Source organism: Oenanthe melanoleuca, chromosome 14, assembly GCF_029582105.1.
Source record: "Oenanthe melanoleuca isolate GR-GAL-2019-014 chromosome 14, OMel1.0, whole genome shotgun sequence".
NCBI lineage: Eukaryota > Metazoa > Chordata > Aves > Passeriformes > Muscicapidae > Oenanthe > Oenanthe melanoleuca.
In genome coordinates this window covers 10887069-11175426 of record NC_079348.1, presented here as the reverse complement: position 1 = coordinate 11175426, position 288358 = coordinate 10887069, and the positions used below count along the sequence as shown (strand labels likewise).

The 288358-nt window shown below is 43.6% G+C and overlaps 8 protein-coding genes across 16 annotated transcripts; 4 read left to right on the top strand and 4 right to left on the bottom strand.

Moving 5' to 3' along the window:
- Positions 1 to 41434: 41434 nt before the first annotated feature.
- TMEM114 (transmembrane protein 114) lies at positions 41435 to 57828 on the bottom strand. The gene is made up of 4 exons (XM_056503358.1): positions 57596 to 57828; positions 55317 to 55397; positions 46871 to 47008; positions 41435 to 43901 (listed from the first exon to the last, which is right to left on the bottom strand). Exons 1-4 carry the CDS (start codon positions 57777 to 57779, stop codon positions 43669 to 43671), a joined length of 636 nt encoding a protein of 211 aa, XP_056359333.1. The 5' UTR covers positions 57780 to 57828; the 3' UTR covers positions 41435 to 43668.
- Positions 57829 to 62495: 4667 nt separating this feature from the next.
- On the top strand, positions 62496 to 72086 carry METTL22 (methyltransferase 22, Kin17 lysine). Of its 3 annotated transcripts, none has more exons than XM_056503709.1 (11): positions 62496 to 62618; positions 63568 to 63873; positions 65638 to 65988; positions 66365 to 66405; positions 66491 to 66635; positions 67081 to 67152; positions 67247 to 67300; positions 67838 to 67918; positions 68829 to 68931; positions 69733 to 69901; positions 71564 to 72086. In XM_056503709.1, the coding sequence occupies exons 2-11, from the start codon at positions 63768 to 63770 to the stop codon at positions 71597 to 71599; spliced, it is 1158 nt and encodes a 385-aa protein (XP_056359684.1). In that variant the 5' UTR covers positions 62496 to 62618; positions 63568 to 63767; the 3' UTR covers positions 71600 to 72086. The 3 variants fall into 3 exon arrangements, with proteins under 3 accessions (XP_056359684.1, XP_056359682.1, XP_056359683.1); XM_056503707.1 differs by having other exon boundaries at positions 62544 to 62645; XM_056503708.1 differs by having other exon boundaries at positions 62561 to 62671.
- Positions 72087 to 76395: 4309 nt separating this feature from the next.
- ABAT (4-aminobutyrate aminotransferase) lies at positions 76396 to 123065 on the top strand. Of its 4 annotated transcripts, none has more exons than XM_056503699.1 (16): positions 76396 to 76518; positions 97035 to 97152; positions 105277 to 105374; positions 106102 to 106131; positions 106699 to 106816; positions 110691 to 110740; positions 113366 to 113446; positions 113560 to 113652; positions 114026 to 114088; positions 114351 to 114414; positions 115007 to 115155; positions 116263 to 116400; positions 117544 to 117711; positions 118456 to 118602; positions 119534 to 119645; positions 120921 to 123065. In XM_056503699.1, exons 2-16 carry the CDS (start codon positions 97083 to 97085, stop codon positions 121040 to 121042), a joined length of 1503 nt encoding a protein of 500 aa, XP_056359674.1. In that variant the 5' UTR covers positions 76396 to 76518; positions 97035 to 97082; the 3' UTR covers positions 121043 to 123065. The 4 variants fall into 4 exon arrangements, with proteins under 4 accessions (XP_056359674.1, XP_056359672.1, XP_056359675.1 ...); XM_056503697.1 differs by lacking the exon at positions 76396 to 76518 and adding an exon at positions 83161 to 83292; XM_056503700.1 differs by lacking the exon at positions 76396 to 76518 and adding an exon at positions 89020 to 89732.
- A 1074-nt stretch (positions 123066 to 124139) lies between these two features.
- Positions 124140 to 125731, bottom strand: TMEM186 (transmembrane protein 186). Its single transcript, XM_056503702.1, has 2 exons — positions 125647 to 125731; positions 124140 to 125051 (listed from the first exon to the last, which is right to left on the bottom strand). The coding sequence occupies exons 1-2, from the start codon at positions 125653 to 125655 to the stop codon at positions 124314 to 124316; spliced, it is 747 nt and encodes a 248-aa protein (XP_056359677.1). The 5' UTR covers positions 125656 to 125731; the 3' UTR covers positions 124140 to 124313.
- PMM2 (phosphomannomutase 2) lies at positions 125708 to 133127 on the top strand. Its single transcript, XM_056503701.1, has 8 exons — positions 125708 to 125842; positions 126731 to 126842; positions 127695 to 127771; positions 128334 to 128425; positions 129093 to 129192; positions 129670 to 129745; positions 130862 to 130977; positions 131982 to 133127. Exons 1-8 carry the CDS (start codon positions 125777 to 125779, stop codon positions 132084 to 132086), a joined length of 744 nt encoding a protein of 247 aa, XP_056359676.1. The 5' UTR covers positions 125708 to 125776; the 3' UTR covers positions 132087 to 133127.
- Positions 133128 to 133740: 613 nt separating this feature from the next.
- Positions 133741 to 173109, bottom strand: CARHSP1 (calcium regulated heat stable protein 1). Of its 3 annotated transcripts, none has more exons than XM_056503703.1 (4): positions 173024 to 173109; positions 152972 to 153152; positions 148153 to 148275; positions 133741 to 135444 (listed from the first exon to the last, which is right to left on the bottom strand). In XM_056503703.1, exons 2-4 carry the CDS (start codon positions 153130 to 153132, stop codon positions 135282 to 135284), a joined length of 447 nt encoding a protein of 148 aa, XP_056359678.1. In that variant the 5' UTR covers positions 153133 to 153152; positions 173024 to 173109; the 3' UTR covers positions 133741 to 135281. The 3 variants fall into 3 exon arrangements, with proteins under 3 accessions (XP_056359678.1, XP_056359679.1, XP_056359680.1); XM_056503704.1 differs by lacking the exon at positions 173024 to 173109 and adding an exon at positions 170973 to 171148; XM_056503705.1 differs by lacking the exon at positions 173024 to 173109 and adding an exon at positions 170987 to 171091 and having other exon boundaries at positions 152972 to 153156.
- Positions 173110 to 191827: 18718 nt separating this feature from the next.
- Positions 191828 to 200569, top strand: LITAFD (LITAF domain containing). The gene is made up of 5 exons (XM_056503710.1): positions 191828 to 191961; positions 197974 to 198092; positions 198495 to 198560; positions 199605 to 199764; positions 200209 to 200569. Exons 2-5 carry the CDS (start codon positions 197987 to 197989, stop codon positions 200315 to 200317), a joined length of 441 nt encoding a protein of 146 aa, XP_056359685.1. The 5' UTR covers positions 191828 to 191961; positions 197974 to 197986; the 3' UTR covers positions 200318 to 200569.
- Positions 200570 to 204658: 4089 nt separating this feature from the next.
- Positions 204659 to 272266, bottom strand: USP7 (ubiquitin specific peptidase 7). Of its 2 annotated transcripts, XM_056503179.1 has the most exons (32): positions 271630 to 272266; positions 241513 to 241617; positions 241093 to 241125; positions 235586 to 235784; positions 234060 to 234198; positions 233271 to 233359; positions 232449 to 232557; positions 227327 to 227457; positions 224885 to 224939; positions 224274 to 224354; positions 224089 to 224179; positions 223475 to 223557; positions 222457 to 222566; positions 221439 to 221595; positions 220441 to 220585; positions 219767 to 219897; positions 218621 to 218755; positions 218317 to 218418; positions 217533 to 217638; positions 217099 to 217191; positions 216343 to 216410; positions 215320 to 215420; positions 213809 to 213962; positions 213297 to 213364; positions 212145 to 212253; positions 211974 to 212051; positions 211525 to 211625; positions 210823 to 210922; positions 209871 to 209990; positions 208563 to 208634; positions 207641 to 207731; positions 204659 to 206029 (listed from the first exon to the last, which is right to left on the bottom strand). In XM_056503179.1, exons 1-32 carry the CDS (start codon positions 271709 to 271711, stop codon positions 205923 to 205925), a joined length of 3345 nt encoding a protein of 1114 aa, XP_056359154.1. In that variant the 5' UTR covers positions 271712 to 272266; the 3' UTR covers positions 204659 to 205922. The 2 variants fall into 2 exon arrangements, with proteins under 2 accessions (XP_056359154.1, XP_056359155.1); XM_056503180.1 differs by lacking the exon at positions 241093 to 241125.
- Positions 272267 to 288358: the final 16092 nt, after the last annotated feature.

The window sequence follows — 288358 nt, the reverse complement described above, 5'->3', positions numbered from 1 at the left end:
ACACCAAGTACCAATCTTGGCTTCATTATTGACATATGAAATATGTCAATATTGACATATTGACATATGAAGTTTGAACCAGTACAGAATACAAGGGTGCCTACAGAAAGTTGGCTTTTTAAAGCCAAAAAGCATTATGAGCAAGATCAGCTGGAAGAAGGAAATAAGGCAGAAAGTACAAGAGCTTTGTAAGAACAACTTAAGGATATCTTATTTTAATGGCAGAAAGAAGGCTGTATCTTCTGTAAAAACACAACAGACTAAACTCAGCATAATAAATCAAAAACCTCTGCAGTAGGAAGTGAATGCAGCCATAAAAGTAAGTCTTACCAATAAGGACAAAAAAGACAAATGTGATAGTAAAAGAGGATAGATAATTGTCAACAAAACCAAAAACATGTTGTTGAGAACATTAATAAGGGAACAGTTTTTGCAAAACATTTCTGAAGTGGAAAAAACCCACTTGAAAGAGACCAATGGGTCTGTTCCCAAACAGAAACAGCAGATACTTCTTTTTTATTTAGCAACAATGCAAAAAAAAAAAAAAAAAAAAAATCAATAAAGATGTCTATTCTGTGTTTGGAGGAAAGGATGAAGTATTTGTTAGATGATGATGGTAATATACTTTCTATTCCTACTGTAACTAAAGAGGATATTAATCAACAGCTACTGTAGTTAGACATACTTAAATCAGAAGTTCTGGGTAATTTGCATTGAGAAATTTTAACACAGCTGGCTAAGAAGCCTTTTTTGGCAGGTAATGTTCATTTTTCAGTAATCCATGGACAGGAGAGAATTCCAGAAACCTTTAAAAATGCCAGTTCCTTGTTAGTTCATTAAAAAGTACAGGCAAGGTGACTGAGACAACAGAGCCTGACAGGCTGGGTTCAGTATGGGACAACAAAGGAAAAGCTCATATTTAATTCAATTAACAGGGACTGGAAGGTGCATGCTACTGTTAATGCTGATCAAGGATGGAAAATATATCTACTCAAGGTAATCTTAGAGAGATTATTAGCCTAGCTCACTTAGATGTATTTACTAAATACACCAAAGCTTCAGGAAAACATTGCTATACAGCTGACAAAATAAAACTATGGACTTGGGAAGTTTAAAAGAAAATAAATCAATAGGTGTACTAAAGGTCAAAGAGAATAGAAAGGCACAAAATAACTTGGCTGTAGAGTAAATAACTGAAAAGGTAAAAGCCACCAGAAAGAAGAAACCTCTGCTGAACAAGGAAATCTGTGGTAGAACCAAAATTGCTTCAGCTTAGGCAACCTGAATTTTTTATGTTCCAGACATGTATTTCAGGCTGCTAACAGTGATGCTTCCTAAGTAGAGGAACAATTCGATGAAGGTTGTGATAGTTTTCATAACTAGCAATCTTTACATTAGAGGTGGAAATATTTCCCATCTCAGGCTCTGGTTCCACTATCACTCCTGGAAGGTAATAAAGCAGAAAATGTCCCAAGCCCAGCTGGACCTGCAGTTTGCCCCTGTGGCTCTAGATGCTCTGCAGGGTTACAACTTGTATATTCCACTTGGAGATCCTCACCTCTCCTCACTTTCTTTTCTTCTAATTGCTCTTTTTACAGCATGTGGCATTGACTCTTGCAACAGCATCCTGAAAAGTTTATTTATAATGTACTAAAAGATGCAATCTTTGCAGCTGAACCAGATTTACTGTAGCAGCATTTTGGGTGATGAAACTGTAGTTCTCCAAGTTTTGTGAGTGATGCTTTACTTGGCTTGGGTTTTATATTTGAACTCAAATAGAACAATCTTGCTTGCCTTGCATCAAAGAACAGTGGGAGCAGAAATGACTAATTTGATTCCTCATGACCAGCCCCTAGACATTAATATTCTTCAGTGCTAGGAGATACAAATTTCAGCCAGCCATACAAAACCCAGCCTCTTTCCCAGGTGCATTTCACTGCCTCAGTCTGTGACTCCTGAGAGGTAAACAGATGCTGAGCATATGAGCTTTGGGGACAAATCAGCTGACCTTTAATGATTCCCTAAGTCCTTCCCTCACTTTCCATCAATAGCATACTTATTGATCACAGAGCTGGCTGGTACTGAATTCCTCTGGAGAAATTCAGTATCAGAAAGGCTAAGAAAAATCTTTAAAGTGCATAGCTTAATTCTCTGGTCTGTTGTCATCAAAACTGAACATCTGAAACTGCACTTTGCTAACCAAAAGGGAGTCTCTTCCCTTAACCCTCTTGGCATTGCTGCTTTGGCTTCCAAAGTAAAATCTTCCCTTCTGCTTAAACCTGCTTGTAGGCAGGTGATTCAGCATGACTTCCCAAATTTACCAAACATCACTGTTTGGGAGCTGGGATGCATCAGTTCTTCAGGGAATCTCACTGGAGAGTTTTCTATGAATTATGTCATCTGAGAATGCTCCAGAGAAAATGTCACTGCTGTGATGACTTGCATCTGTATAAGCTTTCTGTGAAGACATCTGCCAAATAAAAGAAATAAAGAATAATTAGGGATGAGAAATATCTCTTATTTTTGACCTCAAATTACTTGTCCATCTGCATGCATATCAGGTGTAATATCATATCATTATTGCAGAAGAGTTGGTTGGCACTCCCAAAATAGTTTACAAGCCCTCTGGCAGTAATCACTGACTTAGGAACAGGCTGAGAAGCAGTCACAAATTAAATTGAAAACCTCCTGACCCTGACCTATCATGCCAGGACCCTACACATCATTTTGCTGTATCAATACCAGGAACACCCAACTCCCTCACATGGCAGGGTAGGATGCTGAAAACCTGGAGAGCTGATTCCCAAGCAGTTCATCACTCCACGGTCTTGGGAGCCTTCTCCAGCCTAAATGATCCTGTGATCCTGTTCTATGATGGTTTGCACACTCACATTCCCTTTAGATTTTAGGCATTCCATGAGTAAGAGGAGCCCATTTCTGCAGTACACATTCCATATGAAGCCCCTGCTCCATTCCATGTGCAAGCGCTGCATTATGTCAAACCCTGTGTTCAGAGGATGTACAACAAAATTTGCCTCTTCCCCTAATGCCTGAACTCCATTGCCTGCTGATGTATAGCCACAGTGCATCACTGGAGTGATGAGGATCTGATGGGATATTGCCATCATTTATTACTGGAATATTATCACTGGCATATTATTGCAATGTATCACCAGAGCAGCAGCCAGCAGGGATGGAGCTGCAAGAGAGCCTTGTATGTTTTATTAATTCCTAAGTGATAGCTGTAGGATTAGGATGACACAGAATCAGCATATAGCCTGCTTCCCTCTCATTCACATGTTTGCAACTGAATGGAATATTTTGTTTGCTACTTTCCACGTTTGAATCATTTCCTTGCTGAAGTTTTAGATTGAGACCTTTATTCTGAAAGTTTTGTTAGTGATTATGAAATAACAAGGACCAAAAGAAAATGGAAACCTGATCTTGTCTGTCTTGTTTTATCATCATCTCTATCATATATTTTAGGATTATTTTGTGTCTCTGACTATTAAAGTTTCATATTACTCAAGGTATTATACAAAGACTTAGAAAACGGACAGTTCATTCAGGTATGACATCTATTTACAATTACTCTTTTTTTGCATAATCATTTTAAAATTCAGTATTTCATTTGCTGCCAAAAATAACATACAAAACCCAGTATATTCCTGCCACTCAGTCACTCAAATTGGTAAAATGGCATCAGATATTTAAACATCTTGATGAAACCTGAGAGTTCCTTCTCCCATCAGTGTTAATTCTGCCTGTCTCATCATGCTTTGCACAAAGCAAGAGTGTACTGATATTACAGTGTCTCTTCCACAGTCATTGCCTGGAGGAATTCTGAAAGCTCTCCTGCAAATGTCCCCTGGATTTATTTCATTGTACTACCAGAAAATAACATTTGCTGCAAGCTTTATATAGAGCAACTCCTGCAAGGTGATGCCAGTGTCAGCCTGTCTGATTCAGTCAGGACTCTGTTTTAGTCAGTGATAAGGCTCCTATCTGCATCCCACTAGGATATCAGACAGAGATATTGGATAACTGCAGTTGGTTCTTGCTACTCACTGGAGGATTGTATTCATTATACCTCTGCTACTTCTGGCCATTATCTATTACTACATAAATATCTTCATCTTTCTTAGCATCACACATTTTTTAGGCTAAAAATCTCTCTCTGATAGACCCCTTCAAATTTCCATCATTCATCCATCCCTAATCTATTGTAGTAGAACACTAGGGATGAAATTTAGAGCTGCATATTTTTAAAAAATGCTGATCTAGCTCCAAGTTGCTGCCCTAGGTGAAACAGTCAGCTTGCCTGACCAAGGTTGTGAGGCAGGAGCAGACAGCCCTGTGTGCTGGATAAGCTGTGATCCCAAACTAGAGGCAATCCACCACACAGCACCTTCTCTGGAGTTAGTTTTGGGTAAACCTGGTCCTGTCATAAACCCCAGCCCCCGGAAGGTCCTGGCAGTAGAGCAAACTGTGAGAGAAGGAGGGGCAGTGGTAGATGAGGGGGGACACTCTCTGGAGAGATGCTGAGGAGCACTTTGGCAGGCAGGAGCCCTTTCAGGGGCACATTTGTGCCACCTGCTCCCTCAGAGCACCTCTCAGGGCTGTCCATCATCCCTGAAAAGACAGGGCATGGTAGTGGTACAAGTGAAATGTCAGGTTATTCCTGGCTGGCTGGAAACTCTTGTTTCTGGAGAAAGACTGCACACCAGGTTTCTGTAGTCCTTCCTTCCTCTCCCCCAAGAAATGGTTAATGCTCATGTAGCAGCAGCATGTAGATCAGGAGGTTAATCCCAGAATGTGCAGTGTATTAGGCACGATAAAAGTGAACAAAACAGCAACATCTGTTTCAAATGACAGCTTCTCATTAATCTGCACATCCACTGCTGAAAAATATGGATTACACTCAGCAAGAACCCTGCCTAGATTAGTAGTTTGGAAGCCCAAGTCCTGTTTCCTATTGTCAGCTAGATTACCCTTTGCTGAGCACATTGACTTTCCCAGGACTGACTGCAATAATAATGGACATTAATTTAATCACATTGCCAGACACATTGCAGGGAATTCAGTAAAAACTGGTGGAAGGGATACAGAACTAGTGGAGATTTAATGTCCTGCTCTTCTTTTTGCATATGTTGCTTGGATGAAGTGTTTTAGCTCAGCCTCAGATGTTGATGTCATTCTCTGACCAGCAGTAGCTGTTCCCTTCCAACACAGTGTGACTTCTGTCATCACAAGAAAACATCTGCAGGATGGGACAAGTTTTGGCATCCCTTCAGAAGGGGGTTTAAAACCTTTTGTCTCCTTTCCCCTCAAGAACTCAGTGCAAGGCTAAGAAATGATGGGTTGGGAATTGAAAGAAGGTCCTGAAGCAAGTCTGATTAGAACTAGGGGGGAAAAAAAATCCCTAAACCCACACGACACAATTTGTACACTGCTACCACCTAGTGGGTTAAAAGAAAACCAGCTCTCCCTCTGAACTAAAATGAACCAACGCTAAGGGTGTGAACCTTCATCACCGAGGTCACTGGGACTTTTGCCATTGACTTTACTTGGAACAATTCTTAATGGGATAGGCCATATTAAACATCAGGCATTTGAACTTCGAGGGCAATTACAGAGAGTACCAGAGAGTTTTACATATATTTGTGATCTAGATAATTGCCATAATTTGTCCAGAATAACACTGAACCAAAAGCAGCATTAGCAATTATTGCTTTAGCTCAGTGCAAATAGGCTGAACAGGATGAAAACACCCATTTGAAAACTGGAAAAAAGGGGATTTGTCATAAATGTCATGCATTTTATTTTTCAAATTAGGTTAAACCTTATGAAAGAAGTTTACACAGCAGCTCTGGAAACCTCAGTTCTGCACTGGTGAAAAGAATTTCTCCAGAGAGTTTGGCCAGCTTGCCTTCTTGCTCTTGGTGCTCCCCCAGAGCAGGAAGGAACCAGTCACCCCCACTCAGTCTTCAGCTCTGATTTAGTGGGCATTTTTCTGAGTTACACTGGCACAGGGTAGCTCATCTCCCAAGTCAGTCACGCTGAAATGTCAGTGCTAACATCCAGTGCTATTAAAATCCACACTGATTTCGACACTTGCTCCTGCAGAGTCAGCATTTTATTTACCCCAAGGCATACTTTCACTTGCAATGTGAATCACAGTACAAAGTGTCAGGATTAAATGATTCATACCTTATTTGCAGTACTTGATCCTTTCTTCCCTATGTTATGCCAAGAGAAATCCCTTCCAAACTGATCTGCAGGATAGATATTGGACCAGCTGACTTGTGCCACTCTGCTGTGCCTGTGGCTGCCTGGAGATGCTAGATGGAGCCATGGCACACAGACAAGAGTGGCAGGAGAGGGTTTTCAGCACTCCTGGAAATGAAGGTATCAATGTCACTGTGATTCCTCTACCTATCTGTAATAATAGCCAGGAAGGATGCAAGGACCTTAATTGCCTAATATTAATAACACAAATGCATTTCTGTGCAACTGTGCTTTAATCCCTTCCACAATATTTATCATCGTTAGTCTCATGTCGTAGTTCAGCAAAGATCTGAAGTGTGCTCATAACTCAAAGCACTCAAAGTGTTTCACTCTTTATTTCTCAGCCTTAAAATGAGGGACATTATTTGAGGCTGACCCTACAATCAGATCTCACAACAGCCCTACTTTCATGCCAGTTCTGTGTTTATTTGGAGCTCAGATATGTTCAGAAGAGAATCTTTCTAATAGAGTAGAACACCCAATTAATCACCTCTCTCTTTTTTTTTTTTTTTTTTTGTTTGCAATGGAAATTGCTCATGTTAAAGCCAGAGCTCAGTGGAACCTTTTCAAAGCAGTTTTTTGTCACGAAAATATTAATCTTGCAGAAATTAAACCTTCCATAGGTTTACTATTTTAGAAAGATTACAATTTACATATCATAAAAATCATGCTTTAGAGGAAGAAAACAATTTTAACATTTTATCAGTGTTAGTCTCAATTTGAAAATAGCTTCTTAAATGGTGTGTTTTAGAGAACATAATAGTTAAAAGTAAAATCAAACTTTTGATTTTTTTTTCTGATTTTTTTTTTTTTTTTCTGTAATGTAGGTTTCATAATATAGAGGATGTCCTCAAAAAAGCCAATTCTGATATCTTAAAATTTCAGGGGAGATTACAGTGTGTACAATCCTCCTTGCATCGTCCTCCCAGCTTCCTTTAAAAATCCTCTGCTCTAAGCATCTCTTCCAAACCTGTTAAAGCCCTTCCCAGTGGCTGATGTGCCATTTCACAGCAGCCCTGCCTTGCTGGCTGCCTCCCCCTGAGCCTCCTGCAGTGCCTCACCCAAATTCATTTCAACTTGTACTTTGTGTTGCTACATAAAGCATTATTTTTTTTTTTTTTTCTTTCTTTCTTCAGGGCAAATGGATGGGATCTGTAAAGCAAGTGATTTTGAAATGCATTTTAACTTTCAGATCAGCCTCTGAGAAATTAATTTCCACTTAGTTTTTGGAGTCATTCCAACTCATCCTCATGAGTGAAATATGGGCATCAGAAGGTGGAACAGAAAATACAAAGCTAATGATCTGGTTCATGTTAGTTAGTTCTCTCTTAATCCTTTGAAAGATTGCATTTCCCGTCTCTGGAATTTCCTCTCACTGACGGTTTTTAAAAGAAACAAGACAATATTTGCCATGCATTATATATCAAGATTAACTCAAGAAGAGAAGATGATCTATTCACCATCCCTCTAAGCCTCTCATAATTAGGTCTACAGCTTTCAAGGACAGTACTGTCTGAGCTTTAAGAGTAAGAATTCCCATTGAAATTTCAGATGTCTCACAGAGTAAAGGTTAGGGAGGACAGAAGGGACCTAACCTTCACCCCTGTGCACCCTGACTGGGCTGAGCTGAGTACACAGGGGCTGCAGACCTGCAGTCTCTGCTCCTGAAAGGGGACCTGCTCCTCCCCAGGCAGCCTTGGGACACAGACTTTTCATTTCTGCTCAGCCCCATAGCACATTTAAATCCCTACCCACTGCAATCCCCCCAGGTGCTGTAGGCTCTTCACCCCATTTTCTGTAGACCTGCATCACCTTTGGCTGAGATACCTGCAGCAGTTTTGCCAGAAGATCCCTCAGGAGGAGGGTAAGAGTCCATGCCCAGCCTTCCTGCAGTGCTTGGTGCTTTTGCAGTGTGACTGTGCAAGGCAAGGGGCTGACAGCAGCAGTGCCTGGGGACACCTCTGCATCCCTGCCCTCACTGGGGATAAGGGCAGGTGACCCCCAGCCAGCCAGTCCTGCAGAAGGCATTCCTGCCCCAGCATTTCCCAGAGAGGATGGGAACTCCCCAGTCACCCAGGGGAGCTGTCCTGGCAAGACCACAGGCTGCTGCTGTGACACAGACTGGACAGCAGCGGCCTCTGGAAGGAATGGAGGGCTCAACCCACACTGGTCACTCTGTTTTATTCTGCAGCTGGCTCTCCCCAGCCCTGTGTCAGTCCCAGCAGAGCAGAGCAGAGCTGCCACCCTCCTCCTGTCCTTCCCCAGGAGCATCCATCCCCATCCTGTCCTTCCCCAGAGCAGCCACCCTCCTCCTGTCCTGCCCTGCTCCCTGGGGCACATCTCCTGCTGCCTACAGAAGGTTCAGTGCAAACCCCAGGTACAATTCCTAAGTTTGAAACACCCCTGCAGGTTGGACAAAGCTTGTTTTGGTGGATATAATGGAAATATGTTTATTAGGAGTGTATCTGAATGAGAAATGAGAATTTAAACAGTATCAAGTTTTTGCCTTCTGTCCCCAAATTTCCTTTACTAGCCAGTCTAGCCAGTTCTACCATCAGAGGTACAAAAATAATGTAGGAATGGAAGTTATCAGCATTATTACTGATATGCAAATATAATAACCAACATTTGCTGATGTTCTGAAATGAACAGTAGATTTAAAGAGATAGCAGGATCTTCTGTTTACTTACAAATATGTATGCAGAGAGGGGGGTATATTTGCATGAAACCATCCCAGACATCATATTTTTACTGTCATATTTACAGTCCTGCAGAACATTTTCAGACAACTATCCTCTTCAAGAAATAGCATCCTATCACAGTCAGCTGAAAAAGGGTAAATTTGAAGAGACAGTCTATTCAATTTTGTTCCAATAGAATTGCAAGCACTTTGCTTTTGTCTACTATTATTGCAAATGTTGGGCTGCAAAATTCAGTCCAGCTCCCAGTTCTGGTAATCAGAAGCTGCAAAGAAAATGCATTTATTCCTTTCCAAACAGTAAGGAAGATTTTGGTTTTTAAGTGAATGAAAGTTTCTTGGAAACAGCAAATTTCAATGTTCATTACTGGAGATCAAGATTTAGTATGGAGAGGCTTTTGTAATTTCTCTCAAAAAAGGTAGCTTGTTGAAATTTCAGAATTTCTCATCTCTTTTCTCCCTCCTCCCCACACTCTTAGAAGGTACAGCTGGTAGGGGTCTAAGACTATAAAATAAGGCATTAAATCAGAGAGCCTGTGTTTGTCCTACTTCCTTCACTTTTCTACATTCAATTCCACACTTAATAGGAGGGAAGACAAAAGAAGGAGACATTTCCAATACTCAGACCCGAATAATATCCCTCTGGGATTACCTGCAGCTCAATACATCATCCAAAAGCAAAGATTAAAAGTAATAGTCACGTTAATATCATTTCACAATCCACAAACATAAATCCTCATTTGTTATTCATGAGCTTATCACACACACCTCTTAAGGAGCAAAATATTGCAGCATGTGCAGAAAACAGGAGCACAAAGTAAACAGTGAAGGGGAGGCAGACAACTTTATAGCTCATTTAAGGTAAAGATATTGCAGGTGTGTTTGCTCACAGAGTAGAAGTGTTCCTGCCTGCCTTTGATGAGGCATCTTGCAGAAGCATTTGCTGTTTCCCTAATCATGATTTCATCAACCCTGACGTGCCCACATCCTCAGTGTGTTGTTTGGAAGGGATGGGTGCCTGTGGGGTGAGGTGGTGGGGCAGCAGTGCCAGCACATCCCCCTCCAGGGGGGTGGTAGATGTCACACACTGAGCTGGACTCCCCTGCTCCAGGAGATGTTTCTGCACAGGAATGAGGTGCTGCCCTCAAGCCCTGGTGCCTGCTGGGCTCAGGACACACTGCCCCTGCACACAGGGCTGTTCCCAGCCAGCCTGGCAGCAGCAGAGGCTGCAAGAATCACTCACAGGCACCCATGGGTGCCTCCTGCCTCAACATCCCATCAGTTGCAAATTCAGAGCTGAATTTTATTTCCCAAGTGCCCTCTCCAGGGGCTAACCCATCCCTCCACTGCCCACTGAGCGACCCCTGGGCTCTGGGGAGTTCAAGGCCATGGGGTCTGCCAGTGGCACACACAGCCTGCCTTGGCTCTGCAGCCATCCAGGCTTGAACCCCAGCCAGGAAACACGGGCACAGTCCTCCTGATGGTGGTTACTGTAGAAACAGAGGAAACTTTCACCAGTGTTTCTCTCTTATTTCCCAATAAATAGCAGCATCTCCCCTAGAAACTGTATCGATCTCTGGTTGTTCAAATAACTACTATTACAGAAGTAGATGAACTCTCCCCTGATAGACCTGTCAGACTCCCTGCTGATGAGAAGCCTTCCATGCAATCCATATCCACAATTGCTTTGGAAGTCGACAACTGATGTTCCCTCCCTTTTCCCCTCCAGCTGTAGCTTTCTTCTGTTTCAACCTCCTATGCTTTTTTAAGCTGATACTTGTTTTGAGAAACTGCTATAGTTGTGACAGAAACTTCTGAGCTCTCCCAGTAATTGGCCTGCCTGTGTGCAAGGGAGGGGTTGAGAATGACAGTGCAAGGGAAGAGAACCCTGGAAACTTCTTGTCTTGGGAAGCTCCTGCCATAAATCAGGTGGTGCTGCATGAGCTTGCCTTGCTCTGTGCAATGAGTATTTCCTCTCAATGTCTCCTCACATATTCATAGATTCATGGTTTGATTTTATACATTAAACCTATTATGTCCATGTTTTTTATTTCTATAACTATTGCAAACCATTTCCTCTGGCTCAGAGGAAAAAGGCATTAAATGCACAACTTGTTTGGCTGGAACAGTTGCAAGTTTTGCTGGTGAAGACTCAAACACCAAGAGTTACCCAAGCAGAATCTCATTATTACCTGGAACTGCTGAGAAACTCATCATGTGCTAAAACATTTTGTTGTACAAGGCTTAAGCAGAAAGCAGCCCAGGCTGCACCCTCAGCTGTCACAGGCTGACAAAGCTGGAACAGCACTGCTTTATGGAGCACAGGCAGCAGCCCTGTCCCAGGCAAAGACAATCTGCATTCCTCCTGAAAATAATTAATTGAAAGCTGTTTGGTAGCTTTCCTGACAGATGGGTAACACAGTCCACTGCCTGATTTTCTGATGCTCATGAAGTGACCTGACTGAGCCAGCAAAGTTCTTAATACTTCAGCACCTCAGCACCCAGGGAGCAGCTCAGGCTTTCACACGTGTTCTTGTTTGGTTAACTGTTGAGTGGGAGAGACAGAAAACAATTTCTGCTTGTGCTCCTCTTTTCTTCTGACACAAGGGAGGAAGGAACACCCTCCTGAGCAGCTTTAGTGGCACAGTCTGAAGGTGGCTGAGCTAGAGCTGTCAGGTTTGCTGTGCTCTTGTTCAGCCCTCCCATAGCTGCCCTGATGTTGCTCAGGAGGACAAGGAAAGCTGCTGGGCAGCATCACCTCATCTTTCCAACAGCTCTCACTGAGCAATCAGCGCCCTGAGCCTTCCCACTGAAACAGCTGCAGGGAGGTAACTGGGAAAATGAGTGTACTCATTGTCACCTATACATGTAGGTAACAAAAGCCTTTGTGTTTGAGGACAACTGCAGAGGGAGCAGCACCAGGGTGAGTTCTCAAAGAAAGGCTTATGTAAAGGTTTCTCCTATCAAGACACATCCCAGTGTGAAGCTGATTATTTCAGACCTTTTCAGGATTAAAACCAAGTGCTCACTCCCAAATTTTCCCTTTACAACATAACAGGCATCCCTTTTCCACATTTCCATTTTTAAATGTAAAGAATATTGTTGCAGTCAGATATTGCAGCCTGTCCCTCTCTTACTTTAAGAATGAAGAACTTTAGTGTAGAAATTACTGCTTGCAGACACCAGAAAGGATCAGCAGATACATCTCCAGGTTTTTTAGTTTTGTTTAAAGTGACATCTGCTTGAAAATTTTCAAGTGTCTGGAAAATTACAATAGGTCTCCTGGGAATGGATTAATAGGCTGCAGACATGTGAGGCAAAGCTAAATGCTGAATAAAATACCTCACCTAGCACTGCAGTTCATCAGCTGGGCTCCCATACCTGCAATAAACCTCTCCCATCTGTGCCTGCCCACGAAGCTTTCAACCTTCACCAAGGAGGGAACTCCAGTCACTGTAAGGTCGACCCTGGCACAAATTCTTTGGTGTTATAAAGTACTCAACCCATTTAGCAGAAAAATGTTGACTGTGTCTCTCAAAAGTAGAATAAGCAGGCAAGAATTAGGTTTTTTTATAGTAACTAAATACTCCAGAAAATAGAGCTCCAAAGCCATTCTGTTTTGCCAAAAGGCTACCAAAGTGTCCAGGCTGTAATCTGAAAAATGCTGTCTCAATATTGGTACTTGATTGCAGAGTGGAGATGGAGAACAAGCTCTGAAAAGGAAGACAAGCTGTAGGAGGAAAGGTGAGAGGAACTGTCCCTACAGACACACCTAAATTAATGGACAAAAAAACAAGGCTTAGGCCAGAGCTGCAGGAAGGAGCAGGACTTTTTCTACCCATTCAGTAAGAACAATTAACATAATTGTTTTCAAGTTTTACCCAGTTAAAACTTAAAACTTTACCATAAAAGTTTTACCCAGTTAAAAAACTTTGTTCATTCTATGGTGACCACATCTTGGTAACCCTGCCCAGGCTGAGCTCAGCCTGCCCCATGCAGTCCAAGCCCAAAAGGAAAAGGGGAATATTATTCCTGGAGAATGCTCAGTGCATCCATCCCCACACCAACAGAATTCTGACATTAACTCCACTGAGCCTATTCACAGCCTTATATTTAAAATCTGTATATAATCACTTTCCTGGACTAAGCACTGCAGTGCACATCCTATGTCAAATTGAACCTTTACTACATGATTTACTGCTCTATTTTGTGCATATTAAAAAAAAATCCCTTCAACTCTCATGCCTTTTATGTTTTTATATATCTATCTTGCAAGATACTTTGTGATCCCCATATAAAATGTTTCATATGAGTGAGATTTCAACCTGACAGGCGAATTCTTTACTCAATCCTCATCTGCATCACTGGTCTGCTTTAAAAGCCATTTTTAGCCTGCTCTTTTGTCATGTACCTCTAGAGAATGATGCCACATGGACATGACTGCACAGACCATGTGGCAGGAGCCACCAAGTGACACTGTGAGAAGTCATCAAGGAAGGGATGGAAAAGGAAAAGGAAAAGGAAAAGGAAAAGGAAAAGGAAAAGGAAAAGGAAAAGGAAAAGGAAAAGGAAAAGGAAAAGGAAAAGGAAAAGGAAAGATGATGATGCTTGAAGAAAACCACTGGATTTTATGTGTGAATCTCAGTGCAAATAAGGGACAGGTAGAGAGAAGGATTTCAGTTTAGAAGCCAGCTCTGTGATTTATTTGATGATGGTCCCCACACAGGTCATGCATAACCAAGTACACCTGTGGGTGCATGTGTATATAATACATAACTTTTTAGTTTGACAATATTGTTTGAAATCCTTTCACTTTGATGAATGAGTGCATCATGCAGTGAAGAGTGAAAACCAGCCTTGATGAGTCATTGGCAGGATTTTCCCAACTTTTTGAAGGCATCCTCTCCCGTGGGTTAGAAGTCAGGAATGCCCTCACAGTGTGTCTGATTGAGCTCAGTTTTTGCCTGTGACAAGACAAGCCCAGGTATTACTTCAAGTCTGTCAGTTCCTCCCACCTCTCCAAATCCCTCCACACCTACCCTGATATGCACATGGAGGATCAAGGGATGGGAAGTCTCTCAGGGTTCATTTGAGCTTGCAAGGCAGCTCTTTCATGTTAATTTTCCTTTTCCTTTTCCTTCACCTCAATTCACTCTGACGCCTTGCCACAATATTGTCAGTCTCAGAGAAAACAACAAGCCAAAGCAGATGTGCTGAACACATGGTCACCAACAGGAGCAGTTCCCAAGCAAAGTTAGCATGTGAAATCATTCCAAAAGAGGAATGTCTTATCCAAAAAATAATCTACATCTGCTCCTGTTGTTTGGTGGGTTGAAAAAAAAAAAAACCAACAACTTTCTTGTCTAAGCTTACAGTTTGAATTTACCCAATGCTCTTACATTAGAAGGGTTATGATTTTAGGCAGTCTGATACCATTATGATGGGTTTCTCTTTAACAGAGATATATTTCTAGTGCTTTTTATAATAAATGGTATCAAATTGCAAAGGCCCCTTATGTTGGTGACAAAGAGGTGATGAAGAGTAGCACCATGATTCTGTAGAAAAAGAAATCTGATAAAAAATTATCATTCTTTGAAAGATGCTACTTTACTTACAATGTTCCTTTACTAATTTCCTTTTTTCCTATAGGATTTAGGTAACTAACATTAGACCTGATCCACAGACAATGTATAGAACAGCAATTGGACATTTCACTGCTGCTTCTGCTCTGTTGGGGGAATATGAGGAAACACCTGGAGAACAAGATATATCTGGCAAGCTCTAAAGGCAAGCTCAGCCTGCCAAGGAGAAAGCACAGAGTGCCAAGGTCTGGCTTGGGTCTGAAGATGAGGAAGACACTTTCTATCCAAATCTTGACCTTTCAGCTGAAGGTTTGTACTGGATAAGCCCATTCACTATGCTCTCTGATAAGGGCCACCACAGCCCTGCAATATAAATAAAACAGTATGGAAAAACAAATAACAGTTAAAGAAATGTGCTGGCAATGTGTTTGGGAGGAGTGGCCAGGAAACTCAGACAGTGAAAGCAGGAAGCTCTGAGTCTCTGAGAGCTTGTCCAGCTCAAACACAGCACCCTGAGAGACCTGCTCTGCTTTCACTACCCACACATTCACACCAAGTGCTTCCACCTGTTAACATGCAGAGCAAAGCACTTCCACCAAGAGCATTTGGTAAATAAATGACTTGGAAAATATTATCAAGCTCCAAACCAACATTTTACCATGTTTGATTTGCCACCAGATGCTGTGGGATCTGAAGATACAGAGAGAATAAAAAAAGCGTCAAACAATGTCAAACAATGAGAGACTGAAATACAAGAAAAATGGGGTTTTTGCTAAATTACAGTCAGAAATTAATACAAAGCTGTTATTCTACCCTGGACTATGTCATGTACAACAAATATTGCCTTTTCATGAAAGGTAAGAGCCCCTGACAGTCTTTGCCATGTGCCTTATGGAGGGTATTGTGTCTCATTCAAAAAGCAAATAATATGTGAAATTGTTCCTATTTTCTGTAGAGCATCACCCCACATGTGGGACACTTTGATGTACACATCAGTGGCAAGGAGGCAGTTCCTCCTGTTGAAGGCAGGTAATAAGCCCTCAAAGTGTTTTTACAGGGAGGATGATGTCAGTAAGGGCAGCTGGTGCTAATGCCAGCTAAACTTCCATCTTTTTTCCCCTTTCCTTGAGAAGGAGAGACTTAGTCTGAGCAAGCAGCAACATTCCTCTTAAATGCCCTCTTTCAGTCTCAGGGGTCCTTCCTTTGACTGATAAACATTTTCAGCCTCCCTTTGAGAGTGACAAGCATGTGTGATTCTTGGAAAATTCAGTTTAAAACATTAATAACCTGCCAAAGACTCTGGCTAGAAATGAGCAATGGCCACTGGAAGGATACAGTCAGAGCTGATTGAGTCTTCCCAGATCATCCTGCTTGGGTTCTTTTCATCCTAAACTGAGTTCACAGTGGAGCCAACAGCCCCACCACAGTCCAGAGAAAACCCTTGGAAGGCCATGGTCCAACTGATGTGCTACAGCCTGGGGAGGGAGATTCCATTATCCAACACCTCTACCACTCTTCAAAGGCTCTCTGCCTCCTCCAGCAGGGAAGTGCTCCTGTTGGAAAATTCAGCCTTAGTATCACTGAATTCTTTCACAGTTTTTAGCCTAAATCCAGGCCCCAGGTTCAGCTATAGCTCTAGGCACCAACAGCAAATTGAGTCAAATCCACCAAATGGCTTCCAGCTGAAACATGTACTAAGGTGTTATTTTTTTAAAGCTGATATTGTGCTTTACAGGATCACACCAGAGAGCACCAAAAGCTCTGCCCAGGAGCATGTGCATCCCAGCCAGCTCAGCTGGCTGCAGAGACCAACACCAGCTACTGGGCCAGTTGATTCTCTTCTATTTCCTCTCTTTTTATTATGTTTGAACTGAAAGTTACTCCAAATCAAACACTGACAGGGAGATGAGGCACAGTGGATGTGTGCTGAGCAAACTATGCCATGCTGAAGCCAAGACCCTCACTGCAGTCCCTGCTGGTTTCCAGGTCATGGAGTACTGCACCAGCATCCTGGTCCCCAGCAGAGGTGGCACTGAGAAATTATATTTCTTCAAGTACCCAAGTTTTAAAGTTATCTGGTGACTTGGGAAGGAGACTTTGTTTTTTCCCTCTCCCCTTTTTGCTTTAAAGCAAGTGCAGGATGAGGTTATATGACTACTTGGAATCAATGCAGGTTCTTAATGATGCATGAAATGAAATATTGCTGTCCAGAGCACAGTGAATATTCAGAGTTCTGCTCTGTGATAGATACATCCTGTGCTGCTCTGACAGGGCAGAAACGCCCCCCACAGCAGCTGCAGCTCTGCCCTGCACCCCAGCCTGGATTTTGTGTCAGATCAGTTGCCATCTTCTGCTGACACACTCTCTTCTGCAGCCTCATACATCTGGCAGCCAGTTAAGTGTCTTCAGCCAAGGGGTAAATAGAAAATATTTTCCATGTTGTGGTTCTTGCCTAGGGAAACAACAAAAAAAACTCATGGACCTTACAGAATTTCTAAACAGCCACGTATTATCTGAGACCTCTGAAATTCTGGCTTGATTATTTGTAGATGGCAGTCCAGCTTTTTGCCCTTTTGATAATACTGATAACATGGGCTGCTGAATCTGGACTGAGATGAACTAAAGCACTGCTCAGTCAGGACAAACACATCTGTAGCTCAAATACTGAGTTTCTGAAAGCTTCTCTCATCAGAAGGGAGAAGCAGCATGGAAAAGACTGAGCACTTACAACTCTTGTGGAGATGAATTCGGTATAAGAGAGAAAAGAATTAAATAAAAAAGTGAGAAGAGAAAGGTGTGGATTTCCCTTCAGCAGAGCCCCATCTCCAGTGTAATTTCCTCCCTCTTGAAAGAGTGGACACAGGCAGTCAGGGAAGACAAGCTTTTCAACACCTAGTAGCAAAACCAGCCCCTTTATCTGGTGCAGGTTGCTGTGTTGTTTCAGATTTGTAACCTGTGCATCACTCTGCAGTCAAATCTTAAAAAGAAGGCAGGGAGTTCAGAGGGAATCCACACAAATTTCAGAGAGAGAAGTTATTGCCCTTTTGCCTGGGGTATAACAAGGCAGACTGGGACAAGAAATCTCTGCCTGCACATCTTTGCCTGGTTTTGTGGGCATCAGCTGCTCAGGGCAGGCAGGCAGGACTGAGCCAGTGTTCCATTTTGGCTATAGGAGCAGTGGAAAGGATAATGCAATAAAGTCCTTTGTGCAATGGAGGAGCAAAAGAGAGCTTTTATTTAAAGAAACACTACAGTTATATAGAGCAGTTTGTGCAATACAGAATAGAAAATGGTCGTTGGTCCAAGAAGGCAACACCTCTTTGAAAACATGCTTTCTGCAAAAACATCACCTCTCTCACATCTAAAGCAGGTGTTTATTCAATGTTATAATTCCTTGTCCTTGGGCAGCCTGAGAAAAAGCTGCTTTCTTGACTCCCAGCAACAAGCCAGAGCTGGGAGGAGCAGCTGTGGGGCAGGGGTGGGGCAGTGTCCTGGTTTGGAGGAGAGGTGTCTGCCAATAAAGGCAGGAGCTTCTCTTTGAAATGGAGAATGTAAACCACCTCCCTCCAAGTTATTATTATAATTTTGAAATTAAGGGGTTCTCAGGCAAAGAGATGGGAATTAGGAATAGCAGTTCTTTACCAGGAAAATTAAAATAGAAATGCAGTATTACACAGAACAATCCCAATCCCTGCCAGAGTCAGAATCCAAGCTGACACAGTCAGTCAGTCAGGGTGTTGGCACAGTCCCATTCAATGGTGGCTGCATCCTCCTGCAGGGGCAGATGTGGTTCAGCTGGAGCAGTGCTCCTGGAGAAGGTGCAGTTTCCTCTGAAGCTCCAGGGATGATGTGGGAAGGTCTGGCTTTCCTCTGGAATCCAGTGGAAAGAAGGTGCCTTGGTGTCCCAAATGTCAGTTTTTATCTGGGTAGGGAAGGCTTGGCTCCTCCCCTGGCTGGAGCATCTCCCATGGGATGATGGAATTTTATCAGTCATGCCCTGGGACTCACTGGCCATGAACAGGAGATATCTCCTGGAGGGAGGATGGGCTGTGGGAAGATAAAGATGATTGCCCAGCTGGTTTAAAGATGGCCCATGAGCAGATAATGTGTGCCAGGAGATCAGGGTCACTGCCCCACCCGGCTGCAGCAGATGGGGACAGAATTCACATTTCTGTCACATCCTGTATTGCAGCCCAAGACAGGCAGGCAGTGGGGCAGGCGTGGGGCAGCCAGGGGCACGGGGCACTGCCAGCTGCTGCCTTCCCCAAAGCAGCAGGACAGCTCCATCTGATTCACCTTTTGCACAGGGGATGCACCCCATGCAATGGGAGATCCTATTCTGGTGCCTTTCATGTGTAATGGTACACACAGATTTCCATATTCCTCCTGTTCCTGTTGATAAATAATCTGGATGTTCCTTCTCGTTGCTTTTATCCGGCCACAAAGGACAGTGCAAGCTACCTGCTGTGCCTCATCTTTTCTCCTGATGGGCTCTATTTAAAATGAAAAACCAGACAGCAAAAGGACACCAAGGGCTGCTTGTTCAGTATTCCCTCTGTGCTTAGATGATTACACCAGGGAAGAAAAAAAGAGGGACAGCAAAACCAAACAGTAGGAAGCCAGGATCCAACAGTAGGAGAGAAGAAACTTTTTATCCTCCAACTATTGCAGAAAGTCAGAAGAGGATCTGTTAGTGAATTGCAATTTGTTTTCTCCTGTCCCTTGTCCAGGGAGGATTGTAGTTTTACTACCTCATTTTCAAGTATTTCAGCCAGTCTATGCTGATTTTCCATGCCTTCCTCCCCCTTGCCCCCCCACCAAGTCTTGTTCCTACACACCTGACTTCAGCTTTATCTTCATCTCTTAAAGCAGCTTGAATCACCATTCCAGACCCACCAGATTTATAGTTAAAATTAAAGCTTTGGCAAGCTTCTGTCACTATGTTGCCCATTACTGTGGTACAATATAATGTAATTAATGTTTTTATGTTTAAGGAAGAGGAGGCACATATGTTCCTCAGCTGCTGATGAACAGATTTATAGGTAACACATCTGAGTCAGTGCCCATGTTTAGACGTAAGCCTGACAGACCACTAATCATTTTCTAAAGGCTGTGCACCACTGCCCTGCTTCCCTGGATTTGCAAGCAGGACTGTGCTGGGATGCCATAGTGAGATGATAGATTTCAGGTGACACAAGGGGAGGAAGCAAAACATCAGTAAATGTTTCAGCATATCTATCTCTTCATAAGCAGATGTTCTTGCTTAACACGTACCATTAAGCTGGAGCACACCGTGTGCCTTCTTAAAGAGAAACCAGGCTGCTCAGGGCTGGCAGCTTGCAAAGCACTCTCTGCTGGCCTCAGGAATCCAAGCCCTATTTCCAGCAAAATCCTTTGCATGGAAGAGGGGAAGCTGTCCCATCCACAGCCACTCAAGAGGACTGAGCTTGCAGCTCAGAGCCCCTTCCCAGCCCTTGTTCCACTGCCACTTTGCACTCAGCTGGGGGACAAGTGCTGGAGCAGGGATGGGTGGCACCAGTGACCCTGGCAGGAAGGCAGGGCACCCAGCTGTGCATCACCAACCCTCCAGCTGCCCCAGCAGCATCTTCCAGGTCACCACCAGAGCCCAGTGTGATGCCTTTGTCAGGGGTGGGGCTGTTTAAGCACCACCAGTTTTCACAGCATCTCTCTGACCTGCACTGAGCTGCCAGCCACTGTCACACCCCTCCTCGATGGGAATAGAATGGGAAAGTGCATGGCTCAAGATGGAGAAGGGAGATCCCTCCCCAGCTGCCATCACAGGCAAAAAGTCTTGGCTTGGGGAAGATTAGTCTAATTTAGTGCCAAGTAAAAACAGAGCAGGATTGTGAGAAAGGAAGAAAAACTAACACACACGCCCATAGCCCCCTTCCCCCTGAGCTCAGCTTCACCCCTTAATCCAGGAGCCCTCTGCCTCCTGTCCCCTGCCCTGCTGGGCTCTGCTGCCCCTCTGCTGCCCATGCCATGTGCCCAGGAGGGCTCTCCTGTCTCACCCTGCCCTGCCCAGGTGAGGTGCACACCTGTGAGACCCACAGGTAAGTGTGAGAAAAGTGTGGAGCTTCCATCCCATCTTTAACAGTCAAGTTTTCCTTTAGGTTTTTGGGGTTTTTATGGACTCCAGTAATATGGAACTCACTTTCCCTTCCAGCTCTGTTCCTAGGGGACAGGGGATGGATAAAAGGGGAAGGTCCAAGGCCCAGCCCACTGTCCTGGACATCAGAGAAAGGAATTCCTCTTCTTTCAAAAAGTGCAAGACTAAGCTCTCCTGTAGGGACTTAATTAGCCTGAAAAATGTCAGTTTTCTCCTATACTCCCCAGCTATAGCTGGGGGCTGCTTATGCATTTTGGTGAGTCATGCTCTACTTCCAAGCACAGGCTCTCTTTCAGAGCCCACTGTATTCAATCTACTGACTACTGACTTAATGTCATTAAGAAAAAATAATGCAGTTTAAGAAAATCTTTGCACAGAGCAGATTTTTTAACCTATACTAAAGCCCATTCTGGGCACTCTCATTCAGAATTAAAGTGGTTTTAATTCAAGTTAGTGTTTGAGTTAAATCTAAATTAAATTTGAATTTAAATCATTAAATCTGCGCAGGGATTTAATGCAGTTTACATAATCAATTTTAGGTTCATACCCTTCATTAATTTGGATGACTATCATCCAGTCTTTGCTTACTTAAAAATAGTTCTAATGCATTTATTAATATTATACTCCTCAAACTGGGTTATTCTTGAAGAAACAGGGAATTTGAGCTTTCTTTGAAGTTTCACAAAAAGGGAGCATCTTGCTGAAGAAAGTCATTTTATTCTCACACATATTAAGGGCAGGGAGGGCTTTTAATTCCACTTAAAGAGCTTCTGTGTTGTCACAGCCAGTAAGGCAGGCACAAGGAGCAGGGCTCTTCCCTCATTAGCAGCAGCAGGGGAGCCCAGGCCTGTGCTGCACCCATGGGGGACATCCCCAGCCCCTCAGGGTGGGCAAAACAGCACATCTGCCACCTGCTACAGAGCCCCCAGCCCAGAATGAGGGTGTACCTGGGCACTGGGGATCCCCTCTGCACAGTTTGTGGTGCATTTGTGTTGTGATTCCACCCCAGCCAGCAGCAAAGAACCACCCTGCTCCTCCCCAGCTGCCCCAGCAGCAGGATTGGGCAGAGAAAGGCAGGAGTCAAAGTGGGTTGAGATAAAGAAGGTAAATCAAAAGCCCTGTGTGCAAGCAAAGTGAAACCAGGAATTTGTTCCCCTTTTCTGTGCAGGCAGGTGTTCAGCCATCCCAGGAAAGCAGGGCTCTGTCTCAGGTTTGGGAGGACAAACAGCATCCCCCTGAATGTCCCCCCTTCCCCTCTCCTTCCCCAGCTTTGTGCACCAAGCATGATGCCATATGGTCAGGAATTATCCCTGGCCATCCTGTGTGCCCCCAGTCCCTGTGCACCCTCAGACCCTCACTGGGCTGGGGTGAGAACAGAAAATACCTCAGTGCTGTGACAGCACTGCTCAGCAGCAACAAAAACATCTCTACAGCATCAATTCTGCTTCCAGGGCAGACCCAAAACACAGCCCCACCAGCCACTGTGCAGAAACCTGACTGTACCATCCAAAGCCAGCCCACTTTGGGAAATGTGAGCACTCCCAAACATTCGTGAGCAGTCCCTGCTTCTCCCCCTTCTCCATGAAGTGCCAGCCATTTGTGATCAGGCTGCCCTGTCACAGATTTCAGAGGAATGCAGAGTGGGTTCATTTCACAGCATCAGAACCAGCTGCTCACAAAAATAGCTTTGGCTCTCCCAAGGTCTCATAATCATATCAGGAGACAAGCAGAGAAGGGGATATCTCAGCTGACACTGGAGAGCACAAGTGTTGACACAAATATGAATCTGAATTTTCTGACAGCAGTTGATTGTGTTGCTTTAGAAGGTTTAACAGACATGCCACTCAGCTGACAGGGCCCTGTTTAATGCTTCACTGTAAGTATTTGTGTGATCCTTGGGGCTGTCAGCTCTGGGAATTGCAGTGCTGGAGAAGCCCAGCAACCTCCCTGTGCTGCACTGCTCCTTCTCAGCCTGGGCTGCTGCTAACCTGGAACCCCATGGCAGCTGCATGCAAGGGGGCTGCTGAACCTTTTCCATGTTTCCCTGCTTTACAGCAGCCAGTTTTGCCTGGCATGGCATCAGGCAGGTGTGTGTGAATGCAGCAGGTGTGTCAGAGGATGTGCCTGTGCACAGCCTCTGGAGCTTCATCCCACATTGCTCGTGCTACCACTAGAAACACATTAACCTGCTCTGTGCTGCTTCTCATTCTCAGTTGATTGGGGAAATCTACTTTCAAACACTCCAGTCAACATTGGAATGTTTCAATATAGTGGGTTTTGTCCTGCCATAAAAATTGCTTTAATGAATTGGCAGATAGTCCCCTCCAATTAGAATTTGGGGCAACGAGAACATTTGGATGAAGGCTGGGCTGCTCCTAGGAGAGCTGAACTGCTCTGTTAATACTTGCAAGCTGCATTTGTATATTGCTTGCTTCTGGGGATCTGAAATTTCATGGGAATGCACTGAAAATTATTAAAAATTAAACTTTGTATCTGCTCTGTGTGTTCAGCATTAATGTTGTCTTTCATTGTCTTCTAATAGTGATAATTAGGTGTTGCATTACTCTTGGGTATGTCTCATAGCACCCCTGGGAGGGCTTTTATTCACAAGATAAATACTAAATGCTGTATTAAACTAAACTTTGTTGAGATAAAGCCTCTGTTGGTTTCAGTTCTATAATGCTTGCTTTTACCTTCTTCTTCCAGACCCACAAGACTCTCTTAGAATTTCCCTTTATCAACTCTTTCTTATTCTTTCTACATCCAAGGTGCTTGGATCTCAGGCCTTTCATTCTGCACCAGTGACATCCTCACCATGGAATGAGAGGCTAGTTCTCCCCACAGTAAATAAATCCAGCAGGATTTTAAGTACCAAACAGTGAGCTGTGAAAACTGCTTTGGGGCCAGGCTGGGCCATCTCTGTATTGACAGGCATCTTCTTCCACTGCAGTCCTCATGGTCAATAGTGCTCTTCATGGGGACAAAAAATAGAAATTTGGCTGTATCTAATAATAATAATAATAATTATTATTATTATAACAATACTGCTGATGATGAAATTAAAAATAAGAAATAGAAGAAAGTAGGCCAATAGTGATGGATATCTGCAAATTTTCAGCATTTCTGGATGGCTAGAGATTTTCTTAGCCTAACTTCTGGTTTCCAGTTTAAAATTCCTGGCTGTTACAGGGCAATCTGAATTTCTCACATATACCTACACAGGCACAGTGTCATCACATGCTCCACACTGAGTGACTATTCAGCTCTTCTGCCAGTGCTGGTGGACATAGGGAAGCCAAGTAGATAGTAGATATGGTAGATATGGTAGATATAGTAGATATAGTAGGTAGTTAATGTTTAGTGAAGCTGGGAGAAATGCTCTAAGAATACTGCTGTCATCCATGCCTATTTTAGAAATTTTTGCAATAATTCCTAGATGTTTCCAAATGGGCCATGTATTCCTACTTTTAGGGTTCACAGTACTCCAGACAGAACTATGTTTAGCAGGCAGGTGCAATAAGAAGGCAGCCTGGAGCTCCAGGCAAGCATCCCTCTGACCTGAAGGGATACAGGGATACCAATCCTAACCTTCAACCACAGAAAAATGGAGAAAGTGGTGATAAAAATAAAGCTGCAGCAATAATTGTCTGAGGTGACTGTAGAAGTGGGTCTTCAGCATTCAAACCCCCATGATAAAGCACGTGGGCTGCTGGCTGCTATTTATTTAGCATTATTACTGCAGCTATTGTTGTAGCATGGGAGTCTGGAGCTGAGTGACCACCTGCTGTTCCTGTTGATGCTCAATTTGCAAACAGTCAAGTACCATTTGGTTTGTGCCAGCTTGCTGCATTACTTCAGCCATAAAAGATATTGTGTAACCTAACAGCAGCTTTTTAACTAAAAATAGGTGTTCTGCTTATATCCAGTAGAAAACTGGTTTTTAATGATTACAATACAATGTATTCAGATCCTTTCAGCTGCTTCAAGCTGTAGGAACAGCTTTTTCAGCTGCAACAAATGGGGCAAACCTCCTTAAAGAAAAATTTAGTAACAGCAGCGAACTGAGGGACAAGACAATTGGCCAAATTTACTGCTGCCACAGCACTGCAGAAGGCAGTGTGACCTTGGGCAAGCTCCACACGTGGCTCTAGAAGGGTTAAGGATTTTAAACCCCTCCTGAAGTCACCAGCAGGCCCCAGCTCTAAGCACCTATGAAAATCAGAGCCTTTAATCTCCACCATTTGTCATCCTGATACCACAAAAGGCTAAAAGGGATCTTTTGATCTTTTGGCTCAGAGAGCCAGTCCAGGCCCCCGCTTACAGGTCCAGTCTGAATTCCAGGGGTTCTATTTTTCTTATTATGACAGATCACCTGTCCAGAGAGAGGTCAGGAGTGCAGTTACCTGAGGAAAGAGGTGTGACCTCTGTTTGCAGGGAGAAGCTGACAGGCAGAGCTCTTGGGAGCTGCTATTATATCACATTATGGCTTTGGGCAAGAGGCTTTATTTACCTCAGTCTTTCATCCAGCCCACCTGCAACACTTCATCCCCCGGGTGTGGTGATTCTTCATTGTTGTTTATAAAATGCTCAGGGCTCGCTGGAGATTACCCATCCCAAATTAAACCCACAATCATTAGGTGCAGAAGAGGGGATGTGTGTCAGGAAAGCTGCTCAGACAGTTCAGGTTCCTGTGGGCACTGTGGGGCACAGAATATGTTAAACTGCAGCAACAGAGACCTTCCTTACTCACCAACAGCCTCGTGGTGTGATGAAAGGAAAGGCAAACTCTGCCTCCATCTTGCTGATGTTAAGGATTTTATATCCATAATAAATTACCTGTGAGTGTTGTTTCCATGCATCCATCCCAGAATTCAGCCCCTGGGGGACTCAGTCTTGCTGTTTCCCTGGCTGGGAATATCAGTGCACTGAGACAACGAGCTCAGTCCCCTGTGTCTCATCAGGGCAGGTTAAGAGCACAAAAGGAGAGAGCAGGAATGTGGTGCTGGCTCCCCAGCTCACCCAGAGAGAAGGTTCCTGACCTTATCACCATGAAATAAACACTGTGCAGGTGGGAGCTGTAGGAAACCCCAAACAGCACAGCACATGCAACTCCATCAAGATTTCTGGGTGGGCAGTTCTTGGTTCTGATGAGAAGCAAGAGGAGGCTGTGTGCCCAGCCCAAGCCTTTTCTCACAGCACCCTCGTGTGCTCCCAGCAGAAAATGCTCTGTGTCACCGGGGGACTGCTGAGTCTTTCAGCAACGCTGTAACTCGCTGAAAAAAACTAATTTAAATTAAATGGGACAGCCAGCACGTATTAATTAAGTATCAATTGATTCTTAAAAGAGTACTTATTGAGGGTTCTCAAGTTGGGAAGGGATAAATCTGGTTGTCATGTAATTAATTCAGAATGACACAGGCAACAAATGCATATTACATATTTTTTCCTCTGAATATTAACTTGTAAAGAATGTTTACATATTCAATTAACATTTAACAAGATAACCTTATACCACATTAATTAGCTATCTGCTAATTAAAAATGTTCCAAAATTAATATAGACATTAGACAAGTCAACTGTATAACTGCTTATGCATAAGGGGAAATCAACATGAAATATCTGGAACTGCTATTTAAGAGAAAATATGTGAGAATCTAGACCTATTATGTCCCTTCCAATGATTCTGGAAACCAGCATCTGGTAAAAGCAAACAAGGAGTGGTGGAGGTTATTTTGCCTTATGTGCATAACTAATGAAGTTCTTCATCCCAGTGATATTTGGTCCAGGTTTTGAAAGCTTTATGAAACTAGATTGGATCCTTCTCTTTCCTTTTGGAGAATCAAAAGCTGGGGATTTTGAGAGATATGCAGAAGAGAGATAAACACCAGTAAATAAGAAGCTAAATGATGGCTTGACCCCTTCAGAGGATCACAGCTGCACACATCTGCCCTGCCCTGTGCTCACTGCAGTGCATCCTCCACTCAGGCTGCAATAAACCAAATGCTCAGCCAGCAATAAAAGGAAAATGAGTGGTTGTCACTGTGTTTTAAAGGACAGAAACAGTTCTTACCCATTAAAGTAAGACATTGGATAATACTTGTGTTTGTGCCTATTGCAATGATTTTAGCATCTGACCATGTGTTTTGGCACCTGTGAAGAATTACAGGAGGTCATTCTCTGAGGTATTCTGCCTTGTCTTTACCAGTAATTGCAGCTAACTGGAAAATCAAGCTGGTTTCGATTCTGAAATGGGCTGTGGTATTCTGAAACATTGTAAATTGGCCTGTTTTTAAAAGAAATAACTCTGACAAGCAAAGCAGAACCACAAAAAAAAAAAAAAAAAAAAAAAAAAAAAAAAGGAAAAAAAGAAAATCCCCTCTCTTGCTCATAACAGACCTCCTGCTTTCAAAGGCCCACATAGCAGCAGTGCAGCTTCCAGCCAGCACACAGATGGGAATAGTTGCCTGTGTGGGTATTTCAGTGTGCCAGAAACCTTTGGAAAATGTCTTAAACTCATCAGTTTGACAGTCAGCTGCAAGGGGTTTATCTCTGGGTGTGTATCTGCACACATGCATGTGTACTGACACACATGTGTACTTTTGGCATGGTCACCCTTTCCAAACTAGCACTGATTAAAGTGCTTTGAGATACAACTGCTCTTTTTTAATGCAATTGCTGAGCCATTTACATTTAAACATTCCCATATTCGGTTTTCATCTGGGTTTAATCATAATATGGATATAATTTAATCCTTTTTGTAATAGTTTAAGACCTGTGTAGTTCAAAACCTGATAAATTATAATAGAAGTGAAGAAGAGCAAATGCAAAGCAAGGGGAGAATTAGGATTTTATAAGGAGAGAATAAGAACAATTAAACACTGGCACAACAGTGAAAGGGAGTGGGGAAAGGTGCCACAGAAAGTGAAAGCAACTGGGATGAGAACAGGACAGGAGGTGGAAGATGTGTGCAAAAATAATGGGAAAAGCTGAAAATAGAAAGTGATTCTGCAGAGTTTGAGTGATCAGCAGCAAGACAAGGAGGACATGGGAGGGAAAGACAGATGTCATGTTCTTGTAATGGAACTGACTGTGCTAATACCCCTGTGAAGCCTCTCAGCACGCCCCTTGGAAATGAGATGTTTTCAGGAGCCTGGAAGGCTCAGACAGAGCTGACAGCCTCTGTGGAACAGTCTGTACTTCTGGTACAGTCCATGGCCCCTCTCTGCTGATTGCTGCTCCCCAAGTCTTACAGGAAGGCACAGTCCTCCTCAAAAGCCTTTCCTGAGCTATAGGGACCTGGGAAGAACTCTGAGGATTCCAAGCACACGTGCCCTGCTGGAGAAGCCTCTCAGCCATTCCACAATTCCATATTTTCAGCTGTGTTAATAAGGCAGTGACCAGCTCAGTTCCAGCTCAGTGAAATCCAAGCAGCTGGGTTAAACAGCAGCATCAGGCTGGAGAAAAGTAACCAGATGTTGGAGCTGTGCTGAGCCCAGAGAGGGAACAAAGGCTGCTAGTCAGTAGCTCTGAAAAGGAAGAGATTAATGCTGGCACTTGGAAGGACTGGACTAACAGAAGCATCATTCTCCAGGAAAGGCAGGGACCAGAGGCTTAGCTGGGGCTAGAGCAGCACCAGCATTTCTGCAGGGCCAAGCATCATCTGCTTCTTTTCACACAATTCACAGAATTCACAAATCACTGGGTTGGAAGAGACCTTCATGATCATCAAGTTCAGCCCATGCCCTAACACCTCAACTAGACCATAGCACCATCATCTGCTTGTTTTCTGACAGCAGAGCAAAATAACTCGAACATGAGGAGCTAAACCACAAACTGAAATTAGAAACAGCCCCACATGAAACCATGGCAGTACAGCAAGTGTGGGGAGGAAGCAAAACTCAGTGATTCCACACAACAACAGACAAAAGTGCTTTCATAAAGGCATGATTTGGGAAATCCCATCCTGGAGGCAATTAGTGGAAAGGATATCCTTTTTAATGTTCCACTAGTTTATGTGTCTGTCTGAGATGAATATGACAGTGGGCATGCTATACCTCTAGCCAGAAGAAAACAATTTTTCACTTCTCTGATTGAGGAAGAGGAAAATATACAAAGGAGGCTTTGGCCTCTCCCTTAAGGAGCTGCTAAATCCTGATTATACATTTATAAGCATTACATATATTATATCAATGATATTGATATTATTAAATCAATAAAGTATGTGACTGTTACCTAGCACTGCTATGTAAAATGAGATTCTAGAGCTGAAAACTCCGAGAGCAAAATCATTTTTATTGAGAAGATGCAGATAAATAGCTTAATCTGAGGTCTCTTCAGGCCTTAGAAGGTTTTACCATCTTCTTGTAAGACCAACTCACTGCAAAATTCAGCTTTTGAGTGGCAGTCTTCTCATGGACCTTTCAAAGCATGCAATAGTTCAGTCAATAATGCAGGAATTAATCCAACAGATTTTGCCTTTCTAAAAGACTTGATCACAAGCATGGAAATCAGTATGTTCTCCTTTGTGGCCTTAAGCACCTATTTGGAAAACAGCAAGGAGGCAACAGGCATCAACATTGCTGAATTCTGTTCCTAGGAGAGAAATATTGGTTTGCACATGAAAGAAACTATTGTGTAACTGGGCATGGATATTGCAGTGGGGAAGAATGTTAGCTTTTGGAGGGCTGCTAAAAGTTTTGTTACAAATGAGCCTAGTTGGAGAATAGTGATCATCTCAAAAAACCTCTTTACAGCCTCTGAATTAAATTATTTCTATTTTCCTTGGGGCGTTCCTGTTCTGTGTATTTCACTGTGAAACATGATCCTGGATTTTTTGGGTGTGTTATTATTCCAATAATTTCAGGCAGTGAACTGAGGTAACAAGATCATTTACTAGTCTTTTTTTTTTTTTTTTTTTTTTTTTTTCTTAACACATGCTGCTTGTTTGAGTTTCTTGGTCTCTCTGGATGCCACTTCCCCCATCTGAAGAAAAGAAATAATGATAGCTACTAACAGATGAGTCATCAGGAATAGTTAAGCTCATGTTTGTAAAATTCTTTACAGACACTGTCTTGGCTTATAAAACCCTTTCCTATTATTAGATGTTCTGCTATTCTTTTTTTCCAGAAATATACATGAACATTTTAAGACAAAGAGGGCGAGCTGCTACTCATTTTTAAAACATAATGTATGTACATAATCTGCTAGGTTCCTCACTTCTCAGCTGATCTATCCACTTCTTTATACTCCTACCAATCCCAAAAATGGCACAACGAGGGATTTTCAATTGTATCTTTACTCAGGGGAAAATTTTAAATGAGAATGTCCCTGGGAACAAGGGGGCAAGAAGTAGAGTGGAAAGACAGACAAATAATAACATTTTCAGTCCTAACACACCAGCAATTGTTACCTATCAGGTGTTTTTAAACATGGAATAGGTGGGAGGAGCAGGCTGCTGGGGATTTTGGAAGTGTTATTACTGCTTTTATGCAAAACTGTGTAAACTGAAGCAATCTAAGATTTCAGGTTAAATGATGCATATTCCAGCGTTTTCCCCCAGAACTCACAGTAGGTGTGTGGTCTCTTACACCTCACCACAGAGCAGGGGGACTCCAGTGTTGAAGCATGATAGCTGTGGTGCCAGAGAGACAACAGCTATTTGTTATTTATTGCCACATTACCAGCAGGATTTGAGGACATTTAGCACAACACAGGCACTCCAAAGCTGAATGAAGATTCCCTTTTGCAAACCCATCTTCCCCTCTGTCTTGGGCTGCAATACAGGATGTGACAGCAATGTGAATTCTGTCCCCACCTGCTGCAGCCGGGTGGGGCAGTGCCCCTGATCTCCTGGCACACATTATCTGCTCATGGGCCAGCTTTAAACCAGCTGGGCAATCATCTTTATCTTCCCACAGCCCATCCTCCCTCCAGGAGATATCTCCTGTTCATGGCCAGTGAGTCCCAGGGCATGACTGATAAAATTCCATCATCCCACTGGGAGATGCTCCAGCCAGGGGAGGAGCCAAGCCTTTCCTACCCAGATAAAAACTGACATTTTGGACACCAAGGTACCTTCTTTCCACTGGATTCCAGAGGAAAACCAGACCTTTCCACATCATCCCTGGAGCTTCAGAGGAAACTGCACCTTCTCCAGGAGCACTGCTCCAGCTGAACCACATCTGCCCCTGCAGGAGGATGCAGCCACCATTGAATGGGACTGTGCCAACACCCTGACTGACTGACTGTGTCAGCTTGGATTCTGACTCTGGCAGGGTTGGGATTGTTCTGTAATACTGCATTTCTATTTTAATTTTCCGGGTAAAGAACTGTTATTCCTAATTCCCATATCTTTGCCTGAGAGCTCCTTAATTTCAAAATTATAATAATAATTTGGAGGGAGGGGGTTTACATTCTCCATTTCAAAGAGAAGCTTCTGCCTTTATTGGCAGATACCTGTCCTTCAAACCAGGACAGCCTCTCAGCTCTGCCTGGAGCACTGAAACTTTCAGGTGTTTCCTGCTCTGTGGGTGCTGACAGCTGTTCCAGGGGAGCAGGAAATTCCAGAGACCTGTCATCTCCTTCTCCTGCTGCCATCTCCCCTCCCAGGCTCCTGGGGCCCTGTCACCCTTCATCTCAGCTTCCTCTCTGATGGAAACCACAGCTGAAGAACCAGACAGGTTCCAGACTTGCCCACAGCAGAATTCTTTCACTTTATTCCCTAGGAAAAGGATAGGGGAAAAGTGGGGACAAAGGGTGAAAATGCAGATATGCTATAAAAGGCAGCTACACCAAAAGCATGAGTAACTCTCCTGTTGGATTTTCTTCCTCATTAATTCCTTTCTCCATGTGGAGCTCAGGTATAGTCACACTCCAGGCAAGAACTATAGTCTCATAAGGGTTGGGCTGAATTAATTACTTGACTTTTCAGGACTGAGAAATGGATATTCATTCAAGGACCTCCAAACCTACATATGCCACTTCCATTCAGGCCAATAGCAGCAAAACTCTGATTTACCTTTGTGGAGCCTGAATTCCCATTTATTCATCAGGTTTACAGGTGCTTACCTTACATCAAAAATTTTCTTCCATTTAGGTATCTCCATGGAAACAAAACCAAAGTCCAGAAGCCAGTGTTAGGACAGTGCTGGCCAGACTCTCCCAAATACATCCAATACATTAAATATTTGGCACATATGGCTGTACTGATGATGTTAAACCTTTTTGTGGAATCTGGGCATCAATAATAATTAATTACTTCTAAATTAGGACTTAATCTAATGTACAGATTTGGAGACAGTTACATGTCTCTGAGAAGATAAAATAAGATTTTGTAGAGACAAGGGTCAGTGAGATAAAGAATTCCCTCAAATTTTGCAGAGTGGCACTTGGACTGGCTAGAAGTTACATTAATCATTTTTCAGGTTCCCAGTTTTGGCATCACAAGTCAAATGTTTTACTTTGATCAGATCCAGCATACAATGAAGGACTCTGCAGACACAGCAAACTTCAGCCAACTGCTATTCAAAATAATGTTCAGCCCAGGTCTGCTCAGGATTCAGACCTCAGCCCCTCACAATGATTTGTGCTGGGAGCTGAATGCTGTTTGCAGGGTCTAATCTTACAGCAGGAAAAGCTAAGGTAGACAGGGATACCCTTCTCTGAATGTCACTCTAAACCACTTTTTTCCTGCTGTTACATTAAAAAAAAAAATAAAAAAGGCACATTCTGGAGAATAGTTTGCCTAATTTAACAAAAAACTGTAAGAAAATGCTCCCTTCTTCCAGGATTAAGTGAATTGGCTGAAACTACACCGTGCTTGTGAACAACTTGGTAAAGATCCTGTTACCTTCAGTGGCCTTTGGATCTGTGCTAAGTGAGGCAGCATAAATAGATCAGTATTTGGAGGAAGGTTTAACTGTGCACCATCAATTTCATAGCACCTTTAAGCCAATATTTACAATAGCTAGCATCAGGTGATTCACTACTTAAAAGGCTCCCAAACACACTATTGACAAACCTGCAATTTGCCTTCCATTTCCAAACTCTGGATGGGTGTTTTTGGCACCTCTCCCCCCCCTTTTCTTTTAAAGTATATATTGACACTTAACTTTTTCAGCACAGAATGTCTATTGACGGAGCCATCAAGACAGCAAACACATTAAACATAAAACAACAAGAAAATAAATAACACAAAGCTCTAAAAAATATAAAGCTGGACTGATAAGCATGCATGCTGAAGAGCTTTAGGTAAATGAGTATGCAAGGAGACCCTCAAGCTTCCATTTGGGCTTTTATAGCAAACAAAACAAAAATAAATCTTGGAGTTATACAGACAACAACAATTTATGGTGTCAGGTAAAGACCAGCCTTGGCTTCTCTGGCTCCAGCCATCCAGGAGGTTGTCACACAGAACTTGAAGCTGTTCAGAGCTGCCCTTCTAAAAACTTCACCAGCAAAGCCTCTGCAGAGATTCTTGTCCTGTAAAAGCAGGGATGACTGGTTTAAATGCTAATTGTGGGCTCAGCCAGTGGAGCACAGCTCTTCCCTTGCCCGGACTGGACCTGCAGTCAGTCAGGCTCAGGAGGCAGCAGGGCTTTGTTGTGCAGCTCCCCAAAGCCCCACTTTCTCTGCCAGGGCTTTTGCCTGAGAGGAGAACCCGGCCCCTGGTTTTTGTCAGATTTCTTTCATGTGTTATTTGTGGGAAAGAGAAGAGCTGCAGGTCAGGGGCAGGATCACCCCGAGGGGAGGGCAGGACATCTGAGAGACCCCTCCTGGAGCACAGGGGAGCACACACAGCAGGACAGCATGCAGGCAGAGTAAAGCCATTTTCTCACAATGCCTGGAGAAGGATGGACATTTCCAATCCTCTGCCTCCAGTCCTGCACTTTGATTCTCTCCTGTGCCTTTTCAGTCCTTCACTCAGCTCGGCAATCTCGAGGCAACAGTTTTGATTGCCAAGCAGTGTGTGTTTTCTCCTTTACAGATCATCCCTGTCTCAGCAGGGTGCAGTGTTACAGCCCAGCCATTTGCTCCAGGAAAGGGTTTCCTTCCCTCTGGCAGTATGATCTGCTCTCATGTTTGTGGATCTGGGCTTATGAAATAAACATTGGTTTTGTAACCTCAGAAACAAAACTCCTTGTTCTTGTGCTGCATGAGGAATTCTGGCCTGATTTTAGGCGTCTCAAAGGATTCAGATTATGGCTGAAGGTTGCAGGATATTTTCTTTTTGGAATTTTCTTCATTTCTGTGACACAGGATCTGCAGGTTGAGCATGCAGAAACAACTTCTCCATAGAGCCAGAGAGGTGCAGACACTCCCAGGATGGGAATTGCCAGGGCTGAACACTACAAAGTTGGCATCTGAGTCCTACTACCTTTAGTGTGGCCCTGGGGAAGGAGAGCAGAATGCTTTTCTCAGATTTTATCTCTTCTGCAGACTGGAGATGCAGGAAAGCATCTGTGAAATAACTGTAATCATCACAAATCAGGGCAGCAGTACCAGGAAAACACAGTGGCATGGGAGCCATCCTGCACCACAAACCTGGCAGGAACACAGCTACTCCACACTGCAATGTGTCCCTCAGCTGGGTGGCTGGAGCTGGAGGCAGATGAGTAAACCTGGCTTGAGAATGTACACACAGCACCCCCTTCCAGTACCTGCCACTGACAGTACAGACATATTTCCAGTTCTTCATGACTTTTCTTCCCAAGTTTTCAGCAATTCCCACATTGTCTGAAAATTATTTATCAAGTCCAGACCTTCTGTAGCACTCAACACAATAAAAACAATAGTTCCCATCCCTGGGTCTTCCTGCTGTGCTTCCAGCCCAGCAGTGAGTGCTCACTGATCAGATCTTGCTGCAGCCTGACTGCCTGGCAGGGCAGTTCATCCTGTGGCTGGCAGTCCATGGACCTGCAGGTGAGGTGTGGCTTCCTCCTTCTGATCCCAGGTCCATGGACTGCCAGCCACAGGATGAACTGCCCTGCCAGGCAGTCAGGCTGCAGCAAGATCTGATCAGTGAGCACTCACTGCTGGGCTGGAAGCACAGCAGGAAGACCCAGGGATGGGAACTATTGTTTTTATTGTGTTGAGTGCTACAGAAGGTCTGGACTTGATAAATAATTTTCAGACAATGTGGGAATTGCTGAAAACTGGAAATACGTCTGTATTTTTAGTGGCAGGTACTGGAAGGGGGGGCTCAGTGCTACACAGATTATGTGACCTGACATAGCTGATGACAAGGCTTTCTTGGAGTGTTGTGCTTCAAGGAAAACACCTTTCAACCTTCTGGTTCTATGGTTTTGCCAAACTTGCAAGCTCTTTATTTCTAAGATCACAACATAACACTCCAAAATCCCCTTTTCCTGCAAGGGAGAAATGCTGCAAACCTGAGAACATGCTGCTGCTCTTGCAGTTATATCTGAGCCCTTTGTTCTCAGCCCCCACAGTAGCACCATGAGCAGGGCACAGTGTCAGGGCTGCAGGGCTGGGGCATCACTGGGTTCCATGCCCTGGCACATCTGGGGCTGTGGAGAGCTGGCAATTCCCACAGGATCCCTGGCTAATGACCACTCTCTTTTTATACCTTTAAGGAAAAAAAGAGATGGATGGGATTTTTCTGCACAGGCAAAGGAAAAAGGGAAAGAGCAACATGTATGGATGGCCTGGTCTGGGGGAAAATAATTCTCCCTTGGCTTGTAGCACATGTTCCTCCCTTGACTGGAAAGGCAAACCCTCTCCCAGTGCTGCAGGCTGCTCCCAGGAGTGAGCAGCTCTGGATCTCTAGTGTGGAACAACAGTGACGTGCAGTGGCTGCTGGGGCAAAGCACAGGGCTGGAGCTCATCACTGCAGCTGCTGCTCTGCAGAGAATCCCGTTCACAGCAGCTACCACTGAGCTGGGCTCCCCACGCCCTGATAGCTGCTCACAAATGGGTCTGGGGAAATGCCAAGTTATGATTATCTGCCTTGAAAACCCCATTTCAAGCATTAATTTGTACTGTATGCTTCTCTCTCATGTAACAGTGCTATTTAGAGGGTAATCACGTTTTAACCTAATTTCCAAATTAGCAGAAAATATTTGTATTTACTTGCAGTGTATGTATGGGTTGCAGCTGATAGTGCAGGCTGAAGTCTCTGCATAGAATGAAAGAAAATCTGATGAAAATTATCCAATCTCTAAATGATTTATTGAAGGGGTAGTGAAGTCAGTTATTCAGCTTGAGGCAGTGGAGTAGGAATGCTGCCATTAGAGGTGGTGAAGCACAGAAACTGATTCTGTAAGTCCTGTGTCAAAAAGATAGCAGCTAAGTAAGATTTTGGGGTTGCAGTTGTCATTTTGGAGAGACATGCAGCTTTCTAAGAGTCTTCAGTGTTTTAATGCTTGTCATGTCACCCAGATTCCAGAGGAATCTGCAGTTCCAAGAGCATTTACTGTGTGAGAGGTTTGCTCTCTGTGGGTTATTTTCTGGACTCCTTGGGGCACTGCTCCCCCAGGCAAAGCCAAGAGGACAGGGTTAATCACAGGCTGAGCTGGCCTTTGGAAAGACCAAGGTTTTCCTGTATCCAATTCAATTCTCTTTCCAAATGGGTGAGCAAATGGTTCATCAGGCTTTTGGAGATAAAATGGCAGAGGCAGCTGTAGAAGGAGTGTGTGTGGGAGTTACTGCTCCAATAAAGAATGCAGAATTGCTCAGGGAAGGATTGATGAGCTCTGGATGATGTGTAGGAAGAGGCCCTTGAAGTTAGAGAGGGCAGTTTGAATTATAAGACAAATAGCCCAGTTGTTATGGTGACAGAGGGTCCCCTTGCACTGCTATCATTGCCAAGGAGGAGTGAAAGGACTTTCTGGTGAACAGGAAAGTGAGCCCCAGGGATTCTGAAGGACAGAGCTGTGTCCAGGAGAGGCTTGGAAGCAGGAGAGTGGTTTTCCTAGTGGATAGCTGCATGGGAAGTGGACTTTTTTCTCATTTACATTGCTGATGTTCCTGCCTACCCACACAGAGACCCCTGAGGGGGAATAACAAATCCTCTTTTCAGGGAAGCCAGCCCAGCAGAGCTCCCTGCACTGACTTACAGTCCTGTGTCTCTGCACACTAATGTGACAAGTGAGGGGTCACTAAAGTGGGACCCTAAAGACACTGCCCTGTCCCCTGTTTGTCAGCCAGCCCATCCAGCAGTGGTGTCATCAGCTGGATCAGTAACAGCACCTTCCACTGGCAGGCTCATCCATGGCAAGGCACAGTCAGGCAGAGCAGGGTGTTCCCAGGATGTGACCAGCAGTGGTGTTCTCTCTGCAGCTGTTTGCAGCTGTAATTGCAGTGGTGCCTCAGGACAGCCAGACACAGCTGCACCAAACCCTCCCTGCTCTGAGGTACCCAAAGGGACTCCAGTGGCTCTGGGTGTGCATGAGGGCAGGGCTGGATGGCTGAAGGAAAAACTGCCACCAGCTCAGCAAAATGGATCTCACAGCAGCAAGTGCTGTCACTTGGGTGTTTGCATACATTCCAGCAGGAGCTTGAACAATGAACAGCTGAGTTTGAGTCAAAAAGACAAGATTTGGAATGTCGTGATTTCCATTGGCTGAGAAAGCAACCATTTCTTTCTTCTTTTGTTTTCATTAAACACTGCATTGCTCTTGAGTTCTGAAAAATAAATGTTTACACTTTTTCACTGCACACTGTATTAAATTGGTGTTTTATCTGTCTGATCACTGAAGAAAGCAGACCTGGGCTTCTCAGCGACTTATGTAGAACTTCTCAGTTTTGTCAGAAGTGCCCTGGAAATAATCAAGGTCTTGTCATCCATGAATTTTCCACAGATAAGAAGGAGACACAGCTGCCAAGCCTGCTGGCTACAGCTGTTGCCATGCCTGGAAGGTACAGTTCACAAGGACAGAAAGACAGACAACTCAAAAGTCTTGCTATTGCAAGTACTAAAAAGTTTGTCCCATTTATGGATGTTGCTTGACAATTATAAAATTCTTTTTTATGGTGAGTGTTCTTGTTTGGCTTTTTGGTGGGGTATTTTTGCATAATTAAATGTTTCACTGTATAATACTATTCAAGTGGGAACTGTGGCAATAAAAGGTTTATGATGCCAAAGGATTTTCACAGCACTGATGCAGTCAGTTCCAAAAGGCTGTGAAAATAGAGACTCCTCCACAGTGCAATTTAGTTCAGCCTCTCTGTATGCTACAGGCATTACATAGAACATTAGCTTATAAATATTTGAGAAGGCCAGGTTGGATGGAGAAATATGTTGGCCCCATCAGCAGCCAGATGTGTTGTCCAGAAGCAAAAGCCATTAACAAATGCTCTTCAGCTATTGGCACAGAGATTCTTTCAACACCTAGGGAGCATTACACTGAGAGGATCCCAGCCTTCCATGACTAGTGTTAGCTTTGTCCTTGGATAAAATGAAAATGGTAAATTATGAGCCAAAAGCTCTTCAGGGAGCTGCCTCACATCCCTTCAGCCCCAACCAAGGTGTCTTTCAGCTGCCTTTGAAATGAGGAAACAAGCAGATTACCACCAGCACTAAAGTGCTACTTTTTAATACTTCACTGCTCATCAGCTCTGGTCTGCTCCAAATGAAATATTAAACCAAACAGCTTAAACCATGGTGTGAACAGCACCAGGCTGCAGAGATGCTGTTCTGAATAAATGCATTTTAACATCCAAGAGTGATGGGAGGCGGCTTGGGAGCACAAATACATTTGATTGTGACAGCTTGGCTGATAAGCAGTAACTCATTAACTGGTGAAACTTGCCTTCCTGAAGTCCCATATCCCTTTCTTTCTGGCAGTTTTACAAGTACTAACTTTAGTGCCTTGTCCTCAACCTTGATGAACCTGAAATGTTCCTGTGAGATCACAGGGATGGGTTTCCTTTGCCTTGGTCACATAGAACAAGAGATTTCAATCTGTCAATGCCACTTCAGTTACAGTGGGGTAGGGCATTGCTTCCCTCTTCCTTTCCCCCTAACACCTGCAAATCCTGAACCAGCTGCTGTCCATCTGCCTGGGGACCACAGCCCAGGGATGAAGGAATTATCCCCAAAAGTCTAGTGAGTCAATGCTGCACTGCAGCTAAGAATATTTTTTTTTCAGGAGATGCATTACCCTAATCATTGGACTTGTGAGAATTACAGCTGTGTCTGAGGAGTCTGTGCAGAGATACATCCATAGAGTGGATAAAGCTGCCACAGCTACTAGGAAAGGAAGACTGAATCTTATAAATGTGAGAGGTTAGATTTGGTCTCTCCTGATTCGACAGTTGTTGCATAGTTTGAAAATTCAGTAATGTTGGGGCATTGCTCAGATCATATTGGGAACACAACTTCCTGACTTTCTTAAAAAAAAATAAATTATGGAGAAAGGGTAAAAATTAAGAGACACGATAAAATGTAGCACATTCTTTCCTACAAAACTTCTTTTAGATTATCTGGACCAATCCTGAAGTCAGGTCCAATTGTTCAGTTCTTAGATAGTTTGTCATATGAAAATAAGCCATGATATAAATCTTTTTTTTTATGGTTTGCATCCTGAAATATTCAATTTGATTAGCTACAGCTAATAATTTCAACATTTATGCCACAAATATGTTAAAAACCTGTGCTGGTTGATCTAAATCAAAACACAACCACCATTGGAATGGCTGCATCACCTAAGAACAGCAGCACAAATGCCTCTAAGAATGTTTTGTGCTTATTTTGGTTTACAAAGGTGATGGTTAACAGCTCATCTTCCACACCTGACATTTCACCTCCAGATGGCCAGCAGGTCAGAGGTGTTGCAGACTGGGACTCAGCAGTTCCCAGATGAGAATGTCTCATCCTGTGTTTAAAACACAGGCTGTAATGAGCAGGACAGTCTCCCCTGCTCTTCAAACCATACGAAAATGGGTGCAGAATCACAGGACAGTTTAAGGTCATGAAACATGTTTGAGATCACTGCCCCTCAGCACCGGGGGTGGCTGCGCCTGCCTGGCTGCCCTGCAGGCACAGAATGAGCAGCTCTCCCCAAACAGAGCCGTTCTCAGAGCAGCCATGAGATGTCAGCACAGACCACTGCTTCTGTGCACGGCTTCCCGGAGAGAAAAGGTCTCTCACTGAGATCAGCGCCGGTACAAACGCTGAGGAGGGATGTGACCCCCAGGATAAACTGTGAGCATCCAAAATTGGGTGTTACAGGGATACAGCTGCTGAAAACACCAGCAAAAAAGGAGGGCAAAGTTTGAGGGACTCATCAGGGTTAAAGCTGGTGTGTAAAGCACAGAAAGCTACTGCAGTAAAACAGCACTATAACGCTTTAGTTACAGGAAAAAAATGCAATTTTTGCAACTCAACTAGAATAGCAATCCAGTAATTAAAGACCCATAACCTAAACCAGGGATAGCTAAAACTCCAGGCAGAACCTGGCCTTCAAAGCAGGTTTACCTGGCCTTTCAGAACACCTGGCCAAATTCCTGTGAGCTCATTGTTTCTGGGCTGACAGCTGTGCCCACTTAGAAGCACTGGGAAACTCTCTTGGGTAAGGTTATATCAACTCTGGGGACAGCTGGACTCTAACACAAAGCCAGAGCATTTGTTCTAACCTTTTTTGTCCTGAGATGGGGCAATTAAGTCTGTTAATATGGAAATTACAGTTAGGAGGCCAGGGGACATGGGGTTTTTTATTGATATATCTTGGCTAACTAGGCACTGCTTCACTGCAAGGAATTTACAAAAGGAACCAGAAAAAAGGATATATTTATTTATGAAGCAGGCTCAGATTTCTTCAGATTTTGATTTTTTTTTTTCTATTTTAAATAGTTGAAACTATTGAATTTTGTTTTTTGTCCCACTGTGCCATTCAGGGGACAGCAGGTAGAGAATTGCATAAAGTTAAGCCTGAAAAGAAGGGAGGGGTAGGGAGAAGGTGTTTCTAGGATTTGGGTTTATTTCTCATTCTCTTACCCTGATTGCTAATAAATTAAACTGATTTCCTCAAGTTGAGTCTGTTTTGCCCATGACAGTAATTGGTGAGTGACCTCTCCCTGCCCTTATCTTGTCCCAAACTCAGTAGATTTTCTGTTCCCTGTCCAGCTGAGGAGGGTGTGATGGAGTGACTTTGGCAGTGACTTTGGCATCCCACAGGACCAGTGATAACCAGTGCTGGGGCTCCTTCAGCTGAAGCAGTTCCAAAGCAGTGCTGTCCCCCTGGCCATCAGAGTGGGGACAGAGGCTGCTCAGGGACAGCACAGGCACACACTGAATCCTTGATCCATCCACCAGCATGTATATCTCCACATTCTTCACACTCAGAGATTCTCCTGTCCTCCTGTGCCACCCCTCAAGGAAGTCCTTAAGTCCTGCCTGGTGCTGGGCAGGAGCTGTGTGCACTCTGCCCCTCACACAGTGGTGCTCTGCTCTGCACATCTGTTTTTCTTCACTTTTGATGTGGCAAATTACCAATGAGTTTGCAATTCGCCACAAAGTAATGGGAGCAGCCTCTGTCCTCATCACAATAAAGTATTTTGGGGAAAACACAGCAAAGAACATGGTATTAAATGAACATTAATTTCAGCAAGAGGAAGAAGCTGATAAGGTCATTTGTTTCAAATTACATCAAGTCCTTTCTAGGATGTTTCCTCTTCCCAGTACAATTTTTCAAAATGTTCAATGCTAATTTGACTATTGCAAACCACCTTTTGTTCTTTGTATTCAGAAGGAATTTCAGAGAAATTCAGGGGTTATGCAAACATTCAGGAGCAGAAGATACTCTTTATTACCATTGTGCCAGATATTGCAGGAAGCCAGAATGAGAAATTTAGGAGAGCCATGGAAATGAGAATTGCTCTAATTCAATAACAGATTCATTTGCTTTCTAATTAGATTTGATCACTTCAATATTTTATATTGTAGCAGTGTAAATATCTTTTAAATACCTATCACATCTGACACAGGAACTTGAAAAGCATAATAAAAACAGCAGAATAAATCTGTAGAAAAAGTTAAAGAAAAATAAATATCTTAGTTCTTTCATGTCTTAGTAAATAATTCCCACTCTGAGATGTTACTTTATTTAATTTTACAGCACTCAAAACCACTTTAAAAGAACACCTGTAATAAATATTCAAAAAATAACTCAGATGATATTTTACTGTTACAGCTTACAGTGATGTCTGAGTAACATCATACAAATTGCATTATAAACAGTTTCACCAGCACCAAAACAGAGAATTACATTTTACATAATTCACTTAAGCACATGGAATTTCGACTACAAAGGATTTTTTTCTTACACTTCTTATAGAGCTGATTTGGTATACTTTAACTTGTAAAATTACATGGTCCCAACATAAGGCAACATGGAAAATACCTGAAAACTAAGAATTACAAAATTATACTGGCTAGTCACAGAATTTCTACTGCTCAGTCCATTCAGGATTTTGAGCCTTATTTAATTCTGATAACAAGCAAGATCTGACAAATAAGATCTTAGCCCAGGATTCAGAAACTGGTTCCTTGTGACCTTGGACAAGTTTCCTGGCTCAGTTCCCCATTCACAACATGGCATTAAAATGCTCCCTTCTATCTCCAAAGACTGGCAGCTCTCAGGAGCTCCCTCCCACTGTTCTTTCATCAAAGAATTGGTAATTTGGGACTAAGATTAGAGCTGAGCTCGGTAAGAGTGGGTGTGCAATCCTTAACTCAGGACACACTGATGAATTGTTCTGGTGTTTAACAGAGGTAGGTGAATGATGCCCTTTGTGCTGCTGGAGAATGTTCAAGGGACTTGCCCAACAACAGAGTGCCTGACAGCTCCTGAGTCAGTCCTGCTCTGCAGTGTGCTGAGGGCCTCCAGAAATACATGATCTCACAGAAATGGAGTGGAGCTCTTACCACATTCAAGTCTCTATTCAGCACAGCAGTCAGGGAGAAATTTCTTCAGTAATTTCAGTGGGCACTGAAGTAAATGTCCTCTTAAATGCTACTAGCCAGAGGAAAAATTAGATTGCTTGGCACCCAAAATGAAATTCGTGTGTCCTGCATGTTCATTTACTCAGCAGTTTCAGCACAAGACAAACATTCTAGCACAAAGCATGTGCACAAATTTCATGAAAAAGAAGCATCATCAAAACTGAAACTAAAACTGGAAAATACATCAGATACATCAGCATTGCAGAGTTGAAGAAGCAGCTAGTAATAAGCTGAAGGAGAGAAGTACGTAGATTGAGAGATTGGGGCAGTGAAAACATCTGGAAAACAGCTGTATCTTTTTCTTGCAGTGCACTCACCACTGCCCTGCACTCAAGGACTTCAGCACCACAGCCACTACCATCTGTGGGACTGCAGGATCCTGGAATGGCTTGGGTTGGAAAGGATGTGAAATGTCATCTAGTTCCAACCTTGGCCCCTGTCCCAAGTTCCTCTCCAGCTCTCCTGGAGCCCCTTTAGGTGTTGGGAGGGGTTTAAAGCCAGAGTCTTCTCTTCTTCAGGCTGAACATCCCCAGCTCTCTCAGTCCATCTCCAGAGCAGAGGTGCTGAGTCCTCTCAGAGCCTTCATGGCCCCCTCTGGACTCACTCCAACAGGTCCACATCCTTCTTAGAGCTCTCAGGAGAAACCAAAATCTGGCCTGAAAGGTACTCTGAGGCACTTTGCTGAGACAGCAGAAAAGAGAAAACAAAGCAAGAAATCTGCCTTGTTCTAAGCAAGGAATAGAGATGTCTGATGAGCCACCAGCTGAAATTATTCTGGAAATACAAACACTGCAATGCACTTTCTTCTAAGGACACAAGCATTTCCTAATTGACAACACCTGGAATGTTTTACTGATTTACTCCATCTCTGTGTTTTGTAACCACCTGTGAGGAAAAAGGCTTGCCACAGCTGACAAGACACTCAGCCTTGCCACTCTTATTACCCTAGTGACCAGATGGACCAAGTAATCTGAATTTTGAGGCTCTGCAGGGCTGTGCTGGTGCTCATAAAGCCTGCTCATGCTGCTGTTTCAGACCCACGACTCTTGCTGCCAGCAGGAACACGGCCCCAGTGAGCACTTCTGCCACAAAGGAGATCCAGACCAGTGCCAGGGACCAGCCAAACCTGATATCGATTTCCACCAGGAGATCCTTGCTCCTCAGGAGGCAAACAGCTTCTTGGAAGGCAGCAGCTGAATATGCAATATAGACACTGATCCCTGTGAGGGTAACAAGAGCTGAAAAGAGAAACATGTTCAGCTACTTAGCAGCCAATGAAAAAATTAAAAGCAATCAATTGGATGTGTCTTAGGGCCTCCTTGCCACTCCTTCCCATCCTAGCCAGGCCAGATTTATAGATTACCTTTGAAACCCAGCTGAGGCTGGTGACAGGGCAGTAAAGGCAGGGTTGTTTGTGTCCACTGAGGGTAATGTGATCCCAGTGTTAAAGACTGAATCACAGCAGCAAGCCTCCCACAATAAAAATTGACTCCTATTACAGATTTCTAATGCATGTGCATCTCTGTTTCCAGAACTGTATTATAATGTATCCTGATTCCTCACTGCTGAGCAGCATGCACAGTTGTTTCCCTGTATGCAAGAAAGCCCCCAGAACAGATTCTTGAATTTCAGGTCCCTGAATTGAGGCTGTTTCTGAGTATTGTCAGTTTTGAGTGTTTACTGTAAATTTGTTGGTCTTTACTACCACCTTCCACCAGTGCTGTCATGGCTATCCATCACTTCCTAGCACCTGAGTCAAAGACATATCTGGGACAGATTAAAAATAAATTCATAAGGGCACTTGAACAAGGAGCCAGATGTTTCCAGAATGAAAGGGCTGTTCAAAATGTAGGGATTGGAACATCTGGAACAGGTACACACTACAGTCTGGCATCCCAGTCAGTCAAAGGACAGAAATCACCTTTTACTGGATCAGTAGCAAAAAACCAGTAATAAGGCCCCAGATAAAAGGACTGCAGCCCAGGGAAAGTAAATACTGAAACACTTTCAGGATAAAATAGTGTCTTGGTTGATTATGAGAGAGAAAAATTTGGTATAGCTTTCTGTTAAATTGCAGTAAGTCTTGATGAGTCTGCCTTTTTGCCAGAAATACACATTTGATTAGAGGCAAACCAAGACAGAAGAGTATTGGGTTATCCATCAGTCCAAATTCATACTCATATTCCCAATTTTAACCATCATATGGTGCCTGTACCTTATCCTAGTCCTCTGCAAGGAGGTGGGAGGAAATTGCTTTGTACCTTTCATCAAAAGAAAGAGCAAAGACTGATTTGTTGACATTTTCAACAAGGTGCAATGTGATTCCCCTTTCTAAAAAATGGAGAAACATATAGGATGTCCTGACATGTGGAACATAGTTCTGAGGGGTTAAAAAACCCCACATTTCTGGAACAGCATCTCCAACTATCTCTTTCTGATGAGACAGAGCTATCTAATGAATACACAACTTTGTGAATTTGAGTGTCCTACAAAACAGTGCATCCAGGCAGAGCAGGATGGAGGGCTGGTCTCAACCAAAGGCCACCCTGCAGGCTGTTCATGTTCTACTGGGAAACAGCTGCATCCCCAGAATGTCTTCAAGCACCCTTTCCTGCCTCTGCCTCTGCTCCTTTCCCACCTGACACTGCCTCTGCTCCTTCCCCTCCTGCCTCTGCCTCTGTTCCTTTCCCTCCTGACTCTGCCTCTGTCCCTTTCCCCTCCTGACTCTGCCTCTGCTCCTTCCCTCCTGACTCTGCCTCTGTCCCTTCCCCTCCTGACTCTGCCTCTGTCCCTTCCCCTCCTGCCTCTGCCTCTGTCCCTTCCCCTCCTGACTCTGCCTCTGTTCCTTTCCCTCCTGACTCTGCCTCTGCCTCTGTTCCCTTCCCCTCCTGACTCTGCCTCTGTCCCTTCCCCTCCTGACTCTGCCTCTGCTTCCTTCCCTTCCCTGACTCTGCCTCTGCTCCTTCCCTCCTGACTCTGCCTCTGTTCCTTCCCTCCTGACTCTGCCTCTGTTCCCTTCCCCTCCTGACTCTGCCTCTGTCCCTTCCCCTCCTGACTCTGCCTCTGTTTCCTTTCCCTCCTGACACTGCCTCTGATCATCTCTCCCCTCCTCTGTTTCCTCTCCCTCCCTGCAGCCTGCTCCACTCCTCAGTGGGATAATCATGCCTGGCACTTCACAGCTTTTCATTTTTCACTGACTATTTGGAGCAGTTTTCCACCAGCCTTTTCAGTGAATACAGCTTTCTGATGTTCTGTGGAATTAGAACTTGCTCTTCTTTTCAGGAGACAATCACGATGGGGGATGGTTGGTCTGTGTTAGAGCATTTCAGACTAAAAAGCTCAGGCAAGGCTTTGAGACTGCAGCATTTGCTTCCAGCAATCTCTTAGCATTTTTTTCTTAAAAATAGGACTGTATGAGCAGTTGATGAGATCCAATTCTGAGGATCCCCTTTTCTGTCAGGAAAAAATTCTGTTTTAAGTTACATTGTGAAACAGCACTGAAAATCTGTTTGGAACAGAAAATGCAGATTTAAACACAGTTTTCCAACTTTGACAGAATGCTTTTAGGGTTTTTAACTCATAAATTATTTTCTTTAACACAGTGGGTTTGGATACAGCAAAAATAAAAAAAAAAAATAAAAAGAAGTGTAAAAGCATTTTACTAGCTTCAAATTGAAAAGTTACAGTGCAGCTAAAATAGCTTTTGGGGATTTCCTTTTGTGACCCACAGTTTGGGGACACCACTCTAGACCAAAACTAGCAGTGAGGCAAACCCAGGAATGCCTAACAAGACCCTCTACAAGAGCTCAACGCAAATACCTTTTAAAAAACATCATTTTTCTTAATAGCTGCAAAATCTGTGCAACCCTACGATTTAGTAATTCCACAGTCACTTTTCCACCACCCCATCACCCTGTCTGTAAAGAATTTGTGCATCATGCTGAGAAGTTATTAAATCTTTTGTGTTAATGGGCACAGCAAACACAAACTGTTCAAAGGGTGACTCACCCCCCAAGGAGGGAAATTTGCCTTTCATAAGTAAATCTATTCCTCAATCAGGACCCCAGCAGACACCAGGTGAATGAACAGCAGCATTATTCTGAAAGCAAATTCCTGCTTGGCTTTTTTCCCTGGGAAACAAAGTGGTGTTTCCCAGATACAACCTCTTGTTACCCACAACAGTTAGGCCAGGAGTTTGGTTTAGTACCTCCAAAAAGGAAAAGCAGTCCTGTCATTAGGAGCAGTAGGTAAGCCCTGGCAAGAATACTGATGAATCCAGTCATTCCTCCAAAAATCATCAGTATCAGGCTGAGGGGCATCAGGATGACAAATGTCCCATGCATATCTGAAGAAAAATGAAGAATGTTAATATTTTAACACTTTATTATGGTGTTAGTGGATGTACCAGAAATTATTAAGTGCAGAGCCCCTGATCAGGATCAAAGCCTCATTTTGTGCTGCACAAACAAGAAATTGGACAATCCCTTGGGTTTTCAGTGCAAATCAGCAGGACAAACATATGGTATGCATGAAATGGCAGCAAACAGAACAAACCCTCACAGGATCACAGCCTGTGTTTCAAACAGACACCACAGATATAGAGGATATGTCCACACAGATATTTATGACAATTAAACTGCTCTCAGCTCTTGAGCCAGCTGGATATCAGGTGATGCACTGCATAGTAGGCACTGGCAACCTTAATAAAAAGCAGCCCTGTTATGTGAATCTCACTGCTCTGCTTGGAGGTGAGACCCAGCCATGGTTTGATTAAAGGTTTCTCTTCTCTCACGTGTCCTCTGCTGCACTGATGTAGCAAATTGTTGACCTTTTCCTTTGCTGCAACTGACCATCAACTAGAGGGAAATTTTCCCATCCAGCTCTGATTCTCTGTCACTTTTTTCTACAGCAGCTTCACTAAGTGCATTAACCTATCCTGCTTGCTTCCTCCCGTGCTAAATGTTTTACATTAGTCTTCCTTGATCCCTATAACATTTTAATAGCTGTGCAAACAGAGGGTTGCTATGTATTTTTTCTTATCACCCTGTTTTTCCCCATCATAAACCATTATTGTGTCATTGTTCCCTCTGATACAATCTATTCACAACATTCAACCCAACCCTTTTTTAGAATAATAACCAAAAAAATAATTCCAGAGTAAATTTGTTTCACACCAGAGTAAAGTGCAGAGAAACTGAGAAAAGAAAATGTAAAATGCATATTCTGAAGAGGTCTAGGTTTCATTGTCTCATTTCATTTCACAGAGGAACAATACACCATTAGTTAAGGAAAAGAAATCACTTAAGAGTTCACAGTTGCTGTATGATCAAATGATCAATTTTTTCAAGTCACTGTAACTGCCCATGAATTGGATGTACTGCATCTGCCACTGGCTGAGGATCCAGCTCATCCTCTACAGTGGCATTATAAAGATCAGACATAATTGTGTACATGTCTCTGTTCAGCTCCAGAAGCCTGCAGGGTTAGGAAGGGTCTGCATGGCATCAAGGCAGACATTGTTGATGTCTGTACTTGAGCAGAATGTGGTTTCCAAATATAATTACTTGTTTTGTGTAGCACAGAACATGGTAACAAAAAAAAAAAAATTGTGACAAATGACAGTTTTGGGAGGTGAGCATTTTCTGAGGGTTTTTTCCTGCTTATTTACACTGGTTATTATATTTTCATATTCAATCCAACATATGCCCACATCAGGACCAGCTGATGCTCAGAAATCATGAATTCAGCATTCTGCATTGAAGAGAGCACTTTCCCTCTGAGATTCTAAATCTGAGGACACTCCCTGTGCCCTCCTTCAGCAAAACTGGCCATGGCTGCTGTTCCTGGCTAAGAAACACAGACCTAAAGCAATTCCCAGTGCAAAGAGCCAGATCAGTCCTCAGCTCACTGGGAACAAACCAGCATGTCAACACTGCCTGCAGATCCTAGCTGAATCCAAGCTGAGAACTAGCCATGGAGCTCAGGAGCTTATTGTGGTTAGAAGTTGGGGATGTGATGAAACTCAGTGTGACAGGACAGAGATTGGGCACCCAACTCAGTTCTCATACTCTAGAGAGGCAGCAGCAGCATGAGTGTGGTCTTCAGCCACGTTTGAGCTTGCTGAGGGTTATTTGGTCTCATTTTGATTATTCCTCACCATTCTGACATCCGTGTGTCATCTTAGCTTTGGTCCTGCATGTAAAAGGTGAAAAAGCCTTGGGAGGATAAAATCCTGGCAGGATGCAATTGGCATTTGAAAAGTATGAATGTAAGAATGGTGCAGCTCTGTCCTCAGACGTGGCCTTGCTGAGAGAGAACAAATATGGACAGGTTCGTGGCTGGCTCTCTGCCTGGTGATTTTCCAGATGTCCCCCACCAGTCCAACCCACTGCTAACAAACTCCACCTCAGCACAGCAGCACCAGCTTGCCATGTCTTGGACTTTTCTTGTCATTCTGTGATTTCAGCTACTGCAACCCGAGCCAGGACACGTGGGTGAGAAAACACAACTCTGAAGGGAACTTTGTGAAGGAAAGGGAAAAGAAAAGCACACCAGAGCATCCTTGGGAATGTTCTAGGTTATACTAATGATCTGCAACACCTGCAAAATCAGAATAACTCTGATTTTTATGCCCTCTTCAGTGAAAATATAGGATTTAGGGATGGCTCAGCTGAAACCCACAAACCCCACTGTGACAGAGCCTTATAATTCCTACCTACAGCTGGGATCACACTTCTCATTTTTTTAAATCAAATATTTAGTGAATTCTATTTGGTTAAATAGTACTTTTATAATCTCCAGTGTTCTAGTTCAATATCTAATACCCATTTGTACTATGAAATCTGCAACTGCCTGGGAAACTTATTCTAAAATGCTGCCATGGAAACCACTCAGGAATCTGAATTCATGCCATCTGGCATATGATATTATGCCATTATATTCCTTGATTAGAGGAACAGAATTAGTTTATAGAAGAACATGACTTAAAATATCTTTACTGTTTCTGTCTTCAATAATCATCTGTGAAAGAAGTTAAAACATTAATTTTGCAGTCATTTAGTGTTTTTTTTAGCTTCTGTTGAAATACATAGCTATGCATTGTGTATTAAACATATAACTGTCTTCATATTGATGAAATTATTCTAGTACTGGAAAAAATACCCACCCTAAATATTTTGCACAAGAAGAGGCACGTGCACTTTCTTGTAAAACAGAATTCAGTTTCCCACATCTATTTCTCAAGACCTGAATTCTCTGTTAGTCCAGCATGAAATATCTAATGATTTAATCTTGATAATACTGAAACAAACCCATAAACTTTCAAAAACACTCCCTTTTCTGAAGCAAAAAAGAATCAAATTGCTTAATTGTGGTCACTGGAGTTTAACATTAGCTAGCCAAAGCTCTATTACCAGAGGTCTGGCCAAGTATCTGTAAGAATGAGATCTGCACTGTATCCAGAGCTGAGAATTTGGCAGGCATTTCTAAATTATCACCCAACACAGTTGTTGAGGAGCTGGTTTTGAGGGAAATCTGTGGAATGGAATAGAAACACTGAGTGGTGTCAGAATTAACCAAGTGCAAGCCCAGCAGTTTTGTTAATCATCTCCTGTTAACATCCTGAAGCTTAATTGCTTCAAACTAACTTTGGATTTGTTTGCACAGCTTATAATAGCAAATAGTGCCTAGAAATCTGTAATATCACCTCATCAGAAGTACTCCAAATGGCAGTGGCTCAGAAGAGCTTAATTAAGGGCCTGTTTATCTTACCCAGCAGTGACTATACAGCCAGTTAGAAAGACAAAAGCCTCCAGCTGAAACAGAATCCTGGCAGAGGTTAAAACCAATGGGGCTGCTCCAGAAGGACTTGGCAAAGCCAGGAAGAAACTGCACAGAGAAAGTCTGACCTGCTTGCTAGGAAAAAAAAACAATGAAACAACTTAGAAAACCAAGGAACAATTGAAAGAACTCATCTGTGGCTAAATGTGAAACTCCTGGGCTTGGGCCACAGGGACAGGAAGGCTGGATTCCCTCCTGTTCAGCAGGGAAAAGGGGATGGAGAAGGATTGCTCCCAGAGTTAGGGGTCTGCAGGATGATTAGCCAGGCTCTGGTCTGTGTTACACATTTTGGCTTCGTGCTTTTCTCAAAAAATCTCTGAGCCAAACAGAAAGACCAGTTGCAGATAGCAGAAATAAAATTATGCTAGACCTGGAGCAGGTGGCACTGACAAAGCCTCCAGCAGCAGGGATGGGCAGAATGATGAATGTGAGCGATGCACTCTGGCTCACATTCTGCTGCTGTGCTACCAATGAATCTGAAAACAAGAACATTCATCAGAACTTGCCTCTTGTTAGGCCTCAGCTGCAGTGGTGCTGAACTTATCTCAGATTTCTGTATATATTTACTGCCATATCTGCAGTAAGTACTGGAGCAGATGTTCACTGGCACCTCCCTGAACAGTGCACTGTTGCTCAGAAACAGGTACACACCTACCAGATCAATTAAGCCAGAATTTCTTTGTGCATCATTTGGGTCCTAATTCACTTGGCCTCTGAAATGGCTCTTGCTCCAGCCCCAGCTGTTTCCTTCTGGTAGCTTAAAACTGAAAGAAAATGTGCAAAGAACTGCAAAACCCTCAGGGAAAAAACATCAGGGATGTCAGGGTTGTTGAAGAATCGAGAATTCTTTATAACATTATAAACTGCAACTCAGTAAAAATGAGCAGGACCATGAGGAGCAGGGTGAAGTGGGAAAGCAGCTGGTGCATGATTGTTATAGGATCCACATGCTGTAAGGAAACCAGACAAGTTTATCAGTACTATTAAACTCCTTTTGTTGATCTGTTACATCAAAACAATTGAGGTATTAGAGCTGCCTCTGCTGCAAAGATTGTTTCTCTGCAGGAAGCACCAACTTGTCTGCAGCCACATGGTTCCAGTTACATTCCTGTCTAAGAAATAAAAAATAAGAATACTCTGGGGAGAATACCTTAAGTAGTTGTGCATGGGCAGCTGCACACACCAATCTTGATTTCATAACAGGAAAAACAACAGGAGTGGAAACCACATCCATTAAGCACTCATTTCTGGATGGGTCAGGAACAGAGGAGAGCACTAAAAATGGACCTGTAAAGGAAACCAACCACTGGCCATGTTGTTCAAGTCTCTGACAAAAGATCAGGATTGCCAGAGGCTCAGTCTTACCTTGTAGTCACCTAATGCACATGGCTTGTGTGTCACACAAACAGTAAGAAAGAACAGCAGTTCCTCTCACATTATTTTTCATAATTCCAGCCCCAGCTCTGCAGTGCTGGTGGGACTCTGCAGCAGCTCAAGTGCAAAGCTGAAATTCCAGAGAAATTGTCTGGTTTTGAATAGAAATATTTTTCATTTTGCAAGGATTACACTGGTGCTGCCTCCAGCTAAATCTGTACTGGTATTTAGTCATTATTAACAACATAGGCTTTGGTAAATGGAAAATATTTATATAACAAAATATCAAAGAGCAACTTTTCATCAGTGTAACAGGTTGAGGTTTCTTGTTTAGGTTTTTCTTTTCTTTTAAGAAATTCTTTTAGAAAGCTGAAGTTCTTGTGGGGAAAAGCTTTCAGCTGATTAACCCTTCTACTCAGCAGCTTCTCTCTCTCTGTGTGTGATCCTCAACATCTAGATCTGATTTTGGATGTTACATTCCTGCTGCTGGAAAATGGCGAAGCTGCTCAGAACTCAATGCAGCTGCCTTTGAAGTCAGTGACATCCTTATTTTGTCATTTAGAGAGAGATAGATTCAGCTCACCGTGAAAAATGTTGCTCTTGCAGCTTGTCTGCTGTAGCTGGCATAGGAGGACACAAGGCAAGGCAAAATATCAGAGGTGTCTTTGCTGACAAATTTGAATTCTAAGGGGAATTTTCAGAGGGCTATCTTTAATCCTAATAATCACCAAGAGACTCTAATAACTGTCTATATTATATATAATTTTCCAATTATATATAACTTTCATTTTATTCCTGTTTGGACCAGAGGAAGATGTACATCTCCAGTGAAAAAGAATGTTATTAATGCAGAACTTTCAGAAAAGATAGTGATAGGCAGCTGAGTGTATTTTTCTTTAAACAATAGCTGATGTTTTAAAGAAATAAATAACCAGGCCATAATGAAATCTGTAATGGGGAAATATTTTGTCCATCATGGGTTTGAGGGGGAGAGAGGGCATATACTGCATGTTCAGCTGGAGGGAGTGGTAAGAGAAGAAATGGAAGGCTAATGTAGAGAGAGAGTGTGTTTGTGTCTAATCCATTAGATGAGTAGCTCCTGTGATGTGAAAATTCATCACAGTCCCAGGTTTAACGAGCCCTAGGTAGATTGCCTGGGTAATGTTGCTGCTAGCACAGGATTTTAACTTGAGCACCCAATTATTTTAATTTGCCAGGAGCTCGATTTGAAGTGCACAATAATCCTGAAAGGAATCTGCTGGGATGAATAGGGGAGATATTGGAAATGGGGAGGAAAGCACTATGGAGGCTTTTCATTCTCTAATGAAGGGTTTGTCTTCTGGCTGTGCCCAGCACTTTTGTTTCTACTTATGCCCAGCTCCTTGTGCTCACATACAGACTTTCTCCCATCTTTTTGGCACTCATGTCTAGGTGAGACATGTCAGGAAGTGCATTCAAACTCTGAAAAATGAGGGGTGTGACCAACGTGTTACTTCAGTCCTTACTTTAGGAGGCAGTCATTTAAAGTCTTTTTAGGAATAATCAGAAAGAAACATGTTTGATGTTGCCAGAGCTCATGAAATTCAGTGCCAATCAAACAGTGAGAAATACATGTGTACAGCTAGATGGAATGAGATTAAACCCATGTGACTGTGCCTCACAGACACCTTCACAGGCACACACAGAAGAAAATGTAATTTTTTTGAAGTAACCATTTAGAGTTGTGCCATTAGCTTGTTTGCCACATACAGCAGCAGGTGAAGAAACTGTTGTAACTAGACTGTAATCCATGATCACAGAACTTCCCTCTAAAATTCTTGTTAAAATGTGTTGCAGAAGAAGATGGTTTGCCATGATCTACCTAAATATGATTCAGTGGCCACAGTCAGAAACATTTAAGAGAGAAGTGTAAGGCTGATGTAGAAGGTACTATCTCAGGACCTGATGAATCTAAATGTCACTTAGAAATATCTGTATTTTCTAGAAGGAAGAAGTACTGACATGGTACTTTCTATGTTCAGCTGCTACTGCTGAGGATCTGTAGCCTCACCACACTGAAACTACATTGAAGCTGACCAAAAAATCAAAAAGTTGACTCATTAGAGCATGCCAGTCAAACCTAGCAGGTTCTTTCAATTGAAGTATCTTTGATTTCTTCTCTCAACATTTTTAGGCAGACAGACTCTGCCTGTTTATAATAAAATATGCAAGTGTCTTTGCAGACCTGAAGTCTTTTTCCAGGAACATAAAAATAGTACTTGATGTGAAAGCAAAAGAAAAAAAAATCTCCAAGGCCCAGAAGAGTGTGTAAACATAATTATTAATGCAATTTTTATTCATATCCACTATTTTCTTACACTTCATGACTCACAAAGAGCCATCATTTGTTTCCAAGCCAACACCATTTTTTTAATCAAAAGAGCATTGCTTTTCTGGTTTTGTTTTGTTATTTAACTGAAGAGCTGCAATCTCTCACCTGAGAAAAATAACAAATGTGCCTTTTGCAAATATGCACACAACCTTTGAAAAGCAAATGGTTTCATCCTGAAATGTTGGACTGTCACCAACAAAACAGTGGAGGTGCCAACACCTAAAACATGATCAGGCAGTTGGACCACGAGATGCTGCTCCAAGGAACTAAAGACACTTTAAGCCTCTCTGGAGTCCAGGGAATGGCTGGTTTTGAGGGAGAGAGTTCCATTTTAAGAAACAGGACAAATAGGCAAATACATGTGTTCTGCAGAGTCAGGAAGAAGAGGTGAGTAAATAAAATTGCAAAAAAGCAAGTCCATAGATGAGGGTGCGTGAGGAAAGGACTGTGTCGAATATATGATGTAAAGGTTGTAAATCACCTTTTAGGAAATGCCTGTAAGTGTTTGAAAATGTTCAGTTTGGACTTTATGAAAACATTTTGGCACTGACAAATGAATCTAAAGAAAAATAACTAAATATATTACAAGCTTAATGTTTTTGAACATGATGTTCTTCAAAGACTTTGGTCTTTGGTCATTGGTTTACTTTCTTAAATTCTCACAAATTTAAGTCTTTTATCAGTGCCAGGAATCCCACTGAAACGCTAGAAAAGTAGTTTTGTTAAAGATTAGTTTAAATGTGTTCTTAAGCATTTTCAGTGATCAGACTCCCTTGAGGTAATTGTGCACACTTTTGCCTTTTTTATTTAACAATTCTGTACGTCCTGTGCCATTCCAATCAGAGAGGTTTTGCTCCTGTGCAAGAAATTAGCTGAACTTGTCATCAAATAGATGGTTATTTCAACAGTAAACACACTTGAAGATCACATGCAGTGACAGACATTGTACAGAAGCAGAGTCAAATCACTTTCTCAGCAAATTCCCCCTCTGAATCAGGAATGATTCCTTGTAAGTTGCAGGGAGGGAGGGAAGGGTGGATGGAAATATCAAATAGCAAACACTACTCACACAAGAGCTGTCTGTGTGATTCGGTGATGTTCGCATTCTCTTGCCAGAAGGGGTTTATCAAAGGGTAGCATTCACTCCTCACTGTTACAAAAAGGGGAAAAACAATGAGGAAAAAATTACACTCTTATATCTGTTTGCTATATGTATATTTGGTTTTTTGCAAGTACATATAATTCATATAATGCCAGCTGCTTCTAAAACAGCCATTCCTAGGTAGGGAAGGAAATAAGAGGATTTTTAGCATGCAGCATCAGCTGCTCCCACAGGGCCTGACCACTGGAGTCAACAGGGAAACATCTGCTCATTGCAATGGGGCTCAGTGCACAGCAAAGAGAGAATTCCAGTACCCTGCTCCTTCTCCCTGCTCCTCTGGAAGCAACGTCCTTTCTTGCCTATGGCAAACATTACTTACTCCTGGATTTTAAGAGTGGAATCAAAGCAAAAGTTAAATGCCTAGCATATAGATTAACTACATGGGGGAAATCCTATATATTGATATATAGGATTATAATAATCCTGTATTATTATACATAATAATACTTATATTTAATTGTATTGTGCATGTAAATAAACTATATAGTGTTTATATTTCTATTCATTATATTATTATTTATCATTTTAATGGCTTTAACCCAGAACTTTCACCCCTTAATTTCCTGAGCCAAATGAAAAGACATCTCCTTCCTTCTAAATGGTTAACGCTTATTAAATTATCTTGAATTAAAAGTTAATGTAAAATTAGGTTACAGTAGCAGAAAATTCTCTCTCCCCATGTCTCCTTCGGCAAATGACAGGGAAGTATTGACAAGGCACTGCCCGCGGGTCCCGAGCACGGCCGGAGAGCGCTCATCCCTTGAAAAGAGAGAGCCGGAGCTCCGCGGGCAGCGGGCACGGCCCCCGAGCCGGACCCCGCAGCAGGACGGACTCCAGCACCCCGATCCCCGCATCCCCATCCCCGCATCCGCACAGCCAGACCCCCGCAGATGGACCCTGAACCCAGACCCCTGCAGCTGCATCCCCGCAGCCTCATCGGCAGCCGGACCCCGCATCGCCACAGCCGAACCTCGCATCCCTGCACCCGGACCCAGCATCCCTGCACCCGGACCCCGCATCCCTGCACCCGGACCCCGCATCCCTGCACCCGGACCCAGCATCCCAGCACCCGGACCCCGCATCCCTGCACCCGGACCCCGCATCCCCGCACCCGGACCCCGCATCCCAGCACCCAGACCCAGCATCCCTGCACCCGGACCCCGCATCCCTGCACCCGGACCCCGCATCCCTGCACCCAGACCCAGCATCCCTGCACCCGGACCCAGCATCCCTGCACCCGGACCCCGCATCCCCGCACCCAGACCCAGCATCCCTGCACCCGGACCCCGCATCCCCGCACCCAGACCCAGCATCCCTGCACCCGGACCCCGCATCCCCGCACCCAGACCCAGCATCCCCGCACCCGGACCCCGCATCCCTGCACCCAGACCCAGCATCCCTGCACCCGGACCCCGCATCCCTGCACCCAGACCCCGCATCCCAGCACCGAGACCCAGCATCCCCGCACCCGGACCCCGCATCCCCGCACCCAGACCCAGCATCCCTGCACCCGGACCCCGCATCCCCGCACCCAGACCCAGCATCCCTGCACCCGGACCCAGCATCCCTGCACCCAGACCCAGCATCCCTGCACCCGGACCCAGCATCCCTGCACCCAGACCCAGCATCCCTGCACCCGGACCCCGCATCCCTGCACCCGGACCCCGCATCCCCGCACCCAGACCCAGCATCCCTGCACCCAGACCCAGCATCCCTGCACCCAGACCCAGCATCCCTGCACCCAGATCCAGCATCCCTGCACCCGGACCCTGCATCCCTGCACCCAGACCCAGCATCCCTGCACCCGGACCCTGCATCCCTGCACCCAGACCCAGCATCCCTGCACCCGGACCCCGCATCCCTGCACCCAGACCCCGCATCCCTGCACCCGGACCCCGCATCCCTGCACCCAGACCCAGCATCCCTGCACCCAGACCCAGCATCCCTGCACCCGGACCCAGCATCCCCGCACCCAGACCCAGCATCCCCGCACCCAGACCCAGCATCCCCGCACCCGGACCCCGCATCCCCGCACCCGGACCCCGCATCCCTGCACCCAGACCCAGCATCCCTGCACCCGGACCCCGCATCCCCGCACCCGGACCCCCCATCCCTGCACCCGGAGCCCCCATCCCCGCAGCCGCTCCCGCAGCCGGAGCGCTCGCTGCCCGGCCCCGCGCACTCACCGCGGCAGGTCCGCCAGAGCCCCGAGTGCGAGCTGAGCGCGTCCGTGCCGTTCCGGGACGCCTCCAGCTTGGAGGCATCGATGATGTACCAGAAGTCGGTGGCGATGGCCACCACGAGGAAGATGAAGCTCGAAAGTCCCACCAGGGCCACGAAGAGGGAGAGCGCGCCCAAGTTAACCCTCATGGTGCCGCCGCCGCCGCCGCGCCTCGCCCGGCCCCGCTCCGCGCAGGTGGCGCGCCCCGAGCCCCGCCCCGGCTGCTCCGCGCCCCCGGGCGGACCGGGCACCCAGAGGGCAGAACGGGCACCCCGAGGGCGGACCGGGCACCTCCCGGGCGTACCGGGCACCCCGGGGGCAAAACGGGCACCCCGAGGGCGGACCGGGCACCCCCAGGGCAGAACGGTCACCCCGTGGGCGGACCGGGCACCTCCCGGGCGTACCGGGCACCACGGGGGCAAAACGGGCACCCTCCGGGCAGACCGGGCACCCCCGGGTAGACCAGGCACCCCGAGGGCGGACCGGGCACCCCGAGGCGGACCGGGCACCCCGCGGGCGGTCCGGGCACCCCGAGGGCAGACCGGGCACCCCCCGGGCAGACTGGGCACCCCCCGGGCAGACAGGGCACCCCGAGGGCAGACTGGGCACCCCCCGGGCAGACTGGGCACCCCGAGGGCAGACTGGGCACCCCGAGGGCAGACCGGGCACCCCGAGGGCAGACTGGGCACTCCCGGGCAGACCGGGCACCCCCGGGCAGACTGGGCACCCCCGGGCAGACTGGGCACCCCGAGGGCAGACCGGGCACCCCGAGGGCAGACCGGGCACCCCCCGGGCAGACTGGGCACCCCGAGGGCAGACTGGGCACCACGAGGGCAGACTGGGCACCCCGAGGGCAGACCGGGCACCCCCCGGGCAGACTGGGCACCCCCCGGGCAGACTGGGCACCCCGAGGGCAGACTGGGCACCCCGAGGGCAGACTGGGCACCCCCCGGGCAGACTGGGCACCCCCCGGGCAGACTGGGCACCCCGAGGGCAGACCGGGCACCCCCCGGGCAGACTGGGCACCCCGAGGGCAGACTGGGCACCACGAGGGCAGACTGGGCACCCCGAGGGCAGACTGGGCACCCCCCGGGCAGACAGGGCACCCCGAGGGCAGACTGGGCACCCCCCGGGCAGACCGGGCACCCCCGGGCAGACTGGGCACCCCGAGGGCAGACCGGGCACCCCGCGGCCCCACGGAGCCCCCGCTGCCAGCCCCGACCCCCGCAGGCGTGCGCGGAGCGAGCGCGGAGCCCCGCGATGGATCGGACGTGCCTCACGGGAAGGGACAGCGTGTCAAAACCACGGGCGTGGGGATCCCTCACGGGAAGGGACAGCGTGTCAAAACCACGGGCGTGGGGATCCCGATCGCTCCGGAGCCTCGGGATGGGCTCAGCCCGGAGGGGACACAGCTCCCGCGCCCCAAACAGCACTGTCTTTAAGGGAAGGACGGAGCAGATGCCGAGGTTTGGGGAGCAGAGACAAGGTTGGTGTTCCTGCAGCCTTTCTGGTATATTTACAAAAGATTCCCTCTTGTTCTGTGCTTTCCAGATGCCGACCTCAAAAGGCCAGTTCTAACCTAATTTGAGAGGGGGTGTGAGAGAAGGCAGTAGCGTGGCATTTAGAGTGGCATTTACAGCCCGGTGCAGTGATGTCTGTACCCTGCTCGGGATCATTTTCCTGTCAGTGTCACCGATGGAGGGAAAGACACAAGCTCGCTCTTCCAGAAACTATAGTTAGGAAAGTGTTCATGTGTGAGCCCTATAGCCACACTTCACCCAGCCTCCTGCTCATCTTCAGCCCGCTGAAATCTGTTGAGTAATAAAGTGAATTTCAGTAATAGAACCTTGTTTTCAAACCTCCAGAGAATTTACTCTGGTGTTTTACTGCGTCTCTTCACTGGCGTAAAGATACTGTGCAGGTAGGGTCAATGGGGCATCTTGTTTTCTTCCTTGTAATTCACTACAGGCCTTCCAGGGAATTGCTAAGTAACTCTGAGTAATTAAAAAAGTCATTCTCATTTATTTTCTGGCATGGACACTGGGCAGAAAGTGACATCATTACCCATCCATGGCAACAAGCTATCGTGAACCAGTAGAGTTTCAGCAGTAGGATCAGTTAAAAAGAACATTTTCCTTGAGAGAGCGTGTCTAAATAAACACAGCAGTCATCAACACTAGAGACCACATTTTGCTCTGCAAAACTACTGAAAGGTGAATATGGCTGGGAAATAATAGTCTTTATATTCAGGAATACACTGTTAAGCACCTAGAGCATTATTCTGAGCTCTTGCCATCTATTTCTCACATCTCCAAGTTGTATTTGTAATCTGTGAAAACGCCTCTGTAGTTCCACAAACCAGGCAGCTGCTACTTCCTTTGCAATGTCTGGGTGATACAAAGTTAATGAGGCAAAGTGAAATGTTTTGTTAGATTAACTAAGGCCATGAGACAAAATGAACAAGCAGTGGGGCACCAGTCTTAACTGGGATCCCAAGCTTGTCTCTTTTTTTCCAGCTATATGTGCACAGTTACTTGAGAGTTTAAATTAGCCCCATAAACACCATGTCTTAGCCAGAGGTTTTATCAGTTCTCTTCTCATAAATCTGAACCAGAGGCACTCATCCACCTGAATCATCACTCCCCTGCCACAATCTGCCACTGCCATCTCCCAGTTAAATCCAAGGGAAAGCAAAGAGTATAAAACTGCAGGAACATTTAACCCAGATGGGTTAAATTTTTTACCAGACTCTGTTGACAAACATTTATATCAAGAGTAAATCAACTCTACATAAAGGTTTCATTTCCACATCAACGTGATTTTTTTAGGCATTCATTCCCATGCTAGGGAACAAATAATTCCTGCAAAGTCAGAAAACTAAAAACATAGTTTAAAAACAATTTAATGTATTCATTGAGAAATGTTTATAATGAAAGGGAAAAGCCAGCCGTACAAATTAGTTTCTCTAGAGACTCAATCTTTTTCCGGGAAATATCACATTTTTTTCTTCTGGTTTCTTTTTGGAAGCTTTTGTTGTTGTTTTGTTTTTTGGTGTTTTTTTCTGGTGGGCTTTTTGTGTATTTGTTGTTTTGGGGCTTTTTGGGTAGGTTTTTTCTTTTTTTGTTGTTTTTTGGGGGGTTTTTTGTTGAATGAAGAATTAAATTCAAACAGTTTTACCATTCAGCCTTCCAGTAAAGCTAATGGGATTCTGGAGTCTATTGTTCTTTTAAACTTACCACAATTACTTCCCCTGTGATCCAAAAGAGAAAAGCTGTTAGACAATACACACAATTACAATTTTCAGAGTTGCTGCCCTTGGAAATTAGTAATTATTGGCTGTTTGATCTGAGGCTGGGCTATTCCTTCTCAGATTTAATCTTTTCATCACACACTTGTACACATCCAGTTTCGAAGAGTCACAACCTGCAATGAATTTTTAAAAAGACAGACCAGTCACAATTCAACTCTGATGAGAGACTACAAGACATACAATGTCCTGACTTTTATTATTACCTGATCTGCCAGAAAAACCCCATGGAGTGTCAACACATGACATTGAATTCAAAGGGGGATTACAGGAGGGACATAGCTGAAATAACCAGCACAGGCAACTTCTTGGTACTTGATCAATGATGAAACAGGCCAAATTCATCATTTCAAACAAGCAATTAAACCTTGGTAGAGTTGTCTGGCCTGTGAGGTAAATTTAAACAAATTCCTAGGTCACATGGCTGTGAGGAAGAGAGGAATCCTTTAAAGAGAGGTACATCTGAGGGATTTGCTGCCAAAGCCCTCTTGTGTGTAGCTCAGAAACTGCAGCTCCCTAAACAATTTTCATTATCACCCACGTTGTAACATCTGTAGCCACAGACCTTCTGCAGCACGAGATATTCCTGCTTTGCCCAAATATTACTCATATAAAAAACGAGGTATCAGCATTTCTTTAAAAAGCAATTGCAGCAGCTCCATTTCTCATGTAATGCTCCTGTGTTTGAAAGTCCCCATGTAATGCAGATTTTTAGCTACTCCTCTAATTACACTAAGCCTGTGTACCAGTCAGTGCCTCTTGCTGCAGACTGGTGAGATTTTGGGACAGATATAATCTGCTTTGCCTGCTTAGCACTCCATAGCAGTGAGGGAGACACTGCAGTAATAATTTATGTGGCAGTGTATCACCACGGGAAGTAAAACAATGTTCTGCTCTTTCACAAGAGCCAGATAAAAAGAGAACAAGTCTCCAAAGCGTTTTTTCAGATATTCATCCAGAATTCCCCACAGAAAGTGCAGTGAGGTATCTGAATGGCTTCTGTGTTTTCCATTTCATTGCCACTCAAAACTATTGACTGTAAAAATAAGGAGAGTATTTAATTTTTAATAATTATTTTAATAACAATTTTATATTAATAGCATATTATTTATATTTTATTAATAAATATTAATGCCTTTGTTGAGGGAGGCAGATGATGAGGAGACATCTAGAAATAGATATAGACAATAAAATACATTCCAGGGGTACTGGAATTCTGACATTATCCGACTAAGGAAGAAACGCCTATTTGCCCACGCAGAGGTTTCCCACTGTTTTTTTTTTTCGTTTGTAGGTTTTGCATGGAATTACAGATGAACCGAGACAGGGCAAGTGACACTAAAAACAATTAATAAAAGAACGCGAGTAGGAAACGCGTGTTGAAACTGCGAGCGTGTCGAGCGGGTGCTTCAGCGGCGCTGCCGCAGCTTTGGGTGCCCGGTAATTCCCAAAAACAGGCGAGTCCCGGGCCCACGGCACCTGAGGGAAGCAGCGCCCGCGGAGCCAGGCAGCGCGGCGGGGAACGGGCCGGACTGCCGGAAGGAGCCGGAACGGGCCGGAACTGGTCGGAAAGGGCCGGAAAGAGACGGAAGGATCCGGAAGGGGCCGGAAAGAGACGGAAGGGGCCGGAAAGAGCCGCCGGCTCCTCAGCGACAGCGGGAAACGGAGCGGAGCGGGAGAGGTGGGAGCGGGGCGGGGAAACGGAGAGGTGGGATCCGAGAGGGAAACGGAGAGGTGGGATCCGAGAGGGGAACGGGAGAGGTGGGAGCCGAGAGGGGAACGGGAGAGGTGGGATCCGAGGGGGGAACGGGAGAGGTGGGAGCCGAGAGGGGAACGGGAGAGGTGGGAGCCGAGAGGGGAAAAGTGGGAGAAGTGGCTCCCGAGCGGGGCACGCGCGTCCTGCTGGGGGTTCCCGGGACAGGTTTTACCATGAGGCACAGGACAGGCGAGTGCCACCGTGGGGACAGGGACAGGCGGGTCTGTGTCACTGTGGGGACAGGGACAGGCGGGTCTCACCGTGGGACAGGGACAGGTGGGTCTGTGTCACTGTGGGGACAGGGACAGGCGGGTCTGTGTCACCGTGGGACAGGGACAGGCGGGTCTGTGTCACCGTGGGGACAGGGACAGGTGGGTCTGTGTCACTGTGGGGACAGGGACAGGCGGGTCTCACCGTGGGACAGGGACAGGCGGGTCTGTGTCACTGTGGGGACAGGGACAGGCGGGTCTCACCGTGGGGACAGGGACAGGCGAGTGCCACCGTGGGGACAGGGACAGGCGGGTCTGTGTCACTGTGGGGACAGGGACAGGCGGGTCTCACCGTGGGGACAGGGACAGGCGAGTGCCACCGTGGGGACAGGGACAGGCGGGTCTGTGTCACTGTGGGGACAGGGACAGGCGGGTCTCACCGTGGGGACAGGGACAGGCGGGTCTGTGTCACCGTGGGACAGGGACAGGCGGGTCTGTGTCACCGTGGGGACAGGGACAGGGACCGGGACAGGGACAGGCGGGTCTCACCGTGGGACAGGGACAGGCTGAGCCCGCAGAGGCTCCGCTGGGTCCGGGTCCCGCCGGGAACGGGCAGTTCAGGCAGTGTCAGGCTCCTGCTACAAGCTGCCTGTGTTTGGTTTTAGGTTGAATATCCTGATGAGTAACTCGGCTTGGAGCATGGTGGAGCGTGCACGATCACACCTTCTCAGGAACCATGTGCTGAGGTTCCCTTGGTGAGCAAAACCTGGATACCTGTACATGGAAGAGAATGGGATCCCTGTGTGGCAGCTCTGCTCGAGGGACTGTTTGAGCACTGCAGGGCTCCTCAGCAGCCCACGGGAGGATGGATAACCCCACGTTCAGAAGTGACACTGTGCTGTCGGATGTTCACCTGCACTGCCCAAGCAAAAGTCACCTCATGGTACGGCTGAACGCAGTTGGACAGCCAGGTAATGGATGCTGACACTGCTGGGGTTGTACTTCACATGTACCATACCTTTGTGAGCCTGAATCCTCCTCTGAGTGGTTATAGGAATAGTTACATATTTTATTCCAGTTATAATTAGAATCACCTCCTACTCAGTCTTTAGAAAGAAGGCTAGCTGTGTTCTCCTCATGAAATTAACTCCAGAAATGAAAACTTGTAGACAGCCTGCCTTAAAGATTGAACTTTAAATTACTTTTTGAGAAAAAGTAACCAAATTAACTCACTTGAAGGTTTAATTTAATGTATTTGTTCATTGAGCAGTAGTGCCAATATAGCGCTTTGGGAATCATGAGTGAAAATAAGGTTGTGATGTTTCTTATACACAAACAAAAGGTGAGAGCCCAGGGGTTTTAAAAAGTGTAACTTAAATTTAAAATATAAACTATCAGTAATTAATTTATAAAGTTTAATTAAATGTTTATGTGATGGGTTGCTATCTATTCCAGGGGAGCATAACAGCTTCCTTTGGGCTTTGTGGTATTTTTCTGGTTTTGATTTTTTTTTTGTTGGTGGGATTGGTTTTTTTGGGGGAGGTGTTTGTTTAAAAAAAAAAAAAGTCAACATGAAAACTCAAAATACCAGTGGCTTTAGCTGACATGGAGTTTGAAGAGTCAAGGCTGTAGAAGAGATGAGTTGGCAAATGCCCCTGGCTGATTGCCAGCTTGTAGGTTGCTATAAAGTTGTCAAGGGAACTGACCTTGAAGCTGCTGGCAAAATGTTCTGTACAAAAGTCCTGCTGTGACAGAAGTGTTAATTGCTTTTTCAAACTCAGTTGTGGCATAAAAAGAGTAACAATGTGAAAAATTATCAAAGTAGGCCTGACAAATAAATTAATAATAATTTTGATCCTGTTCAGGTCAAAACCCAGGTAATTAATGCTGTGGTGGGTCTTCATGCAGTTTGGTGTGTTTGTTGTGATTGTGCTTGGTGCAAAGAGCCTTTCAACAGAAGGAAGTGACAGTGTGTTCCACCTACTCTGAATGAGCTCTGTCTGGGAAATTCCTCTGGTTATTGAGACAAGAATTTGATTGTAGTACAACAGCCTTTATTGCCATAACAATCTACCAGTGCCACTTTGCTGTGTTTTGGGGGAGTTTTAATTTTTAATTATTTGATCATCGAGAATAGCTTCAGTCATTTAATCTCTTTGAATAATCAGTTTTAAAAAAACTACAGAAGTTTCAGCTTTGCCTCCTGTGCACTTATTTCTGTCTTATATACTGAGCCAATTTCAAGGCTTGAAGTTGCTCGAATTCCTAAAGGCTTTCAGAGCAGTAAACAAAAATTCAACTTGCATTTTACTAGAATGTGCTTCTTTTTTCCAAGATAGGAATCTTAACCAAAAGAAACTAATTCAAACTTACATTAATTCTGTTTTCAACTTAGTTTGAATTTCTGTGAGCAGGACTTTTGGAGGATGTAAGAAACATTCCCTCTGCCAATAGTGAAAATTGATATTACTAAATCAGATGAATGTGCCCATTCATCATGAATGTGCCTGTGCAGATGCTGAGTCAGCCAGTGGACTGTGAAAGTGCTTCATTAATTTCTGCTGACAGGACTTAATAACAGAAGTATTTCTTCATAGCAGATAAAACTGGATTTCAAGTTACCTGTATCATTTTTTAATACATGTAATGCATACCAAAATTTCATGCATGTGGAAGTTGTGCACAGGTTCTGTCCCATCTGTGTTTAACCCTTCCCTCACACTGTGTTCTTACAGTGTTCCTGTCACATTTCAAACTCCTTTGGAGCACAGAAGATTTGGCCTCTGGGAAGCATGTGAGAGAAATTACCACAGGAAGAGAACACCAGTGCAGAAGTGGAGATGAACTGTGTGACAAGGACAGCAGTAACATAAAAATAGAAGGAGAATTAAATAGTGAGGGAGTAGAAGCTCTGCTAGATGATGATGGAGACCTGGAAGTGGTCAGAAGGCCTCGAAGTGCCTCTGATTTGCAAGCAGAGGATCTTTTGAGGGATATAGTGTGTCCTGTAATTCTGATGAAAGGGAAAGAAGATGCTTTTGAAGATGAAGAGCAGGAGTGCACTTGCAGTGATGTCATTAAAATAGGTAAATAATACATTTTTCACTCAGGGAGAAGTGTGGCAAATACCTTTCTGTAAAACAAAAGAAAATAGGTTTTCTTTAGAAATGGAACAGCAGTTTGTTAAGTGAAAGAAAATAATGAACACAATACTGTGATATTGCAAATAAAAATTTACCTTTTTTCTCTGGAAGTGATTTGGACAGTTGTATACCATGGGAGATTCAGTGCTCCTTACTTAGAGTGGGTGTTTGGCATTATCTAGCATTATTCTATAGAGTGAAGAGTGTTTAGTTCTGTATTTGAAAGGGAAGCATAGCCTTAGTTTCAAACCTGGCACTGTGGAACCTGATTTGAACATTTTTGAGGTAATTATTTTCTGCTCTGCTCTTATTTCCACAGAACACACTATGGCAACCCCCCTAGAAGATGTTGGTAAACAAGTACGTGTTCTGCCTTGTAGTATCTTGATTTTCATGGAATGTGCTTCAGAAGTGACTCAGTTTTAAGTGGCTGCCTTGTCCCCAGGTCTGGCGTGCTGCCTTCCTTCTGGCTGATTTCATTCTCTTTAAAAGGGACTTGTTCAGGTGCTGCACTGTGCTGGAGCTTGGAGGAGGCACTGGAATTACCAGTGTCATCATGGGAACAGCTGCCAAGAGAGTTTATTGCACAGGTAAGGCAGTTCTTTTCAGTTAAATATTTCCAGGAAACTTCCCAAAGCAGTGCTTTCACCCTGGTATTTTCAGACTCATCTGTTCAGTTATAGTTAATAATTTTTTATTAGTGCATATCAGTTTGTGTTATTTACTGAAAAATAACAGGAACTTTTCTCAACTTTTCTCAAGAGTTTAAAGCAAGATATGTTGCAATGAACTCAAGACAGTGTGTCCAGATTAAAATAGGTAGTGTAGGGATCTAACTTCTGTCTTCAAGGGCTGCTCAGAGCTTAGAAAGACAAAAGGAAGAAGGATAATAGGGAAGCAATCATCAGTGGACAGAGTTGCTGTGAATTTTCCTTAATCTCATGGATTTGAGAGAAACTTCGATTATTAGTCTGAGGCATACATGCCCATACAAAATATTCCTGTTTTTTAATATCATTATCACTTCTTTTCCAGATGTTGGTGAAGATCTTCTGACCATGTGTGAGCAAAATGTTGCATTAAACAAACACCTGATGGAGCCAGGAGGTCAGTGCTGTATGGTTAGTTTTTGACTCTTTACTTTAGCCAAGTGCTGTCTGAAAGGCCATTTGTGACTGATGTGATATTTCTCCACCCCCAGGAGGGGAAATTAAAGTGAAAGAACTGGATTGGCTGAAAGATGAATTCTGCACTGGTAGGTGCTTTTAATGGGTCCTTTTAGATTGGGCTTGATGTTTGGTGTTAAATATTCAAAAGCCTCTCTTAGGCCTCAGAGAACATTCTGGTTAATGATAATATTTGATACTGCCAATTGAAAAGGTTTTATGTTTATTAGACTTTCAAATAAAGATTCTTTTAATCAAGAATAACTTTTTAAAAGCATGATAAAATAGGAAGATTAATCAAAAGTTATATAAGTATATATCTGGGCTTTTGTTTAGAGGTGTGCTTGCTTTAATGTATTTAAAGTTGTCATCTTGCTACAGGATTGTGAATTTTGAAGTGAAAGAAAACTTTTGTTTGCCAGTCAGCCTTGGGAGGGTTGGACATAATACAGAGAAAGCAGAGGACTGGGGGCCCTTCAGAAAATGAACAGGGAAGGTTTTGATTTCTGTTGAGTGGTGTGCTCTGTTTATTGAGTAGCAGCTGCCCCCAGGAGCCTAGAAGTTCCTTTTCTGCAGTCATTTGAGACATTTAATCATATACACCAAAGCCTTATTCTTTCTTACAGATCCTGAAGCTCCTTATAGCTGGTCTGAAGAAGAGATTGCTGATTTGCTTGATCACTGTTCTGTTATAATGGCAGCTGATGGTAGGGACATATAAACAATAAGCTTTTAAATCAAACACTCGAGCATTATGAGTAATAATTTAAATATACCTAGTTTGCTTTTAAAATCTAATAGGTCAGATCCTACCTAATTTGCCAAAGCTCTGCCTTAAATGTTCCTGCCTGCATTTTTCTTTCCTAAGCACTTATATTTACATTCTGAGTTAGCAATTATGAGAACAGATGTTGCAAGCCAGTAGCTCTTCCTTTTCTTTGGTGTGTTAATTCTTTGTGACTAAATAAATTGCTCAATACAATCACAAGTAACTAAGGAGTCAGAAGAGTTGTGTTGTCCTATCCTTGTCCTGTATTACATAACTTCTGTGCAAATAATGATAAGCAGGTCGTTAGACTAAGATTTTCTACAATGTCAATAACAGTTCCAGAAGCTGCACTTTCCCATCTGTGCCTTTGGATATCACTTTTCAGCTTTTTTTCTTGCTTATGTGAAGGACTACAGGATAGCTTATCTGTGTAGTAAAAACATTGTTTTGATCTATAGATAAAGGAGAATTAGGTTTAGTTATGAGATCTGGTTATAATGGTAAATTAATTATGGCCTGATGTGGGTTTTTTGTAAGAAAAGAGGCTCTCTACTCTCTCATATCCTGTTTTTTTAGCTTTGTAGTAAGATAATTTCCAGGCTGAGAGAATTCCTGTCAAAGCTTGTAAATTGTCTGACAAATGATTCCCCTTCTGATGAGAGAAAGCTTAAAGAAAGCCTGGCATAAGTAGCAGCAGTGAATACTCTTACAGGGTCAGCTGTTGCCATTAAAAATGTACTTTGCACTTGGATAAAAGAATGACTTGTTTGGTTGGAATAATCAAACTAAGGCCTGCAGTTGTTTCATGTTTACTTAAGTAAATTATGTCTTAATCTTGTTTTTTATAGTGTTCTATGATGATGACCTGACAGATGCTTTGTTCAGAACTCTGTATAGAATCACACACAACTTGAGAAATTCTTGCACAGTTTACTTAGCACTGGAAAAGAGGTATTACCAAGAACTTGATATAAAAAGCACTGAACACTTTGTGTGTGTTTTAATTAAAGGCTGGCTTCTGATTTTCATTGCATCAGATGATCACAGGCCACAGTGCATGCTCAGGACAAGCTTTTTTTCCCCAAAATGCTTAATTTTTCTCAGTTCAGAATCTGAGTTTAAAGAGAGTTTGCCTTCTGTTGTCCTACCTTTGCCTCACCTAAGATAACCTCTGTGCAACTAAGGATAAATAGGTGGCTAGATTGATGTAGTCTATAATGCCTGACAACATTTGCTATGTGTTTTTGAAGTCACAGGGTAGAAGGAATTGGTTTAGAATTAGGGTATTTATTTCCTAGCTTGAGTGACTCCAGAACAGTTTCTCTTGTTTGCTTTCAAGGAATCAATGAATGTTTTAAGTAGTTGTGCATTGGAGTCCATTCATAAGCTGATACACAAATAGGCTTTGCTTAAATCTCTAGAGATATGTAAGCAATAATTCTTCCTGTGCTTTGTTGCCAGGAGTTTGTCCAGGAAGCCAAGCCAATGATTCTGTTGTGGCAAAGTGCCCTAAAATCAATAGGAAGATTCATCCAAGAGTTATTGTGTATTGATACTGACATAACATCTTTTCTGCTTTTCAGAAATGGGGGGTGTACTTTTTTTGGCTTCTTTTGAAGCCTTCATTGGCTTCTTTTGAAGGGAGATAATTATGCTGAGAAGATCCATTTTTTCATTAGCTAAGGGAAGTTACACACCTATTTAAGATGCCAGTATAAGAGAGATGTTCTAAATGAAATACTCTTTTGCCAGGCTGAACTTCACTTTAAGACATATGGATGTTACATGTGAAGCCTACACTCATTTTAGAAATACTCTAAATGATTTGGAGAACCTCCAAGATGGAAAAATGAAATATACAGTGGAGCCTATTAAGCTTGATTTCTGCCAGTTCCTTGTTTATGAACGAATTGAGCAGTTGGTAAGTGGCATTCATGAAAATAAATGTAATGTGTCAGGCCAATCATCTCAAATTAGTTATCAGCTGTTTATGTAACATGAAGGAAGAACAGGAGAATAAACATTACCTTTTATTTCCATTTAGCTTTTTTGATTTAAAATGATCCTTGTTTGTGCTTACATAACCTCTACTAGATTGACATATCCTGGTTTTGGCTGGGACAGAATTGATTTTCTACCACCAGCAGTAGAGTGGCTGAGATTGCACTCAGTTCTTCAAAGGATGAGATTTTTACTTTGTAAAATGCCATTTTTGTGATTGAACTGGAAAATGGGAAATTTATTATCTTGTAGGAGAGCTTTCATTTCAGATTTTTAGTAATTCCTTTTCCACTTCACAGTTCAGGAAATAATCTTCTAATATCTGTGAAGAAGACAATTAGCTATAAACTTCTCGTATTGAGAAACATGTCAGATGTAGTATTTCTGGTTATCTAATTACCTCTCAAGCACTTATGGTTCTCTTTCTCCATTTTTTTCCAAATTATCTGCTCTTAGGAATATTATGCTGGGTAACTAACAGTTGACAGACTTCTAGAACAATCCAATCTAATTAATCTTTTTAGAGGAGTTGCAAATCTTGTACTGGATTGCAAATCTGGTACCAAGAAATGATGATGTTGTAGTCAACATATTGTGTGTATGCATAGTGAAATGACAAGCCACAGTTACTTCATGAGATTGATTTCTTTTACTTAATGCTGATACCTTTAGGCATAAAACATGTGTAAAACTTGTTTAGCAGTTTTACAAGTACACAAAAGTAACCTGGATTATAGATAAATATGTAAACTCATTCTCTGGCTGCTTTGAGGAAGGCTACTGATCCTCAAAATCTATGCATTTTTCAAATGCCTATGTTTTTATTTATCATTAAGTACATTGCTACAATTGAAAGATCCCACAGTGAAAAGTATGTGATAATTTGCTTAATTATCCTCTGTGGAGCAGACAAGGCATATATTAATATATTCTAAAGAAATGAAGTGATTAGGGATTTTCCATCCTTGATGTCTGATTGAGAAAGGGATGTGTGTTTGTGTATGCCATGCATTTGTGAGACTTTGATTCCTCAGTAAATTATTTCTTCAGCTGTTTTTTTTACCAGCATTATTGAAGCCATTTGTCAACACAGGCTAAGAAAAAGAGCAAGATTATCAGTGAAAATACTGCAGAAGATCATGCAGATCAGTGAAATGACAGAATCACAGAATATTCTGAGTTGGAAGTGACCCACAAGGACAATTAAATCCAACTCTTAAGTGAAGGGCCTCAAACAGGGCTCCAACCCACAACCCTAGCATTATTATCACCATGCTCTGACTAACTAATTTCAAACTATTTTAAAACAAATTACTTTATACTTAATGTACATTATTTTTTAAATCTTGCTACAAGAATGAAGCAATCAGCTATAGTGCTCTGTTTCAAAGATAATTTTGTAATTGTTCCAGGAGATTACACACATGGATTTGCTATCCATCCATCCATGGATACTATCTATAGATGGAGGTATATAGGGTATGTGTTAAAATTTGTATTACAGTGAGCATGTTGAACTTTTTCATAGTTGCAACCTACTGATGTGAGAAAATACCTGTATGTATTTTTTCTGCTCCTGCAGGAATTGTGGAAGGTCATGGCTGAACACCTAACGTGACAGGCCCACGAGAAAGGAGAAGATCTTTACCTAAGGAGAAGGGCTGTTTTGGTGTTCTGTTAAGGATTTTCATCCCAAGAAAAGTGGAATTGTGAAATTGTGTTCTCAGAAAGTATTTCAATGCAGTTTTGTTTTACTGTTTTTGGTTTTGGCACTTCGTTTCTTGGACTTGTGCACTTGGACATGATTTCTTTGATGCTTCCAAGTGCCTGCTGGATGCCAGACAGTGGCAGTGACACTTGGGGCACTTTGGGATTGATGACTTCACTTTTAGAGACTGGCAAAGAAGTATTTAACCTTTTCCATATGGCTGATTTGCAGATGTCATGCATTTCCCTGTTTAGTTGACACAATATGGGCATTGTTCTCAGTCTTATCCCAGTTCCACACATTATTTCTGTTTATGGACACTTGTGGAACAATGTTCTGGACAAGACTTATTTGTCATGAATTAAATTTTCTTTAAGAAATTTGTTTATGAAACTTGGCCCTTAATTCTCAGTTTGTCCTATATAAATCACTCTAGTTTAGGGCCACTATCTGAATTGAAAGGAGACAAGATTTTGTTTGAGGCTCTAAAAATACTCCACAGAAGTTTTGGTCTATAGGAGGTCAACTCTATATTGTCCTGCAGGAATTTTAAGCTATTCTGTGCTAGGCAGGTTGAGGGTGAGAAGGTACCACATGAAGGCAGATGTTAATCCAACAATTCCCAAACTAGTGATTATTGATTGGTTTGTTATGTAATGTTACTAACTTTGGTAGATTTAACTATTTTTAATGTAACTGCTTATTTCAGTAGTGATTTTTTGAAGGCTGTACAAGAATCAGTTTGAGCTGATGTGAAGTAGAGTGAGCAGTTAGGGAATCCCATAGTTTTTCTCACACAGGATTCCTCAGAGTCTTTGGAATTATCAACAGAAACTCACCTGCAAGTCCTTCATTTCTGTGAAAGAAGATAAAGTAGGGACTTAAAACCTTTGAATATTTCTACTCAGCTGTGGAGATGAAGTTTTCTCATGGAAAACTGACTTTCTCTTAAGAGAAGCAAAGGTGAAACTTTGAGACTTGCTTTGTTGTGAATGTCTGTGTGTCATTTTACAGTAGAAAAAAGTTAAAGGCACTCCCTTGATGGGATAGATTCTGTATATTTATCATTGCTGGGTGTTCTCAAGTGTAGGTGGCTATTTGTAGGCCATCCTTGTAGCTCCATCTGCTGTACAACACTTTGAGTCAAAACATTTTACAGTTTTTTCAACACCCTGTTCCTTTCTCCTTTGACAATATTGTATTTTGGAGTAACAGTTTAGGTGGCATGTGTGGTTCTGCACTTCTCACCTAGACTTGCAGATGAAGTTACAGTGGAAATAATCTTGAAAAAAAGGTGGAGTTTAATTGCCTACTTTTTGACAGTAGCTTTAGGAGGCTGCCTCCAGCAGTTTAGGGTTTTCAGGCAATATTCAAGGAAAAAGTGGATGTACTTTGTGTGTGTGTGTGTGTGTGTGTGATGGGGACTTCTCATTCCTGAGAAGATGAGGACTTAAATTGGATCTCAAAGTTCTATAGCAGATAACTATCATGAGATTGTTCATTAACTCAACTGTTTGTGGACTTCTTCATCCACCACTAACTAGTTCCAGTCCTTTTCCATTTTCACCAGAGGATTAAGGGCTTTGTCCCTGGCAGTTGCATTTCTGGGTTTCATTTTGTTTGCTTTGTTTTTTTCATTCTGGTAGACAACATCTTAAAATTTGTAGAAATAATTTTGTGTGTCCGAGCATTCTACTTGCTGAGCATATTTTGTGTTCCAGTTGTATATTTTCCCCTTCCATAGTATTTGTTATAGTAGTTTTGCAATCTGAATTCTATGTTTTTGATTCCCAGGAAACCTGATTGCCAGTGTAGTTTTCCATTGGATTAATGAGACCTAATCCAACTGACTCCTGTGCTGCAGTCAGGGCCATCAGTGGGGATGTGTTGCTGGGGGTATAAAGAGAGAGCAGACCAACTATTTTGATGGCAATGGATATCTGGGTCCACATTGGAGCTATGTGTGACTGTGCTCCTAATGTGGCAGTGCAGGGTGTGTTAACAAAGCTGATTTTCCTCAATCTGTGCCTGAAACCACATTAGCTGGAATCAGACTGCCATGAGTGTGACAGCCAAATGCTGCTGCTGATTTTAAAGGCAGTTATTGGTGCTGAGTGATGGGTACAGGAAACTGAAGGCTGCTTCTAAAAGTGGGTGCTGAATTCCTGTCTGTTACAGCATGGCAAGGAAAGCTGCCTGTCTCAAGCTTGCAGAGATTTTTCTATCTGCAAGTAAATTGAAAATTATTCACTTAATGCTTAGCAACTTGTCTTTAAAGTGCAGTTCGCTTCCTGAGTGTGATCATGGTATTTGTAATGTGAACACTTTGGAGGTTAAAGTGAAGTAGGAGGATTTGAAAATGGGCTATTTCAGCTGCCAGGCTGTCATGCTGTGACATAGGTCCAGAGGTTTGTGTTCTTTTACAGACTCATCTTGACTCTTTTTGTGTGCCCTTTGCATCTCTGCTGCAAGTTGGTGCATTAACAGAATAAAGCTTCCTCTTGAGAAATAACTGCCTCTCTTTGCTGCCAGCAGTGCAGTCAGCTGTGTCAGTACAGCAGATGGCCTCAGAGAAAGTTTCCCCCAGCAGATGGCACATGAAATTTCTTTAACAATACCAGCACTTAAAGACAGTAACAAAATATCTACATTTATATGTGTGTGTGTTTGTGTTTATTGACACAATGCCCAGGCCAGCCCCACTGGTGTGATCAAGAAGAAATGCAAAGGAACATCCCTAGCTTGGGAGTGTATTCTCTAAGCTTCTTCAGCAAATATTCAAAGGGGATACTCATCAGATAGTGAGTAAGATATGTAAGATGTTAATAATAATTAGAAGTAACATAATTCCAGCCTCAAAGTTAAGTAAAAATATATGTAATAAATCAGGCAAGAAAGTTGACAGGGAGTTGGACAGAAAATAGCATGAAAAAAGTAAAGTTCACTGCTCTGTTCTTGTTCTGTGGGATATCAGTAGCAGGTTTACATTGTAGGATGATCAGAAGGGGCCCCAGGAAATTCTCTGCTCTGTATTCATCTCAGAACAGAATCATGTTCATCTGAGACTCTTGATAAGTGTTATCAAAGGCTCTCATCATAGAGATCCTGTATTTCTCCCAGTAATCTGTTCTAGTGCTTCCTTATCCTTTATGATTAAAATGCCTTACTGCCATTTGAATGGCTACACTGCAGTCTCCCTTGTGATTTTGGACCATTAAATCTTTCTTACTGGAATAAACTGACAGACATAAGGGTTCTGGGCAGGGTGAGTGGAAATGAGGAGGCGTAGATGGCCTAGCCTCAAGTGGTGTGTGCAGGGACAGAAGGATCCTGTAACACCATCTGCAAATTGATGGTGGTGCAGCACAAAAGAGCAGCTCTGGCCTCTCAGAGCCCATTCCTGCCTTGTGTCCTTTCCAGCTCTCCTGTCTGGTGGCTTTCAGCTGCTGTGCCACAGTAGCTGCTGTAGAGCTCCCTGGAGCCGTCGATGGAGGCTCCCGAGTGTGCCCCCGCTGTGAATCCCAGGTCTGTGGAGTCACCTGGACAGGGACAGGGTGCCCGTGTGCTGCTCACAGGACAGGGGATGGAGGTGAATATTTCAGAGGCTCTTACTGGCCTTTTGTAGCTAAGTCTTAGGTTTTGAAGAGAACTGAGGCTGTGAATGAGACACGGAATTCTGTAATATGAGAGTCCAGGTAGGGTTCAACATGCTTGCCATAGGTTCAGTTGTGGACAAGATACGTAATAATACTGACTACTTGGTTGGAGCTTCAAGGGCAGCACTGTGTCTACAAATACAACGTTGCTGTGGCAGAACCAAGCAGCAGCTGAGCCGAAGGGCTCATCTGGGATTTGAGATGCTTCAGTCCACTACTGTCCACAACAAAACCGTGATTTCTCCAGGCCAGGCTTAAATGCTGGTGAAGATAAGGGTTTTTAATTTGGAGTCTGACATCACACTAGGTTTAATTTGAATTTCTAATAAGAGTTAGAAGACCAAAATACCTTCTCAGCTGTTGCCTTTTCTAAATTCAGTATGTCCCAAGTGGCAGCAGGTAAACACCAGGCAATAAGGAAAGGACAGTGGGTGTCAGTGGAGCTGTACCAGTGCAGGCACGGATCCCCATGGCGGTTAGGGAAGGGGCTGCGCTGCCCTTGTGGCGGGTGCGCGGAGGGGCAGAGAGCAGGGGGACGCGGGCCAGGGGACAGGAACGCGGGCAGCCCCTGGCAGAGGGGACAGGAACGGGGACAGCCCCGGGCCGACGGGACAGGAACGGGGACAGCCCCCGGCCGAGGGGACAGGAGCGCGGGCAGCCCCCGGCCGAGGGGACAGGAGCGCGGGCAGCCCCTGGCAGAGGGGACAGGAGCGCGGGCAGCCCCCGGCCGAGGGGACAGGAACGGGGACAGCCCCCGGCCGAGGGGACAGGAACGGGGACAGCCCCCGGCCGAGGGGACAGGAGCGCGGGCAGCCCCCGGCCGAGGGGACAGGAACGGGGACAGCCCCCGGCCGAGGGGACAGGAGCGCGGGCAGCCCCTGGCCGACGGGACCCCACCGCTCCGACCCCGCCGGCCCCCGCCCCGTGCCCCTGAGGGTCCCCGCGGCCCCGCCCCTCCCGGCGGGGGCGAGCCCCGGCCGCGCTCCCCCATTGGCCGCGGTGGGCGCGGGGCCGCGGGCGGCGGCGCTGATTGGCTGCGGCGCGCGGGGCCGGCGGCAGCGGGGCCGGCGGGAGCGCGGCCGGCCCAGCTCGGCTCGGCTCGGCTCGGCTCGGCTCGGCTCAGCCCGGCGCGGCCGCCGCAGGACGCGCAGCCCCGCAGGACTGCACCTCCCGGTGAGCGCCCGAGCCGCCGCTAGCGGGGCTCCCCGCGGGGCCCCGTCTCCATCCCCGCAGGCGGCTGCCCTTCCGCCGGGTCCCCGGCCCGGCGCACCCTGCGGGGAGGGCGGCGGCGCCGGTCCGCGGCCGCGAGGCTTTCCCTGGCGGGCGGGGGTCGCGGGGCCCTGCCCTGCCCGGCCCGGCCGGACCCCGCGGGTCCCCCCGGGCACGGCGGAGCGCGGCGCGGCTCGCTGCTCCCCGCGGGCTCGGGATGCTCCGTGCCCCGGCAGCGGCACCCAGGGCGGGCGGGGGGCCCGGCACGGAAAGGGGAAAGGGAAGGCGAGGGCACAGAACCCGTGAGAAAACAGCTGCGTACGGCGGGAGGGCTCCCCTGGCTGGCGATTGCAGGCGGCTGTGAGCGGTGTTGGTGGAGGCCTGGTGCTGCACTTCAGCTGCGCTGTTCAGTTTCCTGTTCTCAGCTGGTGCTGGTGATGCAGAAGCCAAGCCAATACCTCCTGCTTTGGTCTGGTACATCCTCAGCATCGCTTCCCTTACCGTGTTAAAGTAGTGTGGGGCTCCTCAGCCAGAGCTTTGCCTCTGCCTAGCTTGGCTTTTGCCTCCGTGGTTCTCCATCTCTGTTTATGAAATTAACAGAGAAGGAAATGATATGCAGAGAAACTGAACTGCTGTGGGAGATTTCCTAGTAATTTTGTAATCAGTAATGAATGTTCAGGCTTACCTATACTGGATTTTGCCCTCCAGTTCAAAGGCACAGTTGATGGGTATGGGCTCTTAAAGGGTCTTTGCTCTTACAGTTTGAAATAAGGGATTTGGTAAAGGTTGAAGGCCAACTGGTATAAAAGGAGGGTAATAGCAGAGTTATCTTCTGGAAGCTCTACAGTAGGAAGTTACCTATTGAATCCCGTTATAATCTGGTTATTGTGTTATGAATTGAATTGGCAGTTTTGCAGTGCTTGTTGCATTGTTTTTTTGTTGTAATTGTCTTTTCTGTAGTGTGAGTGTTGGGCAAATTCTGTCTGGGGGGCAGTTTGTCTTCTCTGACTGGAGTTACAAATGCAGACTTGGAGGTCAGTGATTCAAATGCTGGATCACAGCTCACCATACTGAAGCACATCATATGCAAAGAAGGATAATACTTGGATTTTGTCGTGTTTCTCATCCTTAGTGTTTGAAGCACTCCTCAAACATCACTGGTCTGACTGTACAGATAGGGAAACTGACAGAGGGGCAGGGAAAGAAAACTGTTATGGGTAGCTGATTCTGGGAATCAGTGTTCAGGTCTTCTGTTCTGCAGTCTGTGGCTCCTCCTGGACAATCCTGAGCGCAGAGGACAGTGATTCAGAGATCTGCAGATAAATGGAGACCTGAGTCAGTAAGTGTGCAGTGTTATTAGACAAGCTGACCTCTTGTAAAATACGTGTGGGAAAATGCAATAGAAGTGTTTTATTAGTCTTTCATTAGGCCTTTAGTCTTCTGAGGGATGACAGCCTCGGAGGCATACTGTACTGTGAGGTGTCTTGTGTGTCCAGACATAAAGTAAACTCAGATAAGTGGATAAAATTGGATATTTATGCCCAGAGGCAGTAAGCAAGCACAGCATGCAAATAAACACCAAGCAAATCAGTAGGTGTCCTGCTGGCAGCTGTGCTGTCATTGGGAAAGGAGAATGTCCTTATCTGGATTATTGTCAGAAGCAGGGAGGAATTCAGATTCTTGCCTGCCTTTTGTATGTTCATTCTTGCTGCCCCTACCAGCAGCTTGGGGGTCTCCAGGTGGTTCCCCTTGCCCTGTCTATGTGGTGTGGTGCTTAACAGCCAAGTTTGAGAGCAATTTATCCAATGCCCTGTGTCCCCCAGGAGCACTGAGCAGCAGCCCAGCTGTAGCTGCCTGTGTGTGCAGGTGCAGCTGCACAGGTGCCCCTGCTGCCCTGGGAATGCAGAGTCTTCTCTGGTTCTGTGCCCTGAGTGCTGGGCCTGGATTCAAACAGCTCAGGTGATGTCAGGATGTACCTCTGCTACTGCCTAGCCTCAGAAATTCAGGGGTTGTTAGGGTTCACAGGATTAGAGTTCACAACTGCTCTAAGGCCAGTTGGATCTGGTTCTTGGCTTCCGAGCTTTGTTTCATGAATTTTAGGATTGAGAGTCCATTCCAGAAACACTGGAATGTGTGTTTTGTGTGTTTCAATTACAAATTAAATTCCCTTCCTCTCTTACCCAAATGAAATCAGCTTTGTGGAAGTGTCTCAGCAAAGGCTGTTCAGTGGCAATATGTGTATGTGCTGTATGAACAGGGTAGCACTCACTGTTGTATCTCTATTGTAAAGATAGAGCCCAGTTGTATCTTTAAATCTTGCTGGGTTGGCTGTATACCATAAACTTCAAATCAAACTCTTTGGGGACTCTTTGAGCTTGAATAAATCTCCTTTGCTCTTGGCTTTGCCTTTGTCAAAAGGAGCAGGGAGGAGAAAGGAATAGATCTTGAGTAATTCTCAGGTTTCATGTAAGACCGCTCTCATCATTATTGTTTTCAAATACATTTGTATTCCTCCCTGCATGTTGCACCTTGTCCATCTGTCTGCACGACTTTTGTCCAAGCAGGCTTTTCCTGCAGTGCCTGTTCTTCTTCTGAAGTTCTTTTTAAGCTCTTAAGAGTTTTTCAGGTATGGTGATAAGTCTGAATCAAATAGTGAGGTGTCTTATCCCATTTGAAAGAATAAGTAACATAAAAGAGCTGGGTTCCATCAGAAGGAAAGCAGCTGGTGCTGATGTGTAGGGAGCTGTGAAAGTACAGGTAAGTATTGCAAAAATGACACATCAGGAGCAGTGAAGCTTAAAGACCAAGAATCCACCACACAGATAATTATCACAGTGGGCCCACTGCCTGTGGAAGGATGGATATGCTTTAAAAGTTATGTAATAGATTTATCTTTCCAGAGGCTGAAAACACCCTGTTCTTCTTACAGATGGATCTGCTTTCAGATTTCTCTTCTTTGTGTACAGAAGAGGTTGCCTTAGGGGTCAGAGCTGCTACCAAATGAAACTAGATAATTCTTCCAGCCACTATTCTGTGGCTTGAAACTACCTCTGTCCCCTCTTTGTTTTCTGAATGTTGTGGTCTGTTTTATCAGATCATGGTCCTGTTGCCTGAAATGACAGCTATGGTCCAGGAAAACAGAGAAAGTGATATTTCTTTAGCCATATGTTGTTTGTGCAAAAATAACAGTATTCTGGGGGTTTTCCAAAGCATACAAAACCAGAATATTGTTGTAAATTGTTTCTGTGGCTTTCAGGCTCTCTTCTGATCTGTGGGAGTAAGGTTCTCTACTGTAGCCTTGTTAGATTATTTGTTTTTTCTTTCATAAAATATTTTACTCTTCATTTTCCATATATACACAGTACTAGAAATTCAGCAGAAGAATGAGATAGGAACCTTGCTTATGTATTGCAACTCTTGGCTGTGTGGAAGAAGCTTGTGTCTTGCTGTCCAGCAGGGAAAATATTTTTGGAGGGTATGATTTTCTTTTTGAAAAAAAAATCTCACCTTTTGCAGCATGAAGTTTAGGTTCTTTTTTCCTAGTTTGTGCATTTGGAGTATTTTGAATTTTGTATGTGACAGCTTCTACAGCCATAAATTCTGTTGTGGAAATGGATGCATGTCCTAGCAAGGGCTGGACAGTCATGGAGTTATTTTCAGTTCTATCAGCACCAGCAAGGAGCTGGTCTCATTAAGTGCCTTTGTAAAGGGTTAGGGTTGGGCACCTGCAGTGTCCAGGACACAGGTCTGCCCTAGTGGTGAACTCAACTTTTATAAAATGATAAAGCTGTGCTGTCCTGTTGGATGTGAGACAGCACCAAAGTCACTCAGCTAAAAGTACTGCCTTTAGTAAGTGAATGCTGTCAGCTTGAAGAAATGTGAACTTAGTTTTTCACACTTAATTCCCCTTTGTAATGTCTTCTGCCATTGTTTCAGTGAACCTCTCTTAGTTTTGATGCTGGAGATACTTTATCTGTGTAGTGAGTGCTTGTATCAAACAAAGGCAGTGTGCTACAGAACTGTGGCAAGGTGCAAGGCACTGTGAAGGCAATAAAGCTTCAGACTTGGGGACTTTTCCATTTAGATTTCATGATTTTCCTGAAATGCAACTTGGCATTGGCAGGGAGTGTTTACCTTCTTGTGACTCTTGGGGAACTTGGCACTTTAAACACTAACATCTAGTTCTGCTGGTGTTTCTGGGGGATGTTCTGCAGCTTACTAAAGAATTCATGTAAAAAGTCAGTATGTCTCAAATACACTCCAGGTGACAAGATGAAGTGCCAAACTTATTGGTTTATCTGTGTAGCTGTAATTCTGAGAGTAGAAAAACCTTCTAAACCTCCAGCTTTCCCTTAATTCAAACACTTTAAAATGTTCCTTATTCCACCAGGAATTTCCCTTGCTGTCTTCAAACAAAGTTCAGTTTTACTTTTACAAATGAAAATATATTGCTCTGCAGCTGTTGTGCCCATATACAATTCTGTTTTACTTCGGATTGTTTTAGTAATGGCCTGAAAATGCCTGAAGTTTGAAACCTGAGTGAGTTCAAGTACCTTGAAAATTGGCTGGATAACAGCAAAGAAATTGGGCAGGAGCAGGCAGAGCATCCACTGTCCTGCTGGTGGTGAGGGAAGCTGGCAGGGATGAGGTGAGCTGAGCAGAGGTGCTGCCCTGCCCATGGTGCCAGGGCACAGCTCAGCCTGGGGCACACAGCCCACCTGTGGCTGGAATGTTTACAGGAAACCTGGGAAAGTGTTACCCACGAGGGTGGATTGCCAGCAGGAGGTTTTCTTTCTACTTGTTTGTTGGGGCATTGAGTTTTATTCAGGGCTTTTTTTTTTTTTTTTATCCCTTTCCCATTGTAACCTTGGTTTCATCACTGGTTTCTCACAGAACAGAACAGTGGGTGTTGGGAAAACACATAAATTAGTGATGATGTTTTTGTGGTGTCCTATTTTTGATGTTTGGCTCAATTTAAAGCATCCAGATTCCATCAGTAAGCCTTGCACTGGGCAAAGCACAGGGCAGCAAGTTCCTCATGGAATTTCTTCCCCAGTGCTGGCTTATTTCATGCTGGCTTTGTTGCCTGTACTCTTGATAAAAAATCACTCCTCCTTCTTTCCTCCCAGCAAATGAACAACCTTGCAGATTTTTTTTCACAAGAGATATGACATCTTGCCCTTCCAGGCCTTTTCCTTTCTGAATGAGGTAGTGCAGGAATACAGGCTTCAGAAGCCACTGAGGAAAACAGGAAAAGAAAATTAGTTTGCAGAGGAAGGAAAGAATAATATCACTCATTTGTATTTGTAACTCATCAAGCTCAATTTTGATTAAAGACTTTGAACATCACCACAGCAGCCAATTTTGGCTTCCTCTTTTAGCAAAAGATGAAGTGTGCAGAGGTTCTTGGCAGCATCTCTTGACAACAAACACAACTGAAATCAACTCATATGTATTAATTGGTCTGGCAATACTACATAAATGTGCATAAGTAACATAAATATCATGAAAATTAAGTATTTTAAATAAACTTGGTGTAACCTAATAGCAGTAATATTTTCTGTTTATATTATGTTTCCTCCCAATTTGTCTGTCAGGTTCCTTCTCAAATAATGGGAACCAGCCATCTTGTTCTTCTGTGTTAACTCTCTTTCCACATCTGTCATGAATTACACATTTTTTGCAAGGTTCTTGGTTCATATTGATGTTGTGATGTTCACAAAAAACCAAGGACACTGGGAGCAGGTTGGAGGGTAGTAAGTTTGTATTGAAGCATTTTTAACAGCTCTCACTGCATATATCTGATTATATAAATTATTGCCTCAGTGGGAATTAGAGAACATGAGAGGTAAAAAAGCAGTTAGAAACCAAACCAAACTGCTCTGGGCAGATTTCAGGCATAAAATGCTTTATGGCAACAGGCCAGAGGGTAATCCTGCCACAGGATGCTGTGGCCAGGCTATGAGCCATGACTGCTCCATCCTTAACAGCTGCATCACTTCAGGCAGAGCTGAGCACACTGACAGGGATGGGATTTACCTGTGTGGTCAATGCTGCAGGTGTGAGGGATGGGATTTACCTGTATGGACTGAGCTGCAGGTGTGAGGGATGGGATTTACCTGTATGAACTGAGCTGCAGGTGTAAGGGATGGGATTTACCTGTGTGGACTGAACTGCAGGTGTGAGGGATGGGATTTACCTGTGTGGACTGTGCTGCAGGTGTGAGGGATGGGACTTACCTGTATGGTCAATGCTGCAGGTGTGAGGGATGGGATTTACCTGTATGGTCAATGCAGCAGGTGTGAGGGATGGGATTTACCTGTATGAACTGAGCTGCAGGTGTGAGGGATGGGATTTACCTGTATAGTAAATGCTGCAGGTGTGAGGGATGGGATTTACCTGTATTGACTGAGCTGCAGGTGTAAGGGATGGGATTTACCTGTATAGTAAATGCTGCAGGTGTGAGGGATGGGATTTACCTGTGTGGACTGTGCTGCAGGTGTGAGGGATGGGATTTACCTGTATGAACTGAGCTGCCACTCACTGTTGTGTTCTCCCCTCTCAGCTCCAGTATAAAGCAAGCCTTGTTTTTTGCTCCACAGCTATTGCTGCAATGCAGCTTCCTGGAGAGAGAAATAGGATTACACAATCAGAGTGTGCTGGTGGAGGTAGGAAAGCAGAGGATGAGCTGGGCTCGGATGAACTCCACATTCCTTGTTTGCAGGGTGGTTTTACCAGGTAATGGATCTACAGGGGAGCAGATCTTTGTTCTGTGGTTTGGGCACTGGGTTGGAAGGGGCTGCTGGAGTGATGCTTCTGCCTTGGCTGCTGTGAAAAGCTGGTGAAGCAAAACATAGAAAGAGCTGGTGTCACAAAGGGAGGGGGTAGAGGCAAGTGGAAACAATGACCAGCAGTGCTGGGGGCTGGATTCATCTTGTAGGGCCTTTGGGAAGGACTTTACTGATTGCAGCAACAATTTGTGCATTGCAGTAACTATCACTGACAAATCTTGTGCTTTTCTTCTTTTAATAGTGAAATTCAAATGCCATTTCCTTTTAGCAGTAACAGGAGACTGCTTGCCTAATTTCTCATCAGTATTTTTTCTTTCCCTTAGCCAGGAAAGTGGTTGGAAAACACCTCTTGTGTCTGATGCAGGCTGTAGGATTCCGGCTGTTTTATTAATAAAATTTGGACCATTCTCTGATTGTGTATCAGTTTAGAGTTCATTGTTTTGCTTCTCTGTAGATTTGGTGTAGTGGGACTTGGTTCAATCAAAATGGTAGGAGTGGCTAATGGCCATGGGTTCCATGGGTAGGTGATGTTTGAGCCACCCGTGGTGGCTGCTCAGGGTGGACTTCTTGTTCCTTGCACTGCTTGGTGGTTTCCTTCCACTGGTTTGCTCTGAGCTGAACTTGTGACTCCACTGGACACTAAGAAGGGTTTGGTGATTTTTCTTCCCCAAACTAGGAATCTCTGTGTGTGGATAGGAGACTGAGTGGTGGGAACAGGGGGCAGGAAAGCTAGGTCAGAGTGGGGCTCTTCAGAAAAGAGGCTCAGAATGTGCTGCTACCCTGCAAACCCAAGGCTGGTTGCATCATTTTGGGATGCAACATATGCATAAAGTATCTTTTTTTTTTGTTTTGTTTTGTTTTCCCCAGAAAATATGCAGAGAAAATGAGCTTCCAGAGTGTTCTAATAAATGATGGGAAATGGCTCACAGCTTCACTTTTGTTGTCCAAAACGGAAAAGAGAGGAGAAAGGAGCTGTTTGTTATATCTGGTCAAAATCCACATGCAGCCTTGCATAACTGATCCTCTGCTCTGGCTGGTGAGCAAGATTAGCAGGCTTACAGCCACATTCCTCTCATCTCTTGTGAAACTCCAACCTCTGAATATCTTGTATTTATTGTCACTAGTTAACAGCAAAGAGGGAAAAAAAGGGGCAGCTTAAGATGATGCTGACACTAACAAAGCATGTGATGTTTCCTCTGTGAAGAATTACCTGATTACTGATAAATCCTGCAATTGCATCCATTTGGTGAAACTTTGATTTTATGAAGGAGAAGGGAAATTTGCTGTTATTCTTTTCCTGAGATTCTGTGACAGTGTCCTCTTGAGAGAGGTTAAATACCAGTGAGGGTAGCACTCTGAATGGAACCACTCACTGTCTCATTGTGCTAATGCTGTTTATTTTTATCAGCTACCCTGAGGAAGATAAACATCTCCCACAAGAAGTTTTTGTTAAATAAATTAACAAGTAGTGCATGCTAGCTACTGGCTCTTTGTTCCATACTGATTGTAGTTATCCTGGGTTTGTTTTCCCACTGTTTATGTAGCCTCTCAACACCACAGTTATACAAGGCATCCTTCATCAGTTTCTTGATTCCAGGTCTCTGTTCTCTTACCCCCCCCAGCAAGTAATCTGGACTTGCTCAACTTCTATTAGAACTTCTATAAAGATTTGTCCAAATCTTTGTGGAAGTTTTTGCAAAACTGGTCAGCACTTAACTACCTAAATGTGGTGCATAAAATCTCCACTTGGATGTGCCAGACTGAAGAGCAGAGCCCAGTTTCTTATGGGTGTCAGTTTTACCATGAGAGTTGAGGGTGCAATAGAGATGTACCTTGGTGAGCCTTCCCCAGTGAGTTTAGCCAGTAGCACACTTAGTAAGGTCCAATTTATGTCCTCAAATTTGTATCCAGGCATTTAGTACCTGTGTGATAAATCAGCAGATTCATTAGTTTGGTTAAACAGGCAATGTATAAAGAGTAAATGAGCACAGTTCATGCAGCAGCCTTGTGGGTTTTTCCCTAGTGGGTAACTTTCAGGTTTTGATCACCAGAGAGTCTTCCAGTTCCCCGTTTTTCTACCTTGCTTTTAATTCAGCAGAGTTTTTTGGCTCATTCCCAACTCTAGTTTTGTGAATGGGCCCAGTGAAGTAAAAGGGACCACTCCAGGAACACGTATCTTGCTGAATCAGATTGGCACTAGTTTCTTTCTCCATCTGGAGCCCAAAAATAATGTTCTAAACATACTAGGGAATTTAGTAACAGAATCTTTTTAACACTGTGTACATAACTGTGTTTCCTGAGCTGTTTTGAACGCTCCACAACTGCTGTTCCTTTTTACCTATTGCCTGAACAAACAGAAAATAATAGGACTTTTGAATAGTAGAATTTCATTGTAATTGTGCTAAATTCCTAAATCCCTTTCCTTCTGAATGTGGAGTTCTCATGTTTAATGGGAATTAAAGCAGTTGACATCTGAAGAGCAGAGGGGGGTGACTGCCCTGTCCTGGGTCAGTGTGAGTTACAGCAGTTACTGATTAGTGAGTAGTGCAGGTGCACTTCAGGTGTGCCCTGCACACATGCAACCTCTGACTTTTCAAGCTCAACATCTGCCCACCAAATGGAATCCCTGCAGTTAGTGGTATTGATTGTGCTGAATTCCACTCTGTTCATGGGCCTTTTAACTTCTCTCACAAAGGAAAAAACTGCCTCTGTACACGGAGTGGGACGTTATTGGATGTGCTAGGGTAGGAAGCAGCCTTCTGGCCAGCCACAAGTTAGAAAGCTGCAGTGTGCTGGCTTTTCCACAAAGCTATGCAATCCCAGTTGTCCTTTTTATTTTGTTTTGCCCTTCATGGTAATCTCCTTTGACCAAATAAGATCCTTATCCTACTGTCTGCAAATAGTTTGCTCAGATTTTTGTAATTAACTTGGAGTCGACATTTGTATAGTCTTACTTTGCTTCCTTCCAACTTCATTGAAATACTCATTAATATATTTTAAGGTGAGCCTAATACTGATATGACACTCCAGCTTGTGCTATATTCCTTCTCCAAATACAACAAACCCTTAAGAGAGGTGTTGATAGCCCTCTTCATGCAGGTTTGGGGTCCTGAGACCCTGCTGTCGAGTCTTGTTTTTTGAAGGAGGACTAAGACTTGGTGCTGAGTATCCTGCATGCTTTGCTCTCTGCTTTGTGGTACTGATGTGTTTTGTTCCCATTTCTTGCAGATGTGTATGACATTTAGGATTTTGACATCTTGTCTCTACCCTGGAGCTGCTATTTCTGAATATTGAATTCTCCTCAAGTGCTGTAAATGTTTTATTTGAAATGCTCTGTTTTTCTTAACAAAATGTAGCAGATGCTTTCTAGGGTATGAGGCAGGGGTAGAGTTGCTTCTGGAGGACTTTGCCATCATTTGCAGTGAAATGCATTGGTAGCACAGTAAACCTTCCAATATTTTCCATAAAAACAAAATATCTTTGATACTAACCATGTGCTTTTACTTGGTGTTGTGGAACAGCCTGGCCAGAATCTGGTCCCTGTTTTGCATTGTTATTTCAGACTGATATTTGTAGCATTGATACAGATAAATGCTAACAGTTGATTCTACTGAAGCTGGAGATTACTTCCTAGCAGTAAAGGATTGTGTAATGAGTGAAACTTCCTTTGAAACTGAAAATCAGGGCAGAATGTGAACTTAGTGCAGGTGGTTGGCCACATCTTTTCCAAAGACAGATTGTTCAGATAGATTTTGTTACCACTGTTCTCTTGATTAAAACAAATGCAAGTCCATGGGGTTTTTGTTACAGCTCCCACTTTTGTGAACTGCACATTTTTAATGCATCTAAAATAAATTTTTAATAGTTACTGAAACTATTTCAAATCACTGTCATCACTTCTATGTTTTTTGCCCTGCAACAGGACTTAAATAGTCATTGTCATCCTCTTTGTGCATCCAGCCTGCCAGGCAGAGTAATGGTGGGTGTGGAGGGATGAAAGCAGCCATACAGAACAGCAAGAATTTAGGCTCTACCCAGGGAGTGGCAGTTTGGTGTTAAGCCATTTGATGCAAGGGTTAAAGCAAAAGAAATCCACTACAAATAAAAGTCTACAACAGAAATGTTGTCTCTCTGCAGGATGGGTTTCCAAGCAGTTGGACATGACATGACTCAGCATGGTGCTGACTGGAGTCTCTAGATGGTGTTGCCATGTATAACTTGTTAGCACATGTAAAACTTTGCAGCACAAAGTACTTTTCATCCAGCATCATTTTGTTTAATGAGTTCAGCCTCACATCATCCAAGGCAGCACTCAGCAGAGGCAGAAGAACCTCAGTCTTCCTTAGGAGCTATAATCCTAATTATTACTACACTAAATAAATCTAGCAATAAATCACTGACACAGTGAATTGCTCTTGAATTCAGTCTTTTATACATGGTGAGTCTAAGCACCTATAGCTTTTCTCAGTCCTTGTCCCTCTGCTTTGTGATGTGTACCTGCCCTAACCTTCTGTCTGAATAGGATTGTGGCACTTTCTGTGGTAGATTATCTGGCTGACAGGTTCAGTTTATAGCCACCAGTTTGTTTTAATGACTGGTAACCAGTACAGGCCAGTTCACAGTCTGTGTATGTAATTAATAACAGATTATTTTAAATTATGAAGAAGGTGAGGAATGAGGTTCAGCTCTTATTTTGAATCAAATCAACTGCTTATTATGGGATCTGTCTTACAGATGACTGTGGTCTGGGCTCCTTTCTTGGCAGTTGCTCACAGTACTCACATGAGATTCCAGGCTACAGTCTCCAGCAAAGGAGAAGGGGACCAGAACAGGATCAACCACGATGGATTCTCTTCCTTGTTGGTGTTAGTGACATTTTGATTTGCAGTTTGTCTGGATGCTGATCAATTGTCCATTTTGTGTAGAAAAGCTCTGGATAACAACATGGTGACTTTAAAACTTGTACTCCTGCAAAGGGTGTAAATGTGTTGTGTGGATGCTGGTGTGGATCTGTTGGTGTGTAAATGACCTGGGCCAGGTAGTGTTAGAATGCAGAGTGTGTCTGCTCTTGTCCTCGCTGTTCCTGTGTTAGCACAGTGACCATCACACCACCCACCCCGACTGAACTGCTGCTGTGGCTGCTCTGAGAGAAGGAAGTGTGGTTCTGCAGGAGCAGCACAAACTGGAGTCACTCAGTTTCCAGGGACCTTATCTGCCTCCTGTAAGCGTCACATCTTCCATCTTTGTCCCTTGCTGCTGCTGTCAGGCCCTTTCCTGCGCCCAGGAACCAGCAGCACAAGCTGGGGCTCTCTCTGGCTGCTCCCTCATCGCCCCCCTCGCAGACAGGGTGCAACACCTCAGTCTGAGCCCTGTGCTGAGGAGCCATCCTGCCCAAGTGTTGCTGAGCCTGCACACACGGCTGAGCCTGCAGAGCCTAAAGCAGGACCCAGCTCAGACTGAGCCTGGCTCCCTGCTGCTGTGCAGCCCTGCTGCTGGGGGCACAGCTCCCCTGCTCTGCCCCAGCCCTTCTAATGCCCTGATTACTGGAGTGGGTAAGTCACCACCTCGCTTGTAATAATTACAGATTTCCTCTGCGATTTTTCAGTCGTCGGTTGCCGCAGCAACCGTGCAGTGGCTGTGCCGAAATGCTGTCACAGGGGTTTAAATCTGAAGCGGCTCAGCCTCTCTGTGCGCTCTGGCGCATCTTCCCTCTTGCCCCCGGCACCATGGCAACCTGGCGGTGGCAGCCCGGCCCGGCCGTGCACCCGGTGCTGCTGTTCCTGCATCCCTGTGCCTGAGGGGATGCTGCTGGCGCTGTGGGGGCATCCACATGCCCCGTTCCCTTCGGCAGCAGTGTGCAGCGGGAGGTGCTGCGAGCCAAACCAGGGGCATTTGTGACAGTCTGTGCCTGGGTGTCACCCTCAGGATATTTGCAAACCAGAGTAAAAACAAGAGGTTTAGGGGCAAAACCTGTTCTTCAACTTCCACAATTGTTGGGAAGTAAGGAGCCATTTCAAACAACGCAGTGTGGCTCTGCGTCTCGGAATCTGTTTTCAGGAATCTGCCGAGGAGCTTTCGGATGAGCTCGGACATTGCAGAGCCTGATGCTGCCGGTCTGGGCGAGCCGCGCGTTGCTCTCTGCTGGCCGTGGCTGAGCACAGGCTGCGCTGCCAGGAGCTGGTTGATTAACCTTCATTAAGTGGGGCATCCCCCGAGCCGAGCGGAGCCGCAGCGCGGGGCTGGCTCTGGGTGATGCTGTCCCCGCTGCGCGGCTGCTGGAAGGCGCTGGCAGCATGGCACTCCTCAGCAGCACAGCCAGCAGCAGCCTGCGCTGAGCGGGGAGCAGCACTTCCGACCCGGGAGCTGCTGCATTGGCATCCGAGTGCTGTAAGTGCTCTGAGCGGCTCTGCCGTGTGCCCGCGGGCGGTGGGTGCGCGCAGTTTGTGTTTGGGCAGATACGTGTGTGTGTGTGTGTGTATTGTTACCGTGTCCCTGCCGTGGATATCCTTGCCTGCAGGGATAGCTGCTCCTGGTTTGTTTTCTGGACTTCCTGTAAAAACCATCTCCTGCATGGCTCTGCTCTTCCATGTCCTCAGCTGGAGTGGGGGTCACCTTGAGAAACCAGAGCTCTCGCCCTGGCTTAAGATGTTTCCCTCGGTTTGGTGCAGGATGTCTCCAAATGAGCTATTTTATGCCTTATGACACAGGAAAATAAATTGTGCTTTTATTTGATGCTGTTTATTTTCCTGATCTCTGAGGAGGCAGCAGTAAGATGCAAGGAATAAAATCTTACAAGGAATGTAACTGGATTTCCTTGGAAATGCTACTTGAGGGTATTTTGCAATGCTTCATTTTTTTCAGAACTACATAGTGCTTGTGGAGCAACTAATCTGAAAAGCATGGCTGTGCCATAATTTGTTTAATCCATTGTGAGCTGGGCTGTTTTGGTCTGGGAAATGTGTGGAAATGAACAGGCATGGTTTGAGTATGTTGTTGCCATCTGCATTTAAAATAATGGATTTAAAATTGGCTTAAAGAGATGTTTTTACCTCACTGGTAAAGTTCACTGAAATATCAATGTGCAGATTTCTTCAGGGAGAACTATTAAAAAATTCCTAAAAAAATTTAAATTTTTTAGCTAATGTAAGTTTAGTTGGGCTTGTTTTTTATGTACCATTATGCCATTTACGTAGATATTGTTGGCTTTGCATCTGGAACTTGCCAGTTTTCTAGCAGATGCTTTTTCAGTTCCATTTTTTCTTTTCCTGAGACAATGTACTTCTTTCGCAGGGGAGGATCAGCTCATCTCATCCCACCTTAGCTGTGCCAATAGTTCTTGGATCAAAACTGAGCTGCTCAGAAGTTTAGTGGGTCACCTGGATCCTAGTGTGCCATAATCACAGCATTCCTACCTGCTCTTACACATTGGTGTAGGGACCAGGAGTCTTTCCTTGGCCCAATATTTTTTGGAGAGAGGATAAACAGAGACAAGGGCAAAAATATTTTATTTTAAGAGAAAAGAAAATCATACATTCAAATCCAGCCACCAAACCCTGCTAAGAGGGCACCTGAGGAGGAGAACCTGGACACATGAGTATAGTGAGACTTTAGACTGTAATTGAGTTTTAAAACTTGATGGAAGGACTGAAACTGTTCTGGCTTCAGTGCTGTTTCAGCCCTGAGCTGAGTGCAGGTCCATGAAGCAGGTAGGGATTGTCATGTCCTGATGGATACTGGACAGTACTTCCAAGCTGTAGGTGTGAGATGTTCACCTTGTGCAGTGCAGCCTGGTTTGTGCTTTTGCTGCAGTGCTCACAGCAGACTGACTTGAATGCCAGCTGCATGTGGAGGGAGAGAAGGGAGCTGTGCAAAAAAAACAGTATTATGCTTTTGTGTGCAGTATTTGCTGTTTTGTCAAGGCTTGAAGGACAAAACCAGTCTCTCCATTTCTATTCTTCTGAAGACTCATGGGACTGTCCAGCGCTGTTGGTGTCAATAAATAAATAGGCAGCCCTGAATAACTGACACTTGAGCTTTACTTGTAACTATGACAACTGTGTCCTTGACAACTTAAGTACAATCATGGAGTTTTCAATTACATCCTGTTCTGCACAAAGCCATTAAGATTATTAGAGGCATAAACAGCCTGTCAGTTTGAGAAGTGATTTTTGGCAAAATGCATGTAGATGGTTTCCATGTTTCCCTGTGCAGGTGAGTTCCTGGTGTTCTGGTGGGAATTGCCCTGGTGAGCTCTGCAGGCACAGGCTCAGCAGGCCCTGGGCACAGCCACACTTTGCTCTTTCTGCAAAGCTGCTGCCCATGGAATTGAGCCACGTTTCAAAGTGCTCAGGGCTCTCTTTTGGCTGGGTCCTGCAGAGCCAGCACACCTCTTTCAGAGTGTCCATCTCTGTCCTGAGCCTGCTGTGTGGGCTCCTTGGAGCCACCTGCACTTTTGGAGTACGAGGCTGTAGCTTTTGATTGACCAAGGTGGGGAATGAGCAGCTTCTCTTTCCTTGCTGTGCCCTCTCATCAGGATGTGCCAGGTACTGTTCTTCTCAAAGCTGAGGGTTCCAGCTCTAGTTTGTGCTGGGTTTGTAGAGACACTTGATGAAAAAATCTAATGCCAGCCTCTTATGAACACTAGATGTAAATTTTCATGCAACTTTCTTTTAACAGGACTTTCCAATTCTATTATATTTCATTTGAGAAAACCTTTGCCTAGCTATGACTAAATTTGTAAATTCTTGGTGTTATTCTCACAGACTTCTCATGCAAATGCTGTTTTAAGCTAATACAAATTTGTTTCAGAACTATACTTTGTGATAAAACCCCAGCTGAAGTAGAAGGATCTATTGTGTTTCATTGTGTGTACTCAGGCTTTCATAAATGCATAGTCTATGCTGAACTTCTAACTCTGCTCCTGGGACCAAATGAACTGCAGTTAAATACATCAATATGCTGCCAGGCCTCTTTATTTACATTGTTGTTTACTACATTTAAATGGCTAAAGCAGCATGTCAGGATTTCTAACGTCACCCTGTGCTCTGTCAATAACTAGTGAACTCATTCAGTTGTTTCCTGCTTTGATCTGCTGGATGTGGACTCCCCAAAGGAGAGTGGGGCTGTGCATTTTCAAATAGTAAGTGCTGTGTTCTTTGGATCTTTTTAGGCAGATACCATGATAATATTACATTGCCTGATTCTTCCTCAAATGCAGACTAAGGAAGGACATGATTTTGTTTAACAGATGACAGCTTTGACAGTCTTCTACCTTGCCCACACTTATATTTCTTTGTAAAATTGTGGTGCTGTTCCAGACTCTGGGATCTCCTTGGGCTGTTCATAAAGGTAAAATACCTGAGCTAAATCACCTATGTCATTAAAGGTGCTTATTCATGAGCACTACAAACCAGGAGATTTGTGCCCTTTTAACAAGTCTGGGATGGACCTGGGTCCTGCCTGACTTTTCAACCTTGTCCTTTTTAGTCTCAGGGACCACTTGGTTCCTCAATTTGCGCTTCCTTCCCCTGTTAAGAGGCAGATGCAGAAGGAGCAGTGTCAAAGGATGTGAAATAACCTTGGAGGGACTCCCTCCTTGCAGCCTGGCTGTGCCTGCTCACCTGGGGGTGCCAGGGCAGGCTGGCTGTGGGGAGGGAGGGTTGGTGTTTGGGCACAGTGCTGCTGCTGCCCTGAGCTCTGAGAGAGGGACAGTGTATGAGCCTAGTGCTGGCTTCACATCCAGGTGGACCCATGCAAACAGGACTAAGAGATAGTTAGAGATGCTTGAAATTTCACAATTAGCACTTAGCATGACTTATACCCTTGCTGTGCAGCCTAGAAAAGTCAAGCAAAGGAAAAGCTTGCCTTTAGGTCTCTCCCCGCTGCCCAGCTCCCCAAATCCACTTTTTGGAAGCCTTGTGAAGTAATTGCCCAATGCAGCTTGTGCTGCTGTTTCTAAACCACTTAATTGTTCCTGGTTAAATGGGTTTGGAGCAGCTGAGGGACAGATGAATGTGCCCATGAATTTCAAACAGGTTTCTGTGTCTTTGGCAGAGTTGCAAGAAAGAGATGGAAATTTGCAGAGCTGACTTCTCCCAAATTTGCAGAGCTGGCTTCTCCCAAATTTTGCAGAGCTGACTTGTCCTCCCATGCTGCTGGGTCTCAGTTTTGCTTTTACCTTTGCAGCTCCCCAGAGGATGTTTTCCAGGGCAGCTTCTGTGAGCATGACGATGTCATGCTGCATTAGCTTCTCTGCTAGGGAGTGAGATTGCTGCTCAAACTAGTTTGTCTGTTTTCACTCTGATTTCTGGATCAAGCCCCCTCTTTCTGAAACTTTTTCCAGGGTTCCCCCTCTAGAAATACAATTTTGTTTGCTCATGGAAACAATACTTCTTTCTGTGTTCCCAGTAGGCTGCTGCTGCTGAGTGACTGTTGTCTCTAGTAGCTAATTGTGTCTATCAGAAATTTACCTGCTACTGTTTAAAAAAATACATCCAATTTCACAGCATGCATTTAAAAATCCACATATCCTTGTGTTCTGTGTGTGTGATATACTGGACTGAACTTCCTCTTTGAAAATGAAAATAAATTGTCTTACTAGAAGAATGTGGCTGTGACTTAAACACATGCAGTGGCAAACACAGTTTATGTAATGCAAAATTACAGACAAAATTATGCAAACGTATTTGGAAAATGAAGGCACTGAGATTCTCTTCAGAATAGCAGTTCTGTGGAGTCATCTGCACTAACAGCCTGTTCCAGCTCAGACAGTTGCCAGTAGAGAAAAAATGTTTAGGGAAGATTTATTAATCTTTTTCTGGAAGGGTATCACATCTTCGAGGTCTGATGGTCATTCCCATCCCCTTTGCTGTCAGATATCTGAAATTGGTGGCTGTATTCTGGCTGGATTTTGGGAATTTGTGTGTCTGCAGTGGCTCTGGAGCAGCAGTGCTGATGGAGCGTGGCATCGCTGCGGCTCTGACACGTGCAGCAGAGCTGGTTCCTGCTGGATTGCAAACTCTGCTGCTGCTTGCAGTGCTGCATCAGCCTGGGCCAGTGGGAATCCATCAGGAGATGGGTTATGGAGGCAAAATTCAATTGGTTATTGTGATAACCAAATAATGTGTGCTCAGACTAAGATAGCAATCACATCAGCTGATCTCCTGTGAGAGCCTGTGTGCATAATGGAGATGGAAAAGATGCTGGGTTTAGTTATTCTCACATGTGATATTACATGATTTATTCTGACTCTGGAATAGAAAATGGTAAAACTTTTTATATAAGAACTGTCAAGGAAAATTAGGGCTAAGCTACTTTATTTTTAAGCCTCATGCAGTAATTTTTTTTCTATGAGTAGTTTAGAAAGCCAATATCATTTCCAATTATATTTTTCAGCCCTTAATGAATACTGTAGTTTAGCTATTAAAGGACTTGAGATAAACAGTAAATATAATTAGAAATAAATAAGATTCTGGAAGCAGACATAGGTTTGGTTCACCTAGGGAAGGAAGAAGAAGGGAAACCTGGATGCTGGTGGGCACAGCCATGGGGTGTGACTGGAAGTGTGTTTGATTTGTATGTGAAGAGGCATCTCATCCTTGTGGAGAAGGAAAGTTGGGCAGCTGGCAGCAAAACCCCATGGGAGATCACTGAAGGGCATGAGAACAAGGAGTGAACCTTGGTGGGTTGTTAAGTGTGTTTGCACTGCTCCTTTTGTGAGTTCCTGCAAAGCTGTGCTCACCTTTTAACAGCTTCCCAAAGCTCTGAAAAAGTAATACTTTGCAGAGCAAACTTATGGTGGGAACTGGGGATTGGAGAGGTATAGACCAGATAAACAGCTCTGAGCAGAGGACATCAATCAAAGTGCTGGGCATTTTCTTACTGATTTTGACTGGCATTTGGTTTTTGTTAGAGGGTGGTCATGAGATAAGAAATCCATGTGTTGGGCTATTTCTTCACACATTGATTATGCAAAAGCTAGCACAAGTAGAGAAAGAAGCTGAGAGAGAAAACATAATGAATGAATTAACCTATTCTTGTCTTATAAGTGAAATTACTCTTTTCTGAAAACAAAATTAAGTGGTTCCCTCTATACTTGTGACCCAAAGCCTTACGAAGCTAATCTTGTTTTTCCAGTGTGTGCACATGTGTTGTGCAAGTATTTGCTCACCTTGGCACATTGCAAACTACTTTGAATTTTAACTTGAAATAAGTGAAACCAAGTGCTGTGTCAGTAGTCTGGGGAGGCACAGGGAATTGGTTTTGTTCCTGAGTCTTAATAGGTCAATGAATTTATAAATCTCTGTAGGCAAGAAGTTTTTTGTGTTCTTTTGTATATTTTGAAGAAGCTCAAGCATGAAGGAGAACAAATAGTATTTTGCATAAAGACAATACAGAAATGAAATTTCTGATACTTTACTTCTGGATAAGAGATACTTGCTGTTAAGGTACAGCTGCTGTCATGTTTTATTGATGGCATAGGACTGATGGAAGCTGGAAACTGTGATCTCTTTCTGCTGGAGGATCAGCTCTACTCTGAGTGTATTTGTTAAATAGAACCTTTTCCAGGTTTATGGATAATAGTGACATTTTGTTTGGACTGCAAGCCTTGGTCCACTGCTGCTCCATGATCTGCATCCAGCAAGGTGCAAATGCCAGGCCATGATGATGAGTGTGAAGTTTGAATTTAACCTGTCTCCTGGATAATAATTCAATGACCTGTTTTATCTATTCCTGACTTCCAGCCACACTTTCTGCACAAATGATCGAGAGTGAAAAGGGAGTCATGTTACCTTCCATTCTCCTTGACTTCCCAAGGTCATTTATATGTAACCAGCTGAGGCAGAACCATGGAATGGCTGAGGCTGGGAGGGAGCTGAGAGATGTCTGGTCCAGCCTTCAGCTCAAGCAGTGACACCTAAGGCAGTCTGCTCTGGACCATTTGGCTTGTGGGTATCTCCTGCATGGTGATTCCATGCCTTCTCTGGGCAACCTGCCTGGGGTTTTCCTGTGCTTAGGTGGAGCTCAGAGTGTTTTAGTTCATGCCCATTGCCTCTTATCCCATCACTTCTCATCTGAGAAGCCCCTGTCTTCTTTGCTCCCTCCCATCAAGGTATTCATTACACATTGATGGGATGCAACCTGAGCCTAATTCAGGCTGGACAATCTCAGCTCTCCCATTCTCTCTTCACTGAGTTGTGATTAATAGGTAAAAACCTGTTTTTTCAGGGGATTGAGTTTCTTTTATTTCCTAATGCTTGTCCTGTTGTCTTTTGTATTAGATGAGATTTTTCTCATAAACTTACATCAAATCAAAAACAACGGCTTTGGCTTGAGAAACTGACTAGAAACCACTTTTTAAAATTTCAACATCATCTGTATATACAGAGAAAGTAGAGAGGAAGAGCAAGGGAAAGTAGGTACTGACCTTTACCCTGCTGAAGCTGGGCCATACAGCTTTAGCCTGGAAGTCATTTGCCTTAGCAAGACCAAGCAAGAATTAGATGTGGGGCTCAATCCTGAGACTGCTCTGAACATCAGCATTAATCCATCAAACCATGCTCTCAGTGTCTTTGGGTGGAAATTAATGAAAGGGGGAGTTGAAATGAAGAGCACAGTAATAGTGGCTGCATCTCTAGGGACGTGAATAAGTGTGTGCATTTCTTTTTTTTCTTTCCTTTTTTTTTCCAGAACAAGAAAGAAATCTCCCAAGATTGAGTCTTTTTCAGTAAAGATAAAATGGCATCAATGTTGCTTAGTCGACAGCTGACCTGTTGTCTGCAGCAAAACTCCAGACTTCTGGTATTTGGTAAGTGTTTCCTTGCATTTTCCTGCTTCATATTTGGTGTTTCCTTGCATTTTCCTGCGTTGTCTTTGGTGTTAATCTTGTGCTGGTGGACAGAAGTCCGATTTGAACATTGCTGGGGTTTGTCCTGTGCTGTTGAGTCTTTCAAAACTTCAGGAATATGATGTTCTGCACCCTAGATAATGATGCAGTTGTAGTCCAAAGTGGACCAGAATTGTAGTCCAAATCTGGTTTTTTTTTTCATTCTTCAAACAAGGATGTATCAAGTTAATAATTTGCCCTGTAGACATGCTAACTGAAGTAAAGCTGTTTAGTCCTTGGAACTAACTCTGCTTTTACTCTCTGGCACTACATATTGCAGAGATGAGGCAAGCATCCATCAAAATGAGTTGGGTTTTCTCTTTGTGCTGTGTAGCACAACCTTGCCCATCTTCCCTTGTGTTTTGTGTGACTGGCATGAAGATTTGACCCTCACTGGTGTTGTGTTTCTGCCTTGAGTGAGCTCTAGTGTGAAATAAAAACCTGCCACATGGCATCAAGCTACTTTCTCCTAAGTGAATGGCAAGTTCTTGCTTGGCCCTGGCTTGAAATTTAGTGTGTGTATGTGTATATTGAACCTGCAGTCTCTGTGAAATAGGTATAAAAACTAAATTCCTGTTGGCTGTGTTGGACAAAGCTGTGCGGAATCTTAAGATCATCCATTCCATATAGTGTTACACTAAATACAGTTTGGCTGAATGGCTTTTTTTGTGACTGAGTAAATCTTTGTGTTTCTCCTGTCCTTCCACCCTCCTTCTGCAGTGCCACTGTGCTCCTTCTACCACTGCCAGCATAAACCAAGCACACCCTTCCATTTGCTCAGAAACTTAAACATCATTGATTTCCTTTTAAATAATACACTTCAGGGAGCAACTGACCTTTGACTAAAGAACACCAAGTCTGTTCTTATAACTATTAGAAAGTATTAGGTCAGTGTTTCAGTGCAGGATGCGCTTCTATTTATGGGAGTGACGCACTGCTTATCCACCCTGGGCAGGAGCAGGGAGCGTTCGGTCAATGGCCAATGGAAAGTGCTTGCAGCAAGCAGGGCTGTTAGCTGGAAGTCCTTTGAGCTCATCTGTCACCTCAGCAGCACTTAATGCTCCCCATCCCTCCCAGTGTCCTGCACAACTCCATGCTGCTTCCCAAGCACAGAGGTGCAGGTGCACAAACTCCTCTTCTTTCTCGCCACCAGTGAGGGAGCGTAGATCCTGATAAGAAAGGAAACTCTGGACTCCATTAATCCATCCTTCCTTCCAGGAAACTTCCAAGCCTGCTAAAATACTGAAGCCAATAATGGAGGGCCTTGGCTGCAGGTTGTATAAGAGCCCTGTGGCCTCTGGATCTGAGGGCTTTGTGTGAGTGAGCAGAGATCAGGAGTGATGGAGGAGAGGAGCCCCTGAGCAGGAGGAGCTGTGTCCTGTGGCACTGCTGCCTCACTGAACAGGCAGGAGGCTCTGCTGGCTGTGCCAAAGCTGGAGCTCCAGGCCATTTTCCTGAGCCCCAGCTCAGGTTGCAGTTCTGCTGGGCTCTGTGGCTTTTAGGGCAGTGCTGAGGGTGATGTCCAGGAGTGTTCTGCTCCAGAGTGCTCACCTCCAAGGTATTTTTGAGCACTCAGCTTCAGAGCTTTACAGGCTAAAAAAGAGGTTTACATTGCTCCCACAGAAATCCTGCAGTGCCATTTGAGCTGATGGTTTCTTTTTTTTTTTTTTAGTGGATAATGAAATGACAGGGTTGCCAAGGGGGAATGGAGGTGGAGAGGAGGGAATAGATTGCCTCTTGGTAGGTCTTTGTGTCTGTAGGCTGTCATGTTGTATGTGTGCATTAAGCAAATCATCCTGTTCATCTTGAATCTATGACAAATTTATTTACGCACAGAGATTTTTTTATCCTGGACTATTTCTCTAGTTGGAAAATCTTTGTTACTTAACCATTGCATACTGTTCTCCTTACTCACACAATGCTAACCCCTGGCAAGCAAACCAGAAAGGGAAAATGAAAACCATTTAAGTTGAACAAAATGCAAAAGCTAAGCAACACTCATGACAGTAATATGCAACTTAAATCTTACCCTAAAATGTAAGTATCGTGCCTTCCTTGAAAATAAGCCTTTAATTAAGTAGCTTTTGTTTTCCTTCTGTGTTTGATCTGCTTCATAGTTTGCCTTCAAAGATAAAGTTCACTATAATTTGAAGGGTGGCAGAATGACAATAGAGTGAGTAACTAATCTATTCTTCCTTTTGCAAAGCCTCCTGCATAGTGCTGTCCATGGGTATCAGCCAGGCAGGGCCAGGAGAGGCACTGATGGTGGAGAAATGAGGCTGTATCTTGGTATTACATCTTACCTGAATTGAGTTCTGCTGCTCCTGTCAGCCTGGTGTGCTGCAAGTTGATCACAGCTGGCATTGTGCATGTAAATGTTTATTTCCTTTGTGCCACCTCTGGTTTTATCAGCTGGGCACTGCAGCAGGAGGGCTGTTCTGGCTCCATGCTTTGGAGGCAGTTGGTTGTTGGCTGGTAGGGCAGTTCCAAAGCTATGAGGACAGGCTGGCACTCCAGAGATGTAGTTCAGTTTCCTGCTGATTACCCAGAAGGGTTGAATTTGTCTTTGAATCCTGCACTGAAAGCATGGCAGAATGTCAGGCTGCTGCCTGGAGGTAGCATCAGTTTGCATTAGTGCACACCCATGCCCTTCTAGGATGCTGATCTGTTCTGCAGCTTCTGCAGCCTCCCCAGACAATTTGCTTATTGCTGAGCTGACCTTACCTTTAAAACTTTTTCCTAATATTTAGCCCAAGTTTCACAACAGGAAAAAAATCAAGTCCTTACTATTTGTCCTGCCCTCAAAAGACCTGGAGGCTGAATGTTTATTTTTTTCTTTGCAACAGCCTTTTACGTGTTTGATAACTATTACCTCCCCCAAGACCTCATATTTTTTTCTCTGCTGAATACTGTTTGAGTCTCTCTCTCAATTTTTTTCCTCCAGAGACTGTGCCCTTCCATTGCAGTGCACTAGGCAAACTAGCACTTGTTGAGGCTGTACCTCACCTACCTTAGCCTGTTTCCTGTCCCTCTGGAGAGGGTAATAATGTTTAACACCTGGCTGCACTGCAGTAAAGTCTGAGAGATGTTCATACTAGTTATTGACTTGTCCCCATCACAGTAACCACAAAGAGGCTGGAAAGCCATGAGAATTATTTATTCTCAGTCACACTTTTTCCTCCGGTATTGATCCTTGCTAAGACTTTTTACTTTTATTATTTGGTTTGTACATGAAGAACCTCCCTAAGGAAATCAGAGAGAGCAGCCTGGATTTGTGTGAGGGGTGTGTGGCAGAAGCAGAGAACAATCCCCTTCTTGGGACTGTGAGACCTCAGCTTGAGGTCAGCTTCAACTGAAGCCCTGGAAACTGGAGTGCAACCTCTCCTGCTTGACTGAGGAACCTTTGCTTTCACAAAAACTGAGCTATAGCAAGCAATCACATAAAGCCTGGTTTTGTAAACAGGTTCTGGTGCAAGGCTGAGTCCAAGCTGGGAGTGCTGTTCTCAGTTCCTTGAGTGAACATTATGTTCCTATCCAGTTTTCTTGTTTGTTCTGTGCCACAAAGGGTGGCTGTAGCAATGCTGGCTGTTTTCCCACCTGGTGTTCCTTGTGGTTGGTTGCTCACCTCCAGAGGTGTCCTGATGAGCTCTGTAGCTGTGGGACTGTTGAAAGAGGGAAAATGTTAAGACTGGTTCAGATCATAAGAACTACAATACCAGTGATTGGATGCTCCTGTAACTCTCCTGAGGAATTGATTTGGGATGATGCTGGGATGGTGAAGGGGAACTTCTCTTGCCCTTTCTTACAGGAGTTTCCAGCTCTTTATGGCCTGTGTGGTATTAGTTTTTTTCTTCATCTTTGGAGAATCCAAAGTGTGTATGTGGGAGTGCTGAAACACAGACAATCTCATGTGGAAGAGCTGCTGATCTTGCAGCATAAGCACTCTGTAAATAGCAATCTCAGTTTTCACAATGTTATGCAATAGTGATGTTCATTTTCCAAACATCTCTAGCTAGCCTGGCCTTTTGCCATTCCCTTTCAAGATCTGTTAGTAACAGATTCTACTTGTAACACATAAAAGAGGACTCGTAGGAAATCACAGTCCTCCTACTTTTGGCTGTCAGGGCCTCCATGCTCTGAAAATGCTGTCTGGAAGGTGGTTTGATCAGCACTGTGGTTTAAGGCATGCAAGGGAGGCTGTCTGTCTGCACTGGCACAGGGCAGCAGTGATGTGGCACATGGCATGTGCCTCCCTGGGGGCTGCAGAGCTTTCCCTCTGCACCCCTGCACAGCAAGAGATGTGTGTTTGAGAGCTCTGGTTGTGCCAGCATGGACTCTCACTCCTCTTCTTTTCCTTTTCCTTGGAATTGTTCCTCCTGCTCATGACCAGTGTCCTTTCACTGGAGTTTCTCCCAGGTAATATCTCAGGAACTGTGTTATTGTGAGTGTTATTTTTGGTCGAACACATGAGAGGTTCAAGCTCTTTCTAGCCCTGCCTTGATTGTAGCTCTGTTATCAGAGATAAGCACTCAGCACAGACCTGCCAGCAGTGGTGCTCTTTGTGACTACCAGCATCACCAAATTAGCAGGGTGCATTTATATTAATTATGTTGCCATGGCAATGTGGTACTTTGTTAAAATTGCTGACTGGGACCCCTGGTGAGCAGTGGGGGCAGAGCAGGGAAGCAAAGTTGGGAAATGAGCTTTTCTGCCTGCTAGCAAGAGATGACATCCTGTTGGATGAAAAGGAAGGATGTGATAATTTGCTGATGTTATTCAAGTGTTCAGAAAGATGATGTGTGATAAGAGCTTTGAGAAGTCTGCAAGAAAACTAGAATTTAACTTCTTATGCCCACCTTCTTTAAATGGGATGGGTAAAAATTCTGTTCAAATTGTTCAGCCTATGTGCTCTCTGAAATGAAGTTCATTAACAGTACCTATGCTTGTGTTTTGACTTTTGCCATGATAAAAAGAGACAGCTTTGTTTACCTGGGAAAAAAGGGTGCTGTTCTTGGTCATATTAGCTAAATGTAATTTAAGAGCTTTGGTAATGCTTCCTTAGAGAAGGACACTTGGTCAGAGCCTATTAGCTCTACTCACTTCTAAGATGAGAGCTGAGATTATGTAATTTGCTCCTGTTCTTAAGATAATATAACAAAATCCCCTTTTTCTAAGGCAGTTTGTTCAGATGTCAACAGAAAATCAAGGGATTACCTTCTATTACAAAGTTAATGCTGTTAGTTCACTGAAGGATCAGCCACCAGGGATTCTCAGTTTTTGAAAACACCTTGCTTGGTCATAGTGAGAATCTCAGTTTTTACCTGTCCTGTCTCTGCTGTCTTTTTGGGAGGCAAAAACCCTGACCTGGGCCTGCAAATGTCTACAGCTCCTAAATATCAAGTTAGAGTAGCCTGAATTGCATTGTATCTTGAGGGTTTCTATTGCAGGGTAAATTGATATTAAACAGTCAAACAGGAAAAGCTTGGGCTGAGCTGCAAATCTCATTGAGTGCCTTCAAAACAGAAAAGCCAGCTGAGCAGAGCCTGCTGCAGTTTCCCAGGGGATGAAGCACTACAGTGAGTGACCTGATTTATTTGCATTTTCTTGCACCATTAGGAGACTGTGGTGCTGATGCTGGGGGGAAGCAAGGGAGACAGAGCATGGCCTGAAATCCTCCTCCAGGCTAAACAAAGCAGGTATTGATGCAGCCATCCATCATCCTGTCCAAGTGCCTGGAAAAGCCTTTGCAGGAGAGCAGCCACATCGTGGGGCTGTGCTATGAGCAGAGCCACAGGCACTGGGGAGCAGGAGGCAGCACCCATGTCCTGCTGTTCTTTGGGACCTGGAGAACAAAGCACTGCAGGGGGTGTGGGGAGAGGGGTGCCAGAAAGCCAGGGGTGCCCAGGCAGGGGTGCCCAGGCTGCCTTTGGCAGGGTCTGACATCCTCTGTGCCTTTGCAGAGTGGCCTGAGCTCCATTTGGCCTGCAGAGCAAGGGCAGTGGTGAGGCTGGGAGGAAATGGCTGTGTGAAGGGGCTGGGGTGGCACAGGGTCTCTGGAAGCAGGGCACCAGCAGGGTGAGGACTGTGCAGGCAGGTTATAGCTCACCTGTCTTAAATCTGCAGTGTGTCAAACAGTTCCAAGCATGATGCTGAATTTCCACGTTTCCTGTTAGTCCCAAATGCTCTGTGCCTCTTGGTGCTTCCCCTTTGGCATAGGAAATAGCACCCAGAGCCTGGGTGAGGGAGAGAAGGGGACATGGGAGAAGCAGAAATATTTGCAGCTGGTTTGGTGGAGTCTCCATTGGGGAAGGAGTGGGTGCACAAAAGCTTTAGTTTGGTCTCTTCCCTTTTTAGACTTGTGAGTGTGTCTACTAAACCTGCAGCCTTATTGCCTATGAATTGTGGAGATTTTGATCTTTTATATGCAGTAGCTTTTTCCCCCTCAGTGGAGCAGTTTCCATGCAGTCTCCAATTTATAGGAATGCTAAACAGAACGACACAAAAATGGTGTTGCTGTAACAAAACCTATTAATAGCTTTGCAGAGAGGCACTGACGCATCTGAATTAAAGCTGGGGAGAATAATCATCTTTGCAGACTAAGTTTTCCCAAGAAGAGCAGTGACTTTAAGTGCTCAAAGATGCTTTCAAAGGGCTGTGATTTTCCAGATACTTTCTTGAAATCAGGCTTGCTTGAGACATCCCAGCTTGGGCTAACACAAGCTGAGGCAAATGTCTCGAGTCACTGTTGGAAATTTCAGCTGAATGGTTGTGCTCAGAGCACTGCTGAGCAGTATCACAGGATACCTTCTGTTTTCCTTGATAAATATTTGGTTTATTTAACAACTGTTACTTCCAAACACAAAGCATTTTCAGTGCATTGCTGGAACAGAGCTCTGGCAGTGAGAGGTGGGTATGGATGGAAGTGCAGAGGGGCTGGTGCTGCCGAGGTTTCTGGTGACAGCTCAAAAATGCTTATCACAGGTATTAAAAAAAGTTATGCCCTCTTCTTTCAGGTCCAAGTGTGATACCCTCAAGTTAAGAGTATTAAGATCAGTTTGTTGTTGATACCATGCTGGCTAGAGGTTTGCAGATGCTCCATGACAAAAATTTAATTGCCAAAAATGTTGGTTTAGTTCAACATGTAACCACAGTGTGCAGAGCAAGCTCACAGTCTCTTGTTGGTCACCTTGGTAGAGCTTTGGTGTCTGTACTTTTTTTTTTTTTTTTTTTTTTTTGCAAATGTACAATCCCTGTATTATCCCATAATCCCCTTAATGGAATATATATATATTTGGAATATGTGCTTACCAGAACTGTCTCTGTTATATGAAGTTTGCCTAAACCCTGTGTTCTAAAACAGTTATTTCAGAAAGGGAAGCAGAGCCCGTTATTGGTGAAGCACAGGAGATTTTGCCTTTTTATTTTCGTTAAGGTGTCAAGTTTATTAGGATTCCCTGCACATGTGGACAAAACCAGCAAGACCAGAAGGAAAATTGGCACTCAGATTTCAGAGCAGCACTGCAGAATTCTGGTTTCATGTGAGACAGGGCCATTTACCTTTCTGAGACAAATCTTTCCCAAAGAGTGTTCTTTGAGCTGTTGAAAAACATCATACTGGATTTTTCCTATGGACTCTATCAGGCTTTTTGGTTATTACTGGTGGGTAACTAAGCCATCTCTGTGTAGGAGTGGGGAATTTATAGCAAAGGCTTGCATAGGGCATAACAGACAGACTCAACAAAAGATCTGGAGAGAGATGGGCTGTCAATCCTCCTGTGCTTTACAGGAGGGTTTGCCTCTGTTTCTCTAGGGTTGCCTTGTCATTTCCTGTGGAATTTTTTGGTTTTGTATTATTTTAAGCCACCTCACTGATATTGGTTTTATTTTAAGACTAGACAAAGATGAGATACATAGTTCATTTCAGACAGTTCAATGTAATTGGTCTCATCTGTCAAGTGTTCTCAGTCAGGCAAGGTATGGATGTATCTTCTGAGAGGAGAGCACAGAGAATATGGTCTGTACTCAGGTTTTCATTATTTCTTACAGGACACAGGTATATCAGTCAGGCTGCAGCTAAAATTGACGTGGATTTTGATTATGATGGACCTCTGATGAAGACAGAAGTTCCTGGACCACGATCTAGAGTAAGTTTCCAAAGTATAGTAACTTGTCTTTTTTTATCTTTAGTTGTGTCTAACTTGCCAGAAAATAGATTTCATTTCAAACCTTAAATCTGCTACAAATAAACATAATTCCATAATATCAGGAGGTTGAGAATGAAAAGCTCATGACTGAAATGTCCCTCTCTGAGAGGCAGATCTGAATCTCAACTGCCAAGTTCCCATGTGGAATAATTCAGAGCAAAAGAGCACCATTTTAATGAATTTTAAATGAAACAAGAGTTTTAATTTTCTGGATGTTGTTTTACTCTGGCAGAGTCAGCCAGTGTGCATATGGTGGGTTTTTGGTTTTTTTAAGGTTTTTTGTTGTTCTTAATAAAAAGGAGCTCCCTTTCTAGAACCAATGTACCAATATCCCTTCTGTGTGACTCTGGCTTCTCTTATTTTTTGATTTCTCTCTTGTTTTCTCAGTTCAGTTGGTCAATATAGAAGAGGCAGCTTTCCCTTTTTGGAGATTTACAGTTAAACTGTGTTTGCAGCCTGTTTAGCTCTGCATGCCACAGGTCATAGTTTTGACTGTAGTATTTGCAAGATGCACCATGAAAGCTCCTGTGGCAGGTAGAGTTGCCTGGTAAGCACACAGGAGTACAAAGTTTGCATATGATTTATGGGATCATAAAAAAGGAACATACATTCTCCATCAGTATTTGCTAATTACACACCTGAGACTCTGACATTTGTTTTTCTGCAGGAATTAATGAAGAAGCTGAATGGCATTCAGGTAATTGGTCAAATTTTCTGTATTTTGGGGGGTGTTAATACTTTGATTTCAGAACTTGTTTTAAAATCCTGTTTTGTATGTTTATGCCACAGAGAAAGGTAAAACACTGACTCTGGGTTTCCATGCTGAGTACATTACGTGTGGTTTATATGTGCATTTGAATAAAATCTTTTGTAATATATTTTGAATAGTGCAGGATTAGCTTGCTTGCATCAGGGGTTTTTATTTCAACATATGTGTTTAAACTATGTGTGTTTAATGAAGAACCTCAGAGTTGTTACAGAGTGACAATGAAAACAAGGTATTGAGTTTAAAAGTATGTCAGCCTAAGTTCATATTGCCTTCCTAAAATGAGCAATTTCTCCATGTCTGTGCTTCATTTCTGTAGAAAAAGTAAAGACTTGTCCTTTTAACAGTTGCTACAAAAATAGCTGTACAGTTATTCCCATGCAGTGTCTTTTTATCCTAGCATTAGATATTTTTATCCAATTTTGCTGTATAACCATTAGTTGCACCTTCCTACATACTGCCACTTTTTAAAGCACTAATTGTTTTTTTTCCTTGAAGAATGCAGAAGCTGTGCACTTCTTTTGCAATTATGAAGAGAGCAGAGGGAACTACCTCGTAGATGTAGATGGCAATCGTATGTTGGATCTCTACTCTCAGATTTCTTCCATCCCAATAGGTAGGAGACAGTTGTACCAAAATGTTTTGTTTATCCTTAATCTGTCATTTTCTTTTCTCAGGCACCACCAGGGAAGTTGATTAACAAAAAAAAAACAGAGGTGACATAATGAACACCTTGTTGTAATCAGGGACAGCTCAGTGCTGTGTACTGTGTGGTGGTGGGTTTGGATAGCTGAAGGAACTACAAATTCAATACCTAAAGCTCTCTTGAAGTGCTTAGTGGTGCCAGGAAGAAGCTCTAATCTCAATTTAAGTATGCAAGTTCCACAATTCAGGTTGTCTTTGTTGGCTTGGATTTGTGACTTTGTGATTCTGTTACAGTATGTTCCTGTTTTAAACATTAACAACCTGATGTAGACATTTTAACATGAAATTATACTCTTCAGTTAACATTTCTATCTCCAGAAAGTGGGGGGAAGAAAGGGGTGGGCCATGTGGACTGCAGCAGGATGGAAGAAGCCCAGCAGTGAGCAGTGGTGCTGACTGGAAGCAAAGGTGGCAGCTCCTTTGTGGGAGGGAGCAGACACAGGGCCTGGCAGGTGCCTGGGAGGCTCAGCTGATGGATTTGGGGAGCCTTTCAAGCAGGAGCAAGGCAGAAATGTGAGCCCCACCTCATAGGCATACAGGTTTCAGTAGGGCTTTAGTCCAGTTTGTTTGCTCCTCGTCCATGGTTCCTCTCAGCTGCTTAAAAATACATTTCTGCAGGAGCAAAAAGAGCAGAAGTGCTGGGGTAATTTAAAAGGTGGGTCTTGTGCTATGTACAGAAACTGTGATGACTCAAAATCATCCCTACAGGCCTCCTTTCCTGGGAAACAGAATGTGATGATATTCAGGTTGTTACCAAATTTTTGGCATCTAAGACCTTGTGACTGTGATGGATCTTGTTTGCAGACAGTGTTGTTGCTGTCCTGTAGCACTCAGTGTAATCATTCCAGAGCCCTGCAATGTCTGTAGCTTATTTCCAACTCAAGTTCTCTTTATTCTACTTTGTGTCTTTCAGGCTGCACTGAGGTAACTTGGCCACTGCTCATGTGGAAATAGGGATGAGACACAGGAGCACAATCCTTGTATGCCAGTGAGCTTGGATTTTAGGTTTCTAGGAAAGGAGAGGCATTAAGTGTTCATGGCTTCCCATTCTTCCCAAGAAATTGATTTGGAGAAACAAATCTTGGTCATGTAGTCAAATGCACACTCCAAAGTGTGAAAGTCAATGCATACACCAAAAGAATGAAGTTGTACAGACAATGCACTGAGGTTTTCTGACATTCTGGTGCTGGATGGTGCAAGCATAGCTCTTTTAATATAGTTTTGTGTATAAAATATTGAAGTATTATGGAGGAAATATTTTCTTAATGGGCAGAAATGGACAGGGGCTCTGCAGTTTACTTTCTCTGGTCGATTGAAATTGATGACATAGGACAAGACTGCAGTGCTGTGACTGACCCTCCTAAGCCATGTAATTCCTCCTTCACACGAGGCAATGCCTGAAAACAAACTGGGTTTTATCCCAGGGAACACATTCCTCAGTCCCAAAAGAACTACAGTGCAGTGCTTCTTGCACCTTCTCAGACAATGGCTCTAGGATGTGCAGGAACAAAGAGTAAATGGAAATCTAATACCTACAGGCTGACCTAAGTCTGAGACACAACATTAATTTATATGTTTCAGTTGTACTGAATGACAAGATTATCTGAAGCTGCCCAGGTTTCTAGTAATGTCCCTCTTGGTGACAGAGCTAGGGCCTGGACTGGGAGAGCAAAACAAGATCACAAGGTGCTTGTTAGTCATCTGTGCTTATCTCTCTGCAAGTAAATCCAATAAAACCTTTTATGAATCTGTCAGGACTCCCCAAGATTTAATAATGATCTGTTACACTAGAATATATTTATCAGCAGAGGTTGAGAGGTAATAAGTGTCTGTGTGGAGAGATAAAAAACCTCTAGGCAAAGATGCTCTGGGCTGTCTCTTGCCAAAGAACAAAAATTAAAATAGTGTTTTTCCACACTTTTTTGGGCAGTTGTGCAGCACAGCAGTCCTTTCATCCTGCATCCTGTCTAATAGAGTTAGAAACCCCACGGAGCCAAATGCAAGAGGGATGTTATTGACATGTTTGCCAGCACACATCCTGGAATAGCTAATGAAACAGTGCCGGGAAGGTCTGTTTTGTTTGGGGAGATGCAGAGAGGTGTGGTTTGGTATTATTGACAGCAGCCTGCTGCTCAGTTCAAACGATTCTCTGGGCTTTCTCCATGTCATTATTTTAGCAGGCTCTAGTTGTTTTTCCTTCTGCAGACAGGCACACTCATGAGCCTGGAGGACATGTACGTTCCTGTCACGCTGATCCAGGCACACAGCAGGAGTGATGGAGCAGGTGCCCTTCCTTGGAGCCAGCTCAGTCCCTCTGAGAGCAGATTTGTAGCACTGCAAACCCTTGGTCATGGCACTGAAATGAGTGGGTGCCTGTTTGCCATGCCATCCTGGAGCTGTTTGACTTGTCTAGCACAGTTATATAATGGTTATTCAAGCATTTAGTGTTAGTTCCTGGCTGTGACCCCACATACCAGCTCAGCTCCTGCCACACAACCTGACTCTTTCTCAGCACTGAAAGGGGATTTGAGGAGCCTCTCTCCTTCCACTGGGGCCCTTCTGAGGAGGCACAAGGATGAGGGAGTGTTAGGAGGAAGAGCAGACCATCTGGCCTGAAGTGAAAACAGTGGGAGAGAGACTCTGTGTGGGTGCAGAAGGGTAAATCAGGGCTAATAAAAGTTTGTGTTATGTCAGAGAATGGTATCTCTCATACAATGGCATTCACATATGCTAACACCAGCAACAGGGTTACAAGTTCTTACAAGCAGCACCAGAATTGATCCTTGAGCTTCCTAAACAATAGTAGCTGTGCTTTGGAGATTTCTAAAACACTTGATTTACTCTCCAAGGGGCTCTCAGTGGCAGCCCCAGGTGCAGTTCTCAAGGACACAGCTCTCCATGTGTCATTCCCTCTAGCTGAACAGCAGTTCTTCCCATGGCAGCAGATGCCATGCAGATTTAGTTGTTCTGTGTCCCAAATTGCCTCTATTATTATATTCATAATAATTTTAACAGATTTATCAGCATGACATGACACTAAAACAAATATGGATATTCTCTTGTTTTCAGCTAAGATATTCAAAACTGAATTTATAATTGATTTGTTAACACAGTTGCCTAATGCTCCATTGCTCAAACAGGATAATCAGGGCTGTTGTTGTTCACTGGAATGGGGATTCAGAAGCACAAGAAGCTTTTGTAACAAAATTACCGTGGTCTGACTTCTTGAGCAGTAGGGAAGATGAGGTTTCCAACTGTTTCTACAAGGAAATTTAAAAGATGATGTTAATCTCTGGTGTTGGCATTTCATACATTAGAGATCAGGCTTTAAATGAAATTTCTGGCCTCCTTCGAAGATGTTTGGTTTTTTTTAACAGCAGATAAATTGGTTTTGCTTGTAAGCAAGCAAGTTATCCTGTAGACTATCAATGGGTATAAAGTAAGCACCTTCATTGTTTTAAAACTGAAGCTTAGTTTCATAATAATAAGGATAAATGGTTGCATTTTTTTCAAGCAAAACTTGGTCAAAGTAAGGAAATGGGTGTGCCACAGCTCCCAACAGCAGTGCTGTGCTGTGCCCTGCACCCAGACAGGCTGCAGAAGGATAAAGAGCCCAGAGGTTTGTCCTACTTCAAAAGAAGTCCCATTATTAGTAGTTAAAAATATACAAATTACACAGAAACAGTCAAGCATTAAGTTCTGGTTATTCTCTAGATTATGCTTTGCATTACTTCATTGTAACCAGATAAAAAGAACTGTTTTCTTTCTTTGTTCTCTTTAATTAGGTTACAGCCATCCCTCTCTGATAAAGCTTTTACAGCAGCCACAGAACCTGGTAAGTGAATTAGAACATGAAGTACATGATGGACTTCTCTCTCTCCTTGTTGTGGGCTTTCTCTTCTTTTCTTAGACTGATAGTGAATGCTAATGATTCTATTTAATCTATGATAGGATCTGCCTACTTTACTTCTAGATGAAAAGAGCTTGGTAGTGTTTAAGAAGACACCAAAACCTCTGGAAAGTTTTACAAAAAGTAAACATTTGGGTGGTGGTGCACTTGATATATTTGCAGCCACATTTAAATCATAGTTCAAACATACTGTCTCAAATTAACCATTTTAATAATGTTTTCTGAAGATTTTTTGAGCCTGAAAGCAAGCCCAAAACCTTGAGAGAGAATACAGTATCTTGGACATGGTGCCTACATCTGGAGTGCTGTGGGAGGTTGAGAGGTTTTTGTGAAGTTGGTGACTGATTCCCATCTCCTAAGTGCACTCTAGCAGGGCAAAGAAATGCAGACATTTTTGTTCTTGAGGTGATTTCCTTTATGGAGTACTCATGTCTTCAGGTGAGAAATTCTGCTTTTCCCAGGACTAAAATACTTCAAATTAAAAAAAAAAAAAAAATCAACCAAACAAACATCCAACAAAATACCAGGACTAGAAATGCTGGAGTTGTCAAAAGCAGATCTGGATATTTTGGAACACTTATGAATACTTATATTAACTCATAAAGATGATTTCTGAGAATAATATCTTCACTATAATGCAGGAGTAAGCAAAGTCAGATTTCAAAAAGAAAACAAAAAAGAACAAACAAAAATCCCAAAACCAATTAAAAAATCAAAAAGCCCTGTTGCTGGTGGCATTGCTGATTTGTCCACTGGGAAAGGCAGGTGACACTCCTGGAACCCTGCAGTGAAGAAACTCCTCCAAAGTCCTGCACAAGTGGCACAAGTTGGATTGGTGTTTTTCTGAGGGACTTTTTATTTGGTTTGTGTGTAATGCTCCACTCTGTAGCCAGCTATCGACACAGAATGTGCATCTGTTTATTTGAGCCCACAGCAGCTTGATGTCAATGTTCTATTTCTCTCACTTCTGGGTATCTCATTAACTACAAAAGAAAAATACACTTTTCTGCTTAATGGGAAATGCTGTCAATTGACTGTGACAGCCCATAATCAAATTCACAACAAATCTGTGGTCTTCTCTTTTTAACTTGATATGAAAATTTACTTCTGAACATGAGATAAAAAGTCAAGCGAGATTTCTCATAGCTACTGAACAAAAATTTTGTGTTAACCTGTCATTAGCATCCTTGCTTAGATTTTCTTTTAAGCTTGAGTCTGTTGAAGCAGTGTTTTGGAAGTAGGGCTCTTAAACAATTTACAAAGTTCTAGCTCATCCACTGTTCTGTCTAGTGTGATACTTGGTTTTCCATAAGAATCCTGATGAAATGTCCTTACAGGTGCAGAGTGACACACCTCCTGCTGTGCCTCATACATCTTGCAATGAATGAGTATTTGTGTTGAGGAGAAGGACTGAAGGATGCTGATAAATGTGCAAGCTTCAGCTGCACTGAAAATATGAATGTTTTAGGGAAGGCTGTGTGTCCCCTCTGGGGACCTATTGAGACTTAACTTATCAAAGCTCAGCCTCTAATTTCAGCCATTACTTGTTCAACAAGAAAAGCAACAAACAAAAGAAAAGGGCAAATAAAGCTGCTTGGCAGTTGGCAAATTTATTGAGCTTGTCCTTCTCTAAGAAAATTTAATTTAAAATAAAGAGTAGCATGGTATGAATCAAATAAGATTACCCACAAAGACTAAGAGCAGCAATGAATCAATTTTAATCCATGACACAATTTAAATTAATTGCAGAAATGTGACATTCATCTCCATTAGTAGATTAAGGAGGCTGAGGGGCTTCTTCCAGAGCTGCTCCTTAGAAATCCCTGTGTGGGCTGCAGGCTGCTGTTCCCTCACACCAAAATTACCTTTCCCAAAGGCATGACTCCTGATGTGGCCAGTTCACAGCACCACTGAAAGAAAAGACCTCAGGTGGTCCCTTGGCCAACCTCCTGCTCCAAGATGGGTGGCTGTGAGACAAGACCAGGGTGCTCAGGGCTCTGTCTGTGCCCTTGAAGACCTCCAGAAGAGCAGCCTGTTTCACTGCTTCACTGTTCCCTTCCTGTGAAACCTTTTCCCTATACCCAAATCAGTCCTTCTCATGCTTTGATTCATGCCCATTGAAGAGCCTGGCTCCACCTTCCCAGTGTTCCAAAATGGTCTGTCTTGATGGTCAGTAAGGATGCAAATGCTGCTGTCCTAACTGAATTTAGCTACTCAAACTGAAAGCCACTAATAAAGATTTAAAAGCGTATTTCCTGTATATAAGGAAAATGGAGATTGAGCAGCTAAAATGGAAATATTGAAGAGGAAATGTCAGTGTGAGTTAGCATGCACCTTTCCTAAGGTGTCCTGCAAGAATAAAGCAGTGAGGATTAGACAGAAAAACATATGCTAAGGCAGGAATAGTAGTCCCTAGCTTAAAACTACTTGTGCCATGATACAGACTTCTGCCTGGTGTTTATAATTGGAATAAAGTGGAACTGCTTTGATATCAACGTATTTTCCATGTGACAGTAAGATCTAACAATTCCTCTTCCTTTGTTGTTTTAGAGCACTTTCATCAACAGACCTGCCCTAGGGATTTTACCTCCAGAGAACTTTACAGAAAAACTGAAGGAGTCTTTGCTATCAGTGAGTTTGAGATATCCATGGACTGATCACTGTTATTATCATCACTGCTATTATTATTTTGCACTGTATTTGTGTTCAGTATTTCAAGAGTAATTTTCTGTCTTTGCTGACAGGTGGCTCCTAAAGGTTTGTCACAGGTGATGACCATGTCTTGTGGATCCTGCTCTAATGAAAATGCCTTTAAAGCCATATTCATGTGGTACAGAGTAAGTAAAAAATTAAGATATTTTTGCAGGTTTAGATGTACAAATGCATACTTATTCATAATCAGAATTTTTACTGCAAAACAAAGGGAAGCTTGGAGGTTGTCTTGCTCATGATGTTCTTTATATTCAGTCTAGTATAAAATGTTTATTAAAATGTCTTTATCTAAGTTTTTACTTTATGTTGACACAACTTTGGAAGTTATAAAGGAAAGGAAATAAAGAAAATGCAGATTGTAGTCAGCATGTGAGCCATGGTCAGGGTCTTCCTTGACTCCAGTGTTGAATACCAGCATTACTGGTTTGTGGTTCAGCCATAAATGCATTGGTTATAACTACAGGAACACTCATGTTGGGTTGTTTGGGTTTTTTGCAGAACAAGGAGAGGGGCCATAATAATGTCACAAAAGAAGAGCTGGAATCTTGCATGATTAACCAGGTAACAGTGGTTCTTTGCCACACCTACAGATGTACCTCTGGTTTGGGCTTGGAAGGGAAGATTGGGAGGAAAGGTTTGGTTTGCTCCATGTGAAGTGGAATCTGGGCTGTGTACATTTAGGAAATGGTGAAATGCAGACTGCTCCCACCAATATCAGGGGTCATCAGGGATGCATGGGGGTGCAGCACAGGGGAGGTTTCTCTGACCAGAGGGGGTAGTGAGGGCTGTAGCCCTTGCTGACCCCCTTGTGCTCTGCTTGCAGCCCCCTGGCTGCCCTGACTACGCCATGCTCTCCTTCATGGGCGGCTTCCACGGCAGGACCCTGGGTAAGCTGTGCCTGTCCCCTCAGCTCACTCTGCTCTCCTAGACACACAGTGCAGTGCAGCAGCTCTAGGTTCATCAAGGCTTGCCTTGGAAGCCCCACCAGCACTGGAATGTTTGAGTGACAGTAGGAATTGATTTTATGTTCTTTGAAAAGTTCTTTTCAGACAGGCTCTTATTTTCATTCTGAATCCACAGTTTCCTGTCTGTCTCCTGGGGTAAAATCGCCACAAACATGCTGTCACTCACTTTTACTGGGTGATACCAGCTCAGTCCCTGTTCTAAGCATGTTACTGTAATGTGAGCTTTGTGAGAGTTGTCTTAGGAGGGATGAAAGCCACCTTGTCTGAGCAACCTGTCAGACTGACAGAGGTTCTCCTGCTCTTCTGGAACAGTGCATGTGGAAACCAATGCTTAAGATCTAGAGCAATCCATTTAAGCCTGATTAAATCCAATTACCCAATATTTCAGAAGACAGTAAAAACACAGAGCAGTTAAGAGAATTCTACAGTCAGGCCATTTTTCACCTCTTGGTAGCTTTTTTCTTGTCTTGTTCCTAGATGGGTATTATTTTAATTTTTCCCTCTCTGGGCTTAGGTTGCTTAGCTACAACTCACTCTAAAGCAATTCACAAACTGGACATTCCCTCACTGGACTGGCCTATTGCTCCATTTCCAAGGCTGAAGTATCCCCTGGAAGACTTTGTGAAGGAGAACCAACAGGAAGAAGCCCGTTGTTTAGAGGAGGTAAAAAATTCCCTGGCAGCTTTCTGTTGTTTTTGATTTGAAATAATGAATAGTGTTGGTAGGATTAGTGCTTTTCACTAAAAGAATGTTTTCAGAGATTGGAACAGGCTGTGATTGGACCAGCATTCACTGTTGTTTACAGTCAGACCTTTCTCCCTGCCAGCTTACTGGGAATACAGGGCTGCATGAGTGAGACCAAAGAGAAATTTCACCCTCAGAACTTCATTGTGTCACAGTGAACTCATCTGCCAGCTCTTGCCAAAGGGCCATGGGCTGAGAGAGAGCACAGTGTGGATAACCCTCTCTGTAGAGAGAACCTCAACACCATTTCAACCTTTCCAGCTTTTCCATGGCAGATTCTGGCATAAAGCTGTGATTGTGCAGGGATGGACCTGTGAGTCCACTCAGCCAAATGTGCCTCACTTCAGAGAGCACAGAAAGCACAGCAAATGCTTCCCTGGGGCTGCTCCAGGGCAGCTTGGGTGGGAGAAATGCAATGCTCCAAGCCATTCTTTTAAAAACAAACAAACAAAACAAAAAGCCAAACGTTTTCTTAGCAAGTCTGTGCTTGGCTAACTGGCTCCCTTTGGAAACCATTGCTTGTACAGCCTGCAGGGGCTGAGGGCCTGAGGGCTCTGAGGGGATTTCAGGCACAAACACACCATTAACAACAGGATTTCTGCACTATTTCATCTGATTAATTTTAATATATGGGAAGTGGGTGACTGGAAAAAGTGAAATTTCCAGATTACCTTTTCTAAAACATAAGCAGAGTTTTGGTTTCTGACAGAAAATCTATCCCCTTCCATATCACTTAGGTGGAATGACAGCTGTGGCACAGTGAGCTGCAGTGGTGCTCAGCACATTGAGAGAACTTTCACAACACTGTAGATAAATGTGCAACTGGTTACAGTGTGATTAGGACATTAAACCCATTCAGGAATAAGAAGGCAGTGTTAAATTCTTGTTAATCCTTTGTGCCTCCTGGTGCCTTTACAGCCAGGAATATCCATGCAAAGTTGGAAGTTCTGATGAGATTTAACCTAGCTGGGAGGAAATGTACAAATGCTCTGGAAGGAGGATGTACCACAAGTGTTTGATTCACAGGTGGAAGACCTGATTGTGAAGTACAGGAAAAAGAAGAAGATTGTGGCTGGAATCATCGTGGAACCGATCCAGTCGGAGGGTGGGGACAATCATGCTTCAGATGACTTCTTCAGAAAGCTGAGAGATATTGCCAGAAAGGTAATAAAGCATTTCTCTGGGCACTCAGTGCTGGCTGAGACATGCACCCACACATTGTGGGTGTCCCCAGAGGCTTTGCCCTGCCCCAGGCACTTGGAGGGTTTCACAGGCTTCCTTAGTTATGTACCCCATACAAGCAATCCCTGCTCTCTTCCATTTGATTCACACCTAATGGCTTCCTCTGTCCAGTAAATTATCTTCTAATTTCAAAGTGAGAGAGCAATTACTCTGTGATTCATGAATTCTGCAGGTGTGTTTTTAACTGATAATGCTAGTTGGTTGAGGAGGTTCCATTTCTGAAGAAGCAGGTTATGAAAAGTATAAATTTTTAATGACATTTTTTTAATTGAAAAAAAAAAGCTGAAGCACAACTTGAGTCCAGCCATAGTGCTCATGTTCCAATAAAACAATGAAAAAGACAGATGTCTTTGTATTTGGAATGTAAAGTTACCCATTTAGAAGTGATGACCCTCTGTAATACTTACTTCATGGTTTTTTTGACCCTCAAAACATCTGTGTGCTGAGTAGATGCTGCCAAAAGTACCTACCCATTGTTTTTAAATACAGTATTGGGATATATCTTGCTCTCCCTATCACAAAGTTTGGACAAAATAGTCCTTCACATAAAAACCCTCATTGCCAGCTCCCATGAGCAGCTTTTTCAGCAGAGCTGTCTAAAAATGCAGCTTTTCATGCCCCCTAAAGTGACCAGCTCATGCTGCTGGCACTGCCTGTGTGCCACATAATGCCCAACTCCAGCTGGGGGCAGAGAATTCATATTTCAAACAAACAAAGCCTCTAGAAATGACACTCTGCTTCCATCAGGGGTTTGAAATGCCATCTACTCCTCCCAGATGTTTTCAGGTATCCTCTAGAAATGCTCAAGACTATATAAAAACATGTACTTGATGAGTATGGGTAGAAAACAAGTTTCTAGTACCTTCTTGAAAAACCAGCTGAATTTTTAACAGTGAGATCTGACACCTGAGTGCTTTGGTGGGGGGTTGAGGAGGGGAGGTTGGGGCAGTGATGGGAGAGGAAGGAGAGGTGCTGCTGTGATTGGCGTGTGTTGCTATGTTCACTAAGAGTGTTTCTGGCTGGGGAAGGAGGGCTCACATTCCCTGCTCCTGTCTGTCTCTGCAGCATGGCTGTGCTTTCCTGGTGGATGAGGTGCAGACAGGAGGTGGCTGCACAGGAAAATTCTGGGCACACGAGCACTGGGGCCTGGACGACCCAGCTGATGTGGTAACATTCAGTAAGAAGATGATGACAGGAGGATTTTTCCACAAAGAGGAGTTCAGGCCAAATGCTGTAAGATTTTTAATGAAACTTGAACTCTGTGCTAGTTGGTGACCCCCTGAGGAGTGACTGTAAAATCCATGGAAGGGACAAGGTTTCCCCCAGCAGTGCAGGTTCAACTGGATGGGGCTGCTGTTTTACAGAAACTTGCTGTGTGCTCACACAGTTTTCATCACCTCTTCACTTTTATTCCAGTTGTTGTCAGTCACCAAGGTCATAAAGCTCATGGTGGGGAGAGGAGAACTGGGTTAAGCCTAATGGAATAAACCTTCAGTACAAAATCAAACCACAAACAGACACCTTCTCCTGTAGGGCAACTTGGGAATTTCAGAGCTTGTATGTCAGCATTACAGATCTTGTCAGCAAGATTTCTTCTTTGCATTAATGACATTTTAGATGTAATAAGCAAAAAAAAAAAAAAAAAAAAAAAAAAGCAAATTAAGGGGAAGAACATAAAGCTTTATGTAAAAGCCTGTATAGATGATGGTGATTTCCTGTCACCTATAGCTGTGTTTCAATGAGATGTCAGAGTAGCAAGGCAGAGTGCACTAAATGAGAAGCATGAAGTAATCACCCTGTGTTCAGCTCAGCAATGGGGTTTTGCTTCATAACATAGAAAAGGGGGGTTGGTGAGATGAGTGCATGCCTTTTCATACACCACATGTTTGCACTGCCAGTGTGATGCCTTGCTTTTCCTAATTTATGGTGACTTGCCTGTTAACACGTTCCACAGCTCTTTTTCCACTCTTTCCCCAGCCCTACCGGATTTTTAACACCTGGCTTGGAGATCCATCCAAGAACCTTATGCTTGCTGAAGTCATTAAGGTTATTAAAACAGAAGACCTTCTAAACAATGCAACCCATGCTGGGAAAGCACTACTGACTGGGCTGCTGGATTTGCAGGTAAACATCTGGAAGGATTGTAGATAAGGAGAAATTTGCTGCTGAAGTAGGATCTGATCTCATCCAGTTTAAACACCTGGACTGAGGAAATCCAGCTGGGGTTCTAGACATTATAATAACTTCAACACAGTTGAATAAATGTGTCCCATTTGGAATTGAAGTAAACTTTCTTTTACTGATTTGAAAATGCTGGGTTTATATAGCTTAATCCAATACAAAGGGTGATCCTCAAAATATCTGAAGGTGTGTACTGCAGCTAATTAAATGACTTTGTTAGAAGGTTTTCTTACCATAAGCAGCTGGTATTTCCTTGTCCTAAAGTTCTTTTTAAAGGAAGGTGCTTTCATATTTTGTTTCAATTCTGCTGGGCTGTTGAAATAAGAAAATTTTATCTTTCCCTCCCATATTTAAGGGAAATTCCTAACAGCTTCTACTGTGTAGCTCTACAGACAGGCATTTAAGGATAGGCTTGCAGGTGCTCACCTCCCAAAGGCATTTTGCATAGAATAATCCCAAACACAGTCTGCTCTCTCCACACCTTTAAGACATAGCAGGCAGGAGAACAGAAAATACTATAATCTCATGCTTTGGAGGGCCAGAATACAACTAGTCCTATCCAAAAGATGAGGATTGTGATTGAGAGGAAGGGATGCAGATGCACCTGGCAAGTGCAGAGTAAAAATGAGCTGGTTTCTAGCCCCAGTGCAGGCTTATTCTCAGGTTTTCCTGGAGTCCACTGTAGATGTAAATAAGGTGTGTTATGCTCGTTCCAAAGAATATTTGGAATTTTAGGCTGAGCAGGATATGTGAGCCACGCTCCACTCCAGCGGAGCTAGGAGGCAGCAGGGATTCCACCTGGCAGAGCCAGGCTTGCCACCAGGTGTCCTCTGCTGCAGCACCTGCCATGTGCTTGTCTCTCCTCTCTCTGCAGGCTCGTTACCCCCATCTCATCAGCAGAGTGAGAGGAAGAGGAACATTCTGTTCGTTTGACACTCCAAATGATGCAACTAGAAACAAGTTAATTACAATAGCCAGAAACAAAGGTAAGAAACTTAGTGTGTGTGGATGAGCTTCACATGGCAAACAGTAGCATTCACATGTGGAGGCAATGCTTCACATTTTCCTTTTCATATTGTGTATGAGTATTTCAGCATCAGGGGCCAGCAGTGAAATGACAAAGTTGGATTTAGACTTTTCTGGAAATACTTATTGTCAGAAACCTCAGAGCAGCCTCTTGCATGGTGTGTACATTTACCAGTCTCTGCAGGTCTGAGATTGCTGGAAGAGATCTGTGTAGGGCATGAGTTTTTGTGACATCAGGTTTAGAGTCCTCTGCAGTGACTTTAGGTGCCCATGGACATGCTTACTTCTAGAAACAGGAAAGTCAGAAGAAAGTTAATGTCACTCAGGAAAACACAGGGAGAAGAACTATGAGTTCTCTAAATGCATAATTCCTATACCTAGGAATACCTAATGAGGAAATACAAGTGCCTAAAATGAGCACAGATCTACAGTGACAGCCCTCTTTTCCCATGGAACTGTTACCAGCTGCAGAGGGGAGCCTTGGGATCCACACCTAACATTCTCTTTGAATTTAACTATGTGGGCCTCGTGCTTGCTGCTGTCTGTTTTTGCTGTTACTCCTATCTCTTGAAAGAAGCAGGCAGGGTGCATCTAAACTGTGGTGAAACCAAAATTTTAGAGTGTAAAAGACACCACTTTGTTCTTGGAAAGTAAGCCAGCAGGGAGAGAAGGCAAGTGGTTTGTTTCATGGTAAATCAAGGCTCTGAGGCAGGGTAAGCTCATCTTAGTAATATGGGTTCTCATTGCTCAAACATTTCCAGGAATTGATTTTGGGCTAAAATGTGCATTTAAAGTACTGCAGGGAGAGGTTTGCAGGCACTGAGACATTTTTACTTCTTGTCATTAAAAACAAATTAGTTTAAAAACCAATGCAAAGAAACCTCCTGTGTCTTGTTGTGGCATCAAAATACTTGACCAGGAGGGTACTGCAGCTCTGAAATCTCAGATGCTGTTTAAGCTCTGTGCTAGATGGATTCTTTCCATTGTTGTCAGGATTAGTCCCAATACTACAAGTGTTTTATAGAACAGCTCCAGCACCCACCGCGTTCTTCTAAGCTTCTGTGAAGCTTGAGGCCATTCACACCACAATGTGCTGTATCATGGTGTGGCTAGCAGGATTTGGGAGCTTCTGTTGGCCCTCCACAGTGAGGGTATCCTCATTCAGACACCTGCATTTTTCTGGAGATTTGGCCAAGATGGAAATGACTAGAGGACCTATTGTGTTCTCATTTCAGGTGTTGTTCTGGGAGGCTGTGGAGACAGATCCATCCGTTTTCGTCCAACGCTGATCTTCAAGGATCACCACGCACACCTCTTCCTGAACATTTTCAGTGACATCTTAGCAAACTTCAAGTAAAAAGCAGTTCCCTTGCACTGAACAGCTGATTATGAAATTAGTTTGCATTAATTCATGTCCTCTCTACTTACAAGCTAAGTGTAAAGTCATAAACTGAGGTTTGTGTTCTGTCTGTAATCCTGCCCAAGGCAAGCTGCTCCATGCACATGTGCCCCAGGCAGAGCATTGGCACTGGTCACCAGCAGGTACCTGCAGCTGTCCCTCACTGTGCATTCCCTAGAAAATGTGGCCTGGTGCATTCCCTAGAACCTCCTGCTTCTGGCCTGGGCCATGTTAACTGCAGAGTCCTCCCTACAGCCATCTCCCTGACTCTCTGAGCAGGACCTGGTACAGTCAGTTTCCACAGGTGGCCCTGGCAGATTTGCCACACACCTGCCACACAGAGTGCCGTTCTCTAACGGCAGCTGGAATAAAATCAGTGTTTCCAGGAAAGCTCTGCTTTCCACCACTGCCAAGCACAGTGTTTTACAGAATGATTTCCAGCTTTATTCCCTCGAGTACAGGCATCTGCCAACCAACAGCATCAGGGCTCCATCAGCTCTGCCCAGCCTGCACTCACTGCTTCACAGGGCACTGATGCCCTCAGCCACACCTACAGCGCTGCAGGTGGCACTGAGCCCTTGTCCTCTTGTCCTCACCATGGATGGGTTTTAAAACTTTTGACTTCTCTTACAAGCAGACTTGTACAGAGAAAACTCTACCCTGAAGTATATAATTTGACAAAGCTTAGAGAACCATGCAAAGCACACTCTTCCACTTCTGCCAGCAGTCTAGAATGATTCCAGATTATTTTACCATTTGCCCAGAAGACACAATAGCCATGAATTTGTCTATTATAACTTCTACACAAATACTTGAGGTATTTTGTAAAACTAAAGCAGAAATGCCATTATCTGGTATCAGAGCCACTACACTGAAGGCCTAGTCCTAACTGCACATTTACAATGCAAAGTAATTATATTTTTGTTCTAATAGTATATTCTAAGTCATCCATACTTCAGAGATCTAGAATGCCACAGGATCAAAAAAGTGTCAACAGTTCATTAATTTGTTTCTCTTCAAAGAATTGTTTTGGATGTCTCTTTACTGTTTGCTGAAGGCTGACTTGAACTAGATCTGGTGCCTTTCTTTTTCTTGGTGAGCATCTGGATTTTGTTTACTAAGTTTAGCTTTTTGTTGTGCACCAAATAAAGGGACCACAATGGACTTTTACAGTTGCCCTTTCAGGACCTGACCACAATTTTTAAGTACATAATAAGAGACAGAGAAGTTAAAAGATTTACATGTTTAATACAGCAACCAAAATGTGAAAAGGTTCCTTACCTGCTTTGAGAAGTGTTAATCATGGTTTTCCCATTTTAAAGTACTGGTACTGGGAAACTCAAGCACAGTCACTTCTGCCAGCTTAAACCCAGTGGGATTTCTGTAAACCTCTGCAGAAAGCAGAATTCTGGTGCCAGCTGGGCAGAACCTGAGCAGGTTTTTGAACAGAGGTTGTAGAAATCTGGGGAAAGGACTGGTAAAAATTGGTGTTCAACAAAACTTCATTGTCATCGCTGTCCTTGTAAACGTATTATCAGCAAAAGGAAAGTCAAACCAAGAACTGCATTTGACAGCATTTTGGGAATTAGTTTGTTCAACATATCAGTGCAGTAGTTTTAGTGAATGTCTCTAGCAAGTCTTGTACTTTTACAGAAGCAAAGGTCCAGTAATTTGAAGTCTTACCACATCTTCACTTTTATTATGACTACTCTAGGTGTTTTTATAATTTTTACTGACACTCAGTAACTGTATAATTGTGTACAACATGTTGATGAAATTGTTAGAGAATACATAGAAAGCACTGCAGCTGAAGCATATAAAGTTAATATTGTTTACAGCATACTGTGGACAGTGCCAAATAAATGTTTAAACAAATACTTAAGTACACTTCATGGTGTAACTAGTAACTGTACACAGATTCATAACAAATTACATCAATCATGTGTAATCAATATTCTTAAATAAAATATTTATAATTGAACTTCTCCAATGTTTTTCATTTTACACTCAGTATATGTCTAAACTGAACCAGTAGTGCATATTAAATACATTCTGATAAACCTCCAAAATTAGTGTGCCTGTACAGCCCCACTGTATTTTGCTGCCATGGTGTTTATGCCAAGGAATATTTGGATTTCTTTTGATATTGCTGTGCTACACAGTGTCAGCCAAAACTCACAGAACCCCATCAGGAAAAGTTCAACATGGGAAGTAGTAATCCAGGGGTTACCCTGTGCACTTAAATGGCAATTTTACTTAACTGCCTTTGCTGATCTGCCAAGAAACAGAGGTTTCACTTCACATGTGGAAGAAATAAGGAAAGAACACTCCAGATCATTGGTGAGAGTCAGTTTATTTGCCAGTTTCAAATGAAGTTAGAACCAGAAGAGGGGTGTAAGGAATTAATATTGCTTCTGACAATTCAAAAAATGCATTACATGTTAGAAGTGATAGGTTTGGTTCTTTCTTGGGTTTAAGTTCCTCATTTCTACTGAGTTTTTGGAAAAGGAGAAATCATACCAGTACCATGGAGTAAGACCACAATCCTTCATGGAGACAGGTGCTGCTTTTCCCATTCCAATGAAGAATGGCAATTCCTGAAATACTGTCCCACCCTTTAACCTAGCAGCTGAGCTGCTGTTTCTTGCAGCACTCACCCTTGTTTTGCCCAGTTCCACTCTCATGCTGGAGGACCCTCGTGAGGCCAGTTCAGCCCACACACCTCCCCAGTTCCCTCAACTGCATTAACAGGTGAGCATGTCCCTCTCTACACCATATGGATGTACCAGACCAGTTTTGATTTCCAGAGGCTTCCTAGCCAACCTGAAATCAGCTAGAAGAAACACTGAGTTTGAAGTGAGGATGCTCTGGCAGCTCCTGCATTTCATTTCAAGAGCTTTTTCACGTTTCCTAACAACCAGAGGCCAACTGAAACAAAAGCCAAGGTCAGCCCCAGTAACTTGGCCTCCTACAGCACATTTCAAGGACAGTTCAGGCTTGGAATGCTGTGACATTACTGAATCTGACATGGAACAGACACTCCTCACACCATACACAAGCTGCAAGACCTTTAATCCAGTGGGCTGTGTTTTACCACTGGGACTTTCTACACTGGGTGCACTTACAGCAGGCTTTGCACAGGAAAAGGACAGAGATGTGTAGTTTGGTACTTAAACCTCACGAAACAATAAGCACACTGAACATGCAACATGGAAAATCATGATCTGTGTCACACAAGTTCTCCAAATATTTGAGTAAATTTCTCTCTGTCTACAATCTGGCCATACTTAATTGTAAAATACAAAGTATCTGTACTGTTATACCGTTTGAACTGGTGAAGTAGCTCGTTCTTGCTATCTCCAACTTCATCCAAAGTCACCACTGTCTCTATGGGACAGTAAATATCATTACGTCTTCCCCAGAATGTCAAGTGGGCCACTCTGACAGTTTGTCCCGTTTCACTTAAGTAGATTAATCCAATAATTCTTCTGAAAAAGTAGCTCATGCCATACAACATTGCCCCAGCAAAGACAGCGATGCCAGTTGTATAGAGGAGGATATTCTGAGACACCTGGTCCTGCAGGTAGAGGTAGCAGATGGGAGGCAGCATGATCATGGAGGTGGCAGTCTGCAACAGCTTCAGTCTCGACAGGACGCTGCAGTATTTTATCCCTGGGAACCTGTAGACCAGTTTGAACTCTTCTGTGCTCCCATCCACAGCCTTCTGTTGGACCACAGCAGCAGGGGCCGAGTGGGACAGACACACAGACAGCCCTCGTGGTCTCCTGAGGTAATTACTGAGACCATGAACTCGCTGGGTTTTTGACTGCAGACACTCCCACGAGCCAAAAATCCGGGGCAGGCCAGCATCTTCCCTTCTCCATGACCTTGTCCAGAGCTCCTTCTGCAGACATCTCCCAAAAGCTGGTGCCGTGCAGACTTTAGTCCTAACTGTGCAGAGCCAAGCCTGTAAGGTAAGAATCCTATAGATCATTTGAGTCCTCTTCAAAACCCGATCAGTGAGATCAGTCGGTCCCTCGGGCACCTACAGACAGCAAAGCACAAGCCCCAGCTCGCTGTAACCTTAAACCAGTGTTCTGATAGGAAACTGGTGTTTGTGCTCGCATCTCTCCCTGCAGTCTGAGGGGAAACTTTGCTAACACAAAGTGAGCTCATCAGTGAGCCCTGCACACCCCCTGCCTCTCGCTGTCTGAGCAATAAAACAGAGAAACCCGCGAAATCGGCGACTCGCTGAATAACCACTTGAACAGCAATTTTAGGTTAACAGGAAAGTGAAGAAAGCACGGTAAAGGGGGGGAGAGCGCGCTAGGCCGAAGGCGGGAGCAGAGGCTGGGAAGGCGCAGAACTGAGGGGAAAGGCAGGAAGGGAAACTCCGCGCTGTGCCCGCCACGCTGCAACACGCGTCTGTGCAGGACCCGGCACCGAGCGGGCCGGACGGGACGGGGACAGGGATGGAAAAAGGGAAAGGGAAGGAGACAGGGGAAAGGGGGAAGGGGGAAGGAGGGGAATGGGGAACAGCCCGCCCGCAACCCGGCGCTCACCGCCGCCATGGCCCCGCCGCCTCAGCGCGGCTGCGCCCCGGCCCGCGCGGCCCGCCGGGAGAGGCGGCCCCAGCCCGGCCCAGCCCAGCCCAGCCCAGCCCGGCCCGGCCCGGCCCCGGCGGCTCCAGCCATGGCCCCGCCGCCCTCAGCGCTCTGCCTGTTCGACGTGGACGGCACCCTGACGGCCCCGCGCCAGGCGAGTGCGGGACGGGGCTGCGAGCCCGCGGGGAGCGGGCGGGTCGCACAGCGGGCGGGTCGCACACGGCCCGGATCTCACACCGGGCCGATCTCACACCGGGCCGATCTCACACCGGGCCGATCTCACACCGGGCCGGATCTCACACCGGCCTGGATCTCACACCGGGCCGATCTCACACCGGGCCGATCGCACACCGGGCCGGATCTCACACCGGGCCGATCTCACACCGGGCCGGATCTCACACCGGGCCGATCTCACACCGGGCCGATCTCACACCGGGCCGGATCTCACACCGGGCCGATCTCACACCGGGCCGATCTCACACCGGGCCGATCTCACACCGGGCCGATCTCACACCGGGCTGATCTCACACCGGGCCGATCTCACACCGGGCGGATCTCATACCGGGCGGATCTCACACCGGGCCGATCTCACACCGGGCCGGATCTCACACCGGGCCGATCGCACACCGGGCCGATCGCGCACCGGGCCGATCTCACACCGGCCTGGATCTCACACCGGGCCGATCGCGCACCGGGCCGATCTCACACCGGCTTGGATCTCACACCGGGCCGGATCTCACACCGGGCGGATCTCATACCGGGCCGGATCTCACACCGGGCCGATCTCACACCGGCCTGGATCTCACACCGGTCCGATCTCACACCGGGCCGATCTCACACCGGGCCGATCTCACACCGGGCCTATCGCACACCGCGTCCCGCCCGCGGTCCCGCCGTGTGCCGCTCGCCGCGGGCTCTGTGGGCACGCTCAGCACATTTAGCGCTGCTTGGAGAGCCGCACGGTGCCGCGGGTTTGTGCCGGCTGCTGCGGCACGGAGGCGCCGGCCTCTGGCGAATCTGACAGCTCTGTTTTGGACCCCAGAGAATCTCGGCGGAGATGGCGGCGTTCGTGCAGCGGCTGCGGCAGAAGCTGAAGGTGGGAGTGGTGGGCGGCTCGGACCTGGCCAAGATCCGCGAGCAGCTGGGCGAGGACGGTAAGGCCGGGCTGGTGCAGTCCCGGCCCGCGGGGAGCGTGGGGGCTGAAGGTTGAACCCCGTTCATCCCCCTCTCCTCCTTTTCATTGTCTTCCTGCTGCTGCTGTGGTGCACTCCGGCTGTGGGGAGCTACTAACCAGCGTTTGGTATCTCGATATCAAATTAAGAGATTGTTACTAATGGTGAAATCCTGCCTCGGTGACAGGACCTTGGCAGGGTTTTTTCACACTTCAGTGGTATGACACACATGTGGCCTGCTCAGCTGTCCAGCACGTCCCTCGAGGACCTGATTTTGTTCACTGTGGGGTTGTGATGCAGTGATGGACTCGTAGTCCTTCATTCTTAATGGTCTTTACTTAATTGATGCCACTGATAGCCTCCTGTAGTTGCCAGGCAGCTCGGTTTGTTTGCCTTCCAAGTGGTCCCCAGTAAACCATATCATCTTGTGTTGTGCTGAGACTCACAGCTCCCAGACATCTGCTGAAGATTAGTGATATTGAGGAAACAAGCCTAAAAGGGCAGTATTTGGCTTGCTCCTAGCCAGGCTGTGTACCAGGTCTTTGTAGGATTTGAGGTGTTTGTTCTTCTTTACACTTAGAGCAGTCTCACATGCCTCCAAGTAAAACCACAGGTATGTCAAACAAATTATTTCGTGTGATCTGAGGTGTGCATTAATCATAGTGAGAATTAGGGCTAGCATTAATCTTGTGCTTGACACTATGATGAAAGCATGAAACTTTCATGCTTTAGGAGCTAATGTTTGCTGTATTTCAACCTGTTTCACATATGAGATAATCTTGCATTAAGCATATGGGGGAATTGATGAGTTACTGTCTTTTTGCTTGTTTGCAGTGATTGAAAAATACGACTATGTGTTCGCAGAAAATGGCCTGGTAGCATACAAAGATGGGAAGTTCTTGAGCAAGCAGGTAAGTGTGACATTTCCAATAGTGGAAAAAAGAAATTTTCTAAACAGGATTTTGATTTATTTGTACAGCATAGTCCTATGTAATCATCCTTCCAAAGAGCAAAATTACTGCTGCCTTTGTTAGTCCTGTTAATGGATCATTCATTTGGCTTGTAATGTTTAACATAAGTAATGGAGAGTAAACATTTAAAAGAGTTCCTGGCTGAATTTGCTGCCTTGACCAGTGGTTCCAGTTGACTGCAGGAACAAGCTCCATTTTTTCATGCTTGGCTATAACCAAATGCAGATTTTTGTTTAGGGGTGCTTCCTGTGGCACACAGTTTCCTTCAGAAGTAGGAATCATATTAAAGGACAGTTTGGTGTTATAAAATGAACAAAAAGAGAAATGAGAGCCTTTAGTTAGTACCATGTGAGCATCAGCTGATGTTACTGATTGAAGAAGGCATGTTTGTTTCTCTGTGGCATTAACCATGCCTGATTATCCAATATCTGTGTTTTCCATGTGACTTGCTTTTAGAATCTCAAATTCTGGACCCTTGGTTGAATGGTGTTTGTTTTGTTAGAGCATTCAGGGCCACTTGGGCGAGGACATCCTTCAAGATGTCATCAACTACTGCCTGAGTTACATTGCAAAGATTAAACTTCCAAAGAAGAGGTATGTGCACACAGACATCTCAGTGTTGCCATGTTCTCCATGGGGAGTATAAAGCTCAGCTCAGGCTGCTATGCAAAAAAATGAGTAATTTCTGCTTAGGGAACAGCACTGTGTGTGTGAAACAGAGCTCCATCCTTGCATACAAAGACAAGTTCCCAGCTGGAGCACAGGGTTTGAAATACTGATTCAGCACTTAAAGAGATTCAGTTTTGAAGTAGGAGTGTTCCTTTGCCATGTCTGGAATTCAGCAGCATGGTGTTTTCCAGAGATGAGAAGTGCAGCCAGGCCAGCTCTGTGTGATGTGTGAGGTGCAGCTCCAGACACTCAAATGTGTGGGGTGAGGCAGTGCAGGACACTGCCCACATTGCTGTGAATTTTGCAGCTTCACCCCAAAACTGAGAGCCTGGCCTGTCAGGTTGATGGGATGCTCCAGTCACACTTGCTAAACTAAACCATACTTTTAAAAACCAGTAAGGATGATGTTGAGGTTGCCAGATTCAAAGTCCAAGAGACTTATTGGTGCCAGACATATCTGCATGTTTGGGTTTCATGCATACAATGAGACAGCTGATTCCCTATAGAATTAAATGGAAATTTTTTGAGGTATTTAGTGTTCTTAGCAATTTTCTTATCTTTTTCTCTGTCTTGTTAATCAATTCCCTTGCAGAGGCACTTTCATTGAGTTCAGAAATGGGATGTTAAATGTGTCCCCCATTGGAAGAAGCTGCAGCCAGGAAGAACGACTTGAGTTCTATGAACTTGATAAAGTGAGTTACAACTCCTGAAAAATACCCAGCTCTTCTGGAGGAGGCAGTTATGGCCAGGTTATGATTTTTAAACATTTCTATGATTTGCAATTTTTTTTCAGTTTAATCCTTTCCATGTGTTTTAACTGATTTCCTCATTCAGACCTCAGGCAGTAGACAATGTTTTTTGGGGTTTTTTGTGGAATAGCAAAGATTGCTTGCAGAAGAGTGGGTCTGGCTCATGTTTTTAATCCAATATCCAGGGTGTACTGAACATCTTGCTTCTATACATGGGGTTTCTAAAAAACCCTGTCCTAGGTAAAACTATACTTTCTTGGTGTCATCTGTAGTGTAACCAATCTGAGTCCATTCAAGTCAACAAAGCCATTCTTTTTTTTTAGAGGTGTTTTTGGGTTATCTTTTCATTGGTAAATCACCACAAGATGTAACTGATATTTGGTTTTGTTTTCTTTTTTTTTTTTTTTTTTTTTTTAACAGAAGGAGCATATAAGAGAGAAATTTGTAGCTGATCTACAAAGAGAATTTGCAGGCAAAGGCCTCACATTTTCTATAGGTAAAACTTTAAATGAATGTAATTTAAAACATCAATAATTTAAATTTCATTTAAGTCATACTCTATTATGGCTGTGACATCCCATCTCAATTTTTTGACAGGTCTCTCTGGGATGGTTGCAGGCAAGACTGAGCCTCCTTTTCCTCTCAGGCTTTTATTGGGACATTTTAATTGAAATCCATCAACAAAGAGAATTTCATTTCTTGTCATCAGTTCATTGTCCTTTAATGTCAGATGTGTGACTGATTCTGTTCATTTTGGAGAATATTAGATGCTTTGGATTAGTCAGAGTTGTTTCTGTGAATCAGTTTTGATCAGAACTACTCCCTCAGTGCTGTTTCAGTTGCCCTGGGTTGTTCAACTATACCTGCATTGTGTGGGAGGAAGGAAAGAATCCAAAAGCAAGTGCAAGCTTAAGGAAAAAAATATAATAATGGGGAATTATCTTTGATGCATCTTTTCTCTTTTACCCTCTCTCCTAATATATTATCACACTCCTCTGCCTTTTATTATTTTTCAGAATTGCAAAGTATTGTTGGCATTAGTGCTGAAGCACTAAAGCAAAAGTGAACTGTAGTGAGCTCTCCTCTCTCCTTTATGTTGTAGCTTTTTGGACACCTGCTTCATCTGGGAATCATGCTCTTAGGTGTTGGTGAGGGCCAAGGGCTCAGAATTGGAAGAGCTGTTGTCCTGTTAGCATGTGCTGAAAGGGCTGATTTCTTCTCTTTCCTACTCTGAAGCCATTAGGAAGTCTTCTGCCTATGATTTCACAGCTGTACATACATCAGTGGCTGTGTACATTTGTGTCCTTTTTTTCTGAAAGTGAAGAGGTTAAATGTAATGCTTTTTAGAAGGTTCATTTGGATAGCAGTGAGTATTTGGGATGCTCAGACTTTGTTGAATGGATAAATGATCTCTAAATCACAGCTGTAATAACTGATACCCTATAAAACATTTTCTGTATTTGCAGGACTTAGGTCCAGGGTTTCACATTTCTGTGTCTTCTGCAAAGCTCCCTCTGCCTAAAATCTTACCCAGCTTAGGTTTATTTTCACTTACTCTACCTTCAGAAATACATTCTTAAAATGAAACAAGTCTTGTTCCTCTCTCTCCTAGGAGGGCAGATAAGCATTGATGTGTTCCCAGATGGCTGGGATAAAAGGTACTGCTTAGGAATTGTTGCCAAGGATGGATACAAGACTATTTATTTCTTTGGAGACAAGACCATGCCAGTGAGTACATTAATTTGATATGTTAATTTGAGAACTGCTGTAATCAAACCTGAAGGACTGTAGGTTCTAACCTTATAACCTTAATCCTGACAAGAGCTGAGTCAGGATATAAACATGTGTCCATGTTTACCTGGCTGCAGCTGGAAAGTTTTCCTTCTGTTTCCTGAACTGAACACAGGGTTCTTGCCTTAACAGAGGTTGTTTTAAATTTGAACTTCCCTAATTCTGTTAAACACCTGTGTGACATGACTGTGTGAAACTGATTGTCCTGCTTGGTCAGTGTAGATTGATTCTTCTTTTTGGCAGGTGTTTATTAAAAATAATTATTTCCTGTCTTATTTGACACTGTGCCTTTGCTCACTGCTCTATGTGTCTCCACCCTGGGGAACTGAACAGTCCCTTGTCCTTCAGCATGGGGCAGAGCTCTGCAGGGCAATTCAGAGGCTTTTAAAAATCCTGAACAGAGAACTGACAAGAGCTGGTGAGGGCACTGGAAGCACAAGGACTTGCATGAAATTAAAGCTGTCTGAAAGTGGCTAAGTTTTATAAGAAAAGGCTTAGTTTTATAAGGACTCACAGTTATAAAATTCTTATGTTACACAGGACTTTATAAAATTTAAAAGGTGAAGTTTTATAAGAAAAAGACAGGCTTGAAATTAATTTTTTTTCCCCAACATCAGCTGCAAAAGTAATCACCTGTTCCTGTGGCACAGAGCTTACAGACAGTTCATTTTAAACCCTCTAAGTGGCAGTGCAGCATTTCCAGAGAGCTGGAATACCAAGAGCTGATACTGACCCTGTGAAAGCAGTGTGGCAAACAGAAATTTGGGAATGAAGCTATGGATTTTGGGGATCTGTGCTCATACAGGGACAGTGCTGGTGTTTACTGAGCCTGTTCACTGCAGACCCTTGGAAAAAATTCATCTTTCTCTGTTTCCCTTCATGTGTCCCTTTTTGTGACTATGCTTTATGTTAAACAAAATTAAATCTTTTTCTGCTTCCAGGGAGGGAATGACTATGAAATTTTCACAGACTCCAGGACAGAAGGCCACAGTGTCACATCCCCACAGGACACAAGAAGAATCTGTGAAGAGCTGTTTTTTAAATAAAAGACTTTCAGAGTTCACACTTCCAAGACAGTTAAAACAGCAAAATAACTTGAAACATCATCTTCATACTGTATTGTTTTTTTGTAATTGGTCATGAATAGCAGGTGCTTTGCAGGTCAGTCATTACTGAAGGGAAATGTTTTAATTGAAGACCTCTTCCTGACTGGGGGAACACAGCGAAACTCATTTAGCACCATCTTTTCAGTTCCCAGTTGCATAAGTACATTGTTTTCTTTTTGCTTGGTTATGGAGTTTGGGTTGGGTTGTATTTTGGATTGGTTTTTAAGATACCTGTAAACTTCCTTAACTATTATGATTTAGGGAGGGAAGGGGAGGTATAATCTGCCTCTAGTTGATTCATGGTCTCAAAATTGGCCTGCAAGTCTTAATCCCTAGTTTTTTATGTTGAGGCTGTTTTTTAAAAGATGCAGTTTTGGGGTTTTTTTAAAATACTTACCTTGTTCTATATTAATTAACATAAATTATAAGACAGTTGGGATTTTCTTGTCTAAAACTGGAAGATGAGTAGTAGGGAAAGGTTTTATTTCTTCCTGGGGTTGGGAAGATGGCACTGAACCAGAAGTCCCTGACTGCCATCCCTGGGAATTCTGGATCAGCTGGTGCCAAAATTCCCTCCTCAGGATGGACATGGTGCCAAGGCACAGTCAGGTCATGATTCCTACACTCTTGCAGATCAAATCTCTGAAGTCATTTGTAAAAATTAATTAAAATAACTTCAGCACATTAGCAAAATATATTTCTGCTACTTTCTGATCATTTTTTGAGATTCCTGCTTAAGGCATTAAGGGTAGGTGAGATTTTTCATGCTACAGAAATGACCTAAATTATGTTTCTATTAAAATTCAGATCAAATGCCTGATACTCTGTGTAACTGTTAATACTGCTTTTCTCATCTGGCATTGGGAAAGTAATCTTGAGCATGAATGGTTTGATTTAGTAAAGGAGAATAAAATCTGATTTTATCATGAAAAAATACTGTTTCAATTTGTCTATTTTGGTTAATAAAATACTTAAAGCAGACCTGTTGCATGCTTCCTGTCTGATCAAAGAAATGAGTAATTTGAATCTTTCCAGTTCCAGGTTCATGGGCTACTTGAACAGTAAAAAAGCAGAGAATAGAATCTTTGTGTACCACCCAAAAGAGCTTACAAAAAAAAGAGGGGGAGCTGCAGTACACCTCATACACCAAAACTTTTGTCTTCTAGCACACTTAATCCCTAGCCAATTCCTGTTTTAATGGGAGTGACTTAGGAGCAGAGCCATCCCTGGTGTAGAATGCTCTTCAAGGACAGACAGTTTAAGGGCTGTGCTGTGTGTACTCATGTCCTCTCCCTGATCTGGTTATTTTACTGCAGGCTGGTTGCTGTATTGGCAGGAAGTTAGCAGGTCAAAGTATCCTGTGCAGGACCAAAGCCAGGTTTGTTTTCAGCCCCAGAGACAACATTTCTTGCTGCTTTATCTTGGGAGCCTCCTCTGACATGTCCTGGCCTTACTATTTCCTAATTATTCTGGTAACTGCAGTCAGTGGATGTGAAAACATTTCCTTAAATCAGACTTAGATGTCACTGCATTCTCCTCTTTAAAGCTGATCCTCTTCAGCAGCAGCTACCCAGGCAGCAGACTGGAAACAGAGTAGTGCACTGAAATTGTTGCATTTATTGTAAAGAAAGCAGGGAGTGATATTCCAACAAGCTGCAGAGTGATAAACCCACCACTACACTGCCAAGGCTTATGGGTCATATAAAACAAAACCAAACCCAAACCCCACTACCATGGTGTAACACAGGTACAGCTAAGGGAAAACAAGCCAGCACAGCAGTTCCTGAGCCCACATCACACCTGGGAACAGAGCAGCTGCTGTGAAAGGCTCAGGGCAGGTCCTGACAGTGAGCACCTCTTGGTGAAGCTCCAAATACACAGCTGAAGCTTCACTGTTCTATACAACTAACAAGAGTTGTGCCTTTTTTTTTTTTTTTTTTTAATTTTTATTTGCAAAGTCAATAAAAATCCACTGTTAGGAACAGAACAGAGAAAAATGCTTCATTTGAAAAAAAAAAAAAAAAAAAAAAACAACAAAACAACGTGGTAGGCAAACAGGAACAAAACCAATTTAGTAGCACTACAACTACATGAAGAGTCTGGGGAAGGGTGGCCCTATCACATCCTACCAAGCAAGTTTGCTGGGGAAACAGATGCAGAATCTACTTCACCAAGCCAGCTGAGCCTGCTGAGTAACACACAGTATTTAATGCACAGGCACCTGGGCAGCACACACCTGCTGTGCAGCAGTGCAGGTGTCCTGCTGCCTGTGGCACAGCTGTATGCAGTCTACAAGGCAAATCTTCAGCTTTATCAAAATCCAGACACAGTCAGAGCCTATGAAGTATCCACTACTCTACATTTTTCTACCACTTACCTTGAAACAAATTTAAATTTGGGATGGAATTTTTTTTAATACTGGCCTATAAAATTTGTTGCTAATCAACCATCAAGGCACCTAAGTAAATTCACAAACAAGCCCAGCTTTACCAGTACAACACAGTTTCCACACCTGTGCAGCCACAGCATTTGCAGTGGTGCACCTGATGGGCACTGGAGCATAACCACGTGATGGAGAATTTCCACCCTGTGGCAGCTGCTCTGTTTGTGAACTTCCTTCCATGAGGAAAACAGCTCAGCAGTGAACACCTCTGTGAGGCCAAGGCATTCAGGCACTGTTATCAGCAGTGAAGGTGCTGCAGCTCTAGAAGGGCAGCCCAAGGGAACACGGGGCTCACACAACACCCAGGGCTCAGAGTTGTGCTTGACCATCACAGAAAAGCTCACCCTGAAACCTCTCCCCCTTCCCCATGGCATTTCCTGGAATCAGTTCACAAGATGAAAACCCAAACCTCCCCTCCTCCACCAAGCACACAAACTAGGTCTCTTTAAATACATTTCTTATAAACACATTACGCTAGATTTTTTTCATTAGCATTTGAATTGCCTATTTTTTTTTTAATTTTTTTTTTTTTTTTTTTTTTTTTTTGTTAACCAGGCCAGCTGTAAAAAAATGGTAATTTCGGCCTGCTTCTGCTTTATTGACAACTCAGTATTTCCTCACACACAACATTCTGCAGCCAGGTCCTGCAGCCAGCTGTGGAGCAGAGCCCAGCAGGCTGCTCCAGGGGACACTCAGGAGCTGATGACGTGCCCTGACCACGTCTCGTGCTTGGTGCCAGGGGCCAGGTGGGTGATGACCACCTCCACTGCCTGCAGCTTCTCGTTCTTGGGAGGGATGGTGCACATCTTGTAGGTGACCTCGTCGCCCGCCACGGGAACGTACTCGCCTTCAATGCTGTGGGGGAAGCTCCAGTTAGCCATGCATCACAGACACACTCCTTCTCTTCTGCAGCTTACTGAAATCTTTATGTAATTGTTAGCTGAGGTGCTCAAAGTACTTCAGGGATTTTATAGAGCCCATCATCCATCAAAGTCTCAGGTTGCAGTGAAATCCCATGAAAATACTATAAACACCAACATCACCCTAAAAAATCAACAACCACGAGAAGTACAAAATAAAACCCAATAAAAGCCACAAAAACCCCCACTCTAATCTGCTTTAGAGAATACTCAGGTGAGCCCAGGCTTGGACTGAGCTGTGCACCAGCACCTCACTTGCAGCAGCACTAGAGGGCAGGGCTGCCAATGGCTGCCACCTACACTGGGGATATGGTGTTTAAACTAAAGACAGTTGATCTCTTTTTGGTTGGTTTCCCCCCCACTTCTCACTTAAGTTTGGGTTTTTTTTCCTTTTTTCTTTTTCTTAAAAGGAATTGTACCACATAGTGGCAAGATTTTACCTTTAGGTTACTCCACCGTAACACAGTTTGTGGAATGAAATAATAAAGGAGCCCTACTGAGATATGGTATCAAATCAAAATTACTTGCTGTGAGAAAAGAGAGTTCTGCTATCCTGATGTGTTAGCCTGCAGAAACACTCAGGAAGATTTCCAGAAGGCTCCTGGAACACTCCTGAGTGATGCTGGGGATGCTGGAAGACCTGCACTGTGCATTTGCTGCTGCAGGTGAGTCCGTGCTTGGAATCAGTGGGAGATGCCCAAAGGGCTTCACCTTCTGTTCAGAACAAGGTGCTGATGAAACAGAGAACTGCAAACAGCCTTCCTCACCTCCAGCCCTGTGCCTGAGACCAGAGCTTTGTAATAAAAATCCCAGCATGTGCCAGTGAGCACTGGCAGAGATTCCTCCCTCCTGCATTGCCGTCAGGATCTGACAGCACAGAAGATGGCACTTCACCTTTCTTTAAAGAAAGAGCCCATGCTCAGCTTCCCCTGGCCTGACAGCCTGGGCTCTACATCTCTCACTGTTGTATTTCTGTGTTTCTCAGCAGATTCTGCATTTGGGAACAAATCAACACTAAAATTCTACTGAATGTCTATTGCTGTGACTTGCTCGTGACCTCCTGTTACACTGGAGGTAAAATTTGGACCCAGGAAAGAAAAATAAAAGTGGTCTAGGCCAGAAGTTTGTAGTGCACCACTGAATTTGGCATTTGCCTTCTCTAACAGCACACTGGGAGAATGCTCACCCCACCCAGGAATTTTACCCCATGTTTCTGATAACAGCAGGGATCTCTGATTTTAGCAGTGCCCTTTATGTCCCCTCTCACTTTGTGACCCATTATTCTTAGGGATTTTCTATTGCAGGAAAGACTGGCAGGACTGATAGGAGGTGGGTACACTGGCCAGTTCTAACCTCACATCAGAGTTTGCTTCTCCTCACAGCTCTGCAAAACTTCCCCAGCTCCATCCCCAGCCCTTTCCCCTTTGAGGGCTCCTGGGTGACTCCTGCCCTGCAAGTGCTGCTCTGGTGAGGCAGGAGCAGGACAGGGACACCAGGCATGTACAAGGGAAGCTAAAAATGACTCCTAAATCAAGACTTCTCCCATGGGAAATTCAGAAGAAAAGTCATTGTTTGCTAACTGATTGTATCAACATGATATTGAAAATGCTTCTGTATCTCAATATGAATCTAAAACCTGCTATGAGGAGTTAAAGGCAGTCCCAAGGCCTGTGGCTTGAAATGCATGTCCTTCAAACTTTATTTCCCTGGAAATGCCTCTGCACCAGAGCTGCCTGTGACTGTGGCAATCAGACCCAGGAGCTGAACCCTTCAGAGCAATGCTTGGGAAAATGGGAGTAAATTGAAGGCAGAAGAAATATTTACAGAAAAATCAAGATAAAGCCTCCTTCATCAGACCTGACAGCCCTTTCCAACCCACACAGGCTGATCTGAGTGACCTTTATTTGCTTCCAAAGCCTCCAGGCCACCCTGTCAGCCCAGCCCAGCATCTCACTGGAAGGCTCTGCTCAGGGTCCCACATCTGACCTTTGTTGTGCTGCCCTCTCCACCTGCTGCCTCCATTTATGCCCCACTTCCCCTGTTCCAACAGGTTTAAGATGCTCTCAGGTGTGAAGGGATTTGCACACTCAACCCTTACTGTCCTTCCAGGAGCAGAAATTACCTTTTCTAGTCCCAAAGGAATCTGCCACCAAAGACCCAGAAGTTTACCCTGACTTTGAAATACCAGGTTTGCAGCAAGGATGTACTGGAACCTGATGAGGAGACATAAAGCCTCAAGAAGAGACACAGGACAGGGTTGAAAGGGTCAAACCACAAGTGAAAATAGGAATGGCACGTTAAAAAAAAAAATGGCATCACCTTTCCTACTGAAACCTCTTGAATCTTGAGGAACCTCAATCCTTTGTTACAAAAATAAATAAAATAAAATAAAATAAAATAAAATAAAATAAAATAAAATAAAATAAAATAAAATAAAATAAAATAAAATAAAATAAAATAAAATAAAATAAAATAAAATAAAATAAAATAAAATAAAATAAAATAATTGATGCTATAGAGCTAAACCCACTAAAACTAAAGCCCCAGGCCCTGCAGGGAGCAGGAACACGTCACCACTGCCACCAAACCCAACGGATGCCCTGCCCAGGAAGGGATCTCAGGTTTGGCTGAAACATTTTTTTTTTTTTTTTAAACAAACAGGAACCTTACATGTTTTTTAAAACCTCCTGTAAAACAGTATAAGCCATGGTTAGCAAAATAAACACTTGAATTCTGCAAAAGTAGGTAAATATGGTGAATGCAAAAGGGAAGTGGAGTTGCAGTCTCCTGAAGCAAATATAACAAAGATTTAAGCTCCTGAAAAATGGAGATAAAGTAGGTACCACTTGAATAGTCAAAATCAAGTAAGAAGTACAGCTTGAGCATTAAAAAAGATGAGTGTTTTGTTAGGGTATGTTTTGTTCAAAATTGAAATATGAATATGTAGCTGGACAGGTTCTGGTAAGATATGTGTTGCAGGTACACTGGTAACAAAGTGATTTTGGTGCTCCAAGAAATAAGCCCCAGTGAATGAATACACACACAGAGAAGATGTCTAACACAGCACACACTGCAGCCAGGGGAGGAGAAGGCAAGGCCAGACTGCAGGACACAGCTGGCACTGGCAGCCACCACACCCCTCAGCCCTGGAGGAGACTGACTGCCTCTGCAGCCCCTGCTCTGACAGGGAAAAAGGAAAACAACAAAAATATTTGTTAACCCACATTTCTCATGCTGAATCATGAGGTTAAATACTCATGCTCCTTCTACTGAGCAGATGAGATTATCCCCAGGATGTGCAGAGCCCTGAGCATACCCAGAGCAGACAGGTGCACTTTTCTCTGCTAGAGAGCATTTCTTGCAGGGCTGAGCATTATGCTGACAGCATCAGATCCTTTCTTGGGTTCATTACTTATCCAAGCTGACACTACAAGTGACTGGAGCTTGTGATAAAACCTCATTCAACCCCAGCATTCATCTGATCCCTACTTTGTTCTTTCCTCACTTGCTGAGGTGGCCCAACCCCACCAAGGCCAGGCCTGCCCTCTGCACAGCTGTGTATAAAGGTTGTGGCCACACAAACCTCTCCAATTCCATTTTCTGCTTTGGCCTTTAAACTTTCCTCCCACAGATCAGATATTCTTTTGTTCCCTGCAGATTTGTGATCACTAGTTATCCTTGGTGCCTAACAAATGTGAGATCATTAGCTCACTGTCCCCATGAAAAGCAAGAGGACAAAGGTCCTGGTCTGCAGAGCTGTGAGTGAACAGTGTCCCCTGGGCAGTGTTTGCCACCAAAAGCTGCTTCTGGGACAGACAGACTTACTCCAGCCCTGCTATCACTACAGGTGATGCTTGGAACAGAAACAAACAACACCCAGACTGTGCAGTGCTTATCCAGAAAGAGCAGCATGGTGGCATCAGGGTGATGAGAGGGTGGCACTGGAGGCAGAGCCCTACACAGAGCTGGGGGGAGATCCAGCAGGAAGCAATTGCCTTCAGCACTGGGCAGGAAACAAACTGGAAAAGTCAGAGAGAGTAAACAGAGTTTACAGAGTTCTTGGAACAGACTCAGCCTACAACAGACATGCTGTGAACAATGAAAGTTACCTGGAAAATTTGGTAGAGGAAGTCAAGTGTGGACCTTTTGATGTTACATATTGATTAGATAATTTTAGACATGCATTTTTTACTTTCACCCTACATATATATGAAATGTTGATCTAGAGGAATGTGGAGGTTTCCACTGCTATTCAAGGTATTGGAGTGCACTTTCAATTCAAAATAATGAATATATACATACCCATGAATCTTAAGACACTTCAACAACTTCAAATTCAAGCTAAAAATAGGAAATGCTTCCCTGATGTTAGAGTGAGACACAATAGAGTGAGTTTTAGATTATCCAGCAACTCCCATTTCCCAGCTCAGAGCCAGTCTGGTATGGTGGAGCATTTTATCCTGCACTATTTTTAGGGAACTGGGAGGTTATTAGGAAATTACCTAAATAAGGAATGTTCTAGTTCTTCCTTCTCACAGCTGCTATTCATATTCCAGGGCTCTAGTTAAACCTCTTGGGACAAAGCCAACATCACGTGGAAACATTTTTGAGCAAGGGTTTCAGTGAATTCCGAGCCTTGCTGGCCACCAGGCTGCCATGGGTGACACCATGGAGCACATCCAGGGGGCAGTGGGCTCTGTGACCTCCTGGGAAAGTTCATTTAACACCTCAACACTTGTCTAAGAAACCTGAGGGTTTTTAGCAGCAAGGTACAACAGAATAATGAACCATTGTGAGTCTCTAATCCAAAGAGCCCTGCCATGCCCTGTGCACCCCACAGCCAAGCCAGCAGTGACCTGATGGAGCTGGCAGCAGCAGGCTGCCCTCCCCACCAGCCTCTCTTGTGCTGGGACAGAGCAATGTGAGAGGCTCAGACACTGCAGAATCCCAGCAGTCAGTATAATATCCAAATCTCTGCCCCAGGACTGCCTGGTCCCTGTGCTGCTGCAATGGAAACTTCCCAGGAGCTGCACTTCTCTCCTGGTTCAGTGGATGCACCATCCTCTGGCCAGCTCACTGAGCCTTGGTGTTTGAACCCCCTGAATATCCAGGGGTAGTTGTGGCTCCACATCTAATTCAAGCCCAGGCAGCACAGCACACCCCATGAGGAGCAGGAGAGCTCCCCAAGGATGCCTGTGTGGGCTCAAAGACAAAGGAGACACCTGTACCTGCAAACAGTCCTGCCACAGTCCCACCCAGGGAGTGCATCTGCAAAGCCCAGCCCAGGCAGCCTCAGCCTGTGCTCCCTGAGCACAGAGAACCCTCCTGGAGCAGCCCCTGCCTGCAGTGCCACTGCCTTGCTCTGACCTAGTACAGCTTGTATCATCACGGGGAAGATTCTGGCAAGACTCACCTACAGCAATGAACCACATGCACCACTGCAAAGTGAGTTTTCTGAGCCAACTAGGGGGTGGAGAACCCTTAGGAAAAAGATTATCCATGTTCTATTCATTTCCAAACCCCTCTCAAGAAAGGGTTGGAATTCTGCTGCCTCTCCTTCCTGCCCCAGACACTTCACCCTGCAGCACAGCATCAGAAAGGGAGCACATCAGGAGGGATGGGTGCTGTCCAAAGCATGTAAGCCATCCAGTATTTTGAAGGCAATCAGGAAGCTGAGATTTGGCTTCCCAGTATCCCCAGAGCAGTTGGTTGCAGTCAGCAGGAACTGTTTTAATGGTAGCTCATGGGAAAGCCAGAGAGGCCAGAGAAGTTCATTCTCTCAGCTCTCAGATCATTTAGAATTATGAGGTAATTTCCAACCCATATTGTTCCACTCCAGCAGAGGAGCAGCACCAGAGAAAAGCCAGGAGATGTGGCATTAATGCTTTGCACCAAACAGTGATCTGGCAGAAAATCAGAGGAAAGGAGCATGAAGGATGATCTCTCCATGGACACAAACAGCTCAGAGGCAGCTCCAGTGCACAGGGACACAGCTGGGTTCTCCCTGCAGGGAGATGCAGCTGACAGAACATCTGCAGCATAGCCAGCAGCTGGAATGCAGCAGCAGGATGGGACATCCCCACCTGGGAGCCCAGCAGAGCCCTGCAGTGCTCAGGGTGCTGAGTTAGACACTGCAGGCATGAGCTGAGACAGTGCACAGGTGAAGCACAGCAGGCTCAGGGTGCCCCTGGGCGCTCAGGGTGTGCCAGTGTCCCTGGGGGAAGCACAGCCTCCTCTCTCCAGAGCCATCATCTCCCATGGTCAGGAGTGCAGCTGAAGGACAGCCTGCAGGCCTCTCTGCAATGCAGCTTTTCCCCTTCAGAGCCAAGTGCTGGCAAACTGCAGAAAACCCACAAGCACTACACGTTTTTTCTCTCTCTCATTAAATATGCTGCTTTTGCAAAATAAAATCTTTTAAAAAACCAAGAGTGTGGTCATTCATCCATCTCTGCTCTCTGGTGTGCCACCTCCTTGCCTTGCCCTTGCAGGCACACAGGCTTCAGGCCAAATCCCAGATAAATGCAAGAGCCTGGAGCACTCCCATCTCCATGTGTGCCCACTCCCAAGTGCACTGGGGAGGCAGGAGGGTGGGTGCAGTGCTCTAAGGCACAACACCTGCCATGGGTTGCCCACCTCCCCAGCCCTCAGCACCCAGCTGGGAAGGGGAGCTGGTGTGGAGCTGTCTGTACAGGGACCCAGCACCAGCACTGCAGGAGCCCTGCTGCTCTCTGGAGCATCCCACAGCTACAGGTGGAGCAGCAAGAGAGAGAGGGAGGCCACCAGAGCCACTGGTGTCAGTGACAGCACCCAGGGAGTGTCTGTGGGGGCTGCTTACTCCTAGCATGGAGCACGAGCCAGGGATGTGGCAAACAGGAGGATAGAGCTCTGTAACATCACCATCAGTTTGGTGATGGTGGGTCATCTTACAGGCTGGTGGAAGTGAAAGCATTAACAGTTGTCATTTTGCTATTAAAAATGTAATTATGGGCTTTTTAAAAATTTCACTCCAGGCAAATGAATTTGCCTTTGCTTCCTGCTTTCCAGAGATGTTATCTGGAATTACTATCTCAGCAACTCCTCTGCCTCCATGCTTGCCAGCTAGGGGTTTATATTCACTACAGGAAGCACATTTTGTGTTTGTTCTAGAGAGGGGTGAAGTATGAATCTGAGAAAAACAAAACCTCATCACCCCAAAGAGCCATGACATTTCCCCAGCACAGCTATTTATCCCAAGCTGGGAGCTGTCTGCAGTAAGCAGGACTCACTTGTACCCAATCAGTTAGAAAGGAGAAGTGGCTCCAAGTGCTATCAAACACCAAAACAAATCATCTCTGCAGCCTTCAGAGCCACTCACTAGAACAAAGCCAGGCAGAGAAAAGCAGCTTTCAGAAGCTGTGCTGCCATCCAGGAGGCAGAGCACAGCTCCTGAGGGGCACAGGGGCACTGCAGGGATAACCCAGCACAGGACAGGCTGCAGAGCAGGACCAGTGCTGCTGGGGGATGAGCTGGCAGGAGCCAGCAGTGTGTCCTGGGGGCAGGAGCACCAGTGGGACCCTGGGGTGCGTGGGCAGAGCGTGGCCAGCAGGTCAGGGAGGTGACCCTGCCCCCTGCTCAGCCCTAGTGAGGCACATCTGCAGTGTGTGCCCAGCTCTGGCTCCTCAGGACAGGAGCAAGGAGCTCCCAGAGAGGGCCCAGCATTGGCCCCAGAGATGGGGAGGGGTCTGCAGCATCTCTTCTGAGGAGAAACTGCAGGAGCTGGGCCCGTTTAGTCTGGAGAAGACTGGGAGGGGATCTCGTTAGATTTAATCATCTCAAAGGCAGTTGCCAGGAGGATGGTGCCAGACTCTCAACAGGACAAGGAGCAATGGCCATAAACTAAAGCACAAGAGGTTCCACTCCATCATGAGGAAGAAATTCTTTATGTTGGAGGTGACTGGAACAGGCTGCCCAGGGAGGGGGTGAACTGTCCCTCTCTGGAGCCATCCCAAACCCACCTGGCTGCATTCCTGTCAAACCTGCTCCAGCTGACCCTGCCTTGGCAAGGCATTGGACTAGGTGATCTCCAGAGGTTCCTTCCAACCCTAACAATTCTCTCATCCCATATTTCTACCCACATCTCACAAGTCCAACACAGTAGAGCAGCTTTGTTGCAGGTTCCACTCATAAAACATGCCTACATGGCCACGTTCGTGCAGAGATACTCAGAAAATTTTGCAGGCATCAAGTGAAGCTTTTGAATGCCACATATATTTGACTTTATTTTTGGGCTAATGCTCACTTAAGAAAGGAAATGCCACCCTAAGTGTTGTTATTATCTTATAAAATATAAAGAAGCTCACAGGAAACAAACATCCCATCCTATGGAAGACATTTTCACTAAGGTGTAACCTCACAGCTCCTCAAAGCATAGGGAAGAAAATAATTTAATTCCTCAAATTAAAGGTTTATGTTGAAAATCATAATAATCTGCAAGATAGGCAGCTGGTCCTAATGCTTAAAACCCTCACTAATCATCACAGCTTAGTGATGAGCACAGGGGAGCAGTCTATCTTGGCGAATCCAGACTGGCACAACCATTTTATCCAAGTTCCTGAAATCCCAGCTTTTGGGAAGAATTCAGGAGAAACAATCCACTTTCATTTCATTAGTAGATGCCTCTACCACACTGAGACAGTGAACAGACTAACATTTCTCTCACATTCAGATTTAACTGAATAAATAGGTGGAAAAGAAACACTTGATAAGCATAAGGAGGATCTCAAAACTCCCACTGTGCAAAGCAGAGTCACTGGAGTCCCCTGAGCCACAGGCAGGTTACAGAATGCTGCCACAAAAAGCAATTCCAGTTAATAAAGAGCAATCTATCAAATTGACTGTGAAATAAACTGAAATGAAAGGCATTACTAATTTGTCCTTCCAGTGTTGCCTTGCATCAGAATTAAGGCAGTGATACCATCACCCTCCAGCACTAAAAGCTGTTTCCAACAACTCAAATATACTCTGAGTAATTAAAGAACACAATGTGCTGAAACCTTCAGTACTCAATAATAGCACTTTTCACTAACAGGTTGAGGCAGAAACATCAGCTATTTTTGAACTGAAGCTCTGAGACAGTACCTACATGTGAAACATTCAAAAGAGTGGCCCATTCCTGGCACTACAGAAAAGCTGTTGGCTTCAAGAGAGCAGAATTGACCTAGAGAAGCTGTAAAAACACAAAACACTTCAGTCTTACACAATCCACATGAACTAACCTTGCTAAGATGTTTCTGAAAGGGCAAGGAAAAGAGTCTTTGAGCACATGGTTTCTACAAGGAGGGCATGGTTTGCCTGCTGTGCAGGGGAGGGGAAGGGAAGGTCCATGCTGAAATCCAAGCCAGGCAAACAGCAGGAAGGGCTCAGAGCCAGGAAGAGATCCAGGGAGCCAGTGGATCCTCAGCACTGGAATTGCTGACCATGGCTTGGGAAAAGCCTCTGCCAGGAAGGCACAGGAGCCTCCCAGCAGTGGATGGGACAGGGGATCCCTCCAGCCTGCTCCTGCTGCACTGCAGGGAGAGCACAGCATTCTGCAGCAGGGCACATGGACTGAGTGAGCTCTCTTTGAGCTCTGCTGTGACTGGTGTGAGCTCTGTTTGAGCTCTGCTGTGAGCACAGATGTGAGCACAGATGTGAGCACAGGTGTGAGCTCTGTTTGAGCTCTGCTGTGACTGGTGTGAGCTCTGTTTGAGCTCTGCTGTGAGCACAGATGTGAGCACAGGTGTGAGCTCTGTTTGAGCTCTGCTGTGAGTACAGATGTGAGCACAGATGTGAGCACAGATGTGAGCTCTGTTTGAGCTCTGCTGTGACTGGTGTGAGCTCTGTTTGAGCTCTGCTGTGAGCACAGGTGTGAGCACAGATGTGAGCTCTGTTTGAGCTCTGCTGTGAGCACAGGTGTGAGCACAGGTGTGAGCACAGGTGTGAGCTCTGTTTGAGCTCTGCTGTGACTGGTGTGAGCTCTGTTTGAGCTCTGCTGTGAGCACAGGTGTGAGCACAGGTGTGAGCACAGGTGTGAGCTCTGTTTGAGCTCTGCTGTGAGCACAGGTGTGAGCACAGATGTGAGCACAGGTGTGAGCTCTGTTTGAGCTCTGCTGTGACTGGTGTGAGCTCTGTTTGAGCTCTGCTGTGAGCACAGATGTGAGCACAGATGTGAGCACAGGTGTGAGCTCTGTTTGAGCTCTGCTGTGAGCACCACTGAAATGACACAGCTGAGAACAGAGCCAGGCTGCTCCCTGGGCTGTGAGCTGTGAGCTGGAGTCAGGCTGAGGGCTGTGTCTGAGGGGCCAGAGCCCCCACCCTGCCCACAGAGCAGCTCTGCCCCTCAGCCTCACCTGCTCAGGCTTCCCCAGACAAGGGCAGAGTGAGAGCAGGGCTGGGCAGGGCTGGGGGCGCAGAGAACCTCCTGTGCCAGCAGCACAAACACATGAAAACACCTCCAGGTGTGGCTGGCCATCAGCTTTTCCAGCTGGTGCTTGGGAAGGAGGCAGTGGGTGTGGGAAGGGAGGGCAGCACAGAACACTGAGGGCAGGGTAACTCAAATATAGCTGAAATGTTGATGGCTCCCAGCCAGAGCAGCTTGGGAGCAGCTGGGATCAATCCACCAACAGCACAGCCCACGAGAGGGGACTCCTGTCACAGAGCCACCAAAAATCACAGCACACAGTTATTTTGGTAATCTCATTTGGGACTTCAGCACAGGAGACATATGGGAGTGTTAAACAGGGAAACAGAAAAACCATCACTGGAGTTTCTGCTGACTGCAGGGGAATTGAGGGCAGGAGCACCTTGTGCACACAGAATCACTCCTGGGTTTGGGCCAAGACAGAAAGATGTGTTGGGCCATAGGATAGGAACCTGAAAGAGCAGTTCACATTTTGTGCAGACAAACAAAACAGCAAACCCAGCCAAAAAGTAATCTCCAGTGTTTTACAAGGAATAATTTCACATAACTGAAGAAAATTTTAGTGAACTAATTGGAAGAGAAAATGTACTGGGGAAAAAAACAGGACCGAAAATAGACAGTTCTTTAAAAGGAATTCATTAGAAAGCTGAAAATTCATGTTTCTGCAAGAAGGCTGTTGTAACTAAACCCCTGCTGATCAGTAACTGTATAGGTCAGACTAGATGTTCACAGTTAAATTTTTTTAATTGTGACATAGGAAATGCTATTTTAAAGTTATTCAGGAAATGAGAAATAGTGCATTTGCATTAGACAAAAGAGAAAGGAGATATTAAATGACATTTCCTTGGGTTGAACACAAGTCAGACCACTGAGCCTGTCTGCACCCATGAGCCCTATAAACCTTTGGGTTGTCAGTGCCCATGGTGCAGTAACATTCCAGAAACCTGGAGGAAAGCCAAGTGCTCCTTCTCCAAGGACATGCTGCACACACAACCAGGAAAGACAGCTGGGGCAATGAGAGTAGGTTTGGTAAGGCTTTTGTTGACTTACCACTGGATAACCACTCTGAACAACAAATAAGGATTATACAGCTTCAATACTGGGAACAATAGGTGAAATAAAACTGCTGATAGGTCTAGAAGAGAATAAACATTGAGCAGACTTAACACACACACCCTCAGAGACCAACACCCCAAACGCTGGTCAACATCTCAACCTAGGAACAAATACTGAAATGTCCCATTAAACCCTGCAGATTAGCCAAGCCATAAACAGCAAGGGCAGGGCAGGCATGGGCTGTGCTGGGATTCCTGGGCAGGGCCTGTCCAGGGGATGTGCTGCTCTGCAGCCAAACCAGGAGCCAGGGATGCAGCCCTGGCTAGGAACACCAGGCTGGGGCTGCTCCAAACACTGACACTGCAGAGGATGCTGAGGCCACAGCAGGCAAGCAGCTCTGCAAAGATGGGGATACAGGGCTAATGTGATTATGGGATGTTCAGGAAGAGAAACAGAGCAGAACTGGAGGAGTTTGTATCTCCTTACACTGAAAGCGTGTGTACAGTGTATAGTCTAAAAATTATACTTAAATTCTTCAGTCTCTTTTCTAAGTATGCTGCAAAGACTGGCTTAGACTGGAGAAAAGTTCTCAGCAAGAGACTTAAAAAGCTTTATCTGCTTAGTTTATCAAAAGGTAAATTCAGAGGGGGTGGTTCTCAGTGTGTTCAGGACAAAAAGGGCTAATGAACCCTTTAACAGAGAAAGATTTAACTATAAACTGCTCACAACCTAAGCTAGATAAATTCAAGGAAGTAATAAAGTGTGACTTTTCTCAACAGTAAAGGCAATTAACCTTTAGTTTAATAATGGTACAAGCAGTGCAAAGTAAAAGTAATGAATTTTCAGTGTTATAAATCTTTACATCGAAACTAGACACAGCGTGGAATATTTGCTTCAGGTGAATGCAAGTTTCTGGGTCTGAGCAAAACTCATAGATTATTCTAAGAGATTTAAGAATCATCTTCTAGTTTCTTAACTTTACATATTTATAATAACACAGGAAGAGAACTGCATAATCCAATGCTGCCAGTAACATCTGCACAACCCCTTGGCTGGAGTAAGGGTGACAGTTTATAAACCGGGTGTGTGACACATGAGGGGAGGAGGCAAAGCAGAGCTGCAGCCCCTGGGCTGACAGACAGAACTCACTCAGAGATGTGCACGAAGATGTCGGGCCCCCCGTCGGCGGGGCTGATGAAGCCGTGGCCCTTGGAGCGGCAGAAGCACTTGCAGACCCCTCTGTAGACCGGACCCTCGGACGCCCGCACCGTGCTGGGGACAGGGACAGGGCTGGGCTGGGCTGGGCTGGGCACCAGGGACAGGGACAGGGACAGGGACAGGGACAGGGCTGGGCTGGGCACCAGGCACACACAGCAAGGGCACAGGGACAGGGACAGGGACAGGGACAGGGACAGGGACAGGGACAGGGACAGGGACAGGGCTGGGCTGGGCACCAGGCACACACAGCAATGGCACAGGGACAGGGCTGGGCTGGGCACCAGGCACACACAGCAAGGGCACAGGGACAGGGACAGGGACAGGGACAGGGACAGGGACAGGGCTGGGCTGGGCACCAGGCACACACAGCAAGGGCACAGGGGCCAGGCACTCCCTGCCAGCCAGCACACTGCTCTGCTGCAGCTTCTCTGCACTCCCTTCACACACTGCCCTGCATTGTCACACACTGCTCTGCACTGTCACACACTGCCCTGCACTGTCACACACTGCCCTGCACTCCCTGTCACACACTGCTCTGCACTCCCTGTCACACACTGCCCTGCATTGTCACACACTGCTCTGCACTGTCACACACTGCTCTGCACTGTCACACACTGCCCTGCACTGTCACACACTGCCCTGCACTGTCACACACTGCCCTGCACTGTCACACACTGCTCTGCACTGTCACACACTGCTCTGCACTCCCTGTCACACACTGCCCTGCACTGTCACACACTGCCCTGCACTCCCTGTCACACACTGCCCTGCACTGTCACACCCTGCTCTGCACTGTCACACCCTGCCCTGCACTGTCACACACTGCTCTGCACTGTCACACACTGCTCTGCACTGTCACACACTGCCCTGCACTGTCACACACTGCTCTGCACTCCCTGTCACACACTGCCCTGCATTGTCACACACTGCTCTGCACTGTCACACACTGCTCTGCACTGTCACACACTGCCCTGCAGTGTCACACCCTGCCCTGCACTGTCACACACTGCCCTGCACTGTCACACACTGCTCTGCACTGTCACACACTGCTCTGCACTGTCACACACTGCCCTGCACTGTCACACACTGCTCTGCACTCCCTGTCACACACTGCCCTGCACTCCCTGTCACACACTGCCCTGCACTGTCACACACTGCCCTGCAGTGTCACACCCTGCCCTGCACTGTCACACCCTGCCCTGCACTGTCACACACTGCTCTGCACTGTCACACACTGCTCTGCACTGTCACACACTGCCCTGCACTCCCTTCACACACTGCTCTTGCTCTGCCTGGCACCTTTGGAAGGGACACAGAGGTGCAGGTGATGTTTGCTAGCACAGTGATGCATCAGTTGCCAGCTTGAATTACAGAATCAGGTTGGGAGAGACCTTCAAGGTCATCAAGTCCAATCCATGCCCTAACACCTCAAATAAACCATGGCACCCAATGCCACATCTAGTCTTTTCCTAAACACATCCAGAGATGGTGACTCCACCACCACCCTGGGCAGACCATTCCAGTACTTTGTCACTCTTTCAGTGAAAAACTTTTCCCGAATATCCAACCTGTATCTCCCCTGGTGCAGCTTGATATGTGTCCTCAGGTTCTGTCAGTGCTGCCTGGAGAAAGGGACCAACCCCACCTGAGCACAGCCACTTTTCAGGGAGCTGTAGAGAGTGATAAGGTCAATTCAGCTGCTCCATCACTCAGCCAAATCTTCCTCCAGACACCACACTAAATGTAAGAATATCCTACCTTTGATGAGTCTGGGAGTACCAGTGTGCACCTGTGTTGTGCTTTCACAGATTTCACAGAAAGTGTGGAGTCCAGCTGCAGTGCCTAACAGCAAGACTCATGTCTGAACTCCCCCTCCACTGCCATGGGAGCTGCATCTTAAAATTTGCAGAACCACCCTTAGGGTGACATCAAAACAACCAACTTGTCCTGAAAACTGTGTGGTTAAATCCTTTTCTCTACCAAATACACTGAGTACAACTTCCAGGGATCCAAATTCACTCAAACATTTCCATTAATGAAAACCAACTGGTTTAGACATATTATGGGGTTTAGTCTGAGCATTGCTAGATCAGAACCTTCTCCATGCCAGGAATATCCAGTAGGCTCCATGTTAGAAGAGGATTTTGGTGCAATTCTTCAAACACAAAGACCATTGGTTACATATATCATGGCAACTTGGACATCACTGTCCCAAATGTTTAAATTTTACTGAAGTCTAAATAAAATCTTTTTTTTTTTTTTTAATGGTAACAGCTTTGTTCCTTAAATCAAACTAACAATAAAGAAATGCACTTGAAAGTGCTAAAGAAAGAATCTTCATTAAATCACTTCATTTCCAGCTCTATAAAGCTGTCAACACACCTGACCCCAAAAGTGCTTGTTACACAGAAAAGCACTCACTGTCCTAAACAGGCTATTAAAGTTCAATTGCATCTTTCAAAGAGATAAGGCACTGTGGGGGATGAGGCCCCCCACTTCCAGGGAACCAAAATTAAACAATAACATTGAATAATAAGCCACTGCCTGTCACATTCATCTCTTTATACAACTGCTCACCTGGAGCTCCTCTTGTTTAAAGAGGACACACACACACAAAAAATTCAGAGCTATTTTGGTTTTCAGGACAAACAAATACAGCAAGATTCCTACACTAATTAATGATTAAAGAACTATGGAAGCCAAATAACAAATTCTTTCTTTTTGTAAGAACCAAACTAAGATTAACAGCTGAAAAGATTTACAAAGAGTTCATTATTAACACAGCACTGAAACAAGCTAGCTTGGACTTGCTTTGCAAGGGCAACCTCAATTATTAAGTCAATTATATTCCTTTTTAGCAATCTGCTTCCATCAGGAAGCTCAGGGCATTTGAAGGCTTTTGGAACTGACAACATACAAACTTTTCTTCTGCTCCTCATCTTTTTTGCCTCATTTTGAATTCAGAATTAATAATATGAAGCATCAGTGAGACTGTTGTTATTTAAATCCACATGAATAACTCTGGAAGAGAAGAGCAGGATAACACAGCAAGAACCAAAAGGGGAAAGGCACAGCAAGCAGAGCAAGTGGCCCAAACCAGGCTGGTGTGGGGCTGGGATCTTACTGCATTCATCCAGCACTGCCAGACCTGCCTCATCCAGAAATAAAAGGCTGGGGCAGAAGCTTCACATTATTCACTCTGAGGTGAACAAAGAAACCCCCATTGCCTTCCTCAGGCCTCCCTCACTGGGAAATCTCTGCAGTGGCCAAACCTGGCCACACCAGCCTCTGCTGCTGCTCTGGGGGGGAGTTCCCTTTGCACAGGGCTCACAGCACCACGGGGCCCAGGAGAGCCCAGGGAAAGCCAGCTCTGCTCTAAGATCTCTGCCTCAAATAACTACAGAAAGCAGCAAATATTACCTTATTTCATGGAAAACCTGATAGAGAAAACCTTAAAGAAAGAGATCATGGGTCACACCCTGATAACCAGCACGTTCTTTAGCAAGTCTGTTTGAGCAATCTTAAAATGAAGGTATGAAAGCTGAATAAGAAAAGGAAACAAGGAAACACTTTCCTCTGAAAAGTGATGAATTATCCCTAAAATGTAACCCTGATGAGGTTAGCACAGGTGTCAGGAGTTAAAAACCTAAAAGTTCCAGTGAGGTCTGGCCCAGTGCTTCAGGGGCAGTGAGAAGAGAGACCATGCCAAAAAAAAAAAAAAAAAAAAAAAAAAAGCTGGATCTGAAAAGGAAGCACCAACAGGAACTGGTCCTGGAGCCACAACCCCACGTCGGAAGTGAAGCAAAGTCTCAGACAAGGAACTCTGAAAAATCTTGGTGTGTTCTCCTCTCTCTGTAAAACTCTTCTGTTAAAGAGCCAAGAGACTCTGAACACCCTTTGTTAAAGCAGAGCACTGAAAAAACCACAGGACATCTGGACTGAAAGTCTAAAGGCATCAGAACTTCTTGGAGAGAAGTAACACACCAAAGCATCTTCAGATTCAAGCATCCCTGCACCCCAGAGCTCCCTTGGCTGTGCTGTGGCTGTGCCCACGCCCATGGCAGCAGGATCCCCAGCACTCAGCAACCTCAGCACTCACACTCACTCAGGATCCCCAGCACTCACTCAGGATCCCCAGCACTCAGCAACTTCAGCACTCACACTCACTCAGGATCCCCAACACTCACTCAGGATGCCCAACACTCACTCAGGATGCCCAGCACCCACTGATACTCACTCAGAATGCCCAGCACCCACTCAGGATCCCCAACACTCACTCAGGATCCCCAGCACTCAGCAACTTCAGCACTCACTGATAGATACTCACTCAGGATGCCCCAGCACTCAGCAACCTCAGTACCCACTGATACTCATTCAGGATCCCCAGCCTCTGGAGGCCCAGCACTCACTCAGGATGCCCAGCACTCACTCAGGATGCCCAGCACTCACTCAGAATGCCCAGCACCCACTGATACTCACTCAGGATGCCCAGCACCCTCTGATACTCACTCAGGATGTCCAGCACCCACTCAGGATGTCCAGCACCCACTCAGGATGTCCAGCACTCACACTCACTCAGGACCCCCAGCTCTCACCCAGGACCCCCATCACCCCCCAGGACCCCCTCTCCCCCCAGGCCCCCATCACCCCCCGGACCCCCTCTCCCCCCAGGCCCCCATCACCCCCCAGGCCCCCCTCACCCCCCAGGCCCCTCTCCCCCGGACCCCCTCTCCCCTGTCCCCGCCCTCACGCCGAGAAGGTCCTGGTGCGGCGGGTGGGCAGCGGGCTGGGGATCAGGCAGCCCCGCATGGGCGAGGGGGAGCGCTCCCGCCGGCGGCTCTCGGGCAGGTGCAGCGAGCTGGGCGAGGCGGGGCACTGCGAGGAGGAGGAGGAGGAGGGCTCAGAAGACATCCCCGAGGCCTGAGAGGAGCCTGGAGGGAGGAAGAGATGAGATTTAGCCCAAACGGGAATTGCCATAAGCCACCGGTACTGGCGGCGCTGATTTGGTAAGGGCGTGAATCACTTCCTGCACAGACACACGGACACGCTCCCAGCACGGCTCCTGCTCTGTCACTGAGCCCGTGGTTTGTACAGTTTATTTGTTGTTCAATGTCACACTCGTGTCAGCTGTACCAGGAAGCTCGGCTGCAAACAGATTACTCCACAACTAGTGTATCTGCTCGCTCCTGTCTCGCTCACAGCTGAGCCCAGCTCTCGGTCGTGGTGTGCCCCAGACTGATGGGCTGTGACCACAGGCAGCACAGAGGAGCTCCTGTGCCTGCTCACAAACACACAATACAAGAAAGAAGCCCTTGAAGAAGAAATGCTGAGATGAAGCTGCACCTCCACTGCTGCAGGGTGGTTTTGTTGTGTGATCACCACAATAACTCTGCTGCTGCTCACTTACTAACACAGCTCTGTCAGCTCACCACACCTTCAGAGCACTGTGAGAAGAGTCAGAGGAGTGCTCCTTAATTCCCTCCAGGCTGAGCCAGCTGATTACTGTGCCTGGGGCAGGAGCACAGCCCAAGCTGGGGTTCAGTGGCACCTGGGGAGGTGACCCCTCCTGCCTGGGGACATCTGGCAGAGCCAGCAATGCCCTTTGCAGGTCTGAGCCTGCCACAGCCTCACAGCTAGGAGGCCAATAGTCCACATCATCTCCACTCAGACCCCCAGCAGCCTCAGGTTTGCTCTTGTTCAGGTCCTGCAGCAGAGGAGTGAAAAGATCCCTTCCCAGCACACCAACAGCAGTACATCTTATTACACCAGCAGAGCTCCCAGAATCCATGCAAAGAGCAGGATCAGAAACAGCAGCACTCTACACACACAAGTACATGGCTTAGAGCAGCAGTGGTGGAAATAAGACAAAATAATCAGCACTGCTCTGATATCACTATGCAAGTCCCCAACCACACTGAAAGGGGAATGATGTGCAAAAATAACCAATAACCCACTACAGTCTTAAGAAGACTAAAAATATCTGATTATCTGGATGAGTTAGCAAAAAATGTGGCGATCTGAGCCAAGAGAATATCATGAAGGCAAGAAAAGCTGCCTTTAAGACCAATAGTTTAATTGAACTGAAATCTCTCATATCAGTTATACACCCTTCTCTTGACACCCACACTCCCCAGCCCATGAATTATGGAGTGGATCCTTCACATGACATTTGAGAGATGCAGCCTTCTTGTCAATGACAAATCCATATTATTTCTTCCTGAAAATAAAGACTAAAATTAAAAAGGCTTCTTAAGAATGAAGTCACCAGGGAACAAAGGCTTTTGTCTTTAATTGCTCAGGGTGCTCAGAAGATAGAAGTGAATAGTCAGTCATACACCCTCCTCTACCAGCTTGAGCTTTCCTCACTGTTCTCAAGAACAGCTCAGCTGAGAACAAAACCCCAGCTTTAGGGATGGCATTTCAAATATGGATGGTATCTGTCACCCATGAGCTAATGCCCTGCCCAGTGTCACAGCACAGTGCCCAGCTCAGACCAAGATGATAACAGCAAAGGGCTGGATTTTCCAAACTTCCTCCTTCTCAAAACAGACCTGCTGTACTGGCTGGTACAGAGGAAGCCTCAATTTGCTAAAGACCTCTCCTTTGGACAGCTTGCTTTCAAGGAATGTGTTTGACACAGCAGAACCATAGCCCTAGTAAGTCACAGGAAAAATCAGAGCAAACAATTAAAACCTCATTCTGATAACTCAGCACACACAGGCTGGCTGGCCCCTGCACAAGTGAAAATGCAGCTTTCAGAATCACATGCTTTCTCTCCTCATCTAAATATAAACCACTTGTCAGGTGACAACAAAATGCAGAGTATTCACCCATTTACTGCAATACAACCACAGAGTGCTTCCTGTCCCCCTCCTCCAAGGCTAGGGGGGCAGGAGAATTTTCCCTCCTTTCTTTAAAACACAGATGAACCACAAAAATATTTACAAATAAAAAAGACTAAATTGAGTCTTGAGTCACATGCTATTGTTCCCATTTATGTTATTTTAGTGCCCTCTGCTCTGTAAACACAAAACAGTGATGTAGAACATTCAGTACCATTTCACAAATACCCTTTTTGTTCTCTGCCCACGGCAAAGGCAGGTGAATAGCCTCAGCTCTCATCACTTCTAGTGCACGAGCCCCACACTGTGCTCAGAGCTGGGTGAGAGCTGGCCCAAAAACACAGCTGGCACAAACACACAGCTGGCCTAAAAACACAGCTGGATGAGAGCTGGCCCAAGCACACAGCTGGCACAAACACACATCTGGGTGAGAGCTGGCCCAAACACACAGCTGGGTGAGAGCTGGCCCAAAAACACAGCTGGCCTAAAAACACAGCTGGATGAGAGCTGGCCCAAACACACAGCTGGGTGAGAGCTGGCCCAAAAACACAGCTGGATGAGAGCTGGCCCAAGCACACATCTGGGTGAGAGCTGGCACAAGCACACAGCTGGGTGAGAGCTGGCACAAAAACACAGCTGGCCTAAAAACACAGCTGGGAGAGAGCTGGCCCAAGCACACAGCTGGCTGAGAGCTGGCCCAAGCACACAGCTGGCTGAGAGCTGGCCCAAACATGGAGCTGGCCCAAAAACACAGCTGGCCCAAACACACAGCTGGGAGAGAGCTGGCACAAAAACACAGCTGGCCTAAAAACACAGCTGGGAGAGAGCTGGCCCAAGCACACAGCTGGCTGAGAGCTGGCCCAAACATGGAGCTGGCCCAAGCACACAGCTGGAGGCAGCCAGCACAGCCACACCTGACTTCACTCCCACCACAGCACAGCACAGGGGATGCACACCAGGGGATGCTGTACCCAGTCTCAGTATCAGTACTGTACCCAGTCTGTATGGGTGCTATGTTGCATCGCTGACTCATCCCTCTGCCTCTTGGTCTTCTCTGACAATTGTAAAAATCAGCCCCAGTGAGAAGGATTGGAGCCTGGAGGACCAAGTTTTACCATGTGTGTGCAGCAGGATGTCAGCAGCTCCTGCCTCCCACCACCCTCAGCAGATCAGCTCATCTGGATCTTTACAAAGACAAAGGTGCAGCTTGGCTACTTCAGTTCATGCTGGTGTGGCCACTCCTTGACGTTGTTCAGGCAGGGATTAGCTCATTTCCCTTGGCAGCCCTCCTGACACTCTCCCCAGTGTAGCTGGAGGCACTCAGAGGCTGGGCAGTGTTGACACAGGAAGCTTCAGCAAAAACTCAAAACAAAACCAAACCCACACCCTGGCCCTCCCAGTCACCTCCTCACAAAGGCTTTGTCTTCCCAAGGCAGCTACCAGCAGTCTCCAGAGATGTTTTTCAGATGTTATGCTGGTTCTAACTGATTCCCTGTAAATCAAGAATCACCCCCAGGACCTGGATGCTGCTACCAGCCCTTCCTCAGCACCCACAGATTCCTTCCTCTTTCTTTGACTCTGTGACTAGCTGAACAAACCCACTCTCCTCCATCTCCCAACACACTTCCATTAGGTTTTCATTTGTCCCTCCAGCCCAGCCTCCTCTCTCTTGGCCATGGCAAGGGCAGCATCCCTGGGTACCAACCCCAGCCAGGAGCATGCATGCATCCATCCATCCATCCATCCATACCCCAGCACTGCACAGCAGCACTGCAGAAAGCCAGCAGTGTGAGATCCCAGCCAGGCCAGAGAGCAGCACAGCACAGACAGGATCTCTGTGCTGCCTGAGCCAGCAAAACATGTGCCTGAGGGGATTTACAGAATGGATGCAGCATGACATCACCTGGTGACATTTGCAGGCTCTTCAGGAAACTCCAGCCACGTGCCACATTACCCTGAAATCTCCCCATATTTCAACATGCATCATTTATCTTTCTCCAATGTGATTTTTATTTTTAAATATTTATGTTTAGGAATGCACTGAACTGGAATATAAATAAAATTAATTATAGTAGCATCATGGCAACAATAGATTAATTTAACATTTCAAGGCAAAACTATATTATTTTTTTACCATACCTGTTTTAGAAAAAATTAGCCAATGTGTGCAGTAAGAGACCCCAAAATATCATCTGTAACAAATGACTTACAAAGCACCTGTAACAAGTGAACTACAAAGAGCACAATACATGCAGGAGAAATTTCTGAAATTCTCCATGAAAAATAACTTTAAAAGCTATTGAAGTGATAAGGTTGGGGGTATATAAATGCCATCATAATTTCTCTATATATCTATACATGCTATTTCTCTTTAAGTCTGCCCCATACCTCTAGGAACACCCTAAAAATAGCAGGCTTGGGGAAGTTATCCTTTCTGATGAGCACAACACTATCACAGAAATCTTGTCTGGCTTTTAATTAATGTAAATGCCTGGGTATGGCAGGGTGACAGACTCCCTGAAATCTCTCCATCTATGAATGGTTTCTCTTTCACATCACAGACTGCAACACCTCCAGAGAGCAGGCACAGAGCTCGTCCCCAGGGAATGCTGCTCTGCACCCTTCAGGGCTCCAGCATGGAGAAAATTCTCCCTCTGGCCTCCTTAGTCTGGAAATGACCCTGTCTGGAGGAGCTGCTCTCAGGTGGTACCACAGTGGTCCATGGGCAGGACAGCACTGGCAACGTTTGCCTGGAAAATGAGGATTTTCTCAAAGACAGAACAAAGCTCCCCAAGAGCAGCTGCTTTCAGATGCAGCTTCTGCAAGTTCTCTTTCCTTCCAATCTCTAAAAGGAATCTGAAAAGCATGTCTAAAAGACATCTGAAAATCTGTTTGTTTTCTAGGCTTTTCCTGGATTTAGAAACAACACCATAATCTCCTCTTACTTTTTTTTTTTTTAATTTTCACTTTCAAATATCCTGGCTTCCAAATTTATTCTGTGCAGCTGCATTTCTTTCCTTCTCTAAGGAAGCTGTGCAGACAAACCCCTCAGCTTCACCTGCTCTTCTGCTGACACCTGGAAAACCTCTTCTCAGCAGGAAAATCCACAGCCCCTTGCTCCCATCTGCTGAGAGTGAAGGCACCAGGACTCCCTGCCCAGGTAGAAGTGGGGGCTAAGGGTGTCCCAGCTCCCTCTCTGAGGTGCCTGAGCACCTGCCACAGCACTGCCCCTGCCTGGAGCCCTTCCCAGAGCCCTTTCTGGCACAGCAGGAGCCCAGCAGGGTGAGATCCCAGCACTGCCCTGCACAATGGAGAGCAGCACTTACAAAACACAGTTATGAAACTGAGAGCTTCCCCTTGCAGCTCAGGCTGCGTGACTAACTCCCCACAATTAACACTGCTCTCTCAATTAGCAGCTCAGAGGAGTTGCAACATGTGTGTGACATGTCACAGAGGATTGTGGTGTAAGCATGGGGCTCTTGGAGGCTGCAGGGCAGTGCCCACACACTGCAGGGGTTTGTCTGTTAATGGAGACCAAGCATTGCCCAACCGTGTCCAGTTAAAGCCTAATTGCAAGGTAAACAAAATTCCTATAGCTTGTTTCAGTATACAAATTAATTTGGATTGAAACAGGGTTTAGTTTACAAACAGCAGCAGCAATTTCCATCAATCTCAGCACTGAGCACTTTGTCCCCAAATGCTCCTGCAGTGAGCAGTGTCTGTGTCTGAAGGAATTGCTGCCTGGGCAGCACGAGCCCACCCTGCACAGCAGAGACCACTGAGAGGGAATTCAGTCATCAGCAACCTATACAGCACTTTGATAGAGATGAGGACTTCCTGCAGTCCCTTATTTTCCACTGTTCATGAGAGCTGATAGGTGCACTTGAATAACAACAACAAAAAAAGTTTAGGTGAAGGAACTGAGTGGTTAGTCAGGTTAAATACTTGTTTCAACTAGTTTAGGATTATACTGAAGGACATATGGTGATACCTGTGGCTCATTTTATCAAAAACAGAGAGGAATCTGGATCCTCTGTCATGGAAATCCAGTATTTGCCATGATTGATGAGTCACAAACCTGCTCCTCCAGACTGCCTGGGGCAGAGCTAGCCAGGTCCCCCACAGGTGAGGAGGCTGGAACCAGGTGTGCTGCCAGCTGCCATGGGGACAGCAGGCACTGGGCTTGCTCAGAGTGACAATCACATGGGAAGGACCAGGTGCCCTCCTGCCTCTTGTGAAAAAGTGCTCCAGTGGGAGCAGAACACTCCAGCACAGTGGTAACTTCCTCAGGACAGGCTGGGAATGGCAGGGAGCTGTCCCAAAACCAGCACACCTTCCCTCACACTCTCACAGAAGTCCAAGCCTTCAATTTGCCCATAAAACCTCACTTACCCAACTCCTTTTGTTTAAAAACAGATTGCAAGAGGTGGAAAACTCTCTGAGTTTCTCTGAAACTGCAAGCCTGGACAAGCAGTGACGGGTTCCAGACCAGCACCCTGCTCTGGGAGCTCTTCCCAAGCAAGGATGAAGATGATGGTTGAGGATGATGGTGGTAATTGGGTGCAAGTGTTGCTGTGCACCTGCAGTGTTGGCTGATGTGACCAGGTGGAAAAGGGGGTTCTCACCTGGGCAGGACACAACACCTGCCACCAACCAGGCAGGTGGATGGGCTGTCACACCCATCCCTGTGCAGCACATCCAGGGGCACAGAGCCAGCCCCAGCCTGGCCTGAGATGCCCAGCATCCTGCCTTGCTTTTGGTCTGCCAGCTGCTTTCTGTGTGAGCTGCCAGCCCCAGCCCTGGCTGCTCCTGTGGCAGCAGGGACACTGTGGATGATTCAGAATCCCTTTCAGGGCCTCCCTGGAAAATCATCCCTTAGATAAGAAATTGCTTCCTTAGGGTGACTCATGCTAGAAATATCTCACCCTCTCTGTAGCCCCCTGCATTATCTTTTAGTGCTCTAATTGGTCCTTTTTTCCTTCAAGTAATTGGTCACTTTCATGTAAAACCTTTAAGTAGTTGGATAGGTTTTCAATCTTTAATATTATTGGTCCGTTTTCTAAGGCACCCAACCCTATAAAAACCCCTTTGATACTCTATATATTCAGACTGCTTCTGGACTCCTTCGTGGACAGAAATAAAGTTGCCTGCAGAATTTCTGTGCAGCTTTCCCAGATCTCTTCTCTTAGCTGGCTGAGAAGGTGCTGCAAGCAGAAGATGGTTTCACAAAAGAGCTGACAGCCTAAGTTTTAGGCATTGCTTGCAACTAAGCACCTGAAGTGGCTGAAGTCTGCCTGAAGCAGCCAGGAGAAGCTGTTCCATCTGGAATGTTTTATCTGGGCTTCTTGGGCAGCCTGGGGCAAAACTCAAGCCCCAGGAACAGGACACCATGGCCCTGCACTGCCCAGCTGCTCCCAAAGCCACTGCCAGCCACCCCTGCAGTGCCAGAGCCCCAGCAGAGACACAGACACCAGCTCCCAAAGCCCAGCTCCAACCCAGGTGTCAATCCAGTCCAACCCAACCCAATCCAATCCAATCCAACCCAATCCAACCCAACCCAATCCAATCCAACCCAATCCAATCCAACCCAACCCAATCCAATCCAACCCAACCCAATCCAACCCAATCCAATCCAACCCAACCCAATCCAACCCAACCCAATCCAATCCAACCCAATCCAATCCAACCCAACCCAATCCAATCCAACCCAATCCAATCCAACCCAATCCAATCCAACCCAACCCAATCCAACCCAATCCAATCCAACCCAACCCAATCCAACCCAACCCAATCCAACCCAACCCAATCCAGTCCAATCCAATCCAACCCAACCCAATCCAACCCAACCCAACCCAATCCAACCCAATCCAGTCCAATCCAATCCAACCCAACCCAATCCAACCCAATCCAGTCCAATCCAATCCAGTCCAATCCAATCCAACCCAACCCAATCCAATCCAATCCAATCCAGTCCAATCCAATCCAACCCAACCCAATCCAGTCCAATCCAATCCAACCCAATCCAACCCAATCCAACCCAATCCAGTCCAACCCAGTCCAACCCAATCCAACCCAATCCAACCCAATCCAACCCAATCCAACCCAATCCAATCCAATCCAATCCAACCCAATCCAACCCAACCCAATCCAATCCAACCCAATCCAACCCAATCCAACCCAGCCCCTGCAGCCAAGGACACCTCCAGGAGCAAGTGCTGGTGTCCCCAGTCTTCACACAGCTGGGATAAGGGTACAGGGAAGTGTGAAGGGAGATCACAAAGGACCCTTGCAGTAAAACTGGGGAGCATCAGGATGGCTTTACTTGATCCAACACTGGTAGCCAGGTGTGGCTGCCTGGGTCAGGGTTAAATATGAGTGCACAGTGCTCTCTCAACACTTTTCCTTCATTCCCATTTAAAGAAATAGCAAACTAAATGTTGCAAAGTGTATTAAATAACCTCCTATGAGATTTTTCAGGCCCTTCCTGAGCTCATATAATCTTTTAACCTCTGCAGTGTCCTGTGGCAAGGAGTCCCACAGCTTAACTGTCTATGAAAATGAGCCTCCACTCCTTTTAGTGGACAGTGAGGAGAGGCCCTTTTTACAGGGAAATTAAGAAAGGAGAGTGAGACCAAAAGGCAGCAGTAAATTAGAAATGGAAAAAGAATATGTAAATAAACAAATGGGAGAAACCATTAGCTTAGAGGAGCACACAAGAAAGGGTGTACAAACTTATTGGTAAATCAAATATTAAATATTCTAACAGAAGTGACATAAGGAGGGTAGAGAGCAGGAGGAGTTACAAGCTGTTTCTGGTGTTCTTGCCCCCCACCCTCCCTTAAATTTCCAAGTACAAATGAAAAACCTTATGCCCTTTTAAACAAAGCACTCCCCAATTTGTCATTTGAATGGCTGCCATGGCTCTTTCTTAGACAATAAACCCTGCTAGTATCAAATATTTCTGAAGATTTAGCTTTGTCAACAAGCTAGCTGGTTTGGGCCAGAAAGCAGATATTATCTCTTCAGTGTTTATGGTCCCCAGTGCAGAACCATTGTGCTGGTCACTCCAGGTCCCTGCTGCCTTCATCACTCCTCCATCAGCCAGGGCTGGGAGCTCTGTTCTGGGACAGCAGAGGCAGCACTTCATATATCTCATCCTAGACTTGTTAACATGCCCAGTCACAGTGAGCTGATGTATGTCCCAGACAAAATACAATATATGGCTGAAAAGGGAACTTTCTGTCCCTTCCAGTGCTTGCTCTGCAGCTTTGGAACCCAGCTCCTCCTTCAGTGCTTTTGCAAGTCTGAAGCTTTCCCTCTGCCATTGCTCCCATGCTGGAGCATCCCCTGGGAATTTATTCCAGGATTTATTTCATATTGGCAGAAAATATTTATACCAAAACATAAAATTCTCTCATGTGTCTTATGTCTAAGCATCTTAAGGCTCATCTACAAGGCAAATGGGTTATACAGTGTCATACTATTATAAAGAAGTTATACAAATGTAAATCCCTACAGACTTTTCTAAAGTTCTCCCCTTTTCAGCCTCCTCTCCCATCACAAAACTTCAGGCACAATTGTGGTTAAGTTTTTTCATGTGCAACTTTGAGCCTTTTAAGGCTACTGAAATCCCCTGAAATATTTATGTGGCTCAAGTGTTACTCAGAACAATTAGTTCACTGTGTTTCCTCCCTAATCAACATTTTCAGTAGGGGAAAACAGTTCACATTACAGAGATCTATAACCATGGAAATTTATGAGGCATAAATGTATTGGCAAAGAAAAAAAATAAATCCTCTGAGGGTATTTCATCTGCCAGCATTCCAGCAAGATGCAGTTGGCAGGGTGCAAAGTCAGAAACCACTCAAAAATAACTTGATCCTCACACCAGTTCTGTGAGGCACCCAGAGACCCCAGATGCCCTTTGGGACAGGCCAGGCTCTGCTTCCTGGTTACCCCAATGCACAATCCCACTGCCTGGCACTTTCTGTGCCTATGTTTAATCATCCCAGGCTAGTAACTTGAGTCTGTTTCAAGTGGATCACTCAAAAATCAATTCAACAAAAGGTTTGTGACAGAGACAGAATTATGAACCTGCATCTGTGGCAATTAATGACCAAAAAATATAAAATTGACTGAAATAATTCAAGAAACAGAAAATGCTCTGTATCTGATGGGCTGATAGACCTAAATTTTAATGGAGAAATTTCAATAAATAAATAAATATACATACACATATATATATATATATATTTAAAGATTGCTGGCCCCCTTAACAATTGCATTTCTGTTTTTTCCTCCCTCCATTACCATCCCTCAACACAATTTCCAATATATCCCTCCCTGCTGTACACAGATTTGTGCTTGTGACCCTGAGACCCCTCTCAGTGTCCTCATGCTCCAGCAGGAGGCAAGTCCTCCATCAACACCATTAGTCAAACTAATGGTTACCTCTCAACTCTCAAGCTAAAATTGCCTTAATATGTTTAACTTGCATCTATAGGGTAAGATGTTGCACAGGTTTGGCTTTTCTTACATAACCAAACAACTTGTGGAACAGAGAATATGTAAGCAAGCTTGGATAACCAAACTCCTTGTCCAAACAGAAAATGTTGTATTTTACCTTACAGACCTGCTCAATCCTGCATCCCCACTGCCAGCTGCTGCTTTACAGAGGTCTGGGTGATTTTTCTCACTGACAGGCAGTTCTACAGCTGCAGTCAGACCTGGGATGCATCCAGAGCACAGCCCACAGCCTCCAGGCACACCAGCCACCCCAATAACCACCCCAAATCCCCTGGCAGCTACACCTGGTACAAACCTTCCATCACATCCTCTCACATGGCAGCTTGGAAAACACCACTGGTGATGCACTTTAGATTTCTAGGAAAAGAAATTATTCTTGAGTCTCAAAACTGCTCACAGCAGCCCTGGTCCAGCCAGCCTACACAGGCACTCACGGTTCAGGGCCAGCTAGTGAGGAGAGGGACCTGTGGGGAGTGTGATGCCCTCCCTGATTACCATGTGTGCACAAACCAGTCTTTCTGGCTCAGCACATCACATCCAGCCTGTGCTCACAGCCAGCCAAATGCAAAAGGAGTCATTTAGTGCTGCAAAACTGCAGTGGCAGCACGGGCACGTGTGCTGGGCTCGACTTCTGCCACTGACACATCAACAAAACATTCACTGTGTGTGACTTCCAGAGCCACGGCCCCAGCCTGTGCTGAGCAGGACAGAGCTGTCCAGAATCACAGGCACTGCTGCTGCTATTTGTGGCTGCTGTGTGAGGGCTCAAAAACCAGCACAGAGCACAGAAAGGGAACAGGCAGCTCAAGCTTTTCAGGCAAGGTAAAAATCAAATGTTAGAGTTGAAAAAAAGCAGGCAAGTCTTGAGGCATGCAAGTTCAGGTATAAAACTAAACCTCCATATAGAAGCAGGTGTTTAATAGAAAATTGTACTGAGTGTTGTGTTAGAGCCATCATTACCCTCAAAAACTGCATCTGTTCAACTGCAATCACAGAGGGCACGGGACACACAGGCAGAGCAAACACTGCAGACAGGAACAGCACTGAATGGCTTTATCAAAGGTTGTTTTGATTCAATTTACCTGTTTAGCCACATGCTATTAGCTCCATGACCTTATAAAGCTGGCCCAGGCCCACTCCCAAGAGAGATTTGAAAAAAACAAAGACAGGGATATGTTTAACAGTGCCTTTGTTATTTTTATCTAGAGCAATGTTTTGTGTGAAGCCTGGTGTTACACAGCTAAGAATCCTCAGGGTGTGCCTGCCCCAGGAACAAACCCCAAGTCCAAACAAGTCATGTCATGGTTCTGCACATCTTGTGGGTTCACCCTGCTCCTGGTGGCCAGCAGATCCCAGACTGCAGAGCCCCACAGGGTACCAGAGAGAGATCCTCCTCAGCATCCATGCCAGGGAAGAGGCAATGCAGCCACATTAGAATCTTTAAGGACAAATCTGATTAGAATCCCAGACCTCAATGTACCTGTCTGGTGAGTGTCCAGCAACACCACTTTTGTCCCCATGGGGCTGTGTAAGTGCTGAGACAGCTCTCTGTGCTACCTGTGTTTCTTATTTCATTCCTCTGGGATGTTTTTCAGGTGAGGTTTGTCTACCTGGAAAGCCTGAGGGGTGGAAGAGAAGTGAGCATGTGAAAAACAGATAGTGAGACAGCAGCACAGTGACAGCAGGATACTGGGATGCTGCTGGCAGAGCCTGGGCACCAGCTCTGCCACATTCAGCCTGGGCTGGGCTCCAGCACTGAGTCTCTGTCCTGAAGTCCCTGCTGCCATGGGTAAAACACACTGCAGTGTATCACACATCCCCAGGGATGGAGACCACTTTTATCTAAGTCTGGTACAGGGAGAAAAGAAAAAATCAACATTAAAAAATAATGTATGAGAAAACAGTGGAACTGCACAAATATTTAAGTATATTACTTTCTCCTCCTAGTGTTCTAAACATTGGTGAGAATAATTTCTAGGACTAACACAGTTCCCAGGATAGGGAAAAAACCCTTCTCCATAGGAAAAAAAGAACATGTTTATTCAGAAACTGAAACCTATGTAAGATTCAAACACACTTTCTGGAACACCATATAGCACAAAATCCATATTCACTCTATTTTCTGTCTCTCCTACCAGTAAGATGAAAAACCCACTACTTTAAATAGTTTGAAATAACTTTAAGAACTCCTTCTACCAGTCTCCATCACAAAGAGGTTCCATGAAAAGGCTATCACCACATTTCATAATTCTCATTGCTAGATTTTCTTTCAGTATTGGAGAAAATAAAATCAGTCTTCACAGCTGAGTAAATTTTGCCTTTCCTTGCTGAGGTCAGCAGAGCTCCTGTTGTGGACCTGCCACTGCACAGACAGGCACTGCCTTGATGAGCTGGGGGAGAAGATCCAAATAATGTGTTTAATGTGTATTTACACTCCTGTAACAGGTATAAATTTTGTAAACAGGAAGTTCTTTGATGATGCTTTCTGGCAGTTTCATTTAACCTTTTATGTAATTGTCAAGAAGTTGCAATCACTACCATGGCTTACTTTTATCCAGTAATTGATGTAACTGAAAACAAGCAAATGCCTTTGACCAGCCTTCTGAAATCATATCAGGAAGGGAAGGCCAGCAGACAGCAAGCACTGAGAAGTCAGGAGCTCATAAAACAGCACAGTCCATTTTGTCAGAGGGCCTCCATCAGCCTGACTGGCTGTGCAATGTAAACAAACCAAACATTAAACCAGGACCGACATAAAAAGAATATTCCTCCCCTCACTGGACAGGCAAGATTAAATGTTCATTTCCTGAACACAGTCTACTCTTTGTCTGGGCATTCTCTTAAATAGCAAGTGGCAAAGAATTTGAAACTTTGGGAAAAGCAGTGCTTCTGGGAAACTTCTAAGATGCAGAGCCGTGCCTGAAGGAACTCAGTGGGATTCATGGCAGAGAATTCACCATCCCTCCCACCCTGGCCAAAACCAGCACTGGGAGCACAAGGTGAGAACCAGATGGGCTGGAAACCTCCTTATCCAAACGGTCCACTGGATAAACAGTCTTTTGGAAGCAGAGGTTCCCACTCCAGTTCTCAGCAGGCAGTGTGTCTCCAGTGGCAGCCTGTCCTCACCATGATGTGACAAGTGTTTGGCAGGACAGGCCCTTTGCTAGAGGCTCTGCCAGCACAGTGTGGAAGCTCTGACCAAGTTCCTCTGGGGCCTGGTGGCTGTGGCACCATCAGTGCCTGGCCAGCCTGGCTTCCCCCCAGTGCTTTGGCCCACGAGCTCCCACCCAGAGCAGCACCAGCACCAGCTCCTCCTGGGGATCAGCCTTAGCCCCTAATGCTCCTCACTTCCCCAGTCATGTGCTGCTCATGAGGCAAAGGACCAGCAAGGTTTAATATTCCAGAGAAGGCACCAGGTCAAGGTTCTCTGTTGTGCTTGGACCTGCACAAAGCAGTGTGTGATCAGATGAGGCGTGGAGCCATCGGGGTAGGGAACACCTGGTGCACACAGGCGTGCTTGCTTTTTCCAGAGGAAGGTGATAGAGCCCTCCCTAGCAGTTCCCAACCCCTGGGATGTAGCTGCAGGTTGTTTGGCTCTCTCTGTGCCTTCACCCCTCTGCTATCTGGCCACAGCCAGGTTTACCTTCCCAGACCCCAGTGCTGGGCAAGGAGTGTGCTCACAGGCCACCAGTTACTGCCCAAAAAGCTGGGCAAGCACCCAAAGACCAAATTCATAATTGCTGTCCTTGAAACACCCTGGTTAACATCTGTCAAGACCTTGCCCCTATCACTAGCTCCTCCCTGAAGAAATACACAATTCAAGGCAAGCAGAGGCTAGCAAACCATGGATCAAACATTTAATGTTCATTTTCTTTAGACTTCTATTCAGTTTCCAAATTGCATTAATAATGCAAGAACCTCGATGTGAGTGTCATTAGGCCCAAGACAACTGTTATTTTTTAAAGATTTGATAGGTGACTTTGCTTCATATCTATCTATCTATCTATCTATCTATCTATCTATCTATCTATCTATCTATCTATCTATCTACATATATATATTTTAAATGGACCCAAAATAAAAAAGCTGCTGTGCAAACCAACGGCAAATGAAGAGCTGGAAGCTCTGAAATCAATCAGCAGGATTGCAGCACCGGAGGAAGCACAGGGCTGCTGGTTTCCGTGAAGCAGGAGGGATCCAGGCTGCTGAAGTGAGGTCCATTAGTGAGGTCAGGCTCCCGGGCAGCCCCCCCTGCCCGAGGCACCGCAGCCAAGCCCGGGCAGATGCGGTTTGACTCACATGGCGTTTCACAGCTTCCCTCGGGGGGGCAGACACCAGAAACACCACTTTGGTGTGCTCCACATGCCCCAAAAATGACACAAACCGAAGCCAAGTGAGTGTCTCCTGCACAGCACAGAGACAAAGAAAGAACACTTCTGTTCCCCAAGGCGGGGACGCTCCGGGGTGTCACCTCCTGCCGCAGGGGATCCGATCCCACCTCTGCATCTTCTGTACCTTGTGAAGAGGGGAGGGGGAAAGCGAGATCTCGGCAGAAAGTGATCTCGCTCCTGTCTGTTTACAAAGGCAAGAGGCATCTGTTTGTTCGGAGCTCTGCGGGCAGCGATGTGAGTGAGCAGGGAGCGCTGCCCAGGGCTGTCCCTGCTAACGGGGGCTCATGTCCGGCCGCCAGGGCGCGGACAGACGCACAGACACACGGACAGACACACGGACAGCCCTGGAAGCGCTGCTCGCCGCCGAGGTTCGCCCCGAGCGGCGCAGCCGGGGCACGGAGCGGAGCGAGCCCCAGTTTTTTATGTTTCCTGCACCCCCAGCCCCGAGCGAAACCAGCCGCAATCAGTGCGGCAGGCAGGAAGCAAAGATCGCTGATCTGCCCTGGGAGTTGCCTCAAAAACGAGGAAAAGACACAGCGAGAGGAGGAAACAGAACAATTGCCTCTGCCCCGCTCTGAGAGAAGGGGCGAAGCACTTAGTCAGATGAACACTTTCTATATTTCATTTTGTCTGAACTGTGCTGGGGAGTGACACATCAGGCAAACTCAAGTCACCCCTCTGCACCTTTCTGTACAGTGTTGCAGCTAGATTTTTTTGTTTGTTTGTTTTTGTTGGTTTTTTTGTTTTCCACATCAACCTGTTGCAAAAATCAGGATTTGAGTTTTAAAACTGTTGTGCAGAAAAAACCCAAACGTTTCATTCCTTTTTTTTCCTCTTAAAGACTGCCACCCCTCTGTGCACAATGCTGTTCCCAGCCTCCCGGCCCCCAGGAAATGGAAGCTGCCAGCCCCAGGGGAGGGATGTGATCCCCACTCATCCTTCCCCTTCATTTTGGTGGAGTTTACATTTTCAAGCTGAATTCCTCTCCTTAGTCTCTGCCAGAAACCTTCCAGATGAAGGGGCAGATTAACCAACAACTCTCACCACCAAGCCAGAATATTTATCAATCTAGACTTGAACAGTTACACTATCCACAAATGTTGCTAATGCTGATCCCCATCCGTCTTTCCCAAGTTTCAAGTTGTTACTATCAAACCCGGTCAGGTCTATTACAGGCCCAGTAATTTAAAAAAAAAATATACTTTTTTTTTTCTTATAGAAACTTGAGACAAAAAGGTGCAATAAGTAACTTCACCGTTCACCCTGAAGTCACCCCAGCCACAATAAAAGAAACCCCATCTCCTTCTGCACCCACTGCCCCCTCAGGGTGAAATGGAAGGATTTATTTACATCTGTCACTGTCAGGCTTGACACCAAGAATGACCTTGGCACAGCCCGCTGGTCCTATCACCTAGAAAGAACCCCCCACACCACATTTCCTCCCAGGAACCACATTTGCTGTGGTGCACAAACAGGGTCTGGCAGTTTGTTGTGAGGGAGCTCTACTGGCAGCAGATGCAGTCACGTTCATGGTGGGTTTAACTCCTTAACTGAATATAAAACCTGCATTCACCCGAAGGACAGCACCACCCAGCAAGCCACAGCTGTAAGACAAGACAGAAGGCAGCAGTACCTGGCCAATTTCAAATTACTTGCAGATAAACATTTCTGTGCTTACATACACGTAAGTAAAGGAGGGGATGGTGCTGGCCAAAATATTCACAACCCTGGGCAAAGCACAGCGGCAGAAGCTCAGGGTGCAGTGTAGCTGCAGGCAGCAGCAGGTGCCCAGAACACGGGGACAGAGCAGCAGCACAAGCACACACCTGGTTATGTCACAGGTGGGTGTCACAGCACACTGGGGCCGTGGGACGAGCTCCTGCCTCAGCTCTGCCCCTGCAAAGGGCCACTGGGAGAAAACTGTTTTCTCTGCTTTACACCCCCACGTAGAATGTGAAAATAAACCCATTGTCAGAGAACAGGCTCATCTTTCCTACCCTTTCTTTCTGTTTCCTGTAAACACCCAAAGCCTTCATATGAATTGTGGCTTTTTTTAACTTTTTTTTTTTTCTATATGTTAGTTAAGCCTCTTTAGATTTAACGTAATACTAAGATAGCTTTGTGAAAGCCCAAGTCCTCTGCAGCTACGTTCACAGGCCTTGCTATCTTCCATTATTAATAATCAACAGAAGGAAAGAAATTATGTTTACCAAACATAAGATAATAATCAGAAAGTAAAGGTTAAGAACAGCAGTCAAAAAACCCCTTTTGAACTCACAAAAATTACGACCAGGACAGTCATGTCAAAGCAGCCTGAAAGTTTTCTGAGACTCTCTAAGAAATCAAATCTTGTACCACAAAACATTTTGCAAACATTTCTCAGAAGTAGCTCGACAGTGCCAGCAAAAACAGCATCAGAAAAGAACTCCATATCCCCTCCTTGAAAGACAAATTCAGAGGAGCAGATCCAAAAATCAGCCTCGGAGGCTCCCCTACAAGAGCAAGAAGTGACACGCACACACATCCAGCACGCCAAGGGAACACTCAGAAAGGGTTGCTCCCCCATGTTTGCGCTTTCCCATTTTCCTGAGCAGAAGCGCTGACTGCAAGAGCGGGCAGCTCACGTACAGCCACAGTCTCTAACGAGGCTCCGAGTTGTGCAGAGCCCCTCTGAGCAGCCAGTCCTTTCTCTTCCTAGTGGCTGAAAGCTCTCGTTCAGCACTCTTTGTCTCGCTCCTCGTTTCTAAAACAAGCCATCCCCCGAGTAACAATGCCACATCCCCAACTCCAAAGCGCAACAGAAAGGCGAAAGTGCTAAAAAACCGAAACAAACAAACAAAACAAAACGACAGGAACCGGCCCTCATCTCGGAAGCGAAATGAATCCAGCGCCCCGGAGAAGCAGAACGGGGCAGCAGACACCTCCCGAGGGGGTGAGGAGCCAACCTCCCAAAGGATGCTCGCTGTATCCCCACGGCAGAGACCCCGCTCACCTGGGCTGGGCAGGGCTGGGCAGGACGGGCTGGCGGCCCCGCTCCCCGGGCTGGTGTGGGGCTGTGCCGCGGAGGGGAGAGGAGGGGAGAGGAGAGGAGGGGAGGGCCGGGGAGCCCCGCTCCGCCCCGCGCCGCTCCTCTCGCCCCGCTCCGCCCCGCACCGCTCCTCTCTGTCCCGCTCCGCCCCGCGCCGCTCCTCTCTGCCCCGCTCCGCCCCGCACCGCTCCTCTCTGCCCCGCTCCGCCCCGCACAGCTTCTCTCTGCCCCGCTCCGCCCCGCACAGCTTCTCTCTGCCCCGCTCCGCCCCGCACCGCTCCTCTCTGCCCCGCTCCTCTCTGTCCCGCTCCGCCCCGCACTGCTCCTCTCTGCCCCGCTCCGCCCCGCGCTGCTCCTCTGTGTCCCGCTCCGCCCCGCACAGCTCCTCTCTGCCCCGCTCCGCCCCGCACTGCTCCTCTCTGCCCCGCTCCTCTCTGCCCCGCTCCTCTCTGCCCCGCTCCGCCCCGCACCGCTCCTCTCGCCCCGCTCCGCCCGCCCCGCTCCGCTCCCGCTCGGCCGACAGCGCCGCGGCTGGTCCGGGATGCTGCGGCCCCGAGAGCGCCGGCACAAAACGAAACCACAACAGCAGCGGGGAGTTAAGGAAAGGATGGCATGGCCACAGAGCTCTGTAGAACCGGGAGAAGTTACAGATAATCCTGGTAAATCCTCCCGAATGTTGCGGTGGGGACGAGGAGCGCGGCCGCGGTGTGCGCTGCCGAGAGCGCACACGCGTGTGTTCCGTACTGCTGTCATTTGGATGTGCTTGGCATCTCCTGCACGAGCAGAGCTGTCACACAGGGCCTGGGGACAGCAGGACAGCTGGACAACTGATGGCACAGTCCAGGTTTATGGCCACAGACTTTACTGGAACACAATAATTGCCGAGAGACCTTGGGACAAAGAGCGCTGTCTTCATCCAGCATCCAGTTTTAGCAATGCTTCCATTTGTGCATAATTTCCCTAGCTGATAATAACCCACAGTAGTTTATAAAGATGGTTTTACAAAGCAAGCTTAAAAAGTGAATCTGTTCTAGTTCTTTCCCACTTGTAGATACCAGACAAAGCGTGCCCACATATCATTACAAAGGTGAGACTCAGGAGACAGACATATACACTCTTCCAGCCAGCCATAATCACACAAGAAACAGCACTGAACAATTTGTAATGAAAATACCACACACAGATCTTAGCAGGGCATTTTTTCATGAGGAAAAGCAAACAGAGGACACATAACAGAGTGAGTTTGACCTGAGACAGGGCATCTAGAAGAGGTCTCACAATATGCAGCAACCAGCTTCCTGTGTCAACCACATGGTTGTCTTCTAAAGTACTTTACTTCTCCATCCTGTTCTGTTCCACACAAGATCTCACCTCTTTCTAAGATACAGTTACAGGACTGATTACTTCTTTTGTTTAAAATATTAATTAAAGCTACAATTAAATATTTATTCCTGGAAATTTTTTCTCCTTTGTTTTGTGTGCCAAAACTGCTTTTTCCGAGGTGGAGGAGGATGAAGGCACTGCAGAAGTGAGCGCTGTTCAGAGCAGGGTCCCCAGTCACACAGTCTGGGATTGGAGCTGTGCTTTCCTCGAGGGCTCAGCACTCCTGAGTCTCCCTCTTTCTTCCCTCTCTGCCTCTGCTTCCCAGGCAGGAATGCAGAGCCCTTGGGAGATCCATGGCAATGGATGCCCACAGCCTCAGGCTGGTTTTCAGCAGCAGATGGGGGTTTGAGGGACCCCCTGGGAGTGTGTGTGTGTGAGTGTGTGTGTGTGTGTGTGTGTGTGTGTGTGTGTGTGAGTGTGTGTGTGTGTGTGTGTGTGTGTGTGTGTGTGTGTGTGTGTACCCCCAGCTACCACAGTAGGAAATGGGATTTTGCCTGCCTCTTTTTCTCAACAACTGCTGGAGACAGGAGAGGTTCCAGCTTCCCCCAAACTCCAACTTGTCTCCCTGCCCTTCTCCTTTCTCTCAGGACGATTACTGAGACCAGTGAATGGTTTCCAGCCCACGTGCCTACCTTGCTCCTTCTGTCCCTGGTGTGGGGCGGCCGGCAGCAGGGCAGCTCCTTCAGGATGCAGGCAGGGCTGGGAATGTTCCCCACAGCCAGTGCTGCTGGGCTGGGCCAGCAAGGAGCACCTCGCAGCTGGGAGGAGGGCAGGAGGAGGTCCAGAGCTGCAGGACTCGCCTGCCTCTCTCCTTTCCTGCTTGCTCAGACACAGCTCGGGGCTGTGTCTCATTTCCCTCAGCAGTCCTGACAGCGGAAAAAAAAACAAACCAGAAGGATTTCTTGATAGCATGGCTTCATTATACCCCCTTTCATTCATTTAAAGTATTCAAAGTGCAATTACTTACACAATTTGAGTCAAGGAAATGAGTGTGTGGGGGGAAAATGGATCAGGTAATGTGATTCATTAGTAATGGTGGGTGATACACGTCCCTGTGAAGCAGCAAGGATGAGGTGGCTTGAACAACTCTGAAATAGTGAGATGGGTGCTGCTTGTCAACATAGGGCAAATACTCTGATAAAAAGGCATGAATTGGTCTAGGATTGCTCCACGCATCACAAAGGCAATCCCGGTTTCCAGTTCCGGATGGGGCTTCAGAACTATTTAATCTAAAAGCTATGGTTGGCAGGAGCACAGAGAGTGTAGGCTGGACATGAATGAATTGTGCCTGGAAATCAGGAACAGGTTCTTAAAGATTAGAGCAATAAGACTGTAATAGAGAATAATAGGAGGAAAAATAACTCCTTGAATATGTGGCATTTTAAGTATGCCTCAGTCCAGAGTGCTCTATTGCACTTCATGTTCCATTGCCCAGTCCCAGTGCTGGCTGGAACCCACCATTGTGCCAGCCACAAAAAGTGGCATCTGCCTTTCCCTTAAGGCTGTTTACTATATAATGGCATACACTCATTCTATTTTGCCAGATCAGTTTTTTTCCTACCAAGCATCTGACAAGTTATTGTGTGCTCTCACTATCTTAATCATCTGTAATTCTGAATCACGCTTCAGATGAGCTCTGCTCAGTTTGCAGAGCGTAGGAACTGAGGGTGTCTTTGCTGTTCTTAGATAAACCATAGCAAAAAGACCCAGGGAAAAAAATGTTCATAAAGAAATGGATCTTCCTCTGTGGTCAGGGTTAAAATTCAATTCACATTAACTAAAGATACAAATAACCTTGCAAATTGTTTACAGAGATTTGAAACAATAAAAACAAAGCCCCAAACTGTCATATAGTCATCAATAACACAATGTGCTAAAAGTAACACTAACACAACCTTCTCAACAAGAATTTAACAAACATTTGTCCACCTTTCCCTCAGGGGAGGATTTAGTCCCCAAACTGAGTTATCAAATCCAGAGCACTCTTAATAGCAGGGTGAGAAATTAGCTGCTGAGCCCCACGGCCAAGCTTGGGACACAATGTCATGACAAGAAGTAGGTCAGCTCCAAGCTGTAATCACCTCCCATTTTGTCATCCTGGAAGGTGTAGCAAAACCCTACCAAACAGGTATTGCTTAGCTCCTAATCTGGCCAGCTGGCTATTCCATTTGGCTAGTGAAACTGTGAGAGCTGCATGAGCTTGCCTTGAGCAGGGGTATCTTCTTACATTCCTTTTTCCTTCTCTTACACTAAACCAGCTCCAAGTTCTTTATCAGGAAACAGAGGACTCCACACCAGTGCAGAAGTCATCAGTGAGCAGGTTGGCAGGTGGCACAACCCATCCAGTTGCTGCAGATTATTTTTTCTCTTTGCTAGTTCTTTTTCAGGTTCCACTTCTTCTAAAGAAAGATTATGTTTATCATGAGCAGAGGCATGAAATCAGTCAGAAACTACACAGCCACCAAACATTTTAAGGTCAGTCAGGCTATCCCTCTCTTGGTCCTGATACAGTCATCTAATACTCAGCTCCCAAACCTGATGTCTCAGATTGTTTGTCTTCACAGTCAAAAGGATAAGTTTTTTACTTCAGGAAAAATAACATCTATGGATTGAGATGAAGCAGAAACACAGAAAAGCTGAGCTTTTCAGCAAGGTAAGCTCCAGGGAAACTGGGATGTTTTAAGACCACATCTTGCCTTTTTGGTGGTTTTACTTCTCATGCAATAGGCTTCCTTAAAATAACCCAAACCAATTCTAACAGAAAAACACAGCCTTAAAGAAGAACTGTTTCTGTAATTTGCCTTTTATTCTGTTAATATTGACTGCCTGACACAAATAAAATACTGTCCCCTGCTCCCTGCTCTCCCCCTGTGAACTCAACATCAGATGCCAAGCAGCTTGCCTTCCATTCTTCACTGCATCCACGGGTTTGCATTGTGCATGCTGGAGGGTCAGGCCAGGAACTGATAAGCAAAGGGAATTTACATTTTGCTCCTCTCAGAAAAAATAATTTCTGTGGGTGTCTTCTTCCCTCCTCACCAAATGTCATATGGACAAAACCAGCACACATTTGAAGGCAAGGTGCAGCATCCCAGCTGAAGTTTCCTTTCCAGGTACAGAGTGATACCAAGGGTTAATCTACAAGTGCAGTGCAAGGCACAAAGCAGCACTGAGGAGTGGTGACCCTTCTGGGTATCCACACTGTGCCTTGCCAGTGCACAGCACTGGATCAGGCAGCTGCTTTTTGGAACAGAAAAAATATAAAAGCAGCTGCTCAATGAACATATTGCTATGGCCTTCACACAAGTTTCCAAATTAGAGCTGGAGCAAAGGTCAAACTGATTCATATTTTACTAGTTCTGACAGATGACAAAGGTGGCAGCAAGTTAACCAGGCAGACTGCTAAGCCACTCTTTGGCAAAAGTGCACATATATATCATGTTGTGTTATCTGCAGTCATTTAAATATGTTTGTTTTTCCACACACTGGATGATAATATTCATAATTCACAATGATGAAGAATGATTATAATAATCACATAATTTGTAATGATGACATGCTGATAGCTAATTATAGGGAGAAAAAAAAAGAAAGAAAATGGCAGCTATGCTCTGCCCAAATGAACACACTGCAAAACCTTTATGGTGAAAAAGAGCCTACATAACAATCCTCTCCCACATGTGGGCTGTTGTTGTGACCTGCCTTGAGAGATGGCAGGGCTGGGGGGAGCAGCCCTGAGCAGCCAGCAGCACCCCTGAGCCTGTCACAGATCCTGCTGCCAGGAGCTCCATACAAACACTGGACACTGCCACGTTCCTTCTCCCCTCACTGCCTCTCCATCCTCACATTTTGTACTGTTCTCCTCTTTTCCCAGCCTGTCTATTCTGTTTAGATCCCAAATTGCACACAGAGGTCACATCTGCACTTAAACTCCATATCCTGCAAAGATCCTGTTCATTATCCATTGACACTCTGTCATAGCTGTGATTAAACTGATACAAACATATTTCCCTCCCTTTTGGTGAAAAACTGGCTTTTATTAGCAATAGGTGACTGGACAAATAGATTCCTACAAAACTCTTGTAAATGCAATGCACTACACAGCAAGAAAAAATTATCAACAACTGGAATTTCTTCCTGTAAAAAGGCTTAGGTAAAAATTCCCATGGTGCTAGAACTATCAAGTGAATGAAAACAGAGATGGAAAATACAGTGGAGAGAGAGCAGTACTGGGCTCCAATCTCCCAGCATCCAGAAGATTCTGTGCTCTCTTGTTTCCAGAAGTTTGGAGCAGAAACCACAGTCCATGTAACAAGATGCTATTTCCTGTGTTAGTGATCAGTGTGATATATGGGTTAGAATATTTGTGTTTGTTTCATTTTGGGCGATGATCCCATCTGCATTTTCACTCCCACACCCGGGAGGGACACATGCATTCTCCCAGCTACATTTCTTAATGTATGGTTACTTGTTTCAATCCACGAGACACAATTAAAGGCACAGTCTCTGTCCTCTTTTTCCCTTAAAAAATCTGGATATTAAATCTCGTGTACACATTACCTCAAGCCTTCTGAAAACTGACAATGGCAAGTTAGATCTGGCAAAACAAGGGTGTTTTCACAGGCTGGCAAGCCTGCCACTCTTGAAAGCCTACCAGGTTTAAATATTTAATGATCAGACATTGCATTCATTGTCCTAATCAATTCTTTTTTTAGATACGAGTCTGTAGAGTCTCAGAAAGTGCAATCAGGCTGTGCTGGAGACCTGTAGAGGCTTCTCACACCAAACAGACAATTGCTACACTTGGTAGGAAAAAGATGGAGAGGCAGAGCTGTCTGCCCTGTTCCATTAGAGGAACACTGAAGCCATAGAAGGGGCAGAATTGCCTTGAGATAAATTGGTTTTTACAAAGCATGTCTTTTGCATCCTTCATGTTGGTGGCATTTTTTATTTAAAATTAAATGAGAAGGAAATTTTACAACGTTGAAATAAGGAAATTTCTTTCTTGGAAGGCTGTGGGCAGATGTAAGCCCCTCACATGCAGAAGGACTGTGCAGTGAACACAGACATTTGTTTTAGAACTCCACTGAGCACCCTGGGGCTGGGGGAATATAAGATGTAAAACTGACAAATAGTCAGAAAAGAGTGTCTGAAGTCATCTTTTCAAAAGAGCTGAGGTACTTTCAGCCAAATGCTCCTTCTCTGATTGGGGTTGCTAAATCAGGAGCCAAATATTTCCCCCATTCCTTTCTGCAGAGCAATAGCCAGAGGGTGATTGCTGCTTTCCCTGTTTTTTGTAGCTGCAGGGTCGGGACACTCAATGTCCTGACTCATCCCAGTGCATGGGGAGCCTCCAGCAAGGGCAGTTCCTGGGGAAGAGATTTCTCCAGGGTGACTCAGCTGGTCTCTGCTGGCACAAAGGTACAACTGAGGGGGGGCTTGAGTACTGGATTTCTCATCCAGAAGATTCCTCTCATCAGTAGATGATCCTGGAACTCCTGCACCATTGAGTCAATAAACTTTGGACTGTTCTTAGCAAAAAGAACTGCATTGACTGAGAGCTTCAGGGTCCCCAGGTCCCCAGGAGATTCACACTCCAGATGTAGGCTCAGATCAATTCAGACAGAAGAACAGACTAAACCCCACGCCCTCATAGCTTTGGTGAAGTGCTGAGGTTTATGACATATTGCATTGCAGAGAATAGTTCCTAGGAAATTATTTTGCTCTAACTGAAGCAAGTGAAGCAAAGTGAAGAGTGCTCCCTACCCTGGCATTCCTCTCCCAGCCCCATGGCCAGAAGTTGGACTGTGAGAGTTCATCAGCACAGCTTTCCTTTGGGCCCAGGCTCCCACACCCTGCCTTTGGGGCTTAGATGATGATTCACCATGGACACTCATGTCTAAATAACAGAAATCAAAACGGATTTGAAAGAGATTTAGTGAGAATTCTGATTTGCAGGAAGAGGGGAATAATGTTTGCAAGGAAAAAAAAGAACTCTCCTTGGAGAGCAACAGGATTGATCTGGCTTATTAAACCCACCCAATAACAGTGGTGCTGCTGTTTCTTTAACTGCAGCTTGTCCTTATGAAAGAAGCTTGTTTATGTTTTCCACAATGTTCACAGGTTCTTTATATGATTAGAGATTAGGAAAAAATGTAGCTGTGCTTTATTTCAAAGGGCTGTACAATAATGACAATTGTACAGTCCTTTGGGTTAAGTCCAGGACAGCCACAACTGGTCAATAGGATGAGCTGATAAAGGTAAACATGTTAAATAGGGTTGTAACATTCTCAGAGAGCACTTTTCTAGACCAGATGAGTGATAAGAAAATAGTCATTAGTGTATTAGGATGGAAAATGCACTGGAATATTTTCACTCATTCTCTTGCAGAACTGCACACTGCTCCATTTAAACTGCTGCTGCATTCCACCTCAGAGGAAATCCCTCCAGAGATATAAAGGTGTCCCAGTACAACAAACCATTTAATCCTGTAAGTCAATATTTAGTTGAATGCACAGGAACTGCACAGAGTGGGTAGAGATACTGTTCATTCTGTATTTTATACTGACAGAAACATTCACATGTGGTACATGCAAACATAAACAACCCTTGATGGAAGGAATTCAATGTACTTTCTGCAGTCTGTGTGCAAGATAAGACCAAAAGCTGACAAAGAACCTGACAATTAAAAAACTGAATTGAAATTGTTCATCTAATTTTGAATCTTCATCAGGAGCTCAGATATCAGGAAAAACTGCTCAAAAATATGTGCATGTGGAGGGAGTCAAGCACAGGTCAAATCCTCTATACAAATTTGATGGAGTAAGGGAGCAGATGTATAAAGTCAACAAGCAAATGAGATTTAAAATCTCCATGTCCAGTGGATGGATGTGCATTGGGGGTCCCTGCAGCCATTCTGGGGGAAGGATGCAAAGGTCAGTGCTCACTAAATTCCCCTGTGCCTCTGGGACCTGGCTGGTGCAGCAGCAATGCAGAGCATCCTGCAGCAGAGAGGGCTGGGAGTTATCCTCAGCTCTGGAGATGTTACACACACCACATTTCCAGCACTGAGCTGCTCCCACCACCAAGAGGAAATGCTTCCCAGCCCTTTTGTCTCAGATAAAGCCAACAGGAAATCCTCAGCTACCTTGCTCCCAGACTTTTGCCATCCATTTCTCTGTTTCCTGCCTCTGCCTATTTGGGAGAGAAGTGTTTGAGAAAATTGCCTTTTCCACAGTTCAGGTTTGCTTGCTGAGGCAGATTGAACTTTCATTGTGTCTGGGCTCTTCTCCTCCTGCCCTCGGGGTGGGGAAAGGGCAGGAGCAAAGGGAGGATGGAACCAGGAGGGCTCACAACATCTGCCTCCTTCAGTTTAGCCTTTCCTTCCTTTCAGCTGTTTCTCATAGCATGGAGAAATTGTTCATGAATATTCTCTCTCTAGTGACAGGCTGTGGGAACTGCCCATGCAGGGGCAGGCATGACAGTATTTTTATTTTAGCTCTTTGAACTGACAGTTCCAGCTGTTTGATTTCATTGGTTACTTGACCAGAATTGACCACTGCCTCTATATTTTTGAAAAACAAAACAAAACCAATCAAAGAATGTAATGCAGTCCAACAATTTTTTGTTAATTTCAGAAAGCATTGAGGCATTAACACAACCCTAAAAAAATTAATTCTTCTTTGTATGGTAAGTGCAAGGATAGAAGGATTTTATATTTGTATCACATAGTGTTTGAAACAGAGGAAGACTGGAAACATAAGTGAAGTATTTGCACAAAGATGATAGCTTAAAGTGCTTGTCCTTTCTGCTTATGATGAGCTTCAGTGGTGCAGAAAAGTCACATTTTGGCTGTTTTTTTAGGGAATATTGAAAATTATTTTATGCCAACACCATGGCAGCTGCCAAGGAGAAAGGCAAGATGAGAGTTCTCTGATCAGGGAGTTTTCTATACCTACTCTCCTTCCATCAGCCATATTTCCTCAAGATGAAACAAGTCATTGGAAAATATTAAAATTCCCAGAGACATTGTTTGAATTAAATTATATTTTTAAAAATAAATCAATATAGCTTCCTGCTAGTTCATCAGGTCAGTTTGCATCTCATCCTTCTCTCCAGATTTGTAGCCACACAACTGTATGTGTGTTTAATTCCTTTCTGCTAATCTCTAATTATCTTTTGACCCTGGAAAAGATTTCACAGTCAACCTGGAGAAAGTCATTCCTGTACAGTGTTTTTCAAGAACAATAACCCAATCCATGCTCAGTTTTGGATGTGTTAGTGGCAGACAGCTTTGGGATGAGTCTCACATCCTTGTCCTGGGGAAAAAATGAGGCAGAAACACTTCCCAGCTCTGAATTTTTCAGAATGATATTGAATTCAGTATTTGGTTCAATTAAATATTAAGATGATTCCATGACTACCTGCAGTTTTTGCTGAAGTAAAGAGGAGTACACAGGAATAAATAGGAATCAACATCCCATAAACACTAAAGAAAGAAGAGGGCTCCTGCTCTTCAGGGTTTCTCCAGGTATAAGCTGTATCCAGGTGACAACAGTATTGCAGCACTTCTCTTTGTTCCTTTTTTACAATTTTCTCCTGTAACCTTTTGCTTTTCCATTAATCCTCCACCTCAAATTCCAGAGTGATGGACTAGAATTTGGTGTATAAAGGATGATTTTATTAATCACATAAATTTTTGTACGTGTTGCAATACCTAACCTTGACACATAAATGTTTCAGTGGGCATGAGAGGAATAAAATCTCCAGGCTGACTTGGAAAAAAATGTTCACTAAATTAATTCCTTGAGCAATGAGGTGATTCTCCATTCTGATGTTAATCTGCTGCAATTCCACCAAAGCTATCACTCCACAGGCTCTGGCAATACCATCTCACTAATAGGTTTTGACAGTTATTATTATTATTATTATTATTATTATTATTATTATTATTATTATTATTATTAATGTTGTTGTTGTTATTGTTATTGCCATTATCAGTTTATAAATGTATTAAATGCTGCATCATGGCAGAGATGCTTTATGCCAAATGCAATGTTCTATTTAGTGCAACCTGTATATTCCAGTTCAGTCCATGTTTTGTTTTGAGCTGATTCAGGATGAAATTGCTTTCAATTTTTCACTTCAGCCAGGCAATTGAAGAAGCAGCCCTGCAGCCTCACCACTGTGCTGCCACCAGGTATCAAATTGTTCAAGGATGACTTGCAGACTTGCTTTTCTTTTGAAAAAATTGGTCAGACTCAGATCTCCCTTTTGTCTGAGACATTCACAATGCATGTAAAAAAGAAAAGAAAACAAACAAAAAAAACCCCAAACCAGACATTATTTGTATTTTCAGGCTCCTAATGATGCACTCAGGAACTTTCATAACAAAGGAAAGTGTGCTGACAAAACAGACTTGCAAATAAAGAGATTTAATCTTGTTGAAGTTCAATCCCCCAGCAACACCTGCTCTTTCAAACCAGGAGCCAGCAGAACCCATGCTCATGGGTTGCAGCATCCACTCTCCCAGTTTTCCCCCACCTGGTGAGGGTGAGCAGCCTGCATCCCAGCTTTTCAGAGCATCAGGAGTCAGAATTCAGGAGGAGGATCTGAGCAGCAGCCTGCTGCTCACACAGCACTCCCTCCCTCCCATCCCAGGCCACACCTGGTGCAGTTTTTCCATCTTCCCAAGCTACACACATTTCTCAGCCCTTTAAACACTGTGCTGCCCCTCAAGCACAAGGTCTGGGGGCAGCCAGTTTAGCACAGAGAGTAGAATTGTCACAGGAAAAAGCACAGAAGCAATGGCCCTTTGGCAAAGCAGCTTCACAGATTTGAGGTTTCCTCTCTCTCCTTTCCCCTAATTAATTCCATGGCTACTCTCTGTACAAAACCCAAGAAATGTTCTCTCATTGGAGCAGTCTTGGTATTATTTCTGGGCTTCTCATCTTGCCATGTGTGTCTAGTCCATACCAGTGTTTCACTCTGTGGTCTGCAGAGATAACATGGACTATGTGTTAATTTGGGGGGTTGGAATAGGGGGTATTTGAGATACTATTGACTATTTCTTATGATAACACACAAAAGTACATTATTATTGTCAGTAATTCCAAATCCATTGTCCCAGGGCTAAAACTCAGCTATTTCCCAGTCACAAGAGGCAGGAAGCTGCCAAGCCAGGATGTCTCCATTTCTGCCAGTGCTGACACAACTGCCAGGTCTTTCATGGTCAGCATCACCCTAACAGGTAAATATTGACTCTGCAACAATTGTTCCACCTTCCAAAAGATTTAAAACTCACTAGCAGATGGTGGATTTTACTTTAAACAATGTGCCTGTCTTGTGGCTCCATTCTTGACTGAGAAGCTGCTTATATTGGTTTTCCCTCAAGGGCCTCACTTACAGTAAACACAATTAGGGCTAAAGATATTATCTATCATAAATCATCATTAGAAACTGCCTGTTGCTTTTAGCTTTGCTTTGGGTGTAGTCTGCTCTAGACACAACCATCCCTCAGTGATTAGGATGCTGCAGCTCCACATCTTAAAACCCTTCCTAACTTTAAGGGGTGGGCAGCAATAGATGCTGCAGACTCTAAGTCACAGTATAATGATTTTACTCAAAAATTGCTGCAGAAGATGTTTAAATCTGGTTATAAATTTAAGCTGGAAAGGCTGTGCTAGTGCTGGCTGGAGCACCAAGCTGGCTAAGAAAGGGGGATGCAGAGAACCCAAACTGAGCTCTGGCTGTGCTCAGGGAATGCCCAGGAGTGTTTCAGAGCAGAGCAGGGCTCTGATGGGCTCGGGCAGAATGTGGCTGATCAGCCCCACAAAAGCACTGATGAGGCTGCTCTGGCTCTTTCTCTGCTGTCACTCATGTCATTTGGGTTTTGTCCACTCTGCTGACTAATGCTGTTACAACAATCCAGAGATGGTTGCACAGGCAGATGGGAAAGTGTCCCAGCTGACAAACAAAAAAGGAAAAAATAGCATTTCTGAGCTTCTTAATGAACTGGTCTGTCTGACTGCTCCAGGAAACTCTGAGCCCTTTTACCATGAGCCACTGAGAGCAGCACCCAACCAACAGCACAGCAAGAGAAATACTTTAATCTGCTCTGCAGAAAAATTTCTGTATTCCATAGCAATGCCATTGGCTGATCAATTAATCTGTGATTCGACCATTTTCTGAGAAATGAAATTAAATGGATGCCAGGAGAAAAGGGGTCAAGGAAAAAGACTAGGTTCAGCCATGAAAGGTTTTATCATCTTTTAATTTCTTGCATAATATTGTTCCTAATTGATAGAGGCACCATGAAACAGATGAGTTATAATGTATTTCTCTGACCAGTAATTTTGCAAGAGTTAATGAGAGACAGAGCAGTGCAAAGCATATCCAGAGGTACATAATCTAACTCACTCTTGTTTAATTATTTTTTTGAGAAGAAACACTTTCCCTCCAAGCAGGGCTGCTCAAGAGAAGCACGCTGTGTTCAAGTTAATCTGCTCTCTGACCTGTCACTGGCATGAATTCCTTATGCTCTGAAAGTGAAATCCTTTGGTTAGGAGCACCAGTGTGTCTCCTGATCTTTCAGTACCTAATCACTGGGCATCTTGCCTGGCAAAATATCTGAGAAGCAAATAGAGCAGCTCATGTACAGCACTGAAATCCTGAAAACATTGTCCAGTAAAATACAGCTGACTCAGGTCAGAGTTTTGTGCTGAAGGAGTTCTCTGCATCTTCTTTTTCAGACTAACACATTTAAAAATTAAAAAAGGCATTACAGAGTATTAGATGGTTCAAAGCTAAGCTAAACTCACAACTGAAACACTTGGCTTGTGCTCAAGGTACCCTGTGCTGGCACAAAACCATCATCTTCTCTCTCTCAGTGCCTCCTGACAACACTCACACAAATTACCTTTGGATGTGCTCTGCTGGTGTTATCTGCATCTTCCTGGGTCAGGGTTTTAAGGACCTTCCACAAAAACAACCCAAGGAGTTTAGAGCACCATAACTCTGACATATTCTTTTGTCTTATTCTTTTTTTTTTTTTTTTTTTTTTTTTTTCTGTACAGGCTCACACACATAGCCAGGACAATTCCCAGCTCCTGCAGTGATTGGATTACCCAGCCTGGTCAGTTCTTCAGTGTGTCTAACTTCTGGTCCTCGGGGGTGGCTTTCAATTATTTTGCTATCACCAAATACAGGATGTTTCTGGAGCAGTGTCCCACCAAATGAAGGACACAGCAGCCCAGCCAGCTGGTACCCACAGGGGCAAACCTTGTCTTTTCAGGCCAGAAAAAATAAACCTGGGTCAGTGAGTTTTTCACTTGGCCACAGTGATCACGACTACCAACATCTGCAGGCTATGTGGCTTGCAGAATGGAGGACTACATTTAAATAAGAATAAGGACTGCATTTAAAAGGGTGGAATTTCAGCAGTTATTTGAGACTGAAACCTGAAATAGCAGAAAATGGCTTTAAACTGAACAAAAATGTAAATTAGTAGGGACATAACCTAATATAAAGATGTGGTTTTACAGCCTGACATTAATGCTGGAGAGCATTCAGCAAGTTCTCCAGTACAGTAAGTACCTTAACAACCATCCTGCTTACAGCAGATTTCAGGATAATTCCCTCCCTGATCTCCTTTTGCACACCTTTAACTCTCTTGACATAGTTTCAGACTCAGACTGATAAACCTTTGGACACTGCTGGACAAGTTTCAGGGAATGGTTCCAGCCACAAGACTGACTTCCTGCTGTGTCCTGTGTTTCCATCAAGAAAAGCACTGCATATAAAGTAGAAGGGATCATTTTAATTAGTAAGGTCTTGATACCTCAGCTGCTGCTCAAGGCTCAGCAACAGGGTCATTCAGATACGAAAAGGCTTCAGGAGCAAGTCCAAAAATAACTTTAAGGGTACCTAAATTGCAAGGAACAGGAATATGGAGGACTTCAGGCTCTGGCCCCAGCTGCAGCTACAGGAGAAAATCCCATTATCCTGTCCCCCACACTGGTCTTGAGTGGCCTACTTTGAACTCAGTCATGGGGAGGATTCATTGCTTTTAAGCTGATTTTAATCTTCATGTAAGAGATCAGAAACTGGATCACAGACCTGTGAGTGACCATTAATAGGCAATACTACTTCTTGTTATATTTTTGATGGAACAGATGATTAAAGATCTATGTAGATGGCTCTGGGTTTTTCATTACTTCTGTTTGGTTTTGTAATTCCCTAATTTTGTTAACTATTCTGTAAAACTACTTGGAACAGATATTTTGGGATATACACATTTTAACCTGAGGCTTGTAAAAGTGAGAAGCAGAGGGACAGAGGTTCTTGTTCCTGTCAGTGCCTCAATCCCAGAGCTCTGGAGCTCTGCAGGCTGCAGAGGGCAGCAGCCTCTAACCCAGCCCAGCAGGGTGAGCTGCACCAGGACGGGGGCCAGGTGTGCTCCTGGGGCTGCACCCACTCCACATGTGCTGTTCCAGCCAGAGATTTCCATTTACACACGTTATAGGTTCTACTTATTAATGGAACACTGATGTGCATTTTAATTTTTGATTTTATCACGTTGCTTTCTACATAGCACAGTCACAATCTCAACACCTGAAGTTGGGTATAGTTATACTTTGCATGTATCTTGTATAAATTATTCCCATCTTTATCAAGACACCAAGCACACAGAAAAGCTGCTTTGTGCAAGTCAGAGTACAGGGAATTCTGCTCTCCCTAAGTGGAATCTCTTTTCTGGCAGATTTTTCATTAAGTGTTCTAGAAGTTCAGTCAAGGTAAAAAAGGACATGATTATGAACTATAAGAGAGGAATATATGTACTCTTACAAAATGTCATTCTCTACTTACCAGGCAGGTGAAGCAATCTTCCAAGAAAATCTCAGCATAGAAATTCCAAGAACACTTTGCATTTCCAGGAATTTACTGGTTGGGATTTGTATCTTTGATTGTGTCAGTAATTCAGCCATTAACCTGCCACAACTAACAGCACCTGTGCTGGGCTCCTTCTGTCCTTTCTCTTATAGAAATGATGCTCTGATGTGCTGCTTCTTTCAAGTGAGGAAATTGAAGGAAGGTCCAGGTGTTCAAGACTTAAATTTAATTCTCTTGGAAAGAATTACGAATTTTCAGATAATTTTGTTTGCTTCCAGAAGCTGAAACAGAATATCACAGGTTGGAAGTGACCTATAAGGATTGCTAAATCCAACACCCTGCTCTTCACAGGACTACCTAAAAATAAACTTAGGAATCACAGACCTAAAAAGCCAAAACCAAACCAAACAAGAACAAAAGGGTGCATTTGCCAGGGCAGGGCCCCATGCTGGGATTGAGGTTAATTACTGCCCCAGCTAATTAGAGGATTTAACCCACTGCAGCTCCCTTAGCTCAGACCCCTCCTGGCTGCAGGGACCTGAAGCCCCTGTGATGAGAGGGATCAGGCACTGGGAGTCCTTTTCTGTGCCTTTTGCATCCTTTGACCTTGTGGTGCAAGACAGGAGTGCACTCACCCCTCTGTGATAGCTGGATTCCCCTGGGGAAACAACTTCTAAACATTTTGATTGCACTTGCAAAAGTCTTTGCAAAGCCTGTGCAAAGTCAGCACAGTCTGCACAGGACCAGGTATTCTTGGCCTATTTAAGCTGTGTTCAACCTCATTGTGCACTTATATAATTGAAATAAAATAGAGTTCTAGGGACAACTGGAATCCTGAGATACTTATTCCTCTGGCTGCACCAAAGTGTGCAGTTAGACAGTAATTCTGACCACATGCTGTTTCTTACACCAGGAGCATCCCAGACTTGCAAGCCAGCTGTGCTGATCAGCTCTTTCCAGCATCTGAAGTTCCACCACTGAAGTTAATTACCTGGGTCTGGATAAGGAACTTCCAAATGACCCTGAGGGTTAAGGGTCCCCTCCTCTCCCTCCCCAGATCAGCAGATGACCCATAAGGTGTTTTTGTCATGTGTGTCATGGAGGTGGCAGTCCTGTTGATTCCCATTGCTAGAAAAATCAGAAATCCCTTAAATTCAAGCAGAAAATGTTACACCTTGTGGACATGCCAAGCACAGCCCAGCTGTATAATCACCATGTCAGCAGAGCAGGCTTTGTTCTCCCTGCATGAAATTTCACAATTCCCTATTTTTTCCAGTCTGTGAGTCTAACCCTTCATGGTTCTGGCTCTCACAGCTGTCAAGGTGTGATAATAAGCAGGAGATGCAATTCCATTCCTGTAGCTGTGGGTTTCACACTTGCTCCATCACTCCAAGGCTGCAAGGGCTCAGCAGGGACCTCACCCAGCAGCTCCCAGGGGTTCCCTGCAGCTCTGCCTGCCCTGCCCAAGCCAAACTCTGAGTGCTGAAAGCACAAGAATTTCTGTGGGTGGCAGGGATGCATTTGCAGGAAAGCAGAATTTGTTGTGAGTGCAAGTGCTTCCCACCTAACAGAACATCTCCTCTTGAAAACCATTAGCAGCCATGGTGACCAGAACCAGCAAAAATTTTAAAAAATGAATTGATTTTGAAGTGCTGTCACTGACTTTTCCCATGTATTGTTTCAAAAGTTTTCAAATAAGATTGCAGATTTTTTTAAAATCCAAAATAAAAATAAGAAAACAATAAAATACTTTTCTCAAAGCTATTGCTTGCAAACCAAGAGGGACATTCACTCATTTTGCTTTGATTCAATGATTGATTTTGAATTAAACTGTTAAGTGTTTTCTGCCTCACATAATCAATGAGTAAGACTACATGGCTGTTATAACCATCTTTCTGACACCAAGCTCAGAGCTTTTAAAACTGTTATTTTAAAAGGAAACAAACAAACAACAAACCAAAAAAAAGAAAACCCATGACTTGTGCTGTTAACAAAACTAGCTGATGGCTGAGGTCTCAGATCAGATATCTGCAGAGGATACAGTGATTTTTCAGATTCCTTCATGATGTGCTGTTGGTGCTCTTTCTCCATCTTGTTTCAGTAAGCAGATGACTAAAAAAAAACCAGTGTCCAATTGGTCACACTGGAGATAATTTTTCATGTGGAAAGCATTGCACAGAAGTGGTTTCTGCTTTACCCTGTGAGCCACGTGGCACCCAAATATTTACTCTGCACATTAAAGCAACTCATCTCTAGATCTTATCTGACAAGAATGGTGTTTCATATTTGAGTCACTCTTATCCTTCTTGTGCAATCAGTGTTTCAAGAAAATGCTGCATTAGATACTGAACAGGACAGGCGAGTTCCCAGCCAAGAGGAGCTCTGCTCACCTGCTCTGCACTGGCATTTCAACTGGGAAAGGAATTCTTTCTCCCTGCACTGTATTTATGGCAGACAATAGCAGGGACATTCACAGACACCGAATTTCTTGAATTACAGAACACAGCTCCAGATAGCACTGAGTGCACACAATCACAAATGGGAGAATTGCACAAGGGTTCTGCACTCTACAACTGGAAAAACTGTACAGATTTTCCTCCAAGCTTTATTAGCAAAGGACCTTTACCCATTGGTAGTTTTCCAGCAGCAGAGAAGCTATACCAAAATATATTTTTATATAGTTGTCTGTAATAAGATGTCAATTCAACTTTATTTTCACCATGCTTTAACAGAGGTTGCAGTCAGCTGGACTAGACTTGAACACAAAACAGCAAGAAGGAGATGATCTGTCTTCAAAGAACATACAAAGTATTCAAATGGGATCAAAGAGAGAGCTAAATCTCAGTTTCACCCACCTACAAGTTAGGAGCCACTTGTGGGAGGCCAGTAGAGAGCCTCAAGTCTCCTTTGTCCACCTGCACAGGTGGGTGAACAATTCCTGTCCTCACTGCTCTGATGGTGCCCTGTCTGTCCTGGGCCAGGCTCCAAATCTCCCAGAGCTTCCCCAGGGGCAGCTTCCCCTACCTGGCTCACTGCAGCAGTGCTCTGGCTCTGCAGAATCCCCAGTGAGGAGTGACACTCTTTATCTCACACAAAGATCCTCCTGATATTAACTCCACAGTTACAACATCCACAGTCACAAACAGGGCTACCAGCTTCATGCAGGAAAAAAAAAATCACACAAAAACCTTGAATCCAGTTTTCCCATCCTGTGAGAAACTGCAAGCAAAAATGGGAAATCAGCCACTACTAATGGTGAACAGCTCCTGTGTGCAGCAAGTGGCTATTTTTTACAAGGGTAGGGAAAGCAATCATCACTTGATGGACTAATTTATAATGGTTATTGCAGCCTTGTTTGTCTCTGGTAGCATACATGATATTCAGGGGCAGATAGAATCTCTCTCCTCCCAAGTATCACACTGTTTCTCCTGGAGCAAGCACGGTAATTAAGATTGGGAAACAAACCCAGTGATGTGATACACATGTAAACCAAAGTTTAAAACCACTGATATCCCCCACAGGCTGGGAGATCGTTGGCAGGGACAAAAGCAGTTTGGGAGGAGACAGGGGGGCCTTGGCACCCCCAAATCAGCTGCACCAAAGGCTGGAGGTGGCAGAGCCCCCAGTGGCCCTGGAGCAGGGGACAGAGCTGGCCCTGCCTCCTGCACACCTGCACTGGGGCTCTCCCAGGTGTCAGCCTGGCAGCATGCTGAGTGAATTAAAGCTGCTCTAAATATTTAAGCACTTAAGCCACCCTGCATCACAGCCAGAATTTCTTGTGCATGAGTACTTTTGGATGTACTCGTGGTTTCATCACTTCTTTTCCTCTGCTGTTCAAGGACAAGGAAAGACACCCATACCCAAATAAATGGCCCCTTTCTCCCACACTGATTTCCTGTTATATAAATATATAAAAGAATTATGCTTAAATCCATTTTTTCTACATATATTTCTATTTTCACACTTCTCAATTTTTTTTTTTAATTCCAGAGTATTTTCCCTAGACCTTAAAGCACCTCTTTAAGGAATAGTACAATATGAACAATATGCAATATGAACATTCAGTGACTTTCCTAAGAAAATAAAGCCTCTCCAAAAAGCATTTGAGTTTCAATTAAGAAGCATCTTAACATTTCTTTAAAAATTGATTTATTATAATCAGTCTATTATTTTGCTTTACAGGAAGACAACACAGAGTAGTGAATAACTTGCTCAATATCACATAAGAAACCTGTGAAAAAGCAAAGATTCAAAAGGCAGAAATGGGATCAGCCACAGCTACTGTCAGCCATCCTTTCATATTTTTAGTTTAGCCTGGAGATGTGACTCCTGTGAGGTGAGTCTGCAGCTACTCTGATGATGTGTGCAGTGCACTAAGTGCTGGGCCTCACTCAGGTGAGACAGCTGATGTGCTGTCACCATTAACAGCATCCAAACCCACCAAAACACCCATTAACAACAACAAAAAATCTCACTTTCCAGAGTTTCCAGTTGTGGTGACAAAGGGGGCATGAAAACTTGGAGTGCACAACAGTTTGACAGTTCCCTCCCTTCTTCCTTTTCCCATGGCAGTTTCCCAGCTGTACTGGGAAATACAAAATTCTATTTTGCTATTATCATGCAATCCTGACTTTCCAAGCTCAGGGGCTTCCTGCACTGCTGCAGCCCTTTCTTAAATAAGGTTTTGTCCAGGAGCCAAGCCAAGAGCATGTCCTGTGTTGGTGAAGTGAGCCTGCCAGACAAAGCCAGGGCATCCTGCTCCTTCCTTGTGGGAAGCACTGGGGGTGGGCTCCTGCTGTGGAGGAAGATCTTTGTGCAGAACAGATTTTCAGGAGGTTCAGATGAATAAAAACAATTATTACTGAGAAGGTCACACAGCCACTGTTATGCTTGGAGGTGTCAAATGTGTGGCAGATGAGAGAGGTGGTTTTGTCTCTGTTTCTAAGCTTTCAAATATATTTTAATATATTCAATTAGTTTCCCCCAGGTCAAGTCTAGTTGGTGATTGGTAAGTGGTCTAATCTGAAGAATATTTCCATCTTATTTTCACTGTTAAGAAGAACAAGAGCATCTGGGTGGGCAAATGGCAACACACCACAAAGCATCTCTTTAACAAAAATCCATTTCAGCCACAGAGCTGGCTACCAAGAAGATCCCAGCTAAAATGTCAATTGTTACCAGCCTGCACAGAGATCTTTGCTGATCTAAGCACACTGAATTGGTCAGAAATTTAAAGTGACCACTGATCTCAATAACAAAACATCAGAGCCCCAGATACACCTGCACCTGTGGCTTTTCATCATTCTTTTCTCCTAGGAAGCACAATGGGTGAGGAATTGCCATCAATTATTGCTGTGCTGCTTCTCATCATTCCCATCAGCTTCCAGCTTAGCACACAGGAAAATCTCTGGGATATTGGTGATCAGACCAACCCAAACAAGCTGTGGAGCGAGCCGGTCGGGCAGCATTCCTCGTGTGGCAGAGCAGGACGGGCGGTGGGCTGGGCTGTGGAAGGGGTAATTACACACCCGGGCTGACTCGCACTGGGATGTCACCGGGACACGGCAGGGATGCCACTGCTCAGCTGGCCCGGCCAGGCTCAGCCAGCACGCACTCAGGGATGAAGTGACCACCTTCTGAAGGTTGTTCTCCCCCCCGGATCTGCCAGAGCTACAGAAAGGTAAGAGCTTCCAAACTCCTGGCCCAAGGCTGAGTTTGCTGCTCAGGGGTGGAGAAGGGAGGGGACAGGACTGAAGGAGCTCAGGGAGGTGGCACCTGGGGCTCTCTGTTGTCAGTGTTAACTTTTGGTGGTTAAATTGTCAAACTCTGAAAATCTGCACCCTCTCTCACTTTCCTAAAATCTGGAGGCAAAGATTTTTCTCAGAATATTTTCTCTTTCTCCTAGAACAGATCAGGGATGGAAGAGAGGAAAAGGAGATTTCTGTGAAGGTGGAAATGAGAACAGTAGTAAGGATAGAAATCCAAAGTAAAGCACCATAGGAAAGGGCTTAGCTCACACATAAAAGCAGAGCACATACCTGCTTGCTTCAAGTGAATTTATTCATAATAACTTTGTAAGAGTTGCTAAACCAGCTCCAGATGCTGTAGGACACATTACTCTATCAGCTTTCATTTGAAGGACAAGTTATGGACACTATTTTTAAAAGGGTGTAAATGAAATGCTGGCTACCCATGATTCAATTCTGTTGGTGAGGGAATGTTCATCTATAAAGAAATTAAATTAAAAGTTGGCAAGAATCAAATTTTAAAGTAATGATTAAGTGCTGGAAACAACTGTGTAAGTCTGCCCCCAATTTTGGAAGCTAAAAGGGAACATGAAAGACAAAACTGTGTTCATAGAGGACAAAGGCTGAATTTAAACTCAGCATTTTCTATCTTCTGTTTGCTCAGGTTTTAAGACATAATCAAATGCCACAGCAGAATTGATGTAGTATCCCCCCAAAACAGTATTTCTGTCCACAACAGAGCTAAGGAAAACCAAGATTAATTAATTGTTAAACGTCACTGTGGCAGAACAGGAACTGAGCCCATTTTTTTCCCCCCAGTCCAGGTTAATGCACAAACCACTGGACAATACATCCCTTTAGTGGTTATTACTCTATTTTTGGAATGGTAATTAGGGAGGGACAGGTTCTAGTGCAATCCCAGGGCTCAGCTGTGCTCACCCTTCAGAGCAAGCACCCTTTAAATGTGAATAAAGTTGGTCATCTCAAGGATACAAGGGATTATACTTCAAAGAGTAAATTAAGGAATGAGGTTTAACAGATAAACCTGGTTTGCATCAAAGGTTAGCACAGAAAGCAGTGATGGATCTTATTCAGTATTTTAATTAATAACCTTGGCAGAAATATAGGAGTGGCTAATAAAATGTGTTACTTAAAAAACAAATTATGGAAGCAGAAAATCTATTACAGTGAATAAGAAAAGTCAGAGACCTACTGTGGCAGTGTTTGTGTGAATTATAATGCAACAAAGCAGAGCACCTAGAAAACTACCAAAAATTTCAGCTGCAAGCTGGGATTTCATTAGTACAGAATGACATTGAAGGAGAAAGACCTGCTGCTGGTTAACAACAACTTAAATACAAACCATCAGCACGAGGTGGCTGGGAAAAGGAAATAAGTGCTGCTGGATTATTTGCAGACTTTTCCATTGATCATGGTTCATACCATCCCATAGCTGAGGACAGAGATCACTGACCATTCAGGGACAAGGAGGATGAATTCACTGCACAGAAATGAAAAGGAATCAAAACCTTGCTGGGTCCTGTGAGGGAAAGACTGCAAAGGGACAGGAATTCTCTCTGGGCTGGCTCGAGGGGAGGAGGTTTTCTGTAAAAGCATGATGCTGGCACAATAGCACACAGCAAGGAACCACCATTAATAATTCCAGACTAGAAGGTTTGTGAAAGTTTACAGTGTTTGGAACTGCTTGAAGGTAAGAGCAACAGGAGCAGTAAATGTACTGAATTATAGACCTGGGTTCCCTTCATGGAGGATTAACCTAACACTGATGTGGGACAGGAGTGGAAAATCCAGGCAGCGCCTGCCTTTCCAGAGCCTTGTGAGTGCTCATACCAGGGGGGAGACAAGGCAGTCAGCAGGCAAGGAAAGGGAACCAGGTGAAGGGTCTGCAACAAGAAATATGGTGCATATTCAAACAATCCCCCTCAGCTACATCCTCTCCATTTGGGGAGGCTGGTGATCTGATTCAGGCTTAAAACCCAGAATAACTGTGATGTTAAAATTTAATTTCATGAGTAAAGAAGGGGGAATTGGCAGAGTGTTCTTCATCTCCTTGAAAAGGTTGTCTACTCCAGATATAATGAATATTTTCTAAAGTCCAGCTTCTCATTTGCTGCCAGCAGTCCTCTCTTTCAGCTGCTATTTAAGAATGAGAATAGGCAAATACCTGAGTGCTGCTCCCCAACTCTGTCTGTCTGTATTAGAGCTGGAGCTATTCCTTCCTGAACATCTGAAAACCCTCAGCACATGGGGAATGTTACCCAAAATGTCCAACTCAGGATAAAGGGAAAAGACCTCTCCACTGAGGAATTCAGTGTTTCACTGCTAGCCAAAAACTGGAATTAACTGCTTCACTCAAGTGAGACAGGCTCTTGATATTGTTCAAGCCCTACTTGTATTAACATGCCAGCAATGGCATTTTATGGCCACTCTTTAAAATATCAGAAATTTAAATTGCCTCATAAACACAGCTGGAAGGGCCAAATGCCCAGGAAAACATTGAACTAGTGATGACAGGAGAACCAGAACACATTGCAGCAAACTGAAATCCTTTGGGCCAGTATCCTACAAGCCAACAGGCCTCTGGAGAAAACTGCTATTCCTCCAGATGTCCATGAAATGTGGAGATCATTTACTATGGTGTTTTAATGCCAATCTTCCAAAATACCAAATTTTGGATGTAGTATCCTATATTCTTCAAACACCCAAATCTTAACGTTTCCTCCCAATTCCGTGTTCCCTTTTTTCTGTCTCTGAACGGCAAATCCCACACTGACATCAGATGAAGCTGGAATGGAGATTAACTCTTGTTATAACAAGTCACTGCTTGTTGGGATGCCATCCTTGAGAGCCAGGTACGAGCCTGAGAGAAGGATCAGTACTGCAGGGAACTCGGATTTTCCAATGAAACCCCTTTCCAAGCAGAGATGGCAGTGCCTGTGCTCCTGCAGGCACACTTGGAGTTAACCCCACCTGAGGGGTTGTTTAGCCAGCGGGACACTCAGGAGGGATGTGCAGAGTGGGGCTGAGCGCTGGAATTTCACATTTTCAGCTTTGCTTGCAGCATCAGGCTGCTCCTCACACCCGAACACCAGAGCCTAGGGAAATCAGGGGAAGGGGATGGAAACTGCCTGCCCATCCCTCCCTGTAATCTCGCCTTCCTGGAACAGAAAGGCTTTCTCATTTGCACCTCCCTTTCACTGAATTGGCTCTTTGTGCAAATGCCTCGGGGTGTGATTTACTCCTTTTTCCAAATACTGATTTCCACAGGACTTAAAGTCAGCTTTATTTTCCAGGGCAAACCGGTTCATATCCATATGAAGACGAGACTAAAACTTGAGAGAAGACAGGGAATTGTTTTGATGCCCCTGGGATTACTCAATCCAGCAGTTTGAGTCAATCTGCTTCAGACAAAGGCAGAGCCCAGGAGAGCCCCAGGGGTGTTATACCTGCGTTATATCTGGGTTAAATCTGGGTTATACCTGTGTTATATCTGGGTTGTATCAGTGCTATACCTGAGGCTCGCCCAGAACTCTCTGTGGCTGCAGAGAGGACAGCTCACATCACTCCTAAATTGTTAATTGAGACCCTCCTGCTGTCACTGTAGCCAAGTTTGTAGGGGATTTTCCTGCTCTTCAGGAACTGCTTCCTGATATTTCTCCTCACTTTTTCCTCCAGGGCTACTCACACTGTTCTCTCCCATATCTTCCTCTCCAACATCTGAAAAAGAGGGAAATCGCTTGCTCTAATTTATGGCAACAACACCTACAGGTTTGGGAGTCACAGTGCCAAAGGGCTCTGTGGCACCTTATACACGGCAGGGACAAAGAACCGAGAGCAAACACCTCTGTGCCAAATTAAAGGCTCTGCACAGTCGCACAAATAACCTAGAAAATTCCTTTCCTGAGCCTCTGGATGTGCAGCATCCTTGCCCAGAGGGTCCCCGAGCCCCTGGTGCTTTGTCCCAGCCCTGGGGCAGCTCTCCCTGCAGCGCACACAGCTGCAGAGCAGCAGAGCAAGGCGCCCACAGTGAGCAAATCCAGCGCTTTGTCACCAGCCCCAGCCCACAGCTTCTGAGCTTGGCATCTGCCCGGATCAAACACGAACCGGGCAGCCCACACTGTTCCCTGCTGCTGATTCACTTCTGCTCCTCGTGTCCTCCACATTCACCTGGTGATGTTATCCCGATGCCTCGCTGGGTGGAGCCAGGATTAGTCAGTGTGCCTGCACTCTGCAGTTAGCTTGACGATTTCTCACTCTCTTAGCCATCATTATTCCCTCCTACCCTCTGGCAGGAGCCTGCCTGGGCTTACAGGCACAACATGAAATTCAAAAGCTCTTTCCTCTTTTTCCTGTTTCACACGAGATGGATTCTGCAGAAGTGTCACCCAAATGGACACCACCCAGTATTTAGCGTACCAAGATCGGAATAACACAAAAACTTGGAAACTCCCTGTAATTCCCGCACTAATCCCTGTCCCAGGGGAGCAGCTCTTGGCCAACACCAGCTAAAGTAAATTATCTATCACCGCACTCCTGAGCCCTCAGTCACTGCTGACAAACTCTGTCTCTTCTCCCTTGGGTCTCACAGCTTCATCCAACCCAAACTCTCTTGACTCTCACCTTTTTTCTTCTCAGAGTGAGATCCTCATGAAGCTTCAACAATTATTAACACCTCTGCCATTCCCAATCCCCGGGTTCAGCTCCTTTATAACAACATACCGACATGCACCTTTCTCCAGCCATCCTCTCCAATCCAAGTATTTGCAATTTCCTTCGGCATCTTTGGCCTTAACATGGTTAATGCTGTATTTCTGATTTTTTCTCCACACCATCCTACCTATTCCCTTTATGATTCATTCTGCAACAGTTTTTCATATCACCTGCCGTTCTTCCAGATTTGTGAAAATTCTGGCACATCTTCCCTAGTGTTATTTTCAAATTCCTTTTTTTTTTTCTCCTCCTTGACGGGCTGATGTTTTATCTCAGGTCTGCTGGTGGTTCCTCTTTTGTCCTGCACCTCCAGCACTCCTTGCAAACAGACCTGTTGAGATCATCCTGCCTTGCCCAGCAATTCTTATGCTGTTTTTCCTTGATCTAACACATTCGTGCAGTTTGTGCATGGTGTTCCCTTTTCCCCCAAAACTTCCCTTTTATCCCAAAACACTCACCGACCTGTGCAAGGGACACTTGCAGTAAATGCCAGTAAAACCAACGAGTTAATACTGGCAGCATGGGATAATTAACACCTTTCCGCTGGCAGCGATACAAACACACGTCTCCATCCGTGTCCTCCTCCTCCCCCCGCCTTTCTGGCCAGGATCAGCTCCTGCTAACACCTGCAAACACATTTTGTGTCCTCATCTTGCTCAGCGCCTCAGGCAGCGCACTCACCCGCGATAAGGATGTTTCCCAACAAATTCCTGTCACCTACCGATGAGACAATAGTTTCACAGGACACGGCTGGTCACGGTAGCAGCGGTGATAAGGTTGCACAATAACCCGAAGGGAGACAGATCCGAATTGCGCTGATTGCACCGCCCTAATCACACGTGAAGGTTTTTCACGGGTGCTCCAAGTGTGCTCTTCCCTTCCTTGATTGCTTTGACAACCCATAGAGAAAAAGGACAGGTTAACTTTTCTGCAAAGGTCACTCTTTCAGTCACACCTCGCACACTTCGAATAGAGTTTTCTGGGGGAAGGTTTTTAGCTTCCCAGCACAAAGAAATGCATTAAGTTGGTATTTTCTGCTCTCCACCTTCCTCATCATGAAGTGTGAGAGGAGCTGACTGCGCTCCAGCCTACAAAAAGCCAGAGTGTGAGAACTGCTCTAAGCAGCACCTGAGTTTGGGAAGCAGGAGCTAGAGAGCGAATTTCGGGCACGGAGAGCGGCGTGCAGAGGGTTTTACTGTGCCTCGCTTGGGCAGGGGAGCCGCGGAGATGTCAGGAGAGAAGCAGATGTGCCGGGATGTGCCCATGGTCATGTACGAGCCGCACCACGAGCGCTACAGACCCGAGCCCAGCGCGCCCGGCTTCGGCCAGGAGGGTGAGAGGGGCTGGGAGGGGAACTGGGGTGGGAACGGGGGTCCCGGGGGTGGGAAAGGAGGCCCTGGGGATCATTTGGGCTGGGAAAGGGGTGTCCTGGGGGTGGGAAAGGGGGTCCTGGAAAGAGGATCATTGGGGCTGGGAAAGGGGGTCCTGGGGTCCCTGGGGATGGGGAAGGGGGTTCCGGGGATCGCTGGGGCTGAGAAAGGAGGTCCTGGGGATCACTGGGGCTGGGAAAGGGGTCCTGAGGCTGGGAAAGGGGTCCTGGGGATCACTGGGGCTCCTTTGGCTTTGCAGAGCCATGAATCAGTTCAGGGCTGTTTCTCTCTGTGTCACTCCACGGGGTTTTGGGAGGCGGGAGCTGTCGGCACTTTCACATGTTGCCCTGTTTTTCTTTGCACAGGAGGATATGAGTACCCTTCTCCCCCACCTTACTCCTACAGAGAAACCACCATCGTGGAGGAGCCCGGTGAGCCCGCAGCAAAAGGGAAATGGGGTCAGGTTCGACATCACACAGAGGGTGGGAAGTTCTGACCCAATCACAACCTCACAAGCTGGAAAATTTCTACAGAAATGTCAAAAGACAGGGGACTTAGACTTGATTTTTCCAGCATTAGCCATATCTGCTTAAAAACCCATTAAAAGAAAAATAAACAAACCAAAAAGGCCCGAAGCCAGAGCTTTCAGAACAAATAATTTTAAGGCCAGTGTTCCTGTTCTAGTCACCTTTGGAAGTGGAGAAGCTCAAATGAGATGCTGAGGAAAGGCTTTGCAGAACAGCCAGTAATACTTTATAAAGGAGGAAGGGAGGCATATATTTTAAAATATCCCTAAAATCAGAAGGCACTTGAGCTCAGACACGCTCTATCCTATTTATCTAACAGATACCCTCCCACTCCTCATGTTTTGCCTCAGGCTACAGTGTGAAGTTGTGCCCTAAATATGTTTTAGGATCCTTTAAATGTTTTTTTACTGAAAACATTTCTGAAAAAATATCCTTCGTGTACCTACAAGGGCCATGCCTGTCAGGGAATATGATAGTCAAGTCTAGACTGCAAAAACATGAGCTAGAGACTAACTGGGGACAGCACCAGAGCTGTTTGATGGCATTTAGGTGTAAGAGTAACTGCTTTGATGAATTTCTCATAACTACTGAAAAGTTGATCCAGAAAGTTCCTCAACATCCTTCAAATCCCTTCTTCAGGGAGCACATATTATTGTAAATATCAGAAGACAAATCCCCAGTGTCAGAGCACATCCACCAGAGGTGGTGGGGACTGCCTGACTGGGGGTCATCCCACAGACAATTCCCTCTGTGTGTCCTCATCCAAGCAAACACTGGCTGGTTTTAGGTGCAGTTTTGGGATACCCACAGTGGTTCTTAGGATAAACCTGAAATCAATAATTATAATACAGATGACATTAAGAACCCACATTCTCCCAATTAAGGCTTTATAACCTGCAAAATATTTCCTGGGCTTCTAATTGGCTGTTTCTCCTCTCCTGCACTCAGTTTATTTGGTGCCCCAGCCTCCCATCATCGTGGCAGGGATCTTCTCCAGCAAACCAACATCCACAATCTGTCCTTCCTGCCGCCAGCACATCACCACCCAGGTCACCTACAGACTGGGCAAGCTGTCCTACCTCCTGTGCACCAGCCTCTGCATGGTTGGGTAAGTCTTCATGGGCACTGTGCACATTCAGCCTAACAGAAGGTTAAAAACGAGTAATTAAAAATCAAAGTTCTAGTTAGTGCTTCTACAGACAGTTTGCCCTTCTCCACTTGGTGAGAAGCCATCCTGTCCTTTCTAGATACAGTCATCATGGCTACAGGGGATGCAAACTTGCTAAATTTAACCCAGTATGTTTCACTTCTCATAAGACAAGCAGAAATTAGGTTGTCTACTTCCCAGCTGTAATTTAGGATCAGCCTCAGAAACAGACTCGTGCATAAGATGTCAGAAGCAAAGAAGATTAATTTTTTGGAAGATAGATTAATAGACTTGGAGAGAAGTGGATTCACACAGTGAAAAGGCAGAGAGAACAAGGCAGGGGAAAATCAGCAGAAAAGGAAAGGCAGTAATCATTCTGTGCATGTCCATCTCCTCTGGCTCCAGGTGCTGCTTCGGATGCTGCTTCGTCCCTCTCTTTGTGAAGATTTTCAAGGATGCAGATCATTACTGCCCATGCTGCCAATTTCACATTTATAGATACAAAAGACTATAGAAACAAAGTTTATGCAACCAGACGATGTAAGCCTCCGTTTCCTAATGGCATAAGATTCTGCACATGAAACTACTGCTAGCAAACCCACAGGACTGTGCTCGGGTTCTGCAGCTCCCTTGCTGGTGAACCCACCTGGTAAGCTCCAGTTTACCACCACATGGCTGGACTGGCTCTAAAACAAAAAACACTTCCAAGAGTCATTTGCAGTGTTTATGCTCTGTTTGATTTTCTGCCCTGTGCTGTGAAGTTTCCAGTTGGTGAGTACTTCAGCTCCTCTCAAATCTTCCACCCAGCTGGGACACAGCTCTGGACCTCTCAGCACACCACTAAGCAAGGTCTGGACATGGATGTTTCAGAGAAGCTCTTCTCTGCACTGGAACTGACTGGTTGGGATTTCATTTCTCTCTGCTCTTCTCCCTGCAGGATCTACCCCTGCAGGGCTGTGGGTGGTACAGTGTAGCTGATTATTTATTAACAAAACACTAAGTTATGAGACTGTCTTTACTCTCTTATGTATGAGGTAAGAAAATAAACCTGTTATTGTTCACAATACTGGTAAAACATCTACTGTCTGCATTGCAGTGCCCTGAGCATGAGATGCAAGTCACTGGGACACCCCTATTACATTAACAAGCCACAATCCAAAAGGCAAAAACACAAATAAGAAAAATCAGCTTGAACAAAGCCACCACAACACAAGGCCTTTATTTTACCTCTCAGCCTTCTGACTGCAGTGCATCATCTCCCAAAGCAGGAGTTATTAGACTTTACCTTTACACAGAACTTTATAGTCACCTTGTGAAATCAAATATCTGCAATTACAATGCCTAGGAGTCACCCAGACACTTCTCAAGTGATTTCTGAGTGACCAGTGCTCCTGTCCCTGCAGTGACCAGTGTCCCTGTCCCTGCAGTGAGTGACCAGTGTCCCTGCAGTGACCAGTGTCCCTGTCCCTGCAGTGAGTGACCAGTGTCCCTGCAGTGACCAGTGTCCCTGTCCCTGCAGTGACCAACCAGTGTCCCTGTCCCTGCAGTGAGTGACCAGTGTCCCTGTCCCTGCAGTGAGTGACCAGTGTCCCTGTCCCTGCAGTGACCGGTCCCGGGGCACTGCCCGCCACCGCCCCCTGGCGGGCACGGGGCCCAGGGACAGCAGGAAAGGGGTCAGGGACACCGGGAAGGTCAGACCCCCCTGTGGCACGGCGAGGACAAGTGCTGGCTGTTGGACACTGGAAATGAGCTCCAGAAATGCACTGCCCACCAGCCCTGTCACCCCGAGCCAGCTGTCACCGGCTGCATCCAAACTGCCCCTACCGAGCTGATCCCACAGCTAAGCTAAGCTGGGCATATGCACTGATTCTTCCTTCAACACCTGCACCACTGCAGCCTTTAGACCACAGAAACCCCAGTCTTCAGACTGAGAGATGTGAAAACATGTAATCAATACACGTAAAATCTGTTAAACCACCACTTTCCCAGCCCTACATGAAACCCAGAGCAGCTGCTCCAGCTTTCACTCCTCTGTACCAAGGTCAGTGACTGTCCCTCCCCTGGTCACCCAACCTACTGTCACCTGATGGAATACAAACCCACAAGGACTAAAGGCAGCCCCACAGATGGCAGCACAGCAGGTTTTACCAATTCACACTTTTTTTTTTGGATGTCAAGATTTTTCTCCATTTTAAAACCTGGCTGTGAAACCACAAGCATTGCTGTTAATTAGTGGTAAATAATGCACCAAGCCAGTGACATTAATCAGGAAAGGTGTAAACCCAAATCCATGTGAATATACACATGGCAAAGAAATTATATGACTTGAGATGTGCAAGAGGTATTTAACAGAAGTAGTTAGGACATTTTTACACCACTATATATAGGTGCAATGGTTTTACACAATTATTTAATAAAAAAATAAAGGCTTCCAGCCACAGCAAATTTAATTTCCTGCTGTGCTTGGTATACAGCTAACACCACCTGGGGCAGAAATTAAATAGAATACAGATTTGGAGTTGGATTAGGGCATATCACATGTGAACATTTCCCCCTTTTTTGACCCCAAAGACCGGGAAGGTTTAACAGCCAGCAATAAATGACACTCGCTGCTCTCACATCAAACAGTGACACTCTCTACTGAATACCAACATGTTTCAGAAAAACAAGGGCTCAAAATGTGGAAGCTGACATACAAGGCAGAATTCACCTTACATTATTAATACCATTCCTGACATACAATTTGACTGAATTTTGTAAACTTCATCGACTTGATCTAACCAAAACCCGGGTTCTGAGTGTCCCAAGAGCTGTAAGTGCGACTCCTCTCCAAAATGAAGAGCCGAGACACGAGTGCAGAGTTGAACCCGGGCTGTTTTATTTACAATATGTACAGTTCCTACAGAAAAGGATTTCTCACAGAGGCTCTGACACAGCCACCCCCCAGCGTGGCTCCGACAGCGCAGCGCCCGGGGCTGAGCTCGGGCTGGGGAGCTGCCACGGGAGGAGGCTGGCACGGGAGGCTGGCACGGGAGGCTGGCACGGGAGGCTGAGGCTGGCACGGGAGGCTGAGGCTGGCACGGGAGGCTGAGGCTGGCACGGGAGGCTGGCACGGGAGGCTGAGGCTGGCACGGGAGGAGGCTGGCACAGGAGGCTGGCACGGGAGGAGGCTGAGGCTGAGGCTGGAGGAGCTCCGGAGGGCAGCAGCTGAGGTAGATCCGGGATGCGGGAGGCGCGCTCGCTCGGGGTCGCTGTGCCAGCCTGCGCCGGTGAAGGGGGCTGGGGCTGGCTGTCATCCCTAGTCAGCAGCTATCACTGGTGTGAGCTGCTCAGATCTCACAGAATGCTTTGGACTCCTTTAGGATAAAAGGCACTATGTAAATCTACAGGAACAAGGCTCTGTTTTTGTAGGGAGAATTCGGATGGGCTGTTAACAAGTTGCTCTGATGCTGTGTACTGTGAAATTACATCCTTATTGCTTAACACTTACATTACCATTACCTTAATTTAATGCACTCACTGTCTGTTATCCAGATAATTCCAAAATCTGAATAAAGAAATGAAAAGCATGGCAATTTTGAAGACTGTATTCTTGTAAATTTTTTTAAATGAACTCAACAAATATTCTGCATCTGAGTAACCCTCCTGTCCTCCCCTTCATAGGTGTTTCCACATCTGAGTAACAAGTTACTTGTGCTCCCAAACTTTCTATTTTTTAAAAAAATCCTTCAGTAATTAAAAGTTGCATAAGGAATGGCTCAAAGTATGGACTTCAAACTAGTGTGGGAACAGCACAAATACTGAAGCACATAAAATCCAATCATCTAAAACCCAAAAGGCACCCAAAATCTACTGTTGGTGGCTTTTTATTCTGAAATAGGGAGGACTGTGTTTCTTAAGTCCCTAAAAGCTGCCACCATCCCATAAATTAATGTGAAAACTTAGTGACATTCAGATATAAGCTCAATTTTATCAGTCTAAACAACACTAAATATAATTAGAGCTTACTACTGCTGACCAGAGCCTCTGATTCCCAGAAAGAGTTTAGAAACAAATTGTGACATTTACTGAAAGCCTGTAGAGACAATCCAAGTACCAGTAAAAACACCCCTGGGATGGTGCAATTCTCACCAGCTTGATGGAAATGCAAAGCAAAGGAAAGCTTTCTCCACTTAAGGCATGCCAGTTAAGCACTTCCCTCTATCCTAACCTACACACTCAGACAACAAAACCAAAGTAAACAACTAGTTTGCCTTGACTGGAAAAAAGAAACAGTTAAAAGCACTGCAAGATACAAACTAAAAAGAGAATCAAACATACCTAGAACTTGCACCTTCTGTTTTGGTTATGAATACAAGGAACACATTACAGAGGGAACCTATTACTCTATAAAGAGACCTTACCTTTAGAGACTCCAGATTTCACTTTACACCATTTATAATATTAGACTTGAGAATCTGGACCACAAAATTTTGTACAGGCAGGCAGAGTCCAGTCTACCACAAAGACTCTACTACAAGCTTTACAAACAAACTAGTAAAATAATTTTTCCATTTGTCTTTTTTGTACATGGCTCCTTTCCTGGAAAAACTTTTATTTGTTAAGCTCATATGTGACTAATTAGGATGTAAAAAAAAAACAAACCCCAAAAAAACCTCCAACCCCAAAACTATTAAACAGAAGCCCCCACAAAATTTTCCCCAAAACAACCAATGAGGATTATACAATTGTCAACACTTAAGGAAAAAGAAAACCACACCTTTAGTAAAATCTCATGAATGAAAACATTTCCTAAAACTCTACTTCCAAGGACAGGAGAAATCTTCTTCAGTGTCCATGTCATCACTCATCGAAAAAAATTTTATAGAAAATTTTATTCAACATACAACATTTTCCAGCAAAAAAAGGCAATATACAGGAAGAGGAGTTGTACACTGAGGCTACAGAAACAAAATAAAATACTGGAAAAGAATGTAAAATTAAGTGTGAATTGCTGATTCTATCTTTACTGCACTCAAAACTAGACACGCGGCTGGCATTAGCTCCAAAGAAAAGGAAGCAGTCTGGGGACTGAAATAAAACTACACACAATGAATATCAACATCAGTGAAATTCACTTGCAGACTCACCCAATAAAATTAACCTCCAAGTGTTAAATTGTACATGTTCATTCATTAAATATACAATTTCTTTTTTCGTTTTTTTTTTCTTCTTTTTTCATTTTTTTTCCTCCTTTTTTATACAAAGTCAACAGCTTACTAAACACTAGTGAGCATGCCCTCTGTGCTAAAAGGCTAGTTCTTGTGTTTTCCCCATCTCTTCCCATGGTAACTAAATTAATGATATTTATAATCTTTCCACTTGCTTTTGCCAACTTTTGAGTGTCATTCTATTTGCCAGAAGATGGCATAATCAATCACAACGCTTGGAAATTTCATAAAAAGACCCAAATATCTCTTTTTAGGACTCGGGGCATCCACTTGGCAAAACGGGATGCAAAGTATTGACTAAATTAAATGAAAACTAGTTCATTAAAAAAGATTCTATGAAGCTGGAGGAGACAAAAATCCCAAATAAGTGCCAACAATGTACACAATGAAGTAGAGATTGCTATTTATTGATGATGTGAGTTTTTCTTTTGCATTTACAAATGCACAAAAATGTCATTTAAAGTATAACTGAAGGAAATAAATCTGATGTGAGTCTAAACATAAGACTTACTAGCTGCAGTGATGGTGAACACCACATGGGAAGGGCAGCCAGTCAGCTTATGCCATCTATAAACGTACTACAGACAAATAATTTTGCCAATGTCAACTGTTCTACTAAACTCTTCCCTCATTATGCTGACAATTGCCTTGCATTACGTTTACCATAAAATAACTCTCATTGGCATCCAAGCTTTTATAAAAACACCTTCATTTTGCTCAAAAAGGGCAGTCAATAGATACAGAGAAGCCAAACTGAACAGCCTCAACAAAATAAAATTAACATCAGCAGCAAATCCTCTTGCTGAAGACTTCAGATATAGTGCACGTGTACCAAAGTTCTACAGTTGTTAAAAAGGTGCACACACACACTTATTTTTGTCCCTTGCCTTGACAATCTGGTTAAGTAAGTCAGTTATGGATTTTAATAGCTTTTTCAAGGTAAGTGTAGCGACTTCTCTTTGGGGCTTTATTGAAATGGTCAAGCCCTAGCCATGGCCTTGGATGAGACATGTTGCCTAGAAAAGAAAAGAGAAAAAAATGATGAAATTTTAAGACGAAATTGGAAACATGTTTCCATTACACAAACTACTCCTGTGTGCCCAGCCCATAGTTTGCTGGGAGTCAGGGGGAGGGCAGAGGAGTGCAGAGCAGCCCCAGAGGCAGGCAGGGCTTTCCTCCCAACAGCACATTCCACAGCTCCTTCTGCATCAGGTACCTGCTTTTTCTCTTCTTCTACAGGAGCTTACAGCACTGAAGAGTGTGCCAAAGCAAAATAACCACTGTTATAACTCATGGCCAGAGGCACACCAGAGTACCAGCTTTCACCAAAGTGCTGAGCCTGTTTCAAACAGGGAGGAATCTGCCACTGAAACATGACAACCAGCAGTATTTACTCTGTATAATCTCTGTTATTCCTATCACCTGGTTTTAGTGGGAATATCTGTTAAATTCATGTAAAAGGCAAATAATGCTAATTAAGACATCATGAAACTGACCCTCCTTTTTCTTTTCTAAGAAAAAACCCTAGTCACTTAGATTGCAAAGAAAATATACAGATTTTTTCATTTGTTCAACCCAATATTATTTACTCTAGTAAAATAAAACTGCTAGTTTTCATGGAAAACCACAGTCCACATATTTCTTGCAAATGAGAGAAATTATCTTTTAAGATGTTCTCAATGGAGAGCATCCAATGTTCTTTGAAGTGAAATGATAAAGGCAGAAACTAGAGAGACCCCCAGCAAGGGAAGCACATTCTACATTCAAAGCCATCAGCTGCAACCACTAAAGCATAAAACACATGAACTTGTTGGTTGCCTGCATCTGCATTTTGCGATAAATTTCCTTCAATCAAATTTTTTTTTTCTTGCTTGAAAAAATGGTCAGTATGAAATTAAAAGAGAACTGCCAATCTTAGTGGGAGAATTTGAATGATTCTGAAGAAAGAAATTAGGTCCTACATGGTCCTCCCAGCCCAAAACATTTTATGCCTATGAAAACACTCCTATGGTGGAACTCCTGAAGGATTAATCTGGTTTCTCCCACGTGTAAATGTCTAAGAAAATAGAGGTTTAAATGTCAAGTAAACAAAATGGCAAGCCCATCCAGAGACAAAATTAGATGGAGCTGAATTTGTACCTTGGTGAATATCACCTCTTGGGGGGGGAAAAAAATCTAAACAGCATCTAATTGACAGATTTAATGCTCTTGTTAGAATCTTCAGATTCATTGAGGATATCAAGAAAAAAGAAGAATTAACTTTCCATGACAATCAAACATGCAAGGGGTAGATGGACAATAAAGACAAGGTGCAACTGATGCTCCTCAGTGTGTTATACTGATACTGGACCCATTTGGTCATTCACATGCAATCTTTTAACTTAAAAGGAAATAGATTACTTATCTATACACTCATAAAATACATATTCTTGGTCTAACACATTACATATTAACACTGCTCAGTGTGCACACAGGCATATACAAATACCTACTTAATCACTACATCTAGTGTATGTCATGTAAAAAAACCCCTCTTTCTGCATCCTGAGTTAAGAATAAACACAAATAACAACTGGCAGAGCAACTTCAGCAGGCCAAAAGAAAAGTGAGGTTGTCTAACAACTTACCAGGTTGGGACTCAAAATCTTTCAAGTTCACTTCATACTCATCTTCATTGAGATACTGGTGTCGGCCCATCATTACAATGGCAAATTTAAACTAAGCAAAGAAAAACAACACAAAACCAAGTGGTAGGATACAACACAGAAATAAGGTCTTCAAGCCCAAGTTCACGAGTCTAACTTAGAGCTGGTTATAAGCAGTATTCTTCAGGGGTTGAAAAAGGACAATCCTCATTAAAACCCTCAAAATAAATGCTTGGGAAATCATGAATCCCCATCCTAGAATACTGTGTCCAGGTTCAAGCCCTCCAGGGGACAGGGCAACAAACTGCAGCAAGTCCAGTGAGACTGAGAGGACTGGGGGGAACCTGGTGTACAGGAACCTCTGGGAAATGGGTTCTGTTCAGCCCAGAGGAAAAGGTGGACAGGGTATCTATAGCTTCCCACCACTGAAGGATGGTGCACAGGAGCAGGCTTTTCTCACAAAACTGCACAGAGGTGACCTCCACAAGTTGCAAAATGAAACTTTGTGATTATGTACAAGGAAAGCAAAGCCTTCCCAAAACACAGTGTCCAGAACAGGGCAGAATTCCCACCCTTGGGAGTTTACAAATTGCAACTAAAAAAACCCTGCACAACCTGACTGAGTCACAGTCTGCAGGAATGTAATGTGGGGGTGGCTTCTAAAGGTCCCACACCAGCTACACTTTTCTAGGTTACTTTAATGTTTTGCAGAATCTCTGTACAGAAATAGTGATCCTACCCACCCTAACTAATCAATCCTAGAAAAAGCATTATTTCAGTCAAGCAGCTGTTCTATCACACAAAATCTACATTTATCCCAAATCTGTGGTGTCCCAACCTACTACAATAAACTCACTTAGGGTTTACAGTCAGCAATAAAAACTCTCCCACAACTTGAAATTACCTTTTCAAATTCTTTTTCTTGTATGTCCAGCATTGTCTGAATCCGCTTCATAACCTCTCTGAAGTGTTCACCCTAATAATTACAACAAGATTTTTAATGTCAAAAAAATCTAGGAAAAAAAAGGGAAGCTGTTAGTGTTTCCTACTTTAAGCTTCATTGAAAAACATTGCCTCAAACTCTCTGTTATTTACAAAATTACACAAGTGTCAACATCATTCTCTACAATATGGAAGAACAGCAGGCAACTTGCACTAAATTCAGGAACTTTAACTATTACTGATTCATCATTATGCAAACTGCCCCATAAATTGGCCAGGCACTGCTACTGCTATGTACAAGTCTGGTTAAAGTAAATTAGCAAAGTTAGAAAATCAGCAGCAAAACAGGAATTTGTAAAAAAAACAAAACCCCATATTCTTGCTAAGCATATTACTACTTTTTGTAATATATTTTTGCTTCCTCTATATGCACACTGCCCAAAAAAGGGACAGATATTTAAAGATAAATAATATATATTAACTGTCATAACAGGGAAATGCAGAACAAATGGTTTCCACCAAAAATCACCACACAGGTTTTACACTTTGATCAAAAATATGGAAATTAGTAAAATTCTAATTTTAGAGTTTTAGAAGTAGAGATATGGATGTATTTCTCATTCCCAAATTTTTCAAGTAAGTAATTTTCATACAAAGTAACATACATGAACTAGAAAAAATTTACAAGCAAATGGCTAACTGCTCCCAGAAATACATATTGATGTTAAGAGAATCAGGGTGACAATCAGTTGTCACAGCACCACAGAAAAACTTGAGAATTTAAACTAAGCCTTCAAAATTAGCTCCTGTTCTTGTACCAACTTTCAGCCCTAGCAGATAAAGCACATCAAATTACAGAAAGGATGAAATGCAAAGTCATCTCAGAAGGTGATGGAGAAAGCAGTCCCATTTTCCATAATCACATCTCAGTGAGAGCAGCCATGGCAGGGCCACTTCTGCCAACAGCTCTGCACTGCAGTTACTAAAGTGCTGCTGGAAGCAGGGCTCTGGTTTGTTTGGGATCCTGCAGGCAGGGGATGACAGCTGCTGCCAGCTTTCTAGGTCTTGTACAGGCTCACTGAAACACTGAACAACCTGGACATGCAAAAGGAACTGAGCTGGGAAATGATTTAACCATGAAAAGGCACAGATGGGGCAGAATCTTTGTGTTTTCCTACACACCTCTTACACTAACACATTTCTTTGACAATACCTAAAGAAAGCATCACCAGTATAATCCCACAGGGAGAAAAAGGGAGGCATACTGCACCTGGTGTATCCTCAGCAAGAATGGAATTCCAAATGTCCCGAAAACCTCTTTGTGGAAATGTGCCACTGTGATTAGCATCTCATTTTCTTTATCTATATCTACCTGGTCCAGAGGAATTTCCTAGATCCAGACAGAGAATTGTGACTCCAATTAGCAAACTTCCACAAAAAGAAACTAGTTTTTAAATAACTTTTCTAGTTATTTAGGAACTGAAAGCATTATTGATGTACTGTTACTGATTTAAAACAATTCTATTCAAAAACAAATGAAAGAGCCATGTTGTTTAACAGAGCCTTCCACCAGAGTCCTTCATCCCTGGCACAAAAGCATTTCAGCTTCCCCTACTCAGAAAATATTCTCCTGGTTTTCCTGAATGGCTTTTTTGACAAGAAATCTTGAATCAGTGCAGCAGTGCCAGTAGAACAGCTCCTCATTACAATTTACACTAGGAAGGTATTTTTTTTATTTCTGATCTCTCAGGCAAGTTAGCAGATCTATGAGATGTTTAGAAAAAAAAAAATCACACATTAAGTATCAAATTTGCCTCAAGAACCTTAAATGTAACAGAAATGGAAACAAAATCTTCTAGAATATTAGAGTACAAAAGTGGGTTCTAAGCATAAACACTTCTATCATGAGATCTCAAACAAACCTTGGAAATACTGCCAAGAATTAAATGTCCTATGGACAGGCTCTTGCAAAGTCTCCATGTATTGTTATAAAAACATAAGTAAAATTGAAAGAATGAAACCATTATAGGGAAGTAGATGGAACAAAGGACGATCTTTTAAAAAGCATTACTTTTAAAAATACATGTAATATTATCATGTAATCTTAATACAAACATCACAGTATTTGAAGACCAGCACCCAGAAAAAGAAAATTACTACCTGAAAGAGTTTCCTCTTTTAAAGTCAGGTTTTAAAGCTTCTCCAAGACAAGCACGACTCACCTCTATTCGAAACGTTCGACTTGTTGCAGGTGACAAACACTCTAACAGCTCATCCTCCTGATGGACACCGATTATTTTGTAACTTACAATTTCTAGCAGCCTTGAAGATAAACAGGAAAAGCATTTTTAAAAAGTGAATTGAAAAAAAAAATGCAACATTTCTTCCTCAAACCTTGAGAGAGATTAGTGTAGAATGTAAAGTGATGCTGCTACTGTATTTATAAAATTTTTAACTCAACCTTTAGCAAAAATTAAGAAGTAAAGCCGTAAGAGGTTAAATTATTTCTGGCTCATGGCAAAAAGATAGGATGTGCCATTACAAAATATAGGTTTCTAGTGGAGCTTAGTTTAATATATCCTCTTTAAATGACCTCACTTCATACCCCTGTAACTCCTGAGAAATGAACAGCATGAAGTGCTTGGATTTTAAACAATTAGTAAGTCATGACTAACAAATGCAATTGATGAAACTCAAGAGATATAACTTTATTAAATACAAAATAAATAAATAACTGTGTAAAATTTATATTTCTAGTTAAGAAGAACCATTAACAGTGTCAATCTGGAAGCTTTTAACACAATATTACATTTAATCTGTTAATAATGCTTTCTACAGTGTTTTAAATTCTACAGATACTTTGATGCATAAAATTTACATGATCATATAGAAAAAATAATAGTCTTCCATTAATTAAGCTTTACCTTAATTTCCCTGAACCTTTTTCAGAGAGTTCTACAACTTTTTTACATTCTTCTAACAGGTCCCGCACACACCCATGCTTATCTGGATATACTGTTATTTCCTGTGGAATTTGAAACACAAAAGTCATTAGAAAATCTGAAAATGTAAACAACCACATTAAAGCACACAACGCACCACACTGTTATCCTTAACCACTCATCTTGAAAAGACAACTTAAGCCAGCACCTATGTCATCTTCAAAATTTCTTTTAACAGATTTGATTTTTTTTTACATTTTTTGTGCTCTTCGGGGTTTTTTTGTTGTTGTTTTATAGATTTTTTTTTTTACATCATGTACAGCTTTATTATAATTCTTTGTTACTCAGGGTAGAGTGTGTGACCCATAAGCACAACCACACCAGCTCTGACACAGAAATGACAGCAAGTGTGTAAAAATGGCTTCACTCACCTCTTCCCTAAACTGGCTATTTAGCCATATGCATTTAAAACTTCTTCTGTTTTCAAAATCAGTTATCTTCATTTTGAGCTTAAGAAAAAAACGAAAAACACTTTAGGCATACTTTGAATAGGGCAGAATTATTTTTTATAACTCACCCCAATAAAAGGAAAAGACTCTTACCTGTTGATAGTAGAGTTTTTTCGGTTGTCTAGGCTTGAAGAACTGCAGAAGATCTCTTAAAGTACCTTCATAATTATGTCTAAGAGGATTACCAGGGCCATCTCTGTAACTACAGAAGGAAAGAAAACATGTTCTTAAAGTCCATCTCTTTAAAAATCCATCACTGCTCAGTAAAAGAAGCACCAAGAATATTTTTATTACTGGCTTCCAGTTCCACATAATTGCTAACACAGCCTAAGCAGCACAACACCCAGAACTTTAGTGATTTTTAAACACAGCTGGGCTATGGGAACAGAAAACCACTCAGGGTGTGTGTAACTCTCCTGGATGTTTACAAGCTCACTGTCAGTGCTGCAGGCTGGCAGACCTACATTCCTCTGAAATTACTGGCATAGCAGCACATGCTTTAGATTGTGAAAGGTTAATTTGTGGAGCCATATGACACAGCAAATTCCACAGTGACCACAGAGCACTGGAAACTACAAAGAGCTACTCAAATTCTCACTGATGATGAAGAGAGATAACCTCAGGTAACTAAAGAGCATCTACACTTCCATGAATACAGAAAACTTTAAGTTTTGTGTGTGCATTATTCCTATACACAGAGCTATAATACACTACTTTCTGCTATAGTTTTACACAGATTGAAATCTAGTTTTACACAAATGTGTAAAACCACCACTTTAACCAGAACTATCCCTCCGAGGACCTGTGAACTTTTTGAATTGTCATCATCTTCACAGAACCTCATTTGCAGACTTTGAGGAGGGGGGCATTCAGTGAAGTAACTCCTCCATTTAAACTTGTAAAATCAGCAAAAATACTGCTTTTATGTGCATTTGTTTCTGCTCTCCTCCATTCTAGAAATCTGCATTTACTGAAACAGCACTTGCATTAACTTAATAATTTATCCCACGGCATCAGGCTTTGAAGTAATTAATGATTTTTAAAATGACATTTACTAGAACTCTTCTAAAATATGCAATTCTTTGAGGCTCTGGAGACAGACATTGCAATAGTTCAACTGTCAAAGCAACCTGCTGTGCCTGCCACAAAGGTAACACCTTACAGGTAGAGAATTAGTTAATGACCTGGAAAAGGCTAATTTTTGAGGAACAGCTTAGACACAGAATATTAAGGAATTCATCTTACCCTTGGGACTTGAAAAACTGTAATAGCATTGGATCCGTGTTAAGTCTCTGAGCGACTGTCTTTGCAACCTGAAAATAAATTTTCAGTAAGTTCTGAATTGTTTCACACGTTTATGACATTGCTCTACAATTATACAGTCATTCATTCCATGACAGGAACATTATGCTACTGAAATTCTGAGAGAACCCACTATGCCTACCTCCCCAAGGCTAAATAAACTAGTATTGCTAACTTCTGAACAGTTGACACAGAATAAGATATTCTAAGAAAAAAAAAAAAAAAAAAAAAAAAAAGAGGAAACTGTTTTATGACAGTAAGTTACTATTGCCAAAAGGCCCACTAAATCCACAACAATTGCTCCATTCTTATTTTGCTTGGTTTTGTCGTTTGGTTGCTTTTTGGTGTTGTTTGGGTTTGTTTTTTTTTTAAATTATAGTATTAGGGAAATAAGGAAAACTTGCTCTGAAGATTCCCACTCCTTCAAGGAAACAAAAGAGAAACAGGACACATGCCTGAAAGTAATTCATCCTATTGGATAAAGTAACAACAAAGCCTGGGTCATTTGGGATGGTTTTATCACAGAAAATGACATCCACACGGTGATAGAGGTCTCGGAAGTATTCCTTAGCTGTTGGGAGCTCGCTGTTATCATTTTCTGGGTCATCCCTACAAGAGCAAACAAATGATACCATTACACATCACAGTGCCACACACACAGGCAGCTGGGGCTTTTAAAAACATGTGCTACAGTAGGTCAGCAGCAGTGGAGAGACAGAGATGAAGTTCAGAAACCTTTGCAAGAGCACCACTGGTACACGGTAGGACTGGTGCAGCCAGCAGTGACCCAGAGCCCGGCGTGTCTGTGCTGCAGGGCCCGGCGCCCTCGCCTGCTCTGCTGCTCCCCTGGCAGCCTGGCCCTGCTCTTGGCTCCTGTGGCTCCACAGCACCACTGCAGCAGGAGCTGGCCCTCCCTCCCTCCCACCTGTCACGTCCCTGTGTGTCTGTAGCAATGCTGCACAGCTTTCCATGAACCCCTGTATCAAACACTTTGCACAGAGGCCGGATGGACAACGTTGCTTGGCACAGAGAGGCAGAACAGTGGGCACAGGGGCTGGTTTGGGTCACTCCTGACTGGTACCCCAACTTCTCTGCAGAGAAATAGCACCAGGGTACAAGCTGTGCACTTACCCAGGAGTCAGCAGCCAGCCAAGGGTGCATAACACCAACTGGGTCAACTGGGAATGCGAGTTCCAAGGCATGACATGAGAAATACATTCATCTCACATAATCTGGGGTAAGAGTGCTGAAGATAGACTAGCTGGCTTCCACCCACTGTCAGCCCATGGAGAGAAACAGAGCAACACAGTTGGGTGTGACCATCAGGAGTGAGAGCATAGAAATGCTGATTTATAGCCCTGCCAAGCTTATGAAAGGTTCCTTTATTGAATACAAGATGCAGGAGCTCCCCTTTTGCCTTGGAGAAGTCTCCAGCTGAAGAACCAGTACACCTAAGAGTGACACATGCTCAGGCAAACTAGGAGCATCTCATCACCACAGACCAGTAAGGACCTGACTGTGAGCACAAGGGAGAGGCAAAAAGGGAAAGCAGTTTAGTGTAGTTCTGGGCTGAAAGAGCTCCAAGAGCCTTGTCCAGTGGCCATGGTACTGAGGCCAAGATCTGAAATGCTGGAAGGCTCTTTGGTGTCTGAGTTACAGTGGCTCCAGTACAAAGCTGCACAAATCAGATGAACTGCTGAACAGTCAGGTAATATTATGAGCTATTTTAGGTTATTGGTTTTCTAAACTAGGAGGACACCTTTTCCTTAAGTAATGTGGCACGTGATACTCAAATACCACTGATATTTGCTCACTTCCCCTTTGAATGAACAAATGAGAACTGCAGAGAACACATCTACTATTGGAATGTAATACTTTGCTCTTGATAAAAAAGCTTAAAGGAAGTTCAGCTTTCAAAGTGAACCAGATGTTTTAACTGCAATAAAGTGCCCCCTTAAATACATACTTCTGAAACACTATGATGTCACCATCCATGAGTTCATCGAGAGCTTTATCAAGAGATACATCATAGTCTTGAATCCTTTCTGTTAAATTGGGTTTAACTTCCTGCAATAAAGAACAATAATTATCAATCACAGAATAAAAGACAAAAATAAAGGCAACAATAGTGAAGAAATAATCAGATAAGCTAACATGTACATTCTTTCAACTGAAACAAATGGATAGATATGTATCTATACAAATCCAATGCATGTTTTATTAAATATCTATATGCATATTACATATTTATACTTGCAGACTGACCTCTGGGTTGACCCAGGGAAAAAAGCAGCTGTGTAAACAAACTGGAATGACACTGTAACCCTGACCTGTCAGAGCATGGAGTACAGCTTTGCTTTTTAGCAACTGGCAGTGTATGTGCTGCCCTGGAACCACCAGAGAGAGCAGCAGGACTGCTACCAGAAATTGCAACAAAAACCCAATTCTTTATTCTTACTCTAGCAAGGACTTTGCCTTGGCAAGATCTGCATCATCAGCAGTCAGTAAATGTAGCAGTTATGAAGATTCACTGCTTGTGTATTTTATACTGTGTATATATACATGTGGGCAGAAACAGCATAGCAGACTAAGGATTTTGTTTGCTGACTTGGCTTGGGGAAGGAAGGAGAAGATGCAACATTTTCTCAACTTCACTAAGTTGGGCACTGAAAACATGATGGCCAATAATGTTAGCAGCATTAGCTCCTCTAACTCAGCAACACAGGTTTAGCACAACAAAGCTGCTCATATAGAACTTCATGGAATTTTTTTTGTTTTAAAGCCTTCCACTTTTATCTGTTTAATATAAAATCCATTTTGAAGCTAACTCTTTGCTGCTACTCTTCTGCAGCACTGTAGACTTCAAAGTTACAGATTACAGTGCTGATAATTTATAAGTTACCATTGTTATGACCAGCTTTTAAATTTTTTTTTTTTCTTTACAGCATGCTAAAGACAAAAAAGTTACAAAAAGTCTATCAATTCAAACCTCATAGAGGATAAGGTTAGTTTCTTGTGGAAATCCTGCTCTCTCACACATAACTGGAAGCAAGTCACCTGTTGGAGACAAAGAAAAGGAATGTGAAATGTGTTGCACTAATTGCAAGTGAGACCAACCACAGAAAGGAGAGAAAGGAGAGAATTCCTTTCTTTACCCTGGGTTGTACAATGTCTAAGAAAGAGAGCCTTCCACATTAAACTTTCCCTTGTTGACATTCAACCAGACACACATTTACAGTTTCTTTCCACTTCATCTGAACAACAAAAATACATGAAAGTTCATTGAAAAATCCAAGAGATGAAATAACACTTCTCCTTTCCCAGAGAAAATGTTTAGCATCTTTGAAAAACTAAAATATTTTTAGTCAGTGGGTATTTGCAGAATTCCTTAAATGGCTCCATATGGAAATCAAGGCTCACAAACAATTCAGGTTGAGCAGCTGCTCAGGCTGCCATAGTGAAAGGTTGTAGAGGAGTTATTTGAAAAACTATTGGGAAGTATTAAAACCTAAAGCTTTACAACAGGTCTGAAACAGTGAGTACAGCAACAATGAACTGATCACCTGTGGTTTTGAGGCTCAGACCTGCAGAAAATGTCACTGACACCACATGGGGAAGAAAACTCTCAAGTGCTGGGTGAAATAAGAATTTGTTTTTGTGGTGTACCTTTGGTTTCAGTGATGGAATTATTACTAAAGGAAAAGTATGTGCAATCTACTTAATGAAACTGAAATTGAGAACTCACGTATTTTACAGGATATAGGGGTGTAGATATGTCCACAATAATTCAAACTCCGAGTCTTCGGATCATACATCTTCAGAAACAACATTACATCATCTACAAATTAAAATGCAAGATTTAATTTTAAGTAAGGCTTGGGGGAAGGAATCACCTAGATGCTTTTATTTATACAGTAACAAATGTGTCTTAGATTTATTAATTTGGTGCCCTAAAATATAGAGAGAAATTTATTCAGTGAGTCTAAAAACATGCAAAGAGAATCTTCCACTTCCAGAGAAATGAAGGAAAAACTGAATGAGAAAAACTAATTTCAGCACTGTAGTAGTTTGATGGATATATCAACAATATAGTTGAAAAAAGGAGTGCACAGTGTTTTTGGAGATACAAAATAATTTCATTTTGGGTGTATTTTAGAAATGTTTAGCCCATATGCTTACGATCTTTATCAAATTTGGGTAATGTTGCTCCAGTAGCAGCCATCTCTGGATCTACTGTTTCCAAAAATATTGTCCATGGATTCTCATTGTCACTGAGCTCAATCATCTATGTAGAAAGATGTGAGAGAAGAAAAAAAACTCTCTGAAGAACGTAATACAACCTGATATCTGCATTTTAATCAGATACAAGAACTTTATGACATTCCACAAGTGGGATAGGGTTTTTTTTAAAGTTGTGTTAAAATAAATTTATGAAATGTATTAAGACAAATACAAATATAAAACTACCAAAATTTTGTTGAAGCAGTAACAGTAGGTTTTACTTAAAAAGAACTCACTTCTTTATCTTTCAAAAGTTTACTTAGAGCTACCTTTATAATGGCAAGGACATTACTTCATTTTAAAATAAAAGAAGAGTGAAACCAATCTCTGTTTTCTGTGGTATTTGGACATGTTTTACATTTTAAGCAACAGAATTCCTTAAACCCAAAGGGTTTGGCCCTTTTGTCAAAGGCACATTTTTATTTTAATCTTACATAAGAAATCATGATCCATCTTTTTTTCCACACAGAAAAAACATGCACCAACCACACTCCTGCTTCCTATCCAAATTAATCCAGTAAACACCAAGTCTTCCCAAGTATCAAACTTCATCAGATACAATGAAATTAATTTCAAATTAAAAGCCTGAAAAATCTTATGTCTCAAAGTTAGATGTTCTTAAAGAGAACTAAAAATCATGGGAGATGTACAGAAGTAATATCATCTCTCAGGGACTACTTACTGTTTTATTGCCATCTGCTTCATTATCTAACATTGCAGGTCTCTTTGTTCCATTACTTCTAGCTTGCATTGGCCATAATCTGATTTGATCCTGGGGAAATCCCTAAAATAAATAAAAATTGTGACAGGAAACTAAATCAAAACAGGGAAAAAATTGGCTAAGATGTTTTCATTAAATTCAAACAGATCTTCTGTGTTAAAAGGTCTAAATTATGATTGCTGCCAATATGTGGAGAAGGTAAGGGCTATAAAACAACCATAATGTAACAAAAATACACGCAGGTATTCAGCTACAGAAAACTCACCATTGTTTGAGAGAGGTTTTGAACAAATTCTGTAAGTGTGGAGTTTTTTAATACTTTGAAAACAGTGTATTTCACTTTTTCTTCATCATACATATCATTGCCTTGGTGACCACAGAACTGATCCTCTGCCACTATCTGAAAAATGACATTTAAAGGTTACTATTCAGATTAGCCCAGCTGCACCATGTAATACCTTCTCAGGATGCTTTACTATGCAACCTCACTGGCCCTCTGGCACAGTGCTAACACTGTTCATGTTCTCAGGGAGCAAATTTACAAGAATACAGATTATAATGAAATTTAAAAATCGTGATTGATAATCTCATCAGTGCAAGTAATTACAATACATTAATTCTTACAAATCCCAAGCAATTAAAAACCAGTTGTGCTTAGATCCCAAGTCTTGGAACGTGCTCTAACATGTTCTAATCTTGGCACTTCCCACAGCTCCCCTGCACTCTTTGCTCACAGAAGCACAAAGAGTGCAATGCTGCCAGTGTCCCACTGCAAACTCAGTGCAAATGCAGTACAGAACGAGCTGGACTCCACCAGTATCTCTGCTTATCAAAACCAGAAAGAACAGGCAAGGAAACATGGAGGCACATGGAAATGGGTTCTTTTCCCTGTGCCAGATGGGCTCTGGAAAGAGCCATAAACAGGGTTCCTTAAGGCAATTCATAACTATCTAGTCCATCTGGCTTCTCCAAAAAAATAATTGCAAATATAAGCACTCTCTCCTCCTGCTTCTACTTGATGAGTTCAGTTTGGCAATAGTCCAGACCTGCAGCCTATGGCTAGATACATTCTAATTTTAGAAAATAATTCCTGAAGGAGATAAAAGTGCAGTGGCATGGCAGCCATTTGAAATAACCTATTCCTTTTACCTGAACTTACTATTTTTACTCACAAGCACAAGAAACTCTAAAGAAAACAGAAATGTTTACAACATACAGTACCGTGTGTTTTATTATGATTCCTTGAATATGTAAATACACTTAAAAGCACTAAAATCATAATTTCTCTTCAAACACTACTTCAGAACATATATTTAAGAAAAAAAGAAAATCAAGGTTTGCCTTCAGGGTATTCAATATTCTAAATTTTCATGGTGAAGTAGTTGTAACTGAATCTTTTTCCAAAGCTGACCTGTACTTGCATATAGAGGTGAGCCTCCTGCCTCTCCTTCCTCTTCTGAGCTTCTATCCTTTTCTCTTCTTGTAGCCTTTCTACAAGTTGTTGAGGAATATCATGGTCGGTGACAGGCTGCAAAACTTCACCTATAAAGCAGATTTTGTGATGTTATTTCAAGATTTACATCAAACAGCTCCTCCTTCATACATGCTTGACTTCCCTCTGATTTGAAGTCAAAACCAGCTTTCTTCATCTTTCACTTAAAAACATGGTTTGATATCATCATGCTCTGGCAAAAAGAAGCACTTCTGTGACAAGCCAAAATACACTACTTCCATGAAATATGTATCATAGACTTCTGAATGAAATATTCAGTTCAGAATTAAAAAAATATTGGCCACCCCTCCATTTTTTAAGCATATATGTATCTACACGTTTACAATCAATGTGATTTCATTCCATTACCAAAGTCAGCTCACTAAGTTTTCCACCCTATAAACCAGCCAGGGTTGAAGCACTTTGAAGCACTAAAAGATGACCCAGAGCAAACGTGAGAGAAGGGCTGGTTGATCCCGTGGGATCTGTAAATAACAAGGCAGTCCTGTTGGGCAGGAGCACTGGCACCAATGAGAGGTGAGGCAGCCCTGCCTCCCTGCCTGGGGCCCGAGGAGCACGGAGGGGACACGCACTGAGCTTGGACTCCCTGATGTAGACCAGCATGTAGGCGTTGGTGCAGTGCCGCACGGACAGGTCGTCGTCGTGGCCGCCGTAGTTGTGCTCGATCGCCTCCTCCTTCGTGCACCGCGACACCACGTCGTCGTCGAACTTACACCACTGCCACAGAAAGGTGAGTTTGCACTTAAACACGCTCCTGAATGATAAATTAATCCTATTCCTGGCATGGCTTTCAGCTCTTTGAAGTAACTAAAATTACTTTCAAGCGACACGACTTTTAAAAGGAAATCTAGTTCAGTGTAATTTGTGCTACCTGCTACTTGTGCTCAGCATAAGGAAGTCCATAAATACCAAACTGATCATTTTATAATGAGTACCAAAAGCAAAATAATTATTCCAAGAAGCTTTTCTTAAGGCTGTTATTCAAATATCTAGTATTTCTGTAGGAAACAGAAAATTGGCATTATCTGTTGTAAAATGAAATAAAAAAGCAGTGATGCACAAGGCATCTAGTAATTCTCTGTACATTTAGAGCAATATATATATAATTTTAAATTAAAACAATAAAGCTAATTAAGAATAAATTACAAATAGCAACAAATTCACAGTAAAAATCTGATTTCTACTCTTACTGTGAACAATCATGTACACACAAAACCAGTCAACTCAAGGGAAGAGGCACCTGACCTATAAATGTCCGGTCCAATCAAGTCACCTAAACCTGGAACAGTGGGACATACACAAACATGCTGAACTTCTGAGTCACAGAAATGCTGGAAATGCTTTTATTTGCTTCAGCAAAGTCAGCCTCAAAAAAATGCTGGGTAAAACCTGATTGCAGAAGAACATCATCACATACACACACAAGTGAAGGGATTTCCTCAGTTAAAAATCTTTTGTTAAAAGCCAAGCTTCTTTTATTGGACAAAAATTCTGAAGACTTGTCCATTATGAAAACTGCAAGTATGCATTTACAACACACAAATACTTTCAGGTGCTTTTCAATACTCACTTTGCCATCGCCCTTTGGATTTAAGTAAACAACGTAATGTCCACCATGGTTATCTCCACTGTGTACTAGAACTGCATGGAGAATGTAATTTGCAGGATCTTTAGGATCTGTTTTTTGCAAAAATTCATCTAGTGGCAACTGTTCAGGAAATTCAAACCTAGTTTTGAGAAGAATTAAGACAATTGTATTTTAATTAAGACAGACACACATATTAGGCACGATTGTGGAACATTATGTGCACTCCTAAATCAAAGTATAAAAATTGAACATGTTACTGTTACAATGCCATTTCTACCCAGAACATGCTGCATACAGTGTCAGAATGGGAAAGTTTAAATAAACTCCTGTTTAAATATGGAATAAAACCAAACTTTTCAAGCAGCTCAGGGACATATGCCCTCAGTAACAAGGGCAAAAGCACTTCAACTGAATTAGGGCTGGTTTGGATTCACTGTGTCAGGACAAAAGCTTTAAAATCTGTTATTTTCTAGCAGACAAATGCAGCTTTCCTACCACAGGTAGCACTGGATTGAAACATTACTCTGAAATATCTCATCTTGGTGAGAATGAGATAATTGCAATACACATTTAGTCTACAACCAACCATGTATTTCCTCCAGAAATTATCAGCCTCTACTTACAGTGAGTGGGCAAATGGCTCTCCTTCCATCCATGGAAACAGATGGAGGGCAAGCAGGTAACTCCTTATTCATCCTGCCTACTCTGGTGGCAGCTTAGCCACACACTGCACAAAGAATGCCACACAAGCCATTAAAAGATGCAGTCACCCATTCACAGTCAAAACAATCACTACAAATTAGCAAGCATTCAATTTGTCATCCTGAACTTCAACACTCAACCTTTAGGGGACCTCAACTGTGTGTGACTGCACACACCTGCCTCTCAGAGATTAGTCAAAAGCAGGATTTTGGGAAGCTATTTTTTGGTAAAATACATTCACAGTTCTAAATTCTACCAAAAAAACCAACCCACACACTAAACCAACAAATCCACTTACCTATCATTTATTTTGATGTTTTGGTCAGTCTGAGGATCATACATAAATCTCATGAGTTGTAGGTGTAATACTGGTGGCAATGTTAGGAACTTCACACCTTTCTCTGCCTCCTAGACATTTCAAAGGAAATAGAGGGTTGAAATTGCAGGATTGTTAGCAAATCAAAATACTTGTTTGTTGCAGACACTATTCATATGGATTTTATAGACTTGATGGCACAATGTGCACCAGAATGGTTCAAAACTTGGGTGCAATTTGAGTATCCTAATGCTGCACCAATCTCCTATGAGCTACTCCAGTAACACAAGAACTCAGTTAAATTAAATTTAGGCCACTCATACAAGCATATGTGGATACCTCACTGCATTAAAAGCAAGTTACCTGCATAAAGAAAAATTGGGAGAATATGGAGGCAAAAGCTCATTTTTGATCAATTAAGAATTTCATGTTCATTGCACCCTGCCAACAAGAATTTGGCTACTGTGCTATACCTTTCTAAGAAAAGCTAAAGAATATATAGAACATTACTGACAAACCTGGTATGTCAAAGCTGCAGAAATAAGCTTTACTAAAACATTATTTATAAAGGACTTCAGCTGACTCCAGTGGGTGCAGCAAAGTGCAACTGAAGAGCTCAGAAACACGTGCACACACATAAATGTTTAATTTCCATGGGTTCATTTGGTGTTCTTGCTGAGAATACAAACAGGAGCTCTCCAAAGTTACTTTCAGGGCTATGCTGCTTTTTTACTTGACAAATGGAAGAACATTCTCAGAGGAAGAACTTCTCAGTCTTGGGATTGGTGGAAAAGTGAACCATTCTAGCAACTGGAAGACTTGGACCTATAAAACTCACTACAAATTAAATTGCTGTAAAATCTGAGCTCCATTTAAGAAACACAACACCAAATAAGAAGAGCTACATAAAGTTTGTCTAAGAAGAAACATCACCAAAATCAATTGATAAAATCTAGAATAAAGGATAAAGAAACAATATTTAAAAAAAAAAGAATAATACCTGCAAGCCATGTTCTCCTGCATCATACTTGTTATCACCATCCAACTGCTCCACTGCAACGTAGTCAATGAAGGACTCAAAAACTGAATGAAAAAAGATTGGGGAATTGTACAGAAGGATGAAAGAATGCACGTTTACTCTAGCCTGCAATATATTAATCAAATGAAATATTAGGACAGGGGAGTTTGTGTTTGAATATTTCTGTCCTTTAAATAAAGTTTTATATTACTTAAGAACGTCAAGAAATATTGCAGAGGAATATCTACAAACAGCAGATTTTAAAATCACAGCTATTGTGACAATACCACTGTGATCATCATGGCACAGTTTTATGACACCAGAAAACCCCTAAAATTCTTAAGAGTTTCATGAAAAGATAACAGTGAGAGAATTAGGGAGAAAGGAGCAGGGAAAGGAAATGGAATAAGGAAAAAAGGGAAATGTAATGCAGACAAAAACATTCTCTGCACTGAAAATGTTCTCAGTAAGGTGTCCTAAAGCACATATTATTTCAAATCACTGTGCACCTACAAACCCTCTTGAAAACAACAGGCACTGAAGTTGTCCAACATGTTGAAGTATTGGATTGGTGTATACCAAAATGTATCACTTACTATTTTTCTTTCCCTTTATACTTAGCTGGATGTCATAATAATCTTCTATTCGTTCAGATCGATAGTCTACATGCTTGCATTGGATATAAGACTGGAAACAGAACCAAAAAAAGACAGAAATTCAATTTTATAAAAGTAACAAGAGCTAATTTAAATTATTTTTGAGGAAGGTATGAAATACATACCACCATCTTCCCTCTGAACAGTTTAGGGATAGTGCCTTCTACACATGTGCCTTTCATTTTATTTTCCACATTATCAAGCAGCTGAAAGAAAAATCATTTTTTACACAAGATAAAATTGCAATTTTAAAATTTATTCATCAGACACTCATGACTACTTAACTGACTAGATGCTAAGTCACTTGGACAAAAATGAAATGTCAGTCTACTTGTACTGGCAATTCCTTTCTAGTTCTTTAAATCCCCATCTTTCCCCTAAACTGAGGGCTACTCCAGCTACTCCATTCCTTTGAGTCTGGAAACCCCCACAGATGTAACAATGCATTTCATCTTCAAAACTGCATTTCTCTCCATGGCTATAGAAGTACCACTAGCACACGTTCCAGCAGCTTTCAAGCTTCCCTACTCTTTACAAATACCTCAGACACAAAAGGCCACAAGCAATCCCATTCTTAAAGGCAAAAACTCTGCATTTGAGACCTAACTTAAATCAATCAGGGCCACTATGACTCTGATAATTCCTAAGCTATATATATATATGTGTATATAAATGTATACAGAATATCAAGAGACATTTATACATCACAGATCAGCAAGAAATAGTATAAACATACCACTCGACATAATTCCTGGACATCATGCTGCATGAAGCTGTCTAAAGTTTCCCACCTTAGAAAGGCAAATAAATAAAAAAATCACTAATTAGGAAAAATACACCTCAAAAGCCATTTTTTAAATTTGTTTGTAGATCAAGAATGTAATACACAGCAAGATGCAGAGACTGAGATTTAGGACTGGCTGATGGACAGGTTCTTTATCTGTGTAGGAAGAAGGGGCAGTGAACTTGTGAGACATTTTGGCAGCTGTTCTGTGCCCACCCCCTTCTGTGTGGGACAGGGGCAGGGACTGTGAAGGCACCCAGAGCCAGCTGAGGAAGCCACAGCCAGGCTCTGTTGCTCTTCCAGTCTACAAGCCAGCCTCAGTTCATGCCAAAAAACCTCTTAAATAAAGGCCTGGGAGCAATTCAATGGCATCAGTTTCCACAGCAGGTTTCCAGCTGCCTCTCTTCTGAGGGCCCTTCAGGTGCAGTCAAGTGGCATTCAGGGATTATTCCAGCACAGGAAAGGAAGCAAATGGATTTATAGGAAAGACTGGCTCTTTTGTGCTCATCTAAACAGTTAATCCTGGGCATGCAGTGACTCCAAGAGGCATTCAGCTTTCTGAACTGTCCATATGCAAACACTGTGAAAGCAGGGCTGAGGGCAGCAGGATCTAAATGCCTCATAGCCAGCATGGCATATTGAACAAGGGTGTTCAGCACTCCTGCCTTCAATAAAAGCAGAAGCACAAAGTGTTTCTAGTTCTGGCATTAAATACACCTGTGAGAACTGTAACTTCAACTCAAGAAAGCTTTTAAAGGTCTAAGTCTCATGTCTGTTCTAAGTCTATGACAACTTTTTTTGCAGCAGACACCACTCCCAGCTGTATGAAAGACACTGTGACTGTAGGCTCCAGCTTCAGTGTGATGTTCCACCCTGGCCCTGGAACCAGCAGCAGGGTGATCAGGAGCAGTGCTGCCTTTATCCTTCCTCCCACCCTCTTCTCAGTGACTCACCCCACTGTCACACAGCAGCAAACTAATCTCTAAGTGTGCCAACAACTGTGTGGGGTCTACACTTAAACAAGCTGAATCAAGTGACCTGTCAGATAATTAAGAATAGAAAATAATGCCCTGACTCTCTAGGCTTTAAACACTAGCCAGCTCACAGGCCAAACCAAAGAAAAAGGTCACACACTAAAATTAGGATAAAGAAGGTTCTTTCAGACATGGCATCATTTTCTGCTTAAAGAAGTCAAACATAGAAATTCACAACACTCAATAAAAAGTAAAAGCCTAACCAGCACCTAGGACTCCCAAGGCAAAAAAACCCTCTCTCTGATTCAACAATGAGGGAAGGGGGAAACCTAAATCTTCAAACACATTCTAAAATTCCTTTCAAAGAACAAAAGCAGGCATGAACACATATTTAAAACCCTGCTGTTGGATACAAAATTAAGCATCTGCAACACCCTTGGGAAAGGCCTCTTCAAGCTGGAATCTTAACTCAAGATGAAATATTTACTCTATCACCAAGTCCTGTCCTGTAGCAGCACAGCAGGAGCACTGATAAACCAAACATACAGTGTGCTAGTAGGGCAGGGACAGATAAACAGACAACAATGAGGCTACTGATTTCATTTTAAGATTCCCCTAAAAGGAAAGGGTCAAGGTTGCAAAAACACAAGGTTACAAAGAGTGTTTGTAGGACAAAGCACGACTACAGGCAGCAGATGCAGGATGAATATGAGGACAATTGTATGAAAAAGATGATAAAAAACATGTTTTGAAATAAAATGTGTTCGTAATGTGTTTAGAAATAAACAGTGCTTGTCAACATTACTACAAGACTAGCCTATAAATACAAAGTATTTAGAAGACAAAGTAATACAAAAGAAAGTATTTTAGAACAGATTTTAATAAAATCCTACTCCACACTTACAAGACATGCAAAGAGAAGACTTATAAAGATCCTACTAATGTTAATCTTTCTGTCCTAACTTGTTTTTGGTATGTTGTAGGAAAATGTTATAGCAGCAATCAATGTTCAACAACATGGACATGCAGATTACTGCTATTGCACTAAATCTAAAACAGATTCCATCCTTTAAAGACATTAACAATATATGAACTGCAATGTTTCAATTACTATTTTGTTCTGAATTTTACTTAAGTCAAATGTATCACACAATGTTCAGGTAAATTATAACCCTGCTTTTAAGGGTTATAAAGCTCTTTTTCTGTTCCCAAAAAATCTGCCTTTTGGATCAGCTGTCTTTAGTACTGGCTACAAATAAAAACCTGTGCAAGTAGACTACAGAAAGCTAACAATTAACACCATGTTATATTAACACTTCTCTGTACATCTCTAAAAGTAACCTTATTAAAATAGAATTTTTTTAAAGAAAGGCTTTATGAAGTCTGAGTCTAATAAATAGTCCAAGTTTCTGAAACTTACCCAAATGATTTTGTTAACTTTTTAGTTCCAACTGGTTTGTCACTATGTTGCAGCTCATAAAACACTCTTTGCAATGCTAAAGGAACACTTTTGGATGAATCATCTCCTTCTGTGGGCATCATGTACACAGCCTGAAAAAGCATTTAGTTCAATTAGTATCAGAAAAGTTTATTGCTCATCCTGTTTAATACACTCTTTCCTCTTCAGTGACTTCCTTCATAGAGCTCAATTTAATCAACACTTCAAAAAAGTCTGAAAAAAATCTTGTACTGTAGTGTAAAAACGTTAATTGTCTGGAACAACTCTTCTTAGAGCACAGTGGTTAGAAAAATGTGAACAACAGATTCCATTCATGGTTATTTTATCTAAACCATTCCCTTACTCCAGCCTAGAATAGTAAATGCACTGAAGTATTAACACCTTCAGATACCTTTTCATGCCTGGTATGTCTGTGCAATCATCACAGTAGGACCAGATATACCAGTCAATACTACAGACTGGTTTTGTGAAATAGCAACCACATGAAACCATAAAGGGCAACAAGTGAACAAAAACAGAAGTGATCCACATGGAGAAAGATGTCAGAGGAAGCTCTGAGAGTCCCTGATTCCTTCATTCCTACTTAATGTCATCACTGTCCAGCAAATAAACAGCTTAACAATTCAATTCACTGATTATACTGATCTGGGAAGGATCTGGAACAAAGAAATTACACAAATAGACCAAACAGGGATTAGGAGAGTTCCATAGTCACTGAAATGAGATTTACTTTTTAAAAAGTATACATCAATGCATCTAGGGGAAAGAAGCAAACAAAAGGGAGACATTCACTTGAGAAGTGTAAATATAAAAAGAAACAGAAAACCCTGGAAGGAGATTAGGCAACAAATGAAACTAAAGACTCCAATATTAAGTAGCATATGAGAAAATAACCTGTTAAAAACAGAAAAAAGTTAATTTCCAGAAGTTACCAGTTAATAGAGATGATTTAAAACAGAACCATGAACAAAAGTAACTTTTAAATTTTATTTCTCCTCAGTTGCAAGCTACACTATTAGTTGTACTTACACATATAAAAAGGAAACATTAATAAAAATTCACTGAAATTTGTCATAAACTTTTTTCTGAAGGGCAGTCAACAGAAGTCCTTGTTGGAATAATTTTAAGAACAAAACCCCAACATCACTCTAATGACAACAAAAAAAGGTCTCCTTTTGCTTCACTTTGAGATTTGCTTAAACTGCTTTTATGAATCTTATAAATTGAAGAAAATTGTATCTTAAATTTTATCACTGACAACAGGTTTTATCTGTTGAAACTCAATAAACCTTCAACTTTTTTAATGTATCAAGCACAGCTTCAAGAGTTTATAGTGATGCAGTCTGGAAAAGAACTCTGTAGGTTCTGCTCTCTGTTTCTGCCCAGAGAAGTGCCAAGTTCAGACTGAGGTCCAGTTACTCAGGACCAGATCCAGTTAAGCTCTGAGCATTTCCAGGAATGGAGATCCTACCACCTCTCCATATATCCTAATGTAAAGCTGGACCACCCTGATTATGAAAATTTCCTTCCTAAGATCAGAACATTCAATTTCAGAACAATTCAAATCAGCTAATAGAAAAAATAATTTCCAATTGCTTTATTTTTATCATCCTAATGCAGAATCTCAGTTAACCAGGTCAATCTGGACAAACTCCAAATATCACTAGCTAAACTTATATCTTTGATTTCACAACCAAAAGTTATTTCTTGCTTTAAAGTATCAACACCTTGAAAAGTCAACTTTAAACCTTTTCCTGTACCTGCTTTATGAACCTTTTTAAGAGTGGGTGTCACTAGCTAAAGGCAGAAACAGAAACAGTTGAGTGACCAAGTCTCAGATCTTCTAAAACTCTGTCATCAGTCCCTATTAACTTTTGAACATCTTATAAATGCTTTTTAAAAAACATATATATACTTGCTATGTTTAAACAAACAGAAACAAGGCGTGAAAATCAAGTCATGAAAAAATGCAAATATAGTCAATGGTGACACATTCAAAAAATACTAAAATGCTAAACCTACAGCAGGCTAAAAATCAACCTTGTGACTGACTGTCATCGAAAATGCATAAACTGGAGTGCAGAATACCTTGATAACTAATCAAAATCAAATCTTTTGCCTTTAGTTTCTATTTTTTAAAATGTTTTTCTCTTGCACCATCTGGACAATTCCCTTCCTATATCTCTCGAGTAATATTCAAATAATAATTTACAATTTACTTATAATTACTACATTCCAGCTGTCACTGAATAAAAACACCAATTTTATTTCTTTGGAAATTCTGCATGTGTTATGACAAAGCACAGCCTTTCTTGGCTCTTCATTCTGTTTGTGTATTTAGGCAATACTGGAGCTCATTTCTCTAAGTTTAAATGTTTCTCCAGACTACCCACTTTTAAATTATTATTCTCTTTAAACCTTTAATTTTTTGTCTTACCCTCCCAAATTCTGAAAGCTTGACCTCAAGATAAAGGAGTGATCCATGTAAAAAACCAGGGTCTCTTATTTAACACCTGAGAAGTTCCCTCAGGAAATGAAGAGGAATAGGGACATGTATAGGCATATTTAGAGATGAGAAAAATTTTAGATATTTATACAATAATAGAATGGTACAGGTAACTTTGAACACATTGCTTAAAGCCAGGAATTACTTAAAGAAGGGAAATAAATACTGTGCATGAAATTCCAAGGTTTTGTAAAATATATTGGGTAACTTGAGGAGATCCAGATCAGGGAGAAATGGACCAGTATTTATTGTTTTGGTGCATAAACATTTTGTAATGTTCTCATGTGCTGTGGGGACTTTAGCAAGTGAACCAGTAAAAAGTTCCAAAATGGATTGAATGCAGCCACTGGCAGGCTGGAGGCACTAAAACAGTTCTGGGACAACTCAGGTAACAGAGGCCAGGGTCAAACCTGGACCCCTCTGGGCAGTCACCACTGCCCCGTGCCTACTGAACTGTAGTTAAGCACATATTTATCAATCCCAAGCAACAAATAATATGCTCTACCATCAAAGTTCCTTTCTTTATTCCCTACCACTGAAGCCACCTCTTGTTGCTTAAAAGGGAGGTCTCATTTCAAAGAGCCCAGAACCTCCCATGTGCTTTGTGGAAGCAGAGCAGAGAAGAAAGGACCTCTCCATCAAACCTCACCCACGCTTCCCCAGGGCCTGACTTTCCATAGGTGTGTGCCTGCCTTTGCTATTGTTCATTGCTTCCCCAGCTCTGCTCCTGACAGCAGCTTCTCTGTGAACAAAGCTCTAAGGAACAGCAACAGAAATCATTATTTCTTCCAAGGAAGGAGGATTCAATGAAATTATGGAAATAGTGAAAAGCAAAGCAAAGATACTGCATGTTTTGTTTTATTTTACTTTGGTTTAAGAGGAACAAGTTTGGTCAAAGTGGAAATAAATCTGTAAAAAATACTTTTTTACAGAGAAGGCAACAGCTGATTCTTCCTGATCTGTACCAATGGCAAATGAGTGCTGAAGCTGTCTAAAACTGCCATTGTTGTTTGTTCTGCTTGGAGGGACTCTGAAAGCCTGAGGAATTGAGCATTCCAGCTGATGTCCAGGAACACTTCCATAAAGGAAGCTGCAGCTACCAGCTCTAGTAAATAAGTTTTCTCATGTGGTCATTAGCCAGATATTAAGAGATGGAAAAAGTTGCTTTTACTTTGGGGCTGGGGAATGCCTGGTAAGATTAGTTCAGTTGAAACCAACCTGTATTACAAAAAGAATTTCTTCTTCACTACTTCATGGTACACATTGATTTAGTGACTACAAGATGCTCTTGAACAAACTACTCAACTGCATTAGATGGATCTATTACAAAAAACACTTATTTTTCTCAAGACCCAAGTGAAGCTGCCCAAAAAAAGTAAAATACACAAACACTGAGTGCTGACCAAAAAGAACAGGCATTATAATGAGTGACAAACTGAATGAGTAAATTATACCTCCTGCAAAAAAGGAACAGGTACATAATGAAAAACAAGACAAGTATTTATCTGTTGTTCATGGGGAAGATCTCATTACATTCTATTGGTGTTTGAGGTGTTATTATTTTGCAGTTTCAGAGTAAACAGTACACTGCAAAGAAAAAAAAAAAGGCAACTGGGACACTTACAGGCCACAGGGATATAAATAGTAAGATGGTGGGAAATTAAAGACAGTGGAAAGTAGGTACACTAAAAAGCAAAAAAAATATTAACTCAACTGCAACAACTAGTCTACACAAGAGAAAGCCCGAGTTAGAACAGTTCATTTTCACTGACAGGCAGTAAGTGCAGAAATGCACAGAAGGATGAATTAGAATCAACAGGAAACTCCAATACACTGAATAGTGCCACGTTTTTTTCTCCAAGTACATCCTCTCCTCTTAAAATTGCCACCTCCAATATCAAGTCATCACTTCTGGTTTAATCCCAATAAGGGTACTACATTGCTTTTAAATGACACATTATCTAATGTATTTTATCCTGGCTTTAGATGAGATATTTATTAAAAAGATACTTAAAGAAGTTCTTTCCAGTAAAGAAATACCATATACAGTAAACAAAAAATACTGAAGTAAATACAAAACTACATTGTTTGAACTACTGGAAATACAAGGATGGCAACCATAATAACAAAAAATTCTCCTGCACAGTAGGAATTTCAAGATAGAGCAAATGTGTATCTTTGTGCAGTTTATGGGCTGAGAAGCCATAATTCCCTATTTTAACTATTTCAGAAAAAGGAAATTGCTTCCATCTTTTATCTGCAAGATTAAACTGCTCCCCCCACCCCCAGGAACTCCTAGCAATAGTAACATATAATACAGTCAAAGAAACACCCCCTAAGCTCAGGTCTTCTCCAGGTGCTCTGCCTGCTTCCACAGAAAACAAAAGCTTGTGTTCCACAAACTACAAAAGGGAGGTCCCTGTACTCTGCTGCAGTATGATGTACATCACCATGTAAGTCACAACTCCTCTGAAAGGATAAAGGAGGCAAAAGGATCACACAGATCTATTCTGAAGCATTTGTAAATACTAACTGAAACAGTCAATGTTATAATCTCATGTTCTTTGTATTACTTACCTTTCGTAGCTGATTTGTGAAAAATAAAGTCTGTAACAAACTGTTCATGTAACAAGTTGCTCCCTGGTTCTTTAAGCCAACATATCCTGTGTGCTTCTTTGAATCCCACCTAGAAAATAGTTTGTGGTTAAAAACAAGGAAGTTCTGTATTCTAATAATAAAGAGTGTTTGTTCTAAGGTAGTGCTGCTGGTTGGTATCAGCTACTTTCCATTGCTTCTGAAGATTCAAATAAACCACACTTCACTGCTGCCTGCCAGTAATAACAGTCTTTACAATTAGATGCTTATTGATTTTATTACTTGTTTTAAAAATATGCTCTATATGGCAGAAAAATAATGTCCTATGAGAGTGTCCTGGAGCTCAGAGCTGTACTTTTAAGGGCAAGTCTGCACCTCTGTACAACCCCAATATTTACAAGTGCCATTAGTGAGAACAGAGATGAAGCAGTTTTACAACTGTAAACCAAGGCAAGTTAGACAGCAGAGCCACTCAGATGCACCTGAAACCCCAGCAGCTCCCACACCACAAATGCTCAGGCCAGAACTGCAGAGGTGTTAAATCTCAAACCAACTCACACACAAACTGAGGCTCCACACCATTTGCTGACTGATGCAAACAGAAGTTTAAGCGATACAAAATCTCTGTGTGACTATGAAAATATTGCCATGTGAGAATTCACCAGCTAGTAGTGACAAAGTGAGAATGTCTGATGGGAGGTACAAATGGCAATAACACAGAATCCTTGAATGATCCCATGTAACATAAAAATACTAGAATGAAGAATTTTTAATATTGCTTTGTTTTTAATCAAAGATACTTACGCTACTCCGTGTGGAGCATCTGCCTGAACATAGACTTCAAAAGTAACTTTGTCCTCTTCTATAAAGCCTTTTTCAGGATCAGTAACTTCCTGTAAAACACAAATGACACAGGAACATGAAAAGTGAAACATGTAACGTGATTGCAGTGAAGCATCCAGTTAGACATCACTTTGTAATTTCCAAGCCTGAGCTACCATCAGTAATAAACAGAAGACGAAAAACTGAAGAACACCAAAGCAGCTATTTTTCAGCTCACTACATTTTAATTATTTTTTTAGTGCCTCAGTGCAGAAAACTTGCTCCTGCCTTTTAAGACTTTGAAGCAGTTTTTCAGTTTTCAATGATGTAAGAGTTGGTAATCAAATGTTCTGCTTCTTCTGGACAGTATTCCAAAACCTTTGCAAATGCTTAAAAAGTTGTCACAATTCAAGAGAAACTTTAGTTGTAGTATTAGGGATTAAATATACATCTACATATATACAAAGAACATATGGAAATGCAAGCAAATTTGTTGCTTCAGTATGTCATTGACTATCACATAGTGATAACAAAACACAGGCACTCAGGCAGAAAATAATAATGAGGGAATATTTAAATTACAACATCAGTAAGAACACTCTACAAAAATCAAATTAATAGAGTAAGAAATTGAGAAGAAATCTACAGCAATGACAGAGAAAAAAGTAACAGCTTGGAGAAAAAAACCCTTTGCTATCAGCATCTCAGTATGCAGGAGCACAGAAAAGTGCTCCTATCTAGCAATAGATTAATACATGTCCAATTACTTACACTCCAGGCCATGAAGTTAGAAAAGCCCCAGTCATTCTCCTTATGAAAGAACAAGTGACTAATACGACGACTGAATGATTTTTCATCATCCTTGTAGTTTATTATCTTGAGAACTGCTTGTGCATGACAGGACCATGACCTATAAATACAGAAGAAACACTTGAAACTCTTTCAAAACCAAGCTTTTTATAGTCCTTACATAATTTTTTGTTAGGCATTTTTGGTACATTACTTTCACACACTGGATTTTTTTCCCTTATTAGATGTTAATTCTTATTGAGGGCATGAACCTCTGGGGCTTTCTGAAGCCACATTATGAACCTGGAATGGAGATTGTCTTATGGCAACAGTGTTGACAAGAAAGTGTGTCAGTGACTTGCAGGTTGGTTTAAGAAGCTGAGGGCTCTCTCAGGTGAGTTAGTTCTGATCTGCCTCACTGCACATGGATGGGCCAACTCCAAGTGCTCTTGGTGTCTGTGGAGTGGGAGGCCTCAGCCCTTGGTAAGGAAAGGATGAGGAGCTTCTCACCTCCCTCCCACAAGATAAACTCCCCAACACTAATTGTCTCAGCAGCACTTCTTCATGACCACTGGTGTTCAAAACCACCCTGCTTGTGCAAGGCAATCAATCTGGTACAGCTCAGGCAAGGTCCTGTCACTGCCTCATCCAGTGGCACTGTTTGCTCAACTCCACCAGCTACACCTTGGTTGGTACTTCTGAAGATCACCTTTTTTCTGTAAATACTAGGATGGAAACACACGTCCTGTGACTTGTTAATACACTTACAACTTTTTCTTTACATTCTGTCCTGAGCACTCACTTCTAAATTATAAAAATGATGCAGAAGTGCAACTTATTATTCAGAGTAAACAACAAGCTTTGTGAGATTCAGTGCCAGAATGGAGTTACCCTATTGGAAAGGTCACCTGAGAGGTCTGCACTTTTCCTGGATAAGCTACAGGAATGCCCCAGAAATTTGTAGACATCTTTTAATTTTTTTCTATTATTTACAAAAGTGGTCAAAGGCAGTCAATGTTGATTTGCATGCAGGACTCCAAGAACACACACATGTTCAGATCTTGCTGAATGAGTGACAAACTCCACTTCAGGAAAGGACTGGTGCCCTGCTCTGCCTGCACTGACAGCAGTTACCTGTTCACACATTTCACAGGGCAGCATTTATAGTTTGGCATGGTTAGAGAAGCTCCACTTTCATTTGAAATAAACCCAGAACTTTTTCCATGCCAAAAAACTTGTCAGTCAAGAATTTCTCCTTCAGCAAGCACGTATCTAAATTCTACTACAAACTTCTAGTCACAAAAGCTGATTTTAGCTCATCCTAAAGAGAGAATTATTCTCATGCTCTGAGATTTAAAAAGGTGAGGGGTAAAGAGCACTTAAACTCTTGCAAGAATTCTCTCCTCTTGCAGAAAGTGAGGTGAAGATTTTTTGGTAGATATTTGCATTTCTTGCAATAGGTTAACCAGTATCAAGGGAGGAGCTGTACAATAATTAAAAGGTCTTACGTGGAGTCAGATTCAGCATTGCACTGAAGGAAGAATCCTACGCTTTTTTGGTGGGGTCTGTCCGGGTAGAGCCGCGGCATCACCATGATCTTCCATGGCAAATTCCGAACGAAGCAGGGAGGGCTGAGCACTGACTCACTCAACCTGTTGAAGCGTTCCACTGTAAACTGAAATGTTGCTTCTGATCGCCAACTTGTATCTGTAACACACACACACACCCCACTGTTTGAAACACCTCACCTTCTGCACTCCAAAATCACCAACACCTTGTAACAATGAGCGTGTTTCATATGGAATATGGGAAGCAACAAACACATCCCCATCCCAGAGGGACAGCGAACTACTTAATTACCGACATCTCAATTTCTTTATTTTGAAAAACACTAAACTCCATTCAGGCAAACATGGCACTGCAAGATGCATTCCTTTTGTACACTATTTCTTTAAATGCTTCTTTAGCAGCAGGATTTGTTAACACTCCAGTTTCTTCTAAAGCAGCAGGTGCAGTAAGACAGATATCAAACACTCTAAAACTAAATCCCAGCCCACTCTACCTCTTCTTGTGTCATATATCCACAGCCCAGTTTAAGTCACTTCCCTGCATGAACCCATATACATAAAGGAATTTCACAATCTGCTCAAATGCCCTGTTGATATCATGTCACCTTTTAGTTGGTTTTGGCTTAAAACAGTACATTTTAAAACAGATGAATGCCATAGGTCGGTTGTTGGATTTTTCTAAAATCATATCAATTTGCTGAAAATCAGCTCAAGAGCAGTGTCCTGCTTTCTTTATGCTATGCAAAAACTTTAGAGATTTTTAGTAGTCTAGCACAAAATTAAATGAGACTGTTTTTTTCAAAGAGCTTATTTTGACACACACAATTAAAGTAATTTTGCCTTCTTCCCACATAGCCAGTTCTTCACCTACCACAATCTGTTCTGTTCCTGTAGCACACAGCTATAACAGGGTGCTGGAGACTGTGACAGCTCCAGCAAGGCACATGGCCAGGCTCTCTTCACTGTGACACGCCTCACAGTGCACTCAGGGAGGAAAAACCTTATCCCAACTTATCTCCAGCCCAGGGATGCACAAGACACTCCCCTCCTTCTCCAGTCTGACACTCGTGTCACATGGAATCCTCCTGGCTGTAAGGAGGCTGCACTAGCACGCAGTGCAGCAGGCAGTGCCCACGGTCACCCTGCTGCTCACTGCACCCACAGGGGATGCACAACTGGAGATGTGCCACACACACAGTGACACCCAAAATCAAAGAGCACTGAGGTACACCACCACTGAGCCAGAAATCAGATTGTGAAACTGTGACGAGGCACACAGTACAACCAACGTGTTCCTTCCACACACGGACAGCAGTCGTGTACTCAGCTTGGCACAGCACCAGAGACAGCACTGAATCATTCTTCCAAAACACAGGTGAGTCCTGATTGCTACCTTACTTTAAAAATGGAACACTCCTGATTACAACATGCAATAGGGTAAAGATTATACACTTCATACATAAAATTACCAAGTTTTATCCACAACTGCCAGGGAGCTATGACAGATTTTATTCTTCTCCCTTGTGAAGAAGTTTTGAAGCAGTCCTACTCCCGAACTGCAACACAGAGGATTTTTTTGTGTATGGCCTGACAGCCATAAGCATTCCAATTGTCTCTTGAAGGTACTACAGCCCAAACCTGCTTCCAGTCCCCTCTGCTCCTGCAAAGAGCTGCGTGTTGCCCTGTCCTGTCAGCTTCCATAATAACACAAGAGTTCAAAGGATTACTTTCTCCTTTTTCCCTGCCTGGAAGTGTAACTAACTAGCAGTCTGTCACCTACTTAAGAAATGCTCTCTTCCCAGTTGCACTACTCACTGCCCGTTGACAGAGTGAAGAGCTGATCTTCTACACCCAAGAACCTGACAGGCTGCAGACAGAGGAGCTCTAACTTGATTTGCAGCCAGGATAAAACAAATCTGTAACACTTAACAACTTAAAATCAGTCTTACATCACACGTGTATCTCAAACCAACTTGAGGCCACCTCCCTACTCACAATCACGATATCAGTGCTTCTGGGCTCAGTCTGAGCTTCTGAAAAACGAGCCAAGTTTGCCTTCTGCCTCCTTTGATGCAGCTTTCAGAGCACTTCAGCACAAGGATGCAGCAGTGCTGCTACAGTGTCAGCTAAAAAATGCAGCCCACGCAGCATCTGCAGATGCTTCAGAGAAAGTTTGCCTGTATTTCTTGATTTCTTTTCAGGAAAGCCTGTGCATGAGAGCTCGCCAGGGAATTGGGAACTCTTCTCTGTAAAATATTTGAACAAGCACTAGTAACTGCTCCATAAAAATGCAGCCTTGTAACACAGGTCAACCCTAAAATAGAAGTTTCTTTAAAAATAACAACCTTCCTTTCTTTCCAGTAAGCCTATTTTTTCCTAGCAAGTGTAATGGATTAAATGAAGAATTTTATTAGAAAAAGAAGTACATAGCAAATGTGACAATTATTTTGAGTATATCAATAAATAAAGCCTTTTTTTGCCATCATGAACATGTCCTCCATATGCCAGTTAAAGACTGCAACTGCCAGCAGGATAATTTAGTAGTAACTGGCAAGTGAGAGTTTTATAAATCCCAGAACTACAAACTGAACACAAGGTAAAAAGGACTGATCCAGCTGACAATACTTGGAGATATTCCAGGCAATGGGCTGTCTTAGCTACGTGGAAAATATTTTTTCATTGATGTGATGAATATCACATTCAGCATCTTCACAGAAGAAAGATCCTTCAAATCAGAGATCCAAATACTGAATATGATCCATTTTAAGGCTGAAGCACATATTTAAATGTTGATACTTTTGGGAAAAGCAGATTTCTTTACTCTCTTAGTAAATGTTGCTACCTTGAAAGTGCACTGGAATTATTAAAATATTCTAAACATGAATTATTAATGGAGAAACTGGCTGAATATTCTATGAATATTTTAATAATGATCCAAATACAGCATGCAATAGCAGCGTATGGCTAAGACTGATGCTTCTGAAAGCCTTCTTGCCTCTGCAATTCTTCACAGAAATGAGACTTCAGGAGGTAATGGCAAAGCTGTGAGTTTATGTTCAGCTAGGGACCTTCTGTTTGAACTTTAACTTCTAAGAGAATTTATTCTATATGTTGCTTTGAATACTGATGCACTTGCAAACAAGTTTGGATCAGAGCCTTGTTTTTATTATTTTTTACTTTATTTGCAGAGGCTGCTATTCAAGTTTTAAAGTCTGGTTCATTTAAGTCATTCTCCATACAAAGCACAGCACAGTACAGTACTTCAGCTGGTTCTTTTTAATTGCCAAGACTTCACACAGAGCAGCAACAGGTACTGGTCACAGCACTTGAGAGAACACAGCCTTATCTGAAAGTCCTGCTGGTGGTCCACTGCTGCTCCTGTTCCCTGTGCCTCACAATACCTGCAGCCTGTTGCCTAGCAAAAGGGATGAGAGCTGCACTTTTTTTCCCCCCAATCTTATCAGTCATTTCTTTATGTGCTAAGCTGGAAGAACAAAATCACCTCAAAAGTTTCGTGAACTCAGAAAATCACCAGAAAGCCGATTTCTATCGTCCAGCTGGAAGCATCAACCTTTCATCTTACTGTTCACCTCTCACAGGAACCACTAAACTCATTAATTTCACTGAAGAGGTATCTAAATTCTCCTCATGCATTCTGTATCAGCTCAGATTGATGCCCCTTGCCATGAGTAACAGTGGAATAAAACCATATGTTTATCAGAGAAGCCCATATCTCCCACTTTCCCTGTCTCTGGAATCTCCGAGCTATCCATTACCCATGCACACCATGCTGCAAACCAGATTAGCAAGAGCACAACCAGCAAGAGAGCAATTGCACTGATGTGTAAATAATGCAACAGCAAGCAACTAATCTGATTTACAAGACTTGGAAAAGAGGCATCATCCCCTTACGTGATGCAAGTCTTCAGGAATGTCTTTTCAACATAACATTTTGCAATGACACTCTTTTCTATCTGTGTCAATGCACAGCTGCAGCAGCACCAACATGTAGCCAGGCACTCCTTATTCAAATATGATAATGAGGAACTATTACAGTATTGCTTAATAATCCCACTTGAACCCTGAAGGATGTCCCACTGCAGAGTGGCCCAAGCTCCTGACCATGCTGGAAGTCCATCAAGGCATGAGGGGCTTTCACAGGCCTTCTGTCAAACACCTTCAGATACTTTTCCCCAGTGCAGTACCTTCAATACCCAGCTCTGAGAAGAGTATAAAAGTTGGGAATTGACAAACAGGTTCACAGTAGTTTTTTGGTTAAAGGGCCAATGTTATTCTGAATGAAGAGGTGAATATCTGATTACTTGACAGCCCTGATATAGCCTGGCTTTCATCAGCTATTTCTGCAGTTCAAGTCCCTATTTTGGCTAATTTGTACAAGTATATACAGACCAACTAGTGGATAAATGATTTTTCTAAGTCACCAATGTGTTATGTACTGGTTGTATCAACAGCAAACACTACAGGCTTTCTACATATAAACATCCCTACCAAGAACAGAACTTAAACAGATCTGTGCTAGCCAGTTGGTGTCAACCCATATTGTCTTCTCTTGCCACCCTCTAAATATCATGGCCTGACAGACATTTAACATCTTCTAGAACAGCTTTTGATAAGAACAGAATTCCCTGTTTCAGTCTCACCTATTTACTCTGAGCAATAAATCAAAACCCTCTGAATGAGATTAGGTAATCACACAAATAAAATTCACAGGCTAAGAAGACTATGTTTTTCTTTCATTGCAAGACTCTGGTCATAGAAAACAATCTTTGGCAATTCAATGATACAGAGGTTATTCAATCATCCTTTTGTTCTGAATTGAAACCCTATTCTCTTCATGGAACATTACTAGTTTCTATCAGTATTCTATGTTCCTTGAACACATGAAAGTAGCACTTTTTTAACCTTTAACCTCAACTCTGATTTTTCTGAAAAAAAAAAAAAAAAAAAAAAAAAAAAAAAAAAAAAAAAAATCACTCAACATTTTTGCACAAATCTAACTAAATGTTTAAGCCTAGTCCTAAGTGTACTTTCATAAGACAGCATGGAATATGGAACTAATCCCACTCCTATGATGTTTCCCTTCTCCCAACTCAATTTTACTCCATTCTTCAAAATGATCAGTTCTTACCCATATCCTTTCCTAAGAAAAGAAATATCATTGCATATTTTCCTCACTAAACGTAACAGATTTAGAAACTTGTTGTCTTTCTTTAAATATACCCTGAGTTATAATTATTTGATCTTCTGCAACAAACTGTACACCCTTATTTTCATCTAATGGACCAAGAAAAAGACTTCAAAAATACATGTCCCCTTTATTAACAGGACATTAATACATAAATTTTTCTTTGCTTTTGGAAGTAAAATTAGGCATCAGAACTGAGAGCAAAAGATGTTCATCAACAAAATAGTTACTACTGACTTACCACACAAAGACAAAACCAGAGCACAGCTGCCACCTGACAAGAGAGCAGGACAGATAAGGATTCTAAACACCCTGAAGGAATTGTGTAACTGATAAAATTACTATTCAGCAAAGCCCAGCTGAAGCACCTTTAAAGGGCTGTATCACAAAAAATAACAATGGCCAGTAGCACTTTCTGCAATTTTTAAATGAGTACCTAGAAAGAGTACAAGAATAAAATCCCAAGCCTTCAGAAGTCTAATCCCATTGTACAGCTATGTCAAAAGGATGCCTACACAGAAAGCCAGCAGCCATAACTACAGAAGGATTCATTTTTTTAATGAGCTACAGATCACAGGACACAGAGATTGACCATTTTCTCCTCAAAATCATAAAGTTAAAGAGGTCAAACAAACCATGCATTTATCAAATATTTACTTACCATCTTCCATGTCTTCCTCAGTGTTGTTATGTCCGTCAGCCATTGCTACATTCCCATTAATGACAGGATTTTGAGTAATTCTTGGAGGATCATCTGTATCTCCAGCTAAGACAAACAAAAAAGCATGTAAAAATTAATGACATAATTAATAATCAAAAATTAGCATTTTTGTCTCAGGCAGTGTTTGAGACACACGAATGGTGCACACTTGCACTGAACAGCATTTAATTAAATTATTGTTTAACAGTTGTACTGGTATGTGTCTAACAAAAATTCCCCATATAGGTGATTATTTATGGATGAAGAAAAAGGTCCACATTAATATGGACTACACATACAAAGAACATAAATTGACTTTTAAGTTTCCAAATGGCCTTACAGTCAGCATCTCACAATCAAGTCTCATTAAATAAGAACTTTTTCTTTACTTTTTCTTGCATTCTTACAATGCAAGAAATTTTTACACATGTTCAAGTTTATAATAGCAGGCTTTCCAAACTAACAAGTTACTTTAAGACTTTTTCAGTGTTACTTTTTTTAAGAAAAAAACTGAAATTCTAATCAATTGCAATGATATGATTTAAATCTTACTTAGGAAAAATTGAAAACGAAATCTTTTAGGATTAAGGAACATCTTAGATATAACATTTTCCAGTTTCTAGCCATCATTGCCATTAAGTTTTGCTCCAGTGACCATTACATAAGTAAATGCCACTAAACCAAGAGATATGAGACAATTTGATGAACTGAAACCCCACTGTTTTGATTGAACAAGCACCTTCCTGATTCCTCCAACAACTGAACAACACCCCCTTCCATTGCTTCCACACCAAAATCCAGTGGAGAGTTTCAGCATGATTCCAGAAAAGTGGATATATTCTTGGATAAACCAAACTGGGTTTTATCACCAAACAATAAAACTTATAAGCCCTTGCAACCATCTCAAGGACAAGCACTACTTAAAAGACACTCTAATTTAAAAGGTCTGATGAGCTTCTCATTGCTATCTATACAAGCTGTGCTATTAACTTACATATTCTGCTACCCCTCAAAAGCCCGAAATCACTGATTTGTGTAACCAGGAACAGTTTTAAACCCAAAAGCTCCACACAAGTTACGGACTGTGTGCACTGCCGGGGGTGCAGGTAACCTGTGCCACAGGATGGAAACGGTTCCCAAGGGACTCAGCACGATCCCAGCCCCAGCACACGGGCCCGGCCGTGCCCTCGCCCGTCAGCACCCTGGACAGAGCTGCGCTCGCCACCGGCCCTGCCGAGCCCCCGCGTCCCGCCCGGCTCCGGGCTGCCCACGGGCACGCAGGGATGCCCACGGACCGGGCTCCCCACGGGCACGCAGGGCTGCCCACGGACCGGGCTGCCCACGGGCACGCAGGGCTGCCCACGGACCGGGCTCCCCACGGGCACGCAGGGATGCCCACGGACCGGGCTCCCCACGGGCACGCAGGGCTGCCAGCCTGTTTGCAAGAACTGGCAACTCGCCAGGACGCTTGCCTTCTACCAGACTGCAGCTGAATTTCTGCTGGGCAAAAGAGACGAACACAAGTGACAACAGTGTGATCATCTCCCGAGTCTCTCAGAAGCCAGGGCTCCCACCAAAGGTAGGATAAGCCACGGGAGAAGTGCAGTAGCGTCAGTCACCAGGTGCTTCAGAGCCCTCCCTCTCCTCAGAGCACCCCATGCTTTTGCAGCCTCATTCCAATTCACAGCACACAGTAAGGTACTTTCACACCTGGCACTCTTGTTCTGATTGTTTACTCTGCTAGTAAATCCGCACAAGTAGTAACCTCTGCCCTCAGCGCGACAGAAGCAGCTCAGGTTAGAGACTTACTCCTGGATTAGAGCTACTCTACATCACAAACTTAATGCTCACACATGGCTTTTGGACACTTACTAGGGTGCAGCAGATCTCACCGAGGTACCGGTGATGGGGCTGTTGTGAAACACTCACTGTGCAGCAGCCACGGTAACACGTGTGCTTTGCTAAACTCTCAGCTTTAGAACAAAAGCAGAATCAAGCATGACTTGAAGTTTTGACTCTGTAAGAAAAAGGTTTGCAGAAAGATCGGCTCGGGTGTGGTAGAGCCCCAGGGGCCCCTTCAGCAGCAATTGATGCTGGCAATGCTGCAGCAGAACAGCAAGTTAAAGATTTACTACAACAAAATTATGGGGAGGCAGGTTTGAACTCCTGCAACTTAAGAGCAGGAAAATGACAAAATCAAGAGTGAGAAGGAAAGATCCTCAATTTTATTTCAACATCCTGCCTTCCCCCCTGCTATTTTAACCTTTTTAACAGCACATGCTGGTCTAAACAGAAGCTGTCCTCTGGGTCACTGCATTCTAGAAGCATACAGCATGTTCTCAAAATGCAACAATTTTTTTTACACTAAATCAAAACTCATTTTTAATTTTTTTTTTTTTTTTTTCCTAAAGTTATCATCAGTGCAACTTAGTGTCTGGAAACAAAGTGAAGCAAACACCGGAGGGATAGCTCTGTTCTTCACTAAAAGCATATCCAATGTTATCTTTAAACAGAGAATTTAAATATTGACACCATGTTTCATGGAGAAAGAACTGTCCATAACTAATAACGAGCTTTCTATGAGATACTGCTCTACATTCTCCACAAGTATGAAGAGTTAGAGATGATAGCAACACCAATCAACTTAAACAGAGACAGCCTCTGAGAGATACTGTTTAGTGATAAGACAAATGAACCATGATGAATGCCCCTGCTGCTTCTTCTGACATAGATGGACACAAAGTTTGTGATACAGCTTTCAGATATGGAAACCAGATAACACCAGTCAATGTTTTTGGCTACTGTGAACAAAGGAAGCTTTTAAACTGCTAATAAAATTCAACTAATCCTTTAGACAAACAAAACACAATTCCTCTTCCACAGATGTACTAGCAAGCAGTATAACAAAATGCATTTTCTACTAGAGCGTTGAAAACCAGTAATTTGTGTTTTCCTCTCTTGTCCTTAAGAGCTCATAGGAAAAATTGTAAAATCATACCAAGGTTTAATTAAGAAACATGTTTTCCTTTGCCTCAAGCCGAAGGCTTATTCAAATTATACATTACAGGATTAAGAAAGAGAAAAAAATACCTGTCCACACTGGCCAGGAAAACCTTCCTACCAAACATACTGCTTAATACACTGCTGTTTTTAATGCAGCTTAAACCACAGTGTGTCAACATCACTCCAACCATGTCATCTGTCCATTGCCACATCAGAATACCCAGTTCTAATGATATCCCTGGAATAAATTTGAGATGCAGTCTATGAATCAACTGAAAATTAGCATAAACCACATCAATTAAGGAAGCATCACAACAAAGCAACTTCAGGGATAGGAAATGTTTTTAACTCTTTAAATACATTACTGCAATATTAAATGAATACAGCTTTCAATAGCAAAATTGTAGATACTGTAAGACTGTGGTGTAAGCATTTATTTTCTACCTCCCCAAAATGCAACACATAAACCTTTGTAGGTATTCTTTTGCTACAAAAAGGAATGCAAGGCAACAGGAAAAATAGTGAAACATTTAACATCACATACCATTTTCTCTCTGTCCACAGCACCGTGTTGCAAACAAAAAATACATCTTGAAGAGTTTACAGGGGGGTCTCTGAGTTTGGAGGTTAAGACAACTTCCAAGAATAGACATCTCAGATATTAGTGAGTTTGTGCACAAAAAAGAGCTTTCACTTAGTTACTGAAAGATCATGAATGCTGAAATAAGTCTAAACACTGAGATATGCAACTAGAACCAAACTATAGCATGACAGTACAGTTTGGGAAGCTGGTAAGAAGTGTCAGTCACCTTAAACAGACAAATTACTGGATTATATATAAATTACTCTGCAGGTGTATACTTCTCATCACTCATTAACTAAGTCTGTCACTGAAGTGTTAAGATGAAAGCCTGAAAACAAAATAGTTGTGGCATTTGCTGCAGGGGAAAGTGGGATAGAGACAGAAAAACCCCAACTACATTCTTTGAAACTATAAATTTCCCATATAATGACAGACCCTACAGAAAGTATATATAAGAAAAAAATCTGCTTGTTATGGACTATGAGCTCAGTATTATCATTATCAAATATTCACACTATTAAGCAATCAGAACTAAAATAGCATTGGTGATTCAAAAAAACCCCTGTATTCAAAAAAAAAAAAAAAAAAAAAAAAAAAAAATGTTCTGATGGATTCAGCCTGCTTAATAATATGAACTCAAGTGTCACTGTAAGATACATTGCTCTGTTGTTCTACTGTTCACAACAATTCAAATCTACAAGGAAGGAATCCCACTTTGCCATATTTTTTTCCTACTGATGAGAAAGTGGAAAAAATTTTGTCAAGTTCATGTGGCTTCTGACATAAGTTAAATCCAGTTTTAAGACAGGAGCACTGCAGAGTGCTCTGTCCCTGAGCTGAGGACACGTTGCTCAGCATAAACACGTGTTTGCAGTCACGTGTGGCCAAAAGCTACAGAATGACTCCACAAGCACAGCAATTCCACTACAGCTGAAACCGCCTCTATTTAACAATGATGGTGAGCTATAACCTTACTAAGCTTTCAGTCATGATTCACATCACAGCCATAGTCAAAGTCTGAAAGATTATCTACAATGTTTGTCATTAGCTTTTGGAGCTGGCAGCCACAGAGGAGAAACTGAAGCAGTCCCCACAGCAGGTTATGAAACATTTGTTTCCTTTTGAGGTTAAGGAGACCACAGCGGAGGAGTAATAGCGATACTAAAAAGTTGGTTACAGTTATCACACACATCCGCCTCACACTGGCAATCACTGGCACTGAGGGCTTTTACAGTCCCTGCAGACAGCCTGCACAGCCCTGCGTGCAGCAGGGCCACAGCAACCCCCAAACGAGCAGGGAGTTGCACCAAGGGCAGCATCAGCAGCTGAACGGAGTCACTCATTCACTGCTGGCAGCAGCCTGAAGAACACCATGAACTTTCACATCCAGGGTCTTGCTTTTAGTGGGGGAAAGCAGAAAACAACCTGACTTTCTCCTCTTCTGCCGGATTAAATGGACATTACGGAATAAAGGTCTTCATGAAAGTTCTAAAGGGGCATTTTTATTTTTGAATGCAAATACAATACTATATACAGATATGATAAAGGGGTGTGTGTGTGAATTCCAGTGGATGAGTGAACCTGCAGTAAACACTACGAAAAGGACTTACTGAGCAAAAATATCAGGTGGTAGGAGATAAGAATAAAATCAGAGAATGCAAATGAGCAAAGTCCATGCTGTAGCAGTCAACCTACATCAGCATCAAGGACATCCAGTGCATGTTCAACACACAGCCCAGGTCTAGCTTTGCATCTCAGTGTCAGGACTCAAAGCTGTCACACCCCTCAGGGCAGCCCAGCAGAGCCATGGTTCTCTGCACTTACTACAAACATCTCCTCTATTGTGGAACAAATCATAATCTCTTCAGAAGTTTTTAAAAATATTATTTTAAAATGTATCAGTATTTTAAGTAAATAAACATCTAAAAGCTTACTTTAGTGCACAGTTTAAAATACCAGCCTGACATGGATAATAGCACACAAGTAAAAAAAAACAAAAACAAAGAACTAAGAAAATCACCACTGCTAGAAATCATAATGAATAAACATTCTGTGATTTCAAGTGCTGTAATAAACATCACCTCTTTAACCACCAAACAGATCCTTGCTATTGTAGCTACACACAGCATATCAAAATACATAATTGAGAAATCCCTAGAGCAGGCAGTAAATGCCACACTTTCCAAAGCAGTTACCAAACCATGGTGGTGCAAAGAGGACACTAAAGAGACTCAGAAAGCAAGAATATGACTTCTTGAAAGCAAACAAGAAAGTTAGAAAAACGTGAAGAGGATGATGAAGAAATACCTGCCTTGAGCTGGAAGAAGCAACACCAGCTGATTACTGGCCAGCTCTGGTGAAGAGACTGCCCAGACCACGCCTGTAAGGGGGCTGCAGGCACTCCGTGGAACTGGATTTTATGTGGCTGTAACAGCTCACAAGAAAACTTGTAGGCTCCAGCAGCTTGCTTCTCCAGTAGTCTGGAAACCATTACTCTGAATGCCAGATGAACAAAGTGGCTCCCAAGAGGGCAGGGTTTAAAACAAAAAACCAAATATCCAGGCCAAAAAATAAAATCAAAACAATCACATACAAAATTAGCCCAACAAGCTCCCACCTCCACGATCTGAATGGAATTCATTTACAGTAGTCAATCTTTGAACTACTAGAAGTGTTCAGAGCAAAAATTTCCCCTCACTTGCTCTGAAAGAACTCAGCTTTTCCAAAGTAAGAGAAACTATTTGGCCTCTAATCCCTACCTGCAGTTAGAATACAAACACCACTTACTGCACAAAGGGACTCAAGAGAAAAGGAATTAAATGAAAAGCATTCCACACAGTTTCATTTTTCCAAGACAGCCCTAGGTTGCTATAATGAAAATCTGAAGAGGAATCAAGCAATTTCTGTACTGTGGCTGCCTTTCGAAAGGCATCCAAAGATAAAGCAATTCACCTAAAACATTTCCAAGGTATCAAACAGTAATGGAGACCGAGATTAATTTGGCCAGAAGAATGGGAGGAGGGGAAAGGGAAGTACATAAACCCCAATGATCCTATGGATCAAGATGTAGATAACTGCTGTCACAGATGTTTCCACTACTTGTAAATATTATGTCATTTGTCTTAGCAATTAGAAGTTCATTCTCCCATTAGCAAAACTGGGTAAAATTTGCTTTGGCCTCATCTATTATTTTTCTTTCTTCATGGTTTATTTCTTGATCCAGTGCCAAAAGGTGTATCTAGAAATATTTGTACCTTAACAAGAAAGTTATGATGTACAATGACTAAGTCTTAAGGGGAAAAAGCTTCTAGAGATGTATCAGGAGGCAGAGCCAAGCTTACAGTCTAAGGGAGAAAGGTATTAGGGGCATAGAAAGCAAGGAAACTTCCAGCTAGGGAAACAAGGTTTAAAGATCTTCAATCCTTTCAAAATTTGCTCTATTACATTTAGAAAGAAAGGAGAAAATACATTTATTTACTGAAGAGCAAGTAGCCAACATTAAATCTTAAAAAAAAAAAAAATCAAACCAAAACAGTATTATACGGAAGTCTCTTGCTCTCTAATTGTCATCTGAAACAAGTAATTACTGCATTATTGACTGGGAATTGCAAATCTCCCACAGTAGGAGATGATGTTACACAAGACAGCAAATGAAGAACTGGGATGGGACAACTTCCTGGAAGCAGCCTCATCTCTGCCATGCCTACAGAATATGTAGCAATGACTAGACAGACAGTAACAACGCTGCAGCCACCACTTACTGCACTGATCAATCACTATGTTCTGCCTTGCACTCCCATCTCTGGGTCTGCCCGGCCAAAGAGGACATTTTGACAAAGCACAGGATGGCCAGACTGGTTTCTAACTGTGTCAGTGTAACTAATGAATGGGAACAAAATTGTATTAATAGATTACATTATTATTCTATTCTTAGATAAAACAAAGCAGCTACACTCTAAGAAGCCCCCGAACAACACAAAGGAACAATACCAGTCTGTAAGGTAAATAGTATCAGAAGCTTCACCCCACCGATACAGTTATCTTCATGGGAAAATACACGGGAGGTACAATGTAGCTTTGTGGATGGAAAAACAGTTGAGAGAGAACAAATAGCCAATGCAGAATCTGCTCCATAACTAAGCAGTTTGCTGCAGCAACTCATTCATCTGATGGCACTTTACAAAACAAAACTCTTAAATGTCTTAGAAATGTGATTAACTTCCTGCTGCAACATAAGAAACATTTATGGTATTATCAACACAACCATTCAGTGGACTTTAGGCTGCCATTAAAGAAGTCATCCCAAAAATTTACTGAAACCAAGAGTGATTAAATTACCTGCTTTCAGCAGTTTAACCCTTTGAATAATTCAGTGTCACACGAAAGACCGTGAACTAGAGTTCAGTCTGGACACTAACAACACACCCATAATCATCCAACAAATTTAAAATGTATGCTCTTGGTGAAGAGTGTGTATAGGCAGCCTTCACATTTCAAGGGATCTTTCAAATGCTTTTTAAGCCCCAGGTGTATAATAACTGGGGTAGACAGCAGCACTGGCATGAGTTTTTCTTCTGTACAGTGAAATTATTTAGCAGAAGATACCAACCTGCCTGTCTCATTATTCTGGCTTTATGCATTATACAGTGTCATAACCTCTTAGCAGTCATAAGGACAAGAGAAGGTCTACTGAAGAATCTTTCACAGTTCCTTTTCTTAGTTTGAAGAATTTTCTTAGCTTTTTTAGCTTAGGCTATGCTTCTAGAAAACTATCATATCGGGAAGAAAGGCAGGAAGACTGCTTCTGGCTAGCCTCTAATACTCAAAAAACAGTAACTAGAACAGTTGACAAGATAAATTATTTTCTTCCATGATCAGGAAAGGCAGAAACATCAGAAGTGTCATGACCTATTATGGCAGCAGCTCCTGGACTTGCACTACCTTTTCCTTGCTGTATCTAGAGCAGCAAGGCTCCACAAGCAGCTACCCCAACTCGTCAGGTCTTGTCTCTGCACATTCCAGAGATGGCAGTGTGATTACATCTCTGCTGCGGGTCGGGCACTCGGTCCCAACCTACCGAACACACCCTAAACAATGTGTTTTTCCAGTATCACACCCCTCTTTATGTTTTACTGCTCTACTGAGTAATGGCCTTCTCTACTGCAACAACAAAGGCTACCATCTGGGGCATCACTAGGGAGGCTGCAAAACTACTGCAGAAAAAAGGAAGTTCTGAAAGAGAGAAGAAAAGGATGTACCCTCAGCTGGAGGCAGGGCAGTCCAAGAGCCACAGAGTACTTCTGTTTGTGTGACTATACCCAGCATACTACAGTGCTGTGGACACGTTCTTGGTATGTTTAAAACAATTAAAAAGCAATTAAAATGAGAATATTTGGATAATAATATAAGCACATTATGGAATTAGTGATTCTGCTCTCATTAGCACCTCTCTCTTTCCTAGAAAAGCACTCACCTCCGCCACCTGGACCAGCACGATTTTTATTACTCAGATACACAAACTGTAAAGAACTCACTTCTGTATCATTTTGGATGAGTATAATCCAGTCTCAGAGAGTCTTGGGGTACATCTATTTAATTGAATACAATAACTGAACACTCACAACATGCTTAAGCAGCAAAAAGGTTTTGCACACTTACCAGTAGCATAAAACATTGCCTTACATGGGTATGATCACACACCACTTGCCCAAACCAGCTCTGAAGGTACACTGCTTCTGCGCAGCTACTTTGCTACAGAGTCAAAATATTATTCATCACTATTTCAGATTCTGTAACTCTGTTTTGAGACTAGATTCATCCTTACAGCAAATGCTAATTGCACTGCTCACTCCTGCACTCAGCCTTGAAGCACGCTGAGTTATGCTCACACTAGCAGCTAGCACATGGAAAGTAGCTTGCATGTATTTTCCTAATAGTGACATGATTTTTAAACTGTTGAAACACTATTGATCTGTCCATGTTGGAGTTTAAAAGCAAAATTAATTTCCTAGTAAAGAACAACACTGGATGTGTTGGACTTGCATATGCATATGGACTTGCACTGGAATTAATTTTATAGGCACTGGGAGCAAAAAATATAAACCACCTACTTTAGCCCCATCTTTTAATTTACCTTTTAACAGAAAAGATCATTCCAAGCCACAGAAACTGTGCAATGTGCCCCAAACCCTCACATTTAGGGATCTAACACCTCCAGCATTTCTTCCTCTTATTTTCAGTAATGCTTTTAAAGGTCTTCCTTTATTACTGCAGATTTGCTAACACTAATCTTGTTTTCCCTCTTCTTCCTTATGGTCCCAGCTGTGCAGAGAAATGGATAGGTATGTAAGGTATTCCAGGTTCACAGAATCTGACTCAGTAGTTGCAGGTAGCTGGTAGTTCTAGACTAGGCTTTGGTGAAAAGAGGGAAAGCCAAATAAATCAGATTCAGGAAAATAACATCAAAAACATATAAAACTGTGAAAAACCAGGCAAGCACAGTTAACTGTACTTCCTGACAACACAAATAAGCTCAAATCCAGGCTTCTTTGCTGCACAGTAAAGGAGTCAAAATCAAATATGCTCACAAGAAAGTACTCCTTTGAGGATAGCTGTGGAATGTGTTTCAGAGGTGGCTGTTACAGCAACCAACCTGAAATCCCAAGCCAAAGCATCTCTATCCAAACTTGATCTGATAATCTCATGGCAAATCTAGAAAAATGCAAAAACTATCCCTGAGGACACAAGGAGTGGTGATCTCTGCCATGCCACTGGATGCAAACACTGCCCAGTTGAGATGCACAACTGGAAGATCTCAGTAGCACAGTATCACACTAAGTTTTTACTGAGGTGGTGGATTCTGCAACCAATAACCACTACAGGCTCTAATCAGCACAGTGCTCTGAGTACTTGAGCAATCTGAAATGCAACAGGGAAGCAGAAAGATATTGTTCACACAGAAGAACTGTAAAGCAAGCCTGTCGTGTGTGCTGGTTTGGATTCTTCATGACTAGAGGGGAATATGGGATTTTCTACTACTTAAAACACACAAGGGACTTCACATTAAATTACCAGAAGGAAGTTTAAAGAAACAAAATCTGCTCTCCAGACTTCTAGCACATCTTTCCTCAATTATCCAGGACCCTTCCTAGTCTAATCAGTCAATACGACTGAACAGCCATTTGATACCTTGTACCATCTTTATTTTCCTTGTTGTAACTTCTTTACTTCTCCTATATCTTTTCAAGATGGAGGAGGGAAGCAAGGCTGTTAACCAGGCTGCACTCAGTGTTCGAAATGCAGCAGCACATTGAACATACACAAAGCATTTATTATTCCCAGTTCACTTCCAAAGGCAATGCAGTGAATGGAAGAAGATTCTATGAGGAGCAGTGAAAAGGTACAGAGGCAGCATGGCCAGGCTCAGACACCCTCGGGGTGTGCACAGCAGGGAAGGGAACTCGCCATCCTTCCCCTGCACTCATGTTTAACATCAGCATCTGCCACTGATAGACCTCAACACACCAGGTTAAACAATTTTTGCTCAATCCAGGGTGGCTAATCTTATGCAAATATTCAGGGTTTCTGTAAGGAACTTTTGAACATTCATACAAAAACCCCTGTTAACTAGCCTAAAATATTAAAACAAAACCAAAAACCAAACTCAAAATTCTTGACTGAGAACATAGTTTTGTAGAATGCATAAAACTTTACTGTAGAAAAGAAATGCATATTGCCAAGGTGTTTAGCACTTTTCATTCAAAATAAAGAGACGGCCCAAGTCATGCTTCTCTTCCACTTCAGGAAAAATATCCCCAGTTGTGGAGAAGCATCCAGGCAGCGTGGGGCTGGGGGCAGGATCAGCCCTACAACCCAGGTGAGTTCCCTCCTGGTCTGAGCAGGGAAGTGCTCCGAGGCTCTGCTCTGAAGAAGAGCTGTGGCAGTGAACTGCAGAGCTGAACCAATTAGCGTGGGGTGCCCAGCGCTGATAAATCCTAACCTCACATCAGGGTCGCTTTTACAAGTGTAGATTAACCGTGGGGAAAACGACAACAACAATTAAACCATTCAAGGTCTGAGGTTTGAGGTTGTTTTGTTAAGTTCTTTATGTGAACTGATCCACATGCACACGTGCACAGCCTGGTAACAGGAACATTTACTGCTTCCTGCCAGCCATACAGGGAGCACTGCTGACAAAATCATTATTTCCTACTGAAATTCAGTTTTCACTGTGTTTAGTAACAGATATATTTCAAGCATAATAGTAAACCATGATTTTAAAAGATTCCCACTACCAAAAAAAACAAAATAAAAAAAAACCAACCTATACTTTGGGTTAAGTGTAAAGTTTACTTTCAATGTAATTGACAAGAAGTAACAACACTCTCAAATAAAAATTAACAACTGCAAAATGAGCAAAAATGCTCCTTTTTTCAAATGGGATGATCTAGAAAAGAAGCTGCTTTCTTGTTCTCTAAGATACAGATTTTAGAGCTCTATTCTCCACTAGTTTCCCAGGAGCTTTTGAGGTTGTTCCTTAAACTCAATTTTCCAGCCTTGCCTGTTAGCACGTGCCATGTTCTATAAAAGCCTCACTGACCAAAGAGGATGAACACAGAATGACTGTGCATGGAAGGGGTGCTCAGCTGGGACAGGAGATCTGGTGATGCCCCTGCCTTGAACACGAAAAGGCTCAGGGCTGGTGCCCCAGGGAGCAGAGACTGTGGGATGGTTTACCCCATCCTGCTCCCTTTTGGAAATCCCCTTCCCTCCCTCAGTGTCCTGTTTTGACCGGAGTCTCCATGAAGATTTGGGGTCTAGACACTCCCAAGAAAACCCTGCCATGAAATTTCTGGCCAGCCTTGATCTACTGAATCATCTGCCAGGTGGCTGTCTTCTTCTACTTCGTAGCACCAACACTAGCAATCATTAAAATAATTTTCGAAGCCTTAACAGAGCACTGATACAAGAGTTTTCCTCAGTCTCTACAACAAACCCATTAAATCCCAAGGCAGTTTACACTTTCTTCAGCATTCATTTTAACTAAGATTTAACTTTTATTTTCCCTTTCCATTCTGATTGCAACCTTTCTACCCCCATGTGCTAATGCAAGAAAATAATTACTTAGGCTCTAAGAAAGAGCTGATTATTGTTGTAAAATGTTCTGAAGATCACCTTCACTTTGCTGCTTTGAAGATGAAAGTTACTGTACTGAAAACATCCAAATGTTAGCAGACACCAAAATTAGCACTAAACAGTGTTAATTATTTAATACTGTCTACATGGAGAACAACTTTCTTCAAACAAATAACACAGCTGAAAAATTGTTTTGTACAGAATCTCGTGTGTCAGTCTACAGTATTTACCATGGAATTCTTAAAAGAATGCAGAAGGGGACTTTACAATCCTCAGTTAAGCACTCCACTGACAATTTTATCACTTTTTCTTTGTCAGCAATTTTAAGTCGCATTCTTTTCTTACTGAAAACAAAAGAAAACTTTTAAGTGATTGAAAAAGCTTTTCCTGTTTAACTATTCAGTGTTAAATAGCCAGCCAGCTGCTCTGGTGCCACACAGGCTGCCATGGGACCACGGAACCAAGTCCCTGCTTCCCCAGGCCTATTAGTTAAGCAATCACTATCAGGAATGAAGTTCTACTTTGTATTCTAGAGAAAACAGTATACAGACCCAGCCATATACGGATTTTGAGGCTAACTTGCTTTTCAAAATCCTAACACAAACACACTGAAATCCACGAGGCAAAGAAACTGCTGTGTACTCCTCCACAGGCACATTATGTGAACAGCCAAATTCAGATCTCCAAACCTGAGCAACTCAGCAACAATACAAACAAGAATAAAGAAGAATCTACTGATATATACCCTGGAACACCTCTAAACCAGCAGTCTTTTATAACTCTACCACAGACAGAGCTTCTTGAACCCTGTACCTCATACAGTAACATCTGCAGCTGCAAACTTCAAAACTACACAGTTTATGCAAACAACTATTTCAGAAACAGAAATTTGAGAGATGCATTCAAGAAGGAAGACCTCATGCCTATCTAATTACATTTTAATTTCATTTTAAAAAGCTGCCAAACAGCAGGGGTGGAGGGATAAGGATGCTTCTGATGGAGTTGATTGTATATGGTGGGGCTCTTGGATATTTCAGTAATCTCAGTAGTGTCCTGATGTGTCACCATCCCAAATAATCACCCAAATTAGTTTTCCCTTGTAAAGGGCGACAAAACAAGTTGGTCAAAATTCTTCTTTTTTTTTTTTTTTTTTTTGGAAAACCGAGTCCCTTCACATGTGGCAGCAGTTATAATTAGCACATTTTTCATCAGAAACACATTCTGAAGAGGAAATTGCATTTCACTGCTCACATGTTTGTTGCATATTTACTCTCTTACTACATATTACATTTATTTTCTGTTTCATGAGCCAAATCCTCAGACAATATTTCAATAGCTTTCTGTCAACTATTCATAGAACATAAAGACAACAAAATAAACTTGAAAACACATTTTAGGACAGTTGGTTACTGCATGTCACTCAGTGAATTACATCTTTCTTATACTTTGCAGAACACCCTAATTCCAGAAATACACTCCCGATCTCAATACTCTATTCTTTCTGGCAAATCTTCCCAAATAGTTCTATTTTCACTCTACTGCTAGTGCCACTCATCTGAAGCGAATTTTGAGGACTTCCAAAATTAATTACTGCCTTCCTGCTTTGCCTCTGGCTAGAAGCTGGTATAAACACCACCACTGAATTAAGCTGTATCTCAAATTCCTTATTCTACTGAGGATGAATGATTCTGCCTTTGTCTCAGGACAGCCCAAAGTCCCTGAAATTTACTCCACACCCTGTATTTTTCTCTCTAATAATGCAGCATTTTGTGGTCTGTGTCATCATCAGCCACTAGAACCTCACACACAGCTGGGACTGAAACCCTCACTCCTCACACTTCTTTTGCTCCAGTTAGTTCGTTCACATTTCCTGCTACAACTTTTACCCCACAAATGCTCTCACTATTTGGAGTATATCCCTGGAGCATACAGATGCAGATTTTTTTGGCAGCCCTCCCCTCTACTGGATCCTTTTTCCTGGATTACTTTTCCATGACTTTAAAGCTGCTAACAGTTTTCCTTGAAGGGGTGTGAGCATGGGAGAGTGCATGGCAGTGGATCACAGGGGAGAAGAGAAAAACCAACCCAAACACAGAGGTACACCACTAACTGTCTAGTATGTAATTCCTGGCACTTCCTTAGCTCCTTTTTCACCAAAAAAATTCAATTAAGAAGCCATAAGGATGTTCCTTCTTTCAGTGGCAGAGTTGACATGATTTAAGAGATCTTGCTGAAGAAATAGAAGTACATACAAAAAAAAGTATCTGCAATTAATGTGCATTATTTGCAGGCTTTTCATTGAAAAGTGACTAATTTTTTTTATTCATTAAACTAACTGAACTGAAGCAGAGAGTTCCAATTTAAATGCCATTACAGTCAGGTCTGACCCAAACCTGAAACGAGTTCCAGATGTTACTGGTCAAAGTCAGAATTAGAGCAGGATTTAAGAATTATTAGAGACAGCAATAATTTAACTGCAACTGTTATCCCTTCCAGAAGGGGAAACTTTTTCTCTGAAAGAAAGGAAGAGACACACTGTGCCTTCGCAATAAAGCATAAGAAGAGATATAAAACTTTAAAAAAAGGAGAAGATAAAATAGACAGGGACTGAAAGGAGAATGGCTACTTTAGTGGTTATTTTGCTGGAGGTTATCAGGGAGGAGAAGCTGCTCTCTGGGACACAGCTCTCAGACCAGCAAAAGAGCCAAACCAACCCTTTGAAAGAATATTCAGTTATTTTACCTACAGAAACCAGGTGGTTACAAGTGGCAGTGGTGGTAACACAACACTGGCATACTTCAAACAGCTAAGCTACACAACAGGAAATTTATCTATGCACATGTAACAGGAGAGTCTTTACCTGTTTAAGCTTGTTCACAAACTCCATCAGACACAACACAATGTCTAGATTTCTGCCTAGCAGATGCACCTTTCCTCCTCATTACATCCTTTGACCATAAGAATGTTAAAATAAACATACACTGTTAACTCATATGGCCAAGCTCAAGTATTTTAATGTCTCTGTGGATGTTTTATTATTGATGCATTTTCAGAAAAGTTTAAGATCAAAGAAACCAAACAAGACCAAGAAGAGAGAAACACAGACAAGGGGACAAGAAGAGTACATCTCTATCTCATTTTGACTTGGACAATCTGGGTAAACAAGGTATTTCACTAAACATCTAGATGATAATCTGTGGGATGCTAGAGATCTCTGGGATTTTACCAGAAAACTTCTTCCAAACTGTAGGATCTCCCCATACCATATCAAGGCAAGGCCCTGGGATTTAAGCCACCTGCAGCTGAACTGTAGGAGAAATGCAATGCACCCCAAGGACCAGGCTACACACACAGGAAAAATACCACATCCACTACTGTTGAGTTGCACAATGCAAGATAAAAAGGTGCTCTTTAAGTGTTCAAAACACTGCAAATGCCACCCTCTCTTTGAAAATTAAAATATTTACTTCAAAGTGCTGACACAGAATAAATGACCCCAGAACAAAGAGAAACACCTTTCAATTAACTTACAGGCATGTGGTTTTAGCTTTTGCTATTGCCATCACAGCTAACACATGTAGTGTTCACAGCCAAATTTGGGGTTATAATTGGGGGGAAGGGTATTTTCATTATTTTCTGCAAATCCTATTAGCAATCAACTCCACGAATTCCTCAAGCAAACAGAAAAACTACAAATGTATGGATTTCAATGCCAATAGTGCTTATTCTCTGCCTTAATAAAATCCAGCACCCTTAAGTCTGAGCATACTCCAATCCCTGCAAGCTTCCTTCTCAGGCACAATTCTGAACTCACCCTGAGCTGTACAGGGAACTTCCACTTGAATGCTGAGCTCCAGCTACTGGGGAAAAGGAAAGATTATTCCACACCTACCAATAAATGCACCCCCCATGCATTTGCACACATGCAGACAAACTCAAAACAGAGCCCCAAGTGCTCCAGCAGATCCTGGCATCCCTCTGCAGCTGAGGTTAAGAATCAGCATGGAGTGACAAACTCCTGCTACATAACAGCACTGCAATAACTGCATGTCACAACTGCTGTTCTAGGGACATCTATGACAGTTTTTTAGAGAAAAAAGTCTGCTGGACATCCAGAGCTCCCATGAGATTTTTGTTATCAGTTTTAACAACTATGCAAACAGATTGGCTCAATAATGATACAGCTTTCACACTTTCTGTTCTGTGAGGACTAAATCAGAAACAGTAGTCTTGGTATTATTTATAGAATTCAGGATTATTTTAGTATTATTGACACTGTTATTTTAATACTTGACTTACATAAATACTTTATCTGAGATCAAATAAATGACCCTACATTTTATTTCATATACTAGTGTACTTGGTCGGGCTAGATCTTGAACAGGATCAGCAATCCAAGTGCCAGTAATACAGTTTCTCAACATTCAACAGGCAGAATCTGTGCTTACACAGGTCCATAATCTTCATGATGCTTTATGTTCAGGGTGAAACAAAGAAAATCAGGAGAAAAAAGCATGAGTTCTAGGCCATTAAGGGTTTTCAGTTGCTGAGTTTTGTTTCAGAAATACAGAGAGGATGAGTGAAAACCTCGGCAGGTACATGCTGCAGACAGATGGCAGGTACACGATGTGCACACAGGAGCTGTTCCTGTCACTGCTGGCTCCTGATCTCTCACTGGTGCTCTAGAAACTTTTAAAATGGTAACATGCACTTCAGTGGAGCTCCAACAACTTCACTCCAATACTTATACTTTATTATCATTGCTTGAAAAAACACATCTCAAAGAGCTGGTAGAACTCTGTGGAAAGGAGAAGGCATCTCTCACCACTACAAGTGAAATATTCACAGAAATTTGTATTTTCTCCCAAATCTTAGAACAACACAGAAAGTGATTAAACAATCTAGGTAGGCCATAAATCAAATTATTTAGGTATATTCACGTGCTGAACTACCATTGAAATAGCATCTTAAAATAGCTTTTGCTGCTGCTGAAGATTATAGAGACAGTCCAAATTTCTCTGCAGATCAAGGAGGCAGCTGCATACATTCAACCACTACAGGATTTACAGTTACAGATCTTGGTGAGTGAATTAAGATGGGAAAGAAAAACAGTAGGGTGAGGAAAGCATTCCAGCTCCCAGAAAATTCAAACCCACTCAACACAGCCAAGTATACAGCTATCTTTTGAATATAGCTCAACTTCTGAAGTGAACATATACCACTAAAAATTCCACGTTAGCTGAGTGCAGCCACCCCTCCCTGCCTGGCAGGCAGTTATTAACACCATCCTCTCTCTCAGTAGGAGCAGTAAAAAGGAGCAGGTATCTCTCCAGCCTCTCCTCTACTCAGGTCCAAGGAGAACATAGACAAGGCTGCAGCCAAGAACAAGGCATTCTCCCCAGCTGCTCACTTCTCCAGGTGCCCTTCTGAACTGGACCAGGAGGTAGGACACAGTTTTTCTTTTGGAAGCAGTTACAAATTTTCAAAGCTTCTCCTCCCACGGCAGCCCTTCTTTCACCTGGGAAACAAGGGATACAGGGCAGTGTCCTGCCACCCCAGCAGGTCACCCCGCTGGGACCTGGAACAGGACTGCTGTGGGGTGCAGTACATCCACACTGGAGAAGCAAATTACCAAATGAATAATCCCTCTCCAAATTTCTGAGCACGATGTAGAAATCGAAATTGCACACTACCAGCAGCAGTGAGAGTTTAACAAGCTTCTCACAAAAGGCAACAGTCCATATTTAGGGTAGAAATCAACCATAATTGCTCAACAGCTCCACTTACTTTAAAAATTTCTTACTCCAGAAAACACAGATATCTATTTACAAAGCTGTATGCTGCCAAAAATTTAAATACTTCTATTGTACACCCATCCTTTGATTTAATAAAGCATGCATCTGAGGTGGTTAATGTGCATTTCAATGTATATTAAATATGAGAGATCAAAAATTAACATTAGCCCAGGTAACCTCTGCCAACATTTTGCTCCAGCTACACTAACTAGACCCTGTCTAGCATTAAGCTCATCAGTTCTAAGCCAATTTTACCTTCTTAAATCTAACCTGTGAACGTGATGCTAGTATCAACAGGCACATTTTAAGCTGAATTCAAAATGACAAAAATTTCATGCATCTTCTTCTGCAAACTTTCCAGATCAGGGAGCAGATTAACTCTGAAACTCTCTGCTTCCAACACACCTGCTAAAAACCTTTATTATCCAACCATATTCCAGAAATCAGTGCCTTCTGTTTAAATTAGTACCATTACACTGGCCAGAAACCCTGACTGATCAAACAGCTGCAGTAAACACCAGCTCCAGTCTGAATGCAAACTGGAAATTTTTATGCCACACAAGAAGACAACTTGGACAAGAGACTAAAAGCCCTCAAAATGCATTTAGATCAAAACTTAATTTAAATTATGATTTAAATTTATAATTTAAGTTAGGTAACTGTTTTACTTTTTAATATGTACTTGAATCAGAAAATAGCAACCCACTTCATACAGGTGAAAACACTGAAGTCCCTTTAGATATATCTCCAGTTTGGAAAATGCAAGAAACTACATTAAGCTACAATGAATACCTTCGTGTGAAGAAAAGAAAAGAAGTAAAAGAAGTGAAGACATTCAGAAGCAGATGTGTAATAGGAACAATTTAATCCCCAGAAGTGGCTTGCATCTGAAAAACATTCAATTTTTATAATGGTAAAGCCATGTGTCTGCACTAAGAGCTCTGTAAACTTGGATTTTATACCTTTGGAACTTTGCTACAGCCCTGCAATGCATTTTTTGGGGGAGACAAGCCCAGGTGCCCAATAAAGGGTCTTGGGTTAATCTTAAAAACAAGTTATAGAAGCCATTAATGGCTTTAGAATTTTCTCATCCTCCTGCCTCCTTAGTGAAGCTGACCCACTTGTCTGTGGGGCTAAACAATAAAGCAGACCAGTGAATTGAGCTAGGTTAAAAATAAACACAAAATAAGGAAGTTATTTTCAATTCAGATCTCTTCATTCATCTCTTTATGAGCAAGGAGGCAAAAGGGAAGCACAGAGGTCAACAAACCTTGCTCTAGAAGACAACCTCTTCTCTTTAGCAATGCTAATGTGAACTAGACACAACTCTTCCCCTGGCTCTCAACAGCATGCAAAAGTCATCTGACTAACGAAGTCTGGTGCCCAGACCAAAATCAAGGACCTTCCCTGCAGCTTGTGTTCAGTTCTGGGTTAGGCTCCTCTTTCTTGCAGGCATTATTCTCAGCTGGACTGCTGCACAGCCACCTGACACTGTACCAGCCAAGAGACTCCTTGATGTGGGAGATGTTTGATGCCTCTGGCTCCAGAGAGGTCAAGCACACATACCTGCTAAGTGGGCTTCTGCTGGACTAATTTAAGCAAAAGCCAGGTAACAATAATAATGATCTTGAACAAAATGAACCTTCAAAATGCAATCTGTGTTGAATTCAGTGCTACTGGTAGAACTTCAGCAAAAGCAAGTGTTTGTTTACACATTTGGATAGGTAAGGCTCCCATGGCTCATGTTCAGACCTCAAGTAAGCTTTACTTCAAGTAATCACATACTATGCTTGGATTTGACCTCAGTTTTATTCTTCAAAGGCGGCATAAAACACCTAAATTTTTATGCATCTGTATTATTGTTGCAATACAGATTTACACAGACACTCCTGGGGTATGTACGATCTGAAAAACAACAAACAGATAAACATAGTGAGGAGAGCCACTTGAGGCACGGGCTCTCACTGCACTCAGGCCACTGTAACTGCAGGATGCTGACAGGTCTTATAGAATTAGTTGGAATGTTTTCTTAATCCAACAAGAGAGGTCACTGACCAATAAAGCTGAAGTGTTTTTATCCTGAGTTTGAAAGTCTGAAGACAGATGCTGAGGTTCCACACACCTTTCTTCAGTGGCAATGCCAACAGGCTCAGCCCCACCTCTAGAGCCAAGGCTGCCCCAGAGCCAGCCCAGCTCTGCCCAGCTGCAGGGACTGAAGAGCCCCCGAGTCTGACTCCTGGTCCCCAGCCAAGCACAGGGGACACAGCAGTGATGGCTGATCAACAGGCAACTGACACAGGCACAATGAGATCCATTGTTGTGCAACTTTCTAATTACTCTCCCATTAATCTGTGCTATTATCAAAATCAGGAGGGTTTCCCCAGCAGAGCTCTGCTGATAAGCAAAGGAGCTGCACAGCTTTCCCTCCTTCAGAGGGAAGCCACAAGAATCCTTTCCAGTAAGGACCACATCCTTCCCACACCAGCCCTCTCTCCTGCTTTGGATGATACACTCCAGGGCACAGGTGCTAGGTCAAAGCATGAGCCTGATGAACAAAATAACTTGAAAAAACAAGGTAAATCTGCTGAGGAAAAGGAAATATTTTAAAATCAATATGGAACTGAAGCAATATATTTGAAGGAAAAAACCAATTTTTATAAAATTCTTTGGTTAAACTTTCAGAATTAACTACTTTTAAAGAAATTATTAGTCAGTTTTTAGTTCTGGCAGATATGGGGTCGATTTTACTGTTGCTTATTTTAAATTCCTCAACCATAAGGACACTTTTAGAAAGAAGGAAAAAAAAAAAGAAAAAAGCCCAACACTTAAGCTTATGGTTACCTTTGTGACATGACAGAAATATTATAAAGTGCTATATTCGTTTTTAAGAGGACTGGTTTTTTGATGCAGAGTGCAAGAAGTATTTGAAACAGTCAGACTGAAATAGAGGAGGTAAAAGCCACACAGGAAGAATGAGAAGAAGGAGAGGAAATCAGATGAAAAATGTGAAGCACCACTACTCTAATTGCTATTAGCAGGGAGGGTTTTGCATGTGCCTTGTGACCCACTGATTAATTCATATAATACACAGACACATTTGAGTTATCTCTGTGTTCAAACTTCTAATAGTTTATCCTGTTCTCCAGAATTAGGTTCACCCCTTGATATTATTAAGCAAAACAACACCTAACCAGGTGAAAAATTCTTTAGAAGAGGTCAATTCCTCACTATTCCCAAGGAAGAAAGAAATCTAACTAATCCTTAGCTTGATTTAATGAACAATAAAAGGTTCACACAGACTCTGCTTAAGCAAATTTCCTTTTATGACAAGTACACCTCATATTGTCTTAGGACCTGAAGCCTGTATACCCACACAGCAGCATGTGAGTGTCCAGTCAGCTCCAACATCTGTAACAGAGGCAAATTAGCCATTTATTGAATTAAGATAAGCTCTGAAGGAAAACCTGTGTGTAAAAACTAGTACCTGACTGCAGTTACCAGAAATATCTGGTGATGAGTAACTGAGAACATTTCACAACTACTGAGCAGCAAAGAGGCAGCTGCATCAAGAGAACTGTCTGGATTTGTGAGCAGGAAGGGAGAGTCCAAGTTCTGCCTCACCTCCAAATGAAATGATCTTGGGTCTTGAAAAAATCCAAAGATGATGCAGAAATCACCATGCCCCTGTACTAGGATTCAGAATTCCACCTTGACTAAAACAATAGGCATTTTTAGACAGGGCAAGAATAAAAAGAAAGAAAAAAAAAGAAAATGTTAATTCCCCAAACATTTCTTAATTTGTTCTTTTTTTTTTCCCAGCAATCAAAAACAGTCAAGACTAAAAAATGCAACAGGTTACTGTCCAAAAACTGCACAGTGCTAAACAGCACACTCATACAGGGGGCTGAGGCAGCCTGGTAGGACCAGATCCATAATGGTCCCTTATCACAGCTGATGGGCAAAACAGCAATGCATGGAAATACAGATCCCAGGCCAGCCTTTAGATCCCAACACCTGCACACTGAAATGCAGGTATACAAGCCTCTGCCACTGCCACAACCATGTCCAGCACAGTGGGAGAACTGCAGAATATGGGCAAGTCTAAAGCACCTACCCACAAGTCCTCCTCCTCTGCTGAGGGATATGGGCTCAGCTGCACAACAGAGCAACAAGAGGGGGTGCCATAGCTGCCCCAGTGCCTGGGCAGCGTGGCTTATATTGGGAAGTCTGTTTCTCTTCTTAAAAATGTAATTTCTCCCTTCTTAAATGTCATATACTAAAATAAATAATGTAATTTATTACCTTACCTACTGAAGATAGACGTAACATCTGTACATTTTCAATTCACTGACTAGGCATTCTATCAAACCAATTTATACCACTATATATATATACTATTTATGCCTGATCTATTTATCAGAAAGAATATTAACCTCCTAAGTTGTATTTGGAGTTTAAAACCATCACCAAGTTTTAATAGGTATTCTCACACTTTTATCAAAATCTCCACCAAAGTTCTGCTGAGCAGTATCAGGAATATTAAAAAACTCACTGAAATGCATGGGGAGGAAAATCTCTGCTGTGGGAATACACAACCATTCTTTTTTTCAAACATAGTCAAAATTGTTGTATTAGGATAACATGGCATTTAGAACCCCAAACAAGAATTGTCCTTAGACCTTTACCAAAACACACATAGCTGGAGATGCCATATTCTTAAAAAACATTCTTACATTGCTTACATCTGTGAAATCATCAGATGATCAAGATTAGAGCTCAGCGAACACCAATGATACTCCTACACATCCTTTGCTATTTACACTAGGAAAAGGGATGATCTTAATAATTTTCACAGATTTCTGCATTTAAATCAAGTTCTACTGGAGGGCATTAAACCCCTTAACACACAACATATAAAGCTTCAAGTTCTGTTTCCCAGCAATTTTACGTTTCATATCAAAGAGATGTGACTATATTTAAAAAACTCATCACCTCTCCTAGGCTGCAAAACACTGCAGTACTGCTAAAAAAAAATCTATTTTGAACTTTCTCCTCATAGGACATTCTAGCTCACTATCCACATCGTTTTCCTCTGGCTTGCAATATGCTTTGGAGTGCCAGCCATGGGGCTGGTTCTGGTGCAGAAAAGCTGATGGTGTTTAGGACACCTGGAAGGATCTAAATCCACACACCAGCACATATGCAAGAACAGGCAGAGGGAACAGTGTTTTTTCTTCCTCAATTTAAGCAGGATGCTCCTGGCACACCTCCTCTGAGTGGCATCACTCTGGAGCTCACTTTACAGCTGCAGTCAGGCAGAACTCAGGTTTGCAGACAGTGAACATCCTGTTCTCCTAAGATATTTGATGCTACAGAGCAGGATGGTTTTGTTTAAATCTTCACTATTATATGGGTCAAGAATTACTTATTTTGGTAACATTTAAAACAGGTGCCAAACAGCAATTAAAAACACTAACTGAGTTATGCTGTATTGATTACAGCATGGAATTTAAATTTTCTCAAAATTTATCACTTAATCTCCATATATTTTCAATACATTTTGCCTAACAAATATGCCTATGCTGTTACACTGGACAATCAAATTGTGATATTCTAGATCACATCAAGTGCAATATAAAACAGTTTTCGAATGCATTTTTAAATTCTGAAGAGAATCCCCAAGATTCTTAGACACTACAGTAAGACTAACACTGTCTTCCCCAAACTGGAAACAGCACAGTATTTTCAAAATCCATCTACTAATTTCCAGAAGCCTAATTATTTCTAGTGAACATAATCTCAGCCTTCTGGGAATCTAGGCAAATCAAAGTCAGAAGAAGACACTATTTCCAAGCTGACCATTCTTTATTTTACTGGCAAGTCATTCAAACCATATTCAATGTTTCTAAACTTATGGAAATAATTTTGCTACAATCAGCAAGGCAAGATGAAAAATAAATGGATTTGCAAAAATGTTAAAATGTTGCATCTAAACCTGCAACAATATGCACAGATTATGCTACAGCCATTGCCACTGATTAGGTGCACTTTGACTCCTTGCTACTATGTGACATTAAAATGCCATAATCACTGCAGCAAAATACATAAAGTGACCAATGGAAATGTTTCAGAAAACAACACTATATGTTTAATAACTTGACAAATAAGATAGCCCATCTCCAGCCCCCCATTCTATGTGTCAGAACACTTTTTAATAACTGTTAACCTTTTTGTTGGTAATGTCAAATCAGTATGTAGCAGATTTTGAATATATTAATACACATATGTATTTCAGGAGAAAAAGCATACTTGCTATGGATTACTAATAACTTGTATTGCAAGCCACTCAATATTTTACCCCTTCACAATGTACAGCCCTACGCCCTACAGCCCCAAGATACAAAGTCAAACTACAGCAACTGATCTGAGACACCTCAAAGCACAAACTAAAGCAAACAATGCCCTATTTCAAATTTACTATTATTCAAGAAATATTGGATGCTTCACAAGCTTTAAGCTAGTTCATTTTCACCCTTACCCCAAATATCAAATGATGTCATGCAAGATGTACTGGCTAAACTGGTTTAACTGCTACAGGCTGGATGCACTGTTTAGATTTTCTTGTGATAAATTACTTTGCAGCAATGAAACTGATTCACTTAGTTTTAAACAACTATGTTCACCTGCTTTTTTAAAGTAGTTTGTGCTCTTATTACCTCTTCTCACACAACTTGACAGCTTGCTACTTTACTTTGTTTAACTCCTTGGGAACAACAGGGAGCAGTTTTTACCACTTCCAAATTCAATCAACAGCATGGAACAACTGGAGTGCTGTAAGGAAGCCTGAGATACAGAGCTCATCCTGAGGAGTGTGCAATCTGCACCTCCCTCCAAAACTTGCCCACATTTTCCACTATTTCACTATCTCCACTTCTTCACAGAGAGTTTACTAAATCTGTCAACTTACTGAGAACCCAGTTTATGGAGAATGCACAAAAGGAATTCCAGATATAGCTTGTACTCTTCAGAAGCCATCACGGCCGCTTTCCTGGTTGGCATGAAGTGGGTACTTGAGAATGATCCAATGCACATCTTCTCCCAAGGCCAAGCAAGCTGTTTCCAGAGCTACCAAACATGATCATTACTGGGAGTAAGAGGCCAGGCCTGGTTCTTTGCTCTAGGTATAACTCCAGAATTATCTAATTTTGCATATTGTCCACTGCATCAGCATTTTTATATTCCCTTGCTTGACCATCACCTATTTCATGGAAAATGCTGGAGAGGGGAAGGGGCAGGAAGAACACATGTTTGTTTATGTTTATACAGCAGATACTCACAGCTGTATAATGAAATTAGTCTGCACATTCTCCTCTCAAACACACAGCCCCATTTTATCACCACCTGGCTAACAGCATCATAGAAGACAGCAAAGGAGTGCAGGGGAAAAGAGGGATACAGGCCTTCAGGAGAAAGGCATAGAAGCAAGCAGAAAAAGAAGTGAACACTGGATTATGTATGCAAATGATATTAAATTGCCAGGAATTGAGAATACTAATGAGGACAAAACATGAGAGGAAAGCAAGCATTCAGAAGACAGGCAAAAATAAGTTAAGTATTTGAGACCAGTATTCCAGAGTGGGTCTGAAATCTAGCAAATTTTGTCAGTACAGAATACAAATAGCAAGGAGCACAAACTTTCAGGCGCATGAAAACTGCAAAAAAGTGTGATTTTAAACTTTTCACATACGCACAGACATGCCAGGCTTTTCCTGGGGTTTTTTTGCACATATCTTGCAGCATTTTACCTGCAATTCAAGTCTCAATTTTAAATTGTCCAAACTAAGGGAAAACTTAAAAGTTGGAATTGCCTGAGAAGCTGCAGAGCTGACACAAGGACAGAACCCAGTGTGCAACCTGAACTACCAGTCACTGCACGTTCCCTGCCTGTGACACTGTGTTGCTAAGCCCGTGCTGGCTACTTCAGGAGAGAAACTTCCCTAATGAGAAACACACGTACCTATGGAACTATGGGCAGAGTCTGAACCTACCAAAGGAAAAAAAAAAAAAACAAACCAACAAAAACCAAAAAAAAACCACAAACCAAATACAAATTATAAACAAGGGAAGCTTACAGTTATTAAACTGCAAACCAGACCTTTCAAGAAAGAACTCTGTAACTGCAGATTTGTATTAAGCCGAGCCCTTTGAAGCTCACACATTTGTGAAAAGATGTTACAAAGGAAGCATATATAAAGTATCAGCCTTGGATTCAATTACCCTTTATAGAGCAACTGACTAGCAACACCAGAGCCCTAATTCCTTGCATGATAAAGCAAACTACACACCCTACTTACAGTACAGGAAAAAACTATTATTTATTTCTTCCACTAAATTTATTTAGCATACAAATAAAGTCTTCAGAATTTCCACAGGATAATTTACTAATCACCACCCCAAACTGTTAATTTATCTAACACCCAGGCACCAACGGCTCATCTGCACACTCCCACTCTGTTTCGGCCCAGAGGCAGCCAAGGCACCAGAATCACATGCTTTTATGCAGCACTGAATAAATGAGGGGTGCACACAGAGTCCAGGACCAGTGACAGAATTTGGCCAGGTAACTGTCAGCATCTGTCCTACCATTTAGCGTCCACAACACTAAATGGGGCTGCAGGGTGAACCCAATTAACAACCTGAACAATGTTAACCCCCCCTTTCTGTTTGCAATAGTCACAGGGAGGTGCAGTAGCCCAACCACTGGTGTGGCACATGAGGGGACAACCAGCAGCAGCAAACACTGTGTTGTCCAAGTGTCCCCTCAGCTTGGGAAGTAGGTGCCTTCAGCTACAGGGACACAACTCCCACAGTGCTCTGAAATGTAAAGTTTCTCTGTCCACACATCACTACTGCCAAGCCCCAGTAAGGCTAGAGCTGATTACTAACACCCACAGTTAACAGGACTGAATTCACAAAGGGTGACTGGTAACACAGCAGCATTGCAGAGTACTGCAAACAGGTGAGGCTACACCACCCTGCTCCTGCTCAGCATGTACCTGGCCCTTACCATGCTGTCACTGCTTCTTTCCTCTGTGATGCAGAGATTAACTTTTCTTTCTAAAGGGAATGTCTTCATCCCTTGTGAAGTCAAAAAGCCCTGTCCAGTAGTACTTTCATTTACACAGTGTCCATAAGGTCACCAAGGAAGAGTAAATTAGTCATAAGGGAAAGAGGAGGGGACAAAACAGGGACATGAGAGCAAACACTCAAAATACCGTATCTGATTCAACACTGAAGAGTTTAGTTCTGCACTTCGATTACTACATCTGAAATTGTTACTTCACTCTTTAAAAATTGTTAATCTAGTGTAGCTGTACATAGACCAAGCAAACCTTCAAGCAATTTAAAATCAAGATGTGCAATTTTCCACTGTGCATTCTTCACATGCCTCCTAAATCTAATGTGATCGCTCACCAAAGAATGGCATCCAATACTGCTCTGTGCATGTTAAAATTAAGCTAACTACATGTTATTAAGTCTTTTCCTCACTGCTCGAAAACATCTCTAAAGAAAGCACAAACACCCATATATTAAGATGATGAACACTGTTTTAAACATTAAATTAATATATACCCATGATGTTAACTTTTATTAAAAATCAGCAATAATCTGATCTCTGCAGTCCGGTAAAATTAACATGTTTCTCTAAGAAAAATCAAGTATGGGAAAAAACCTCTAAAGGCTAAACTTTTCTGGTTTTGTTTTTACATAAATTAATAGTTTTCAAAAATTACCAAGTTTGTCACGTCAGCTGGAATCAGCTGTGTGTGCTTTAAGAGATTTCAATATATTTCTGAGACAATTATGTATACTAAGTGTCACTATGTTGACATGTGCAGAGACTCTTCCCTCCAACGGAGGTGGCCACCAGCATGATTTTCACAACATTAGTGATTTCTGCATGTATTTTGAACCCCCGTATTCCCAGTGGCAGAGTGGGTGTGATCCAGAGAAGTTCATGACTCCTTTAAACGCATAAAAATGTCCAGCATGTCACAGTGAGCATCCAGCCCACAAAATTCAAAATAAAAACAGTAAATACAATCAATATTCTAAAGGACTTCAAAAGGACACTGAGAAAATGCAGATTACTAATGACTATCAAACAATCTGCTGGAAACTGTAACTTACAAGATGTAAATATTTGTACTTATACAAATCGGAGGTTTATTTTAAATCACCTCCTTTTTCACAGTTGTCCCATTGTATAGAAACATCAATCTGGAGATCTTACTAAAACAGAACTGAAGAGTAACTTAGTAAATAAGCTTCAGACATTATTGTATAAAATAGACACGTTTTAAAAAGCCAGGCTTTATGTAATGACCTTCTAATCTTGAAATGTAATCTCACAGTCACTGTGACAAACTTCCACCAAAACACCTTCACTCCTCCCAATTTCAGCGGCTACATAGAAAGGTACATTTGCTAAATTGATTGTCCTGTTTTTAAGCAAAATATCTTGTGCTGGGGAGTATTTATGCCACACTTCACTATAAGAATTGTCATCTTCACAGCCAGGCGCTCTGCACGATATTTAGGTAGTTGGTGATTTTGACCTCCAAGTCAATCGGTACGAGTAGCTAGCTCACTGTGGCCGTCCTTCCTTTGGGAACGAAACCTCGCCATACATTTACCCAAAATAATTTTACAGAGTTGAATTCAGATAGAAGGTGCTGTTCAGAGGACGGGATGGCGTGCAAAAACAACACCACAATGCAAAAGAGAGGAAAAAAAAAAAAAAAGAGGCCCCACTAAAGGCAGCACTGGAGACTACACCGGACGGGGGTAGGGAACATGCAAACGTAGTGCCTCCTTTATGGAGCCAGCGCAACTGCATGACGGTGCAGGATGCGGGCCGCGGGCTGTGCAGGCGCTACACATGGCCAGCGCTGCCCGCCGACCCGCGCAGGCCCGGCCGGCAGCGGGTTCTGTAAATAACCCTCGGAGGAGGGTTAATTAAAAATGGCGAGCAGCCTAGCTGCCTGCATACAATGAGCGCCCGGGCAGGGCAGGGCTGCAGCCCCCCGCCCGCCCCGCCGGGCAGCCCCGCCACAGCCGCGTCCCCTCCGCCCGCCCCGGGCAAAACCCTGCCCCGGAATCACGGCAACTACTTTGCCCGGACCCCCGTGCCCCCCCTCGGCTCGCCCCACGCCCGGCGGGAGGCTCCGAGGGTCCGGGGGCGCGGGGCTCCCTTTGTAGCGGCGCTTCGCCCGCGCCCTCCCCCTCCCGCGGTGCGAATTCCTGCGGAGCCCCCGGGCCGCCTCCCCCGGCCCCGCACCGCAACTTTCCCCGGCGTCCCCCCGCAGCCCCGCCGGGCAGCGCTGCCCGCGCCCGGAGCTGCCGGGGCCAGCAGGAGCGGCCGGGCACAGCGTGTTTACCGCGGAGGGCGGCCCAGATCCCCGAGGGGACGCGGGGCTCGGGGAGCTCCGGGAGCGGGGCAGAGGGGCGAGGGGGAAACTCTCCGCGGAGTTGAGGGCGCAGGCCCTGCCCGGCTTTTACCTTCCATCTCCATGTCCTCGGGCTCGCTCAGCTGCTGCTCCCCGGGCTTCTGGTGCTGCTGCTGCTGCTGATGGTGGTTCATGTCGGGCTGGGGCTGGGGCTCGGCGGCGGCGGGCTGGGCCTTTCCCGCGGGGGGCTGCGGGCCTGTGTCGGGAGGGGAAGGGGCGGAGGAGCGGCGGGGCCTCGGCAGCGGCCGGGACTGGGCGCCCGGCTCGGGGGGCTGCGGCGGGGCTCCGGCGAGTAGGGAGCGGGGAGCCGGCGGAGGCAGCGAGACGCGCACGTATTTGCTCGCTATTCGCCCAATCTCGGCGGCGGCACCCGGTCGGGGAAAAGGGGCTGGGAGGAGGGACCGGCCGGAGGCGGCGGCTTCCCCGGGGGCCGGAGGGGAGGGGACCGGGAGGGGGGGACGGGAGACCCGGAGTCAGGGCCCGGCGGCGCCCGGCGCTTCCCCTTCCCCCGGCGAGGTGTCCGCGGCGCTGCGAAGTCGGGGAGGCGCCGCGGGGCCCCTGCCGTGCCCTCCCGCCCCCCCCGGCGCCCCGGCACCGCCGCTGGCCGACGCCCGGCTCGCCGCTCCCGGCCCGCGGGCCGCCCCCGTCGCCCGAGCCCCGGCGCGCTGCTGCCGCTCCGCCGCCGCCAGCGCTCTGTGCCTCAAAATGGCGGCTGCGGTAACGCCGTGAAATGTCACATCCGCATGAGGGGGAACAGCCCCGCAGCCGGGGAGGGAGGGAGCGAGCGAGAGAAGGAGGGAGGGGAACAGCGCCGCGGCCGCCGCCGCCGCCCCAGGAGGCCGGAGGGGCGGGGACTGGGCCGGCCGGCGCTGCCGCCGCGGCCTCCCCGCAGGGTCGCCGCCACCTGCGCGGGGAGCGGCCGCGGCTCTGCGCTGCCCGCGGCTTTGCGCTGCCCGCCGGGCCCTCAGCGGCCGCTGCGGCGGAGCCCCCGCTGCTCGGCCCGGCTCTGGCCGCCGGGGGCCGCGCCCTGCGCTCGCCGTGAGGGCCCGGGCCGGCAGCGGAGGGAGCCCCGCACGGCCGCGCACCGGCACCGGCCGCCTCGCGCGGCACCGCGGGGCTCGGCCCGGCTGCGGCAGGCCCTGCGCCCGGCCCGCGGCCCTGCGGCTGCGGGGGCTCATGGCGGAGCCGCTCCCGCACGGGGCTCGGCCGGGCCGGGGGCTCTGGCGGGGCCCGGCCCGGGCTGGACCTTGCGCGGGGCTCGGCCCGTCCCTGGCAGCACCCACCGCCATCTGTGCGGCACGGACGGGCGGGTAAAGGACGTGTTTGTGTGAGGTGTGGAAAGGGAAAATGTGCTGTAAACAAGGCTGTTCCTGCCCTGCATGCCGCTGTTTGTTCGTTAGCCTTGTCTGGAGGTTGTAGTCACTCCCAGGATGGATGGAGAAGGCAGGGGTGCAGATGGATGATAACACCTGGCTGGTCCCGGCTGTGGTTAGAGCAATGGAGGAAGCAGCTTCGTTTAAGGATGAGAGTGTAGTTGGAAGGCCCTTGGGAGTTCCATTAAACAGTCCGGTGTTTACCTCAGGATGCTGGAAAACAGGCAGCAGGATAGTTTCCAAAGGGAAGGACTCAGAACATGCAAAACTGAGCCTCATGAAGGGACTGAAAATGTGCCTATGCAGACAGTGCTGGTCTGCCTGCAAGTAGATAAATGAATTTTTTAAATTATTTGTTTCTCTAGTTTATAAAATGAGCAAAGCAAAACTAATCTGAGGGGAAAATTCAACGTGTCTGGCTTCCCAGCAGCACAGGAGTCTACAGGGGACAAAAATAATTTCCAAGTGTGTGTAACCCTGCCTAAAGAAGTAAATTCCAAGTCTAGAAAATGGAAAAATAAGTGAAAATGAGGATAGTAGTGGGAAAATCAGGTTTTGCAAGCACTTCATTTGATAGTTTGCCTCTCAAAAACTATATTCTGACTTTCCCTGTTGTTCCTCTGAATTTTCAAAAGCTTTTTAAAGGAAAAGGAATTACAAATCTGGAAATTATTTGTTGCTATTGACCCAGGCACAAAATCTGCCAAATCTGGGTTTACAGTGTCTCAGCAAGAGAGGGAGATTAGGACAGTGGTTCAGACAGAGATTGATGCACGTATCTTTAGTCTCCTCATGTCCTAAACTTTGAATTCCCCACTGCCAGTCTTTCCCTATAATTACCTCCCAGAACAATTACTCTTTCCTAACGACTTCCATTCCAACCTCCTAAATCATACACAGGTTTAAACTCATCCCTCCATCCTCCCTTCCAAGTGATCCCCAATACAGGATGAACCAGTATGTCACAACAAGAAGGTGGCTATGGATTATTACCTGATTCTTCAGCCACAGACACTGGGCTTGTGGGCAAGGAACAACTGAGGAAAACAATTTCACTATTGCAAAGAATGAGTACCTAAAATTAACTGTAGGCTGATGCTATCATAAGCCTTAAAATATTCTTTTGTATGCAAAAACTTCTCTGAGCTTCAGGTCATTTTAAGGTAGATAATTTTCCAAAATCGTTGAAATAATGTTCCAAAATTCCCACTGTTTTAGGGGAGTAAAAGTTGCACAAAATTAATCTGTACTAATCCTTTCCTGTGGAAAAGTGTAAAAGGGAGTATTGAAGAGAGAGGCAGGACTTTTCCTGTCATTGTTTGCATGTGGGAACAATCCATCATCAGTTTGTGAAGGCAACATATCAAAATCCAGCACTTGATTGTATATTCCTAATTTAAGTCTTAATCTTTTGAGAGTCCAGCTACAATAAAGTCCAAAGCACCTTAAAATGTTTTGAAAAGACATATGAAAGTGTGTCATTTATATTGTGCAAAAATAGCAAAAGTCTTGAATTGAAAAATCTGATAATTGATTCAAGTTTAAGAGGCAGTAAATGTTAACTATGAGTATACAGTAATGTCAAATGCATTTATGAAATAAATAGCAGGCATTTTATACCATCAGCCAGTGATTGTAGCAGTGTGATTTGATTGTTTCTAAGCAGGAAATAGAAATCTTATTAATTGTTGAGCCTAAGGTGAAATCTAGATCTCAACATTTGCTAACACTTTATCCTAACTACATGAATAATACGTCTGCTGAATATTCCTGACCCTTTGCCACTCACTCCTGAAATTTTCTGCTCTCCAGCACAAGAAGGAAAGGATGATCACCTTTTTATAACCACCTGGCCATGTCACTGCTGGCAGCACTTCACACTGCCTCCATTCCAGCCCTGATTCCAAATCACTTACTTACCAAGCTGATCCATAAATGCCTCCTATTTTCTTACAAATCTGTTTCTGCACTGCACACCACATCCTCCTCTGACTCCTGTCCACTGTAGGTCTGATGGCAAATTTCTTGTGCATGAAAGTTGGGCAAATCTCTGGCATAGGTTACTGATAATTACAAAAAACTAAAGTAAACACCATTAGCAGGAACATCTTGAGTAGAGTCTAGGTATCCATTCCTTTCGTTCTTGCATTTTCACTCTTCCCTTTCATTTCTTACCCCACTAACAGAATCTTCTCTGAAGTGAGGCTCTGTCCTGTCTCCCACCCCAGTCTCTCCTGGCCCTTGAGCCCCCGCAGAGCCCTGGGCACTGCGGTGAAGCTGCACCTGAGCACGGATTGCATCTCCCGGGTCCAGCCTGGATCCCGTGTGTGCGGGGTCAGTAGGGCTGGGGCTGGCTGCAGCCTCGCCACATTCCCTGCACATTAGTCATCCCAGTGAGATGGAGTTCAAGAGGTGCTATCGTCTCTAAAATGCCATTGAAGAAATGGGCTTTGTTTTTCGAGGCTGACCTGCTCCCAGCCTCCCTGAAACGCAAAAATAAATCCAAGTCAGGCTGTTTGTTTTTAAAACGCTCACAAGCCCGTGTTTGTGCGCCAGGCTGAGCCTCCGGGAACCAGGGAGAGAGCCCCGAGTCTCCCGGTGCCCCTGGCCTCCAGGAGAGAGATCCTGACCGTGGCACCACGGGAGGTTCGTCCCCTCCTGACGGGCTACCCCACCTGCAGCAGGGCCCGATGGCCGGTGCTTGGCAGCTGTGGGAGGGACCTGCCGGGAGCTGGAGGAAAGGAGAGGAGGAGGTGCTCAGCCCATCCTGTGCCCCGTGGCAGAATCGGCCAGGCCAGGTGGGTTTCTGCCAGCCTGCTGATCTCCTCCCTGCTGCAGGAAACCTTGCTTCCCACTTGGCTCCGTTTGCTGCCCTGCTTCAGCCTAGAGATGGCCTCTCCTGGCCAGGGCAGGACTCGTTTCCAGCACCACGGATGGTGCTCCATAATGTGTGCAGGTGGCCCTGTCTATAATTAAGAAGATGTATAGCCATTTAATGACAGAAGGGCAGTTGCACCAGCACACACCCTTAATACAGATGCACTAAACCAGCAGAACTGGGGCTGCTGCTTGTGCAGCTCATGCTATGTTTGTGGATGAATATCCATTAATGCAGACGTGCCTCTGTGCCAGCAGGCACTGACACACGCTCAAGACACTGAGTGTGCCCCACTCAGGCAGCTTCTTCTGGTCTCTCATAGTTTTTCTTCTCCATCTCACATGTACACAATCAGACACTTGCTGCTACAGTGATAAAAGTAGTTTGAATTATCTCACGGTGGCCAGAACCCCCCCATTCTATTGTTCATGGTCCTTCTAATGCTTTCCCCATTGCCTGCGCTGCCTGAGTTGCTTTGTACCTGGAAAGAGTGAAAGGAACCTTTATTTAGGGACCCAAAGAATCACATCCATTGTCCCAGGTGTTCTAGATGAACATAATTGCAAACCAGAGACCTTCCAGCTGAAGCAGGTCATCAGTGACTTTTGCAAACACCTTCAGGCTGAGTGTGGGGAAAGAAACAATCGCAAGCCTCCTACAGCACGAAAGACAGGAAGCCAACAGGCAAAAGCCATAAAATGTTGGTAAAGGTTCAAAATGAGCTGGGAAAACTAGGTTATTTGTTTGACTGCAATGTATGTACTTAGCTATAGTAACTTGTTCTACAAGTAGTGGGATGGATGAAGTTTCATGCCCTGTAAATGTATTTTCTGTGTTTCGTAACACTCAATATCCTGCAATAACCTCAGGATTTTATGGCTTTTCTTTCCAGTGGCAAATGGCTCCAAATAACCCCAGTCTTTCTCTGAGCAAGGGCTGGACTCAATGACCTCTGAAAGTCCCTCCAAGCTGCAATAATTCCATGGTTCTTTAATGTACCAGCAATTTCCACAAAGTATGCAGGTATTTCCCACTTCAGTTTTTTTTACCCCTTTACTGACTGTGTTTTTTTTCTGAGACTGATGGAGAGACAGACAGTGCAATAGCCTAGGCTCAGAAAACTAGAGTAAAATATATAATTACAACATTTGCAGGGATGTTCTCAATACAGAGATCTTTGGTTTGATGGTTTCTCCTTAATCACTTAAACATTATCATTTAAGAAGAGATATAAATCCTTATTCCTTAGTAATAAAAGGTGGTGAACCCATTACAACTGAATACACCATAATTCAAAAATTTACATGACTTAAAGTATATTTTGTAGCAGTTTTTCAAAGCCAGAATTTTCATATGACTTTCACAGGCAGTTGAGACATCTAATGTCATAACTATTAAAAAAACCCCAAACTGATAAACTTTAATTTTCACAATATAACCAGGACTGTTTTACTGAAAACTTGAATGTTTACACCTAAGCTGGAAGGTGGTGATCAGTCTCTGTTTACCATCTTTGAAAAGTCCAATGATTCTTTTTTTATCATATTTTATTGGACACTGTAAATATAAAGTCAAGTATTACAGTGATAGGTATCCAAAGTAAAAAAGAATGGAAGGTACTTTACCAGTCTAGAATATGAGCTGTGTGTGTATTAAAGTGAGTTAGTGGCCTTTTTAAAAAAAATAATGGTTTATATGTTCTGTCCATCTTTGTATTGCACACCCCAACAGAGGTGGCATAGAGCAGAAGGATGAAAATGAGACGAATTCTTCATTTGGCATAGCAGTTGATCACCCTGCTGTTACAAAATTTTTTAATTTTTAATTTTCCTGATTTTTGACATCAAAAGCAAGGATGACCTGTAATGGCATTTGGCCACTTTTCTATTAAACTGAGTATGCCAAAGAATTTTGCCTGGAGAGTTCTTGAACACAATAAGAACAGAAACTATCCTAAGGTATCCTAAGGCTAAGGTAGGAGATGGTACTTTAGTTCTTACCTATGTCACACTTGTGACACACCTGTGACACCTGCTCTGCAAAGCACCAAATGGCTGACCCAGAAGACCACAGCACACATTTAAGTTGGCCTTGCTCTCTAGAGGCATTAGTTGTGTATCCACAAATGTATTTCTCTGCTTTGAATGCAGGAAAGGGACACAGAGATAGGCAGGTACTGTCTCTGCTAAACAAATACATTTTTTTCTGCCAGGTGTTAGTGCTGCTAGGCAAACTGTTAAGGAAATTACTATGTTAAAATGAAAATGAATATAAAATAAAACATGTAAAATCTGAGTTTTTAAAAGTTGAGCCATTTCTTCTCCCTGAAATTACCTCCCTTTTCCTGACAGCACATCACATCCCCACCTGGATGCTGAGTTTAGCTTTGTGTACTGTAAAGCTGCCCAGGCATCAGCCTGAGACTCACCCTGCCATCTAACTCCAGCAATTTCCTTATCTCCTTCCTGTGCCTTCTTCCTCAAAAGAAAAACCTGCCTTCACAAATCCCTTCCTACTTTCAAGATTCCACATTAATGATGACCTCTCTGACATGGTCTTCACTTCATCCCAACAGTTTAACAAACTGAAAGCAGGGCAAGGACAGTGAACCAGGGGATGTCATGGCTACATCCAATCTGTATCTGTCATATTAGAATAATCTGTTGTATACTAAGGGGTAGATTTGATTTCTTCTCCAATGTGTTATTTACAATCTGGCAGAGTTCTGTGCAAATGTAGGAACTGATCCTGCAATTTGATCAGCCGCAGCAGACCCAATGAAGTCAGCGGAGTCTGCACGGATGGATCGGATTCCAGTATTGAAGATTATTCTTGTAAACTGTTTCACAAGCAAACCTCAAAAATCTGTAGTCACAGAATGATTAAATAAACAAGGCAAGTGACATCTGCAGTTGACATTTTTACTGATGTGAGTGTCACAGCATTGGATGAATTAATCCATTTTTGTTAAGTGGCAGAGAAAAGATCCTAGAGAGAGAATAAAATAGAAAAAAATGAAACTAGTAACAGGGAGAAATTTTTTAAATATAAAAAATTAAGGAAGGGAAGACACACCTTTTCCTTTGAAGTGAATAAAACTAGGTCCTAGAAGACAGAACCCTCTATCACTTTCAAATGAGAACCCTGATCCTGCAGGGAGCTGTGGGCAGGAAGATCCAAGAATCAATACAGTGTCCTTCAGTGTCTCAAGTTTTTATTTCAGGTCAGAAATTCCCAGTAAAATGAACAAAAGTATTGTTCCTTCTTTTTTTTTTTTTTTTTTTTTTTTTTTTAACCAGAATTATGAAGCTTCATAATTCCTACAAGAAACTCATGAAGTAAAAGCCCTTTGGCTTTTGATAAAGATGTGACTGCTGAATTTAGCCTAGAGTAAGTTCTCTCCTATAATTAAGAATTAGAGTTCAGTAGGAGGAAGAAGTAGTTCAATTAAAACGCCCTGTCCTTTGATTTTTCAGATATCAGCCTTATTGCCATTGTCACCCTCCTGTTTTTCCTATGCTATCTGCCAACCAACAAAGCTGAAGAGGTCAAAATGCAAGCCAGCCAAAAACTCAGGACAGAATAGAAAAAGGTATTTTTAGTCATTTATCATAAAGGCCTTGAGAAACAAATGAGATTTTTTTGCTGCCTCCTCCTTAAAGTAATTTTCAGAGAGAAATGCTACAGACATTTGAGCAGAAACTGAGTATTAATTGCTATACAACTGCTCCTGATGTGTTTTTTGAGGGGGAGGAGGAGTTTCTCACCCCAGCAATGCCTGGATTTTGCAGCATGTTGCAGAGAGGAGGAAGATACCAATTAGAGTAATAGAGAGAGCAGGGCTTGGAGCACAGAGATAAACATCTGGAAGGCTCCTTCAGGCAATTGCATTTGAAGACTTGAAAATAGGAAGGATTAATTTAACTGGGATTCTGAAATGGAACTGAAACTGGAGTTGTTTGCCGTTGAATCACATAATTGAACTTCTTTCTATTATCAGTGGCAGTTTACATTCAGAGGAGTTTGGGAAGCTGGACTTTTAAGAACAAAGAAGGAGAACTGACAATAGTGTGGGAAGCAAGATGAGAGAGTGAATTTCCACAGTGGTGAAGTCAAAGCCAAGTGTAACATCTGACTACCTTTATTTGTCCTCGATATTTAGCCATGAATATTAATTGTATTTAATCAAGCTGGTTTGTTATCTGAATAGGAGACATTCATCAGGTGCTGACACCACAGCTAGGAGCAGGCTGCCCTGTTTCAGCACGCCCTGCTTTCTGGGCAACCCCTCCTATGGCCACTGGACTGGGACTGAAGTGACCTTTCACTCTGGCTACATTTTCTTTAAGCTTGGGTTTTAACAACAAAAAAAGTTTGATTCTATGGAGAAAACTTGTGGGGAGGGTGAGAGGAAGATATTTGGAGCAGTTTTAGATATATTGTATTTGAAACACTTCTGGTGCATGGTGTGGTCAGTAGTAGAAGGGCATGGGAAGGAAAGAGAGTTGTCCCTTTTTCCCCACAGATTTGCTACACAAAGAAAACACTGGAATTGATATTTTTTCAGTGTAATTCACTTCTTAGTCTGGAACCTTTAGGACAAAATACTTTTCAATAACGTTTTGGCTTGATCCTGCAGTTGCTGCATTAAACAAAAAGCAGTATTCCTATGATTCCTGTACTCTTTCCAGCAAGCATATATACATGTATATATGTCTGTATATGCATATGAATATTTCACATCCCTCATAATTTCTTCCTGACTGCCTGGCAAGGAAGTCCTCCCTGAAGCACCAGAGCTTTGCCAATGGTGAAGGCTTTGCCTGGAGTGCTGTGATGCATGCAGGAACCTGCTTGGACACTTGATTTCCCTGGCTGCTCTGGAGGCTACTCTGGTGTTTTGGCAGACTGGTGGTGATCATTGTACTTCTTGCCTCAATGCTCAGAGTGCACTGATGCTTCAAAAAGCTTTTCTTTAGTAGCTTAACAATCAGAATCTTCTACAAAAGCCTTAATTATTGAGCTTCCAAAGGCTCCACAGCACAGCTTTTTCATGTTTTGGTCCACAGGCCAAATAAACTCTCACCATGAAACTGGGTGTTTCTGCCAAGGGTTAACTCACAGAGTCATCTGAATACTCCAGTCACAGCAAGGGACAGGTGTTCTTATTTATTAAGAGGATTTTGTGTTTCTGAGTAGCTTCAAGGAAATCAAGTCTCATGGGTCCTCCACAGCAGAAGCTGAAGGAGCAAAAGCCATCTTTCAGCACAGCCCAAGCCCCAGGAGGCTGGAATATTTAAAGTTCTTGTCAGGAGCTTTCTATCAAAGACAAATCTTTTGCCTTTGCCCTTCAGTCAGAATGAGGAGAAGATTTTTGAGTGATGATCAGCTGGTTTTCAAACTTGGGAAGACCTAGAGCTGCAAGTTAAGAATTGGTGCTTTCATTTGATGATTCCTGGGTGATTTGGCCCATCATAGCACAAAGATAAGGCACTAACCTTCCCCAATACATGTGGGAAGCAGTACATCCAAGCAGTCTGGCTCCTTGATGTAAAAATGCCAACAACTTTTAGCTGAACTGAATTACTCCAAGGTAGACTCTGAAGACTTTGTTGTGAGTTCATATGGCAATGGGTATTTTTGAAACCTCCTACACAAAGCTCTGTTCTAGGGTCTCTATGAGAGTCTGCTATTGCTGACTTCCTTGGATCCAATCATTGTCTGGTTTCTTGAAGACTTTTTTGTTGACCTCAAGTGAGTTTCATGTATCAGTCACTTCTTTATCATCTTTTAGATTTGAAATGGTAGAGTGCTGCAGAGAATTCATCTGAGAGTCCCTGCAAAGAGGAGACTTGAGACACTTTGCCATTTTTACCCTGAATCTTATAATGAAACCCTTTTCTAAATTTTTGTTAGCAACCAGAGTTAAAGTTGTAAAGGCCACTCCAAGTGAGCTAGGTGGACTTCCTCCATGCCTCTACAAAACCATTATGCTTTAGATTTAGTCTACAGCAATAAATTCTATTTTACTCATCCAGCACTGTGGAAATTGTTTCTGATAATTCTAGACATCAAGCTTTTCAAGCCAGTAGAAGAGCCATCTTTTTCAGGATAACGTTCCTTAGCTCTGAGTTGCTTTTGCTGTAAACTTGTATACATCTTTCAGAGAATGCATTGCTATAATGGAAATCTCCCTGAGTTACCACACCTTTTGTTTCAAATACAGCTTGGAGTCTGTATCCATCCCTTTCTCCCAATAATTCCATCCTGATATGGTTTTTCTCATAGTTGTAGCTTCTTTTTTGTCACCTCCTGATACTCCAGGGGTAAGAGTCCAGATGCCCCTCTGGAAAGGGCAGCCACTCACTAGAGCTGAGTTCCCTGAAGAGACTCTCCACTCCTGTCCTTTAACAACAGGAGAGTCTGATAAGATATTGATTTTGTTACTTCTGTATTGTTCTGTCAGACTTCCTTCCCACCCTCATCCTCTAATTTATTTCTCTGGTAAGACATTGACTCCTGCTCAAACTGGGAGCTGCATGGAGCAGCTGATCCAGTTGTGGAGACCACCAGCTTTTGCTTGGCACTTGTACCCAGCCACCACCTCTCTGGGTTATAAGGGCTTGTGTTCATCTCATTCTGAGAAGTCAAGATACAGAACTGAGATGAGGATCTGAATGTTCTCCTCCAACAGTAACCTTTTTTTTTAAGGAGTTGATATTCCTCAGCAAACACTCTTTGGGTGTTGCTAGTACACTGTAAGATCTCACTAGGCATTCACAGCACTAACACTTAACCAGAATTAGAGAACAAACCAACAACTAGGAAAAACCATGCATACATTAATTCAGGAATGGGTTTTTCTATGGAATATTTCAGATTTGCACAGGTACAAAATAATAAAGAGATATTATTTGTTCTGGGAATTTGAGCAACACTAAGAGAGGAGAAAGAATATTTGCAAAAACTTTCGACTGAGTATATGAAAAATGCCTGTTAATGCTAGGTATTAAATCATGGACATTCCTTTCCAGGAAAAAGGTGGAAGCCTGTGCCTTAAGGGGTTTAAAACAGCAGGAAGCAGTCCTGCACAGGTTACACAGACACTCAGGACCTGAGGAAGGCAGACAATGCCTCAGCCAGGAGAGGTACAGCTGGAAGAGGATGAGCCCTGACGCCCCCAGGCTCCCACAGCTTTCCAAAGGGGATATTCCTGTGCATAACTTCACACTTGACCATTTGCAGACCTGCAAATCTAGTGCAATTGATTTCTTCCTCTCTATAGCCTATAATTTGAGAGCTGAAAATTACTTATAATAGAGGGACTGCTGTCTAAATGTGAGAGCAACTTGATATTTAGATGAGTTGCTTTTCAAAGATTCTTCCAACTTGCTACTGATCATCTCTCAGTCCAACAGCTTGCACTGGTTTCAAGAGAGTGGGATACTTTTTCCAGTCCAATATCCTCATTTTCTTTATGTCTGAAAAATAATTTATAGCAGTGTCAGTAATATTATGTTTCCAAGATCAGTATCCTTAAAGATACCACCACTGTGCTCACCTTTCACGTCCTCTTGCCAGATGTCACTGCCCTCAAAACAAGGACAGCTTTTTGTGAATCAGCATTGGGGCTGCTGCAATTCTGTATTAAGGCCAACCCAGGCTGGAGTTATTTTCCTTCAGTATATTGGGCTGACGGTGGCAATCCAGGACCTGGCTCCCCAGAGGATCAGATAGCTGTGCCTTGGAGAGGAGCAGGCTGAAGGTGGTGTAACCCCAGTCTGATTTAATCTGCTGGCCCAGGCATGCTGGAGCCTGGTTCAGCATCAGAGAGTGGCAGGGATGGAGAGGTTCTGGGACTAGAGGCCAGGTAGATTGTTGGTCTGATTTGGCTGGTTGTGGAGAGCTTGTACACAGTGATGAGCCATTTTTGAATCCTGCCAGCCAAAAGCTTGAGAACTGGCTGCCTGGAAATCCATGATACACTCTCAAACTTCTGCCCCAATGGATGAGACAGAAGAGTGAAGTAGAGTGAAGCAGGGCAGCAAGGAAATGTGGAGGAGGCACAGCTGGAAGGACTCTAGCTGGCTCTTGAGGACTTGTAGAAACAGCTGTGATTTTGGGAATTGGTGGCTGAGCAGTGGGAGCTACATCTTAGTGTGGAGGGGGAAGGAGGCAGGAGTGGAAGCCCAGGCCTGAAGGGAATAGAGAATCTCCAAGGGCAGGCTGAAGTCCTGGTGTGGATGGGCTCCTGAGAGCAGGGCAGCCCAGGCAGTGCCCAGGGCTGTGCCATGGTGCAGCTCCAGGAGGGATCTGTCTGTCTGTCCTGTCCCTGCTGCTGCCCAGGGCACTGTGTGCCCAGCCTTGCTTCTCTGCCCCTATGGGTCTGGGCACTGCCAGGGAGCTGCAGCTCCACAGAGACCTGTGCCAGCACATGTGCTTTGTGCAAAAATGCCTGTGCTCCCACAGTCACCTTCTCCTCTTGCTCTGTTACATAAAATGCAGGCTCATTTCTTTTCTTTCTCTGTTATTTTTGTTAAAAATCACTTTTTTGGTTAAAAAAAAACCAAAACAACAAAAAAAACCAAAACACAATATTTTATAACTGTCAGGGAAGTCAAAACTTTTCAAAGCTTAAATCTTCAGAACACTTTGGAAATTCCCACCAGAAAACATCATGAGACAAGTGGAGGGAACCAAGGCTGGTTTAGGAGTCATTTCTTCTATCAGACTTCAAGAAAAACAAAACAGCAATAACCTGTGAGAAGGACAAAGGCCTATTGTTCTTCCTGCTCTTCTGGCTCCATCAGCTCTCCAACTGTTCCTGCCCAGAGGAACTTCCTCGTTCTTTCCCAGTTATTTTTCAATCCACTTTCCAATTTCCATTTCCACTCACAGAATGCAAAGTGGATCAATTAACAAAATAACAAATCTCAGGTTTCCTAACACCAAGCAAATACTGGCAGAGCCCACCTGACAATGCCCAGGATGGGAGGATCCCTTTGGGAACAGCAGCTGGCACCAGAGGGGAGCAGGCGATGACCCGAGCCAGCAGCAGCAAGGCTGACAGAGTGTTCTGTCTCCTCTTGAGACTGAGGGAATTAAGCCTTTTTACAATACTTTATGTAGAAAATCTTCTTTTCATTTGTTTTCCTAGATTGATGATGTGTGAGTCTTCCTGCTTTATTTATGGAGAGATGACTTAGCCACATGATTAACTATGAGAACAACCAATTACACACATATTGTAGTAATTGTGAGTTTGCATACAGAAAACTCACCATGGAAATGACATGAAACAGTCATGTCAGTGAAAAGGAGGAAGACTGGCTGTTAGAGCAGGAAAAGTGTCAACTACACCTTCCCATACTGACCTGTCACCTTGCTTTGCTTTAGCACTCATGGAGATCCTTTTCCCAAAAACGCTTTTGCTGACATTTTAAACCTCCTGCAGTTTACTAGATGCTCACATTGGACATTTATTTTGTGGGACAGTGACTCACATAAACTCCTTGTGGCCTGTGTTCCTTGCTAAATGTTTTTATTGTGCAAAAGACACTTGAATGGGAATGTTACAAATGGGAGGTGTTTGTGTGGTGGCTGGCAGCCAGCAGCCAGTGTGGCCTCTGCTGCTTGGGACACTTCCTTAACCCTTACACTGGAAATAAATAAATACATCTAGGTATTGCAAAGGCCCTGTGGAACAGCTGCTCCCAAGAAATACAAGTCTTTGAATATCAATGACTTCCCTGTTAGGAAGTTTGGATCGTTCCTTGAAGGACTGGATAGCTTAATGGTTGAATCCAGAAAGCAGAAAAATAGGTTAAGTGAAAGGAGCACGAAATGATAACAGTAACCTGTAGGCAATCTCAGTTTGTCCCAGAGGAATATTGTCACAGAAATGCAAAATGGTTCTGAGATATATCTGGAATTAAAAGTTCACAAATTTAGACTACCTACTCCCACTCCCAAAATAATTTGCTGTAAAGTTTATCATCATCTCAGCTCATTGATGGTGAGCTAGGAGAAATGCCAGCTAATTCATCAACAGAGTGGACAGCATAAAGAAAATGAAGAGTTCTGTGATTTGTACAGCACTAATACAAAAGGCCAACACCAAAATAGCAGTTCTAAGTCTAATTTTTCTTTATGGATTTAAACTCATTTTTGTACACCAAGGAGGCAAATACATCTGTGTATCTACACTATTACTGTCAGTGATACTGATAGAAGGAAAGGCAGTTGTTACAGTCACCAGAAATATAAATATAAAATTAAGGTTAAAGATGGGTGCAGAAAACTGATAAAGGGAGCCAATAAAATTACTAGAGCATGTCCTCTGAACATCCTGGTGTTTCACATGGAGCACAGCCTAGAGCAGCAGAGCAGAGGATCACACAGCAGCAGCTCATCCTGCAGGAAGAGCCCAGGACAGCCATGGGTGGCTCCTCCCAGGAGCTACAGGAGAGTCTGATAGCAAAATAAATGCAAAGCTCACATAGCTAACATGCTATAGGCTTTGCCAGAGACATCCTCAAGTTCTGTAAGATGAGCAGTTCAGCACAGCCAAGCCACGCATGCAGTGCACTGGAGGCTTTGGGGCCCTTACACACCCCAGGGTGCCTCTTGCAAACCTCAGGTGACACCACATTCCTGGAGAAGCAGGTGAAGGGGAAAACAATGTGCCATAAACCATGGTCATGTTCAGGCACCAGCCTCAGGTGGCTTTTCACGTGGCCTTTACAGCAGCCATAAAGCAGCCTGTGTCACCCACCCTGCTGTGCTCAGGGGGACACAGACCCCTTCCCTGCAGAGCCCATCAGGTGCTCATTTCCACACTCAGGAGTGATCCATTCACTCAGGGCTTTAGCAGGGTAAGTGCCAGTGCTGGGGCCCTCGTTTGGTGACTGAGGTCTGAGGCTCCTCGGTGTGGCATGAGCCAGGAGTGCTGGGAAGGGCTCTGCTTCCCTGGCCAGCCACGTGTGCTCTGCATGGCTGGAGCAGGGCCATGGGAAACCTGTTAGGAAAAAGCTTCCTGTTTGGCTTAGAAAAGCAAAGGTGAGCCCCAAGTTAGGCACGTGGTGTTACTTGTTATTGCCTGGGACCAAGGTCAGGTGTGCCACCCTCCTTCTAGTGAGGAATCTGTGCTGGTCCTCAGCGTGTCTGTGAGGGATCAGGATGTGCCCTACAGATTTGTCATCTTTCCCAAAAGCAGCAAGATTAGCTCCCAAATGAATACAATCAGAGTGCTCCATGTGTCACTCCAATAGTGTGCTGTGCAGGGAAGAAATCCACCATGCCACCAGTTATAAAAGATTCAAGGAGAGCACAACTACTATCAGACATCAGAGACTCCAATCTGCATGGTACAATGTGCACAAACCGAGTCTCATCACTTCTGTTGTTCCTAGAACATTGTTTATAAGCAACATTTCTCCCTTTTGTTAAGTCTTTAGACATAATTGACTATATTTTAGCAAGTTTCTTGTCTGTCTTCCCTTGTTTCTCAATGGGTTGCCATGCTGAGAGCATAGGAAGCAGCCTGCTCCATTCCTTTCCCTCCTGCTCCCTGGGGATCTCTCCCTCCCCAAATTGCAAGCAGATTGAGACGTCTGGCATCCAGAGAAGTGGGAAAACAAATGGCTCTCTCAGTCCCCATTCCACTCCTTGCATGCCCTGTGAGCCCAGCTGGGCTGTGTGCTCACTGTGCTCACTGTGCACAGCCCATGAGCACTGCAGGGCCATGGGGAGCTTTGTCCCAGTGCTCCTGTGAGAGACACATGCTCTTACACTCATTCTGGCCCCTGTGAGAGAGGTTAGACTCCTGAAAAACTGCCTGCCTTAACTTTAGTACTTTTGATTTTTCCTTATTCTACTGCCTGCAGTGTAGTGGATTAAACATCTAGGAAAAAAAAACGCTGTTGGAATTTTTTGCAGCTTTCAGTGGTTCAGATGAGACAAGCAATCAAAGGGCAAGGCAGAGGCATGGCTTTTCATTGCTGCTATAAACAATCAAACTCAGACTTTGCACCATGTAGAAGGCTGTGTTATAAACAAGCAGGGCTGCTATCATATTACCATCCCCAGGCTGATTTATATAAACTGCCTTCTGAGCTCTGATTAGCTTCAAACACATGTGCTGTATGGGCAGAGCAGATTGCTGAAATAAAATTTTCAATAAGAATTCTAATTATTCAGGTGCCTAGTAGTGAGAAATTTCTGTTCCAGGGAAGTTGCATGCAGTTTCTGAAGTGTTTTAGGAGGGAGGTAGTTAAGCAAATGAAGATGGACTGGTATTTCTCTCTGAGGAGGCTGTATCTCTGTGCTGTTCAGGCTGCACATGAGTCAGGAGCAGTAATTGTGCCCTAGATGGCTGGAGGGGCAAATAAATGCATTGTAACATTAAGGTAGAATGCAATCATCTGCATCAGGCCCTTTTAATTTATTCTATGAAAGGAATATTTACAGCTAGTGAAATCCAAGGAGTTTTCAGGCACATGTTCAGAGGTCATGGTCAAGGCTGCTCTAAG

Coding starts and splice junctions, on each gene's coding strand:
- TMEM114 (XM_056503358.1), bottom strand. CDS start 57,779: ATGAGGGTTAACTTGGGCGCGCTCTCCCTCTTCGTGGCCCTGGTGGGA. Junction 47,009..55,316: donor ATCACACAGACAGCTCTTGT/GTGAGTAGTGTT, acceptor ATTTTTCTTCAG/ATATGCATGGGACATTTGTC. Junction 43,902..46,870: donor ACTGCTTTTCCTTTTTGGAG/GTACTAAACCAA, acceptor TTCTCTTTTCAG/CTCTTGTTACCCTCACAGGG.
- METTL22 (XM_056503709.1), top strand. CDS start 63,768: ATGGATAACCCCACGTTCAGAAGTGACACTGTGCTGTCGGATGTTCAC. Junction 66,636..67,080: donor CAAGAGAGTTTATTGCACAG/GTAAGGCAGTTC, acceptor CTTCTTTTCCAG/ATGTTGGTGAAGATCTTCTG. Junction 67,153..67,246: donor ACACCTGATGGAGCCAGGAG/GTCAGTGCTGTA, acceptor CTCCACCCCCAG/GAGGGGAAATTAAAGTGAAA.
- ABAT (XM_056503699.1), top strand. CDS start 97,083: ATGGCATCAATGTTGCTTAGTCGACAGCTGACCTGTTGTCTGCAGCAA. Junction 110,741..113,365: donor TACAGCAGCCACAGAACCTG/GTAAGTGAATTA, acceptor TTGTTGTTTTAG/AGCACTTTCATCAACAGACC. Junction 113,447..113,559: donor TGAAGGAGTCTTTGCTATCA/GTGAGTTTGAGA, acceptor CTTTGCTGACAG/GTGGCTCCTAAAGGTTTGTC.
- PMM2 (XM_056503701.1), top strand. CDS start 125,777: ATGGCCCCGCCGCCCTCAGCGCTCTGCCTGTTCGACGTGGACGGCACC. Junction 125,843..126,730: donor CCCTGACGGCCCCGCGCCAG/GCGAGTGCGGGA, acceptor TTTGGACCCCAG/AGAATCTCGGCGGAGATGGC. Junction 126,843..127,694: donor CGAGCAGCTGGGCGAGGACG/GTAAGGCCGGGC, acceptor GCTTGTTTGCAG/TGATTGAAAAATACGACTAT.
- CARHSP1 (XM_056503703.1), bottom strand. CDS start 153,132: ATGTCTTCTGAGCCCTCCTCCTCCTCCTCCTCGCAGTGCCCCGCCTCG. Junction 148,276..152,971: donor CGCACCAGGACCTTCTCGGC/GTGAGGGCGGGG, acceptor CCCTGTCCCCAG/CACGGTGCGGGCGTCCGAGG. Junction 135,445..148,152: donor ATCTTCGTGCACATCTCTGA/GTGAGTTCTGTC, acceptor CTTCCCCCACAG/CATTGAAGGCGAGTACGTTC.
- LITAFD (XM_056503710.1), top strand. CDS start 197,987: ATGTCAGGAGAGAAGCAGATGTGCCGGGATGTGCCCATGGTCATGTAC. Junction 198,093..198,494: donor GCCCGGCTTCGGCCAGGAGG/GTGAGAGGGGCT, acceptor TTCTTTGCACAG/GAGGATATGAGTACCCTTCT. Junction 199,765..200,208: donor ACCAGCCTCTGCATGGTTGG/GTAAGTCTTCAT, acceptor CTCTGGCTCCAG/GTGCTGCTTCGGATGCTGCT.
- USP7 (XM_056503179.1), bottom strand. CDS start 271,711: ATGAACCACCATCAGCAGCAGCAGCAGCACCAGAAGCCCGGGGAGCAG. Junction 215,421..216,342: donor CTAACCTTATCCTCTATGAG/GTTTGAATTGAT, acceptor TCTTTATTGCAG/GAAGTTAAACCCAATTTAAC. Junction 207,732..208,562: donor AAGAAAAAGAATTTGAAAAG/GTAATTTCAAGT, acceptor TTCTTTGCTTAG/TTTAAATTTGCCATTGTAAT.